The following is a 226,745-nucleotide window of genomic DNA, read 5'->3' as shown; positions in this document are numbered from 1 at the left end:
TAGAGTGTTACGGTTTTGGGTGCCATAGGTTCTTTGAAGAGGGCCTCCTTCCCTGAACCCCCAAGGAAGGGCGCTTCCCTTACAGAATGTTGCAGAGAGAAAGACCCCAAAGGACCCCTCCCATGCCTGGGATGACCTGAGTGCCACTAGACTGTGGACCGCATGAGTTGGGGGGGGGGGGGCATGGGTCCTGCTTTTGTGGCCCTCTGGGCTGGGTGACGCCACAGGGGGAGGAGCCTGCTGGCTGGAGCCAGAGCGCCCAATCAGAGCCGTCAGCTGCCTTCATGAGCCAGGAAAACGGAATCACACAGGGGCAAAGGACCCTGGGTCCCCAAAGCTCTTGGGCCCTTCCTGTGGCTCTGTGGGAATCAAAGGAAAGCACGAATTTGTTGGAGTAACAACCCTAACATTTATTCTCGTGTGGGGAGTCGGAGGGATAGGGTGTCGATGTACTGTCTCTCTTGTGGCGTCTTGAGGAAGACGGCCACGGTTCCTGATTTGAGTCCAGGCCCCTGGAGAGTCATCAGCTGAGAAAGCGAGTCTCATCACCCTAAAGCCTGGCCTCTAGTCCCCTGAAATCTGAGTCTGCCAGGAAACCCTCTCCCCGATGACCACAGAAGCCCTCACACTCCTTATGTTAACTCTGATGTGCTGTAGAGGCGGGGGAAGTATGCGAAGCAGGGGTAGGTGGGAAGGCTCTGGTGCTCACAGCCTGGCTAGGGGGCAGGGCGTGTCAGGTCAGGTGTCCCCCCCACCCCCCCAGCACTCGAACTTTCCCTCCTCCCCTCCCCCCTGTCCTAGGACACCAGTCACTGACTGGGCCAGTTCTGCCCCAGAATTCAGAGGCATCAGTCCAAGGCAGAACTGCAAAAGTACGGACACAAAACACCAAACAATTTGGGGGTGGGGTCCCAGCTGGTGTGGTGAGAGACGGTCCTGTGTCCAGGGCCATTGCCAGTTCTGAGCAGCAGAGGGCGCTGGGGGCTCGGGGCAGCTCAGTGTCAGGGAAGCGCTTCACCTCTTCTCCCTAGAGTCGCAGGGGAGTACAGGTGCGGGGGTGGAGCTTATGGGCAGCCAGGGGCAGAGCTCACAGGGAGACTGGAGAGTGATCGGCAGTTTCATTAAAGCAAAGTTAGAGCTGCCTCTAGTGCCTTCGGAAGGAGCAGGGAGGGAGGGACCTCTAGGAAAGGGCTGGGGACCCGAGTGCCCAGCGCGGAGCACAGCTCACTCAGCTGCGTCCTCTGACACTTCCCCACCCTGCGCCTCTGGCCAGCTGCAGATGGGGACCCAGATTTGTGCTTGATCGGGGCTTTGGAGCAGGGCGGTGGCAGAGGCTCTCTGGGGCTGTCCCGGAGGTTGCGGGTCCTGGGGTCCTCCGAAGAGTACCCACGTGGTCTGGAGAGCCAGGACGAGTGGCGGCCCCAGTCCCACGCCCCCTGCCGGCGGTGGGGAATCCTCAGACGTGAGTCTGCATCCGCCGCTGCAGGGGCCGGCTGGGGTCGGAGTTCTGGGAAGAGGACTGGGAATGGTGGGAAGAGGAGGCGGAGGCCTTGCTGGCCTTGTCGAACTGCACGTAGCCGTCCTGCTTGCCGCTGCTACTGACGCTGCTGTCACACTGCGTGTCCAGGAAGGAGCTGCTGTCGCTGAGGGAGCCCCTCTGGAACTCTCGCTCGCAGAGCTCAATGGACGAGCTGCCCATGCCCAGCACGAACCTCTGGCCGTAGTCATAGAGACGGCCCTGGCCGCTCAGGGTGCTGTAGATGTTGGTGAAGGACATGCCCGTGGGCACCCGCTGCTTGCCTGCAGGGCGCAGGTCTGGCTGACAGCTGGACAGCGAGATGGTAGGTGTTGAGTGGTGCTCCTTGAAGGTGTTGACACTGTAGTAGCCATTGGTGGGGTCCTGGGGTAGGGGACAAGAGCAAGAGCAGCGTCACCGGGCGGGGCAAAGACTGCCCTGAACTCTCTGTGTGGAACCAGTCCTAACTTACACAGGCAGGGATGAGGAGAGGTGGGAGGAGGGGGCTGCAGCGCAGAAATGGGTGAGGGGAGTGTCTGGAAGGGTTACCCTGGTGGGGACACAAGGGTGTCAGGTATTCGGGTGGCGGCTGGGAGGGGAGGCCAAGGAAAGGAGGGAAGCAGGGGCCTCTCCGTGGGTGTGTTTAGTTATCAGCACAATGCGAGGTCATTTGAGAACCGGATTGTGTTCGTTGTTTTTGCCCAGGACACGGATACTCGGTTTTCAAGTTTATCTGTGAAAAGGCTGTGTGCCAGGAGCCTGTGAGAGCTCGGCCCCAACTCCGTTGCCTCCTTAGTGTGGGGGCGAGGCAGCAGGTGTGTTTGCAGGGCAGGGACCCACTTGAGGGAGGGGCTAGGCACTCGTCCCTATGGTGGCCTCTGGCCTCTCTCTCCTATTTGCTGCTGTTGTTTGTCTGGACACAGGCCAGGCTCGGGCCCTCCGCCCTCCGAGCTGAAGAGCAGAATCACATCAAGTCCTGCAGCTGGTGGCCACGCCTACCTTCAGGTTCTGAAACTCCTTCTCCTCTTCTTTGAGGACCTCCAGCTGCTTGAGGACTGAGTCTTGTTGGAATTCACCCCGGTCCATCTGCAACCCAAGAATGGCTGCTCAGAGGGCAGGAGGTGGGCTAAATGCCCACTTCCCCCAAGGAAAAGTAGGAGAAACCAACTCGAAAGAAGCTTGCCATCTCTGCCTCCCCTCCCCCCACCTCCCACTGCTGGGCCCCGCAGGAGGCAGGCGAAGGAGGCAGGAGATTTCAGATCTGGTGTTGCTCCCGGACCTCTCTCCGGAGAGACAGGGAAGCAGGTGGATGGGTGAGAGGCAGGACCCTGAGATCCAACCCACTCCCCTCGGGCTAGGGGACCACCTACAGAGCTCTCATTTCACTGATTCCCTTAGATTCCTTGACCATTTCCTGTAGCGTCCCCAACCTTTCTGGCACCAGGGACCAGTTTCGTGGAAGACTATTTTCCCACAGACCAAGGTTGGGGGAAGGTGGTTTTGAGATGATTGGAGCACATTACATTCAAGCTCACCTCCTGCTGGGTGGGTGGGTTCCTAACAGGCCTGAACAGACCGTTGCTGGCCCTCGGCCCAGGGGTTGGGGCCTCTGATTTACTGAATTTCAGGTTGGGCACCCCACTGTGCTACGGGCCAGGCATACGCACATTGAGATAGAGCTGTTCCTATCAGGGCAGTGTATCTGTCGATAAATGATTGCAGAACCTTGACCACTGGGCACGGGGTGGGGCCCTGGCAGAGAGCATGTCATCCAGTGCCTGGCTCAGTGAAGGGTTACAAAGGGGTGGCAGTGAACCATGGGGACTCTGGGCCACAAGACAATGACGGATGATGTCCTGGTCTTCCTTAACAGGGACCGAGAGCTCCAGGGAAGGATCACTTTTTGTTTTTCTTTGGGTCCGCAGCACACCGGGTGCAGCACCTGAGTGCTGCGGCCACCGGTCAAAGAGCCTTTCGGGATGGAATATGTAATTGTTTTTTAAATTAATTCTTTGATGTCCTAGCGCACTGCCGGGTCTGCACACAGTTAGTGTGGCTACAAATGCTACGACTACGTGGGCGAATGCACAAAGTGGTGCAGCTCTGAATTCCTGAGAATTAAGATAACAACTAAACAAGGTGAAACATAAAGCAGGCCCAGCACACAGTGGGGGTATTAATTAGTCCCAACAGTCACAGGGGCGCTACCCTGCGGCCTGCAGCTGCTTCCCATGGGTCCTTTGCACACCCAGCATGACCCAGGTCAGATTCCTACCCACTCTCTGAGCTGAGCTGTGACGATGCTTGTCCCTTGTGACTGGCTTTCCTGGGGCCCCACGGCATCAGCCAGAGTGCTTCTACCCTGTCCCCTCCGTGCCGACGCTGCTTTTATCATTCCCCGGGAAGTGCCCTGCGTCTGCCTGGATTGCAGGTCTCTTTGGCCAGGTTCCACTGCCACGCCCAGCTCTTCTCCGCGGGGGGCTGAAGCGGGACTGGGGTGCAAGGCAGTGGGAGAATGACAGGTTCCCCAGGGGAGGCTTAGCCACAGAGCCCTTGGCAGGTCCCTCTGCAGAGTTGAGGGACCTGCTGTCCTCCTCTGCCCCTTAACTGGCTACAGAGCAACCCCCTTGCCTTTCCTGAGGTTTTGGACTGGGGGGTATGGAGACGGGCTGAGGCAGCCAGATGTTCTGGCGGGAAGGAGTGCAGGCCCCATTTGGGACAAAGGACTGGCCGGGAACCTCCACACGGACTTGTTGAAGCTCATCTGCATTGTTCCCTCTCAGGTCTAGGCTGCCGTCTCCATCCTGGGAAGACTAAATTGCCCTACTGTGTCCGGCCTTAGGTTAGCCCTGGGGAAATACCCTCAGATAGATGCAGGAGCTCGACCTTTGTCCCAGGGGACTCTGGGGTAACTGGGGAGGCTGACAAGTAACTTGAGCAAGGCACTGTAAGGGAGAAATGTGCGGTGTTTGGGAAGAGCATGGGAAATCATGGAGGAGGTGACATTTGAGTGCATTCTTGCAGAATAAAATTCAACGGACAGATTCAACAGGCAGAGGGAATCACCGGTGCAAAGCCTCTGAGATCGAGAAAACTCAAAGGCTGGGAACTGCAATTCTTTGGGGTGTCTGCTGGACCCCAGGCATTCGGCAGGAAGGTGAAGTGGGAAAGGCTGGCAGGTGCTTCGCTGAGGAAACTGCTGACATGTTTGCTCGTGGACTTTGCCCAGCAGCCACGGGGAGCCCCTGGGGATCGTGTGTGGCCACAGGGTCAGATCCGTGTTTTAGAACTGAGGCAGGATCGTAAGAGGCTAGGAAAATTCCTGAGCAAGTGGAACGAAGAGACTAAGACAAGATAATTAAATAAGGCCAAATAATTTGAACAACTTACAGCCAGCTAGTGTATTGCAAGACCTTATCTTCCCCAACCAAGGACACTTGAGAGTAAATGGTTTATACCTCTCCTCCTTAAATCACCCTGGTCGGGGAGATAGAGAACAGAGACCCAATTAATGTCGTTTATGCCAGCTGACCCCAAGGACAGCTGAAGTCAAGGGGACAAATAACAAAAACCTGATTAGAGTCAGACCCAAGATAAAAGGAAAACAGTAAAGCAGACCAAAGAATAATTCCAAACCCCCTACGCACTCATTTGCGATGCATCAGCGTGTTTAAAACACACCTGGAAAGATGATGGACAGTCTGCTGAGCCGCCCCCCCCTAATATGCTCCCCCACAGATGAAAGATGACCCTCCAGACCATGATATCAGTGCAGGCTCTGTCTGGATGCCCTTCTTGGATGTGGACCTTTTACTTCCTCCTAGACTCTAAGGGTCCCAAGGGGACTTGCAGCCAGGGGAGCAGTGGGCAGCTGCAGCCCCACCCAGGCTCACCCCCTGATCCTGTCTCCAGGGCCCCCTTTCCTCTGACTCCCCAGTGAGCTGCCAGCAGCCCTGCCTTGGGTCACTTTTTCCTATAACGTTTCTAGAACAGAAATATTACAGGAGAGCCCAAAGCAGAGCACCGCCTGGGCTCCCTCCTGTTGCCCCTTCTACCCTAAGCCCTCCCTTTGTCTCACTGTCCCCACCTTTAATAAACATACTCTCAAAACCACCTGGACTCATGTTGTGAAATCTTTCCTACATGAAGTCAAGAACCCACGCACTACAGGAGCCCACTGAGTACAGTGATGAGAAAACAGAGTGGTGAGACCACTGAGGAGGCCTCTGGGACTGCCCAGGGAGCCGTGGCGAGGCCCAGGCCAGCAGCCTAATAGTGGGGTACAGGCAAGGGCACCAGTTGGAGGGATCTTTTGAAGTGGAATTGACAGCACCTAAAACATCAATTGGACAGAAAAAGAGTGGCCGAGGGAACGGTCAGCTCAGAGCTCTAAGTTTGGGTGGGTGTCTGGGGCAGACGAGGACAAGGGGGATCTGTGAGCAGCACGAGCATCTCTGAGCCTGCAGAGCTCACGGTGCTCCACAGGCTGCTTGGGCTTTGCCAGCTGGCCCTCCGCCCGGCCCGTGCGCTCCCCCTCCCACCCCCGTTCCCCAGAGGAGGAGACCGGGGTGCAGGGCGGCCCCCACGTATCAGGGCTGGAGTTCCCTAGCAGCGTCTCAGCCTTCCATCTGCACAGCCGCTGCAAGAGCAGGAGAAGCGATGACTTGCTTACAGTGAGCGAGTCAGTTCCGGAAGAGGAACCTATGACTCTTGCAGACTTTTGGGGGGACATTGGGACATGGGGTACACACTGAATAAGTGCAATATCTATGGGTGTGGGTGTCATAGTATGGCTACTGATGCGTGTCTTCTCTCCCTCCCGAAAGGTCAGGCTCTCTGGAAGCTGGGCTGCATTTAGGAGTCTTCAAGTTTCTAGGACACCACGTGCAACACAGCAGACACACAGGGAGTCTCTGCGGATCGAGAGCAGGACCCTGGCCCGTGGTGGGGGGAGGGCTGTCCTGCTGATGCCCCGCATCACGGGAGCCTCTAGGGCCCCAGGAAGCTTCCAGCCAGGACCTTCGGGGCACAGAGGGTGGGTGGGGTGGGGGGAGACAGCGTTCTCACCATCAGCTGCTTGATGGTGGGGTGCTCCTCCGCCTCCCGGCCAGAGGCAGGCTCCTTGTGGACAATCTCCACGCGGATATCATTCTTGGCTGACACAACGCCTTTGAGATCTGGACATAAAATAGGAACGTGTAGGTGACGGATTCAGTCTGCATGCTCAGGCACTAGGGTCTGAGGTGTCGAGCTCCCACCACCCCCGTCACCCCCAGAATTTAGCCCCCAGCCCCTGACCCCTGCAGCCCGCGGCCCCGCCAACACAACAGTGGTCTGGACACTCCGTGGGCTCTGGGTGGCAGGCACCCCAGCCTGCCGCTGCCACGCCCGTGGTTTAAGAGGTTGTCCTCATCCATTTGTCCACCTCACAGAGCCGGGTCCTTCCAAGCTACTGCCTCTCCGCTTCCTCCTAGAAGGCTTCTCTGACCTGCCGTACCAGGCTCTGATCTCTCCATGCAGAGAATCGCAATTCTGACCTTTAGAAGGGCTCTCAGTGGGCAGCCTCCCACCCGAAGCCTAGACCTTCCCGGCATGGCGGTTGCGGGGGGAGCCGGGGGGAGCAGACCCCGTGTCAGCACCTCCGTGACGGAGACTGGACCATGCCTAGAGGAGGCGGCCACTTTATAGTTGGAGAGTCGTTAGAGAATTCCGGCTGAGATCCTCTCCCTACAGTTTTCACTGAGAGGGTGGTGAGGGAGGCCCCGGGACCACATGGCTAGGGAAGATGAGGCCACTTAGCTTAGAGTGGAGCAGATGTGAGGGGGACGCCCCAGCTTTCTTCCACACTGAGGGCTGCCCCATGGGGGAGGGGCGGGCTGGCTCTGATCATTCCTCTTATGCCTCAGGCTCATGGTGCAGAATGTCAGATCCCTGTGGGGTTGCAGAAGGCCTGCCCCCCCCCCCCCGCCCTTGCTCTCACACAGGAGGAAACTGAGGCGGGGGTGGTTGCTGCCCGCCCAAGCTCGCGTGTAGAAGGAGTGGGCTGGAGGGCCGTGCCCCCGTAGTTCTCACCCCGCTCTGCCGTCCCTTCCACACGTCTGTGTGTGTCTACCACACCTCACGTCGGCGCTGTGGCCAGGATGGAAACTCTAGGTGCATGTAATCTTCATGAGCTCATAAACACTAAGGTTTTATTGCTAGTGACTAAAGACCTTTAAACGTGTGCACAGAGCAATTCCTTGAATGCTCTTTTTTGTTTTTGATACATGGGTAACCTGCTTTTCTGGTTGGACTCAAGGGTGTTTGAGGGGAAGGATGGACACTCCCCCCTGAGATTTCTGCAGAGTTCTATATGGCTGCCGGTGTTCAGCCCAAAGTGCTGGCTGACTACCCTGCCGGCTGAAGTTGCCCTTGGCTGAGCACCCACTGTGCGCCAGACCCACTGAGCCCCGCCCAGACAGAGGTGCCTGCGACCCAGCCCGACCGGCAGCTCAGCACACCAGCAAGCCCTGCTTGCTGTGCCCCCGTGAGCTCGTTCTCTGGGCAGTCTAGGCCTGGCTCTCTGTCTGCCCCCTCCCTGAGATCCCCGGGCTCCCTCCCGTACTTCTCTGGGAGCGGGCGCAGCAGAAGGCCACAATGGTTGCCATGAGGACGAGGAAGGCCACACCGGCACCCACGGCCACCCCGATGATGACGGCCATCGGCACAGACTCTGTGGGAGAGAAGCAGGCACAGCTGACCCGGCATCCGAGGGCCTGCTCTCCCCCAGGGCCTCCCCCGTTCCCGCTGGTGTGGCCTCTGCCAAGCTGGGGTCGGAGCCCTGCACTCAGGCCCCTTGGAGAAGCCTGTGGGGGCGCTGGGCAGGCACAGGCAGAGTCCAACAGGGTCAGCTCGGGTGGGACGAGGGTGGGAGGCAGACGCCCACTGGTGGTGGTGGGAAGGGAGGCAGGCCAACACAGGAGGGGGTGGGGGTGGGAACAAGGCAAGGAGAGGCCAGGCTGGGCCTATGCAGCTCTCTTGGGCGTTACACCAGGGAGAGTGTATCAGGCAGTGGCTGGAGAGTCCTAAGTCCTGGCTTTTCTTGCCCTGTGGCCACCGCCCTTGTGCGTTTGGTTTGTGTCGGCCTTCTCTTCCCTTTCCCAGGTGCAGGCGGCAGGGCCTGGACAGCCGGCTTTGAGGTTCTCAGGGGCCTACTCGCTACCAGAGGCTGTAGGTGTGGGGGGCGGGGGGGCCCAGGTCTCAGGGGCCAGGGGAGCAGGATCACAGCCCTGTCCTCTTTAAAGGGAGATGACCCCTTTCCTTACCCCACCCCGCCCCAGTCCTGCTCCTTCCTCTCCAGGCCAGAACTCTGGGCATCCAGGCAGGCTTTTTCGAGGGGCCCAGAACTACAGCCAGGCAAAGCCACGCTCCCCGCTGAGTGTGGCCTGTGGCTGCTCAGCCCAGTAGAGATGGGGATGGGAGGGTGATGTGGGGGCGGGGGAGGGGCCTCTCCGTGGCTGCACATGGCCCTGAGTGGATGGTCTGGGGCTTGGATAGTCCATCCGGAACAGAACTCGCGAACACAGTGGCACAGCGACCGGAGGGCCCACTGGGCCCACAGCCCTCACTCACAGCTGGAAATACTGAGGTCCAGAGAAGTCAAGTGACTTGGTCAAGGACGCACAGCTTCAGCAGGCGCAGGGCACATCTAGGTCCCCTCGTGTCCCACCCCCCACTGCCCACTGCGGTGCTGTCCAGCTCCAAATTGCACCTCTTCTGAGCCACCGACTTCGCTTCTGTCACCCGTGGGATGGGAAGAAGGCAGGGCCCACCCTGGCTGTGGTGTGAGGGCTGGGAGGGGCAGGGAATGGCCTGGGAGCCGAGCCTGGCACCCGCCCCACTCAGTCTCTGCTGCTGCTTCTAGGTCTGAGCAGGAGCTCCGGCCTGAGCCACATTCCTCAGTGTGGGCGACATCTAGGTACTGGGCTGGTCCTGGAAGGAGAAGGTGCCTGCGGTTGACAGTGTCGTTGGCTAGGCTGGCAGCTTCCTCCCAGCCCAGGGCCTGCCTGCCGGTGGCTGACACTTAGAGTGGCAGGGGGAGGGGTGGTGGGGCACAGGGGGGGGGTGCGGCAACTGCGGGGACCGCAGATGGAGGCCCCTTGGTGGGTCTCAGCAGCCGGGGGTGGGGTGGGGGAAGGGACTCGACTCCTGCTTTGTGACCCTGCTTTGACGGAGCCATGCTTCTGCCTCCAGTTTCAATGCCATCAGAAACGGAAAACTGCTTTGAAAGCTCGTTGGCTCCATGCTCTTGAACTCTATTAATTTGGGTTTGATTTCGGTTCTCCTTGGGTTCCCAGTAAGTTTCCTGGGAGAACCCGGAATCATCTCAGCTGACCTCAGATGGCCGTGGGGGGTTCCTCAGCTTCTCAGGGCCCCCCGCCCTCAGTGTCTCACCGGACAACCAGAGGACTGAGGGACTGAGGAAGCGGTATCCGCCTCTGGCCTCCTGTGACTCCATGTCCCCAAGATGTTGACAGCTGGGAGGCACCATCTTATCTGCAGCAGGTGAGCGGGGGCAGGAGAGGGTCTGATGGGGACCCGGACCCCTGGGGTGGCATCCCGCTTCCCCAGGTCTGGCTTATGCCTGCAGGCTTGCAGCCCTCTGATGGAGAGAGCACGCTCAGAGGTCCCCTGCGAGAGAGGGACTGGAGGGGGGAGCTGTCCACAGGTTCAGCCTCCTCTCTGTCCAAGAAGGTGGACTGGGCATGAGGAGTCTCAGCCAGTCAGGGATCAGGGACCTCTGGGCGAGTGTGACCAGACACCCGTGAGGTGGAAGCAGGCAGCAGACGCCGTCCCCAGCCCCAGGAGGGGCTCTGCGGGGCCGTGGGGACAGGGCAGCAGGAGGCCGGTCACGGTTGTTTCTGAGGACCTGCTTGTGCCCCCTGAAGCTCGCTGAAGGAGCTGACTGGCCCTAGTGCCTTCCGAGCCAGTGTGGCAGGAGGACAAGGGCAGAGGAATCCCGGCCTCCATCTTCCATGTGTCCTTGGTCAGCACTGTGGCATCAGGTTTTACAATGACCCTATTCTCTCGTCTGGGTTTCTGCTTGGAGGGTGGGGGCAACTGTCTTCTGTGGGGCCCAAGACAGAGCAGCTCAACCCTGGGAATGTGAGGACCACCAGGCTGCCAGCCACCCCAGGGAAGGGAGGCACTGCTTGTAGCCTCAGCTGGCGGTGGGATGGCAGTGCCCTGGAAGCAGGGGTGGGGAGGTGGGGGGAGGAGGCAGCCATGAGAAAGCATGGATTGGTATGGATTGATTATGCAGGTCACAGCTGGGGCTGGAGGCCCGACCCAGGAAGCCATCGCCAAGCTGGTGATGATGTTGAGAAGCTGGAAGAGTCAGGAGGAAATAGAGGGAGGCCAGGCTGAGGCAGCTGCCCCAGAGGAGAGGAACCAGGGCCTGGAAGGGAAGGAATGAGAGGAACAGAGCAGGGGAAACCGGAGCCCGGTCCCTGGCTGCAAGGAGCCGGAGGTGGGAGACAGGCGTGGCTGAGACCCAGGTGGCTGGGAAGCCCTGTGCCGGCTGCTCTGACTGCACTGAGCCCGCAGAGGGGGGAGGGCAGAGAAGTTAGCGGCCTGCACAGGCCTCCCTTCCCCCTCTGCAGGGCCCTCCCCCGCTAGCCCTGCGGTCCCTTCCCCCCACCCAGGGAGTTCTCATGTCTCCTTCCGTACCTGCTTCCAGCCCGGCTCCCGACTTCATTTCTGAACCTGTTTGGAAATAAAGCAAGCGTCCACAGCCAGAGCCTGGCTGCCAGGGTGGGGCGGCACTGGGGTGGGGATGCTCCCTTCTCAGTCCCGTCTGGGGACTGCCCACTAGACCCAGGCTATCCCAACTGAACTTGGAGAGATTTGGAGACTCCAGGGGCAAGGGACCGGAGAGAGAAGCCAGGCTGGGGTGGGAGGGTCTGGAGGTGGCAGGGAGAGCGCTGAGAGGAGAGCATGGGGGGGTCAGGGCACCACGGGGAAGACATGGAGGGGCGCAGCAGACGGGGGACTGGAGGTTTGGGATGATGTGTGGATGATTGTATGCAAATTATGTGCAAAGCATTATGCCAAGCAGCACCTATTAGGGAAGAGGTGTTGGGAGACCCTGTGTGGTCCCTGGGGTGGCCTTGAGGCCTGGGGGCCTAGCTGGGACCACCTACTTGGCCCAGAGCATTTGCCAGGGCCTGACAGCCTGTGGGTGGCCTTCATTTTGGAGGGGTCAGAGAGTGCCCGGGCTGAGGCCCCCCAGAAAACCCTGGCAAAAGGGCAAGGCCTGTGGCCCCTCTTAGGACCTGGTGTGCTGCTGGGGCCTGAGCTTCTTTGGACCCCACTCTGTGCACCTCCCCCCACCCGGCTCCCTGCCCTCTGGTCTGTGTGAGACCTTTCAGTAGGGACTGGAGGTCATGACCATGAGCTGGGCAGCCTGCACCCGGAGTCACTGTGGGATGAGCCTTCCCCTCGCTCTTCCTCCTCTCCTGCCCTTCCTTCTCCACTCTGAGCCCTCTGCCTAAAGCAGACACCTGCACCCTGTGTCTCCCCTGTCCCAGGGAAACTGCAGAGGGTCTGAGCCTGCCCCTACCCCATCCCCAGTGGTTGGGGCAGCTCAGGAGCTTCCCTTTAGCTCGGCTTGGGTACCTCTGAGAGGCTTCTGGGTGTCTGCACTGGCGAGGTGTGTTAACTGGCTCGGCCACGTTCCCCCGTAGGTCTGTCCCAGGGGGTCCCTGTGTCCTGCCCAGGGCCCCGGCTGCCTCTCCACGGATCACCCACACCGGGGGCACTGTGGTCAGGCCAGGACCCCCCAGGGAAATGCTGAGAGCAGACAAGCCAGGGCCTTCAAAGGTGTGGGCGTCTTCATGGCAATGCACTTGGCTTGCCCCTGTGGCCCCTCCCTCTGAAACATCACCTTGAAGGCCAGCTCCCCAGGCAGCTTTCTGACTCTCTCACTTCCCGGAGCCTCACAGCACCCCCGGCCTCAGGGGCGCTGGGACAAGGAGGGCCACTTCCCAGATCTGCCCAAGGCTGCCTGGCTAGTGACAAGAGCGCTGTGACCTGTCCTCGGGCCCCACCCCACCTGGAGCCTTCACTAGGCATGCTGCCCCCTCAGGACCCCAGAAGACCTTGCCCAGGGCCCCTCCCTGCCTAGGGCGGGGCCCCACCTTGCTCCTTGAGCCGGATGATCTCGGTGTCGGAGCCGAAGCTGTTCCAGGCAGTGCAGTTGTAGATGGTCTGGAAGTCGGCCCGCACGATGTTGCTGATGGTCAGGGTGGAGATGACGCCCTCCTCTGTGCTGACCGTCTCCACGGTGTAGCGCCCCGACGTCCCCGACTCCAGCACGTTCTCCTTCCACGACCACGCCTGCCCGGTGCGCCAGAATTAGGAGACCCCACCTCGGCCACCCACATGGGGACCACCACGCTGCCTCCCGCCTCAGGGCTGACGCTGCCAGGCTTACCGGCACGCTTACTGGTACACTCACAGACACCAGCACAGGTGCATGCACACACAGGGTCACACACATCCCAGCACGCACCCAAACTGCATGCCCACACTATGCCTGTCAGGCCACAAACGTGTACACACACATCCACACATATACACGCATCCCAACACACCACAAATATGCACACTCCACACACATAAACACATGCCACAACCCATGCACACAGCACACCACTCCACACAATGCCAGCACTGTGTGCACCTGTACACACACACCACACCACCTGTACACGCACACTGCACCACCTGTACACATGCATCACACCCCATGTACACAGACACCACACCATGTGTACACATACCACACATGTGTGCACACATCATACCACCTGCACATGCACACCACCCACATGTACACACACACACCACACCACCTGTATACACACAGAGGCTGCGCCACCTCTGGAGGACATTTCCTTGGTGAGAAGGGGCCCTCATGTGGTTCTGCACGGGAGCATCTTTCCAGGCAAGCAGGAGACCCTGTGACAGTGACCGAGCCCTCACCCCCTGCACTGGCTGGCCTGCATCAATGTCTCTCCTGGACGACGCTCCTGCCAGCTGGGCGCTGGAGGCAGAGGACTAGCCGAGAGTGGCTGCATCCCGTCTCGTTACTGTTCTGTCTTGTCTGTACGAAGGTATGTTTCGAGAGTTGTTTGTGGCCGCCATCAGTCAGTCTATCTTAGATTCTAAGGATGCTGGCTGGGTCTTCCCCAGAGCCGGTTCCCAGGTGCTGGAGGCCCCTCACACACTATGCAGGCAGGACGAGGCCAGGGCCCCGGGAGCGGCTGCCCTGACTCAGCACTTCTGACACTCCACGGGCAGGCCGTGCTGGGCACTGTAGGGTGTGGAGCAGCACCCTGGCCTCTGGCCAGCAGCATCCCCAGCTGTGACAACAGAGACATCTCCAGAGATGCTAAACCTCCCCTGGGGGCTGGAGTTGTCTTGTGAGACCCTCTGGCCTGGAGCAAGAGGTCTGTGATAAGGGAGATTGTGTGACTGTGCCCGACACTGAGCGGGATGCTCCACGATGGGCACGTGGGCACTTACATCATTGAAAAAATTAAAGAGGGATGGGCACCCGGGTGGTGTAGGTGCTAGTTGTGTGTGTGAATGCTTGCAGTTTCTGTGTGACTCTTTTAGGCAGCACATCGGCAGAATGCCTGGGAAAGCGCCCACCAGCAATAATGCTATAGTGGTACCTTGTGGACAGGGTGGCACCCTGAGTCTGAGCAACCTTGGCCTCCCAGCCTGGGGCATGCATGGCCCACGGGGGTTCTGCACACACTCCCATGCCCTCCCTGGCACACCTGGACCCTGAAAGGCAGTAGCCCTCCCTGGGAGTTGGTGAGGGACATCTTCTAGCAGGACTGTCCCAGGCATTGGGGCTAACGAATAATAATATCAGCCCCTCTCCCCCAGCGCTGCCCAATGTCCACCTTTCCTGGTTTCCATGCCTGGCTTCCACCAGCTCCAGGTGGCTGGGGCGGAAGGCTCCCTCCACAGACGTGGTGCCTTGGATGGCTCAGTGCGAGCCGTCAGGCCACCTGGGCTGCGCTGCCTGGAGATCAGCGTTCCGAGCACAGGACGGGGACGGAATGGCATTTTTGGAGGGAAAAACTTGATTACACGTGATGAGTGTGGCAGCCTCCTTTCTCCGTGGACAGAGACCTGGTGGGGGTGCTCTGGGAGGCACAGAGAGGGGCTCACCCACCACGAACTGCACTCCAGGTAGGAGTTTGCCAAGCTCTGTCTGGCCTTGAACCCAGGGAAGTGAAGAGATCATGTACTTTTCTTTTCCTTCCGTTCTCTCACTTGCTCCTCTGCTCTCAGGATGCAGACTTCTGTTACACTCTCACTGCTAGTGCCCAGTTGAACGGCAGAGACGCATTAAAAACACTAGCAGATGGCCCTGGCTGGGTGGCTCAGTTGGTTGGAGCGTCACGCCATGCACCAAAAGGTTTCGGGTTTGATTCTCAGCCAGTGCATGTGCCTAGATTGCGGGTTCGATCCCCAGTCGGGGTGCATCCGACAGGGAACCAATCGATGTTTCTCACATTGATGTGTTTTTTTTTTTCTCTCTCTCCTCCTTCCTGTCTCACATCAATACATATATCCTTGGGTGAGGATAAAAAAAATACACTTGCAGACAAACCCCGGCATACAGTCTGCTCTGAAAAAGGAGACTGCCTGTGATTTTGGTCTTTACAATGGCTTTCTGAGAGAGCAAGCGGGAATCATCTCCCACCAGAGGAAAGGAAGCTGGAGGTGTGCACGGCCTCCCCGCAGCCCCACAGCTGTGGGCAGAGACGGCCCAGCGCCAAGCCCCATGGCCTCCCCAGGCACTCACTATTCGGTCGGGCGGTGGTGTGCTCCGGATGAAGCACTTGATCTGGCCCTTCTCACCGTGAAGGGCGTGCTGGGTCTGGGTGCTGGAGATGATGGGGGGTCCTGTTGGGAAAACAGCATCATGTCAAGAATTCAGAAGGGCAGATGCCCGGCTCGGTCCTCGTGGGGGTGGGGCTCAGGAGCTTGCTCATCATTTCAGTCACCCAGCAGACATTTCCTGAAGGCTCGTGTGGACACGGGGAAGTGCAAGGTGTCAGTAGCGAACCTCTTAAGGGGTTGTGAGCGGGTGCTTCTAAGTCAGAATGCCCAGAAGACATTGTAGGGGTTCTGAATGAGTCACCCCAACATGTGCTACTGTGATGTATGGATTATTTTGAGCTAAAGGCAACGGAGACCTGCAGGTTCAAGAGAAATTCCTACCTTCCCTTAACTGCCAATGAGAATTTAAATTAAGGGCCTTGCCTATAATGAGACATTGTCAGAGATAAAATTTGACTTGTGTAGATAGCAGGGCAAGCTTCTAACAGCTGAGCACCTGCCTCACCATTTTGTTTTAACCAACCCTGTGCGTTTCCCGGGTCCTTGCCTTATCCTTGGCTCAGAATTCCATAACCACCTCGTTTTACCCTTCTGTCCCTCTCAGGTGTCTGGAGGTCTCATATGTGCATGTACACTTAAGTGAGGCCATTTTCTCTTGTGAATCTGTCATAAATTCATTTGATTATTCAACCGGCCAAAAGAACTGGAGGGGCGAGGGGGAGGGGTGGGGTGCTTCCCTTTCCCCACCACATGAAAGATGGCGAGGGTGGGGATCACAGGAACGGTCAGGGGAAAGGTTAACCGACTTCAGCGGAGAGAGAATAGTTCTACCTGGCGGGTAGGGGGCGCTGTACGAAGGAGGGAGTCCGTCCAGGAAGGGTGCGGAGTCGACAGGGAGGAAGGGACGGAGACGCGCTAACTGCCGGGGCACCGCGGCCTCGGCCGGCTGTTCCGTTTCCAGACATTTTCTCTGATTACCAGTAGAGGGCGCGCTTGCCCAACAAACCCGGTGTCCTGGGCAAGGGCCGAGCCTCTAGGGGAGCAGAGACCCGGGGCGAGGCTCCTCTCTCCCAGCGGAGGAATCAGCCGGAACCGCCGCGATGCGCGGGGCACGCTCAGATCTCACACGCGTCTCAGGAGACCCCAGTGGGCCCAGGTGAGGCCAGGCCTCCAAAGCTGACCCCAGCATCTTCTCATCCAGTCTGTGCGTGTGCGTGTTGACACCTGCGTGTGCACGTGTGCGCGCGCGCGCGTGTGACACCTCAGGGTCCTGGGGTACCTGTCTCAACACTAGCCAGTCTCCCTGAAGTCCCACAGTGCTTCCGGTCTCCTCAGCCTTTTATCTGCCTTAAATCTTTCCTGCGCGTTGCCCACCTGACAGTGAAAGAGATGTGGAGGAGCGGCTAGTTCAGTCTTCTGTGCTGACAGCTTCCTGGCGGGGTGGGCATTGGAAGCAAGGGGTAGAGGCGTGGAGGGCCCTGTGCCTGCTTGCCATCCCTTGGGGCAAAGACCACAGCTTGGGTGGCAGGGAACAGGAGCAAGACAGGCAGAGAAAGGGATCCGAGGACAGGTAAAATTAGGCTGGGAACAAAACAAAATCGCTGCAAACATAATTGCTGTTTATTAGCCACCTTAATTAAACCAGATTTGCATTTCTATGAGTAGCTCTCAGGCAAAGGGGAAAAAACGCTATCGGGAGACACTCAAGTGGCTTTTTGAGTTCAGGAGGCAAATGCCTTGGAGCTGGGAGAGGCAGACATGGGGGACCCTGCAGATGGGGGTGTCCACACTAGGTTGGCTGCATGAGTGAGCTGGGCCTTCGAACCCGGGGAAGCATTTGGGCAAAAGGAAGGAGGGCTGGGTGGTTCAGGAGTTTGATGGGGCTTTGTTCTGCCGCTTGGCTGGAAGTGATGAAACCAGAATACCTTTCCCCCTTCACTTCCCAGGAGCTAGGAAGCCCCTGGAGGATTCTCTGGCAAATGTGTCTGTGTTAAAGAGCTTCTTAAGGGAAACCAGCAATCAGTATAGAGGTGGATGGGCTTGAGGGAGTCACAGGCTGCAGTAACACAGCTCGCCTCACCTTCCTGCAGGCCCCGGGTTGAGCAAAAACAGCCAACCTCTGTGCCTGCAGAACCTCGGAGGGCAATGGCCAGCAGACCCTGCTGGGCGGGGATTCGTTTTGAAGACCAACCCATCATCCTGGATCCATTCAGGATTGCCAGACCCTCAGCCTAGTTCGGCCCCATTGCAAAGGGCTGCACCATCCCTCCACCTGTCCTCTAGGTGCCCAAGTGGGCTGGCAAGCTCCCACCCCTGGGCCGTTTATCCCACACCCTGCTGCGGGTCAAGACGACCCTAGGTCGGCAGAAATGAACTAGGGTCCCTGTACTCCCGTCCCGTGGGCGTTTTCTTCCTGGCTACCTTGGGAGCTTGTGGAAGGATTGGAGGCAGAAAAGGGGGGTGGAAAGCAGGGGATGGAGGGAGCAGATTCAATCTGGGATAGATTCCAGGGCCTAGGCTGGGGTGTTCCCATCTAAGAGAAATGTCCCTCCAAGTTGTGCACCGCCCTGGCCGGGTGGCTCAGTTGGTTGGAGCATCTTCCTATGCACCATCGGGCTTCGGGTTCAATTCCTCATCAGGACACACGCCTCAGTTGCAGCTTGGATCCCCATTTGGGGGCACATTTAGGAGAGAGGCTCTCTCTCCCTCTCTCTCTTCCTCTTTCTAAAATCAAAATAATCATATTGTTTGGTGAGAATTAAAAAAAAAAGATATGACTTCCTTCCTCAAGAAACCACTTTAAATTTCTGCCGGGAAACTCCTGAATGTCTAAAGTGACAATGGAATGTCAGTCCCTCCTTTGTTCACCCTGGTTACCCTAGAAACAAAGATGCTCCTTTACAAGCTTCAGACTTGGGGACCCTGGAGGCCATGTGTGAGTCTGAGGGTCCCCAGACTGGTGGGGCCTGGGGCCGGGTACCAGAGCCCACCATGGTCGAGGGCCAGCACTGCCTGGTACCATCTCGGAACCGGCTGCGGGGGTGGCAGAGAGAGACTCAACTGCCTGGCGCTGTGGAGCTGAGAGTCAGACACCAGCGCGGCAGGAAAAGGCTGCAGCCCGTGTTGCCATGGATATGCGGAGGCTCGATCAGATGCTGTTATTTTTAGCCCTGCCGTGCCAATTTATCGGTGGCATCCTAGGGACACACAGGAAAGGCAGGAGGGCTCCTGAGTCAGGATTCTGCCCAGGACAGGTGGCCTATGAGCCCTCAGGGGTCTGGGTAGGGAACCCCCACTCTCTGAGGCTGCCACCACCCGTGGGGAGAGGACGGGGAAGGAAACAGATGGAGGAGGCAGCTAATGGGGACAGCAGAGGGCGTGGCTAAGGGGGAACCATGCTGGTTCATTTTCTAGCAAAGGGGAGCACAGGTGGGGCTTGCAGAGGGCAGCCTCTGGGGTGAAGAGGAGACACCTGGGCACATCTCTAGAACTCAGCTCCACGCCTCCCAGGGGCCCTGGCAGACTGAGGTGGGAGCAGAGTTGTGAAGGGCCGTGGGCATGACAGATACGAAATGGGACACGGGAAACCCAGTGCAAGAAGGAAGCTTGGAAGCGACAGAAGGACTTAGCCTTGGTGTTCCTCACCCTCTCAGACCAACACGTTATCACGACAGGGACACTGAGTTTCTGTCCTGGTGCCACGGCCTCCTTGGGTCTGACCTGCACTGGGTCCCAGCTTCTCCAGGACCTTTGAGGTGTCAACAGCCTGGCCTGGCCCCAGCCCTGTTCCCTAAAGGCTTTGTGCAATGGCCATTGAGGGGCTCACACTGCGTTCTCGGAGGGGGATGAGAACAAGCTCCCTCGGTGACGATTCTTATTGTGTATAATAGGACACCTTCCCTCTGCTCCAGGGGACCCCTGAATGCTTGGCCTAGTGGGCATAGTGACAAGTGTTCCCAGCTGGGCGGCTCTAATGCAGTGGGAAGAGGCTGGAGTCCAGAGACGCTCTTTTCAATTCCCACCAGGGCCAAGGTCAAGGCTGAAGGGTGGGTATGGCCTTGGCTGGCCAGTGACCCTCTGACCCTTTTCTCCTAGCCAGGATAAAGTTCATCAGCTACTGCTTTGAGGCCTGAGACACCTTAAAAGATAAATAAGAGGTGAGGTGGCCAGAAAACTGCCCAGGTCCTTCCTAGGTCAGCACTGGGCTCTGACACAGACTCGACAAGGTGGACCCACAGCTGGAGGTGAGGGCAAGACCCAGAAGGGACAACGGTCCCTTGGGTCACTGCCTGGGACTGAGATGCCTTGGGTGGCTCTGCCTCCCTCCCCCTTCCCCCCTGCCCCAGCAGGAGTTGGGGGGCTTACCGTTGACAGTCAGGGTCACCTCTCGCTCCCCGGCCCCCACCCGAGGCACCACCGCTCGGCACACGTACTTCCCAGCATCCTCCTGGCGGACGGCTTTGAGGGTCAGGGTCTTTTCATTGCTCAGGACCTGGGAGTTTTGGGGAGAGTCAGACACAAAGAGTGGGGGCGGGCTCTCTGGGTCTTCCAGAGCCAGAGAGTCTGAGAGACAGGCCTGGCGGGAAGGGGCAGGTTCCCCGGTCCCCTGCAGAACATCGGCTGGAGTAGGAGGTCGACGCCCACCACAGAGCAGCCACGAGGGAAGCGCCCACGGGCAGAGGAAGGGCCCCGAGTGGCCCAGACGTTCCATTCTGCTGCAGCCCTGGTGGGGGGGCGCCCGGGAGGAGGAGAGGACTCCCTGGCTGAGCCCAAGGCGTTCTCCCATGGGGAGGGGCTGTCCCAGGCCAGGCCCAGGCTGGCCCAGTGAAATGAAATGAACTTTGAGGGGCCCCGGGCCTGCCTTTCAGAGTCATTTGCAGCATCCCTTTGGGATGGGGTCTGGGGTGAAGAAAAGAAAACAGACTGTGGCTTTGGGGCGTTTCGAGTCGGAATCCTGCAGGGCCCCAGCGGTGACCTACCTGTGCGGCCGTGGGCAGTTACCTGTGGGCTCTAGGGCTGCCGCCCTCCCCCCACGGCTGGGCAGTGGGCTCAGAGGGCACTGCAGCCTCTGGCATGGAGCTGGCCACACGGAGGCCACTTTCTCTGTGTCCTTCCCTGCCCCCCGCCCGCCCCCCGCCCTCTCACGGGTCCTCCTGAGACAAACTCCCAGGTGCACGAAAGAGCGTGCGTGTTTCAGGAGAGGAACATGGAAGCAGAGCAGAGCTCAACCCAAAGGCTGACGGGCGAACTTTATTGGGGGGAGCTGAGAAGCCTGCCTAGCGGCGTTTGGCTCCCAGGGTACCGGTGACCACCAAGTTCCCATCCACTTCATGGCTGGGAAGCCCACCATGGCTGCACGTGTTAAGGGCCGAGGAGTGGGTACAGGTGGGCACCCCTCTCCTCTTTCTGGACTCCTTCCTTTAGCTCTCTGGAGGCTGACCCCCCATGTAACAGTGACAGGGCCCTGGGACGCAGGTCCCTCTTGGCCTGCAGTCCCCCGCCCCACCCGCCCCAGAGGCGCTCTGGGGCCTGAAGGGGACTCACCACGCCGGAGCCCCGTTTCATCCAGACGATGGTCAGGGATGGGTTTCCGGTCCAGAAACAGCTGAAGACGGCGTCTGAGCCCAGGTCCACGAGCAGAGACTGGGGCTCCGTTGTCATCCGAGGCCCAACTGCGGTGGGGGGAGGACGACAGTGCTCTGGTCGGCTGGGAGCTCTGGGGACCCTTTGTGTGGCTGCTGCCCCCACCCCCTGGTCCCTCCAGTTCCCGGTGCCTGTGCCACCTCAGTGCACTCCAGCCCCTCCCTTACATTGCGGTCCCTGCCCCTCGGGCCTCCCCCTGAGCCCGCCTCCCTCTGACCACCCCAGGAAGACAGTGCTGCCCTAGGCAGGAAAAAGGCTCTCTGGCCCCTTGTGCCTGGATGAGCCCTCGGGGCTCTCCCATGGCCTCCCCTCTGTCAGGTCCCACCCAGGACGTCCCCCTCTGGAGTGTGGGCAGAGGGGGACGGACGTCCTGGGGGGTCCTTGTGTCTGCCTTCAAGTCAACTGGCCTCTGCCTGAGTGTCCGGGCCCCTCCTGGAGGCTCTGAGATTCAGAATGGAGCAGGCTGGGTGGCTCCCCGTCTCTGCTCTCAGCGGCCCTCTCTTCCACACCCCTGCTGAGTGTTGGCGAGGTCCAGGGAGGCTCCTCTCTGCGTTTCCTCCCCACCCCCTGCCCCAGCCTCCTGCAGACCGAGTGGGGCCCCGAGTGAGTGTGGCGGTGACCTTCAAGTGCTGTGATGAAGGGCGTGAAGAGAGCTGTTTCAGGGAGCAAAAGAGCGAAATCGGGGGCCAGGAGCCTGGCCGCACCCTTCGCTGTAGACCGGGAGCTGGGGACTCGGGGGGGGGGGGGGGGGGGGNGGGGGGGGGGGGGGCAGGGGGGAGGGGCCAGAGAGTCGGTGGAAGTGCTGCCTGTCACAGGGAGGGGTCTGCCAGGCCAGTGGGAGGAGGGGCGGCTGTGAGCCCAGGGAGTGGGGGGTGGGGGCGGGCTGGACTGGCAGTGAGTCTGCTTGGAGCTTGGCCTCAGCTCCCCTGCTGCCGCTGCCTCACTGTGTGACCTTGGGCCTCTGTCCCCTCCTCTGGGCAGTGGGAACAAAGGCCATCTTCATGGGTGGTAATGAGGGCCCCCCCAGGAGGAGGCTCTTTGCCAAGGTCACGACGGCTTCATGAGCTCGGGAGGCACTGTGACGTGGTGTGCGGTGGGTTCCCCTGGCCCTGAACTGAGACCCCCCGGGCTGTCGCCCCAGCAGCCCCCAGACAGCGGCACTCACAGTAGACGTCCACGGTGCGGCTGATGTTGGTGCTGCCCAGGGCGTTGGTCACCTCGCAGGAGACGGGCTCGGAGAAGTACGTGTAGTCCACGGCCGTCCGATACACCTCTCCTGAGGCCTCCTTGATGATCTGGCCCCGCTTGGCCCACCTGCAACACAGGGCCCAGAGGCTGCTGTGGTCTCCGGCAGCAAGGACGTCCCCCTGGCCAGCCCGGCCCAGGGGGCTTTCCTGTGGGAGCCCCACGCCCACCGAAAAAGGAGGCATGGCCTGAGACAGCGTGCGGCCTGCCCTGTAGGGTGTCTCGGTGGAAGTCTCCGTAGAGGGGTTACTTCCAGGGCTGGGGAGCAGTTGGAGCTGGGGGGGGGCTTCAGTCTGAGGCCCCCAGGCGGTCAGTGGCACTGGATGGGCGGGTCACTATGGAGGGAGGTGGTTTGACTGTGCAGTTGGTCAGCCCCTCTGGCTGGGGAGGCAATGGATAGCAATGGGGATAGCAATGGGGAGGCAATGGGGATGGTCAGCGCCCAGACAGCTGGTCCACCTGCTCTGAGCTCTGACGGGGACCCTGTCAGGACCATGCTGGGAAAGGAGACGAGGTCTGTGACCTTGGTGGCCAAGGTCTAATGGCCTGTGCATGCTTGCTTGCTTACAGGCTCCATACAGAGAAGTGTGTCCCCGGGAAGCTGGGTTTCCAGACGAGGCGAGAAGCTGATGGACAGTGTTCGCCAGGGGCTCTGACGGCCCCTCGCACTCAGCCCGTTCCCCCAGCTCTCCCGCCCTGACCACTGTCCCCCGAGTTGGGCCTCTCACAGGGCCCCCTCTCTCCCTTTCAGCCCACCCCTCCACCCCCAGGAAGGGCACTTGCTGTTTTTCCTGTCTAGGTCCCCTCCTGCCTTCGCTCCTCAGAGGCCTGCACTCCTCCGTCTGTCCTGGTTTGGTCAGGGCGGCGGCAGGAAGAAGGCTGTGCCCACTTCTTTCTTTCTTTTTTAAATAGTTTATTTATTTTTAGAGAGAGGGGAAGGGAGGGAGAGAAACATCAATGTGTTTGCCTCTTGCATGCCCCCTCTGGGGACCTGGCCTGTGACCCAGGCATGTGCCCCGACTGGGAATCAAACCCGTGACCCTTTGATTCACAGGCCGACACTCCAGCGGGGGCTGTGCCGGCATCTTGCGTCAGCCAATCCACCAACAGGGGCAGAGGCCAGGGAGCCTCAGGCCTGTCATGGTCCTGGCCCTGGAACGCACATCACTGGACCGGACCTGCGACCGGGCAGCCTGCTCCTGTGGGGCGATGCTGGTGGTCTCCAGGGTGTGTCTCTGTGTGTGCACACGCATGGGTGTGGGTGGTCCCGTGGGATTCGAAGCTGCCCCGGGTTTAATTCCACTGCGGACAACACTCACTTTTTAAAATGACAAAACTTCTGCCCCGCCCTTCCTGCAGTTCTAGCCGTTTCGGGGTGTCCGCCTTTCCCAGAGCTGGAGAGGTTCTTTGGCCCCCACACTGTCACTATGACCACGGTTCCTGCAACCACAGCTTCCCTGTGGGCGCTGCCCTCACCCCAATCCCTCATGCCAGGAGCTGTCCCTGGACTCGGGGAGGCTGGCTGTCCCCGGCCCTCCCCTCCAGCAGATGTTTCCTGTCCCCACTGTCCCTGCCGCCCCGGGGAGCGGCCATCTCTCAGCATCACAAGGAGCTCCCAGGCTGGCACCATGCGGTTATTATTATGAATTAACAGCGGGTAATTATTAAGAACACGATTAATAATAACAATTACAGTTTAACAACAGCAAACCATGTTCCCTGAGAGCTTAAGGAGCTTCCCAACAAACCAGTATGAGTTACTCATGAATCACTTCCATTTCTAACTTTAATTTAATGACTGGACTTAATGGGCACAGCCCCTGCCTGAGGTGGATGAACTCAGCCCCAGACACATGGCTGGGGACTGGACCTGACCCCTACTCCTTGCCCCCTTCCGCAGTGAGGGGGTCGGGTGGGGGTGTGGGGTGGGGGATGCCCAGGAGCTGGGGCCTGGGGGGGTGGGGCTGCTGGGCTCGGAGCTGTTCAGAACTGCAGGGCAGGAGCCATTGGGACAGCTGGGGACTAAGCCTTCTGTCCCCAGCAGAGCCCTGCTGTCTGAGCCCAGCCATCTGCGCAGCTGTGGCCCTGAGCACCCCAGGCCTGCTCTGCCTTGGAGGCAGAGGGGGCAGCAGGGGGCGATCTTAGACTTTCCCCTCCCAGGGTCATGGCAGGAGCTGGCTGGGGGGACAGAGTCTTCTGGGGACACCCTGAGAACCTCCTGCGCACATCTCACTCCGCCCATCTTCTTCTCCCCGTTGGATTCCCCACCCCCCCAACCAAAACACTTGTCTTGTGGGCATCCTTCCAGAACCTGAAACCCCTCATTCAGGCGGCTGGCCACCAGATCAAGGGTGAAGCAGGGGGCAAGGACTGCCCCTCCCCCCGTTTCCCTTAGCACGTCTCTCTTCTCCTCTTGGTTCCTTGACTTAGCTTCCTCCTGCAGCTCTCTTCTCTCGCCCCTTCACCCTCCCACCCCCCACCTACCACTCCCCGCCTCTCCCAGCTCCTCAGAACAGGAGTAGCTGTGGGGGGGGGAGAGTGAGGGGTGGATAAGCCTCCCCAATCAATGTGACCCAAGTGAAGGTAAGAGAATGAGCTACGTGCATCACAGAATCGGGGGCCTGGTGTGTCACCACCTGCCGGCTGTCCCCAAGTGGCATGTTGGGTGGCAGTCCCTCCCTGTGCCCGCGGGGCCCTGAGTGAGCCTCAGAGGGGGAGCAGGTGGGAGGTGGACTTGGTGCCGCCCCGGGGCTTGTTCTCACCCAGGAACGGGCTCCTGGTCCCCAGGGGCGGGCACCCAGAGTGACAGCGAGCCTGGCTGCACGCGCCCCCACGCACACCCTGGGCCCCCGTCCTGGGCACGGAGGGCATCTCTAATTTCTGAGATCACAGCCTTTCGTGTAAAACAGGGAGGAAGCCATCGAGAGGAATGGAGGAAAGACACGAAGATCTCAGTCATCTTGTCAAAGTCAATCGGGAAAATCAATGTGCTTATGTGATGAGATTTGCTTAAGGTTTTCCTTTTGGATCCCAACAAAGCTTCCAGAATGACCTGCTGGGTGAGGCCTCACTGAAGCCCGGGCGGGGCCCAGAGGGTGTGGGTGGGCTCAGGCCCCCCCTCACCTCTCTCCACAGCTCCTCCCCGCTTCTTTCCCAAGCCATCCAGCTGGGCTCCCCGGAGGCCTGGAGGGAGCCCGATCCACTCTGAGGTGATCTCAGAATGCTTGGCTGATCAGAAGGCCTCAGGGCAGGTGGCGAGGACAAGTGCCCACCTGTGGGGAGCCCACCCGGCCCCCTGACGGCCCCTCTGTGTGCAGCCAGACCTGTGACTGGGACCCACAGGAGATCCGGAGCCCAGGGAAGCCCTCAGGGTCTCTGCTTGTTTGTCTGCTTGTTTATTCGTTAACTCTTCAGTTTTAAAAGAACTTTGAAATTATAGAAAAGTTGCAAGAACAGTGCAGCGAGCTGCCCTTTTCCCCTCACTAGACTCCCAGATTGTCACTGTCACTGCCTGTCTTTGTAGGTGCATGCACACCCTACTACTACCGCCGTCACCGATGCTGTTCTGTTCTGTGGAGAGGGGTGACCCCGGGGCTCAGGCCCAGGAGCCTGGTTTCTGGGGTGTCTGCTCGCCCCCTGCTGGTTGGTGGAGCAGGGGCTGGGCGGGGGACAAGGCTGGGCCCAACAGCACAGCCCCTCCCCCGCCCTACCTCAGTAACTAGGTCCTCAGTGGCCCCAGAGCCCCGCAGTGTGGAGACATAGGCGGGGCCAGCTCTCTCTCTCTGCTCTGGTCTAGGTGTTCATGGGACACTGTGGGGGCCCCTGTGGGCTGCGCCTGCCCCCGTGGTCTGTGTGCACGAAGGGCTGCCTGTGAAACTGGCATTAGGGGTACCTTCTGGGCATGTGGCACCTGGTGTTTAGGGGTCAGGAGCAGAGAGCAGACCACAGAGCACAGCCTGCCTTGTCAAGAGGAGCTGGCTGGCGGGGGCAGCACTGCAGCACCCTTGTCACTTCCAGACAGAGGCCGGGTCCCCGCCAACCCAGACTTGCCCCTGGGCCTCCTGGGCTGCATGACTCCGGGGATCCCCCAAGCCAATGAACAACTAAATCGGACAGGAGAGATGGATTTTCATCCTATTTTAAAAAGACTCTCGATCTCTCTGGGTTTCCCATCCCCATGTTGTTTCATTACCTGCACTGCAGGGGGCGCTGGCTTAGGTCCAGCCTGGGACCTAAGGTAATGGCTGCCTCTTTGGCCCATTACCCCTGCTTCTGCCTCCCGGGCTGCACTGCCTCTCTGCCTTCCTTCTCCCCCACCCACATGGCCAGCATATCCCACTTGGAGACCATTAGCATCTCTGGTGCTGGCTGATACTGCCGCTTAATAGCCCATTTTGGTGGCACAGGCTCCTCCATCAGGGCTCCTCCATCAGGTCTGGGGTGGTAGGAAGGGACGGGATGGAGGTAAGGCCATGGTGAGGCCCGCTGAGGGGCGAGGCCCCCGTCTGCCCGTGAGTGCCTCTGAGGTCCCTCGTCCCCAGGTGTCGTGCAACGACGGTGCCCAGGAGGGAAGGACCCCAGGCGAGCGGCTCTGCGTGTCTCCCCAGGCAGCTGGCTCACGTTCCGGAGAACCAGTGCCTGGCGCACGTGCTCTGCTCCATGCTGAGAGCACGCGTGACTCAGACTGCTGTGCATGCCTCGGAGAGGCTCCGTCAGCAGGAACCACAGTGAGGCTCCTTCGGAACCGTGAGCAGGCAGCACCCAGGGCCACGACTGTGATGTGTCCCAGGTGCCCACTGCACAGGGCCAGCTGCCCAGAAACCCCACCCTAGCCAGGGGAACAGTTTGGGGACACAAGACTGGAATCCAGATGCTGCTCTTACTGGTCCCCTGGTTGTTGGAACTTTTTTCTTGGGCCTTTCTCCCTCGTTTCAGCAAAAAGGGATCCACAAGCTATTCAGACAGAAGGGGTGACGCCTACTCTCTTTGGTGGGATGGGCATATACATGTGCGTAAAGGAGAGAAGTCCCACCCGGCCAGTGTGTGTGGGGGGGGGGAAGGCAGGGGGAAAGGCGCCCCCGCCAGGCTCGGGGTGGATGGGGTGGCAGGGCGCGGAGAAGGGCATGGGGCCCCCCCGTAGCCAACCAAGCGCTCGCTGGATGCCAGGACACGGCGACAGCTGCAGGCTACGCGGGGCGCGTGTGGGGTCTGTGCCTCCGCAGCAGTGGCTCTGACCTGTACTGGGTGACCGCCGGGTTGGCCTTGGCAGAGCAGTGGAAGGTGACGACGTTGTCTTCCAGCACGGGCTGTGGCTCCACGGACAGGTTGACGAGCGGCGGGTCTGTGGAGAGAAGAGATTCCCTTGTAGATGGGGGAGCTGCGCCCACGGCTTGGGNGTGGGGGGGAAGGCAGGGGGAAAGGCGCCCCCGCCAGGCTCGGGGTGGACGGGGTGGCAGGGCGCGGAGAAGGGCATGGGGCCCCCCCGTAGCCAACCAAGCGCTCGCTGGATGCCAGGACACGGCGACAGCTGCAGGCTAGGCGGGGCGCGTGTGGGGTCTGTGCCTCCGCAGCAGTGGCTCTGACCTGTACTGGGTGACCGCCGGGTTGGCCTTGGCAGAGCAGTGGAAGGTGACGACGTTGTCTTCCAGCACGGGCTGTGGCTCCACGGACAGGTTGACGAGCGGCGGGTCTGTGGAGAGAAGAGATTCCCTTGTAGATGGGGGAGCTGCGCCCACGGCTTGGGGAAGAGTGAGGCAGGAAGACCCCAGGAGACCCCTTAGGTGCCATGGAGGGTAAAGGCCAGAGGTTCTACCACCCATGAGCCTGGGGACCCTCAGAGCAGCCATCACTGCCGTGGTCCCCAGCAAGCTGGGGGCCTCAGCAGGGGCTCTGCCGCTCCCTGGAGGTGCTGCCTCAGGCAGCCCTGGTGGCAGGGTCAGGGCTCCCTCTGTGGATTCAAAGCCTGCTGTTTAAGTGGACAGCCAGCCAAAGCATGGCTGCCTGGCCCCTGGACCACGCCGCCCATCTTCCAGCTTCTAGAGAGAACAGAGCGCTTCAGAAAGGAGAGGGGGAGGAGGCTGTGCAAGGGGCTCGAGGGGGAGTGGGGACAGTGAGGTTCATTTACACACAAACTGTCCTCTTTGGAAATGTCTGATTCGTATCTCTTTGTGCAAAGGTTCTCGTGCCACCCTTCACTTCCAAGTGGCATTTACGCCCTTTCATCAGCCTAATCATCTCGTCTGCATTCTGACTGGTGTTGTCACCCAGCCCTTGCTCCCCAGGCTGGCTGGCTCTCTCCTTCAATGATGAGAAGCTCTAAAGTGCTAAATGGTGGAAGGTAGAGGAGACAGGGAACTGAGAGCGGGCAAGAGGCAGGGAGACCGGGAGCAGAGATGGAGAGACACGCAAGGGGGTCTGCCGAGATGGGATGGGAGGCCGGCATGGAGACACTCATGCAGGAGAGAGACGTGGAGTGGGGAGAGTGGGAGAGGGAGGGGAGAGAGAGAGAGAGAGAGAGAGAGAGAGAGAAATGCAGAGGAAATAAACCCCCCCAGAGAAACACTGAGAAGCAGAGAGACAGAGAGAGACGCAGAGAGAGAGAGAGAGTGACATACGCCGAGAAACACAATCAGACCAAGATTTCAGACTAGACGCAGAAAGAGCAAGGGAGACAAGCAGACAGAAACGTCATAAAGTGGCAGAGGGTTGGGGAAGAAGACCAAACTAAATGAGGAGGAGCAGAGATGAGAGAGAGGGAGAAAGAGGCCCTGAGAGATGTGGGGATGGCGGGATCCACCGCAGAGAGACGGGGAGGTGGGAGTCAGCTCAGGGAATGGCTTGGAGGCAGGTGGCCCTCCTGAGCTTAGGGGAGCTGGCTTGGGACCTTCCCCTCAAGCTAGTGTCACCCATGCCCCCGGCTCCCAGGCTTTGGTGTCCCTGGTGTCCATACTCCTTGGAGGGGCAAGGACAGCCAGTGCCCATTCCTTTTCTTTCATGGCGTGGATGCCTGGCTGGAGTTGAACTCGGGGTGAGTTCAGAGGGTGGCATGGCCGTGTGGCCCGGCCTGGGCCCTGGGCCGCCTCTTTGGGCCCGTCCTCACCCATAAGCAGAGCAAAGTGCTGGAAGATATTAGGATTTCCTAGGAGTTCAGCCCATTTTCAGAACAAAGCAGTAAAGAAGCCAGTTGCTCAGGGATGATTGAGAAAAACTGCTGACCCCTCTGGGTGCAGGTGAAGGTCCCCAGAAGGGGAACAGGAGTCCTGCTGGCAATGGCCGGTGGGGTCCCACACCCCTCAGGGAGTCATAGGCATGGCTCCCCCTGCCTTGCCGGTGCTCAAGCCGGCCAGGCCTCCCTGCCTGGCTCTGGGCCTGGGGGCTGGGGCCTGGGAGGGGCTCACAGGATGGACTGTGCAGCTTTCTGTGGACAGAGTGTTGAGACACGGGCTCCTGAGCAGCAGGTGGCCCACCGTGCCAGGGACCTGTGCTCCTGCTTTATCCCCCAGCTCCTGATGGGGTCCACCATCCTCATCAGGAGCATCTGCTCCTGGGACAGCAACTTGCCCGCTTTTTCCTGGAGCATTACCAGGGAGGTCACAGGTATTCGAACAATCTGAATCTTATTATTCAAAGCGTATATGCATGTGTCCAGGACTGGCCACAAGAGCTCTCCTTCCACCTCCCTGGAGAGCCTGGACCCCCAGACCCCTGCAGCCCCTCTCAGCTGCTGTCCGTAGGGTGAGTGCCATGTACCTGTCCCTCTCAGCTTATCCTGTGAAATACTCTCTTGCAGCTCCCTGCCTCTTTGCAACATCCTCAATGCCAGCCTTTCCTGCAGGGCCTCAGGAGGAGGGGCCTCCAGGAAGCACTCACACTTTCCACTTTCACTGAGCCCCCCCCCGCCCCCCCCGGCCTGGCCCACGGCCCCTGTGTCCCTCTCTCCGACCTCTCCCCTGGATGTGCAGGTATGAGCTCTTGGGAGTCTACCAGATGCCATAAATAGTTCATGTCATATCCAACTATTAAGCATGAGTTTAATCCCAGTTGTGATGTTGGCTGCATAACATGCAGAGGGCAGCTTTGATGTAGCTGGTGGAACCGAGACCACATCGAGCAGATGTTGCAGCTGAGAGTCAGTCAGCGTGTCTACCAGCAGCGGGGGTGCACGCGTGTGTTCACTGGAGGGGGGAGCACTACGTGGGGGAGGGGGCGGGAAAGAGAGGAATTCCATTACTTAGTGATTTTATAACACATCCATTTGCAACTTGGCAGCTGGAGGCAGAGTCCAGATGTGGTGAGGTTTTCGGGGGGGCAAAGCTCTCTCTCCCATGACTCAATCTGGGGACTGTGTCTTTCGTTGGGCAACATATAAAGACCAAGGGAAACAAACGACAAGTGTGCTTTTGCCGAGTGTGGGTGCTTCTCAGTTGGCGGAGAAAACGAGCAGGTTTGCAAAGGCGGCCCTGACCCCACCCATGGTGTGCCTGCTAACGGCGGAGCGCTCGCTGAGCAAACAGGTGAGCAAGCGGAGGAGGAAGGAGGGCGGTGCGGGTGGAGAGAGGCTGAGATTCTGCCTGGCACACACACACAAAACGACTTTCAGGAGAGGACAAGTGGATGGAGACCTCTCCCCTGTTGGGGCCGGGGAGGGGGGTGCCCTGGGGGAGGTGGCCCTGCACCCCTGACTGCACGGCTACAGCAGCTGACAGGGGCAAGGGGCTCGCCCCGTGCCGGGCACGATGCCAAGGCGGCCCTCTGAACGATTTAAGGGGACCCCACAGCCATCCTGCGAGGGAAGCAGTGTTACCTCTGTACACGGATGAGGAAACCGAGGCACAGAGAGATTCAGTAGCCGAAGCAACCTTGGCAGAGCTATGTCCAAACCGAGAGGAAGGCTGTGGCCTTAACTACCGCCCTGTACTTCCTCGGGTGGGAGGGCCTGTGAAGGCAGGCACCTGGGTTCTCAGCCCCAACCTGAGCTCACCCCCACGCCTCCCTCCTCGCAGGGCGGAGGCGTCCTGGGAAAGAAAGGCAGGTGGTGCCCAGAGGCCTGGCCATGCAGCCTCCTCCTCAGACGCAGGCTGTCATCTGTGCACTCGGTAAATGGATCGTCTCACCAGAGTGCCCTGAGAGCGGTGGCATTTAATGGGTGGTGGGCTGTCGTGTGGCGGCAGCTCTCTGGTTGACGGAGAGCTTCCCCTGGCGGGGTGGGTAACGGCCTGGGCCAGAAGCACTGCCGTCCCTGCCGGGGCCCAGGCTGCTGCCGCGGGAGCCAAGCAGCGGATTCTTCGGGGCAGGATTTGCAGCTGGCCCAGGCCTCCGACCAGCTTGGGGACTGGAGGGGAGGTGGGACAGGGCGGGCAGTGGCCACAGCCAGCAGCTTAGTGGTCGGGGGCTTGGGTGTCTGGCGCCTCCCACCCTCGTTCCTCCCAGGTTTGGCTTGTGTCTGCAGAGAGCTCTGATCCGTGGTCAATCTTGTGGTGAGAGGGCACCTTGGACGTCCTTCGGTGCAATTGGACAAGGAACCGATGTCCCGGATGGAGCCACATGCTTGGGTCTGCACAGCCCGTGGGCCGGGGGCCTTTCTGGAGGATAGACTCCCTGAAGCCCACAGCACCCAGCTTCCCCTCCACCGCTGGGCCTACTGCCTGCTTCGTGCCTGCAGGGAAGAAGCAGGTGGGTGTGGGGCGCCAGCTGTGGCTCAGGGGCTGGGGGAGGGGCCTCTGTCTCAGGCTGACCCTTGAACCTACACGCCCCTCCCTCCTTTCGCCCTGGTCCTAGGCCTGGCAAGAGCCCTGCAGTTCTTGGCTCTCACCGAGTGAGGAGTGAAAGAAAACCCCTTGCTTGGCGCGATGAAGACAGAGAAGATGAAGCCTCTCCAAGAACTCAGCAGCCATGTCTAGTATGGACAGCGAGCCCGTCTGAAATCCCAGCCATTTCTCCTGCCCTCAGGAATGTCAGTGGCGTCTGCAAGGACGCAGACACTTCAACGGGACCGTCCACTCGCAGGCTGCGGAGGCGGGTTCAGAAAACCGGAGGGCACAGAGCCTCAGAGAGCCATGTGGGGTCAGAGTCCAGAGGCCGTGGACAAGCTGGGGGCTGTTGGGAAGTGTGTTCCAATGAACTGGATTGAGAAGGAACAGAACGATAAGGAGGGAATGAACGTGAGCCTGCAGCCCCAGCCTTGTGGCTCAGCACCTACGACCCAGGCAGCCAGCCTCCGGTGGTGGCACTGTGTTCCCCGGCAGCAGGGGCGGGCAGGTGTCAGAGAAGACCAGCTGATTCCTGAGAGCTGACACTTTAAACCTAGCCTGGCCCAGAGCTGAGCGCAAGGCCATGGGGCACCTTGCCGAGCCCTCCTCTGCTTTCAGGGACTGACAGGCACGTTGGGGGCCGGTGGGGGTCTCTGTTGGGGGACTTTTGGAATGGGATGCTGGCGTGGCTTTAAGGCACCGTCTCTGCGTGTAGTAGCTGTGGTAATAAACACTCGCCCAGGGCCCAGAGTTTGGAAGCATGGAGGAGAGTTTACCAGCACGGTCTCTGCCTGCACTTGAAACCTACGTGGCCTTGAGCAAGTGATCAGCCTTTGGGGGCCTCGGTTTTCCCACACGGGGGCCACAGCCATACCTACTCCTGACCGTTGTTGTACAGATTAAATGAGACAATACATTTGAAGGACGGACAGCTTCTTCTTCCTCTTCCCTCCTGGACCAACCCTCCCAGGAGGGCAGCCCTCCAGACCCTCCAGAGGGGGTGGCACTACCTTCTGTCTCGAACCCTGAGGGCTCCTTCAACTCCTGGCACCTCTGCTGCGGCCTCCCCTCCCAGGGACCATGTGGGGCCAGCAGGCGGGGCCAGCGGGGCCAGCGGGGCCAGGGGCGTCCTGGGATATTACCGGGGTGGAACTGCCACCTGACACAGGCGTAGGAAAGAGGCTTAAATACATCGTGTGCCAAGGACGCTCATCTGAGATGTCTTCACTTCCTGTGACAATAAGGACACGCTGGCCCTTTGGGTGCGCACGAACCCAAACGCGGCCAGTCCCCAGAGCTGCCTGTCCCTGGGCCTGCCTCAGGTGCCCTGCAGGGAGGGACCTGAAGGGGGTGGGTGGGGCCTGGGGAGCTGGTCGGCCAGGCCGAGTCCCTTTCAACACCTGAGCTCCAGGCAGGGGTGCTGGCCGGTGGTGTCTTCCCTGGCCCAGGCCTGGAGGATACTCACGCTGGACGTCGATGGTGACCGAGGTCTCCTTCCCTCCGGGGACAGCTTTGTTGGTGGCCCGGCACACGATGCTCTGCCCGTTCTCCACGTCTCCAGGGGAGATGAAGAGGGTGCTCACGATGCTCTCACGCTTGCCATCACGAAGCAGGGTCTGGGGGGCGGGGTAGGGAGAGAAGGCCCCACGTCACTGGCTGGGGTGGCCTGGGCAGCTACAGGAAGAGGGAGCCCTGTGCACAGGAGGGGGGCAGCTTGGGACCCCAGGGTGCCTGTCTCTGCACAGAGCTGGGTTACCTTTCATCCCCCCGGTTTGGCTGAGTGCTGGGCTGCAGAAGAAATAAAGAAAAGCTTCCCATCGTGTGTGAACATCAGCCTGGATTTGCTGACCCCATGTTATAACGGAAACGAGGCTGCAGTCCCATGGACTGTAGTGACCTCCACCTGCCTGCCTTTCATTCGGGGGACCGCTGGGTCTGCACAAAGCTCTGAGATGTGTGTGACAGGCAGCGACGGAGTCTGGGGGGCTGCGGTTGGGGGCATGGGGTGAGGGTGGGGCTGGGGGTGATGCGGCCAGAGTCAGTGCACATGGACTCTTTTTATTACTTCTATATAAACCCTTTCAACTTGTTGGACCATTTCACTTCCTGACCTCACGGCCACCCTGACCAAGTCATTGGAGGCACAGATGCCATCATCTTCCCTGTGACAGGTGAGCAAGCAGGGGAGACCAGGATAGCCATAGGGCTTGACCAGACTTACACCTCAGGGTGGAGGCAAAATAAGCCAGAGGGTCCTGTCTTGGGTTCAGGTGTGTCCCTCCCCAGACTCATGTCCCTCTGGAGCCCCAGCATGGGACCTCGTTTGGGAACAGGACCATCGCAGATAAGTGAGTAATTAGTGATTTGTTGAGAATCTGGAGACAAGATTATCCTGAATTTAGAGTGGGCCCTAAATCCAATGGCCAGTGTCCTTATGAGAAGAGGAAACAGAAGGGGCACAATGGAAGGAGGAGGCAGAGACTGGAGGGAGGCCGCCACCAGCCAGGGCATGGTGGGAGCCTCCACAAGCCGGGAGCGGTCTCTCTAGGCCTTTGGAGGGAGCATGGTCCTGTCAAATCTGTAAGCGCAGACTGTGGCCTCCACAGGTGGGAGACAATGCGTTTCAGTTGTTCCAAGCCTCAGGTGCAGCACTTGGTTAGGGGCCCCAGGAAACACATGCAGATCCTGGGCTTTTGGCCCCCATCTTCCATTCCTGTTTCCACAGCACCATGAGGTCGTTCTGCAGCCAGTCCCGCCATCATTGCTACGCCCCTCCCTCCCCTGCACCCCTTTTCAGTTCCCTCCCCATCAGTTTGGTGCCCTGGAAGCTTAGTGAGCCTACCGGTGGCCCACTAAGGTGGGTGCGTGCTGGGGACGGGTGCTGGCAGGAGGGCCACTCCCAAGGCGGGACCATTGGTCCTCAGAGACTACTGATTCTGGGAAGGATCTTAGCTCCTTCCAGAACATGGGTGCCAGGCGCAGTCTTATTTTGCCATGATCAGAGCCAGGGAATAGGATAATAGTCTTTACTTCCTCAGAACCGTCCTTAAAATAACCGCGACATTGTTTCTAATCTCACCAGACTCCAGAAGGAGGGGCAGATGATCTCTGTTTAGCAGAGGAGAAAACCAAGTTCAAACGGAGCCCAGAACTTGCTGTGCAGGGCTGAGGGTTTGCACTTGAGGATGGTGACCGTCAGCCACGGCCCTCCCACCACAGCTCCCTGACAGCAAGATGGCGGGTGGTACGACCTCCACTTAAAGGCGGCAACAGTGAGAAGCCCTGTGTAGCCTCCAAGGTCCCCGGACTGTGAGCAGCACCACGGAGGCTGAGGGGACCGCTCTCTGGGTCCACGGGTCAGCCCGGTCCTTCCCCGCTGGGGCGGAGCTTGTGGCCTCCAGGACTGGACCCGAGCCTCTGCCCAGATCAGCACGTCCTGCACAGACTAAGCCAGACTCTGGGATGCTGCAGGGACTCAGAGAGCAGGGCAGCCGTCCACACTGTTTCTTCTGGATGCCCCCAAACTGCCTGGGTCTGGACGGGTGCTGGTGGCTCGAGGCCTCAGGGCACATCTGTCCCTCAGCCCTGGGAGGAGGGGTCCTCGGAGAGGGGGTGGGGACAGGGATGTTGCCAGTCTGAGCCAGCCTCGGGGCAGCCCGGGCTGCCAGGGAATCGGGCTTAGGGCCAGAGTGTGGAACTGGAGGCAGGCCAGTAGAGGGACCTGCCCAGGGGCCTGAGAGCGAGGGACAGGCGCAAGGGTTGAGCCCCAGCCCTGACAGCCGCTGGCCGCCTGGGGCTCCGCTGCAGACCACGGGAGCCTGTAAATAGCCAGGCGATAATAAGAACAATTTCCTGAATGACAATAAGACCTGGAGTAGGTATGTCTATGTGGGGGAAGGTCAGTACTATCCCCACCCCCCCCCCCCCCCCCCCCCCCCCCCCCCCCCCCCCCCGCCCCCCTCTTCCCNACAGGGGACATTTAAATATGTTTGCCTGGGCCAGGAGCCCTTCCACGATCTGCTCTTTGCGGGGGAGGGCAGGGCCATCAGGGTGCTAGTGGGTGAGGAATCGAGGCCCGTGCTCCTAATTAGGCCCCTGGATTGCCTCCCCACCTCCCTCCCTCCACCCAGGCTGCTTCCCTGCCTCAGAACAATGATTAATGACACATTTACTGTGTCTGGGTGTGTGCTTTTCTGGGAAATAAAAATTCTGGTTCAAGTTGTTTGTTCCATCTAATTAGAGGGAAGGGAGATGCATTCATTGAACTGGGTGGAGGGGAGTGAGGCAGGCAGGCTCTCGCTGGCTCCCAGCTCTGGGGGGCCCCCCCGGGGAGGGGCTGGCCGGTGGGGTGCCCAGAGTATGGCCTCCAAGCTCACCCTCATTATCTCCTTCCCTCTTTCCTTCCTGATCTTCTCACTTCCCCTTTTCTTTCCGCTTTCTCTTTTCCTTCCTTCCTCTCTTACACACCCTCCCTTTACTGATATGCAAAGGAGCCTTTGCTTTGGGTGGCCTTGAAGGTTCCAGGCAGGTCTCCCATTCTACCATTTGCTGATTCTGGTCACAGCCCCACCCAGCCTTCCCTCCCAGCTCCTTCCCTCCCCTGAACTTGGCTCCAGGGACGTGCTGTGGGTCCCGGCACTCCCCCCACTCCGCCCCCACCTCTTGTTTCAGAAACCGTCGTTGGCATCCGATCAGCTCATCTGATGAATCGCTAATGGTGGGTCCTTCCTTTCTGAAGCCACCGCCTCCAAGGCCTGGGGTAGCAGGCACTCCCTCTGGCTTGGTTGCACTAGCGTGTGGCCACATCCCAGCGCAGGCTGCCCGGGAGACCGCCAGGGCAGCTCCTGGGGATGCAGTGGGACCGGCCAGTCTGTGTGGGCAGGTGACCTGGGCGCAGGGGTGAGCGCTCCAGAGCAGTGGCCTTCGCCCATGGGCTTCCTCCTCCTGCCTGCGTCCAGGGAGCTTTGGGACTGCCCCAGGGGCTGCCCCTGTCTGTGCCCCACCCTGAGGGCAGGCTCTTGGCTCTCAGTTGGCAGTGGCCCTGCAGGCTGGGTTGCCCAGGGACAGAACGCACCCTGGGTGTGGCTGCCCAGTGCTGGCAGCAGGGGCCCTTCTGCTCTGTCCCTGGGGCCTCTGCTGGGCAGTGGAGAGCCAGGCTGAGCACAGAACGTGGGAGGCCTGGTGATGCCTGTTGGGGACCCCAGGTGATGAGGACAGAGGTTTGGAGGGAGTGCAATGGGTGGGGCACCAGCACTGTGCTGAATAGGGGGATGCTCACGGGTGTGCAGACAGTCTCCAGGGGCCTTGAGTGAGACCCAACTGCCTGGCAACAAGGCCTCCCTCCCTCACTCAGCTCCCCTGTCCCCTGTCTGTTTTTGAATCATCTCTCTGGTCTCCTTGTTACAGCTTCCTGGGGAGTCCTCCAGGGCCACTTGTCACGCCATGGCTTGAATAGGGATTCGAGGGAAGGTGAGGCCACCGCAGGGCTGGCTGCCCAGACCCTGCATCACAGGGGCCCTCATCCTTGTGCCCTGGGGCCAGGAGTGGCACCCTTCACACAGAAGGCCGCAGGCACCCGTAGGGACTCTAGGACCCTAAGATAGACTGACAGGGTGGGGGCTGTTGGGGTGACTGGTGGGGAGAAAGAGCTGGGCCCCGGTGAGGGGGTGGGAATCCAGGGCCCGGTGAGCCCCACAGTCCTGGCAGAGGCAGCCCATTGGACAGGCCGCTGGAGGAAGCAGAGAGGCAGGGCTGGAGGGTAAGGGCCTTCTGAGTGGGTATGCACATGACTGTGCCGAGAGCTGGCCCCTCTCCAGGGCCTAGGCCGCATCCCCGCACCTGGCAGCTTCGAGCGAAGCAGCGGGTGGGGCAGGACCTGGCTCCCTGGGGAGACTTCTCTCCGGGCTCAGCCCCTACAGTCTTTCTTCTGCTTGCACAGCCTGTCTTGCCTCCCCCGGTTTGTGTGTGAGTCCGGTGCCAGAGAAGAGGGGCCATACGGAGAAGATGGCCCAAGTCTGGGGGTGTCCAGGAGGAGGACTTTGGAGAGAGGCCTGGCACTGGGCTTCTGCACCCAGACACCTGCGGGAGCCCTGGGTGCTCACCTGGGCCAGGTGCTCTGGAGGCAGTGTGATGAAGGGAGCTCTGCCTTCGGGACTCAGAAATGCCAGTGGGAATGGCCCCCACAGTCCTGGGGGGCTCTGGGGCGGGGGCGGGCAGCAAACAGCCCTGCTGGGCCACCCACCCTTCTCCATGTGCTCCAGGTTGCAAGACCCTAGCTTTTGGAGCTGGCAGATACTTGGCTGAGGCCTGAGGTCATCAGGGCAGGGCCCTAGTCCAATAGGACTGGTGCCGTATAAGAAGAGGAAGCAGGTTCCAGAGACCTCTCCCCGGCATGCACAGAGGGAGCAGGCCTTGTGAGGACACAGAAGAAGGTGCCACCCGCAAGCCAGGAAGACAGGCCTCACCAGAAACCAGCCACTGCCGGCACCACGATCCCGGACCCCCAGCCTCCAGAACCGTGAGGAGACAAATGTCTGCTGTCGAATCCCCAGGCTGTGGTGCTTTGTTTGGCAGCCCTTCCCTACTAATACAGAGTGTCTGGTCCAACCCCTTTGTTTTACAGATGAGGAAACTGAGGCCTGGGGATGACCTCCTGGGGTTACACAGAGCGGAATGGGAACCCAGGCCCCCGGCTGCCCAGTGCAGTCCTTCCTGCCACAGGCCAGTAGGGGTGAGAATGGGTGGGTGGGTGGAGGGTGGGGCATGACCTCCTGCTCCCGTTCATGGTAGCACAGTGCCAGGCAAGGGGTCAAGGTGGTCCCCGCACAGGTCCAGCAAGTTGACTCTCACCTCTCTTTTCACCAGTTGAGGGTGTGTCCCCTGCAGGACATAAAGCCTGGCGTGGGCCAGGCTGGCCCAGCCTCAGGAAGGGACTGGACAGATGCCCAGACTGGAAGGAAAACCCCTTCCCTTTCCTTTCCCCCTCCACTGCAGGACACACTGCTGTGTCAGGCTTTTGTATTTTGTAACCCCGCAGGGGGCTCCTGCTCAGGACAGGGGCGAGGGACACATCTCTCACCAGGCAGCTTCCCCTCCCCTTGCCTGGACTTGCAGGAGGAAAGACTTTTGTCTTGGGTTCTGGCACCCAGCTCTGGGTGGGGACCTTGATCAGCAGCCCCAGGGTTGACTCTTTGGGAGGGTGGGGGTCAGCTTTGGACAGGAAGGACACAGCCTCAGAGAAGGGACAGGCCACCTCACGTCCTCCCCGGAGGGTGAAGGCTTTGCTTACCTTGCTAAGGACCTTGGAAGGGGTGCCAGGGTGGGTCGGGAGTGGGGAGCAAGTGGTGTACCTCCAAATCTCTGAGGCCACGAGCAGAGGGGAGAGCAGGGTGCTGCCTTGCCCAAGGCCCTCCCATGTCTCTGAGCAGCTGCCCACATGTCTGAGACTGGAGAGGCTCATGGGAAGGAGACTAGGGTTCTGTCCACTCGTTGGCCGAGCAGGGCTCTCGCTCCCTGTTAGACCGCTGTGTTCTGCCTGCAGACCGGGCATCCCTCCTTCCAGGTCCCGCTCATCTTTCGAGGGTCTGTGACCCAAAGCCTGTCCGCACCTCTAGGCACAATCTCCTTGAGTGGAGTGTGCAGGGCGCTGTTTTGAAGTGCACCTGGGATTCCGTTGTCATCCAGGTGGGGCGAGGCCAGCAGATCACGACTGGCCTGCCATGGAAAGGTAGTTTGTTACTCAGGGCACCCAGAGGTGGGGGCCATACAGGGCAGCCCTCGGCCTGTCAGGAGGCTGAGCAGGAGAGAAAACCAGGCTGTGAGCCTTTGTTGTGGTTTTTCTGGGGGCCCCCCTCCCGGGCAGGGTAGGCAGTTGGACAGGTTCTGGTCGGCTACCAACCTGGAGTAGATGGGGGCGGGAGCCAGGCCCTGGGGGTGGTGTGGGTTAGTGACCCTGGACCTGGCCCTGGTCATGGAGGGTTGGAGGACTGCAGGAGAGAGGGGGTGGGGAGGGGAGCGCCCTCTACTGTGCGGTTTGGGTATCAAAGGCACATTCTCAGCACATCTCTAGGAACCAGTCAGCCCGGCAGGAAGGGCCCTTCCTCACAGGAAGGCCTGCGGATGGAAGATAAGCTACACTGGTCATTCAGGTGTCAGTGCAGGGCAGTCGAAGCTTGAGGCACTTCGTGTGAATGGGGAAGCAGCACCCCTGTGGGCGGGCAGGCAGCATGGGCGCAGGGCGGGTGTCAGTGTGGCCCCGGACAACACGCACCTGAGCGGTCCTACCTGCAGCCCTGGAAAGGCGGCCAGACTTAGCAGATTGAAACACAGGGCTCTCAGGTGCAAATGAATTTCGGAGAAACAGTGAATGGTTTTTTACTGTAAGGAGGACCCATAACTGAGCACCATACACTATTTGGGACATGCGTATACTGAAAAGTCATTGGTTGTTTATCTGAAATGCAAAGGTAACTGGGCATTCCGTATTTTACTTTAGTTTATTTTTTATTTTTAGAGAGAGGGGAAGGGAGGCAGAAAGAGAAGGAGGGAAGAGTCGATATGGACATCAATCCATTGCCTCTTGCACAAGCCCTGACTGGGGATCAAACCTGCAACCCGGGCCTGTGCCCTGACCAGGAATCGAACCGGCGACCTTTCACTGTGTGGGACGGCGCCCAGCCCACTGAGCCACACCCGACAGATCAGGCCTCCCTCGTGTTATCTGGCAACCCTAGGGCCTGGGCCCTGGACGCTTGAGTCCTCAGTCTCCTCCTCTGACACGGTTACCCCGGAGAAGAGAAGAGGAAGAGGAAGAGAGAGCGAGGGAGAGAGGAAGTGACCCCCAGACAAAAAGGGAGAATCAGACGTGACTGAAGGGCGGGCGAGTGGAGCCGGAGCTGCAGAGGCGGGGAGAGCGGGACTNGCCTCTTGCACAAGCCCTGACTGGGGATCAAACCTGCAACCCGCGCCTGTGCCCTGACCAGGAATCGAACCGGCGACCTTTCACTGTGTGGGACGGCGCCCAGCCCACTGAGCCACACCCGACAGATCAGGCCTCCCTCATGTTATCTGGCAACCCTAGGGCCTGGGCCCTGGATGCTTGAGTCCTCAGTCTCCTCCTCTGACACGGTTACCCCGGAGAAGAGAAGAGGAAGAGGAAGAGAGAGCGAGGGAGAGAGGAAGTGACCCCCAGACAAAAAGGGAGAATCAGACGTGACTGAAGGGCGGGCGAGTGGAGCCGGAGCTGCAGAGGCGGGGAGAGCGGGACTCCGCCCACGCAGGCCCCGCCCCTCCCTCAGCCCGCCTATCCTGCCCAAGACTCACCTTGGAGTAGGTGGCCCCGTTGATGACCTCTCCCTTCCGCAGCCAGATGATGGAAGCCGCGGGCTTGGCGTTGTCTGCGTGGCAGGTGAGGTTGAGGGGGTCCCCTGCCCGCAGGCTGATCACAGGCCCCCCCAGGATGACGGGGTCATCGGGCGGCACTGTGGGGAGAGGAGGAGAGAGGTCAGGCAAAGGGAGACTGGCCCCTGCGGCTGGGCAGGCCTGCTGAGCTGGCAGACGTGATGGGGCTGATGACAATAATCATCACACTTTAATAAACATATAATCCCCTTATAGTATAATCATAACAGCAGCAGTAATCCTGGACATGTGCATTGTGTTTATTTTCAGAGGACGTTCTTTGCATTGAGTCATCCTCTGCCCACCAGGAATCTGTGAGGGGACAGGGCAGCCGTCCTTGACCTTGTTCACAGTGGGAGGGGCAAAGCTCTGGTGCCTAGAGAATAGCTGTAGTTTCTTTCTTTTTAACTTTTTTTAAAAAAAAACAAAAAACAAAGCACCGTCCCATCTGTCATCTGGTTGAATCCTCACAATGATTTTGCTAGATGAACACGACCATCATCCCAATGACACGTCCGACACTGAGGCGCAGTGGGGTTCGGGGACTGGCTCAGGGTCATGCTGCCAGGAGCGGCAGAGCCAGGGCTGGAGGCCAGGCCCCTCTCCTCTCCAGGGCAGGGGACAGGCGACTTTGCAGGGCTGGGAGGGCCGTGCGGCCCCTGGCATCGCCTTGGCATTTGTCCTTCCGGAACTTTCCAGCACCCTTGCCCCGGAGTGGCGGTGGGTCTTCCTGCGCGCCACGGGGAGTGCCAGGAGGACGCGGACATCTCCCCCGGTGGCCTGCACAGAGCCTGGCGCCCAGTCGAAGGTCCACAAACGTTCACTCATGCTGGGGGAGTCTCCCCATCATGCCCATGATAACGACAGGGTGCAGGGTGGCCAGCTATGATGGTCCGCGGCCATCCTTTGGAGAAGAGGCCCAGAGAAGGGAAGTGACTGCCCAAAGTCACACAGCCTCTTCTGATGTAAGGTGTGTAGACACGCGGCAGGCGCTGGGCTTCTGATGCTGCCTGCCTGTCCCTCTGGACCAGGCCCTTCTGGAGGCCTGGGAAGGGCTGACTGCATGTTTACTGGGGAATGGCAGAAGGGTGACTGAGTGACAAGCTGGGTTCTAGCGCAAAGGACCCCAGTGGCCAGACAAAGTCCATTGGTCCGCATAGACCTTGTGCGAGCTTCCACACTGTGGGCTGGGGGCAGATGGCTGGGGCGGCCCAGGCCCCCGAGCATCCAGCAGGCTTGGCCTCGAGGTTTTGCCCTCCCTGCTCCAGGCACACCCTCACCCCGGGGCTCTGCCCCTCCCTTCCTGCCTTGACCAGGCTGCGTTGAGAATCGCAGCCCAAGCAGTGCCAGCCCCCGGTGTCTACTTCCTGAGGGAGAGCGAATCCTCTGGGCTTCCTGACACCCTCACCAGCCCGGGCTCCTCCCAGGGTCCTGGCCCAGGGAGGAAGTCTGCCCCCTCCAAACCATCCCCCACCCGTGGGAGGCCCTGGGCACAGACAGGGTGTGGGTGTGGGCCAGACAGTCAAGACACCCACCCTGCCTACTGTGCACCCCCTCATTAGTGCCTGGGGTGTGGGTGTGTTCTGAGAGCAAAGGGAGGCTAAAGAGGGCTTCCCATAAATGGAGGTGGGCATTACAGTTGCTGCTGAGGGGACTTTATCTCCCCGGAATGGGCGGCCCCTTCCGGCAGGGAGGGCTGGGGCTGGGTCTCCTGCCCCCTTCCTTCTGTGCAGACGGCCTTCTCCCCACGGGGTGTCTGGGGCAGAGCCACCCCAGCTGAGCTAGCTGAGAGCCAGGAAAATCTGCAAGAGCCACGTGGAGCTTTAGGAATAGAAGAAAGAAGCGCACAGTGGTGTGGCAGAGTGGACTGTGCCCTCTGTCAGAGGGTGAAGCCATCATAGCAGTCCCTGTATCGGGTTCATTTCCTCCAATATAAAGTGTGAAAGTTCTACAGAGGATCTGGAATGTTCTCTCCAGCACTGACATTCATTGGGTCTGAGGGAGTGGTTTTTAACCCTGGCTGCACCTTAAAATCTGGGAGAAATTTTTAAAACCGGGGCCATACTGACCAACTAAACTCAGTTTCTGGAGGTGGGCACCAAGCAGCAGGAGCTCTATCTATCTATCTATCCATCCATCCATCCATCTATTTGAGAGAGAGAGGAAGTGGAGGGGGGAGAGGGAGAGAGGGAAACAGGGATTCGTTCCACACATGTAGGCATCCACTGGTTGCCTCTTATGTGTGCCCTGACCGGGGACCGAATCCGAGTCCTTGGCATATCTGGACAACACTCTCACCAGTTGAGATACCCAGCCAGAGCCCAGCACCAGGAGCTTTTAAAGCTCCCAGTGGGACCAAGTTTCATGAAGCGACTGTCTCTGGAGCTTTGCTCAGGCTCCTAACTCCCTGGATCACAGTGTGGAGATGGAGGAGGCCTTTCCCCAAACCAAGGACAGGGAGGGGCACAGCCCGTCCTTCCTGCTCCTGCAGGGCTCTGCTGCAAACACGGGAATAAGGGCCTGAAGGCCAGGGGAGAGGAGTGTGGGATTATGCCGTGCCAGGACTCGGGTGCACACTCACTCACACACACTAACCTCCACCCGCAGAATGGTCCTGATTACATCTTCCCAAATAAGTGGTTATCACACCGGTTATTCGTGCAGCTACGCATTATTGATTGGCCTTCGCCTGGCTGCACAGCAGATGGGTGGGCGGGGGGGGGGTGCAGATGGGGCTGGGTGTGTGGGGCGGGGTGGGAGGATGTTTGGGGGCCCAGAGGCTGAATAGAAATCAACAGTCGCCCTCGCAGCTGCAGCTCTCGTGTAAAGAGGGGGGCACTCATTACCTCTCTATTCAGAGGGGCCCAGAGCTGAGGGGAGAAAGTCTGGTGCAGCCCGAGCCTGGACATGCATTATTCATGCAGCCCCCTCACGGGATTGGCTATTATCCTGAACCACGATAGAGTTTGGTCTCCTAATTTTTAATCACAGGGAAGGTGGAAACATTAGCCTTTTGTGATTAATCTGGAGACAAAAATAGTTGACTGTGTTGGTGTTGGGCTTGTTGTCAGTCGGGAAGAAGGCGTTAACTGTTGGGTGACTGAGGCCTAGGGCCACCTGAGTGGGTCCCAGGGAAAGCGGGTGCCCAGGGCTGGGAGCCAGGCTAGGGAGGCCACCACGAAGGCCCAGACCGGCGGCACGAGGGAGAGCCCCATCCGGCTGGCTCCGTGGCATGTCCGACACGGCAGGTCATGAGTTAGGGCTCTTCAACTGACTGTGGGGGTGGCTGGCTATTGGCAGTTGACTCTCCTGTCCCCCAGGATTTGGGCAGGTGGCAGGGGCCTCTCTCCTCCATCCTGCCTCCCACCAGCCCTGTGGGCTGTCACCCATGAGTGGGCAACGTGGGGCCCCCGTCTCTCTCTTGTTGCAGACTTTCTCCAAGCTCTGCTGTCAAGAGCAAGGGTCCCCCGTGGGGAGGTGGGCAGGGGGACACAGCCAGTTCTGTGCTCACAGAGAGGACTCGGAGGCCAGAGAGCATGAGGGGTAACCCCAAGTTATTGTGAGGGAGGGCGTGGAGGGGTGGGCCCTGGGCTGGGTGTGCACCCTGACACTGGTGGAGGTAGAGCTGTCGTGGTTTTATGCACCGAGGTTTTTCGTGTCGTTTTACAGATTCTGTGGCTCAGGGGTGTGTGGAACCACTGACCGCGCCCACTGCTACCTGTGTGATGTGCTCCCTTAAGGATGCCCAGCATCCCCTCGGGCCGCGTCCTGCCCATTATCCCAACGCTGGGGCAGCTCTGCCTATGTCTGTGGCATCCAGGCCCCTCAGTCTGAGTGTCAGAGGGCGAGGGAGCAGGGGCCGAGCTGGCGGCTGGTGCTTGAGAACCGTCTGTTGTGGGAACGGACCCATGCCTCGCTCACTTTAGTTCTCTGCCGGCCCAGGTTCTGAGACACCTGGAATCCTAGCAGCCTCTATTCCTCAGGCACTTGCATGCGCCACCTACTGGCCAAAGTGAAGAACCGCAGAATGTAAAGACAGGACTGGGGACAAGAGAGACTGTGTTTAGGAATCTGCTTCCCAGGGCAGCTCAGCATTAATTCAGAAAATTCACATGGAGTGCCCACTCTGTGCCAGGCCCTGTGTGAGGCGCGGGGACACAAAGCTTCTGCCCACGTGGAGTTTATATCCTAGCGGAGAGGTGGGCAATAATGACTCCATGCATAATATATTTTGGGGTGTTGGTAAGTGCTCAGGAGCCAAGACCAGGTGGGGCACAGAGAGATCCTGGGTAGGCCCCCCGGGGCTCTCTTCTGCTTTTTTCCATTCGCTCTGGAGACTGTTCCCCGTGGGCCTGCTCCTCCCAGCACCTGCTGTTCCCCACACTGCCTGTGGAGAAGCACATCACTCTCCGACGGACCCCCCAACAGCAGCCGTCAGGCTGATGGATCCCAGACACATGTATGGTGGGGACTGGCACCTCCGGGGAATGACAACGCTTTCTGGACTCCACCCCCTTCGCCCTGCCTCATCATGCATCCTCGTGCATTCTCAATCTCAAATGTGCCTGTCTCTCAGCCCACCTAAGTCCTTCTGGCTCAGGCCCTCATCCTCTTCTTCTTGTTTAATCCTCACCCGAGGCTATGTTTTTATTGATATTAGAGAGAGAGGAAGGGAGAGAGAGAGAGAGAGGAAGACCGATGGGGGAAACATCGATAAGTTGCCTTTCATACGTGCCGGACCGGAGATCGAGCCTGCAGCCCAGGTACATCCCCTGACTGGGGTCGAACTCGCCACCTTTTGGGTGTGGGGTGACGCTCCAACCAACTGAGCCACCTGGCCAGGGCGGCCCTCATCATTTCCTGCCTTGATCATGCTACCTGACACTCTCTCCCTCATGCCTCTGCTCTGTACTGTGCCAGAACGGTTGGCACGGAAGTCTGGTCATTCATCCGTCTTCGCCCGAGTTCATTCACTCTCCATTTGCTGAGAGTCTGACAACCCTTGGTTTGGGGTCTTTCTAGGAGTATCGCTGTCTGGAAGAAGTCTGAATTCCATGGCTCCTGGCAGCCTCTCCAGTCTCATTTTCATCACTCTAACTCAAATTCTCCCTGTGGATCAGNCACTCTGTGCCAGGCCCTGTGTGAGGCGTGGGGACACAAAGCTTCTGCCCACGTGGAGTTTATATCCTAGCGGAGAGGTGGGCAATAATGACTCCATGCATAATATATTTTGGGGTGTTGGTAAGTGCTCAGGAGCCAAGACCAGGTGGGGCACAGAGAGATCCTGGGTAGGCCCCCGGGGCTCTCTTCTGCTTTTTTCCATTCGCTCTGGAGACTGTTCCCCATGGGCCTGCTCCTCCCAGCACCTGCCGTTCCCCACACTGCCTGTGGAGAAGCACATCACTCTCCGACGGACCCCCCAACAGCAGCCGTCAGGCTGATGGATCCCAGACACATGTATGGTGGGGACTGGCACCTCCGGGGAATGACAACGCTTTCTGGACTCCATCCCCTTCGCCCTGCCTCGTCATGCATCCTCGTGCATTCTCAATCTCAAATGTGCCTGTCTCTCAGCCCACCTAAGTCCTTCTGGCTCAGGCCCTCATCCTCTTCTTCTTGTTTAATCCTCACCCGAGGTTATGTTTTTATTGATATTAGAGAGAGAGGAAGGGAGAGAGAGAGAGAGGAAGACCGATGGGAGAAACATCGATAAGTTGCCTTTCATACGTGCCGGACCGGGGATCGAGCCTGCAGCCCAGGTACATCCCCTGACTGGGGTCGAACTTGCCACCTTTTGGGTGTGGGGTGACGCTCCAACCAACTGAGCCACCTGGCCAGGGTGGCCCTCATCATTTCCTGCCTTGATCATGCTACCTGACACTCTCTCCCTCGTGCCTCTGCTCTGTACTGTGCCAGAACGGTTGGCACGGAAGTCTGGTCATTCATCCGTCTCCGCCCGAGTTCATTCACTCTCCATTTGCTGAGAGTCTGACAACCCTTGGTTTGGGGTCTTTCTAGGAGTATCGCTGTCTGGAAGAAGTCTGAATTCCATGGCTCCTGGCAGCCTCTCCAGTCTCATTTTCATCACTCTAACTCAAATTCTCCCTGTGGATCAGAATCACCTACTTGGACTGAGTCGCTCTTTCCCGATTGTCCCTCTCCATGTGTTTAGCTAACCTGGAGGCTGGGCAGCTTGGGCCCAAATTCTGGCTCCCACCTTTATTAGTTTGTGGCCTTGGGCAAGTTGCTTAGCTTCTCCGTGCCTCAGCTTCCTCGTTTGTAAAAGAGGGGGTGGAATAAAATCAGATGTGCTGTTTAGCTGCCAGAGTCAAGTAAGAGGAGATGTGGGAAACACCATAAATAGTCCAGTGTCGTACTGATGTTGTATGTTATTGGTTCTGTGAACAGACTGCACTCATCCCTTGAAAGGTTATGGACAGAGTGCCCAGGGCATAGAAGTCTGGTGTTCACTTTCCTTGGGAAAGTAGGAGTTTCTCTCTCTTTTTCCTCTGCCCTGTCCTCACCAGGCTCTGTAGGTCCCTCCAGTCCCTCCACGACCTGTGCCCACGAGAGTGAGGCCTTTGCTGCGGAGGCAGTGGGTGAGCCCAGCTGACTCATGTGGCGCAACAGAGATGAGCCGACTCAGCCGAGTTCAGCCGCCTGCTGACTCAGAGTCGTGCGTGGGGTGGTTTACTAGGCGGCAAGCCTAACCGATGAACTCAGCAGTAACCCGCCATCTGGGGACCACCCACATGTCTGGCTCCTGTAGTGGTCTCAGACCCGGCCGGCGGCATGAACTCTCTCTTCATTCCTCTCTGACCCTTTCTGCCTCCAGCATGGCCAGGTGACTGTTCCAGAAGCTCAATCTCTGCTACTGAGCAGGATCACTGGCTCCCAGCTGCGTCGGGAGGAAAACCAACTCGGCACAGAGGGCATTTGAGGGTCTTTGCAGAGAGGCCTTCCTTCTCTCTCCAGCTCCTTCTCCGATGCTTGAGCTGGGCCTGCGCACCTCGCTGCCTGGAGAGCAGCCCTTTTACAACCAGGTGCACTTGCCTGGGGAGTCCCCTCTGCTGGGGATGTCCCGACTCCAAGTCTTAGTTGGCTGGAATCCCATTGCTTCTTCCACCAGTTCAAAGGCTGCCTTTGCTTCGTGAACTGGTTGCCTCCTCCAGAAAGCTCTATTTCAGAGTCAGCGCCTCTGGTCCCTCGTCTAGCCTCTGCTCTGCCTGAGACTCTGCACCACTTCCCTGAGCTCTCGGGGCCGGCTGCCGCTGCTGTCAGCTGTTCCAAGAGCGTGAGTCCCTGGAGGCCTGGCCCTCGCCAGGTTCTTTCTTCCCCCTGCATGTGGTATGGCGTCCGGCCTGCAGCGAGTGCCTCGTTCTTCTTTGCTGCCTGGCGCCTTGCCCGGACTACTGCATGGGAAACCACGCTCACCAGGTGCCCCAGCCCTGCGCCGGGCTCTCTACGCGGCACTCAGCACAGCCTGGTGCTCGGACCCGGGGCTGGCTTCAGGTTCCCCACGCTCCAGACCAGGGGCCTCAAGGCTCTTTGCATGTCCCCCTCACCTGGCATATTTCCTCGGACGTGGTAGTGAAAACCCCAACAGCAATAATATAAATAACGGCTGACATTGATCCAGGGCTGACAAGACTTCCAGAACCTTCAGTGCTGTAAACATCACCAACATTTAACCCCCACCACAACTGTACATGAGGTGGACACGCTGACCCTGGACACTTCAGAGGTGGGGAAACTGAGGCACCACGTGGTTGAGTCACTGGTGCACGTGAGCAGCGGAGTGCACAGGGAGTCCTCTGTTTCTATCCCCGTCCTGTGGCCCAGCCCCAGCCGCCCCGGGTGTCCTGGTCGGTGGCTGGCCTGGAAGTCCTGGCAACCCAGCATGGGGATGCGGAAGCATGGGAGGCAGGAGGGGCCAGAGGGAGGGTCCAGGGTGGTGAGGTGAGAGGGGGTGGGGGCAGGTGCTGTCCGGGATGAAGTCACTGATTTCTCCCTCAAATGAGGAAGGGCGAGCATTCTGCTTATTCCGGATTAGACCTCGGAAAGGGGTCTGAGCCTCTTATCAGTGAGGAGCTGTTTGTGAGCAGGTTGTTTCGTTAACACGGAGCAGACAAATCCACCACCGGATGTGTGCAGAGCGGAGGGAGGGGAGAGTGTGAGGGCCGGAGGGTGGCCGACAGGGTGGCCCCTGTGGGCCACTAGGGAGGTGGGTTGTCCTGCTGAGGAGGGGACTCGCTCCTTTGTCCAGCTCAGCTCCTGTGTGGATGGGCACAGGACAGCTCGACAGCCCTTCCTCGGCGTGTCTGCCAGTGACCGGCCCTCGGCGTGTCTCGCACCTGCCTTGCAGTGCCGCGCCCAGCCTCCCCCAGGCCCTCAGCTCGCCCCGAGCAGCCTGGTGTCGGGGCTCTCCTGACCACCTGGCCAGGCCCGGGAAGCGATCGTGGTGCACGGAGCCGCTGACTTGTTTTTAATGCTTTTAAAAGTGAATTATAATTGACATTCGATATTAAATTAGTTTCAGGTGCACAGCGTAGTGATTCAATATTTTTATACATTACAAAATGATCGCCACGGCGAGTCTAGTTACCATCTGTCACTCCACAAAGCTATTACGGTCGTATTGACCATGTTCCCTGGGCTGTACATCACCGCCCGCGACTTGTTTTCTCACTGCAAGTTGGTCCCTCTTCATCCCCGTCACCTCTTTTGCCCCAGCACTTGCTGAGACCCCACAGTAAGCTCATGCTGTGGGCCCCCACAGTGTTCTTATTTCACAGGTGGGGAGACTGAGGCCAAGCCACCTGCGGTAAGTCACACCTGTCAAAGTGGTGGAACCAGACACCTGGATCAGGCCCACGAGTCTAGTGACCTCAGTGCTGCGGGCCACACGGGAGCAAGAACCCGTCCCCGAGTGCTGGGTGGCTTCCCCAGTTCCAAGGCAGCCACCCTGACCCAGCAGGAGACCGGCACGGCTCAGGTTGTCTGCCTGGGTCCAACAGGAGAAAGCAGAACTGATGTGCTTGATTTGGCTACAAGCTCCCTGTCTGGCCATGAGCCTCACAGGGGAGCCCGGTGGCTTTCCCCAAGGAGGGAAGGAGGCAGGCGGGGGTGGGGGGCAGGAAGCCTCCCCAACCAGGACCCGGAGCCTCAGCGGTCTGTGCAGAAACCGAGGGGTACAGGCAAAGGGTTGCCTCTTTCAGAGGTTTCAGGAATAAATGGGAAAGGCCAAGGGTGGGCATCCAAAATGAGAGTCTGGGCACACTGCTGTTTGCGTGATAAAACGGTGCCTTTGCTCCCCACGGCAGTTGGTTGAAGGTGTGGGAAGGGAAGGCAGAGCCAAGTGTGAGAGAAGTGTGGGCAGGGGACACATGGGGAGAGACAGGCGAAGGGGGAGATGCAGAGCCGAGCCAGGGCCGAATGACCCAGCAAAGCCCAGCGTCAGGAGGGCCAGTGGGTATCCCTCTAAGGAGGAGCCCGAATGCTGATGGCAGCCCTCCAGGGAAGGGAGGGGGAGGGGAGGGGAGGGGAGGGGAGGGGAGGGGAGGGGAGGGGAGGGGAGGAGCGAAGTGGTTTGCCTGGTCTCTTGCCAGGATAACTCCCTTCAGCGAATCTCAGAAAACCGTGAAATGTACCTTTCAACTCTACGCCACATCTTCAAGTCTACTGTTTGCCAGAATCTGAGCCCTGTTTGAAAAAGTCTGAATCTCTAAACTTAGAGAAGGGCAGCATCCTGGAATTCATCATGAGAAGTGTCGGAAGGCTCATCTACCGTTTGGCATCACAGACCGTTCGGGAACCTCCTGTCCCCCTCAGGGCTCTCGGATGGACCGCGCGTCCCCGCAGCTGGGGAGCATGGCCTTTCTCTTGGTGCAGACGGGGCGTACTTGAGAGTCCTTCCCACTCCCAGGGTGCTGCCGTGAAAAGTGCCTCCTCAGAGCTACGGGGCGTCGCTCCGAGAAATTGAGTTATGCCCAGCCACGACAGACAAGAAAATCCAGGCATTTGCCACAACCCGGGGGACCCTTGAGGGCATCTTGCTACGTGAAGTATGTCACACAAGGAAGGACGCATGCCACACGATCGCACTTGCATGTGGAATGCAAGACAGCCGAACTATGAGGAACAGACGGTGGAGTGGAGGTTGCGGGGCTGGGGAGTGGAGAAAACAAGGAAGTGTGGGTCAAAGGGTGCGCCCTTCCGGCTCTAAGATTAATGATTTCTGGGGCTCTCGCGCTCAGCATGGTGATTATAGTTAACAGTATTGCATTATACACTTGAGTGTAGCCAAGAGAGTAGATCTTAGATGTTCTCACCACACACGCACACAAACAGTAATTAGGGCACGAGTTGGAGGGCTAGCCAATGCAATGATGGTAATCCTGTTGCAATATATGAACGTATCAAATCAACACTTACACGCCTTAAACTTACACAGCCTTATAGGTCCATTACAGCCCGGCAAAGCTGGGAAAATAGAAAGCTCAAGTCCAGTGCAACGTAAGAGGAGCAACGTGGGGAGAGCCGTGGTGTCTCGGGGCGACAGTGCCGAATGTGTAACCTCATCAGAGCTGCTGGAATGCCACGCGGGTGGCGAGCTGGGACAGTGTGCAGCTGGGTGGCGGGCTGGCCTGGGAGGGAGCAGGAGGCTCCCAGACTTTCCTAGTGTTTGTACTAACTTTCTGCACTACAATATAAATGATCAGGAACCCATCGGGTGCCGAACTCCACCGGCTCTCTCCCCGTGGTTCCCTCCTGGGCGGTTACTCCCAGGGCCCTGCGGCAAGGGCTGTTCCATGAGGAATCAAAGATTTCAAGGGAAGAATGAGAGTTTGCTCTCCCTTCACGACTTTGGGTCTCGGGTATTTCCACCAGATCACTCCCTGGTCGGGGCTGGGCAGCCCTGGGTGGTGTGAGGGTGCAGGGTGCCTGGGCCATGTGAGGAAGGGCCCCCCCCCCCATTCTGGCTGATGGCCTCACGTGCCAGCTGTTCATTCAAACACCTCAAGCTCCGCACGGGGCCAGATTCCACAGGCTCGCTCTCTCCCTGACACCCCAGGCCAGTCAGGTCCTTCAGCTCTTGGGGAAGGCAGATCCTGATGGGCCCCTGGGTGCGGGGCCATCACACAGAATGGGAATCCCACTCACTCGTGTGTGGCCTGGACCTCAGCTGGAGATCAGTTCTTTTTGTCCCGAGTGATCCCTCCTGACAGCCCAGGGTGTTTCCTTCCCCTTTTCCTGTGGCTGGCCTCACTCTTGCTGGCCTTGGGGAGGCTGGCCCTCATCTGGGGACCATGGAGGCACCGTGGGTCCTTTCCATCACCCCAAGCTCTCCCTGCACAGTTACCCTATTGCATAGTTGCCCCCACGGGCCTAGGAGGTGGGTGAGCAGGGGCTGCTCTCTCTCCCTGGAATGTCCGTCAGCACAGACACCTACGTGAACCTTCAGCTTTGTGCAGGTGCCCCCTGCGACCTCCACTAGACTGGCTGAGCATCCGGGGAGAGGGTCAGGTCTCGTCCGCTGTGTGTCCCAGTGCCCAGCGTGGGACCTTGGCCAGTGCTCCCGTTCGCCCTGCAGGGTGTGCTGTTGGGACTCAGGGTGGCCGGACAGAGGCTGGGGGTGACTTCTGGGGGCGGCAGCCCTATCTTGATCTTCCTGTCTTCCTGCCCCAGCGGAGAGCTTGCTCAGCAGACGATCAAGGAGTGAATGGAAAGGTGAGAAGGGACACCTGCAGGGAGGGGGCTGGGTAGGAGATGCTAACTTCCAGGGGCAGACGGCTTGGGACAGGCAGATCTGAAAACCCTCGGATATGCTGAGTGTTGCTGCGTTCCAGAAAGTCTGGACCCTGCGAGCACCCCTGGTTGGATTCACGGGCCAGTTTTGGAAGTGGCTATTTTGGGGACTCCTAGGGGCCTCTGCTGGTTTGGAGGTGGCTTGTAGGCATTTGAATCACTGGGCTTGGTGGGCAGTCGACATCCCCTGGCTTGCCTGAGACCCTGTGGTCTCCCCACTTTCCACCTCCAACCACCCCTTTCTCTGGGACCCCCAGCCGGGCCTAGGACCCTTGGATTCTTAACCACTGCCCTTTTCTGCGCTGTCTCCCCTCCGAGCCTTCCCTTCCCATCGATTAGCAATCGAACCACCTGGAAAGTGTCCTGGGCACGGTGGACGCTCTACGGAAAGGGACAGGGCAGCACTGAGTTGCCGAGGGTGTCCCGGCATCAGGCTGAGCCTGGATGCTTGGCTTTCAGCCCCGATGCTCATCACTTCACGCGCGGGGGGGCGGGGGGGGGTCCGTGGAAGGGCTGCATACGTTGGTCCAAAGGCAGGAGTGTTGCTGGGGGCAGCCTGCCAGCTGCTCTGGGGGGTGGACAGGTGAGGGGCTCCACGCTGGTTGGAAGTGAAACGTGTTGGGTGCACCTTAAAGCCATAGTCAGGTCCCCCTGACAGGCATGCATGTTGTGGCCAGTGGCCCGGATCACCCAAACCTGGCCTATAGTTGAGAGTATCGTTTGCATTTGACTTTGGAATGTGTTGTGTCTGTCTGTGTGTGGGGGGCGGAATGGCGGCTTTGCTTTTTGGTCTCTTTATTTAGACCCCCACTGGAGTCAGCTTGCACTCACGGGACATAACCATCGGGAGAGGCGGGCAGAGCTCTCTCAGCATCATGCAGCCCTCAGCCTGGGCGCGTTCAGGCGGCGGGTCTTTGGGAATGTCCAGGCCTGCGCTCAGAGTTCCCGGGGGCTCCGATGCCGCCTCAGGGAGCCTGGCACTGGGGCCTCCCAGTTACTGGCTGCATGGCCTTGGATGAGTTAGTTAGCTCTCCGAGCCTGTCTTCACTACACAATGGGAAGGGAATAATACTTATTCTGACACGTAGTAGGCTGATTATGTAAGATGTGAAATCTCTGGAATTACTCATTATTAATATAACTATTAGTGCTCATCGCCTCCTTTCTTTCCCCTCCCTCTTCATCTCCCAGGGAACAGAGCTGCCTCCCTCCTCTCCAGCCAGGTGGTGGTCTGGGAATCCGAGAGGCGAAGCGAAGTGAGGAACCGTCTTTGGGGTCAGAGACAGGAACACCCTGCTCCTTTCTAGTGGCGCCTGAGGTTGGGTAGTGATGGCCATTGGCTCCCAGAGCAGCAGCAGGTGCACAAGGCTGAGTGATTCACAGCCCACCTGCCCAGGGAGGGGCAGGTTTGGGGGGAGGAGAGCCAGGGGTGGGCCCCGCCTGCACTCTGTGTCCACCTGGTGGTGGAGAGGAGCCCTGCAGGGAGGGAAGGGCGGGCTTCAGGTGACACCGAACCTGCTGTTCCAATGACAGGACCCGAGTCTCTGGGCCGCCGCCCCAGCTCTGCGAACTCGGTTAGGTTTCCCTTCTCCAACTCTCAGCGTTGACGTCTGCTAAGTGGCAGGACAGCAGTACTGTCAGTGTGGCCTGAAGGCCCAGTGTCAGGAATGTTCCCGGCACTTCAGTGCCTAGAACAGCAGTGCACACAGTAGGTACTTAATCTAAGTGGTTTAGCCCCTACTAGCTGCATGCGAGGGGACAAAGTTGCCTGTCTGCACAGGACTGGGTGGACATCAGGGCGTACCCAGCTCTCGCGCAGGAGGCCTCTCCACACCCCAGGGTCCCCACTTGGCATTCAGTTAGTGCTCTGTGCTTTTCCAACGGCTTTCACCTACAGAGTCTCCTTCATTTTCCTGGTCATCCCTGAGGCTCACAAGGGCAAAAGCAGATGTCTGGGGTCACCTGTGAGTTAGCAGTCAGAGCTCGGGTCCCTGGGGCCCAGCCTGGTCATCCCAGTCCTCCAGGGTGGCCCTGTGGCCTGCCTCGTAGGTGCTTCCTGGGGGCCCAGGGCCAGGCCAGCCCCTGGGGGTGCTGCTGAGCAAACCCCGGGCCCCTCCAGCCTGGGCATAGTGCCAGGTATGAGTCAGTGCTCGGCCACACTCTCGCTGATTTTATGATGAAGGGTGATTGTTGTGAACGGCACGAATCACGGGGAGTGGCGACCTGAACTGGGGGCTTTTCCAGCTGAATTTTGCTGAAGTGTTCTAGGCGCCTCCATGAATTTCAAACAGCCTCTCTGAACAGCTGGGCAGGTAGAAACACTTGTTCCCACTTCACCATCGGAGAAACATGGACTCAGAAAGGTGCAAGACCCACCTGCCGTCTCAGGTCAAGTCAGGGGAGGGGCTTGGGTAATGGTGTGCTGGTGAAATGCTCTTCAAATGTAACAGAATAAAACACCAAACAAGGCCTGAACTGCAATGTTTGGGAATTTCTGTGGTGTCAACACTCCCGTTGCAGCCAGTTTCAAGCTCCCTGCCTGTTGTCACAGAATGCAGAGTTGACAGATACGCTCGCACAGGCCGCCGCCAGCATAGCCCTGTGTCACCAGCATAGCACGGTGACAGCGTCGCGCTCCCGTTCCAAACTTTACAGTCGATAAAACCCTTTCCGGTGCAGAGCCCACTGACCTTCATATGACCCTTGCAGACTGGCAGCGGTTATGCCTATTTGCCAGATGAGAAAACCGAGGCTGGGTGCCAGTGCTGGGAAGAGTGGCCAAGCCCGGGCTGCGGTGGCCAGGCCAGGGGAGGAACGGGGAAAACCCTGCCTGGTTCAGCCCTCTAGTCACTTCAGCAGCAGAAGCAGGGCTTGGGCTCCAGGACACACTGGGTGGTCTCTGCTGAAGGTCAAGCCGCCTCAGCCAGCCGGTGCCTTTGTTGGTCATTGGTCTGACGCACCAGATTCACTGAGCGCTGCTGTCTGGTGAGCCGGGGCTAGGCACTGGTTGCCAAGAGTAAGAGGGCCTTGTCCCCCTCCAGGGGACACACAGTCCAGGTTGGAGAGACCCCACAGAGCCCAGGCCTGTCATGGTCAGTGCTGTCAGGAGCCATGGGGACCTGGAAGGGACCTTACCCCTGACTGGGGAGGCTCGGCGGCAGCCCGCTAGGGAGCGGGGAGAGCGAAGGGAGAAGCGTGGGAGAGGATGGGCGGCAGGAGCATGCAGGGGTGGAGAGGGCGTTCCCGCCTGTTTCTGCTGGGGCCTCTGTTTCTGCACTGGCTGGTCCCCGGGGCCTTCCAAGATCTGACTTTCTACAGCCCCAGATTCTGAGCCTGCTCAGTCTCTGCAAGTTTGCTATGGAGAATCTGGGCTGGTGGAAGGCTGACGCCAGCCTGGTCAGAGTCAGTCAGGCTGGCGTCGCACTCCCAGAGTCCCAGGCTGCCAGGAGCCCAGCAGAGGCTGACAAGGTGTCTGCCCTCCCTCTGCCCGCCGCCCCATCCCTGTGCCCTGCCCTCCCCTCCCCCAGGGGTGGGGGTAGGGTGGGGTCGGCTGGTGCCCACTTGTGGATTCTAGCCACAGGACACCAGGGCTGGTGGGAGCCAGCAGGGCAGGCGTGTGTCAGGGAGAGAGGCAAGATTCCCACAGGCCAATGGCTGGCAGAGGAGCAGATGGCCAAGGCCCCACCCTCCTCTGGAGTCCCCATGGAAGCCCTGGCAGCCGTGTAAGAAGTTCACCTCCCTGAGGGCGCCGCCCTGGAGAGAGAAACCCTGCACTCCACCCCAGCCGTGCCCATCTTCCCAGCCCAGGCACCGTCTTGCGAGTAGAGGACACTTCGAGACAGCCCCATCCCTTCCCATGTCCAGTTGCTGCCTGGAAGGACCTGGAGCCAGGACCACCAGCTGAGCTGTGTTCAGCTCCTTGACCTGCAGGAACTGTGTGAGCCAGTGAGTGATAGCTGTTGTTTCCCTGCATTTGGGGGGGTTGACTGGTTACACAGCAAGAGACAACCGGACAGATCCTGCAGGAACGGCCGGCCGGTTCTCAAAGGTACCTGTGCTGAGGGCACGGCTGACCCGCACTATTCACAACCTGCCTTCCTGTACACCTTCATTCACCTTTCTTTTTCTGAAAGCCTGGAACACTAGTAGGGCAGGTCTCCTCAATTCTTATTTTACAGAGGAAGAAACTGAGGGTCAGAGAGGCCAAGTGATTTGGACAGGGTGCACAGTACTAGGGCCTTGGAGCCCTATTGCAAGTCTGGTGCCTGCCCCATCACACCGCGTCTCCTTTCCAACTCCCTTCTCAGCTTGTGGGAACACAGGGCTCTGGCCGAGTGCAGAGTGAGGGGTGGGTGTTGTGGAGGCAATGGGAATGAGGCAGGGCGGAGCAGAGGTTCCTGGGAAAGGAGGTCAAGTCCAGGGTGAGTATGCCCTGGCTTTCTGTCTTTACCAGGTCCACCCTTTGAACGGAAGCCCTCAGGGAAGTTGGGGACAGGCATGGGGACAGGAGGGCAGGTGTGTTAGGTAGGGAGTCAGGGCTGGGGAAGCAGGGGTCAGCCAAGGGGGAAAGACAGGTCCTAAGTCCTGGGAGTTTCTCTCTGCAAACTGGCAGCTGGGCCGGCCCCTCGGGCTACGATCACCCAGGATAGGGTGGCAGGGCCTTGTGGGGTGAGTAAGCAGGAGGTGGAGGGTGCAGGGGCCCCCTCCTGGAGCAGGGGTGATGGCAGAGGAAATGCACTTCGGGATTCGTCTGAGAGCCCTTCTGAAGAGCAGGTGAACACTTGGCCCAAGTAGCTGCTATGTGAGCGCAGTGAATGTGGGGCTGTGTCTGTGTGTGCCCCAGGCACAGGGCCTGGTGGGCAGTGGGCATGCGTGCATGCGTGCATGTGTGTACACATGTTGTGTGTGCCCCTCACCAGCAATTACAGAGCAGCAGTTTTCTGTGTGCCTGGCACCTCTCAGCCTACATCCGTGTGCAGCACGCCAAGGGTAGCCCTGCTGGTATCTCAGGTGGTTCACACTTATTGGTCGGGTCCCCAGTGCAGCCGCCAGACAGATCACAAGGTGGCCACGCTGCACCATTGCGGGCGCTGTGAGAGACTGCTTCAGCTCCTCAGCATCGGCCCAAGAAGCCCAGAGGACTCTGTGGATGGACAGGCTTGGGCCCAGAGAAGTGAGGTGACTCACCATGCTGAGTGTGTGCACACGCGTGCCCCACAGTGGGTGGCCCATCCCAGTGGGGCATCTCTTCTCCAGGGGGCCACCTGCTGTCGGGGACAGATTTCTGTATAGGCCCCGTGGGGTGGTATAGTTCCCTGTTCATTGCCCGCACTTTCTCTGAGCCAAGCCTGGGGCTGAGCAGAGGCTCCTGATGACTCAGCCGTGCGCGGTGTCTGGTCCCTGTTGTGCATACACAGCCCTTCCCACTGTCCCCAGAGGCCTGTGGGTAACTGGGGCAGGTGTCGCTCAGAGGCATGTGTTCTCCCCACATGACAGACGGGGAGGGGCAGCTCGGAGAGTCCAGGGGACTTGCTCGAGGGCTGTTTACCAGGTGCACTGCATCCCCCTGGGCTGGAATTGGGCTGGGCACCAAACTTCAAAACCTCAAAGTGGGGAAAAGAAGGGAGCTCAGCTTCCTCTCCCCATGTGACGCATCAGTGGAGACTAAAAGGAGATTAGAGGTGAAAATATTCAAGGTCCCGCCTCGTTAATTTTAATCTAATTAGGTCACAACACTCCTCAGTAAACATCAGCCTGCCTTTAATGTACCAGGCCCGTCCCGACCCCGCAGTCATGTTCCTGATCAGCCAGTGTACCCGGCAAGGCGCTGCTAATTGTCGCGGGGCCTCGTCCCATCCTGTGCCAGGTAAGGGATGGCGGCAAGAGACCATTATAATCAGAGCCAATTAGTAATGATTACAGATCCCAACTAGAAATTGTTTTCAGTTAAATATTCCCAGAGAGGTGCTCAGAGTCTCCAGGGCACCCTGGGCGCCACAGCCACGGGGGAGGGGCTCGAGGCCCCGTGCCCCCCAACCCCGTGACTTTCATCTCCTGACCTTCCAGCGAGGAAAGGAGGTGCAGAGAGCTGGTGGCTCAGGGATGGGCGTGGGTGGTCCCTGGGGCACAGTGAAGGTCGTCTGGTTCACCTAGCCCCTGTGGGCAGCACTTGCCCCACAAGTAGCCAAGGTTGGGGTCCCTACGCCACAGGGACACCTGAAGGGGGACCTCAGCAAAATGCCAGTTATTAACTGGCTCAGGACCCTGCAGCCTGGGAACTCCTGGGTCATTCAGGGAACCGCAGGTGGCTTCGGCAGTGGAGGATATTTGCTGCTCAATCATCGTGTCGGTGAATGGGATTAAAGGCATTGCCCGGGAGCCTGCCCCCCACAACAAAACTGGGGCTGTGCCGCCCACCCCCACCTTCACAGCCCCAGCATGCCTCCTTTCTTTTGGCCTCTCATAGGCCAAGTGCTTGGGTGAACTCTCGCTTGTTCTGCCTCCTGTGAGCCAGGATCTAACTGCCCAACACTTTCCCACCTTCGGGTCTGTGCCGTGCACCACATGGTTCTCGTCCTGGGACCATCAGATCAGGGGATGCACTCCCTCAGACACCTGGGACGGGTCCCCACTGCCCAAAACCAAGTTCAAGGCTTCAGCATGGCTCAAGATTCTCTCCCACTGAGCTCCTTCTCCCCCTAGGCTTCCTGATGCCCCAAACCATCCCAGCAGGGGCCCTTCCTTGAGGGGCTGGAGCAGTATTCTTTGAACGCTCTGTGCCTCAGCTCCTGTTATCACGATTTTTATCTTCGGCTACTAAAATTCTCACCCACACTACCAAGGGAGAGTTCAGTAGCCACTTCCCTCAGGAAGCCTTCCCAGATTTTTCTCAGAGGACGTGAACTCTTTCTGTTTTGTTTATGTACCCAAACCCTTCTTCCGTTTTGCCTTGTATTATCAGAAGTAAGCGGTTTGTATGCTTTCCCTCTCCCGTGGCTATACACTCCTCGAGGGCACAGACCGTGTCTGGCTATTTCTATATCTCCCCTCCATATCCAACACAGTGCTTTTACACATAATAGGAATTTGACAAAGATTTGGTAAATAAAGGAGTGAGTGAATTAATGGGAAGCTCCCACTCACTGACGGCATTAAGACACCAACATAAATGCTTCTGGGAAACTAAACTGTCCCTGTCCAGGTCCCTATTACTGAATGCTGTTGGGTTGTTGAAGATTGGACAGAGACTTGGCTGGGTGGCCCAGGAGGTTGGAGAGTCGTCCCGCACACCAAAAGGCTGCAGGTTCAATCCCTGGCCAGGCCCATATGGGAGACAATCAATGTTTCTCTCTCACATAGATATTTCTTTCTCTCTCTTTCCCCCCATCTTCCCCTCTCTCTAAAATTAAAAAAAAAGATCAGACAGAATTTGCACAGAGGACCCTGGGATGCTGGCCTCCTGTGGGAACAAGCCTTGCCAAAGCCGCACGAGACTACTGAGTGCTTGAAGTGAGGCGGGTGTGACTAAGGAGCAGTATTTTTAGTTTTGTTTACTTTTAATTAGGTCAGAGTTAAAATCAAATAGCCGCTTGCTGGCGGCTGTTCTCCTGCACGGCACAGCTCTGGACACTCTGCTGGGCGTCCTTGAAGACCCCTCGACCCGGGGGCACCCCGGGGCCTGGGATCAAAGCCTATTTGATTCAGAGTCTGGTTGAAAGGTATGCCGGAGACTCCCATGAGTTCAGTTGAGACATGGGATCTAGTTTTAAGGTATTGTATTTTTCCGTGCTGATGTTTCAGTGCTAATTAACCAACCACGCATGGCGTTGATTGGTTAATTAAGCAGGGAAACGCCACTCCCTGACCACGTCGGGGACTAGGGGTGCAGTTCCACTCAATCCACTGCCCTCTGCACGGACCCCGCTCAGCCTGTCCTGCGTCCTGGGCATTTTCGTGCTGGGCACTGTGTGGCAGAGGGCGCGTAGCACCCAGTTCCAGGCTCCTCACAATGAACAGCTGCTCTGTTCTCCTCCTGCCTGAACTCCCCTAAACTCCCCTACCCACCTGCCCTTGGCGACTCTGCGAGGTGACTGGGTGTTGCCGGGCTTCTGCCTGCTGTCACCTGCCCTTCCTGTTGATAGTTTAACCCCAGTCCACACCGTGACTCCCTGAAGCAGGCCCATGACCGGGACTCGGGAGGTCAGGGGTGGCAGACTTCCCGGCAGGTTCCGTGAGCGCTCTGAGTGGCCCGGGCCAGCAACAGCGAGTGTGTGGTGGGGAGCACACACGTCTCACTGACCGGAGCAGCCACCACACAATTGTTGTCAAGCCTGCAACTGGGCGTGATGTTGCCAGATCTTTGCAAGAGNTTCTGCCTGCCGTCACCTGCCCTTCCTGTTGATAGTTTAACCCCAGTCCACACCGTGACTCCCTGAAGCAGGCCCATGACCGGGACTCGGGGGGTCAGGGGTGGCAGACTTCCCGGCAGGTTCCGTGAGCGCTCTGAGTGGCCTGGGCCAGCAACAGCGAGTGTGTGGTGGGGAGCACACACGTCTCACTGACCGGAGCAGCCACCACACAATTGTTGTCAAGCCTGCAACTGGGCGTGATGTTGCCAGATCTTTGCAAGAGAAGCCAGAAACCTGAATTTTTAATACAAAAGCCTCCAGAATCTTAAATGTAGGCAACACATTAAAAAACCTCTCAAGATATTCATGTCCAACCCATGACCCATGGGGCTACATGCAGCCCAGGATGGCTATGGATCCAGCCCAACACAAAATTGTAAATTTACTTAAAACCTTTTATTTTGCTCATCAGTTATTGTTAGTGTTTGTGTATTTAGTGTGTGGCCCAAGACAACTCTTTGTCTTCCAGTGTGGCCCAGAGACGCCAAAGGTTGGACACCCTGCCTGGGAGCTAACGGGGCACATCTGGGTGCCGGATCTGGGCTGCCACCTGCCCGCTGTCACTGGGAGCCTGAGTTCAGTGATTCCTCCGGTCTCTGCCCTCTCTGGGGGCCACTCACCCTTTGGCGGTCCCCATGCTGCCTGGCAGACACACACCTGGCTGGGTCAGCACCTCTGTTAGGGAAGGACAGAGCTCCAGACCCTTCCGGCGGGCCAGGCCTGGTGGTGCATCTCGGGAGTGCCGCCTGCAGCCCCCTGCCCACCGTCCTGGGAAGATGAGGTGGGACAGCTGCTCCCTCAAGGGGAGGTCAGAGAAGCAGCCCCTCAGGTGGGCCGCCTCGGAGGGAGAACATTCCCCTGAGCAGTGGTTCACACACAGCTGTGCACCCCCCCACCCCCCGCCGAGAGCCATCTCTTGCTATGGATTTTAGGACCAGTGGCAGCAGAGTCATTCTACTTTTTTTAAAAAAAAAACTTTTGGTGCCGTGTCTCTAGTCAATAAACACGTGGGAAAGAAAGGGTTGGCGAGAACATAGGATGCAGTCCAAAGGTAAATTGTGGGCTTAAAAGCCGCTGAGAGCCGGGCGCCAACTTGGACATGTTTTCTAGCTCGCAGCCGGGTTCTTCCTTGGGCTCAGCTTTCGGCTTGCTCCTTGTAAAGGTGATCTTCAAAACCGATTCCCCTCGGTCACATTTCACCCGTGTAGAGACTAAACGGGCTGTTGTATTGCCGTAATAACATCAACATTTCACCTGCCTTTCCCTTAATTATTTCCCTGTCTTGCCAACGGAACCTGTTTAATCAGATTTATCGGTGGCGGGGAGGTGGGTGAGCGGCTGTGCGGCTCAGATAATGGGCCGAGCAGATTTCCCCTCACCGGGGGTCGCGGGAGAAAAACATGAACTAAAAGCTCTGCAGCACTTAAGTAATAATAATGTCAACATTTCACCTGCCTCCCCCTTAATTATTTTTCTCTTTCACTCTTGCCACCTGAACCTGTTTAGATAAGATTGCATCACAGATAAAAACTGAGGGCTCTCGTTCTCCGAGGCGGATAAGGGGTTGTTTTTCTGTGTGGAAAGGAAGCTGTGAGTGGCAGAGGGGTTTGCTCTCAGCTCTCAGCTCTTTCTGGGGAGGCACGGAGCCTGGGATCTGGGGCAGACCAATGGCCAAGGGGAAGCGGGGTGGGTGACTGATGGGAGATGCGGGCAGGTGGGCACCGGAAGCCAGACACAGAGGAGGGCCCTCTCTCTACAGCTGCTCTCTCTCCCAGGGGCTCCCAGGCAGGGGGAGAAGATCTCACTGGCTGGGGTGGGGGTGGAGGGTCCCTATCACATGAGCCATTAGGCAAGCCCCGAGAAGGGCAGAGAAAGCACCCGGGCTTGCCCCAGCCCTACTGCTGGTGCCCTGGGTGGCCTTGGGGAAGGAATGAACCCTGCTGAACCACAGTTTCCTAAAAACAAAGGGGTTGCCCTACATCTGCCATTTTTTAAAAAAGATTTTATTTCTTTATCTTTAGAGGGGAAGGGAAGGAGAGAGGGGGAGAAATATCAATGTATGGTTGCCTCTCAAGCGTTCCCCGCTGGGAACTGGCCTGTAACCCAGGCATGTGCCCTGACTGGGAACCGAACCTCAATCTTTTGGTTCACAGGCCCGAGCTCAATCCACTGAGCTACACCAGCCAGGGCCATCTGCCATTTTTATCCTTTGGGGAGCTTATCAAGCTACTCCTTTGAGAATGTGAAAGTTCTCCCCAGAAATGCACTCCTGCATCCAGAATTTTCCACCTTGGTGTCATCTATAACCCTGGTCTCTCTCTCATAGACACTGTCACACCTGCGCCACTACCATCATGGTCTGTGTCCCCTCCCCTCTTGTCTGTGCTACTGCAGGGGCCTCTTGTGGGGCTCCAGCCCTTGTCCTGTTTGCATGTGTTCTCAGGCCAGCAGCCTGGGCCATCCTTCTAGAGGGTAAGTCAGACCACATCACTCCTCTGTTGGAATCCTTCAATCACTCCGTGTTTTCACTTTAAGTAGGGATTTTGCCCCAAGATTCACATTTAACTCCTTTCCCAAACTCTTCAAGTTTTTGTTTAAAAGCCACATTCTACAGAGAGATGAACAGAGCTACAACAGGGAAAAAGTTGAATTCACAAAATAAAAAATCTTCCCACAAAGACAACTTCAGGCCCAGATGGCTTCGCTGATGAGTTCTATCAGATAGTTAAAGAAGAAACAATATCACCAGATCTTCCAGAAAGAAAAGGGGGGAGGAACGCTCACTAACTCATCCCACAAGATTAGCATTACCTCGACAATACAGCCAGACAAAGACATCGTGAGAGAACTCCACATCGTTGTCCATCATGAGTGTGGATGAAACCCTCAACCCAAATTTAGCCAACTGAATCTAGCAACATGAAACAAAAAGATCATACTCCATGACCAAAGGGGATTTCCCCCAGGAATTCAAGGTTGGTTTGACATTTGAGAATCAATTCATGTAATACACTACGTCACATAAAGAACAAAAACCACGGAATCATCTCGATAGATGCAGTAAGAACATTTCACAAGGCTCAGAGCCATTCATGGTAAGGCCTGTCAGCAAAGAAGAGAGAGATGGGAATTGCCTCAACCTGCTACAGGGGGCCCCTGAAATACTCACAGCTAATGTGTGCTTCATGGGCAAAGACTGAGTGCCCTCCCCTGGGACTGGGAGTGTGTCTGCTGTGCCAGGTGCAGGTGCAGGTGCAGGTGCACCTGTGCCAGGTGTCTGCTCTCACCGCCTGCATCCAACTCTGCCCTGGAAGCTCCAGCCAGGGCTGTGTGACCTTTCGGCATCTCTGGGCCCATTGGAAGAAGAAGAATTGTCTTGGCCACACATTCAATACCCAAACACTAACAAATACTGATGAGCAAAAAAAAAAAGAAAGATTTTTAATAAATGTACCATTTTGTGTTGGGCTGCCATTTATAGCCATCCTGGGCCACGTGCAGCCCACGGACATGGGTGGGACACCCTTGTTCAGACAGTCCCATAAGGAAGTAAAATGCACCCGAATGGAAAAGAAGATGACCACTGTTCTCATGTATGTGATCCTATGTGCACAAAATCTTAAGGAGTTCATCAACAACAAAAAGTTAAAATCTAAAAAATGAGGTCAACAAGGTTAAGACTCTAAGATCCACACCCAAAAATCATTTGTGTTTCTGTCTTTAGCAAGGAACAATCTGAAAGCGAAATTAGGAAAAAATTTCATTCAAAATATCATCAAAAAAATTTCATTCACAGTATCATCAAAAGGAATAAAATATCTGGGAATAAATTTAACAAAAGCAGTACAAGACGTACGCTAACACCTAAAAAGTATTGCTGGGAAAAATTAAAGACCTGCATAAACAGAGAGACAGCCCATATTCAGGGGTTGGAAGACTGAGTGTCGTGGAGGCGGCAAGTCATCTCAAATGGGGCTTTAGCTGTAACACAATTCCCGCAAAAATTCCAGCAACCATTTCGCAGAAATTAAGGTGATCCTAAAATTCACATGGAATTAGAGGAGACCCCAAAAACTGCTGAAGCCGTTTTGAAATAGAACGAGATCGGAGGACTTCCTTTTCCCGAGTTCAAAGTTGACTATGAAGTGATGGTATTTAAGACGGTGTAAGCACTGGTCGAAGAATAGGCATCTAGATCAGGGCATCGTCATTGTGAGTCCAGATCAGAACCCCTACATTTCTGATCAGCTTCGGCTGGAAAAGGTGTGGAGGTAATTTAGCGGGGAGAAGGATAATGTTTTCCAACAGAGGATACTGGGATGGCTGCAGAGCTGTATGCAAAAACGATAGATTTAGTTTCCTGCCTCAGGTCCTGCCCCAGAATTAACTTAACAGGACTTATACTAGAGGCGAAATATAATAGCTACAACCATAGAACTTGTGGAAGAGAATAGAGGAGTCAATCTCTGTGACCTTGGATTAGACCGAGTTCTCAGATACAATGTCAAAAGCACTGCCCATAAAAGAGGAAATATACTGACCTGGACTTGATTAAAATGACAATCTTCTGTGCTTCAAAAGATAGCAGTAAGGAGATAAAGAGACAAGCCACAAACTGAGAAAAATATTTGCAAATTAAACATCTCATAGAGAACTTGTGTTCAGACTATATGAAGAGCTCTCACAACACAATAAGACAAATGATCCTTTTTAAAAATGGGCAAAAGATTTGAATAGACATTTTACCAAGGGAAATAGAAAGTGGATAATTACCACATCAAAGGATGCTCAATATCATTAGTCATTAGGGGAATGCAAATCAAATCCATCATCGGATGTCACTTCAAACCCATTAGAATAGCCGTAATAGACATGGGAAACTACCACGAGTAGCGATGAGATGGTGGAGACCTGATCACGGTGGGAATGAGATCAAACAAAACAGCTGCTGTGGAAAGTACAGTGATTTGGCACTTTCTCAAAAAGCTGCGCTTGAGCTTCCCACACGACCTAGCTATTCCACTCCTAGAAACTTACCCATGAAAAACGAACACGCAGACACACCCATGCACTCGTGTAGGGGTGTTCACAGCAGTGCAATCCCTCACGGCCCCACACCGAAAGTGACCCAGATGTCTGCCAAGTGACGGAGGATGAACAGAATGCGGGTGAGCCACACGCCCGATGCCACTGAGCGATGACGACGAATGCACGGTCGACATGTGGTACAAACAACATTGGTGAATCTCAGAAACACTCTGCTAAGCGAAAGGCCGCACATGGTATGACCCTGTTTGTGGAAACGTCCAGAAGAGGCAAATCCGCAGAGACAGAAAGCAGGCCAGCGGTTGCCTGGGACTGGGGTGGAAGTGGACATTGACAAGGGATTTGTCAGGGTGGTGGAAGTGGCCTCACACTGGGTCCCGGTGATGGCCACCCAACTCTGTAAATTCACTAACAACCGTTGAACTGCACACGTAAAGTGCATGCATTTAGGGGTTTGTCGATTATGTCTCAATCAAGCTGTAAAAAACAAACAAACAAACAACAAACGGAAAGCTAACCAGGCTACCTGCTCGTCCCTCCAGGACACACAGTCCCCTGGGCCCTCGTTTGGACGGCACCCATCACCTTCTAATAAACGATAACATTTCCTTCCTGGGTTTATTGTTACTGTTCCCAGATCGAAGTTCCGTGAAGGCAAGATCACTCATGAATATTCCCAGTGCCTAGTGCCTGGCAGGTATACAAGGAGGGACTCCCCCCCAAACTGGAATTTGTTTATAAAAATTGTGTACCTATTCTTACATGTTTAAACTTCAGTCACCTTCAAAGTGCTCTCCATTTGATGCATTGCACCCGTCGTGACTTTTTTCCATGGCTCAGAACTGTTTAAATCGCCGATTTTGACGCCTTTTAGTTCTGCCGTTTTTTGTTTCACCTCTTCCACATCAGCAAAACTTTTGTCTTTGAGGACTTTTTTCATTCAGGGAAACAAACATGTTGCTCAGGGTGAGATCGGGACCCTGGGGAGGGGAGAGTGGGGCACGGGGGTCGCGCTGTTTTTGGTCAAAAGCTGCTGAACACTCAGCGTGGTGTGGGCAGGTGTACTCATCAATCACCCACCATGAAATGGGCAAACACATTGAAAGTCTTCAACAAAAACTCACTGAAGCCCAACACAGCCTCTCACAACAACACCAGCTGGTACACCGACGCAGAGGGGTTCCTAGAACACTCACCTAGCAGGGGAAGCCTGTACTCCAACGGGACTACCCTCCAGAAGATAACTCCAGGTTTCTGTGGGTTCCCCCCTCGTATGTTGAAAAACGAATGAACAAAGAGCCCTTGGTTGGCAGGCTCCTCTCAGCTCTATAATTCTCTAATCAAGGTTAGGTTGGGGGGGGGGCGGTCTTTCCAAGGTTAGGTTTTGGTCATTAGCAGAATGGTTGCTCAGGCCACGCTGGCATTTGGGGCTGGGACTGGAGGAGAGATGGGGGAGTCCCAGGGGACCCGAACTCAGAGCCCAACTTACTCTATCCTGAGGCATCAGAGATGCCAGGGGTCCCTTTCCTGTGCGTCCTGCAGCCTCTGGCATATTTCCCTTCCTTTCTGACCTCAATCAACCCATCTGTAGAGTGAGTTCTCGCCAGCATCCTAGGGACTGTGTGTGTGCGTCTCCCACTGCGTAGATGGGGGGAAGCAGGTGGCAGGTGGGAGGGAGAGGTGTGTTCTGGGGAAGAGCAATACGGGCTCTTGGGTGGGGATGGTTCTTTGGCCACCAGGCTGTCCCCACCCATCCTGTCCCCACTCCGTTCTTGCCCTCCACCACTGAGGCTGCCCTGCTGTTCCTGGCCCTGGGTGATTTCTCAATGGCTAACACCTTTCTTGGCATATTTACATATGGGAAGTTCTTCCTTTCTATAAACATTTACCAACACCTTGATAGGCTTGTGAAAACGCAACATTTTTTTTGGAAGCCAGCCTTCCTGGGCTGTGGGGCTCAGCTATTTATTTTTGAGAGCTGGAGGCAGCTGTGTGGGCTTCTGGGTGTCGATGAGCTTCCCACTTAGGAAAGCCTCCTCCGCACGGACAGGATAATTTGGAGGCCCAGAGTGACAGGGAGAGGAGCAGCGGGCAGCCCTCTGATTCACTGGACCTGATGGGATGGAAAATGGATGCTGTGCATCTCGGGGCCCTGGCTCCCCAGGCATGTCTGGGGGATGGGCTGCCAGGAAGGGCTTTCCAAAGCCTGTGGTTCATTGCACAGCCACCTCTGTGACTGTGGGGTCCCTGGGACAGGGCTTGGCTCAGACAGGGCTCCCAGATGCCCCCGGGGCTGGAAGGAGACTGGTGCTGCCTCGCATCTGAAGGGAGGAGCCAGACAGCAGTGAGTCTGAGGGGAGCTCTGGATGAAGGGAGGGGCCCGATGGGCTGAAAGGGCAGGGGATTTGGGGCCACAAAGAACTGAGTTCAGATTCTAACTCTTCTTCTCTCTTGATGTGTGACCTTGGGCAAGTTCATGGGTGTCTTCATGTGCCACCTTCCTTGTCTAGGAAAGGAGATGTAGGGTCTGCCTGGCATGGGTGCGGGTCACGCAGGCGGCGGGCCAAGGTTCCCGAAGGGCCTCTCTCTCCCCCTCTCCCTCCTTCTCTCTCCTTCTCTCTCTCTCTCTCTCTCTCTCTGCATCTGCAATACAGGTCCCACACGTACATGGCAAAAAAGCAGCAGCGCTCTGGCCGACCCTCTCCTGAGGATGCCACGGGCCGTCGCTCTGCAGGGAGCCCGGAGCCTGGGTCGTGGCACCCGCAGCGGGGTGCTGCCCGCTCTGCAGCTGCGGTGTCCTCTGCTGGTGAGCGCAGCGGGCGTCTCCAGAGGTCCGGCCCTCACTCCCTCTGCGGGGCCTCTGTCTCCAGCTCTCTCCTTGATCTTAGCCTCTGTGAGTCCGCCTTGGGTTTTGTGACTTCGGCTTTCAACTCCTTCCTACAGCGACACCCCTCCCTGCCCCACTGGCTGCTGAGGAAAGGCTTCCATTTAGTAGCATTTTCCTTTCTCATTTCATGCTATAATGGAGATTCATGGCTAGTTTTAAATCCATAATGTGCCATGAAACCCTGGTTTCGGGCCTGGGCTGAGGTCAGAGGAGGGAAGCCTCCTGCTATTTTTATCCTTAGAAACGTCCCTTTCCAGTTTGGCCTCCGGGGCTTCCCCAGGGCTGGCCTCAGCCTGCCAGCCAGTGTCCTGGGTGTGACGTGCACGGTGCCCAGGGGCTGGGGCCAGGAGAGGGGCCGCTCGCCCAGATGGGACTGGCTGGCCCTGGCCTTCCCTCGGGGTGGCCGGGACTCTTCCCTCTACTTCATTTCTCACTAGGGGGAGTTGACAGAGTGATGCGGCCTCGTGCTGGGGATCTCATGCTCCACCAACTCCAGTATCTCTGGGCCTGATGAGGGGGGAGGGCCAATGCTTTATTTCAGTCACTAAGATTGTCCATTTCCCAACAGCGACTGCTTCTGTTGACTGAGTGTTCTTGTGTCTCTCCACCACGGGCCCTGGGGATGGGGCCAAGCCCTGAGTGTGTGCGTATGTGCACACCAGCCCTTTGACCTTAAGGTGAGCCATGTATGAATAAGACTGATGCATGAATAGGGAGCCTTCTAAGGGCCGGTAGCAGCTGGGTTCCTGGCTGAGGACCCCACAGGGTCCCCCACACTGGCAGGCCCTTGCCTGTGTTTTGCAGCTGTGGAGAGCATTGGAAGCCACGCCCAGCCAGAGGTGGTAGAGTGGGTATAGCCTCCTCAGGGCAGCTGCCTTGTGAGAGTTACGGAAAGTGACCGGAATTGCCCAGGGTCCTGGGAGCTACTGGCTCCATGTCCGGTGGCTGACACCAGAGGGTCAAAGCCCTGACTTGTGCAAGTGTCCGTGGTTCGAGCTCACGTTCCCCTTTGCTGAGCTGCCTCTCCCGGGTCAGGCTTGGTTAATGCAGAGACGGAAATACCCTTGGTCTCAGGAGCAAGGGAACAATGACTCGGGGAAAGATGACCTTCCTGCCCCACCTCAAACCAGGATCAGATGAGGGAGAATCAAGTCCCCTCTCCAGCTCATTTTACAAGGGAGACGGGGGGGGGGCCGAGAGGTCAAGTATCTTAGCTCCTGCATCGTGGCCGGCTGGTGGCAGGACTGGAGCTCCACAGTGTGGCTCCCCACCCCCGGGTGCAGGCCCCTGTCCTGAAGAAGCGCAGGGCCCACGGTGGATCACGCTTCAGCGTTGCAGGGCTGCCTCATTCATCGATGGGGGGCCTTGGGGGGTCAGCACACTGAGAATGGGTGGCAGTGGGGTCCAAAAGCACAAGGCTGAGCACCTTGTGGTATGAAGAGCCTGCTGTGTGCTCATGTTGACAGCAAGAGCTGCTGGAGGAGGCAGAGGGGGCAGGCCCTGGGGGGCTGTTTGGGACACTGCCCCAGCATTAAGTGGGGAGCACTGGCCCCGAGGCGGTGCTGGGCATCGGGCCCCTCCTGCAAGGCCACCTAGTTAGGCCAGTTGGCTCTCCTCTGGCTGCCCAAGTCTGTTGCAGCAGAACAGAGCAACACCAGGTAGGGTGACACGGAGGGTGTGTGTCCTTTGCATCGGGCTGCATCCCCTGCTGGAAGTGGCCCTGACTGCCCCTGCCACCTACATGCTGTGTGAGAGAAGACATGCTGGGTTTGCTTCTGACCCTCATGGAGGCCCCAGCCTCCCTGGAGGTCCCCCAGCACCTGCCCCCTGCCCCATCTCCCACCATGATGGATGGCCCCGAGCTAGGGGGCCGGGCTCTGCTGCAGCCCACTGAGGCTCAGGTGCAGAACAGGGTGAGGGCAGGCAGAGAGGCTGTTCCTTCCACCACAGCATGGCAGTTGGAGGGACAGGAAGACTCGGGGTGGGGGATGGTCTCAGTGTGCAAGGGCCCACAGGGATTCAGCTCTGAAGTCAGCACCCTGCACCCAGGGCTACAGAGCGCTCCACTCTTACCTTCTGTCTCACACTCCTGCCTTCCACCAACAAGTGCTCTGGGCGGCCTGTCACGGGGCCCGACACTGAACCCACAGTGTGGACCTTGGAGACTAGGTCCCCTACCCCCAGGGACCTTATGCTATAATGTAGGAGTGAGACTGCTAGTCAGCTTAAGGTCCCCCAGTGAGTCCGAGCTACGCTCCCCTGGCAGCTGGTCCCAGGAGTAAGCACAGACTTAAATGGGGAGGGTCAAGAGGGGTGTGCAGTGGCCACGGCGAGGGGAAGAGGGAAATCAGCTTCTGAACCAGGGGTCCTGGGGGTGGCTGGGGCGCCCCAGAAGGGCAGGGTAGCAGAAGATAGTGGGGAGGAGCGGGCTGTGGGGGTAGCAGTGGGGAGTGAGAAGCTCAGGCCCCGCTCCCGTCTGGGACTTCAGGAGATAAGAAGGCTTTGTTTGTTCCCATCTCCCATCTCCCATCTCTGGCTTGTTTGCTGCCCTATTTGGAGGTGAGCGCAGGGTAATGAATGTGGCAGGAACCAGGCACACGGCACAAATGAGATACAGTACCCAAGACCAGGCCAGGGCCCAGCAAAACTCGCCTAATAAGGAGATAAGGAAATCAATTCTGCCTGTCTTCTCGCACTGGAGTGAGCGGGAGGGGCTGCGGGAAGCCCGTCTTCCTGCCTGTGTGCTGGGTGCATGGCTTTCCCTGGGCGTGAGCCTGCGGCCCCGACGAGGAGGGCCTGCTCGTGGTGTCCCCTAACACTGCAGGGGCCAGAGTGACACCAGCCACAGGTATGGCAGTGGTGACAGTCGGTGGTGGCAGGCCCGCTGGGTGTGAGTGCTTTGCATGTATTCTTTCACTACACGCTCTCCAGAACCCTGAGAGGACCGGTTATCGTGACTGTTCCCCTCTTTTACACAGGAGGAAACAGGTGCAGAGTGGTTGAACGACTGGCCCAAGGTTGCACCAATGAGAAGCCAGCACAGCCAGGCTCCCAGTGCAGGCAGTCGGGCTTCCGGGATCTGGGCTCTGAACTGGGAGGGCAGGTCCCCTGTGGGAACACAGCATGGCACACAGCACGACTCGCACGTGCTCCTGGGGCTTACTCACGGCAGGGCCTCGATCCCCGTGGTGAGGTGCAGTGGAACCACCCTGTCGTGTGCCCTAAACCCTCCTACTACAGTGATAAGGGGGACGTTTACTGAGGACAGGCAGGCACTCACAGGCTGCTCTGGGCGTGAGGGATGCAGGATGCTCCCCTGAGAGACCCGGTGGGGAAGCTAGATATGGGACAGTTACTTTGAATGTAACTGGGTTGAGTGTTGTAGTGGTGCGAATGGAAGCCTAAAGGGGCACAGTCAGGCCAAGTGGGGTCCAGGGAGGGCTTCCTGGAGGAGGTGATGTCTAAGATGAATCCTGACAGGTGAGCAAGAGTTGGACGAGGGAAGAGGGGTGGGAATGGCATTCTCTGCCTACACTATGCAGGCAGAACCACATAGTGACAAGGGCACAGAAGTGTGGGGGGTGGAGGGGACTTTGGGCTGGGAGCCGTCCTCACAGCAAGGCGGGCCGAGCTGGGGCTGGAGAGAGGGCAGAGAGCAGGCCTCAGAGGGGGCCTGGGCTTCCTTCTGGGCAGGCGTTTTCTCCGCCCTGAAGATGGTCCCCCACTGACAGTGTGACTATAGCAGGGGTATCACCACCATCTCTGGGAAGAACCATTTTAGAAGCCAGGGCTCTTGGGTTCTGGGTCAGCTCTGCCTTCGTTTGCTGCAAGGCCCGAGTGGTTCACTGCAGCTCCCTGGACCCACCTCCCCTGAGGTGAGGGGTCAGCAGGCGGGGTGCACTCGGGAGCGTGTCTGCCTGCAGTTCCCCTGGTGGCAGAGTTGCAGGGGATGCCCATGCATTTAAAAAGGCCCAAGGTAAGGACGCGCTGGGACCTTATCTATCCCCCCCCACCCCGCCGCCCCACTCAGTATTCTGGGCCTGACGTCGGGTTCAAGGCGCTCTCTTTAGTTCAGCTGACTTGGTCGCCGTGTTAAATAATTCATGTTGGTGTAGGAAGCTTTGTTTCTGACAGGAGCTACCAGGCGGGAGAGCTAATATTAGAACAGGCCAGGGAGAAGAGCAGAGGGGGTGGGAGACGGGGAAAACACCTTTTTAAATGACTGATCTGGCCCCCACCACCTTCCCCACCGACTTGCAGTCCCGTCCCTCTGCTCTGCCCTCTCTTTCTCGTAGTGTTTGTTCCAGCGGACACCCGACACAACTGCATGGTTTGCGTGTTCACTGTATGGTATGGGCGTCTGTCTGTTTCCCTGCTAGACGCGCGCTCTGCCAGACAGGCGGGGGCTGCGCGTCTCCTGTTTATGGATGCATCTCAAGCACCTAGATCTGTGCTTGGCACATGATACGTGCTCAGTCAATATTTGTGGATCAAACCCTCCCCGCTCTGGTCCCTCAGTGCCTTGCTTCCCAAGGTGAAGTGCAACACCCTCCTTTCAGCCTTGGCCCTGGCGCAGTATAGGAATGTTCAACCCTGAGGCTCCTGCAGGTGGGAGAAGGGGCAGTCTGCATGCATGTGTGTGTTGGGGGGGGGTGTGAGTGTGTGCATGTTAGTGTGACGATCACAATTCTAGAAGGTTGGTATTTTTATTATCCCTATTTTATAGATTAAGAACTAGGAACTTCATTCATTCACTCATTTACTCATTCATTATAAACCCTCAAACCACTGAGTACTAAGTGTGTTTAAAGAGAATTGAACTAGAGACCCAGTGCCAGCCCTAGGGACCTGCCCAAGGTCACACAGGGACTAAGCTGCAGACAGGTACCCCCTCCCCAGCCAGGGCTCTCCCTCCTGTCCCCCAGCCCTGCGGAGGTGTGCGGTCAACTGCACTGGGTCTCTGCAGACAAGGGGTGGTGGAGGCTGGATACAGAGGAGGCGCTAGGCCAAGGTGTACGGCCCGTTCCCAAATGCCGAGCTGGACAAGACTCAAGAGATCCCATCTCCGTCCTCATTGGAAACAGTCACCTTCTCTGCCTCTACCACCACACGAATCCCGGGTCCAGTGCAGGTTAGAACAGTTCCTTAAAATAGCTGCTGTGACATTTGGGTCCTTACTGTGGAAGCCACGCGTTCTGGGAGCTGGACAGTTCTTAGAGGTCATCTTATGTGCCACCACCTCCATGGAACAGATGAGGCCACTGGGACCCCCAGGGGCAGAGTAACAGGGCAAAGGTCACACAGCTGGGTCATGGCCGGACCGGGACTGCTGCTCTTTCTGTGATACTGGGATTTTCAGATGTTCTGGGGGTGGGAAGATGCATGTCTCGAGCTGGCTTGAGTCAGAGCATGGTCCCTGCCTGGCTGGGTCACAGAGGGAAGTCAGCCCCTTGACCCGGAATGGCCCCCCAGGCTTTGCTTGGCGCAGCCTCCCAAGCACAGCCCTTGCCCTCTCTCTGCCCCCTCCCCCAGCTTCCCTAGCTTCCTGCCCCTGACATGTGCCTCCTGGGGGAGCAAATGCCCAGCTCAGCGTTGCTCCTTGCCTGATTGCATCTGAGAGCAGGAAACTCGAGGCTAATTAATATGTCTGTGACTCTAGGCTTGGCTGCCGGGCCGAGTTTCCATGCCCTCCCGGGAGCCCGGCGGGCTCTGTGACCTGGCCCCCCTCCCCTGGCTCCTCCGAGCGGTGCCGACAGATGCCTATTCTCACAATGCACATCTGCTGGCTCTAGCGTCTGTGTTTGCCCTCCTCACTCGGTGCTTTGATGGAAGACCCCTGGGGACCTCCCTCTGTTCCAGCCAAAGTGTTTGCTTTGCGGTTTTGCCAGAATACCATCTGATTCTGCTCTCACATCTTCCACAGGTTCTAATCAGGCTCTTACTTTATTTAATTAAAAATCGATCTCAAGCAAATACAGACTAAATTAGGAAGCTCTCTCACTCCTGGAACACAGGAAAGGCAGCCACCTCCCTCTCCCTCCTTGGGGAACCAGCTGGGACATTTTCCCAGGCTGAGATGTCACACTGGAACAGATGGGGTCTTGGCTGGGGAGCTGGCTGGCCAGGGTGGAAGCACCCTTTCCCTTCAGCCGGAAGAGCCACGTTGCCTGCCTACCGCCGTGCACAGGCCAGGGCTCGCTTTCCAGAAGGCTGGGTGAGCTTCTGCGTGCAGGGCCTCCCTCCAGGGCAGCAGGTGGGGCTGTCCACCACCGAGAAGGGCAGCCAGGCTGATCCCTTGGGCAGAGCCCTGCAGGACCAGCCGAGGGCTGGGGTCTACAGGACCAGATGAGGGGTGGGGGCCTAGAGTGGCTCTGAGGAGTCAGAGAAGCTCTTTCTTGCCGGGGTTGGTGTATTTAAGAGGAGCTGTTTTTGTGGAGTCCGCGTGAAAGGTCCCTGCTCAGGCCCCTTCCTGGCTCTCAGGAATGTCACCCAGGCCTTTCTGCTGAGCCCCCTGGAAACACTCCCTTCTGCCTCTTCAATAGGCCCCGTACTCGAGTGAAACATCTTCCCCGCACAAACCCAGCTCTGTGCCCAGTGGCAGTGCCAGGCCAAGCCACTGGAGAGGGGGCGAGGGCGAGCAAATGTCATTGCCATGTGGCCCAAGACAAAGTTAGGTCTGTTTGGACCAGACCCGAGGCCCTGCTCCCAGAAGCCTGAAGCCTGGCTCTCCCCCCCCCCCCCCCCCGCCAGATGAGGGAGATTCTGCCGGCACCTGGGAACATGGAGGATCAGGCGGAGGGCTTTGGCTGCAGACGGAAAATCTGGGGTCTGGTCTGAGTGTAACTAAGCTGTGTGACCTCCCGTAAGTGCCTTTGCCTCTCTCTGTCTTGATTCCCTTGTCTGTCAAACATCTGGAGTAATTCAGACTTTGTTCCCTAACGGCGATGGAAGGAGAGGGACCTGTAAATCGATGGGCAGGACTGGGTGGAGCTCTGACGCCAGGACACCCACTTCAGGACGACATGCACCCCCATCTATTTTAGGGCCTGCGTGCAGCTCAGGTGGCGGACGCCTAGCTCCCGCTCACTGGAGCAAGGGGGCAGGAGGCAGATGCTCCTGAGGATGGGGCTAAATAACCTCTGAGGGTGAAGAGCCTGCAACTTCACTCAGCAAATCTGTTCTGGTGTTTTGCAAGCCCCCAAACCCAGACAATGCATTTGTCACTAAATCTGCCTTTCTCTGCCCTCAAACCCTGTACCCATCTTCATTTTTGATCCCATCTCAGGGGCGATGGAATGGTGGCTCGCCCTTCAGTGTCCCTGATTAGTCTCCCGGAGGCCCACTTCCCGACCGTAACTCCAGTGTATCCACCCCACCAACCAGGCTGGCTTTTCTCGTCCCCTTCACCGAAGGCCGGGGGAGGCGCAAAGGCCACAGGAGGCTGTGAGCCTGGCCCAGCTCCCCCTCCCCGTCTCAGGAAGCCAGGCTCTGACCTGGTAAGTGGTCCTCCGGGGCCTGTCTGCCACTGTGCTGGGCTAATCTGCCCGAGCGCTGCCCGTGTAGATCTGAAGACAACCTGACACGTACGTAAATATTTCATCACGGTGCGGCTCTGCGCCTTTTCTTCTAGGCGAGGGGGCAGCACCCCAGCTGCTGACCCTGCTGTCAGAGCTTCTCGGCAGCTGCGAGGATGGGGGACGGGCAGAACCTGGGAGTCCCTCTCTGGCTGCTGAGCTCTGTCCCACAGGGGGCCTGGCTGACATGCTGGGGTGGGGGGCATGGAGCTCTGGGAGGCTGGAGGCCAGCCCGGGCCCTTTGCTTCTCAGAGCTTTAGCTTCTCATCTGGGGCGGCAGTTCGGCCCCCCAGGCTTGCATCGAAACAGCTGAGGGAGGATAAGTGAAAGTACTTTGAGAGCTGCTGTCAAGAGCTAAAGACACGGAGGTATTATCACTCATGTGCAAGGCTCTGTTCCCAGGGGCCTGGCTCCTCTGTGACCTCTAGCCAGAGGAGGAGGTGGCAGGGGTGAGGCAACTAAAGAGGTGGTGAGCCCATTCCCTGTCTTCCCTCAGGTGTTCCCAGTGAGGAATGGGGTGCCCTGTTCAGGCAGGATGTCCCGGGGACACCAGGCTCCTGGGAAGCTGAGACGAAGAGAGACCAAGAGCAAAGTTCTGAAATAAAATAAGCCCCTGGCATGAGTTTTCCCAGACATGACGTCATCAGCCCAGAGTTCCCAGGAGCAGGGAAGTGGGGACGGGACAGGGAACAGGGGCAGCAGTCGTCCTTGCGGATGCCGAAGTCACAGGGACAAGCAAGCTGGGGACTCTGACAGGGGAACTGGTGAGATGGGGCTTGGGTAGCACCCTGAGGGAGGTCGGNGGCCCCACAGGCTTGCATCGAAGCAGCTGAGGGAGGATAAGTGAAAGTGCTTTGAGAGCTGCTGTCAAGAGCTAAAGACACGGAGGTATTATCACTCGTGTGCAAGGCTCTGTTCCCAGGGGCCTGGCTTCTCTGTGACCTCTAGCCAGAGGAGGAGGCGGCAGGGGTGAGGCAACTGAAGAGGTGGTGAGCCCATTCCCTGTCTTCCCTCAGGTGTCCCCAGTGAGGAATGGGGTGCCCTGTTCAGGCAGGATGTCCCGGGGACACCAGGCTCCTGGGAAGCTGAGACGAAGAGAGACCAAGAGCAAAGTTATGAAATAAAATAAGCCCCTGGCATGAGTTTTCCCAGACATGACGTCATCAGCCCAGAGTTCCCAGGAGCAGGGAAGTGGGGACGGGACAGGGAACAGGGGCAGCAGTCGTCCCTGCGGATGCCGAAGTCACAGGGACAAGCAAGCTGGGGACTCTGACAGGGGAACTGGTGAGATGGGGCTTGGGTAGCACCCTGAGGGAGGTCGGTCCAGAAAGAAGTGACTCAAAGCAGTGCCACCTTCTCCTCTGTCTCTCCATCACCCAGCACACGGCCTGGCAGATTCCGCATGAAAAACAGGTTTTCCGATGGAATAAATGAACATCCAGGAGCCCCTATTTTCTCCTTGAGCTGGAATTGAACCATGGGGTGGACAATGTCACAGGGAAGGTGGCCTTGGCCTTCCGACATCCAGGGCAGGAACTTTCACTTTCCCCCTTTTGGTGGGGAGGGGGTTACGAACACAGTGGGGCCTGTGGCCGAGCCCTGTGAGACAACGCCAGGGGCTGGGCCCACCGGGAGCCCCTGCATTGGGCTGGAAGTCACCTTCTGGAACTGAGACTGTGGTGGCTCCTGAGGTGTCCTTGCCCACAGCGACAGTGCTTACCCAGGACAGTGAGGCGTGCAGGCCGGGACCGGATGGCAGCCTGGATGGCCTGGCACTCGTACACGGCATCATCTTGCAGCTCTGCCCGCAGGATCTTCAGGTGGTGTTCTCCCGACAGGTGGTTCCCCACCACCAGGTACTGCGGGTAACCTGTGGGGACAGCAGGCGGATGGAGGGGGCCGGCCCAGGGCTGGAGGTGACATTCTTAATCAACAGGACAGTGGTGCCCACCTGAGCAGGGGCTGGACCCTCTTAGTGGCTGGCAGAGCGGGCAGCTGCTTGGGGTCCCCAACTCAGCATGAGGAGCCCAGCCATGCGCGTGTCCCCGGGGTGCTGGGGCGGAGTGTGGGTGGACAAGGGAATCGTTGATTTAAAGTCTAGGCCTGTTAGGGAAGCTATTGTTGGAGAGGGAAGGGGAGAACGGAGAGGGAAATGCCAAGTGGGGACAGACACGGCAGGCTTGTCACTGCAAGCATCGCTAAAAATCGCTAAGCATCGTGGTTTACCAAGTGGGCGTGCGTTTGGGTGAGGGCTCACACGCAGAGACAGGAAATCCTGTTTCGGGATGCACAGCCCGGGTCCACCCTACCAGTGCCCAGGGAGCTCGGGTCACTTTGAACCATCAGCGGCCCTATTCTCCTCATTCCCCTGGCTCACCCCCAAACCCCAGGGTCTCATTAAGCACTTATAAGGACACTTAGGGATCTGGGGCCCCTTGTACCACTGGAGATGAATAATAGATACATAAAGGCTTGAGCGTGATAAATCATTAATCAGCTTCCTTGCTGTGTGTAGGGTTGAATATAAATGCCAACCCAAGTCATAGCTGACCACGTTGGGCAGCTCCTCTCTTTCCAGGGTCTTGGGTCCTAAGTCCCCTTACTTTCCCGCGGCGGGATCTGTTTGCACCCCCTCCCCTTGCCGGAGCTCTGCCCTTCCCCCACCTGTCCCTCATAAGGTTCGGCCTCCCTGTCCTGGTCCCTGTCTCTCCTCAGAGTCCTGCCCACCTTTGGGCAGTCCTGAACAGCTACTCTTCCTGAAGCGCCTTCACCAGGACAGTGTGAGTTCTTAGCAAGTGCCACAGGAGGGGAGAGTTGAGCATATTTGGCCTTTAAAAGGGGAGACCAGGCCTTAAGGAAGCGAGAGACACGGACAGAGGCAGACAGGAATGCCCAACGCTTTCTCTCCTTAAACATTTCGAAGTCTCTCCGCGTTGGTCAGATGTGTTTTTGTTCCTCCTGGGGACTGCATCCACACTGATGGCAGATTTGCGAAAGGGAAACCCTTTAGAATGTTGTTAACAAATCGAGGTTTTGGACAAGGGTCAGGGCTGCCAGGAAGAGTGGTGAGGCCTCTCTGTCACTGGCTGTATTCAAACGCAGGTGGTGTGATCGCCTGTCAGGAACTCGGCAGAGATTCCTCCCGATTAAAAATGTTGGAGCTCTGGCCCCTTCCACCTCTCTTCCAGAGGCGGGGAAGGGCTCCCTGGGGGGGAGGGCGAGGCAGGGCCCTGCACTCCTGGTCCCTGAAGGTAGCTGTCATTCTCTGCCAGGTTTCCCAGTAGGTTTTGCGGGTGTTCCTTGTGCAGCAGAGCCCTTGAGGCTCATGTCTTCGTGGCTGGCATGTCCCCAGCACGCAGTCAGGTGGCCTGCCCTCCACAGCTGCTCAGGCTGGGCCAGAGAGAAGGGCAACCAGCAGGGCCCCGCCTCTGCCTCCCCCGCTGCCCACCCTGCCTGCCCTCTGCCAGGCCTGGGGAAGGAGTCCAGGGGTGTTAAACTGGTCTCCCCAGGGTGAGGGCTGGCAATGGGTTCTAGCCAGTGTTCTCCCCAGTACTGCCCCACCCGTTGTAGCTGGATGACCGCGCCAGCCCCTTCTGCCCAGCGTCTGGATCCTGCCGTCCTGTGATCAGTCCCTGCTCCCCCGCAGGCCTCTTGGCTGAAGCTGGTGTTTTTGTTTTCTCACAGGCAAGCGATCAGCTCTCAGGAGCTGCTGAAACATCAGTGATGGGTTTGTTTGTATTTGCCTAATTAGGCGACAGAGCTGTGATGATATCCCAAGGACGGGCAGCATCTTCAGAAAACATCCAGAAGCATAGATTCTGAGCGACTTCTAGCTCCTTCCACAACATCGTTAGTCCTTCTTGTTATTCTCAGGGGAGGCCAACTCAGGGGGAGTCTGGGGTCTGCAATCCGGTTGCTTGGGTTCAAATGAATGTCAGCCATCTCCCTTCCTATATGTGGTGTCCTGGGTCAGTCACTTTTATTTTGTGCTCGGTCGTTAGTAACACAGGAACAAAACCAGGACCTCGCAGAGTCCTGGTGACAGGTGGACGGGATAACCTGTGTAAGGTGCCTGGCGCCTGGTGGGTGGTCTGTGCGTGTTGGTTTACGTGACAGTGTCCATGAGGCACGGCAACAAGGAGGTCCCGTGTTTCTAAGTGAGAGCAGACCCGGTGTCTGGGCCCTTTGGGGGTTGGGGGTCAGGGCCCCAGGCACTGGGCTGTGGTGTGCATTTGAATCCACGTCTTTCTCAGCTGTGGCTCTGTTTACCTGTCCTGGAACGGGGAAAGCCCTCCTGTTTCTTCCTGTGGTTGGTTGTGGGTTTACGAGAGGCTGGCTGAGCTCCTTAGCAGAAAAATGCCCTATCGGTACGAGGAAGTATATTCACCAGTCACTTCCTTTGGCTGTGTCTCCAGCCATGGTGACCAGAAAGACTGTGCGGTCTTTATCCGGGGCACTGTTCCTGGGGGACTGAACGCAGGCCGCAGCGGGTGGAAGTCCCGTAAGGCCGAGCCTCGGTTCCCCACAGGAAAACGGTGTGCTGTTAAGCTCTCTGCAAAACACTTGCTGAACAGAATGGGGACCTGTTACCCTCTCTCTCTCTTCAGTATTTATGGGGTGTGCAAGTGTCTGTCACTATTGTCTCGATGCTGTTTTGGGAACAGGTGATCCAATACAGAGGGAATGCCCTCTCGGGACTTGGAGTTCGCCGGCTCTGTAGGGAGCTGGCTGAACGCCTTTGAATAAATGGAGTCAAGGCGAGGGAGAAGCAGACCCCTGGTCATCAGAGCCCAGGGCCCTTGAGCACCAGCTGAACCCAGTCCTGCAGCCCAAACGCCGTTCATGAAAATGAGCGCAGAGGCTCAGTGGTCTGTGCAGCAATGACCAGTCTGTGACCCAGCCGTGGCGACCCAGGGCCTCCCTGGATCCCTGACTCAGAAGACCACAGTTCCCGACCGAGGGCTGGGAAACCATCGGCTGGGGTCCCCCAGAGCCTCCTTAAATAGCAACCAGGAGGGGCCAGGCTCTGAGACATGCAGGGCACGAGCGATTCTAGACTGGGAGGGTCGCATCCTCCCCCCAGTTCCTCTAGGGTATGGGAGTCCAGAGGCCCGGAACACGAATGGTTCCCATCAAGCTTAAATGTTATGGCAGCTTCATAGATTGTGGAGCTATTGTAGTGTATTTTCTGTACGCTCAGTTGGGCCGCAGCACTCACATCCTGTAATGCCACTGGCCATCGCTATAATTTTGCAATATACATTTTTGGCAAGACATAACTCACATTGTAAATATTAATCCCCCTACCGTCGTGTTGCCAAGAGCGCTTCGATGTTTGCGTTCCTGTAGCTGTCCACCACGAGAGAGGCAAAGCTGCTTCTCTGTCCAATACGCCTTTTTCTCTCCCCCTCCGCCCTCAGCCAGTTCCCAATCCCAGGGGTGCCCAGGTCCCTGGTCCTGAGTTTTACGGTTTATGCCAAGCCTAGCAAACAGTCGCAGGCCTGGTGTCCTCAAGGAGGGGAAGAATGCTGGGTGGGGAGTGGCGTGGAAGGGGTTCCAAGCTCTTTTCTCCCGGCCGAGGGGAGGGATTGGAAAGGCAGGTCTGTGGGACGAAGGGCTGACGTGCGCAATAGTTAACAGGGGCCTGGGCGTGGCGCCCACCAGGGAGCGCGGGGGTCCACCCCCAACGGCCCCAGGAGCCCAGCAGCGGATCTCGGGTCAGTTCCAGCTTGACGGGGAGGGCTGGGCAAGGTTCAGATTTCATTTCAAACACTGTTTTTTTCTTTTCCTCCTGTTACACTGGTGACCCCAGGTTTTTTGGTTTTTGTTTTTTTTTAATTTGCAATCTATTTGGCTCCTTTTGATGGATGGGAGCTCGGAAGAACCAGGTGGTGACGTAAGTGGGGAGTGCATTTTGGATAGAGAAACAAGAACACGTCGTCTCTGGAAATCTGACTCGACAAGAATCAAGTTTGATTTTAGAACAGACAGTCTGGGGCGGTGTTGTGTCCGGTTTGGGAGCGATCCCAGAATCGAGGGGTTAGTGGTCGTTGAGCACCAGTTGTCTGAGAGGCCCTGAAATCCCCTGGACCCTGGACCCAGGGCTTGCCCAGCCTGACTCTGCCTGGGGGAGCCGCACGGACCCTTGGAGGTGGGATTCCCGGGGAGGCAGGTGGGTGGGGAAGGCAGGGGTGGGTCCCAGGCCTTCCAGGGAAGTTGGGGGAGGTCCGGGGGTACTCACTTGAGAGGTCCCTGCCCACGCCCAGCGCCAAGCCATCTTTGATCCACAGGACGAAGCCGTCATATTCCGGGATGGCACAAAGCAGTGTCACGGGCTGCCCCGACACCACGGCCTGGTCCTGGGGCTGCTGGCTGAAGGAGTACACTTGACCTGGCGGGGAGACAAGCACAGCGGTCTGTCACTGCAGGGAAGAGAGCCTGGGGCCTTCTCCCCAAGTGACGGCAGCAGAGCCCAGGCTGCCCCAGGGACGAGGTCCACCCCACTCCAGGGCACCCCCTTCCTGCCTGGGGCCCAGCGGCGGCCCCCTCACTGCCCCCACGTAGAACCCTGCTTTCAGGAGTTGGACCCACTGCGGCCTCCTCACTCCTGGACCTGCCTACCCTCCAGCTGAGGCCAGCTGCCCTCCCCCAAACCGGCCACGCCTACCACTTGCTGCCCTTGGGACATGCTTTTCTCTTTCTTTCTGTCTTTAGTTCTCATTTGAGGACAGGCTCATCGATTCTTAGAGAGAGGGGAAGGGTGGGGGAGAGAGAGAGAGAAACATTGATGTGAGAGAGAAACATCAATCAGTTTCCTCTTACACGTGCCTGAGGATCGAACCTGCAACCTTCAGTCCTCAGGACAATGCTCCAACCAACTGAGCCACCTGGCCAGGGCGGGACGTGCTTTCCCCTTTCCCTTTGGCTAGCTCCCACGTCACACCACGTGCTTGTGCCCATTTCTGCAACAGGGCAGAGGCAGGGCTGAGACCCTCCTGCTGGCAGCACTCTGTCAGGGGTGCGCTTCACGAAGACAGCAGGTGTGAAGAATGGTGCGCTTTGGTTAAACCCGAGGGTCCTGGAAATAATGCTATGGTTTGTGTGGCTCAGGGACGGGCCTTGGCCAAACCCAGCAGGTGAGAGTGTGGCATGAGCAGCTCTCCGCTCCACACATCCTCCCGGCCCCCTTCTTTCCTGCAGCAGACCCTACTCCAGCCTCACTGTCCCTGGGGAGAAAGTCAGGGCTGGGCCCCCACGCCTCCCCCTCTGGTAGATACCTCAGAGTGAGAGGGCACCGAGACCTGTGAGCGAGCCAGGTCCTGTTTTGTTAAATGCAGTGCGTACATCACGCCTGGCATCGCTCTAGGCTTTAAAATGTTAGCTCATTAATGTTTTCATCCTCACGTCAACCTGTGAGGTTGGTGCTATTCTGATTTCCATTTTCCAACTGAGGCACAAGGAGGTGAAAGAGAGTCACAGGGTCTGCGGTTGTTGCTATTGGCCAGGTGCTGCGGTGCACCTCACCTTGAGGGGCTGCACTTCCACGTGGACCTCATCAACCCCATTTCCCAGGGGTTTAGGAACTGGAACCTCAGAGGCTCACTGGACTGTCCAGGGTGCATCTCGGGGCTTCTAGAACTAGGGCTGTGAACATAAGGCTTTTGGGCCCCGAAGACTACGTTCTCACCTACTGAGCTACGCCACGTGCAGATCGCTGAGCCTGGCCCTGGAGGGGCTGCTGCAGGTGGGGGTGCGGGGACCACGCTCCCTGGAGGCCACAGCTGAGTGGCTAACAGGGTGATGGTGTTTACTGGGCGCCTGCCCACAGTGTGACCAGGCTTCACGTCCCCTTCCCGCTGCAATCTATTTCATTACACTGCAGGGCAGAACTCGCCCCATGGTGCACCGAGAAACCAGGATCAGATAGGCAAAATAACCTGCCCAAGGTCACACAGCCAGTGAGTGGCAGGGCAGGCGTTTGACCTGGGGTCCACTGACTTCTGGGTCCCCCTTATTCCCTGAGCCCTGCTCTGCAGATGCAAACACACGACCCAGGAAAACTGGACCTGGCAGGCAGGCTGCTGCCGGAGCCTCTCTTCCCCCACCTGGAGGAGGCAGGATGGCCCCAAAGGTCCTGGACACTGGCTGTTGCTCATCTTGGGGACACAAAGTCCTGGGCTCAGACCAAAGATGGGACTGAGCTCTCTGCCCATGGCCCTAAGAAGGAAGTGACTGGTGTGTACCTCCAAGGGGAGCAGGGTGGTGGCAGCAGGTGGGGCAAAGCCCCCAAGGGGAGTGACGAAGCCCACAGGCGAGAGAGAGTCCATGGCAGGTGGGCAAGGGGCTGGTCTGCAACCTGACGGGCTCCTGGCTGGGTCTCAGAGAAGCCCCCTTCACAGTCAGGTGGGCCCGGAATGGTGGGAGTAACACCTTTTATTCTGATTTGAGCTTCACAAATTAGATTTCATAGGACATGGTAATCAGCTATGTGTGGTGTTTTTCTTTCCTTTTTGACTCTTTACATTCTCTGTTGTAATTAGGCTGTTTCTGGCACCAAAACAAGAGAGAGAAGGAGGGAAGAGAGGAGAGAGAAAGGAGATGGGGAGAGGGCATGAGGGTGAGGGGCAAGAGAGCAGGAGAAAGAGGGGCTGGAGGGGCAGGAAGAGAAAGGACGGGGGGGCAAGAGGTGGCGGGGGTGGGGGAAGGATGCGCCTGAGAGTGGGGAGGACAGACAGGGAGCACACTCCTCTCTGAGCTTCTTCTCTCCACTCTGAGGATGAAGTCTCAGCTCACTCCTTTATCTCCAAATCTTTCTTGCAAGCAGGATGGAGTCGAGACAGCTACAGCTGCTGTGGGAGAGCATGTTATCAGAGAGCGAGCATGTTGCCAGCAGGACGCTGACGGGTTCTGCTAGGAAGGCCCAAAACACCGTGATGCCTAAGACGTCAGAAACGTCCATGAGTGGGGGCCCCCGAAGTGCTGCCCCACCCCCGATCCCACTTTCTCTTGGGGCTGGTGAGCAGGACCAGAGAGCTGGGTGCTGGAAGCATCCTGAAGAGAGCTGGAGGAGGTACCCTAGTGTGGCGGGGATGGTGCCCTGAGGGAGGAGAGGCAGTCGCCATGGAAACCAGGCTCTGCAGAAAGGTGTGGAGGTGTGCTCTGTGAAAGCGGGCCTTGGTGGTGGACACTGAATAGCCACCGTTTCACTTTGGAGGGTGTCTCAGAGCCAGGAGGGAGAGCAGGCAGAAGAGCACCCCCAAACAAGACCTGGGGCCTCTAGAAAGGAGCCTGGGGGTGGGAAGAGCTGGAGGGGGCTGGGGTGGAGGGGTCTCCAGATCTCTCTGCCCACACTGGCTTCCAAGAGGTGTGTGGTTCTCACTCTCAGTCTGTCTCCATCCCCTCAGCCTTTCTATGGAAAGAAGGTTTCCGGGCACAGACAGCACACAGAATAGTCCCCCCCAAAACACCCAGGGGACAGAATTTGCAAATTGCGTTTGTGCCTTCACTGGCAATTTTTTGTTTCAGTCTAATTTTAATTTTTGCATATTCAATACAAGACACTACAAATACTTTTTTTCCTTTTAAATCAACGGGGTGCTTTTTAAAAAACAGAGTCATAAACACAGTGTCAGTCTCTTGAGCAGATAAAAGTTGAGGTGCTGTGTGTGGTGGGGAGGGGCGAACTCACTTCTTTTCACCCATGGGACATCCCTTGGGGCCTCTCCTTCCAGCTCAGGACCCGTAGGCACACCGCAGCAGGCCAGGGGAGGTCCTGGCCCAAAGGGTGCCCCTGACCCTCCCTCACTCCCAGTTCCCTGGTGCTCATGTTTGCTCCTCCAAGGAAGGGGCAGTTGAAGGAGCCTGGCACCCCTTGCTATGACTGGCTGGGTGTGGCTGATAGACAGGAAGCCCCTTGAGAGCATTTGTTCAGTGACAAGTTTATTGAGACTCGCTCCGAGGCAGGCACTATGCTGTCTGGTGATAAACTGATGACCTGAACCTGGCCTCTCCCCTGGAGCCAAGGTCTGTACCATCGCCCACCCCCTCACCCACTCTAGCCTGAGCAGGGACGGGGGTCCTGCTCTCACGGTAGACGCTGCATACGCTGCACCCTCTGTTCCAGATTTTCTGCCTCAGTTTCCCATTTCATACCCTGATGTTCTCCTTGCAGTGTGACCTACCTCTTCAGGGTTTAATTTTCTTTTCTTTTCTTTTTTTATCCTCATCCCAGGACATGATAATTAACTTGAAAGAGGGGAGAGGAGGAAGAGAGAGAGGGAAAGAAATATTGATTGGTTGCCTCTTGTATATACCACGACCAGAGACCAAGCCTGCAACCCAGGTACATGCCAGGACCAAGAACCGAATCTGTGACCTATTGGTTTACGGGAGGGTGCTCCAACCCACTGAGCCACGCTGTCCAGGGCTCATGCTATATTTATTTATTTATTTTAAAGGTGTTCAATGTATTTTTAGAGAGAGGGGAAAAGAGGGAGAAAGAGAGGGAAACATCTATGTGAGAGAGAAACATTAATCGGTTGCCTCTTACCTGTGCCCCTGATGGGGGCTGAACCCACAACCCAGGCACGTGTCCCCACGGAGAATCAAAGTAGTGACCTTTCACTTTGTGGGTCAACGCCCAACCCACTGAGCCACACTGGTCAGGGCCTCGTGCTTTATTTTAATCTGTGCCACCACCGGTCTGACCCAGGCTTCTCCCATAATGGCTCCCAGCCCCAACTTCCCTTCTCCGTTCTTGCTGTACAACCCAAAGGCCAGGCCTCGTTAGCTCAGCCTGGGGTTTAAAAACAGACTGTGAAAGCTTTCGGGTCCCGTCCTGGACTTTTCTTTCAAAATGGCCACTTCCCTCATGTTGTCCCCCTTCTTAGAGTCTTCTCAGGATGCGGAGACTCTAACGGCTGTCCACTGTCCGCAGGATGGCACCTGGCCCCTCCTCCTTGCTGCTCAGTCGCAGCCCTGTGCCGGCTGCTCACAGGTGTCCTCCCGGCAGGCCTCCCGAGTCAGCCCTGAGGTCGCTGCCACTGAAAGGCCAGCTCTGCCCCCGTCTTCATCTTTGCCTGCACCCCTGGGTACCCTCTGTTACCCAGAGGGGATCTTCATCTTCCTTTCTCTTCTCCTCCTCCTCAGCTCCCCTTTTCCTCCTTCTCACCTCCCTTTATTTCTTCAAAACTTTATTGAGCACCTACTACACACACGTATGTTAGATGCCAAAGAAACAACGGTCATAAAGAAAGGGAGGGTAACCCCTTGAGGGCAGGGGCCGGGGCTGTCTTTTCCCAGTTGCCTTCCCAGTGCCCGGCCCAGTGAGGAAGCGCTGAATGGGTCCCTGTTTCGTGGCCTGTGGTGCTTACAGCTTATCTCCTCCAGTGTGTCTCCTGAAGTCTGGAGTCACTGTGGGAAAGTGATTTTTGCACTGTGAACTACTGAGGAGAGGGACACTGTGCTGAGTGGGCCACGTGGAGGGCATGGGGTAAGAACTAGAGGGGAGGGGCCAGAGTCTCAAGGAGCTGGGCTTTACAGGACAAAAATATCTGAGTTACGCACGAAAACCTACTTTATGCCGGCATTTGAATGAGACTGCAGTGACCCTTAGATGTTATTACCCACAGTTTGCAGATGAACTGAGGCTCCTAGAAATGAGGTGACATGATCAAGGTCATACAGTGGGCCCAGGTGTAATTCAAGGTCACATAGTAAACCCAGGTATAATTCAAGGTCATACAGTGGGCCCAGGTGTTATTCAATGTCACATAGTGACCCCGTGTGTAACTCAAGATTATGCAGTGGACCTGGGTGCAACTCAAGGTCACATAGTGAGCCCAGGTGTAATTCAAGGTCACACAGTGGGCCCAGGTGTAATCCAAAACCAGTGTCTCTGGTTGCAAACCTTGTTTTCTTGCCATTATCCCATGTTGGCTATTGAATTCAGGGCCTGAAACCTGATTTTGATTCTCAAACAAGTACTCGCCCCACCAACCAGGCAGCCCCCGCAGAACATCTAAAGAGAGGCAGAGAATCTTTGGGGTGAAAAGCAATTGCTCAGTTCCTCCCTAAGTTTGCATAGCCTCCTTCCAGCTGGCAGCCAACACCCCTGGTTCAGGGTTCAGGGTGGAGTCCTGAACTGGCCACCAGGTGGGAAAGAAAGGAGGTGTAATAATGATTGGTACTTACTATTATATAAATAGCCATTATTTATATAAGAATCATGTTGTCATGTACATACAACTGGATGTATACTATAAATACTTTTATCGTTACGGAGTCAGTCACAGCTAACTTTCATTGAATGTGAACATGCACGAACAACCTCATATGACATTGTGATTGAATTCTCTCCTATGCGATGGGACCATATCAGACCCATGTGAAGGCGAGGCTGTCCAGGGGCCCAGGGCCATAGCTTAAGGTCCTTAATAACAGTTCTAAGCCCGTTAAGTGACAGAACCTGCCCGAGAGGCGTCCCAGCCTGACCCTGGCCCTTGCCCAGAACTGAAAATAGCACGGAGCTAAAGGAGCAGGAGGGGCAGAGGCGCCCCTGGAGCCATCTTGCATTCGGTGGGCCCCCCAGAGTGGAATGTGCTCGTAGTCGTGGCTGCAGGCACGCTCTCCCGGTTGCTTCCCAGGAAGGAAGGGGCCTTGCAGAGCTGGGGTCCTCGTGGCCCTTCAGAGCCCCTGAGGCGACTGCCCACAGCTGGTGCGTCTCCATGCATGCCCAGGCTGTGTGACCTGCACAGGCCAAGCGAGTACCTCACTGACTGAGTGGCCTTCCCAGCACTGATGTGGGGTGGGAGGATGACTGAGCTCAGAGAGGACACCTGGACACTCAGGTCCACGGTGGCGGGGTCAGGACGGAGCCTGGCTTGAGGCCCCCAGCATGGCACTCTGCTCTACTTGCAGTGGCAGAAGTGGGGGGTAGGGGGGTGCCTTTGAAGCTTTCTCTCCAAACTGCAGTAGGCGGGGGCTGCTTCCAGCTGAAAAGGGTACAGAGGAGGGTGGGCTCTGAGTCACCTGTGCATCTGTGACCCCACGTGGGGAGCTGTGAGTCAAGATGGCAGGGGCAGGACAGGTACCAGTGGCTGGTGGAGGGGAGGAGTGAGGGAGGTGGCGGCAGGTGGCAGAGGACTTCCAGCTCTTCAGTGCTGAAAGGCGCTGGTGCAGGTGCAGCCTGGTCCAGAGAGCGGGATGGGGGTGGCGGGCATCGGGAAGGCCCTAGAGGGCTCCTGACCTGGGGCACAGCTGCTACACCCCCACCCCACCCCCATGGCCTCCCATCCTCCTGCCAGCTGTTCCCCGATCCTCCGCTCTCTGCTCAGAGCAGTGCCCGTCTACTGCTTCCTTCTAATGACTTCTCCAGACTGTTTCCTCAAATGCACCCTTGAGTCCCTTCCCTCACTCCCTGCTCCACCTCCATCAGCCCAGCAGGCTCCCGAGGGGCCACCCCTCCCAGCTCTGGCCACATGGCCCCTCACCTTGGTCTCCTTTCAGGGGACTCATGGCGCATGTTAGCATGGGCTGAACCTTCACCATCTGGCTTGGGGAGTTCCCCTCTGTCTCCCAGGAAGACATTAAAAATGCTGAAGACTGCGTGACTCCCTGAACTCTCACTCCTCTGGCCACTGACCTGAGGTTGCCCCTCAATTCTTAGTTATGTCCCGGGGAGGCAAGAAGCATTTGGCTATGCAAGGCTGGACTGTAAGGGCCAGAGCGATTTCACAGCAGTGTGCCAGGGCCTGGCCGCCAGGGCTGTGCGTGTGTGTGTCTGGGTGAATTGGGGCCTGGGCCCCACCTTTCTATTCGTTTACGATTTTGCTTGAACCAACTCTTTTTCTTCTCCCAGAATGTCTGAAAGCTCTAGGTTAGAATCTTGGAGATGGAATTTTGTCTGGGACTAAGACATGCGCTGGGAAGGTCAGAGCCTCACTCTGCTGCTGCTGTCAGGCCCCCTAGAGGCCCTGGCGGGGACTGTGGTCTGGGCTGTCTGAGGCCCCTGGAGCCTGTGGCCCTGGGGCTTGCCCCCAGTGCTGTGTGTGTGTGAGACAGGTGGAGACGAGGCACCGGGCCCCAAGCCCACAGTGGTCAGTGCCCTTGACCCTGGGCTCAGAGGAGCCCTGGTGCTCACCCACCCTGCCATCTAGAATTGTCAGCCTCCATGCTTCTGGAGACCATTCTGGTGCCCTGGTGTCCCATGTCTCTTGCCGCTCTTATAGACACATGTGTTTGTGCCCCTCACCCAGCCAGTGATCTGGTGCCCAGCGGGCCCTGAGAGGATCACAAAGAACACAAGGACTCGGGGTCAGTTAGCGTAACAGGAGAGAAAGCCTCGGCACAGACTCGGCACTGGAGCCATGTGGGCAGAGGGTGCTGATGCCCCATGTCCCCCGGCAAGTCCCCTCTGTCTATCCACGCTCTGAGGTTGGGTAGGAGATGACCAGGAGGTGGTGCGGGCTGTGTTCATTCCCCTCCTCCCCATCCTGGGCCGGGCCCTTTGGCCCAGCTTTTGCTCCAGCAGTGGGGAGGGAAGGCGGCAACCACCCTTAGGGTTAGCCCAGGTCAGACCTGGACAGGAATGGCAGCTGCCTGCCCTGGCATCCAAGGATCCAGTGCTCTGGCCACTCACATGCCTGGCCACCCTCCCCTCGCTGTCCTCCGAGGGGGGAGGGGAGCTGGGCTCAGGGGGCTGTGTAGCAGCCTGAGGAGCCATTGCCCCACTGGTCCTGTAGCAACGACAGGCAGCGAGGCCGTGTGGGTGCCCTGGGGAAGTGTCCCCCTGCCCCTGTGCCTGAACGTGGGGTGGCCCAACTGGAACCCTGCCCAGGGGTCTCAGGACAGTCAGCGACACTCGCTGGGAGTCTGTGGATGGCCCACCCTGAGCACGGGGCACTCGGCTCATAGAAGGCTCTTCAGGGGTTTACGCTGCAAGCATGGAGTTGGGGGGAGGAAAGGAAAGGCTTCCTGGAGGAGGAGCCATGACATAGGGATGCGACGACAAAGAGACGCGTTCTGTGTCGGAGGCACACAGGCACAAGCTGCAAGCAGAGGCACGAGGATGGGAAACCTCACCCTCCACACCGACTCCCTCCCCGCCCAGTTGCGTGCCAGGGCCTGGGGTCCCGACAGGGCAGCACTCAGGGCCAGGCAGGCCCAGGGGAAGTCTGCCCCGTCAGCAGCAGTCAGTGCCGTCAGGGGCACAGTCCTTACCCCCGTCCCAGCCTCCGTTTCCTCTTCTAAAATGGGGGCAACGCCCTTGCTTTGCACAGCTGCTAGGAGCTCAAGGCCCCTACCCTGGCACACAGGGTGAGGCTATCGCAGGAGGCGCCCCGCAAAAGGCTCTTCTTATTTTCTCCTCTCCACAGTGCTTCCTGAGCCCCGGACTGTTAAAACTGGGGCCACAACCATGCCTGTCATGGTGGGGCCGGGGCATTCAGAAGATGGGAGAGGAAGCATTGCAGGTCAATTGGAAGCTGGACTGACTAAAATCTGCTTCTTCTGTGAGTCACGCAGGTGAGAGCGGTGGTGGTTTGAGCAGCCTCCCCCCGACCCGCTGCCGCCCAGCTGTATAGTGGCCAAGGTCCCAGGCTAGTTTCAGTCCCCTAGAGCTGATGAGTCAGCCGTGTGGAAAAGACTCACACATCACCGTCTGCTCTGTTATTAGGGACCAATGGGGGGGTTGCTTATGAGTATGTGTACCGGGGATACTTAGCACTCGCTTGCTCCCAACACATGCAAAGGTTTCTCTGAGATTAAGGGAAGCGGTCTGACCCCGAGCAGCAGGCAGAGGGAGGAGGGCAGGAGAAGCAGGCAGCTCGGTGGCCCCTTGTGGACACCGGCCGCTGTTAGGTGGGACCTGAGAGGATGACTCACACCTGACCTGGGAGCCCGAGTCTTGGCTTCTGCTGTTGGCCGGCTGCTCAGCCTGGGACCAGCTCCAAAAGCAGGAGAAGGAGCTCTGGGACATTTCTAGAATCCCTGTTGGGACCTGCTCAGGAGAGTGGGTTGGGAGCAGTGACGTTGTATCCTGGGACACTGACCCTCGAAGAAGATGGATTGTGCGGGAGGGTGTCGTGGGAACTGGGGTGCACCAGCCCAAGGAATGCTGTGGTGGCCGAAGGCAGGGGGGTCCCACCAGATAGCCCCCAAGTCCCCTGGCTGGTGTGGGGAGGCAGAGCAGGGACACATAACCTTCTCTGACAAGGAGCTTAGAGTCTGGAGGAGACAAATACGCACACAAAGGAATGGAATGAAAGGTACTACATGATCACCTGGAGCAAGGTGTAAAGGAAGTCCTGAGGAAGAACGGTTTTCCTCCTTGGGATATGGCAGAAGGAATCACAGATGGCAGGCGGTGGTGGCGGGGAGCAGGGCTTCTGAACTGGCCTCAAAGGGAAATCGAGGCGATGCACTGGAAGGAATGTCCCCGGGAAGAGGACATGGATGCCACACGGCCTGGGCCTGCTGTCTGGCTCAGCCATTGCAGCTGGGCCCTGGGGACATTTCCAGGTCCCTTTGCACCTCAGTCCCCATAGAGAATCACTGGTGCTTGTTGGCTGTCACGCCAGGCTTGTGGCAGCGTGTGCTCATGTGGGTGTGGTCAGGATGCAAATCCAGGGAAGCGTGCCTGGTCTGACACTGCTGGCCTATGAACACGCACTCAGAAATTTGCTCTTGTTGAGACACGGTCAGGGCTTTCTGACCTGCAGGCTCAGGTCTGAGGCTTAGGAGGATGGCAGTAGTCTCAGTGAGGGTGGGGACGAAGGGCTGTCTGAAGGACGAGGGCAAAGTGGGGAGATTTTGCTGCCATGGGGCTTGGGCTAATGCTGCCTCAGTGGGAAGAACATGAATTTGGCAGCCATTTGGGGGGAGAATTGACAGCACCCGAAGTGGGGTGAGCAAGATGGAGGCATAAAGGCCCACAGGACAGGGAATGGGTGACGACAGGAGCCACTTCTGTCTCCAGAGAAGAAGCAGGGCAGGCAGGCGGGCAGTGAGTTCAGCTGTAAATATGGGGATGGAGGAGGGCCTCAGGTCCCTCAGGAGGAGACGTCCTGGATCAAGTTGGGTCTGTGCGTCTGGGGGGAAGAAGGTGTGCATACCTCATACCTGGTATTCACTACGGCTCAGGCAGAAGTGGCAATTGGACAGCATGTCATTGCATTTGGTGTTGACTTGAGAATTCATCTCCAAGTACCGAAAGTTACAGATATTGATGTGACTATCTAAGAGGAACATGGTTACTCCAGGCTTGGGTGTATTAGGAGCAGCGGTCTTGGGTGTACTCCTGGCAAGGTTTGCACAAACTTAGAGCCCTGTCGGGACAGCAAGAGGTCATCTAACCTAATCTTGTTCCTTTGGATCAGGACTGGAAATGCAAACAGAGAAGCCAGAAGACCAAGGCGGGGGTGGAAGATGGGCCTTCTCTCCATTGTCTGTTTCTTCTGGACATCTGCAGGGAGAGAGACTTAAAAACACTTCAACCCCAACCTGGCCATTTGTAGCCATTGGCTGCTTGGTGTTGCCACACAGGTGAGGATTAAGCTCACCACTGTCCTGGGTGTTCCAGAAATGGCGCTGGGTCTTTGTTTGGGCTTATACAGTAAGGCCTGGTGACTCTTCCCATGTTATGGGCTGGTTGTGGGGCAGAAGGTCCCCGCCCGAGTTCCTTGCCTGAGCTAGAGTGGCCTGTGTTCTCAGGGCACGCACGTCCCTCCCCAGGACGTGTGATCCAGCAAGGTCGTCCTGAACAGTGTGGGTTGCTAATGAAGAGCAATGGGGCTGGCTGAGGCAGGGAGACTCCAAAGCCACTGTAAATCCTTTGCCTATTGATTATCAGCCTGTGGCCCAGGCAGTGCATGCAATGTGCTCATTAGTGACAGAGAGGGGCAATCGCCATCCATTCAGCCAAGTTCCAGGTGCCAGGAAGACACTGATAAGTGCTGTTAGAAAGCCTGGTGCATCGGTGCCTTCGAAGGAGCCCATCCATCGCTGCCAGCTGTGGTCATCCTGGAGTCTGACCGAGAGGGGAGGTGGGGGAGGGTAGAGGTGGGAGGCACACAGGCAGCCCGAAAAGGTTGGGACCCCAGGTAGGGCCTCAGGCCTGCTGCTGGCTGGCTGTGCGCCCAGGCTGCACCCTTTTCTTTCTTCGAGTCTCGGGTTCTTTTGTGCAAAGGTACTCACTGAGCCATCGATGGGGGAGGGGTGGGGCAATGTGAGAGAAAGTGGGGCTGAAGATGAGAGAACTGCAGAACAGAATGATGTCATCAGCCAGAGAGCTGGCTGCAGGTGCCAGAGTGCATCAGCTTGGGGACCATTGGGATAGGCTGGAGGCAGGGCCAGGGGCCGCTGACCCTGTGATGTCTAGTGTCTCTTGTTCTCTCTCGTAAGAGTGCCGTGTGGACACAGTGAGCACCCAGGCCCAGAAGGTTCCAGTCTGGTGCTGCCTCTGCCCTTGGGACTGGCTCTTCCCTCTCTAAGACTCGGATTCCGCATTAGTAAAGGGCAGGGCTTCAACCAGTAGTCAGTTTGCTTTTATTTTCTAGTGCATGCAACCCTTTGTCAATGCAATCTCACGTTGAACCCCCATGTATAAAGCTGCTGGAGGCAGATCCTGGAGGGGAGGCAGAGGGACCCAGTCCAGCCCTTTGGTCTCTTGGCAGAGGACTCCATTGTCCTTCTGGGAAATGCTCGAGGAGTCAGAGGTCCCCTGCAGCTGCGGTGGCCTCTGGGTGTCCTGTGAAGGGCAACATGGCTTTGTCCCACTGGGTGCACTGCACGGCTAAGGCAGGCTGGCCTTGCAGCACGAGGGGCTTTTGGGTCCCTCACTAAGCCTGCAGGGGGCGCTCCCATTTAGACCTGCTCATTACAGGGGCACCTTCCCACGGCTGCAGGAGGCATTGTCAATCAGAGGTGGATCATGTTGGTGCCCTGGCCTGCATTCGTCCGCTCTGGGAGCCCAAAAGCTATGGAGTCAATCATCTCTGAGTGGAGAGGAGCAAGTGTGTGCGTAAGCCAAGATGGTGGACATTCCGCAGTAACGAATAATTCTAAGTAACATTATTTTCAACTTTGGAAGGCATTTTGGTTTTCATGCCCGCATAGGGATGTGTCAGATGTTCTGGGAATTTTTAATATTTTTTAAAAAGTGTTAACAACAGAGCTGCCTTCTGCCTCCTGCGAAGCCAGTGGAGGACATCAGCTCCGGTCTTGGCCTGAAGCTGGGGCAGGGCCACTCCACCCTCCCTCCCGTCTCGCTGCCTGTCTTACGCTCACACCTTCCCTAGGAGGGGACGCGGTGTTGCCCAGTTTTTGTCTTTACAGGACTTTCATTCCTTTCATTTCCTTTGGGCCTCATGCAAATGAGAACAAAATAAGAAGCTGTGAAATGTTAAGAGGACTTCATTAAGGAATCTTGGCAATAGCATTTTCCAGAAATGGGGACAATTTGGCAGCAGATAATTGAGAGCTGACTGTACATGTATTCTAGTTAAAAAAGCAGTTCTGCTCTCTGTCCTGGGATTCTGGGCTCTGACTCCTGGTGGCTTTCGGACACCGCCTGGGCTTCACCCAGCAGTTTGCCTGTGTCATCCTACTTGCTTCGCCCTCACAACACCCAGTGGGGAAGGTTCTGTCATCCACCCTGATGGGGGGGGCCGCCGTGCCAAGGCTCAAGGCTGAGACTGTCCCAAGGTTGCCCCACACGTGAATGCCTTCCATCCCAGCCCTCTGAGGCATCTCTCGATCTCTCTGTCATCACCTCACAGTGGCCCTGGCAAGGGCTCAGATGATGTGTGTCAACTCTGAGAAGGCAGCAGCAAAGGAGAAAACAAACACACAAAACAACTAACATGCAACTTCTGGCCAAGATGGAGATATAGGTGGAAACACTGTGCCTCCTCGCACAACCAAGTTTAAAGATAACAAAGTTTTAGTAACAAAAATGCAACCAAAACGCAGAAAATTGAACTATACATAAGTCCGACAACAACGAACCGTTCAGTCAGACCAGTAAGAGGGGCGCAGCCAGCGGCAGAGTTGGGTCGGGCAGGAAAGATCTGCCAGACTGACCCAGGTGCGTGCAGGCAGCCGTTGGTGGATCCCAGGCGTGGGGTGGCAACAGGTGGACCCAGTGAGGGCACAAGGTGGCAGGTTGACCGAGGTCACACATTCTCGCGCAGATAAACCAGGTGAAGGAGCAAGCAGTGAGACAGACTGCACAGGACCCAGCGGCGGGGAGCAGCAGAGGGGATCGCCATTGCCCCTCTTTGGCCCCGCCCCCACATACAGCATCACAACCAGCGACTGAGTTGCCCCACCCTGGTGAATACCTAGGGCTCTGCCCCTCATACATAACAGGCGCGAACAAACCAAAACATTATGGTTCAAGAAGAACTCAAAGCCCCAGAGCCAAGAACTCTAAGCGACCAAGAGATAGCGAACCTATCAGATGCACAGTTCAAAATACTGGTGATCAGGATGTTCACAGAACTGGTTGATTTTAGTCACAAATTAGAGGAACAAATGAAGGCTAAACTAATTGAAATGAAGAGAAATGCACAGGAAACCAATAGTGACAGAAAGGAAACTGGGACTAAAATCAAGGGAGTGGACCAGAAGGAAGAAAAAAATGACCAAACAGAAAAGAATGAAGAAACAAGAATTCAAAAAAATGAGAAGAGGCTTAGGAACCTCCAGGACATCTTTAAACATTCCAACATCCGGATTATAGGGGTACCAGAAGGGGAAGAGGAACAGCCATGAGTGGAAAACTTATTTGAACAAATAATGAACGAGAACTTCCCCAGTCTGGAAAAGGAAATAGACTTCTAGCAAGTCCAGGAAGCTTAGAGAGTCCCAAAGATGTTGGACCCAAGGAGGAACACACCAAGGCACATCATAATTACATTAGCCAAGATTAACATGAAGAAGAGAATTCTAGAAGCAGCAAGAGATAAACAGACAGTCACCTACAAAGGAGTTCCCATCAGGCTTCCAGCTGATTTCTCAAAAGACACCTTCCAGGCAAGAAGGGGCTGGAAAGAAGTATTCCAAGTCATGAAATCCAAAGACCTACAGCCAAGATTGCTCTATCAAGCAAAGCTTTCATTTAGAGTGGAAGGACAGATAAAGTGCTTCTCAGATAAGGTCAAGTTCAAGGAGTTCATCAGCACCAAGCCCTTATTATATGAAATGGTAAAGGGACTTATATAAGAAAAAGAAGATGAAAAATATTAACAGTGGAAGGACAGTAAACACACAGTTATGAACAACCACACCTAAAACAAAAGCAAACCAAGAGGACAGCTAGATCAGGAGTGGAACCATAGAAATGAAGAACACATGGAGGGTTAGCAACAGGGGAGTGGGAGGAGGAGAAGCGGGAGAAGGTGCAGAGAATAGGTAGCATAGAGGGTGGGTAGAAAATAGACAGGGGGGAGGGCAAGAATAGTATGGGAAATATAGAATCTAAAGAACTTGAGACACGTGGACAAAAATTTAAGGAGAGGGGAATGGTGGGGGAGGGGTGTGCAAGGTGGAGGGAAATGAAGGGAGGAAATGGGACAACTATAATGGCATAATCAATAAAATATATTTAAAAAACTAACATGCAGTTGCTACCCTAGCCTCTGTTTCGATGGTTCCAAGTGGAAATGTTGGTAAAGGAGTGACTTTGCGCAGGAGGAGCTCTGAGAGGAAGGAGAGGGAACTTGCCCTCTGCTGGAGGCTCCAGCACAGAGCTCCTTGGAAGAAGAAGTAGCTCCAGCCCCGGGCCAGCTTGTCACATCAAGAATCCTGAGGGACCGAGAGAGTCACTCCCATTTTACCGATTAGGCAATGGAAACCTGTCCCAGCGTCCAAGGTCACAGAGTGTGCTGGAGGCTGGCACCCATGCTGTCTGGCCCCAGGTCTGGGCCTGGCCTTATGTGACAGCACTGGGTAAGCGCGGAGGGTGTGTGAGCCCTGCCGTTCCCTCTTCCGAAAGCAGAGACTGACTGCCCTGCTCCAGTAACGGACACCAAGCTGGTGGGACGTCTGCTGTGCGGCTGGGCGTGGGTCCTGTCCCACCCGCAGGCCGCCATCACCCGGAGAGCTCTCTGGTGGCCCCAGGCACCCAGGGCTGAGATCCACTCTGGGAACAACAGTTTAGGGCAAGAGTTGTTCAGACCCAGGCAGAGGCATGGTCACTTTGGGGCTCCTGCCTGCCTGCACCCCCATTCAGAAATCCTTTTCTAAGCTTTGTCAGCTCACTCGTGGGCTGGGTGAGTGATTTCCATGGGCCATTGCAATGGTCACTGTGGGGCTGAGCCTCCTACCAGTGGTGAGATGGCTTTGGGGATGACCTGGAAGGCCCTTCTGAGGGGCCCAGGGCTGGGGACGGCATATGGGTGTACACTTGGGAGACGGGGGGCCCACTGCTGCTGCCCCCCAGAACATCTCTATTTTCCAGCGGGGGGTGCCCCTGCTTGCGCCCACAGCTCCTCTGATAGGAGAGTTTCTCATGGAGGGAGCAGAGCCGCTTTCAAACCCCCTCCCCTAAAGGCAACAATATTTAGTAACACTGGGCGGCTTGGGGAGAGAATTCATGTCTGTAATTAGTTACTGTATATCACTGTTAGCACTCTGCTCAGGATTTACTGGGCAAATACCATTTAACTGCACAATAACTACAGGTCCTTGCTGCTTATTGGGTAATTTACTAAGGCTGGGAGAATAGGGCAGGAGGGACTCAGTAGGAGGTATTGTAACCCCTTGAATCAAACTTTACGAGTTCGGGTTTTGGCAAGGAGGCAGCTGCTGGGAGCCAGCGCTCAGCACTTTGTTTTGTGGAGTTGGCGGGCAGACTGCTTCCTTCCCTCTCTATTCACTGCAGAGGAGGTCTGGGACAGGTCCGGGCTGGCCAGTGGCTGCCCAGGGCTACGGAGGGCCTTTTGGTACAGGGGGCCTTCTTTGGTACAGTCTCTGGCTGAGCACAAAGAAACCCAGCAGGAAGCCGGCAGCAGGAACCCAGGGCTTGGCGTCCTGGGGGCTCCATCCAGCCCTTCTGTTTACCCCCTCCACAGGGCTTCTTTGCATCTGGGCCAGTGGGTGGAGAGCGCAGGAAACTGTCCTTGGCTGGCAGCATTGAGATTATCCTAAACCTTCTCTTTTCTTGCCACGGCCGCCACGGTGGTGAAGCCGCCATTCCCGGACACTTGGCCAACGTCCCCAGCCTTCATCTGCTTGAGCAAAGTCTGTCTTTGTTTGGCCCTGCACTGTCTACACTCTAACCTACTTAGACGGGGGAGAGGGGAAGAGGCACAGTAATGAAAAACGCAACGTGCAACCTTGCCTCACGCAATCCAATAAATTACTCGGTACCCGGCTGCCAAGCTCCGACTAAGCCCAGTATTGCCTGCAGTAATTATTTGGATCAAATGCAGTTTATCTGCTTCATATTTGTGCTTCTGTGCTCAGTGGTAACTTATAAATGTCATTGTGGTGTTTATTTGTTATAATGAAACTTAATGGCATTGGAAGCCAGGAGCAGAGCTGGTGGGGCGGCAGGTTTCAAACAATCTCTTCATCTCTGGAGAAGGAGTGAGCCAAGATAACAGGAAACTGCCCACCGGGAAGAGATTTGCAGAGGTGGCTGTGTCCTCGCTGTACGGAGTCAGCCAGCAGCCACCTCCAGAGCCATCTATCGGGAGGAGGGAAGGCTTGGCTGGGTTTAACTCCAGCACTGCCCCTCTGTCCTTTCTCCACCTCCTAAGGGTGTTTTAGGGGTGGGAGCTGTGCGGTCTTCACTCTGCCTGATGGATGGCCCGGATAGGAGAGACAGGTTGACTGGGGTCTTGGGATGCTAAGGTCCTGGTTGTTGGAGATGCACGTTAGAACCTGTGGTGACCATGTCACGGAGAATACACTACCAGTGAGGGTGGGAGAAGAAAGTGGGGGATGGAAGATAAAGGGAGGGTCTCTTGGAGGGCCAAGAGAGGGGAGACTTTCTCCTTTGGGTGAGGAAGGGGCGCTGGTTGGCAGCAGGGAGCACGAGGCATGAATGGAACAGGGAAGAGCTGGCCGTGGTGGGAGGCAGGGTGGCCCGCTGGCTCCGCAGAAGAACCACGGGCACGGGTGGGCCATGTAGTGTAGAATGAAGGCTCTTGGCTTCATACAGCCCTGGACTCTGCCTTTTCTTAGCTGTATGGCTTTGGGCAAGTGGTTTATCTTCCCCCAATTTTATTTCCTTATGTGGAAGACGGGAGGAACAATGGGTGCTTTCGGGACTGTGGGGACGGTTACAGGAGGTGATATGCACAGAGGGACGAACATGGCCTTGGACAACACATAGCAAATGACAGACAAACGGCTGTGGCGGTGATCAGCATGTAGTAGATGTTCAATAAACACTTGTACCGGGAAACCTGAATAACACTTCCCACCAGTGTGCATTACGAAACCCTCTTCCAAATGACTCAGGCTGGACTGAGACCTCGCAACTGACCTCGTCTCCATTTTCAATCATCCCTGGCTGGTTACAGGAACTTTCCCAAGACCACTCAGCTGGTGAGTGCAGTGGGCACAGGCTCTCCTGCCTTCCAGGGCAAGTCTCACCCCATTGGTCAGGCTGGACAGCTCCCCACGTCCACCGGGAGGCCGAGCCCTTCCCTCCTGACCAGCTGCCCTGCTCCCGGGAGCTCAGCCGCAGAGCCGGAGCTGACCGTCCCAGACCGTCCCAGACGCACCCGCAGGCGGAAGCGGGGGTCTTCCTGTCCACTTCATCTTAACACCACATTTAGCGTTTACTCATGAAATATTCATCCTCTCTCCTCAGCGGCAGGCTCATGGCAGGCTCCTACTCACATCATGCATATGGATGAAAACTATTAGTCACTGTTATTTCTCCCGCTCCCCCCCACTCCTCTCCCTCAACACACCTCCTGTTTTGACCTCAGCAAAATGGGACTGAATCGAAGGTACGGACACGGGACTCTAATAGTAGTGCCGCGCGTTTTGCGGCATTTAATACTTCCTCAAAGCGCCTGCACGGCCACTGAGCATGTTTTATCTTCACAACATATGCACAGAGGAAAGAGGACTAGCGGCAGGAGCACCCCCAGTTTGCAGCTGAGAAAACAGGGCTTAAGGGAACGCAAGATTAAGGTCACATACTTTGTGCGGAACAGAACTTACTATTTTAAAAACCAGTTATTATTATTTTTTGATTCTTAATGAAATGTTCTCTGAGAAACCGAGGGTGTTTTGTTTCATGCAAATATATAACAGCACCACCCGTTATGTAAATAGATAATAACACCATTTACAGTTTATAGAATTTTTATCCCTGCCATTTTAACTAGTCTTTGCAAGGCAGGCTTGAAGTATGTTTGTCTGACTAAGCTGACATAATGGGTTAGTGGCCGGTCTGAGCTTTAGACCATTATATCCCAAGGTGGGTGGATTCCAAGGAATGCTAGTCACAATACACTCTCTAGGAAAAATGTTTTGAGGTCAAATAAGTTTGGGAAACTCCGTGAATTGTATCCCCCTTTCGGGGGTTCGCCATGGCCTTAGCGTATCGAGTCTGAGAAAGTCTGTAGGAGAGACTTGTTCAATCAGGGTTAATGCAGCCTCTGTCCACCTGATTTAACCACGGAGCCTGTGTTTCACAGAAAACCGGTCAACGGGCTGCAGAAATGCCGCTCCAGGGCAATGTGTGCATGACAATCCCCCTCCCCCCGCCCCCGCCGTATTTTCTAAGGCTGTGGGGTTTGGGGCAGCGCTGGGGCAGGAGGGCATGGAGCATGAGGACAGAGTAGAGAGCAGGCTTGCGGGCCCATCAGAGCAGAAGTGCCCCTCCCCGGGCTGCCTCTTCTCCTTTCCACGGTCCCAGGGCACTGAATTCCAGATATTTTAGTCACTATTAAGTGCAGTCAGTTCAGGTTCCACCTGGGGCAGGACCAGAGGGGCGGCTGACTGACTGAGTGGGGTCTGTGGGCAGGGCCGTGTGGGGAGATGGGGAGAGAGCTGGCCTTGGCCGCTGGGACACCCAGTGGGTGCTCGGTCACATCTGCCCTTGGTGGTGACGGGGCTGGTCACCCAACCCTCACTCTCCTGAACCCACAAAGCTCCCGGAGGTGGAGTGGACGGGAGAGGACCCGGGCTGGAGTCTGAGCTTCGCCACATCCGACCATCGCTGTGTGCCTCCCAGTCGATGACTGAGTTTTTCATCCTCAGAAGGGTGCTCCCACCACCCACCTTGACAAGGTGAGGATGAAGTGTGTGGAAGTGCCTCCCAGCCCCGAGCCTTTCCAGGCAGCTCCCACCATCACTTCTCCGCCTTCTGGAAGTCTCCCAATATTACTCAGAAGGAGCGGCTCCCCAGCGTTACGCCCCTCGAACACGCCATTCGGGCAGCTCTCTGGCTCCTTGACCACCCGGCCGTCTGCTCTTCTATCATGTGCCTGCATCCCCGCCGGACTCAGATTCTCTCGGGGGTGTGGCCACTCTGCCCGTGCCCCACCGGCCTCCTTCAGGCCTGGCCGCGTCAGTGCCCATGGGCCAACTCCCACCCTTCCCCTGAGGTTTTCTCTTAAGCTGCAAAGGCCACGGTGCCCTCACAAAGTGCAGGCCAGAGTGCCCAAGCAGCCCTCAGCCAATTGGTGACAGCAGCTGGTATAAACACAGTGCACTCCTTGGGTGGCCTGAGCTCCGCAGCACCTCTCAGTGACCCCTTGGGGACATGGCTGCAGTCATCCGCCCCAGTAGTGGGGTGGATGATGCCCCTTCCCTGGCCCCCTCTTTCCTGTCAATTCCCTCCCCTCGCCTGGTGCCCTTGGCCTCCCACAGGGAGCCTTGCACACAGGACCTGGCTTAGGTCGTCTGCGGGAATCTGAGATAAGATAAGGGCACCATGCACTCGGTGTCCATCTGCACGTCACCCCCCACCCCCCCAGCTCAGGGTGCACACTAGATGCCTGATAAATCTTCTCTGAGACAGGTAGAAATGAGCCCTAGGAACAACCACAGGGAGCTGTGGTCCTCCAGCAGGCTGACCGAGGGGTGGGGAGCCCTGGGCTCCTCCTCTCACCTGGGAGGCCCCGCCCTCCGCTCTGTACCTGCCCCATCTGACCAGCCTTGGCAGTGCAGGGGACCTGGGTCTGGCCAGGGTCCTTCCTCAAGGAGAGGAGAGTGACTCAGCCCTTCCTCAAGGAGAGGAGAGTGACTCAGTGCAGGGTTTGGAGATCCTTTCATGACAATGGCTGAGAAGGGCTGCTTTTTAAGATGAAGACTGGCGGTTACTCTGGTGCCTTCGGCTCGGAGGCTGGAGTTTCCGAGGCTCTATTCATCCCGCACTCTGTGTGCAGTTGTGGAAACTGTCACCGTGTCCCACATTCCATAGGCTATTATGTGTATTTCAAGCTGTTATATAAATGCACTTGATTCGGTGCTTCTGAATGTCATTAAACTCCTCCCATACCAGTAACAACATAGTTTCCATGGAAACTAGCACGTCGGAGGAGGGAAGGCATGGAAGAAGCCGTTGGAGCAGGGGCGAAACCGTGTCCACCTGGTCACTATTCCCAGAGCATGGGGCCCCGTGACGTGATGCGGCTGCTCTGTAGGGACGGGGCCAGCTCCATCAGGGTGCGACGGGCTCTCTTTTGATAAAAGCCCTGGATAATTCATCCCAGCCTGAACTGGCTCGCTCCAGCAGACGGCTCTAAAAACTTCACGGTACCAGAGGCCATTCACCAGTCCCATTTATGCAGACTCTTCCACCCTGGGTGAGGGGTGGAGGGAGGTCTCCTCGAGTGCTGATGACGGCTCTGAGTGAACGGAGGGGGAGGGGGAGGCAGAGAGGAGAAAAGAGGCTTCTTCAAGACACAGTTGGCGCAGGGCGAGAGCCCAGGACTCTGCCAGTGCCTGCTACCTATGTCAGCCACGCAGTTAGAACCAGAAAACTGTAGATTCTTGAGGCTGAAGGGGGTGTTACGTCTGAAAGTCCTTAGGAGAGCCTGGCTGAGGAGCCGCCGGGGCATTGGTAGGCAGCCGGCTTCCTGTCTGTGGCAGGATTCAAGCGTAGGCTGCAATGGCCTCTAACACTGAAATGTGCTCCTAGGACCCAGCTCCGACATTGCTCTGTCCAAGACGCTGCCTGGCCCTGCTCACTTGGCGTGCAGTTTGACGGGGCTCCCTTCTCTCTTCCTATAGCTCCCGGACATCGGTGCCAGTTACAGCGGTGACGCTGCATTGGAATTGCTGCGATGTCCTTGGGGCCGGCTCTGTGTCTCCGCACACCAAGGACCACCTGGCACAGTGCGGGGCACAGAGCAGGCACCTGGCACACGGTCGGTGAAGTGATGGGCACAGAGCACCACCGCATTCAGTGGGATTTGTGCCTACGGGTGCTTGGCAGGGCTGTTGAGCCACCAAAAGGAGGTGGGGCCTAGATGACCTTTGGTTCCTTCTGGCCTTAAGAATCTTGTCTGATCTGGTTCTAAACCTGTTCTGACTATGTATGGGATTTCAATCTAGATTTCTCTGACTTCTAAGCCACAGTACTTAACTATTAAGCGTATCAACCGCCATGTTAATAAGCAAACTGAAGTAAAAACAACTATGAAATCAACTTGGTATAAAATAAATGTAACATCCCAGACGCAGGGCAAAGCTTCTGGGGACACACGGGGTCTAGCCTCTCGGAAGCTCCCGCGCCTGGCACAGTGCTGGCCCCGGTGGGGGACGGCTTCCCTCTGCGCGTTTCGTGTCTGTGTCAAAGAACCCACTTCCCTTACTTTCCTCCAGGGGTCTTGCTTCTGGTCTCTTCCAAAACATGGCTCCAAACCCATTGTTAGTAGGCAGACTTCCCTGACTGGTCCTCCCCCATCACTCCCAGACCTCAAAGCTTAGTGTAGTGGAGCAGAAAGGACTGGCCTTAGGACCAGCAGCCTGGGTTGAGTCTGGGCTCCATCGCTTGCTGGCTGTTACTCTAAGTCACACTGCTTTCCTGAGTCTCGGTTTCCTCTTCTCCACGTGATTTCCAACGTTGCACCCAGGAGTCTATGCTTCTCAGGTCACCCAGTCCCAGCAACTTGGGAGCCATTGACTGGGGCAGAGAAGGTTGAGGTCCTTACTCTTCTTTCAATGTTTTACGCTATGCAAACGTGCTAGGCTCCTGGGACATAATGGAGACTGAACGGAGCTTATAGACTTGTAGGGTAGATGGGCGGTACTTGAATAATGGTGATACGAACATATAGGTACAGGCTGAGCTACAAGTTCTGACGGGCAGGGCTCTTGTCACGTGAGAGCATGGACTGCAATGGGGGGGAGGTTCTAAGCAGGTTGCAGTGGGGAAGTGGTACCTCAGCCGAGAGCTGAAGGATGAGCATCCTCTATGTGGGAAGGGTTGGGGATGTGGTGTGGCGGGCGTGGCCAGCGTCCAAGAGGAGGGACCAGGACAGGCAACGCTGCTGTGGCAGACAAAGCACCTGTTTGGGGAGCCAAAAGGCGCTGATGTCACCGGAGCACAGAGAGTTAAGGGGGACAGACCAGGCCAAAGAGGTGTATAGGAACCAGATTGTGCAGGGCTGTATGAAATGCGCCAAGGATTTTGGCATTTTTCCTGAAAGCAATAGAAAACCAGTGAAACATTTTCAAGAGGAACGTGACATCTGATTTGCATTTTGAAACACTGCTGTGGCTGGAGTGTGGAAAATGAACTGGGAGGGAAGGGGTTGGCTGACGGGTTGGTGGAGAGCACGGCTGCTGTCCGCCCAGAAGCAGGGAGGAGGCGACGGGGGCCTGAGTGGTGGCCCTGAGATGGACACAGGTGGGTGGACACAAGAGTCAACAGATATTCAGGAGGTAACATTTCTAGGTCTTGGTGAGGGTTGAATATGAGTGTGAGGGAAACGGATGTTTAAAAAAGGAGCTTGGCAGGGCCTGTGGCCTAACGGGGCCCCAGGTCACCGTAGCTAACCAAAGAGGCCGGGCAGGAATGGTGGCCGAGGCGTGGGTCTGGGAAGGAGCTCCGGAACCCTCCGTCAGACTGCAGCAGCGGAGTGAAATGGTGGGCCCTTGTTCCAAGACGCTGAGGGAATTAAATACCAATCATAAAGTACCTGGAAGTCTGAGGCGTGCCGTAAATAGTAAACAGAGACATTATACAAACAACCAGCTTTGCAGCCCCAGCGGGAGAAAACACATCAGGTAGGAAAATGAAATAAGAAAAAATGCCCCCCAAAGCCCCAACTAAAGAAGTGACAGTATTAGCCAACATCCTGGGGGCTCCGGCAGGCAGGGGAAGGAGCGGTCTCGAGGACATGATGGGCCCTGGCCTTCGTCAGACCTTGGTGGCCCCATCGTCAGAGGGAGGAGCTCCCGAACCCGCAGACCTGTTCTCCCCTGGGCCAGGTCCCTGGGCCACTTCCCCTCTGCTCTGACAAAAGCGCAGCTTGTCCCTCGGCCGGTGTCCCCGCCTCACTGCCACCCAGGGCGCATGCAGCTCAGATGGGCCTGAATTTGCTCTCAGGGGACAGACAGGGAAGCTCAACCAGCTCTGCTTTCCGAGGCTGCCCAGCAGAGCCAGCCAGCCGGTTTCCCAGCTCTGGCTCCGTTGGTGACCGACGTGTTTGAATTTATGGATTGGTGGGGAGAAGAGGGTGTGAGGAGGGTGCTGAGAGCCAGGACAGATTTTGAATCATCACATTTTAAAGGCTCACAGGTGATCATAGCCAACATTATTCAAGTTTGTGCACAAGATGTCAAGTAATCTGAGCATCCAGGGACTTGCCCAAGGCTGCACAGCTGGCTCCTTCCTCTGACGGGCTCCTTCCTGTCCAGAAGCCAACGGGCATCTGTCACCTCTGTCGCGGGGGAGGGAAGAAACAGGGGGTGTTTAGACTCAATTCTTCAGGTTAGGGAACTGGGGAGCAGAAAGCTAGGACAGACTCTGCACTGTCCCAAAGGCCATGCGCAGATGCCCAATCCCCAGCCTTCCAGGGCCCTGTCTGCCCCACCTGGCAGAGGGTGAGGACCGACACCTGGGCGGAGGCGCGCTGCCCTAGCCTGGACCAGGGGGTGGTACTGCTTGGAGCTGTGGGGCAGGTCAGAGCCTGTGCGGGGTGGGATCTGCCACCCGCAGAGCCGGCCTTCTCCCAGAGAGGCCTGGCTGGCGAACAGAAGCTGCCTTTGCTAATCCCTGCGTTTGTTTCTTCCTGAGAAGATGAAAGGGACAGCGCTGGGGGCATTTCTGCTCTCCCCTCATGGAGCTGGGACAAGGTCCCACATCTGGGATCCCGCCAACCCTCCAGATGTGCACCTGTCCTCAAGGGAGGGCTGTGCACGGGAGCCTCTCACGGGGCTGGTGAGCAGGGCCAGCGCCTCCAGCCTCCTCTCTGCTCCTTGACGTGTGCTCATCCTCATTTCCCTTTTCAGGAGTACTAGGGCCTGATAGAATTTTCTGGTTCCTTAGAAACTGTCTTCCCGGGCCTTTGCCCCACCCTCCAGATCTGTCCTGATTTTCTCCCACATCAACTTGTGACTCTCCTGCATTTAGCGGGACCCCTCTGACCCCTCCCATTTTCTCTGTATTTTTAGCTGCCCTGAAAAACCAAGCCACCTGAAGAGTAGGGGGCTTGCCTTGTGTTCACAGGTCAGCCTCCTCTTTCTGAATCTCAGGAGCACTGGGCTGGATGTCAGGAGACCTGGGCTGTGGTCCTGGCCTTCCAGCAGCTTCCTCCTGACCCAGGTGAGTTGCTTATGTCCCTGGCCTCCATGAGTTGGTGGGTTGCACTGTAATTGCTGGGGTTGTTCATGGAGGAATGCTGAGGCATTTGAGGGGCAGGCAGCATTGTGCATCAAATACAGTGTGAGAGCTTTCTGTCTGCCTATGAATAAGAGCAGCCCTGGGTGAGCATCGTGCATTGAGAAGATGAGTGGTTCTGGGACCTCCTGGATGAAGGGATTATCGGAATGGCTAGGAAGAGGGGTAGTGGTGGTGGTGGTGTGTGTCTGGCTGTGGGATGAGGGGACAGTGGGAACAGTCCCCCTTGCAGAGCTAGAGGGGCATGCCTACTAGAGAAGCCCTGAGAAGGTAGTCTGGCAGTACCGGGGTGAGGAAGGAGAGCCCCGCCTCCCAGCTCCCCGGCTCTGCTGACCTGCCTGGGCCCTGGCCTCCCTGGAGGAGCCATAGTCTGGGGAGAGGCTGAGAGGCAAGATTTGCCGGATTACCGGAAATGCAGAGACTCGCTTCCTGGAAGGCTCTACCTCAGTCTTCTCTGCCTGGGGACCTCCTTCGCAAGACCCCCTTTACACCTGCGGGTGACTTTGCCCATCATGGCACTAGCTGCTTAAATTAAACCTGATCAACTCCTCCCTCGTGGAAGTCACTGGGCCAGGGGAGGCAAGGAGGGAACGGGATCCTTCTCTACCCGAGGCTAACTCTTTAGGTGGGGCAGACAGTGTAATGATTAATCACCAAGTAGGTAAGAGCCACAACATTAATCAGCTGGTTGCCTCAGTGGAGCACAATGGTGGGGCATCCAGGTTAGGGCCTCTTTATGGAGGGGACGGTCACAGTGAGGTGTGGGTTTCTGCCCTGGGCTTAAGGAGGGCAGGAGCCCTGTCCTACCTACCTACCTCTAAAAGCTCCAGTGCCTAGAACAATGCCTGGAACTTGTTACAGACACCAGCACATTTTTCTGGCAGGTATTCTGGCCGTTTGATGAATAAGTAAATGATCTCCTTCCATCAGTGCCCGTTTAAAGCACCGTGTACTTACTCACAGGAACACTTAGGTCAAACAACTCTGGTCTTCTTTGGCCTACTCTGTCTTTAGCTCCTCCTTCCTTGTCTGCCTTTCACTCATTTTTGTTTCTATGTCCACCTGACGCCACAGACACGTTGCGCCCTAACAGGAAAGAACACACACATGTGCACACACGTACCACAGACCGCTCACCACCTCCGTTCCCGCAGGTGCTGCAGATTCCCCCTAGAAGCTACTGAGCGCCCCCCAAAGGGAGCGGCTCTCGTGGGCTGTCACCCGCCTCCTTAAATGACCTCTGAACAGTGTTCTCTCTTTATTGCTTTGTGTAGTTGAATTGCACCGATCGCGATTATTCTGGCTTGTGATGAATCCCAAACCTATAAAGCTCCTGTTTGTTCACTATTTTCCTCTTGCTCTTCCTCGGTCAATTATTGTTGGGGCATGTGGTGAGGAGGGGCGAGTGGAGGGAGAAGAAAACAAAAATGAACAGGGAAGCCGGATGAACAAGGAATCATGAAATAGGAGACCACGTCTCCCCAGGCGACCGACACCCGACTAAATGTTGTTAAACAGAACAAATGAACTTCTAATATGGCACATGTCTTTTACATTTATTCTAACTTAGAAATATAATGATCACCACCTTATCTTTAATAGAAAAAGCAGCCAATCGTTCTCATACCTCACTAATTCCAGCATTGGGGAGAATAATTATTTTTCGCTATGCTGTCAGCTGTTCCATTTACACCAAAGCATGTGGTGCGGCTTAGCCTGAGATTCCTCCTTCCTGAGCTGTGTCATGGCTGCTATTCCGGTTCCATCACTCACAGGTGGAAGTTGTAATTATTTTGAGTGTTGGTACGAGATAATTACACACCACAAAAGAGCTCCGAATGCTTGCTGATGTCTTTCCTCATGGGAGACGTAGTGGCGTTTGGGCATGCGAGTTTCAGAAAGAGACAAAAGTGCATAACGTGGCACTTGGGGTGGCGAGACTGTCCACAGGAGGGGGCAGGGGGCCTCGTCCACCCCCCCAGGTCCCTCCTCTTCCCTGCCCATCCAGAGCCCAAGGCGACCCGCCTCATGCATCTCTCCATCCGTCCCACTCCCTCCTGTTCTGCCCCTCCCCTCGTTCATGGAGTGTGCAACCACTCACGCAACGCTCCCCTCGTCTTCTTCATCCCCAGACAGCAGCAGCTGCTGTGTGCACGGTTGTGAGTGAGCATGCACGTGAATGTGTGTGCTGGGACATTTGGGAGGGGCGAGAACCACACCCAGAGAGGGAGGCAGGGGTGAGGAGTTAGGGGCCCCGGGCTGTTAGTGATGCCTCCACGGCCCCTCTGTCGGAATACCTAGCTTGACTCTCAATTAGTCGTCACCAGGGGGCGGGCACAGGTTGGGGTAAGGCACCTGGGATCTACCATGCTTTACCAACTCAGTCAGACTGCGGAACGTAGTAACAACACATTTGTGTGGATTGTATGTGTTTTGAGAGGGGGCTCAGAGAGAACAGATACTGTTTTGGCATCTTCCCATTGCAAAGAGGAAAAAAACTTTTAAAATGCTGTTTTAGCTTAGCTGTAGCATGAGGTAAGGCTTAGTTTCCTCAGAGGTAATCATGTCCTGGTCTTATCCTGCAGTCCTGGTCTAGTCCCCCACCCCGCCTCCCTTTCTTCTCCTTCACTTACGTAATATCTGAGAAGTGCATGTCTACCTCATGCTGAATTTCTTTTTATTACCATTTTCCCGATTCCTGGTTTGGGCTCCACCACTGTAGCTTTCTGCTATGGCAAATGCTTTCTGCTACGGCAAGTGCATTCAGACGCCTTGCCACGGATTGAATGGTTTCCTCCTTTCTCTCAATTTACGTGGTGAAGCCCTAACCCCCAATGCGACTGCATGTGGAGATGGGCCTTTGCAGAAGTGCGTAAAGTTAAATGAGGTCACGTGGGTTAGCAACCAGAATGCTATCTCCACAGGAAGAGCCACCAGAGGGCTTGTTCTCTCTCCGCCATAGTGGTGGGAAGGAAACTGGGACTCACATCAAGGGAGTGGACCAGAAGGAAGAAAGAAACAACCAAACAGAAAAGAAGGAAGAAACGAGAATTCAAAACAATGAGGAGAGGCTTAGGAACCTCCAGGACATCTTTAAACATTCCAACATCCAGATTATAGGGGTACCAGAAGGGGGAAAGAAACAGCCATGAGTGGAAAACTTATTTGAACAGATAATAAAGAACTTCCCCAGTCTGGCAAAGGAAATAGACTTCCAGGAAATCCAGGAAGCTCAGAGAGTCCCAAAGAAGTTGGACCCAAGAAGGAACACACCAAGGCATATCATCATTACATTAGCCAAGGTTAAAATGAAGGAGAGAATCCTAGAAGCAGCAAGAGATAAGGGGACAGTCACCTACAAAGGAGTTCCCATCAGACTGTCAGTGGATTTCTCAAAAGAGACCTTCCAGGCAAGAAGGGGCTGGAAAGAAGTATTCCAAGTCATGAAATCCAAAGACCTACAGCCAAGATTGCTCTATCAAGCAAAGCTTTCATTTAGAATGGAAGGGCAGATAAAGTGCTTCTCAGCTAAGGTCAAATTCAAGGAGTTCATCATCACCAAGCCCTTATTATATGACATGTTAAAGGGACTCATCTAAAAAAAAGAAGATAAAAAATATGAACAGTGAAAGGACAGCAAACTCACAGTTACTAACAATCACACCTAAAACAATAGCAAACCTAGAGGACAGCTAGATCAGAAGCAGAAACATAGAAATGGAGATCACATGGAGGGTTAGCAATAGGGGAGTGGGAGGAGGAGAAGGGGGGAGAAGGTACAGAGAATAAGTAGCATAGACGGTAGGTAGAAAATAGACAGTGGGAAGGGCAGGAATACTATGGGAAATACAGAAGCTAAAGAACTTATGACACATGGACATGAATGAAAGGGGGGAATGGTGGGGGAAGGGTGTGCAGGGTGGAGGGGCATGAAGGGGGGGAATGGGACAACTGTAATGGCATAATCAATAAAATATATTTAAAAAATTATTTTCTGCTGCTTAAGCAGCCCAAGCTGACTGATAGGACTCCCTGGCTGTTAGTTAGCCCCTTGGGAAAGGTGGGGGAAGTGAATTCGTGTTCACGAGTCATGTGATGTGGTTCTTTGGAGGCCCCAGGACCTAGAGTCGGTACCCTTCTCTGCATAAGACACTCAAATCCAGCCCAGGTCTGGACTTTTCGTTTCCCAAACTCTGTGAACCCCGCTCCAGCAGCTCTAATGTGCATGGACCGCAAGAGAACGTCTGCTCAGCACCACGGACTGAGGCGCCACGTCAGTTCCCACAAATTACAAGTTCCTACATAGCGCCCATGGGAAGGCTGTGGTGGGAGTGGAGGGGGTGGGCTGAGAAAGAAAACAGGCAGGAAGGGAGACCGATGGGCAGGAAATGCAGCCTCCAGCCCTGGCTGTGCTCAGCCCCAGGGCTCCCACCAGTGGGAAGTGGCTTCTGGGTGCTGCTGCCTTCTTACACAGACGGGCAGCAACCCCAGGAGGTGATACTCCTGTGCTTCAGTGTTTTGGCCTGGCCCTTGTCAGCCTGTCACCATGGTGGGTGCAGACCTATAGCTGGCAAGACATGAGGTTTGGGGAGCATCAGGGGGTGTGGGTGTCACGGACTGTGGGTTGGAGAGGGGGCCCAGCTGAGGGCCATGGGAAGAGTACGCTTGAAGTGCACTGAGTCTAACTATGGGAATAGAGAAAATATAGGTGATTTGCCTTCCCCCTGCCTGGAATGGAGCCCGGGGCTTTGGGAGGGGAGGGGTCCAGCTCATAGCAAGCTGAGCTGGTGGCAAGCCAGGGCTTCATTTGTGTGGCTTTAATGAATAAATGGCAGCCCCAGCCATTGTTTATCTACTTTTGAATCCTGACAAACCGTCTGTGGCCTCTGATGGAGAGGGTTATTAGCTGCACGGAGACAGATGGCTGGGGATGAGGAGACTGGCTCTCCATTACAGCAGGTCCATAAGCGACAGCACGCCCTCCACATCGCAGCCTCCACATCAATGTCAATGCCTTCCCCAAGCTTCTGTGCCCCAGTCAGGCCTCAGAGGAAAGACTTAGTGCAAGAGAAAAGCAGAGTGGCCCATGAGTACGTGGGAGACGTACGATGAATGGAGGTGGAAGAGAAGGCAGGTTTCCAAGGGCGAGTTCTTTGAGAACAAAAAGTCTACCTTCTTCTTCTCTATTATTGTTCCAAGTGCCCCCCCCCTCCCCGTAAGGTACTGTTTATTCAATGGGCATTTAAGGAGTGTGAGTGATTGGGAGAAGGGTGAAGTGGTCTGGATTAGAAAAGATAACAGAAGATTTAATTGCGCTGGGTGGGTGGAAAGCAAAGGGTAGGAATGCAATGGGAAGAGAAAGAGGGCACACACAGGGAGGAGGAAAGACAGCGTAAGGAAAAATGCTTCCGAGTCAGCACGTTATGCTTCGGGTATTAGCTACTTCTCGCCATGTTACCATGTGAATATCCACATGGAAAGTACACCTGGCCTGCCTGCTGTCCTTTCTAGGTGTCCCAGGTTCTTTTTCTTGGTGCTGTAGTGGTATAGGGCATAGCTTCCTCCCTCCATATTACCCTTGAGCGGGTAGGCGTGTTCCCACTGACCTTCATTCATTCTCCGAAACTTGTCCTTGGCCATGTAGCCCAGCACCAGACAGCATCCTCTCTTCTGGAGGNAACAGAAGATTTAATTGCGCTGGGTGGGTGGAACGCAAAGGGTAGGAATGCAATGGGAAGAGAAAGAGGGCACACACAGGGAGAAGGAAAGACAGCGCAAGGAAAAATGCTTCCGAGTCAGCAGCATGTTATGCTTCGGGTATTAGCTACTCCTCTCCATGTTGCCACGTGAATATCCACATGGAAAGTACACCTGGCCTGCCTGCTGTCCTTTCTAGGTGTCCCAGGTTCTTTTTCTTGGTGCTGTAGTGGTATAGGGCATAGCTTCCTCCCTCCATATTACCCTTGAGCGGGTAGGCGTGTTCCCACTGACCTTCATTCATTCTCCGAAACTTGTCCTTGGCCATGTAGCCCAGCACCAGACAGCATCCTCTCTTCTGGAGGCCCAGCTCTGGAAGGAAAACACAGGTGTGTGAGCCTGGAGCGGGGTCAGGTGTCAATGAACCCCCTTGGCAGGGGGTGTGGTGCTTGTTGCTCTTATAAAGGGGGCTACTTATTTATTATAAAAACACTTTCACGGCACTTACTATGGCCCAGGCATGATTTTAAGCCACACATTTTAAATCTGCTTTTCCCCAAATCAAATCAGGCACCTACAATTGTCCATTTTACACCATCCTCATTTACATATGTGTTTTGTTAATCCGCTTAACAATAACCCACAACCTTCGGACCAACTACCTATGTGTTTTGTAAACAGCCTTTGGTCAAAGGGCTATAGGGGGCAGAGTCAGGAGTCTGAACCCAGGTGGTCTGGATCCGGAAACCACACTCTAACGAGTACCCCTAGGTTAATGAGGCCCAACGTGTCCCAGGCTTGGGAACCGCACCAGGATGACAGGGGGACTGTGGTCAGGCCTGCCGGAGGAGGGGCAGGGTCCAGCCAGTGGCGTCCAGCACGGAGCAGTGCAACCAGGCACAGAACGTCTGGGACAAGGAAGTGATGGACTCAGAGGAAGACGCCAAGGGCTGAGGCAGAGACAGGAAGAATCTGCTTTTTGGGAGAGCGTGGGCTTCTGGGGCTGGGGATCCTGTGCGTCCTTTAAAAAAAAATCCCCACCCAACGTTATGTTCATTGATGTTAGAGTGAGAACGAGAGGGGGGCAGAGAGAGACAGAAGGAAAGACATCGATGTGAGGAAGAGACATGGATCAGTTGGCTCTTGTACGCGCCTTGACTGGGTAACCCAGGTATGTGCCCTGACCAGGAATCAAACCCACAACTGGTTTGGGGAACAAGATGATGCTCTAACCATCTGAGCCCCTTGGCCAGGGCCTGTGCACTTCTACATCCAGGTACCATTCAGCATCATCATCAGCACTTTTGCAGTGTACACCCAGGGAGGAGCCTTGAGTTGGGATGGCTAAGAGACACAGACAGACTCTGGTCCCAAAGACTTTGACCTGATTAGAAAAACAAGTTAGAACAGCTATGCTAGACAGCAAAGACAAGGGACAGATTTTTTTTTTGCAGTATTTTGTAAATCAGTGCCCACTGTGTGTGAGCATTGGACGGGGTACTTGTGCCTCACAAGAAGTCAAGCTTTCTTCTCTGGTGGTCGTCCTCTAATCCTGATTTGTCTTAAGCACTTCTGGGTTCTGAAGCAGTTCCGCCCCACATTTCTCTCTGACCCCCACACCAGCCCCGTGAGGCAGGCAGATGGGGCCCTGCTCTTCACATGATACAGATGAGAAAATTGAAATTGAAAGGTGCTACACAGCTTCCCACGTTTCTTTTAGACACCCCACCCCCCATCTCTTTTCTTAGAAGTCCTGCAGCTGTGACGGCTGCCGTAAACTGGGAGAATGAATACGAGGTATGATTTCTGGAAGATGGAATGCAGCTGCACATTTTCCCAGGCCTTGCTGGGCTTTTGGGCACCCCGGTGTTTCCCCCACTAGTTTCATGGAGAAGGAGGGTCCCACTGAGCGGTGTGTTATAACAACTTCTCCGAAAGCTCTGGGTCCAGGCTGTTAGAACATAGACAGGTGGGGCTCTTCTCTCCCTCTCCGTCTCCATCCACTTCTTGTTGCCCAGTGCAACCTCCACGAGTAGCAAAATGAAAGGGAGCTCAGGGCCCAAGGGAGACAGATAAGTCAAGTGTGGGGGCTCCTGCCCTAGAGAAAAACAAAGCGTAGTGGATAGTGGCAGGATGCCATGGCCCCGGGAGGTAGATAGCTTTGATCTCTTGATTCTTTAAAGGGGTTTATTGACTATCAGTAAAGAGCAGAGAAGCAGACCCAAGCGTGCCTTATCCAAAGACACTCACTTCTTTTCCTTCCCTTCCACGCTCACTCATCTGAAGGCATGGCTGAACCTCCCTCACTTCAAACAGCCTTACATCTCAGGCGCCCAAATTGACGATGTTAAGTTCCTTCATCCAAGGCCTTGGCTCTTTCTGCAGGGGCTCCTGCTCTGCAAGGCCACGTGCATCAAAGCCCCTTTGATGTTTACTTACTATATTTGTGGATTCTTTCTAACAACCACCTTCAAGAGGCAGGCATGCGGCATGTCAGGAGGGGGCCGGCGGAAGTACAAGCTGTGAGGAGGCGCTGAGCATCCCTGAATGATAGCTTCTTGCCTGAGACGATATTGGAACCTCAACATGCTAAAACCAGGCAGAGCGAACCGGTCCATTGGAAGCACACGTGATTGTTCACCATCAGAATGACACAGTTGCTGATGATTCTCATTATATTTTCCAGGGACTTCTTACGTGCACCTGAAGCCATGGGTGCTAATGCGAGAGGGAGCCTGGGCTCCTGGACTGAGCCCGGGAGGAGACCAGGCACGGGGGCAGACGGTGCTGGATGCGTTCTGGCCAGTCTCCTGTTGGTGGTCCTAGAAAGTCCCCTCAGTTCCCAAGGGAATGGAAGGGGCATAATTTTCCTGAAGATCTGGCTAATGCGGACAACCCTCTGAACCCAGATCGCCTACGGCTGCTGTCTCTGCGCCCCCCGCACTCGACCCATCTGATGCCAGCCTAACCCCAGAGCAGTCGCCAGAGGGAAGAGGCCGCACATAGAGTATTATGAGCAACAACCCCACGGACCATGTTTGATTTTTGCCGATGACCAGGAAAAGAAGTTTTAAAAACACTTGACTGATGAAAGAAATGGAGGACCAGGCAATTTCTCAATGTATTTGGCTCATTTAATTTGACACGTGTGAGTTCGTCTTAATTACTTTGGCAGCAGTGTTACAAGGTGCTAATGCACAGCGCAGAAACCTGTCAGTGAGAGGGCTCTCTGACGGGGTCTGTGCTGAGAGGTGGGCGGAGCTGGCGAGGTCTGCGTGCAAACAGGCAGGTTGGAGGACCAGTGAGGCGAGCATTAGCTAGCTGGCTGCACACGAAACTGTGGGATTTCCTCAGAGCTAAGTTGGGGGTCACTGGACCCAAGTGAGGAAGCACACCAGCAGGACTGCAGCGGGTGGTGGTGGGGCACCTGGAACCCAGGTGAGAACCAGGAACGCAGGACCCACTGCTCTGGCTTCGAGAAGCCCCACCGAGCCATACTAGCCAGGCTATTACGGGAGAGATGATCCAGTGTGACAGGAGGAACTGGGTCCTTCACTTTGTGACCTGGACCAGCCTCTGGGCTGCCTGGGATGAAGGGTGGAGCCAGATCTCGGGTGCCCACTTTAGAATGGACAGCACAATGTTGGAGCCGTCTCCATGGAGACTTGGGGGCTGCAGACTCAGGCCGGGCACTTCTCAGTCATTGAACCACCAGGTGCACCCCCCAAAAATGATTTCCCATGCATCCATGGGAAATAATTCACATGAAACAAGGGGTCCTGGCTTTAAATAAAAGTCCACAGCAGAGAAGTCCCAGGTCACCTGCAGGCGGGGGGTGGAGGGCACTGTCTGAGGAGAACAAAGGATTAGGAAACACTGCTGACCAAGGACACAGTTATAAGAAGAGCATATTTCTCAGGAGGAAGGGAAGAATTTGTCCCAGGAACTCCTGGTCCCTAGACTGTGACTGCTTGAATTGTGCCGTTTTGGGGGAAACTTTGAGTGCCTAGTTTCAAGCACAGAGCCTGCTAATTTAAGGAAAGGGACAACTAAAGAAATACTGGGCAGCAATGAGTCTTTCTCTGCCCAGGTCAGAAGTCAAGCAGGCTTAGGAGTGGCGCAGCGAACTGGGTAGGTGAAGGGGTGGTGTGGCGGATGGAAGCTGTGATTTATGGGAACAGGAGGCCAGGAAACGGGAGATTGTCCTCTCGAGAGGAATAAAAAGCTTTATAAATGGAAAGGTTTCCCTTCAGTTTCAGAGGGTGAAGGTGGGACTTCTTTCTAGCCCTGGGGTTTTTAAATTCTTATCAGTAATAACAAGGATACAGTGATATCACTTCATGTTTGTGAAACACGTATTTTTTTTCACGATGCTGTCATATTCTCTAGCTCATTAGACACTGGCAGTGGCTCTGTGAAGTAGGCAAGGCAGGGACTACTTCCCTCATTTCCGTTTCAGAATCTGAGGCTCAAAGAAGCAAAATGACAATTCAAGGCCAAGGTTGGTACTAATGCTCAGGCTAGAACCTGGGTCTGGTGTCCGGCTTAGTTCTGGGGAGAAGGCTGGTGTCCCTGGGCAGTGACGGCTGTGGGGGCCCAGAAGAGGAAGGAGGAGCTGCAGGTCGTGGGATGGCCCTGGCCGAGGGCCCCGAAGGCTGGAGATCTGCCGGGGGTCCTGCCCCACTGGGGGGCCCTGCCCGACGGCCGCTCCCATCAGCGATGGTCCAGCACTGCCGCGCCGACGGCAGGAAGCTCGTGTCTCTTGTTGGGAAAGTTCTTGCCTCGATTCTGCGCAACTTTTTTCTCCATGGGCTCTGTCCAGTTCTGTGTGCAGCACGATAACTCACGTCCTGGGCAGTGGTGCTGCCCATAAATCACGCAAAGGTCAGTTTTCTGACCCACCTCTCCAGGACAGAGGCCCGAGGAGAGGCAGAAGGAAGGCTGATTAACCTGACCAGGCCTCGTGCATAACTCGGAACCTCTAGGGCAAGCAATCCATGTTTAATAGCCCAATAACACCTGTTTCATAATTTTTGAGTCCCATTGCTTGCAAATTGTAAGTTTATTAAAGAAACTATAAACTTTACATTGTTGTGAGGACATAATTGCTATTTCATTGCTTACTTAATATAAGTTAATTATATTAGAACTAAGTTTTCCCCTGTTCGTATTAAGTATCAATTAGTTGTTTTAAACTATTGATTTGTATTTAATTAACTATGCTATTACATACCAATTAAATTTTTTCTAAGAGAAACCCAGAACAGCTGTGATCTTAAATCATGTTTTTAAATTAACGAATTACGTAAAAAGCTGATGTGGAGTTGCCCTGTTCTAGGAGCAGTTGACAGTCGTGACAGTCCCCCCATTTTCCGGGGCCACCAGCCCGGGCTCACTAGCTCCTGCTGGCAGCAAAGCTGCTCTGACCTCAGGTGACGAGCACCCAGTGGTTTCCCACAGCAGCAGCTGTCACAGGGGCTGACTTTGGGGCAGTCCTCTGCCAGCCCTGCTGTCCTCCACTGCCTCAGCCGGCCATTTCCTGGCTGGTGCAGCCCTTTCCACGGCGTGGCCAAGGCAGGCGGCGCATTAGTGGGCCTCCCTACCAGCTGTGGGTCCCTGATTGCCTGTGTGGCTACTGGCTCCAGATGCCACGTGCCTGCAGGAAGTCTGGTGCCCATGGGGTCATCCATCAGTCCTCTGGCTTCTCCAAGTCTCTGCTCCACTGGCCTGAGTCCACATGCCATGGACATGAAAGTCACAGCAGTCACTGGACATACTGAGCAGCCCTGGACATTTCACTCTCCTCGTCCTCTTTCAACCTCCCTCCAATCTTCTGACCACAGGTATTGTTATTCCTGTCTTGATGTATAAAGAAATAGACGTGTTCGAGGGGTAAGGAGTGTGCCCAGCTTCCTTTTTCTGTGACAGCAAAGCTTGGTGTACACCTGAGTGCCTCCTTGGTGCCTGGTACAACCACGTGCCTCTCCTCAGGCATCGCCTGGGATCTTTCTCCAAGTGGTTAATTACTTGGAGTTCCAACACGGCCACAAGCTGACGCAGAACCTGACCTTCGTCTGGACCGCTTGGGCATCAGTGCAGGCCCTCAGGTTGGTGGGGCTGCACACCCCTTGCACAGTGGACTTGGGAGGCTGGCCTCACTGCCCTGCCCCCCAAGGTCTGGGGACAGTCCACCTCCCCATGCCCCCACCCCATTGGTTGCTAGCACCCAGGGCCCACCCACCTGGGGCCAAGCTCACTTAACTCACCACTGGGGTGAAGCAGACACGCGCTGACTGCTTTTGATGTATTACTCTCTAAGCTAAGCACTCTGCGTATATTATTTTCCTCAGTAGTAACAATTCTATGTAGGAAGTACTGTTATTATTCCTATTTGATGGAAGAGAAAACTGAGCATCCAAAAAATTAAATGACTCACTTAGGGTCATACAGCTAACAAGTGTGGGGACCAGTGAAATGGATTACCAATGCAGTTCCTCGGACTGGTATGTTCTCTGTGTGGTACAGGGGTCGGGGAGCGAGACAATGTTAGTTGAAGGACTTGATGGGAAGCAGTTTTATCGCATGTACGAGATTACTGTGGCTTCTCTAGTTGAAGATGTCTAGTCCCAGTGGGTTACTAGCTCTGTGGGGGGTGGTGACAGAGAAGCAGGCCCAGAAAGGCCGCTCCCGTCCCGGCCTGTCACCCGTCCACTTATCCTGTGAGGAGCAGGGGCCCCTGAAGGCCGTATGCCTGGAAGGCTGTTAGATTTTTCCCGAGACAAAGCTGGAAGTGGGCAGATCGTGTCTGGACAGGACCAGATGTTCCACAGCTGTGTGCTGGGCGCTGGGGGAGGCCTGCCTGGTACAGCCCATCAGTCAAGCAGGGAGGCGGGGCAGCAGGAGGCTGTCTCGTCTCTCTTTTCTAGGAGGGTCAACAGAGCCCCAGAAAACTGAGACTGAGAGGACCGGAGGCCTGCCAAGCTCCCCTCCCCACTCCAGGTACCGTGCCCCCACCACTCCTGCAGTTCTGTTGAGGCCCAGGTCTTCGGGGAAGAAGAGGCCCGATAAGAGGCTATAGTATAAATACAAGGCGGGTTTGTGGATGTCATCTCCATGCAGATTTGGGAAGACGTGGATTGCATCAGCAATACTCAGGTGACGCTCGGAGAAGTTGAGTGGTTTTTCTGGAGTCGCACTGGGAAGAGGAGGAGCCGGGACGACACAGGATTTCAACCCAGGCCCATGCAGCCCAGACTGCGCCCCTCTGCCCAGATGCAGTCTGGGTGCGGCACGCTCAGCCCAGGCGCCCGGCAGAGGCTGCCCTCCCCTACACCAGCCGGGGAACAAGGGTGCCTTCAGGGCGCTGGCGGATGGAGTCGCGGGCATTGCTGCCCGGTGGCAGAGCCACTGCGGAGCCCGTGGGAGGCAGGCCCCTGGGGAGCCGGTGTCTGGAGGGGGAAGGATGTCCCCCTGGGGGGGGTGGGGCCGGGGAGGTGCAGGGAAGCATGGTGGGCTGCCTGGCCCTGCCGCTGCTCAGTGTGCCTGCAACCCCCTGGTCACCCACCTGGGGCCCAAATAAGATAATAAAAGCCGAGGATTAACCAGGAGGGTCTCAAGGGGACCACGAGCTGGCTCTAAAGGCTTCATCATGAAGTCAGGTGGCAATGGGTGGTCTTTGCCCTGGGTGGGGTGAGGTGGGGAGCATCTGCTCTCCCCTAGCACCAGGGAGGGGGGAGAAACAGGAAACATGTCCCTTCAGAGGGTGAGGTCAGGCCTGTAGCCAGGCTGTGCTCTGCAGCAGAGCCGAGCCCATTCAGAAGCTGCACACCCTCCCTGGGGCAGGAGGGCGGCTGTGAGCCAGGGGGCAGCCTCCCCCTTCTCCAAACCTCCGCACGCGCTACCTGAGCCGGACTGTCTGCTGCTGGGACTCAGGCAGTCTGGGGAGCTGAGGCTGGAGAGGAGCAGGGACCTGGGGTCCGCCAGGCCTCCAGGGGGCCTGCCCCTACCCACATGGCCCGAAGGAGAGTGGGGGCGGGGTCAGACGGAGCACCAGCAGAGAAGGCAGGGAGCCCTGGTGGCCCCCCAATCCCAGGCCCACCCCGAGCCTCACACCCCATTAAGACCCTGAGTGTCACAACTAAATTGCACCTGCCAGTTACCTCTTGGCGCAGCAGCAATCCAAGCTCAGTGGTGGCTTTCTTTGTTTACGTGTATTTGTTTATTTAGTAATTATTTACCTGGCTATCCCTGTAGCCACATGGAGCCCCAGACCATCATTTCTTTTGCCTTCAAAACTCAGGAAGCACACATGTGGTCACTCCCACTTGGTGTGTGGGGACAGGTGGACAGGAGGTGAGAACAAAGGTGAGTTCTGGTTGGGGGATGCTTCTCACCGGGGAGCAGGGTGAGTGCCAGAGGCTGGGTTTACCTCCCTGTTCTTGCCCAAGATGCTTATGGAAGGAAGGTCCACTACTCCCAGAAAGCTCCACGGAAGCCCCGCATCCAGTGGGTGAGAGAACGTGGCTGTGTCAGCCGCTAGCACACCTGTTGTGTTAGAAGCACCCATCAAACCTAAGTTCTCTCTCTTTTAAAAATTTTGTTTATGTGTTTATGTATTTATGTATTTATTTAAATTTTATTTTAATTGTTGTTCATGTACAGTTTTCTGTCTTTTACTCCCATCTCAGCCCACCCCCCCCCAGCCCTCCCCACCTCCCTCCCATTTCCAGCCCCTAGTTTTTGTCCATGTGTCCTTTATACTTGGGGACACATGGGTTCCTGTAAAGCTTTCCCCTTTCCCCCTGAAATTCCCTCTCCTCTCCCCTCTGGTCACTGTCAGCCTAAACAACAAAACAAACAAACAAGCACAATGTAACCAAAGACACTGAAATAGAGAACAGGCTGACTGTGATTCAAGGTCTCTTTGACTCGCCCCACAGGGAGATGGTCCTGGAAGAGGGCACAGAGGAGGGAGAGTGTCCACCACTCTCCCGAAGTCACCCAGCCAGTAAGGGCAGAGTTGGGAGGTGAACACGCCTCTTTGGGTAAAGCCACACCCCCACGTCCCCTGGAGCCAGAGCCCGAGCAGAGCCTAAGCGAGAGCCACAGGATCGTGGTTTGATTCCCAGTCAGGGCACATGCCTGGGTTGGAGGCCAGTTCCCAGCAGGGGACTCACAAGAGGCAACCATACATTGATATTTCTCTCCTTCTCTCCTTCCCTTCCCCTCTAAAGATAAATAAATAAAATCTTTTAAAAAATTTTTAAAAAAATTAAAAAAGAAAAAGAATAGGAGAGTTGACTCTGACAAGGCCAGCCCAGCAGTGGGCTGGTTGCTAACAGGCCTGCCAGACACCCGCGCGTCAGTAGGTGAGCCCAGGGAGGTGCCCCGTTTGGGGCCATCCAATCCGGCAGTCCCACTGGAGCAGAGGACAAGGATGATGGGATGGAACGACAGGGAGAGAGTGCTGCTGGGAGGGTGGGAAGGGGCTCGACTCCAGCTGATGCCTTAGACAAGTGTCCCCTGAGGGGAAGTGCTGGTTATTCACCACCTCGCCCCTGCCTGTCCGCCCTGCACCAGCCTGCTTGGCGGATTGTTTGTGGACTGTTCACCAGTACCTGGAGCAGGTGTGCACAGCACTGCAGAAGAGCCGCCCTCCCCCACCCTCTGGCCCTACGCCGGGGCCCGGGGCTCATGAGGTCCCAGTGCACAAGGGGTGTGGTGACCACGTGCTCAGTGACCTGTGTCTTCATAAGAAACTGCCAGGGCCCTTGGATGTCACAGAGGATGTTACAGCGCTGGTGGCCCAGCCTGGACCGCGGGAGGCTTTATAGCTCTTGTTAATTCAGAGAAGGTCCTCTGGCTGGAGGGTGCAGAGGGGTGGCCTAGACTCAGACAGTGAGTGTCCTTTAAACAGAGGGGCCTGGGGAGCGGGAGGCCTTGAGCTTGCCTCCGGACGGGATGGCCAGGTCCTCTCCCAGCTCCTGAGATCTTGCAACTCTTGGGACTCGCACACAGTCGTGTGACCCCTCTGACTGTGTCCTGGCTCTTGGTCTGAAGGTCCTCCTCTCTCCTTTCCTTTGTGCAATGGAGATCTCCCGAGTGAGGGTGAGGACTGCAGATAAACTATGCAAAAACCTGGGAGGGGGGGAGAGGCGTGTTCCTTCCAACTGTGCAAAGATTCGGAACAAAGGCTGGGCACATAGTAAGTGCCCCAGATTGGCGGTGAGTTAGAACACTAACAACATAATGTATTACTGTAAAGAACAGGGCAAGACATGACTGCAAGTCAGACTGAAACACTCTGAGCATGCCGTTTAGCCTGCGGGCTGTGCTTCTGCAGTCTGCACAGAGGCTCCTAGGCTGTTGCAAAGGCTGCGCCCACGGCAGCCCGAGGGAGGCTGTGCCCGGCTCTCAGGAAAAGGGGCTGGCTCATGGCGGTCCTAGTGGGGCCTGCCACCCCTGGCTTCAAGGAACTGGTTGTCCCCTCTTCTCTGCGCTCCCTGCCAGAGTTGAGCCATGGCACCTGCTAGGGGCCAAGTTCCTGGCCAGATGCCGGTGATCCTGGGCCTGCTGGGAGCCTCCCTGCCTGGGGCAGATGTCGGCCTGATTCCGGGCCACCCGGCTCTGCTCTAATTAGCAGGGTGACCTTGGGTGAGTCATCTCCTCTTTCTGGGCCTCAATTTCCTCGTCTGCAAAACAGAGAGTTGGAACTAGGGCAGGAGACTTAACCTGGTGTCTGAGGACCTCAGTCAAGGGTTTTTACACTCAGGAATTTGCATACAAAACTGAGCATGTTTGTGTTTTTTTCTAGAGAGAGACTGTGGTTTTCATGTACACCCCCACCCCAAAATATAAGTTCTCACCAAAAGGGGTCACTAAGATCCCTGTAGCTTTGGGTTTGTTGTATCTGAAGGCCTCCCCTTCCGTGGTGACTGTGGCTTACAAATGAAGCCGATGGGAGGGGAACTGAGGGCTGGGAAGCGTTCGGACTACTTTTGATGACAGTCCTGTGGGAGGAGGCGCCGTTTCAGCTCCAGCTCCCTGCACAGCGTGAAGGCCCTCCTGTCTGCTTCCTTCTGTAACCCTAACTGAGGCCACAGCTCACGTAGGACGAGGCTCTCCCCTCCGCACCTCCCTCCCCCCTGCTAGAGAGCCAGAGGAGGAATCTCAGGGTTCTGGGAGCCAGGACATGATGCCGGGGCGTGGGGGGATGACTCCACAGGTCTTTAAAGAATTGCCAGTGTAGCCATCCTATTCAGTCCTTACACTGTTTGCTCGAGATTAACCCACGCTTCTTTGTGTATTTTCTTACGCCTCTGGTCTGTGTACATATTTGATTTTGTGCATTAATCAGAAATGTCAGAGAATGTTAGAAGCGGAAGGGAACTTAGGAATCACGCCCATTCAACCTTGGCCAGGGGAGGAAACCGGAGGTCAGAGAAGGGGAGCCATACGCTCAGTGCTACCGGGGGCAGAGCTGTGTCTTTCCCACCCTGGCAGCACCCCGAGTGGCAAGGATGGCCCCCCACCTCACCCGCCTTCCTCCCCAGCCCTGTTTCCCGACTGCAAAGCCAGTCTCCATGAGCAGTTCTGAGAACGTGCCCTGCTGACCTAGCTCAGTGCCCTTGATTGTGCGGTTCATTCTGCTAGATGTGCCCGCGCTCCTCGCAAACATCTTGTTCCACTTAGGTCCAGACCCGCCTCGGGAAATGCCTTTATCATCCATCCATGCACTGGACACCCCCTCCCCAGTCACCCCTATGCCTCGCAGGCACCTCCGCCCTGCAACGTCCTGTGGACATGACAATGGTGTATTTTCCTTGGCTCCACCCTTGTAGACCTCGAGGTGGGGACCGCCCACACTGACCTTTGCACCTCTATCCACTACACAGAGCCTGGCGCCATAGCCTTTGATAAATTCTTATGCATGGAGAGTGGGGCTGGGACAGTCCACCCTCATGGCCAATGTACTTGGCACTTGAGGTCTCCTCCAAATCGTGGGGGCCAAGCTGGGGCTGAGGTCTGAGAGTCTGTCGGGTGGTCTGAGAGCAGGACTCCGTGCCTCTCCCACCTCCTCATGCCCTTCCTTCTTTCAGACACGCCCTGTGTGGGGCCCAGCCTCTTACGTGGGTCAGCTTACGTGGTTAAGTTTCAAGTCATTCAGGCTTCCACCTTTATTTTTCTCTATTCCTCACTCATTCCATGTTTGTTGAGACTCCCTGTGAGCTGGTTCTTTTTGCCTCTCTGGGCTTCCAGGGTAGACAGCGTCTCTCGGGGTGGGGAAGTGTCCCATCACTCGGAGGAGCCACTGGGCCTGCTGGGCTGGCAGGGTGTCAGGTACCTTGCCGTGGCCCTGTACGTGACGGGGGTCTGGCACCCTGGGCTGCTCTGAGTGTGGGTACCCATGCATGCAGGAGGGGATTGATTTGCTTCCTCTCTTCCCCGGGGCCTTGTTTCCGGAGGCACGGCAAGAGGTCCCTTTCTGTCAGCCCGGAGCAAGAGATTGCTGAGCCACAGACTGAGTTCTCAGGGCTGGGATGCAAAACCAGGGTCTACTGAGCAGCAGCCTGGTGCTGGGCACCGTCACGCACACACGCTCAGGTCACTGACTCCGCATATAATGGGTGACGGAGTTGTTGCTCCCCGACTCCTCCAATGAGAACACTAAGGCCCAGAGCGGCTGTTGGGCGGGCTCCAAGTCCGGTGCTCTGCCTTCCCTGCAGATCGCTCTCCGCCTCGGGGAGCACTTCCCACACCGGGGAGGCCCCAGCAGCATGGGAGGAGGGGGGGCTGCAATGTCACAAGCCCCCTTCAACAAAGGGCCCAGCAGCATGCTTGCCTTGGCCACATTTCCTGCTGCCCCCGTGTGGGGCATGTGGATGGAGCGTGTGGTGGGGAGGACTTTGGAGGACAAACATCTTCTCTGGGGTCAATAAGCCAAGTGAGTTTGGGTCTCAGTTCGTCCAAATGTCACCAGAAACAAACAAATTCAGCCTCTGGACTTCTGAGTCAGTCAGGCCTGTGGCTGAGGCCAGAGGGCAGAGCCCACAGCCCCAGGTCTCTGGGGAGGAGAAGGCCTGGGCCACCTGTTGGACCAGTGCGGGTCCTATAGCCCCAGGTGGGGGTTGTCATGGAGATCAGAATCCTAGAAACTGGCCATCCTTCCTCTGTTCTAGACTTCGTCCTTGCCTTCAGGGAGAGCAGCTGAGCAAGGAGCTGTGGGATGACCCTCCAGTCCTAGATTCTTCTCAGAGACAGGGCCTGCTCCCCTTACTCAGACCCATTGCACACGCAGTGCAAGATCCCCATGATAGCATCTCTAAGAAATAGTCACGTTTGCCCTCGGATCCTTCTAGGAACAGGGAGCTCATTACTTTGTAAGGCTGTGCTTTTCATTTTTGGAGACCTAAAATAAGGTTAAAGTTCTTTTATCCTGAGATTCGATATCCTCTACTGAGCTGCAACTTTGACTCATCCATCCTGAATCTGCTCCACACAGAATGACATCGACCCCAGTTCCATCCAGCTCCCCCAAAGTTTAGCAGATGGTCTTCTCTTCTCCAAGAGAAACAACCCTTGGGAGTTAGGGGCTGGGACGCGGCAGCCAGACGGCCCTCTAATTCCCGCTAAGGCCCCGTCTTCCTCCACTGTCCTCCCTCAGCACCTCCTGAAATAGGAGGAGGGCAAAGGGGGAATTCGCTGGGGAGTCCTTGTCTCATGTGTCTGGGGAAGGAAAGATGATGACCTGGGTCTTTGCTGGACTTCCACGTGGGTGTGACTACATGGTGTCTAATAGAAGAGGCAGTGTGTGTGTGTGCACTTGGCGAGGATGTGGGGTGGGTATGTGGTGAGCAGCTGAGTGTCTTGTGTGGGGGGGGGTGGCGCGGAGTATGTGGAGACACTGCTCCTGTGTGTGGGTCCTGGGGGAGGGGCTGTGTGGTGCGGCTGTGCTTGGAATCCACCTCCCCCACCGGAGAGCTCTGTGAGCCCGGCACCAGCCTTTTCTGCCCCACAGGTCGCTGCAGCTCCGTCTGTAAGGCCACTCCGTGCCCTTGGAATAGTAAATATTCCAGCCCCTCTGACTGCAGCAGGTCTGGGCTTACTGACTCTGAGAAGGAAGGGGACAGCCTAGATTGTGAGCAGATTTCTGCCTTGTGAGAGGCGCTGCTTGCATCCTCTCACATTCTCCCCTCCACACCTAGAGACAGGAAGTGATCCCCATGGACTTGGGAAGATGCTGAGGACCAGCAAAGGGCTGTGATGGTGCCAGGCCATCCAGCAGAGAGCAGTAGGACCTGAAGCCTGTGTGGTCTTCGTGGAGGCCACCTCCACGAAGCAGCACCCAGGGAGGGTCTTAGTGGCAGAGCTGGCCTGTGGCAATGACTGGTCGCTGGCCCTGGAGGATGAATAGGTGGAGACGAAACCACGACCATAGCATAGTCTCCCCTGATTTCCAACGAGAGCTGCTAAGGATTTACCATGCGGAAGGGCAGGTAGTTCATGAACACAGGCCAGGATTCAATCCAATTTCTTCCATTCCATGCAGGCCGGAAGTTCAAACTGTGTTGTCCCTTACAACTCCCTCAGGGCTGCAGCCCCTCATTTCCCCCCTGTCCCCCCCCTTGCTGTGCAAGCGTTTATCTTTCCGATTGACTTATTACATGTCTAAGGGGCCTTTCCTGCAGCGGTCCATGTCCCCAGGACCCACTCTCTCATCTAACCAGCAACTTCTCTCATGAATAAGGCGGCGCAGGCTGAGAGGGGTGGCAGTGGGAGAGGGGAACCGGGCAGAGCGTGAGGGAGGAGGGCAGAGACAGCAGGGCGAGGTCCATAGGAGGCACACGTGGCTTTGGCCCTGCACAGGGGTAGGCGTGGGAGGCTCCCTGAGCAGAGCGGCTCTTGTGTCTTTCTCTGCACCTGGCTGTACCTGGATGTGGACCGTTGGTGCAGCTCCCCACCCTGCTGGTCACCCCCCCACCCCGTGCCCACCCGGTCCTCCCACCTCTTGTCATCACTGTGTTACGGTATCTGCTCCTGTGTCTGACTGTCTCCTTGGATTGCCAGGTCATTGAAAATAGGGACTACATCACATGTTCATACTTGGCACTTGTTGCTGTGACTGGTCCACAGTGGGAGCTTAATACACGTTGACTGGGCCAGACAGTGGAGGAGAGCTGAAGGTATGAAGATGCACCAGGCTCGTTTCAACCTCCAGAGGCCCCGTCTTCAAGGTGCGGGCCGCATAGGCAAAGGGCAACCTGCAGCCACTGGGGCGAGTCTGACCAGAGAAGTCTTCAGGGAAGAGGTGGGGCTAGAGCTGGGCCACACGGGGTGCTGGGGACCTGTCCCTGGACGGGGAAGAACATTCTAGGTGGGAGGGATGGCTCGGGAGAAGGTTCGGGGTAGGGATGGGAAAGGCGGAGGCAGGATCTGTGTAGGGAAATCAGGGAGGGTAGTTTGAGGCACACAGTGGAGTGTGGAGCCTGGAATTTCTCCTCCTTTGTTGGAGAACTTGCCCAGGCCAAGCCCTATGGTTCCCGGCATTCGTGCACTGCCCTCCTGGCAGGCCTCCTGCAGGGAAGGGGGCTGGCGTGGTGTCTGTGCACCGTGGATGAGCAGGGCCCCATGTGGCCTGGGACTGCTCTGTCCCATTTTCCCTTGTGAGCCCACAAGAGAAGAACCAGGCTGACTCTTCGGGTCCGAGGGAATGCCCACCCCCACCTGGCCATGGCCTAACGTAGGGATCTCCTCTCCAGCCAGGATTAGTCTCAGATTAAGACCATAACACGAGGCTGGGAAAGGAACAGCCAGAGGGAGAAGCTGGAGAGGGGACCGACACTCACTGAGCACCTTCTGGCTCCCTTTGTCACCTGTGGTAGGTGCCCACAGTCCCAGTTTACGGATGGGAGAACAGACACTCATGGGAGTTAAACAAGCTGCCAAGGTCGGAGGCAGTGGGGTGGATGGCAAGGCCTGGCCCCTCCCTTCATTAGGTCCTGGTCTGCCCGTGGGGTTCGTCGAGCCTTACTGCGTGATCCTGAGCAAATCCTCCAGCCTCCCTGGGCGTGTAGTTCCTCAACTCTCCATCCAGGCCGGGGGCAGGGGCGGGGGCGGGGGTGGCTCTCAAGTGACTCCTCTGCTCAGCTCAGACCTGGCAGGGCTCCTCTCATGTGGCTACCTGCTCCGTGTCTAGGCTGCTGTGTTTTGCCAGCAGCCCCCGTGGGGGCTTCGCCAGCCTCACTAAGCTCCGGTTTGTTCTGCCTTCGGTGTTTTATGAGAGTTGGTATCAGCACGCGCTCCCCTGATGCTGCCGGAAGCGATAATCCAGACACGGTTGGAGGGTTTAGTGGAAATCCTCCGCTACAGCAGAAGAAAGTGAAACTCGGCAGAGCTAGGATTTCGGCACATGCAAAATCTGCCCGTTTACCTTCCAAACCCAGGTTGCTGGGTGGGGATGCTGAGAAGCAGCTGGATGCCCTGGGCTCCAGGTCTCCCCAGGGTCTCAGGGACCTTCGCAGGCCTAAAGCCTTGGAGGGTGGAAGAGGCGGGTCCCCGAGCCTTCTCTACGCACCAGGATCTCAATTCTGTAGGACGCCGCCTGTACCATAGACACTCACTGCAGTCACACCTGTTTTGCTATAAAGTCACAGAAGTAGGAGACTTTTTAGCGTTGCTATAAGGCTCTGAAGGCTTAAGTGACCTCCTAAGTTACACAATCAGTGAGCGACAGAGTGGAGAAGAGCCACTCATTATGGACGGGGGGGACAGGATACTGCTACTTTTTCTTGGCGGTTGGACCCTCCGTCTCTCCTCAACTCTACAGCAGCCAGAAATTCCCCTGACGGGTCAGCCTGCTGACCTGGCCTTCCATCCACGGTGTGCTCCCGGAGCCTCCTCCATCTGACACTCGGCCTCTGGTCACTGCTGGCCGTGGCCGCCTTCAGAGCCCTGGGAATCGTGTGGTTACAGTGAAAACATGCTCCCGCCCTAAGCTTGCCAGCAAATCTAGGGCAATGTTATCTTCCTTACATACGGCTTTACCATTTCTGAGACGCTGAAACCTCCAGATTTGCCCAACGGCAGGCCTGCTCCCCAGCCCAGGACAGCCAGGATCGCGGCCAAGGCTAAAAGCTGCTCAAGACCCCTCCCCCCAGCACATCCGTGAAGATGTCCAGAGTCCCAGCGCCCAGAACGTGGCCGGACACCGGGGAGCTTCTCTGGTCTCCCCATGGGGACAAATGCACAGGCCAGTCTAGCATAGCGAACACAGTGTGTGCAGCGCAGTCAGGCAGCCCCGGCTTCAAATCCCAGCTCCGGTACTTACTGACTGTCCACCCCTAGGCAGACGTTGAACTCCCCTCTGGGCCTGCTTCTTTCCTTGTGAATGGAAATAATAACCCCGCCCACCTCAAGGACCTGCCTCAGGGACTCAGGAGATTAAGCACCCAGCACAGTGCCTGGCACGCAGGGCAGCTCTGCAGAGGGAGGTCCTGCCATCTCTTCGAGCCTGCCTTCTCCACGTGGAGAGTGACAGGCCAGGTGGGGAGGCTGCCTGTGAGTGGCCCCCCCCCCCCCCCCCCCCCCCCCCCCCCCCGCGCCGCTTACGGNCCCCCCCCCCCCCCCCCCCCGCTGAGCAGGCTGCTGTGACTGCGGCCTCTCAGACATTGCAAGCCCCTGTTGTGATCAGTACTGCACCTTTTTCCTCCTCGGCACCTCTCCTCATGTTTGCCATGTGTAAACAGCGTTTTTCAAGGATGGAAACACAGTGGTTCCGCGTAGCTGACATTCAGCGCACGCAGACTGGTGGCCGCCACTCAGGACCTCCAGGGAAATGAGATGACGTGTTGCCCCCGAGCCATCCTGATGAGCGAAACAGGACTCGGTGGCGGCCTGGGGACCTGACGCCTGCTTGCAGACGTGGGCTGTGTGCTTGAGGGAGGAGAATAGGTCACGCACATGGGCCCCCGGAGCACATCCATCACTGGGCAGAGTGTTCACAGTAGGTGGCCCAGAAGGAGGGTGTTGGGGTTCCACTTCTTTGCTCTCTCAGATCATGAAAGTGGCAGTTAGGTGCCATCACCCTTGTGTGTCTCTTGACCCACGAACCAGGCCCCGGAGATGGCCATTGGATGCAGCAATGTCAGCTAGCAGACAAGTCTGGACTCCTCTGTGTGGCTCTCGGCAGTGCATCGAACTAACCTTGACCACACAGTGTGTGGAGTTTGGTCCTCGGGATGCGCCTTCCCCCCTTGCTGCAGCAGAGGACTGGGTAGGGAACTGCTTGATGTCCCACCATCATGCCAAATGGCAGAGAGGGCTGAGGGGAGGCTGCCCGAGAGACACGTGAGAGGGAAGGGACCAGTGCCCAGCACTTCACGCCTGTCTGTTCCTCTGTCCATGATGCCTGTCAAACTCTGGGGGTCCATCTCGCCGAAAGGTACTACATCAATGTAAACAGCTGTTAGCACTAAGCTCCGTCTGTGAGTCTTAAACCTCCTGCATGAACGGCGGCCAGATCTGGGCTTCTGCTTCTCCTCACTGCTTGAGAGATGGGAGGGAGGTGGTTTACTTGGCATAAAAATATGGTCTCATAAACCCTGGCAGGATACCAACCTGAGGAGTAGCCGTCTGCCTTCCTAGATCCCTCCGCAGCCACGAGCGGGAACATTATTCTCTACTTCCTTTCTTTTGAAACAAAGTCTATTGCTGAGCATCACTCAGCAGCGGAATCCCCAGGTGGTGGGGTGGGGGCTGCGCTTCCATGATGGGACGTGAAGGATGAGCTCAGAGTACAGTGCACTTTTGGGAAAACGCAGCCAGACAGTTGGCCGCTTGGCCGGGAAAAGGCACCTGAGGATCTCGAATCAGAGAGGCTGCACGGTTCGCACGCCCTGGTTCACGAGGCACGCAGAGCCCAATCAATAAGAATCGCATTGCTTAGCAGAGCCATTTCCCTGGTCTCTCAGTCATTACGGAGTAACTAGGTAACTGGGAGGTCCAGCTGGAGCTGGGTGTTCACAGTCAAGGGCAAAGCTGTCGTGCTGAGCCCCCTTGCTGTGAATGAGCTGGGGAGTGTCTTGTGGCTTCTCTGCTCACAGGGGCGCTGCTGCCTCCTTGAAGTCTATAACTCCATTTGGCTTTGCTTGCCATTTGATATTCGTAACTACACTTTCACTCAAGTAGCAGGTATTCTCACTCTCCATTTTACAAACCTGAGGACTGATGCTCAAAGAGAGGGACGAGGGAACTCATTTACGGTCATAGGAGATTCATAGCAGAAGCGGGAGGCGAACTTGAATGCTGATCCTTATGATGCCCTGTGAAGCCTCATCGTCTTTCCAGGGTTGTGAGGACTTCAGTGCTGCCCCCTCCTTGCACAGAAGTGGCTATTGCAAGGTGGGGACAGGGGAGGCATGGGGCCAGCAGCTTGGCCCTGGGTTCACACCATGTGGCCACTGGTCAGAGGGAGCTCATTGGTGGTCACTGGATCAGCAAGGGTAACCCCTGGCTGAGCTCACAGAGAGGCTTTGAAGCATGTACAAGGCAAGGTCTCTGAATTCGTGTGGGGAAGGGCAAAGCAGTGTGCAAATGCTCAGGATTGTGGATTCATCCGATAAACCTTTTCTGAGCTCACCTATGGTGAGGCTTAGGGATGCGCCTGTACAGAGGACAGAGTCCCTGCCCTGGAGAAGCTGGTCGTCTAGTGGGATGGACAACCATAATACAGTGTGACGAATGCTCCAATCAGAGGGGTCCGGGGCCCCGGGGGAAGTAGGGGAGGAGTCACTCATCAGACAGGGCAGTTCTTTGAGAACGAATATCCGCAGGGGCACCAGCTGAAACAGGCAGATCGAGACGGCCTTGCCGAGTGTCCCAGGCTGAGGACATGGAACGTGCACAGGCCAGGAGGTCAGAAAGACCCCAAGTGGCAGCACATTCAGTCTGGACTGGAAGCATGTTGGAGGGAGAGTGGTGGGGGGAGCGGTCAGCTCGGAGCAGTTAGCAGACCCCGCTGGTGCAATTTTTCATCAGGAGCAGGGAGGGCATGCACCACTGGTCTCCCAAATCCCCCAGCCCTTCCCTCACCCCAACCCTGCAGGCTGGAGAGTCATCATTTTGCTCTGGACCCTGCAGCCTTCGACTGCGCCTGAAGGGGGAGCTGGAAGCGTTGAGCCCTGAATCAAGAACCCGGCCATTTTTATCCAGTGGGTGGGCTGTAATCTGGGAGAGGCTCCTTTCACATATTTCTGCTTTCTCAATGGCTTTGACTTTTCACTAAATTGAAGCTGCAGTGCAATATATGTGAACGATTAGCCTGTGTAATACATTCCTGCACATTTAGATTAGGAGTGATTATGACTTAAGTGAAATAGTTGAACACAATTCTCATGGCCATCTATCTTTTCTTCACCGTGTCCCCGGGGTGTGTGAATGGGGGAGTGACTGGCCTGGTGGAGAGCCCGGGTCTGGGTGCAGAGAAGGGCTGGAGTTCACTGATGGAGGCTTCAAAGAAGGCGGGAGAAGCTGACATCAAAAGCGGAATCTGCGGGTGCAGGGAGAGGCAGATCTGGGCTGGGTCCTGGCTCTGCCCTCGGTCAGCTGTGTGGCTTTAGGTAAGTTACTTAAGTTCTCTGAGTCTTCCTTTCCCCTCAGCAAAGTGGGCATTATTCTTCTTGGCTCATGGGACTGCTTCAGGCGGAAGGAGATCAGACTTGTGAGAGTCCCCCGGGAGCTTGGGTGGCCATCAGAGTCCTGGACTAGTTCTGACTCTGAGCCTTACTAGAGGCACACGACCTTGGCCTTTGTTACTCAGCCTCTCAGACTGACACTTTCCTAACCCACAGAATGGGGATGAGTGTCCTTGGCCACGGCTGTTCTCAGGAGAGAATTAAACGGGATTTTCCCTGCTAAAAGTACCTTGCAAAGCATTGGCCCCAGGGAATCCTGCACTGGCTGGTAGGGAGAGAACAGCGTCTGAGGAAAGCTGCAGCCCTCCTTTGCTGGGACAGCAGCCTGGAGTGTTCGGGGGACCTCACTGGGGGTCCAGGGTGAGGAGCAGGAGGAGAGGAGCCCTGTGGAAAGCTTTCCTGGGAGTCCCAGCCTTGTCCCTGCCCCGGGCCACTCAGTCCTTCTTACTCTGCTCCAACCCTACCCCTACCCCCACCCCCAGCCCTGGCACTTAATGCATTGCGCAGTCTCTAGAATTCACTCATTCATTATGTTTTTGCCTGGAGTCTGTCCTCCTGGTTCAAGGCTCTGCTTTGTTCCCTGATACATCCTGAACACCGACCACACAGCTGGACAAGGAGCAGGCCCCCAGAGCACGTGTGCCCGGTACATGTGTTCAGGGTGAGGCTGGAATTTTGTCTCCTGAGGACAGCTGAGGTGAGAATGGGGGGATGGTGGTGGCCAGGGGGACCCAGGGCAAATGGAGGTATCAGTCACTCCAGCAGGGAACTTGCTGCGGGGAGAAAGAAATAACAGCAATTTGGTGTGTGGAGCCTGGCACCCATTCTTCACGGGAGCCACGGCCCCCGGATTTTCTCCGAGTCCCTGGGCACTGGCAGCCTGGCTGCATCTCCACGCCCCTCCCAGCCACATGTGACGTTGGAAATGCCTCCTACCTAGCTGAGGCCTCTTGAGGTGCCTCCCTGCTGGGGCTCTGGCTGGGGACAATCTTTCTCTTCTGTTCCTCATGACAACAGGGACAACAAATGCCATGGTGGCAGATGGAGGTCTCCCAAGCCCCCTCGAGAGGGAGGAGTTTGGGCTGCAGCTGCAGTGGCATCTGCGTGGAGGGGAGCACCAGCAGCAGCCTGTGTGCCTGGGTGTGGCTGCCCTCCATCCCCTCCAGGACTTGGGTGCTGTGGCCGCTTTGTCCAGGACCAGCGTCTCTCGGACCAAGGAAGCGGGGCATGGCAGCTGCAGGCAGGGGCTGGCGTCAGTGGGGGTGCCCCCGGCCCTCTGCGCCGAGAAGCACCGAGAAGCAACCTGGAGAGGGAGCTGCACCGGCCAGGGCCTGGTGCGTCGGGCGCCTGTCTGAGTGCTGGTCCCTCTAATGGCAGCTACTCTCATCTCAGTGAGGAAAGGGAGCTGGGTTCAGGGACCTGCGCTTGGTCTTTCGGCTCGTGAGGCGGCAGTGCTGGGGTAGGACCCCTGTGTTCTGAATCCCCGGCAGGTTCTCTCTCTCTGGCCTGTGCATTGTGGGTAGTCCCTTAGGCCCCAGCGGCAGGCTCCGGACCAGCGCCCAGGTTACTGATGTGGCACTTCGGCCCCACATCTTGGCACCCCGCCTCGCCTTGCCAGCGCCATCACTGCTGCTGAGCTGGGGCTGGCCCTGGCCTGGCGCCCGCTGCCGGCCGAGCTCCTGGTTCAGTTACCACTCAAGATCCGTTCTTTCTACTGTGCCCCATCCTGGGGGGGGGGTCCCCTCAGATACCAGCCAGGGATCAACCAGAACAGAGATATCTTGGGGTACCCACATTAGCACAAATAGTAATATGAATGCTAATAGTGGCTTATCTTTGTTGAGTGTTTATTCAGTCTCAAATGTGAACTCAGAAAGCTGACTCTTAAGATCTGTGTTTATGGGTTTCTTTTTTAATACTCACCTGAGAATATGTTTATTGATTTTAGGGGGTGGGGAGACCAAGAGAGGAAGAAGGGGAGACGGGACGGGGAGAGCGAAAGGGAGAGAGAAACACTGATGTCGGAGAGAAACGACTAGCTGTCTCCTGTACACACCATGAGGAGCGAGTGAACCTGCAACAACGTATGTACCTTGACCAGGAATTGAACCCACAAACTTTTGGTATACAGGACAATGCTCCAACCAACTGAGCCATCCAACCAGGGCAAGATCTGTGCTTGTAATCATTCCGTGTCCTGCTCCTTTCTCATACGGTATGGTCCTTTGACCTAAACCACGCTGGCATTCTTGGTTTTATTAATATTGCTCTTCAAACCAATTTCTAAAGCTGAATGCAAACTCTCAGATGTGACTCAACCACGCAAAGCCCCGGGGATGTCATTTCCCCAGGTCTTGCTCATCATTTTGCAATTAATGCAGTCTAAGACTGCACTTGCTTTTTTTACCCTGAGCCTCACTCAGGGTTGCCAGACTACTACACTTCACAGCCAGTCCCAAGTCCCCAGTCTCCCAGAAATGAGGTTCGGCGGGTAAGCCTGTTTCCGTTGCCCTCGTGTGAGGCCTGGCTGAAGCCGCAGCTTCCCTCCCCACCACAGGTCAGGTCTCAGAGGCCTCACCCGGCCCTGCCGGGCGCTCAGCGAACACACAAGATGAAAGAGAACATGGTCTCCGGCAAGTACGGGGCTGGCTGCCAGTGGAATGGCCCGTGAAGGTCACTGCCACTGCTTGCTGAGCGATCTGTCCCCATTTCAGCCTCAGTAGGAAAGTGATGGAGGGTGTAATTAGGGCCTGAGCTGTTCCTGTGGGGGCTGCTGTCCCCACTCAAGGAGGCTGGGCACAGGCACAGTGGTCCCTGTGCTCCCAGGAGGAGGGAGGGGTGTGCCTACTGGTCCAGGGTAAGGGGCTCTCTGACCCGGTTCCTGCAGATCCCGGACCGTGGGGAGTGGGCAGGTGGGAGTTGGGGGTGGAGGGAAAGGAGGGGGAAGGGAGGGAGGAACTGTCCATGGGAAACCGTGATGGGGGGCAGAGGGCGGTAAAACCGGCTCTGCTGCCCTCTCATCTTTCTGGCCTTTGCCACTGCTTGCCCCCTCACCCCGCCTTGGTATCCAGGAGCCCAGGCTTTCAGGACCCCTCTCTGCAGGGCAGGTCTTCCTTCCCTGTTTTCCCCACTCCTTCTCTCTTTGTCCTGTTTGTCTCACTTCACCCCATTCCCCACTTGCCTTGTTGGAAAGTGATCTAACGTCCATGCATATCTCCAGCCATAACCCAAGGGCATAAATACTTTAATGGGAGAATTCCTTAACCCGAAGGTAGTTTGGCCAGGGTAAGTCCTAACTGGTTACCCTTTGGGCATTCCTTCTCGAGTATCCACAACATTACAAGTTCAAGACTGTAGTGCGGCTCCTTAGGATACTGCTCGGGGTTGACAGAATGGGGACTGTCCCTACAATGAGCAAATGGACAGCCAAGGCCACATGGCTCCTGACTCCTGGAGCCCAGGCAGTCCAGGCTCTTGCTGGGCCAATGGCCCCACCTCCTCCCATCCCCTCAGGGCACTAATGGCTTCTGGGGGCCAGCCACGCTAGGGCTGGGGGCTCCTTGCCATTGGACTCTCTGGAGATGAGCTACCAAGGCAGCTAAGGGCTTGTTCACAGCCCTGGGTGGGCCATGAAATATAACTCCCATCGGGCCCCTTGGAAGAGGACTTCAGGGTTTGGGGGCCCTGTGATGTCTCAAGACCTATTCTAGGTACATTCCCGTTGTTGCTTTAATCCTCATCCCTTTACATGGATGAGAAAACTGAGGTTGCCCAAAGTCTGAAGTCACAAGGCTACAAAGTTGGGGGTGGGGTGGGGCCTAGAGTTGACAATTTCAACTGATTCCAAAGCTCATGTCCCTTCTCCTACCCCATGTAGTGTCTCCAGGGAGATTGGGGTCAGGAGGAAGCCATGTCCTTGAGGGGGTCTGGTCCCGTAGGGGACACAGGACACCTCAGGACAGAAAGACCTTGGAGAAGAAAACAGGGCGCCTCATGTTGGCCCACTACCTGGTAAGCAGTGTGACTGGGGCTGGACGTAACCCTCTGGTTTGGGTCAGGGCCAAGGGAGCCAGGTCCTGGGCCTGGCAGGCCCATCTGGGGAGGAAGTGAGTTTGAAGCCAGCCCCTCTGGGACGTGAAAGCTGCTGCCCTGAGCTGGGTGTGCCCTGGGGGCCCGGAGCCCGGAGCTGGAGGACCTCAGTTCAGTTGGCAGAGGCCTGTTTCAGAGAAGCGGGCTGCCGTGCAGGGCAGAGGGCCTGGCGTGGGAGGAGCTGGGGCCTGGGGGGCCGAGGGGGAGGAGGCACATGGGCCCTTCCCATTAGGAAGATCAAACAAAGGGCTTCTTGGCCAGAGCCCGTGCAACCCAGCAGCCTGTCTGAATAATTCTCCAACAGGAGAAACGCCAGAGCTTTGAAGAACTGAATGTGCGGGGTTGGCATCCCGTGGGGCCAGGATGCTGTTTTTGCAGGGCATCCTCGCGTGGACACCGGCATGGGCTGGGAGGCCCTGGGCCCAGTTCCCCGAGAGCTCGCCCAGTCCTGCCGGGCCCTGCAGTCACTGCTATGTGAGCTCAGCCATTGTTAACGGGTGACTCGAAAATCACCTTTATTCAGCACTGTTATCGGGAGACTGCAGGGTGCTGGTGTTTCCACTCCACCAGCTCTCTCTGGCTGGTGGCAGCCAGCCGGCTCATTACACAGACCGCAGCCCCCAGCTGCAGCCCCTCCTTGTCCCCCGAGGGCCCTGGCACCGAGAGCTCAGTGGGCACAGCAGCACACCCTCTAGGTGCAGGGTGGGCAATGGAACACCCTCCTGCAGCTCCCTGCTGCCTGGTCAGTGGACTCGCTTGCCTGCTTGTCATTCCTTCACAGACACGCTGCTCTGTATGCACGAGATGTCTAGAACAGGGTCCTCAGCTGGCATCTGGGCATGCCCAGAGTGGGGTGTTATCAGGACTCATGCAATTCCTTAATTTTGAGTGAATGTGCATAAAAGCTTCAGGGTGGGAGAACATTCATAGCTTTTAGCATATCCTCAGGAGGATTTCTGACACTCCCCCGCCCTCCCCCAAAGAGCTGGAAGCCATCATCCTCAGACTGCCGCTCCTGAAAGCTGTGTGGGTCACCCCATCCGGCTGTTGTCATTTCTGCCGTGCTGCACAGGGTGTCAGGTGATGCGGTCGACTGTCTCCTCCTCCCAGAGGAAGGGGCCAGGTCCCTGCTCTGCTCGGCTGTGCCCCTGGATGGTGGGTGACGGCTGACTGGCTGACAAATCACAGGATCACAGGGGAGATGGAGGAGGCTGCCATTTGCAGACCCGCCCGCCTTTCCCTTTTGCCTTAATGGGGAACAGAACTCATGTCTCCTGGTTCCTTTGCTCTGCCCTGGGTTTGCACTCCGTGCCTCCCCTCTGTTCCCGGGACTGTCTAGTCCCAGGTGCCAGGGAGTTCAGGACCCGTAGTAGGCACCGAGCTCTTTACCCTGAGGAGGAAGGCAGAGTGGAGGCGCTGGCGAAAACTAAGACGGCAGATGAAGAGCAGGGCTCCATGCGGGGGCGGGAGGCCAGCCCTTTCTTCCTAGGCAGCAGGTCCCCCCACAGGCCTCAGGAGTGGTCCTTTAAGGGAACAAAGAGGCAGCAGAAACTCCCGAAGGCTCCTGCCAGCTCTAAACAATTCTGATTTCTAACACACACACTCTTGGTCAATTCCCTCCCCCTGTCCAGCCACAGGTCCTCATAGAAAGGCCGAGACCCTGAAAGGAACATCGAAAAAGTCACAGTCACAAAGATCATACAAACTTCCCAAGTCACAGAGCGGGCTCGTGTACTTGGTAGTCCCATGGTCATTTCTGCAAGCCTCTTTCTTTCATTTCTCAGCTCTCTGTGCCGGGGGGTGGGGGTAGGGGCAGTGGCATTTCCTGGCAAAGGCCATAGGGCAGCTGCCCTGTGCCCCTGGGCCCAGCAGGCCTTCCTGGCTGTAATGCTGGTGGCACCCTTCCCCAAGCAGGCAGTGAATATGGATGCAGAGTGCCCTTGGCTGCCCTTGGCATTGCTCCCCTGCAGCTGTGGGGACGTGACGAGGTCTGCGGGCTGCCAGCCAGCTGGAGAGCACTGGGGACACGCTTCATTGACCCCTCTTCTCTTTCCAAGGCTCTCAACCCGCTTGAGCAGGGAGGAGGGTCTTGAAAGGGGGGATCACCCACTTTGGGCAGGCAAAGGAGCCAGAGTCAGCCTTGACTTCGGCCTGGCCCCGACTTCGGCCTGGCCCCGGCAACCCAGAGGTTGGGCACTGGGCAGGAGGGAACAGCCATGCTTGTCAGGAGGACACGGAGGGGGAATGAGTGGAGTCTGTCCTCGCAGCACCTTGATGTCGTGGGTTGGGGACTGTTTCTCCTGGTCAGGGACTTCGTAAGTATCAGACCTGGTCTCTGACTTGAGCCTCTTCAATTTACCACAAAAGAATATCATTTCCCTCGTATTATACAGGGTGGGGCAAGAGCAGGCTTACAGTTGTGAGTATGCATGTGAAACACAGAGTTTATCCTGGCATTATCACTTGTTAATTATTGTATTATCTTCCAGGACAATGACTGCAAACCTACTTTGGCCCCACCTGTATAAAGGACTTCCCAGCAGCCCCTGGGTACGCACTGTGAGCACCATCTTGCAGATGACGCTGCTGTGACTTAGATTGAGTGTTTCGCCCAAGATCGCACAGCCAGCAAATGGCAAAGTTGGGACTACAATGAGGCTTCCACTTCCAAGGGAGACCCAGCTGACCTAGCGCCCTTGAGAGTGACAGAAACAACAAATCCCAGTGGCACATTAAAGCCTTGGTTGACCAGCCTGATTGAGGTCTTCCAGGTCCTCCTTGCCAGACCCTTCTCCAGCCTCTAGGTACAGTCTGCTTCTCAAAAATTTTCTTTGAGGGGAGCTGGTCATAAATAATTGTAATAAGTTATGCATCAAGAGCCAGAGTAATAGGCTGGCAATGTGATCCTTTCTTTAGGAGCAGAGGACAGTGGCTGAGGTCTCCAAGGGGGACCCTGGGCCCCCAGGAAGGCAGAAAGAGCTCCCGGCTGAAGCCCCTGTTCTCGGCTCTGGATGGAAAGCCCTATGGGCTGAGGCTGGGGAACCCGCCTTACGGCTGAGGGGCCTTCTCCAGAGGCCATTGGCCGACCTGAAGGATCACCCACTGAAAGGCTCAGCAGCTATGATGCTCAGCATCCATGCCCGTGGGGGGCGTAGCAAAAACACTGCCGTCTGCTCCGATGGAAGGCAGTGCCTGGCACGTGGTGTCTGCCCAGCACACTCTCCAACAAATTAACTACGTGTGAGGAACACCTAGGCAATCTTTCCTGAAGGATATTATTCACTCCAATCTACAAGAGGTTAAGTAACAAGTCCAAGGTCACACAGCCAGGTAGTGGGCGGGAAGTGCCAGGCCCGGGTCTGCTCTCACGACACACTTTTCCTCCTGAAGCTGGGAGGTTGGGAATGTGGGGACCTAGGCCCCAGGCTCACGCAGCTGATCCGACCTCTGGGAAGTTCCCTCCAAACTTCTCAGCTGCAGGGAGTCTGCTGTCCTGAGATGTGGCTCGGTAAGGGAGAGATGGCTTCCGTGGAGGAAGCGCTCTCCTCCTGTCTCCCGGCAGCGCACTGGCAGCAGGAGCAGATGCTTCCACCCACTGCCCTACGTCTCTCGTCTTAGGCACACCCACCTCTTCATGGGCAACCTGTGCGCCTTGAGCCCTGCTTTCTTCTCTTGGGAAGGCGGAGTAGAAGCCACTGCTCATGAAGTAGGAGGAACAGAAACACCCTCCGATGTGGCCTTCCAGGTGAGTTTGATGGGTTCTGGGGATGGAGTCTGGGAGACAGACAGAGCCGGGGCTGCAGGCCCTAGGGCTCAGGACTCGTGTGGGCACAGCCGCCTGCCAGTTACTAGAATCTTTAAAGCCAGAGGACAGGGCAGGATGAGCCATTGCATGTGCTGGTCCCTCCACTGAGCCTCCCCAGGAAAGCTAAGATCCAGGAGAAGCTCCCCTGCTTGAGACTCACCATCGCCAGAAACTCATGGGTCCCCAATTCTCTCCTTTCCAGGGCCCTTCCCTGCCTCAGTCTCCCCACGAGCTCCTCCTATCCCCCCTGAGTCCCCTCAGTTCTCAGCGGCGGGGCCTCTCTCTTACCAAGAGCCGCATGGGCAGTCCCAGGGCCCGGGCCAGAGCCTGCTGCCTGTCCCTCTGCAGCTGCTCAGCGTGGGGACGCCACAGGGCCGGGCCAGCAGCTTGCCACAGGCTGACAGGGCCGGGTGCACTTCAGCGCTCAGGAACCGACAGGATCCTCTGAATTAAGTGGCCAAGTTTGGTTTTTAATTAAGCCCCCGTGGTCTTTTAAAAGGTCACTGATGACAATGTCTTCTTTAAGGCCAATATGAAAGGACGTTCAAAGTCAAAGTTCTGAGATGGGAGCCTTGTAACTTGAAATGTCACAGGAGGAAGTTTGGGAACGGAGGAAGAGGAAGCTGGAGGGAAGGACCCTGTCACATTGTTCTGTCTTCAGCCTCACAGTTGCCATTTGAACCTCCAGACTATTTTGATCTCAAGGGATAAGCGGCCCCATTTTACTCTCTCAAGGACCACCCACTGCAACTGGCTAAGGGGCTTTTGGTTCACAACAGTGGTGAAAGGTAAGACATGTGGTATGAATGGGGCAGAATGTGGCAACTTGCCCCAGATCTCTGGGGAATTAAAAATATATGTAACTGGCCCTGGCCAGAGTGGCTTGATGTTGTACTGCAAAGCTAAAGGTCGCCAGTTCGATCCCCAGTCAGGGCATGTGCCTGGGTTGTGGGTTTGGTCCCTAGTTGGGACGCGTATAGAAGCTAACTGATGTCTCTCTCTTTCTCTTTCTCCCTCCCTTCCCCTCTCTCTACAATCAAAACTAAAAATAAAATAAATAAAATGTGTGTAACTGATCACCATTCTCCTGCTCCAATTTCTGCGTAAACTTTTCTACATAACTTGACCAATACTGTATCACTGGGAAGTACAGTTCTTGTCTTGAGTGGAGCAGAACAGTCACTTAATTGCCCTACAATATCTCATAATAAGCCTACAAGGAAAGCAAAGACTTGTGTCTGCTTCTACAGAGTCCTGAGAGAAACAGAGATTTGAGTTCATTGGAGTACAGTAGACAGTACATCCTAAAAGGAAATGTGGGAGAACCACCTTCTTTCCCTTCTTTCTTCCTCTTGCTGGGACAGTGCAGCTGATGGCTGTAGCTCCAGCAACCCTTTTATGGCTTTGAGGTACAACCTGAGCATGGATGCCAGTGATAAGGACAGGCTGCCAGCCTCCCTCTAGAATTCATGTTATGTGAGAGGAAAGTTAACCCATCATTCGTGACACTGGTGCTTAGGACTCTGCTACTAACCACTGAATGACCGGTTGATTATTCACTCCTAGGGACTGTGCATAAGTCATTAGGGTTTTGGGGCATTAATTTCCTCACCTCTACAGTGAGAATTAGAACCCCTGTTTTTGCCTTGTAAACATCATCTCTGCCTTGTAGGGTCTGCTCCCAGGCTTTGGAGAAGGCCCTGTCCCTCAGTCTGAAAGTCATGTGGTTTATGTATTGAGCAGCGGCCCCTCCCTCCCCTGGCTGTGCGGGATAATTGTTCCTGGGCCAAGGCGTGTGCCTGCCTTCCAACTTCAGGGGCTTGCTCAGGCTGTTACACAGTCCCCTGTGGGCTCCCATTTCCTACAGACACAACGGCTCTTCCTGGCTGGCCCAGGCCTCCCCCCTCCTTCCTGGGCGCACAGATGGCTGCTGCCCCAAGCTGCTGAAAGGAGGCTTCAAAGAGCCCCGCACTGGCCCTTCTTAGGCTCTGACTCACAGAAACATTTCCGGAAATCCTCAAAAGCCTTATTAATCTGTTAACATGCCCCAGAAGTGGGAGACTGCGCACCCTATTTCCAGGGCTTTTCAGCTGCTTCCATTGTCCCGGCTGCATTGTTCCTGCTCGGTGTCTTGGCCCCTGACGGACTCTCTCTGAGGCAGGGCGCCTTTGGCTGCACCTGCTGTTTCATTCCCTGACTCTGTGCTTCTCTGTTGCCTTTAATGCTTAAAGTGAAAAGGTGACCGCTCTTCGAGGGCTGTTCATTCCCTCAACCCCGCTGTGTGGCTCCCTACTTTACCCCTTTCTCTCCTGGCTTTTGGCTGGATGTGGGTCAGGCACACAGGGTCCTGTAGAAACTGGGGCCCACTTGGCTTTTGCTTCACATGAAAACCTCTAGGGGTCTGTCAGGCCCACTGAAGATCCCTGGGGTCACCACTAGCCTCTGCAGGGGGCCTGCTTACAGGCATTGGCTAGATAAGTGCTGGGCCAGCTGCTCCAGGACACCCAGTCCATTCACTGGCCACCCTTCTGGAGGGTAAGCTTCTCTGCAGTTGGAAGGGGTCCTGGGGAAAGAGCCAGGGCTCTATTCCTAGCCTCATCTTCAGTTGGGTTTCCATTGCCTTGGCCTATATACTCAGGGCATTTGGCTTGATAGCCAAGATCCCTGATTGACAGCATCCAGTGGTCCTTGTCTCCTGGCTTTCAAACCTGTGTGTATACCCCTTTCTCAAGTGGGGGCTGGACCTAGTGCCTTGTTTCCAGTGAATAGAATATGGCCAGAATGATGAGATATCACATCTGTAATTGTTATAACTGTGTTCTGTCTCACTGATACACACACAAACACTGTTTCTCATGTTTTCTCAGCTTCTTGCTTTGAAGAAGAAAGCTGTATGTTGGCAAGGCCCATGGGGTGAGCTCTGGGGTGAGCTCTTCACTGGCCAAAACCCAGTGAAGGACCGAGGCCCTCAGTGCAACAGTCTGCAAAGAACTGAATCCAGCCAATAGCTACGTGAGTGGGTTGCAGCCTTGGGAGCAACCTTGAAGCCAAGGAGCCAGCGGAGCCACGCCTAGGTTCCTACCCACACAGATTTTGAGATAATAAATGTGTATTGCCTTAAGCTGCTAAACGGGGTCATTTGTTACTCAGCAGTAGATAACAAATATAGGTCCTTTTTAGCTTAACAAAAGGATTTGTTTTGCTCTTCTATATTTAGACTCAAGGACTTAAACCTTTCATATCCATGAGCCACTGGTGTGCATTTGTGCACCTGTGCACAGGCACACAGACACATACTCACACTCTAGTCTATGAACTGCCCGAGTCCCTTTACCCCATTCCAGAAATACATGATCAGAGTACACGGAGCAGAGACATAGCTGAGACAAAGCTCTAGTGCGGGGTGCCTGGTTTCCGTTAGCAGCACCAGTCAAATTTGAACTCCTGCCGGAACCTAAAGTGCCAGAAGGGGCATGACTCAGGAGGCCCTGAGGGTCTTTGTGCGCCTCTGATAATTCACTCCACCATTCACCTTTCACAGTCTGACTCACACTTCCGTCCGCTGAAAAAAAGCCACCTGACTTCTCTGCTGAGAATGACTGCTCCCCGTCTGAGTCCCACCTCGGTTTCATATCTCCATCAGAGTGCACAACACGTTGTACTTTAATTATTTACATGTTCCCTCTCCACTCTCTCACCTCTCCACTGATCCTCCACCCCAGGAAGCTCAGAGTCCAGTCATATCTATGGAAACTCACCCAGGATTTCAAAGCCTTGGTCAAAAGGAAAACTGAAAACCCTTTGCGCCCCCTTGTACCCCCCACCCCATGCGGTTCCAGGAAGCCAACGCACAGAGCGATTCCTCCAATCTATGAAGCAATAAAGAAATGTATTTATGAAGCAGCCTCTACTGAAGGGAGGAATTTATGTCTCTTCATGCTCTTGTTGACAGTAATAACTGGTTGCTGCATCAGTGTGAGGCGATATACTTTAAAAACCTTCCAAAATAAGGGTCAGAAAACAAATGGCAGGGGCTGAGCCGTGGGCACCTCTGGGGTGCTGGCCGAGCCCCGGGCTGCTAATGGCCAGAGGCGAGGGGAGTGCAACTCCGGGAGCACCTGCAATCTCATCTCGCTCCTTCCCCAGCACCGGGAAGAAGAGCAATTTGTTTGCTCTCACACTCTAAAGATGGACTTCCCGTGCTCAATCAACCATTATTATCCCGGTGTAAGTCAATTTACCTTTGAATTTGGAGGCTATTTTCTTCCTAAATGGCTAATTATGGGTGATAGATGGCTGTAAACAGAAGACGTCTACTTCACCGCTTGGCAGACTCTCCTCCCTGAGGCACCTTGGAGAATCTGGGAGAGTGGGCCTGCCTTGCCCACCCCATCCTGGTCGCCCCTACCCATCCTTCTCTGTCACCCTGCAATAGTGTTCATCCTCCCTCCCACAGTAAAAAATCCTCACCCCCAAATACATTTATTGATAGATTTAAGAGAGAGAGTGAGACAGAGAGAGACATCGATTTGAGAAACATTGGTCAGTTGCCTCTGGCATGCACCCCAATGGGGGACTTGAACCCACAGCCTTAGACATGTGCCTTAACTGGGAATCAAACCTGCGGCCTTTTGGAGTATGGGATGATGCTCCAACCAATTGAGCCATCCGGCCAGGGTTCACCCACATTCTTTTTTTAAAATAGATTTTTAAAAAGATTTTATTTATTTGTCTTTAGAGAGGAAGGAAAGGAGAGAAGGAGAGAAATATCAATGTATGGTTGCCTCTCATGAGTCCCCTGCTGAGAACTAGCCTGCAACCCAGGCATGTGCCCTGACTGGGAATCGAACCTCGATCGTGTGGTTTGCAGGCCTGCACTCAATCCACTGAGCTACACCAGCCAGGCCCACCCACATTCTTAAACAATGTTTGGAGTCTCAGCTCCCTGAACTCTGTCTGCTGCTGAGCCTCAAGTCACAACTTCTCTGCTGAACTCATTTTCTGGAGTGACATTCCCCTGTGCCCATCACCCCTCCAAATGTGACCCATCTTGTAAAGTAGTAGCTGCTCTTGCTGAAGACATAAGATGTACAACCGAGAGGAAAGAGAGCATGGGGTGTGAGGGCCCCACTTCCTCCCTCAGCGCACAGCACCCCCTTCTGGTCTCCACCCTCTGTACCCCAGTCTCCTCCTACACACAGTAGGTGCCCAATACAGGTCAGTTCCTTCCCTCCCTGTTCCCTCCTTCCTCAGAGCTGGGTCCCTCCTGAAAGTCACAGTACTAAAAGTGGACATCAGCCTGAGAGCTGGATGCATATGACAGCATGACCTTTAGGAGACAAGGGACCCTCTGAGCATGTGACCTGAAACAGGTCCCCCAAGGCTGCCTCTGTGACTCTCTGGCAGAGTCCTGGAAGCAACCACATGGCAAAGCGGGGCGTGGCCTTTCCTAGCTGTGTGATACACATCACACAGGAGCTTAGGGTGTGGCCGAGTTTGTTCACCCAGATGGCCCCCCACCTCCTCACAGCGCACAACGCAGGCTGTTGCCCAGCAGCAGCAGCGGAGGGGGCAGCTGTGGAACAGCCTTTCTGTTTGCCTTTTGACGAGCCCCGAATCGGAGGCTCTGGGGAAGGACGCTCAGTGCGTGAACGCTGTCCGAGGTGGCTCCAGCCTGGAGAGGTTAGCCCTTGGAGCTTTATAGGCTGCGGGGCACAGAGTCTGTGGGGTGAGGGTTACTCAGGAGGAAGCACGCCCTGCCATGTCTCTCCTCACATCCTGGCCTCTGGCCCTCTGCCCTTTCCGCCTGGGACACAATGTCCATGTCTAGTGCCTTGAGAATTATACAGTGTGACTGCATACATTATCTCTTTTGATCCTTGCTACCATCCTGTGGGACCATCCTTACCTGATGGACACAGGACAGGCTCAGAGAGGCCAAGAACTCTGCCCAAAGACACATAGACAGTGACAGAATTGGGACCTGCCTCTGGGTCTCGTCACTTCCCAGTTCTAGGGCAGGAAGGAGGAGCATGGCTCCATGGTCCGCGTGGGAGTCTCGCCCTAGACTGGCCTTGAATCATGTGGGCTGGGCGTTCGATCTACAGCCCTCACTCGGTCCTTGGAACCATGGGCTTGCTGTTCTGTCGAGGACCTTTTTATCCCAGAGGGTGCTGGAAGGGCATGGAAGAGGGAATGAGATTTTTAGGAACTACTCTGGGGAAATTTAAGGTCATGGTGAGGGTCAGCCCCAGGAAGCATGGCCAAGTGAGGGGCGGGCCTTTCTCCCTGGTGTCTGCAGGGCTTACAATAAACAATTAGTGGGCTCTGACTGATTACGGCAGAGAGAGAAGCCTGAGGTACTTGTTCTACTAGCTTAGACTAGCGGGGAACCCACAGCACGCTCCACCCCCACTCCTGGCCCTCCACGGGAGTGGGGTCTGGCCCTACTCCGAGAAAGGAATCCGTTTTGCATCGGATGGGCTGTAGTCCTGTGAGCCCCCTACACACTCCCAGAGCTGCTGTGCCCTGAGCCAGGGCAAGGATGCCAGGCCCCCTGTGTTGCTTGGTGCTTTGATTAAGACAATAAATTCACATTGGACACCGATGGGCAGGCAGGTAGGGGCCCAGGCCAGCTCCTGCTCTCTCCTGGCACCACCTCCTAGAAGCTGGTTTGGAGAAGAATCTCTCTCCCCCATGGCAAGAGCCCTGGCTTCCGATAAATGAGGAAGCAGAAGCCACCCTGGAACCCAGGGAAGGAGAGGGCACAGGAAAGGGTAGACCTGGGGCCAAGTGCAGAAGTGTACCTCAGACAGAGGGCCTTGGCAACGCCGAGAGGGGCACCGAAGGAAAGAGGGAGAGCACTGAAATCTCAGCGGACGCCCCCATCCGAGCCCACCCTCTCTCCAAACGTTCTAAAAGGCAAGGAAGGTTTGGGGTTTGGGCCGTCTGAGCAGCTGGGCTGGAGCCATGCATCTGAGAGCAGACTCAGCTGGACCTGTTGCTGGCAATGCCTACTGCAGGTGCTCTGGGCTCTGTCTGATACCGGTGACACGGCCTTGGCAGGTGAGCTGCGCTGCCACCTTTCCTGGCCCTGGAGGGCCGGCAGCTCTGAATGGACCAGGCCCACGGGCGGGAAAATCGGTATAGGCTGAGGGCTGAGGCCCACACTCCCCAACACAAGGCTTTTCTCCATGTCTCCAAGAGAGAGCCTGCCTCCCCCTGACCCCGAGACCAAGGGTCAACTGTGCAGTCGTGTCCCAAAGAGGAACCTGAATTTGTGGAGGTGGCTGATTGGCCCAAGAATGTCACGATTCTTATCATCTGTCCACCTTTTGTTGATTTGGCATTTTCCTCCCCCCTCCATCCATCTATTAACATTTATTGATAATCTGTCGCCTCAGGCAAGATGCTGCTCAGTGAAAATAAAAGATGAAGCTACAGCCCTGTCCTTGTGCTGTCCCCTCAAGATGCCCAGCGTGATGATGACTGTCTTTCTGAACCAAGCCTGAGGACACACAGGTGACCAGGGAGAGTGTACACAGGGGAACAGGTGTGGAGCCCGTCCCTAAAAGGCTGACACACACTGTCTCCAAGCTGGCACTAAACAGAGAATTCACTCCGTCCTGGCCACCCGCCCTCTGTCTACAAGCTTTGCTGCCGAAGGCAGTAAGGGCCACTGCCTGCTGAGCACGTGCCATGTGCCGGGCCTTCCCTGGACCACGGGCGCATCACCTCTCACTCAGCCTCCTGCACAGGCCTGGAGAGAATGCACTGTGCAGCCGGAGGTGGGGGCAGGTGGGCCAGTCAGTGGGGGGCACCGCCCTCGTGGACTGGCTCTGACTTCTGTGTTCCCCTGTACTGCTTCTGCACCCGGAGGCTTCGGACCTCGGCCACAGGGGCAGTGGGCACAGCCTGCTGCTAGAGGTCCTGATGTGTGGGCTTGAGGGTGCACGACATGGTGCCCTCCAAACGAGTGTCTCAGCGTTGCCGACGTTTGGAATGAAGAGAACTGCGCGGGGTAGTGGGGCAGCCACGTGAGACACAGGGTCGGAGGTCCAGGCACTCTTCCTGGAGCGGCCTTACCTACTTCCCAACCTTGCTTGCATTACGTAACCTCTCTGAGCCTGCTCTCATCCTCGGTTGGGGAGGGAAACCGGCTGATGACGCCCGCCTGACAGCAGGACTCAGGAGGAGCAAGGAGATGGTCTGTGTAAAACTGCCCTGTAAGTGCAGAGGTGCAGCCGTGATGATTATTGCCCTTCTTGCACCTCAGCAAAGCCCCCCAATCACAGACCATGCCCAAGGGACAGCGCAGGGTGGACCCGCCCCGTCAGCCCTGGCTCCTCCCATCCTCTTGCGTCTTCTCCTGAATCCCTGCCCTCGCACCCCCACCTGCCTCGACTGAGGCTCTGGGGATAACTCCAAGTAATAACTGACTCCAGTGGGCTTCAGGGCTGGGACCCCACCGAACCAGATCTCCGGTGGTGCCCCCTCAGCTACTGCTGCCAGGATCCGGTTTAATGCAGTCTGTCAGGGGTCCGGCTCGGTGTTCAGGTGCAGGCGGTGGGAATCTCAGGGCGCCAGGGTCTCTAGGCCTCAGGTCACCGAGTCAGGATTCCGGATTCCCAACTCAGAAGCATGCCAGCAAGAGGGGTCCTGTGGCGGCTGCTGTGAGGGAAGCCACGGGCGGGTTTGGGATGGGGTCTGGTTCCAGGGAAGTGATGGAGGGGACGCAGGGAGCCGGCAGGGAGCCGGCAGGGAGGCCCAGCGGCACTCGCAGCTCAGAGCTTCGAGCCGGGGATCTGCTCAAGCCTGAGCCGGGCACTTCATTTCCCAGAGACAAGCGGCACATTCTAATAATGTCTGGTTGGGTTAATGAAAGTTGTCGGTTTCACTTAATAAATACATTACCATTCTCGGCCTTACGGAATCGTCATGCTGGGCCTGGAACCACACATACAGCAGAGAAATGCTGGGAGCTGGGGACAGGTTGCGGGGCTGGCCAGCCTGGGGCGATCAGTGGAGAGCCAGGCGGGACGGTGGAGGGGACTTCCCCTTGGGAGTTCAGCACAGAGATACCTTTCAATGGACCTTTTCTCCAGGGTGGCATCAGAGCCACACAGGCACAAGGGACCATCCAGAGATGCTCCCATTTTTTCCCCTGCTCCGATTGCTCCCTTGGGAGAGGCATCGGGAGGTAATTCTCCGAGTGGACTCAGCCAGACTTGGGACGGCCCCTCACAGGTCCAAGTTCCCAAGCCAAGGGACTTGGCCCAAGGTTGGCACTGAGGGGAGAGAACCCAGGGGCATGTTTAACGTTTGGGGACATTCTCCTCAAATTCTGCAGGGTCCTTAAGACTCCCCTGAACTGCCAGAACAGGGAGGGACTGACCTAGCCAGTGGGTAGTTTCTAGATGACGTAAGTGGCTTGACAACCTTCGACTCCAGGGCTTGGCAATGGCATGCGGATGTTGATCCCAGGGACCAGGGGCCCTCCTGTGCCTCAGTCGACCACCCAGGGGGCTGGTCATGGGACTTAAGGGTAGCCAGTGCCTCCCGGGGGCCGTCGGAGTGGGTGGTGGGCTCTATCACAGGACAGGTTTGGGCTCCGGCTCCCTAGCCCAGGGGAACACGGAGGTGATAGGCCCACCTCCTCCTTTTACCAGAAGGGAAACTGAGGCCTGAATGGCGAGGCAATCACCTTACTTTAGCGAAATTTTGGCACTCGATTGTGTGAGCATTTGATAGCTGGTGCTGATTTCTGATGGAAACGGGAACTCTCAGCTGCAGGAGAAGGACTGAGGGTGAGATTAGGACCCAGAGGCCAGGAGGTGGGGTCTTGCGGACTCTGGCTGTGGCCCCTTCCACCGGAGGGAGCAGCCCTTGCAAACGTGGGCTGTCCTTGGTGGAGGCGGGGCAGGGGCTCCAGCTCCCCCAGGCCTGGAGATCAGCAGCCCCCCAGTTTAGAGAACTGTTATTGCCATCACTATTTGCTCTCCTGTAGGCTTCCTCTGTCCTCAGAGTAGTGAAACTCGAGCAGCAAGGTCAAATCAAGGGCACAGCAGCAAGACTTGGATCTCTGTTCTTCCCACAGGCACCACTCCGCAGATGGAGAACCCAAGTCCCCCCTACTTGCCCAAGGGCTGAATCTGCCACAGATGAGCCACCGCCTTCCTCTCTTTGAGTCTCACTTCTGTAAGGAGCATTGATGAAGACAGAGGGCCACTGCCCTGGTGAGTTTCCAACCCATAGGGGCCCTAAGCAGGCCTGGCAGGATCCCTCTCAGGGAAGGAGAAAGGCCTCCATCAGGAAAGCCCTACAGTTGCAAGGCTGGGGAAAGGGCCCAGGGCCCAGGGCCCTGCCCAGCTACGTAGTTCTCCCCCAGCGTTGCTGGCTCACCATCCCCTTGCCCACTTGTGTGTCTCTCATCAACCGCAGGGGAGGGTGGGGGCCACTGCCCTGCCCACACCCTCTCAGGCCCCCTCCAGGGAGGGGCAGGCCTCATGTAGCCTGAGCTGAGTGATGGATCCAGGAATACTGCCTAGGTGGGGCGGGGTGGGGCGGGTGAGAGAGAAAGGCGGGCGGCACCTGAACAGGTGGTCTCCGAGCCCCCACGAGAGCCTCCCATCCACCTGGCAGGTTGAAGAACAAAGCATTTGTGAAATCTAATTAGTGCAGCCTTAACTTCTGACTTCCCTCACGAAGGGCTCCTCCTCTAGCTCCAGGCTCTCGAGCAGCATTAAGCTGCCTCATTAAATGTGCTAACTTCGCTTTTCCACTGCGTTTAGCCCCTGGTGCCCATCCCTGTCTGTGGGAGGTTTGTGCCTGGCCTGACCAGAGTGGTTCCCAGGCAGGTATTTTAGGAATGTGCCCCTCTCTCCTCCTCTCCCCAAAAGCTGCTTTCTCCTGAGTCAGTAAACACCCTCAGCTCCAGCAGAAGCCCCCACCTCTCACCTCTCCCTGCCTACGGGGATGGTGCTCTGGGTGGTGCAGGGAATCAAACCCAGAGGGGAGGCTGGTGCAGAGCAGAGTGCTGGGCACACGGGCGGCCGGGAACAACGCAGGTGGTCTGTGATCTGCAGTAGTGATGCCGGCAAACTGGACGCGAGGAGGAGAGGCCACGCTGTGTGCGGAAAAACACAGCCTATGCAGGGGGTTTTTGCTGACGGCCATTTCAGCTGTCCACTGGGGGTCTTGGAATGTATCCCCACCAACTAAGGGGGGATTATTGTAATAGGCCCTCCATCAAAGGAAAATTTTCTCTACAGAGAAAAAGTCAATGAGATAATGCATGTGACGTATTTAGTCCCGTTCGTGGCTCAGGGTGCTCAGTGACCTCTAGCCCACCCATTACCACCACTGTCGAAACCCTTCCTGTCACGTTCCTTCTCCACCCCATTTACATCTCCAGCTTCGAACCTCTGAGGGACGGGGTCTTTCATAGACTCAAATTGCTTTGAAACATCAAGGCTAGTTTCCTGTGCAACCGACACAGCAGTCCGCGCTCACTCTGTTGGCGCCCCCGGCGAGCACACGAAGCGAAGCTGTGTTCCCTTAGCCTGTGCTGCTTCAGACTTGACTTTGAGGATTCAGGGAGCTTTTGCGTTTCCCACCTCATCATCTTCACTTTCCGCTTGACCATATTCTAGGCCTCCTCTCTTTCTGGAAGGTGTGGCGGGCAGAAGGGCATGCCAGAGCCAGGCATTGTCATATAATGTGCCCGAGCTTGCTTTCCCTTTTCCTCCCACAGTTGGCTGCTCTCTGGGCCATCACCTGTTGGGCACACCTGCCCACAGGCCCTTTTCTTTGCAGATAAGACCACAGCGGCCTCCCCACCTGCTCCTCACACGTCGGCCTCCCTCCACTCCATTCCCCATGGACCAGGCACTCTGATGCTTTAGGAACAGGTCGCTTCTCAGCTTGACCCATCATCAGCTCAGGCTAACGACCCAAATTCCTAACAGGCTGCACTGTCTCTCTGGAACCCACCACCCTGCTGTGTCCTTCTCTGGAGCCTTAGGCCACACGGATCTTCCTCGGCTCCTTCTGTGCTGTCCTGCTCTGTGTCACCTCCTCAAGGGAGCCTCCCTGCTCTAGGCCCTGTCCAGCTCAGGACACACTCATGTCACCTGTGCTTCTCCTCACAGCTGTCGCCACTGTTGCAGTGACATACTTTGTGGTGTGTTTGGTGGGCTGGCAATCCCCCACTAGGGTCTCAGCCCAAGAGAGCGCACGTCTGCCTACCCAGTGAGGGGTGGGCAGGCCCCTGGACGCTGGGGGTTGTAAGTGCTCCATTGCCACGTGAGTGAATGACTACATATGACATCAGTGTGGGTTAGTTTCTTATACTTGTTCTCACTATGTTCTCTTACTATCTGGTGAGCTTGTAAGTGATAAGGAATAGTTTTTTTTTTAAGTACATCATTTAAAAAATGAGACATAGTTCACATAACATAAAATTTGCCCTTTAGAAATGTACCTACAGTTGCATGGTTTTTAAGTATATTTACAATATTTTGCAATGATTGCCATCAGCTAATTCTGGAATATTTTCCTGACCCTGATCATAGACCCTGTACCAATCAGCAGTCACCTTGTACACCCCTTCCGCCTCCACACCCCTGCCTGGCGACCACTCACCTACCCTCTGTCTCTGTGGATTTGACTGTTTTGAACATTTCGTGTAAATGGAATTAGTTAGACACATGTGGCCTTTTGTGACTGCTTCTGTCAGCGCGCCACCTCAGGGCTCACCCCTTCTGGGACATGGACCAGGGTCCCACTCCTCTGCGGTAGAATAGTGTCCCATCACACCGGCATGCAATGTTTGTTTACCTGCTTCTCGCCGGTGAGATGTCTGGGCTGCTACTCTTTGGTCATTACAGATAAAGCTGCGCGAGCCTTTGTGCAAAGCCTCCGAGTGAGCATGCGCCCTCAGGTTTCCCCGGGCAGACACCGAGGGAGGGAATTGCTGGGTCACAGGGCAACTCTATGCTTCACTTTCGGCAGAACTGCTGAACTGTTTCCGGCAGACAGTTTTATTTTTATTTATTTAATTTTTTAAGTGAAGGAGATGGCCCTGGGTAGGGCTTCCTAAATTTTCATTTTCATTTATTTTTTATAAAAAGCTCCTTTAGAAATATTTAAAAAACCATGGGGCGTCTTGGCGGAGGATTGCGTGTGTGTGAGTGCACCTAATTTCAGGGGCGTGAGACCCACCAGACACGGGCTGCGGACCCCAGCGTTCCGTGGTTACGGAAAACTCGCGTGCGCGGCGCTTTCAGGTTGTGTCAGTTTCTCAAATACAAAGCTCCACCTACACTTTGGCTTTTCCACATGGATAAAGGAAATGGATAATCTGACTAACAATTTCTGATCCATGTCTGATTTCCATCTGGGATCCAAGCACTCAGCAGCCAATCGGCTGCCCCAATTTTTCCACCCACTCCGTACCCATCTGATTGATGTGCAATTACCTCGCTCTGCCCCAGCACACGCTCTTCCCTTTCTCATGTTCGCAATCCGATGCCAGACAACCTTCATTTTTCCCCATTTATTTTGTGTATTGGCCACTGTTTGATATAATTATTTTTGCAATCATCTTCTATTAGGTGAAAGAATATTGCAGCAGAGAAAGGAGGAAACAGAAAATAAATGCCTTCCTGACAAGTTCTAATATTTTATGTTCACAAATAATCTCCCAATATCAGAGCAATAATATTATTTTCTCAATGTGCATTTATTAAAATGTAAAGTAGCTCCACCAGATCGGGAACGAAAACCCTTGCATTACCTTGGCCAGAAAATACCACTTACTTATTTCAGATTACATATCTAGCATTTTGATGGTGTTGCTTCCCTTCCCACCCTAATCCTGCCCCCCTCCAAAACCCACGCCTAGCCTCTATCTAGCAGGGGAGTGGACCTGGAGGGTTGATTTCCAAAGAGGCATTATGGGATGCCCAGGACCTTAATTTGGTTTTAAGAATTGCTTTTGGCTATTGATTTACAACGAGGTGCTTTTTGGGGTCATTCTTCTGGCTGAAAACTGAATAGATCTCTCCCATTGCAGGGGGCACTTTGGCACCACATTTTAAGACTGAGGTACAGAGGCGAGGGAGGAGCTGAGAAGACTTAGAAGAAGAGGGATTAACAAGGTGGGTTTCAAGGGCTGGAAGAGTTGACTCCATTATCTGTTCCTCTAAAGCACCTAATGGGATACCCCTTGGACGTTATTTTGAAGTCAGGATGCTAACTTCCAGGTAGCCTGTTGAAGAAGATGCTGGGCTGCAAGTCGGAAGCCAGGCCATCGAAACCTGTTCCCCCATAAGAAGCCTCTGACCTTGGACAGATCACACGTACCCCTTGGACAGTTTCCGCAAGTGCAGAAGGCAATGATGAGGTAGATGGACAGACTTTAACCCTGGCGATGTATTAGAGTGTCCTGGGAGCTTTGGAAACTCTTGTGATGCCCAGACCCTTAGATCAATTAAATAAGATTTCTGATGGGTAGGTGGGTGGGTCTGGACATTGGTATCTTTACGATCCTGTCACGTGGTCCAGATGACCTCAAAGGCTCCTTCAGACTCCTGGTTGCCGGATGCTATGAGGTGGGGCAGTGATGCGTCACCAGCTGAAGCTGGTGAGACACGTTGGCAGACAAATGGGCCCCTGTCACTGGCTCATGATTCCAAGCTGGGGTTTGAGGTGTCTCTGCTGAGGGACTCTGGGGTGGGCGGTGGTGAATGGAATGGAATTTCTCTCGGCATCAGGCCTGGGTTGGGCAGGTAAATCTCCCTTTCTTTGTGGGCCCTTGGTGCTGAGAAGATGGATGAGCCAGGGCAGGTAAAACAGCTTTTGTTCCTTGGAGAAAGGCATATAGAAAGATAAGGCAGGCTTATTTTTAGAGAGGACCTGGGACTGTTTAGCCTAGAAAAGAGGGGACTGAGGGGGGCATGATTTGTGGTCTCTGAGAGGCTGAAAGGTTGTCGTGTAGAAGAGGGATTGGAGTGATTGTAGGTGCTCAGGGGGCTGAACCCAGGCCAACGAGGAGGGAGGCTGGGAAACTCATTTTGTTGCATCAGAAGAGGGAATTGTTGCAATGTAGCCCCATGCCCCGCGTTCCCTGCGCACATCTCTGTCTTAGCGCCTGCTTTCATGACCATCTCTCTACCTCAAGACCATATTGTTTCCATTTTCATATTCCTAGCACCAAATCCAGTTCCTGACACAGTCCTCAATCAATGTTTATCATTCCTGTGATTATTAATTACTGTCATTAATGCTCACTGTGCAAAAAACACTTTTCCTGCTTTATTTCCTTTAACCTTTCCAGTGCTTTGTGAGCTGGGTATAGTCATCACCCCACTCTGCAGTTAAGGAAGCTGGAGCTTAGGGAGGTTAAGTCATGTGCACAGTCACAGCCAGTATGTAGCAGAGGCTGGCTGTGAACTCCAGCCTGTCTGACTTAAAAGCCGTGCTCCTAGCTGCCTGCCAGAACCCTGGGCAGGCTCCCCAACCCTGCAGGCATTGAGGTTGAAGGTAGACAACTATTTGGTTGACCTGGTTGAGTCAGATTAGTCCCAGATGGTGATGGAGCCAGAGGCTGGGTAGATTTTAAAGTCTGAGGCCAATTGGTTACTGCTCCCCTCAGCCTCTTACCCTGGGTCCTGCCAGCAAGGTGCTGGCCTGGTCCAGGCAAAGAGCCTCAGTGCCTTCGACCACACAACTCCGTGATGGAACTACTGTCCTGGTAGCTGTGTCTATCTCCAGAGAGTGGGTTTGGCGGCTTCCTCTGCCATCCGCCTGCATTTCTCAGTAAGCCCCATGGTCACATGTCCGTGACCAAGGGCAGCAGACTCTTTCATCAACCCCTGGAGGCAGGACAGAATGGAGAGAGGTGTCCTGAGTGTGTGTGTGGGGACGTGTGGCTGCTCTGGGCAAGAAACGTGTCAGCTTCTCTGTGCATCTCACACGGATGCAGAGACTGCATTGCTGCAAGGCTCAGGGTACAGGCAGAGGGGTGGAAGCAGCCGACAAGGGAGGGGGTGCTCCAAGAAAGTCTTTCATCAAAGGGGTGGAATAGCTAAAAGCACAGAAATAAGATTCCTGAGACAGCACTGCCAATGAATGGAAGGCTGCAAGGGGAATGGCGAGATGGAAGCCAGGGAGAATGGATGAATGGGAGAGGGGCTAGCATGGGGTGAGGAGAGACAGGAAAAGGGAGTGGGGGAGGGGATGTTGGTGAGACGGGCGATTCCTTTAACATGGCGTTCGCTGCTTTAGAGATCGTGGCATTCAGCCCTGGCGGGGTGGCTCAGCTGGTTGGAGCTTTGTCTCCATTCACCAAAAGGTTGCGGGTTTGATTCTGGTCAGGGCACATACTAGGTTTCAGGTTCAATCCTCAGTTGGAGCAAGCGATCGATGTCTCGTTCTCACGTGGATGTTTGTCTCTCTCTCTAATTAGTAAACATGTCCTCAGTGAGGCTCAAATAAATAAATAAATAAATTCTTTAAAAAGCGCCCCCCCGCAAATGATTGTGGCATTCTTCTTAAACATGGCCAAAATCCAGCCTGAAGCAGAGAGAAGGAACTGAGTTAGCTGCGGCAATGGCCCCCCCTGGGAGGTGGTTAGGCAGTGAGATGTCCCAGGAAACTCCTTCTCTGCAAGGGGCGGTGTGGTTGTGATGAGATTCTAAGGAGAAGCAAGGGGGTGAACATTTGAGAAGGTGGCACTGAAAATGCCTGATCCCGTTTGTGGCTGATTACAAACCTACAGGAAAGGCAAGCGGATTCCCATGTTGCAGATGAGGAAACAGGCTCAGAGGGGTTGGGAAGATTAAATTAGAAGCTGTGTTGAGAGGGGCAGCAGGACCAAGCTTGGGCGTTCACGCCACCGTAGCAGGCTGCAATGCGGACATGCCCTGGGTGGGCGGGCCCAGGCACTGCAGTTGGGGATGGAAGGGGGTGCTTTCCGAGGAGACTTTCACAGGCAGGTGGCCCTGTGGGTTCACCAAGTGGATTCGGGGAGGGTCTTTCTGGCCTGAGCAGGCTGAAGCCAGTCTCCGCCCACAGGTTGGAAGAAGCTGGGTCACTGGCATTTTGGAAAGGTCCACCCACCATCAAACAGACGTGGATTCAGTTGGTGGGCACATCATGAAATTAACTCTCAGGGGAGGGGCGAAGGGGGAGGGGCACCCCAGATTCGCTGCCGAGGAGCTCAGAGCTGTGTCTAGGGCATGGGTAAACCGACACTTGGGACAAAAGTTCAAGGCTGGACATTCATTTTGATTTCTGGTTTTCAGAATTGACACGTATCTGCTTTCCAGACAAATTTGAACAGACATTTTCTTAGGAAACTAAGAACCCCTCCAAAAGTTCTTCTAGCTTGACTTTATTGCCAAATGGGTTGCAGAGAAAATTATGATGTGTAACTAGAGCTACCGTTATTGGGTCCCTGTGAGGGGACTCCACGGTGTGACACTGTGTTGGGTACATCACACATGTTATCTGTTTGAATATACCCTGCAGCCCAGCAAGATGGCTATTTTTATTCCCATATTCAAGATGAGGCATACACTGAAGTGCAGAGAGATGGACTTTCCCAGATCTCCCGTCTAAGTAGCAAAACGAAGACTGACTTGCAAGTGCTTGAGCTTCCCATTCAGCGACAAGAGGCTGAGCATCTGCAAATCTGAGAACAGAAAGCTAGAGTTCCCCTAATCTTACCTATGCACTGCAGGGGCCTTCCTGGAGTGTCCCTGGTAGGGGCTGCAACTTGGTTCACCCACTTCTACCGACGGAAGTCTCATTCATTATTTCAGGAGGGAGAAGTTCCACTGTTTTACCCTCCTCTTGTCCACCTGCGGAACGTTGCAGGAATGCCTGCTGTGTGTCAGGCACTCGTGTAGAAGCCTGCAAGCCAGGTGAGGGCCTGGCTCTCGTGGATTCTGATTTCTAGTGGGGGGAGTGAGCATTAGGCAACAAAAGTGCATAAGCAAGAGTGGCAGGTGGTGATAGGTGCTTTGGAGACAGTGAAGCAGAGTGGCAGGCAGTGTCTGCGCATGGGGGCCACCTTGGATTGAACAGTTAGGGAAGGCCTTACGAAAGAGGTGACAACAAATGACAAGACAGGTGCCATCGTCCCCAGATCCAGGGAAGAACATCTTAAGCAGAAAGCACGGGAGAAGGCTTTGAGGAGAGCCTGAGTTTGCCACATTAAAGAAAGACAACTGCCTGGAGGAACAGCACGTAGGAGCAGGGCAGGAGGGGAGCCCAGGGAGACAGGTGGATGCTACCTGGTGTAGGGCCCACCTGCCATGAGGACTTTGGGGTTTCATCCTAAGTGTTGTAGGACACCATTGGATGTCCCTTGACGGGCAAGGGGCATGTGGTAATCTGACTCGTATTTTGAAAAGAGGCGGTGTGGAGATGGGATTGCGAGGAGCACTTCTAATTGTTGGAGAGATTATCCCCTCTCCTGCTGGTGAAACTGGTTCTTTTAGTAATGACTCCTGCACCCAAACCCAAAACACACAACCGCAGACGGGGCTACTTTCCTCTTGGAGTTGTTCTTGTCCGCCATCGTATTTTCCTTCCGTTCTTTCTCAGCTTCCCCTGTTACTTCAGTCAGTTTCCCCTGGGATTCCAGACTCCTCACAAGTTTGGCCATTCTTCAGTGGCTGTTCTCTTGTCTCTCTCCTTGTCCTCATTACAATGTGCTACGCAGTGTCAAACACACTTTTGAGCAGCCCAGGATTCAGAGGGACTGTTATTTTCATGGACAGTCACTCATTGAGAGCATTACACCAAGTCTGCCTGGGCCAGTCCTTAATGTGGGGCTCCTGTGTCCACAAATGGGCCTGCACACACGACACACAATGGCACGTGCCTGTATTCCCAAACGCACAGTGTATGCATTTCTGGGAAGAGAGTCCATAGTGCTCATTCAAGTCAAATTTTCACCAGTGTTATAAGTAGGGAACTACTGGCCTAGAAAGTTCAATCAAGGGCCCTGGCTGGTGGACTGAGTGCCAGTCTGAGAACCAAAGGTTTGATTCCCAGTCAGGGCACATGCCTGGGTTGCTGGACAGGACCCCAGTAGGGGGCGCGTGAGAGGCAACCACACATTGCCTCTCTCTCTTGCTCCTTCCCTTCCTTCTCTAAAAACAAACAAACAAATAAATAAATAAATAGTTTTTTTTAAAGAAAGTTTAATTCCCCCCAGGGATTGTTAAACTGAGTAGAAGCTACAATCAGTGCTTTCTCTGACCCCACATTCATCCTCTTCCTGTCTGCTCCAGATGCCTTTACAAGTCTCTTGTCTTTTCTCCCTGCCTCAAATCCTACTTTAAATTCCTTTGCTAGCTTCTTGCATTTCATTGAAACCCAGAGAAGACAACCTGTGCATTTTGCTTTTTTCTTAGAGAAGAGACTAGTGAGGAAGGCTGTGTCCAGCTAACAAGGAGGAGAACAGATAGAGCAATGGGCCCAGGGCCCAGGGTTCTCTTTTTCTTCATCTGTCCTCGTACATCTTCAGAACTGACCCGTGTGCTCAACTTGTAGATTTTTAATGAACAAAGCCCAGAATCTGTTAAAGGGCTTGAATGCAAGCTCATGCAAAGGGCAAAGTCATCTCAAAAGAATTATTATTCATTTCCCATTGCAGTTAATTTTGGCACCTTCATCAGGATTTAAATTCTAGTACCATATCATATCAAAGGGAAAAAAAGTATTTGATGTACATGTTAATTACTGCTAAGATGTAGCTACTTAAATCAAGAGTTTAATCTTCATTTGACTATTCAGAACAGCTCTGCGTGGGGGGGTGGTGGGGAGAAACCCTTTTGATTTGCGTTGTTTAAATAGATGATGAGAACATCAAGTAAAAGGGCTCCCTATTTTTTAAACCAACATCTGAAATTAGTACCCAGCTAAAGGAAAAATAGTTAGGAAAGTCAAGTTCCTCTAGGAATTCCCAAGTCTGCCTGTTCTGTGAAGTATGAGAAGGCAGTGACTAATACAATTTCATGCGTCCAGAGACTTGAGGCTCTACAGAGCAGTAGCCTGATAGCAAGTGGAATCTTAAAAGCATGTTAGAGGCTTATAGTGTAGCTCTGTGCAGGAAATAATGTACTATTATTTAAAAGCTCAATTGCCAAAACAATGGTACTCTTGGAGACACTCTTTATAAAAAAACATTTTGGATGCATCCCTAATGTGCATTTTTTTATACCATGAAACTATAAAAGCCACCAAAATACCAAGCTATTTACCAAGCGATTAAGTCATAGCCATTTATTATAGTTTTACTAGAATGTTGTTTTCTTGGATTTCCAAGGCTTTGTCATCTGTGATATAACACTTTGCTCCTAATAATCCCTATTGATTTCACTATATCACCTTATATTTTTAGATTTGCTTTACTGCCTTGCACTAAATTCTGACCTGAATGCGCTCTATAAAATGAGATATATCACTATGTCTCTCACACCTCATGCGGATAATCACCTTGCCTGGTGTGGGTGAAGCATGCTCATTTCTGGCCGCTGACAGAGTTGGGGACCCGAGGGGGCGGGGTACTTCCAAGCCCCTGGGCCTGTTGGCTCTGATGCTTCTGGCTGGGGCCCTGGAGGGTGTGGGAGCCGGGGCCTTGACACAGGTTAGAGGACACATCTGGGGTGGCATTTGTGTCATTGGTTTGCTACAATGGCTCATCTCTCTTTGGATGTGTGGCTCAGGCTGCATCTTCAGGGTACTTTGCCGACAGTCACTGTTCAGGTGTCAAACTGGCCAGTGGAGAACTTGGAGAAAGTTCTCAGAGGAAGTTATTGCAACTTCGGGTGCTGTTAAACATGGTGGCACATGTTATCTCACGCTGAGCCCTGAGCCTCTCTGCTCTGGACCGAGGGGACAGTGGCTGCTCTGGCTGGCGAGTGATATGGCCACCGATCCCTCTGGGGAAAGGGCAGCTACTGGTAAGCCCTCCACAAGGCAGCCATGGGTGGCCCCCATGGCCACAGCAAGGCCTCACATACTCTTATTAGGTCCCAGAATAATGAACTTGACAGCTTCATTACACTTGAGGGGAGACTGGGCTCTTGAGTCCCAGGAGCTCAAATTCTAAAGGAGGAAATTAATCACAATTGCTGCAGTTCTCATGATGCAAACTACATGCCAGAAGCTGTTCTATGTGCTTTGTCTGTATTGATTCTTTTAATCCTACAATAGATCTCATAAGGCAGACGCTGTTTCACCACCAGGAAACTGAGGCATTGAGGGGTTAAGGCCTGGGCATGGTGCAGTCTGCCTCACGGAAGCCAGTCCCTTCCCAGGAGGTGTATGAGACGAGCCCCTTGAATGTGGTGTCAGAGCAGCACATGACCTTGATTTGGATTGCGTGCAGGTGGCTGAACGGGGGGACTCTCAGCGCCCACACGTCTCCGTGGGCACCCCCTCTAATGTTGGCTGCTCCTTCACTGTAACTCCGAGGTCTGAAGGAAGGAACAGTGTTGGTGTTTTGTGATGTTGTCTGCTGGATGTGCCGATGAGATTCTGCAGCCACAGGACTGATCAGAAAAGCATCTCTGTGAATCGTGAGTGGTGAGGGAGGAGGAGAAATCCGAAGTGTGAGAAGGGCGGTGTAAAGGACAGAGGTGACGGGCAGCAAGGAAAGAGAGAGCACTACACTCGGGGTGTGCTGTATGCAGAGCGCACAAGAGCTGTGTGCAGAGCGCTCCCTCTAGCTTTCTTCTTCTTTTTCTTTTTAAAGATTTTATTTTAAAAATGGGCAAAGGACTTGAACAGACATTTCTCCAAGGAGGACATACAAAGGATCCAGAGACACATGAAAAGATGCTCGATATCGCTAGCTATCAGAGAGATGCAAATTAAAACCACAATGAGATACCACTCTACACCAGTCAGAATGGCTATCATAAACAAAGAAACAAACAACAAGTGCTGGAGAGGTTGTGGGGAAAAGGGGACTCTGGTCCACTGTTGGTGGGATTGCAGACTGGTACAACCACTATGGAAAACAGTATGGAATTTTCTAAGAAAACTAAAAATGAACGTGCCTTTTGACCCAGCAATTCCACTCTTAGGAGTATATCCTAAGAACCCTGAAACACCAATCCAAAAGAACCTATGCACCCTGATGTTTATAGCAGCACAATTTACAATAGCCAAGAGTTGGAAGCAACCTAGATGCCCATCGGTCGATGACTGGATCAAAAAACTATGGTACATTTACACAATGGAATTCTATGCTGCAGAAAGGAAGAAGGAGCTCCTACCCTTTGCAACATCATGGATGGAACTGGAAAGCATTATGCTGAGCGAAATAAGCCAGGCAGTGAAAGACAAATACCATATGATCTCACCTTTAACAGAAATCTAAACAACAAAACAAACAAGCAAGCAAAATATGACCAATGACACTCAAATATGGGACAGGCTGACAGGGTCCAGAGAGGAGAGGGGAGAGAATCATAGGGGAAAAGAGTTGGACTCACATGAACAAGTATAAAGGAAACATGGACAATAATTAAGGTGGGGGCGGAAATGGGAGGGAGGTGGGGAGCACTGGGGGGGGGGCAGGGCAGGCAATATAAAACAGAAAACTGTACTTGAATAAGAATTAAATTTAAAAAAGATTTTATTTAGCTACTTTTAGAGAGAGTGAAAGGAAGGGAGAAAGAGAAGGAGGGAAACATCAATGTGAGAGAGAAATATTGGTTGTCTCTTGTACACACCCAGACCCCACAACCCAGGCACGCACCCTGGGTTCAAACCTGCAACCCAGACATGTGCCCCGATGGGAATTTAACTGGAAACCTTTTGCTTTGCCGGATGATGCCGAACCCACCGAGCCATACCAGTCAGGGCCCCTCTTGCTTTTCTAAGAGAAAAGGAAAGACTAACCAGGGGAGGTAAGGAGAATGCCACTGACTAAATCTCAAGCTAGAAGACAAAGGCACACAGTGAAATTCTAGATCCTGAAGAAGGTGAACCAACCAACCAACCAACCAAGCAGGCAGAAAGCTCTTCTCCACGTATTGGAGCCTGACTTGAACCTAGCAGTAAAAGTTATGCCTTTTCCCTCCCCAGCTCAGAAGGGACCGGCAGGTAGATACTGTAACCCACTGAGAAAATAGCACTGAGCAGTTGTCTGAAGTCAACAAATAATAGCCGAATGGGTCAGAATCAGAGAGACAGAAGCTCGGATGAGGAGGCAGAGGGACCCGTGTCTTCTGTACCCGCAGCAACTGCTCTTCCACCCGTGGCCTCAGAAGGGCCACGCTCGCTGGTGACAGACGCTGATTCAGAGCTCTGCCGTCCCTGGAGGACAGGTCAGGCGACTAACAAGGAACATGCCTTTTTGTGTCGAGTCAATAGGAATGAACAACAAGGACAGCCGGTGGGGTGGGTGCCAGAATGAAAGATGGGAGGGTCAGGGAGTGGGGATGTTGGCACAGCTGAGATCATCTGTTACTCTCACGAAACAGATGATTCTTTTCTTGTCTTCTGATTTGGGCTAGGGAACGAAAACAAACCCCAGGTTTTTCTTAGACCATGCAGCATGAATTACTTACACCAGATAGATGAGGAAAGCACCACTTGGTGTTTAAAAAGCAATTATAATGAAAAGACCAAGAATCTTTGGTTCATTTCTATCAGGTAAACGAATGCCTATTTAGACTGGTGTGAACACCAGTGTTTCCCCTTCTTGGTCCAGGTGCCTTCACGGGGGGCTCAGAACACTCTCCTATGTTACCCTCCTGACGAATTACGCTGTGCAGAGGCAGCCTGCCTGGGCGTGTCGCGTAATTCAGCATTAAGCATCCTATTGATTCACTGAAGTGCTGCCATGGATGTTAATGGAGACAAATATTGTGGCTGTGATTTTTCAAAGGGTTGAGTAATTCCCAAGCATCTATAACATCTGTCATTATGTAACGTGGGGGGACCGCAAGATCTCTCACTTGAAGCCAACCATGAGGGCTGGACAGTGAAAGGGGCCTGTGGGCACTGACCCAGGTCTTGAGGTGGTAGCCTGTCCTTTTCCAAGACCTGCCAAGGCGAGGACAATGGGAATTGGGGTGGGGGCACCCGGTGGTGGTGGTGGAAGCAGTGGTGCTTGTGACAGCATTTCCTGGGGACTCATCACAAAGGTCACTGATTATTAGAAAGTAGGGCACTCTACACTCTTGTCACGAAAGCTTGCCAGGCCCTGAGAAGTCAGCCCCTACCCCGTTGTAGAGAGTAGGGTGGGTGGTCCCCATCCTTCAGCCACAAGCACTGCAGAGCCCAGACGACAACCACACAGAACTCCTCTGATCCTGCAGCACCAGCTCCTGCCCTGTGCCCTGCTCCTTCTGCGCATGTGACCGCATTAGTGCGTGACTCCAGTGGCTACTTTCAGAGAGGTTAAGTTTCTCGCTCAAGGTCACACAGCAAGGCAGTCAGGGACTGGGATATAATCCAGCTCTGAGGATTTCCTATCTGGGTCTGTTCTCAGTCACCTTTAGGTAGGGTCTCTGGAAACTGTGTGAGTATATGATCTGAAACAAGTGATATTTCCTTCCACAAAGATTCTGTAAAAGCCCCAGGGTTAGTAATTGTAAGAAATCAGTTTCTCACAAATCCCATTTTAGTCAAATTCTGCAGGCTGCCCAATCTTTCTTACACTCCATTTCAGTCTCCACGCTGCTGCTCACATCGTCATTCTATAAGACACATCTGATCTTGTCACTTGCTGACACAGAGACCTCCATCAGCCCCTTTCTGAAGACAGGATACACTCCTTGGCCTCATCCTCACAGTCTCCCCCTCCCCATAGTCTTTGGTTTCGTGTCCTGTCCCCCCTGGTACCAGTAGCCTCTCTGGACATTGCTGACCATTCCGTGCCCTCCCATTCTCTGTGTGCTTTGCACAGGAGTTTCCCCGTGTCTTCTACAACTTCCCCTTGCTGGCTGCCCAGGAAGCTCCTATCCCTCCTTCAAAAGGGCCTGTTCTTCTATCTCAGCTCTGAGGACCCTCCTTGCCTCTCCCCTGTAGGGTTAGGAGCAGCCCTGCCCCTCCGAGATCCCATAGAACACTGCTCACCCTTTATTATACCTTTATTCTAACAGCCTTCTTGTTGGACTGTGTGTGTGTGCTTTCTTGTCTACGTCCATTGCTATTTGAATTTTGGTGGTGAGGGGAGGTGCCTTTTCCCTTTTCTATTCCACTTCTTGGCACACAGTAGGTGTACTCTCTGTGCTTACTCAGTGAATGGGGGTCGTGTTCAGGAATAGCAGGCTGTTGGGGTAGGAGCTGCCACCGAGGTTTAAGGCACAGACATTGGCCCCATGAGACACATTTCTACAGTCTTGGGTCCAGGAAGGACCTGCAAGGGATTGAGACCTAGAGGCAGAAGAGCAGCGCCTCACTTCAGCAGCATGTCAGGGGGTGCGGAAGGGTGTGCCCTTTGCCACCATGTTCTTCGAAGCCAGTGGCCCTGAGTGTATGTGCAACCACATGCCCCTGGAGAAGCTGATGCTTATGTTCAAATGGAAAAGCTGCACGTCCTACTTTGATAGTGATCAGACTGATGAGTAGGGTTGGTATTCAAGTATTTAGTAACTGGCCCAGCTGGTGCATTGACCAATCAGAATGAACACAGGCCACAGGGCTGAAATGGAATCCTCTGGGCCAAGCATTAACTCTTTAGTGCTGGACAGTAAGGGGTATCTTGGACACGGGTCTGAGAATAGCAGAGGCATGTTGGGTGATGGGGTTGGGAACAGAGGCTCCTTTCCTGTCACTATGAAAATATTTCAGTATTTTAACAATGCGTCCTGGTAGGGCGGTACCAGTGCCTATCAGCCTATTGATAAGACTCATTAAAGTACAGCAACAAATTTTGAACCCAAAAGATGATGTGCGGCCCTGGCTGGTGTGGCTCAGTGGAGTGAGTGACAGCCTGTGAACCAAAGAGCTGCAGGTTCGATTCCCAGTCAGGGTACATACCTGGGTTGTGGGCCAAGTCCCCAGTAGGGGGCACACGAGAGGCAATCCCACATTGATGTTTCTCTCCCCCCTCCCTTCCCCTCTCTCTAATAATAAATAAATAAAATCTTTTTTTTAAAAAGATGGTGTGTGTCTGTTCATATGTGAAAGAATGAGATACAGCTTTCAAAAGTCGGCAGCATATACTTGTGTTTCAATGCAAAGGGAAGGAAGTGGAAATAAGGGAATGGCAGGTGTAGACAGAATCAGCTCAGAGAAGTGGAGTGGTCCAGTTTGGGAGGTGGCTGCATGGTTCTTGGAATCACTGGGCTCATGAGGAAGGACAAGTAGGTGGAGGCCGGGTTGTGAGGAGCCTGAAAAGCCACGTGGAAGCTTTGTTATCCTGCCTGCATCCCCAGGTTCCCACCCTTTAGCCAGACCTCACTGCTTAGGCAGGCTTCCAGCCACCCTTGCTGGGACCATCCCCAAGTCTGGGGCTGTTCCCCGGTGAGTGGGACAAGGTCCTCCTTAATTAGGAACGCGGTGGCAGCCTCCCTGGCTCCATGGTGACTGATGTGCCCTTCCGCTGCCACCCATGTGGCCCATGTGCCCTACCGTGGTACATCATCTCCTAATTAACACGTCTTGTCAGGTCCAGCAGTTGGCTTTGGTAAACATGCTCCTAGCAGCTGTCACTGGGCCTCTGCGTGGGGCCTGCCGCCTCATTAGCTCCAGAGAGGGAGGTGACACTGGTACAGGGCAGAGGGGGAGGGAGTTCTTCGTGGGGGTGTTGGCAGGAGGAGAGAAGTGTTGGATGCTCCGAGAGAACTCCCAGGGCCCCGCGGAGGGCTCGGCTCGGCAGAGTGCGGTGGGCCTCTCTTTTTCTCAGTGCAGTGACAGGACCCGGTAGGTGCCAGACTGCCCAGGAGTGGAAGGCCTGGATCCTCACGGTGACTCTGCCACCACCAAGGAAGGGCCAGTGTCCCCCCAGATTCATATGTGAAGCCCTCATTTTCACTGTGGTGGTGGTGGTAAGCAGTGGACCCCTAGGAGGTGGTTAGGTTTAGGTGAGGCTGTGCGGGTTTAGGAGCCCCATGTTGGGATCAGCGCCCTTATACGATAAAGAGAGGAGCAGATCTCTCTGCACACACCAGGGGAAGGCCCAAGAGACCGTAACGGGGAAGAGAACCCAACCCTGCTGAGATCCTACTCTCGGGCTTCCAGCCTCCAGAGCCATGTCCGCGGCCTGAGCCACGTGGTCTATGGTACATTGTTAGAGCAGCTTGGCTAGACTGGTAGATAGAGGCTCAGGCTCTTCTTTGGAAAGATGGGGATGGTCCCAGCCCCACCTACTCACAGGCTTGCTGAGTGGGTCTGATGAGAAATGGACATTCTGAGGGATTAGCAACTCTCTGTACTATGACGCAACAAGGCACGGCGTGGCTCTAATTTGGGGGATACCGGGGAGCACTCCCGGCTCAGATGAGTGCTGTGATGTGTCTCTGAACATAGCTTGCCTGCCTTTCTGGGGCTTCTTGCCTGCAGCATATGCTCACTCATTTTTTATCAAACCCTTCCTCTCCCCTCTCTAATCCTGCCTGAGCCCTCTGTCTCGTTGGAGGGGCCAGCCCAGCCTGCCCTCCTGCATGGGGAGGAGCATGAGGAGATCCCAGAAGGAAATACTCTTCTCTCTCTGGCTGCCAGATTGCCACCCAGGGCTCAGGCACCAAGCAGCCTCCCTCCCTCTCAGTTACTGGGTAGACAGATGGAGCCCACCCCTCTGCCTTTTCCCCTGCCCTGGATTCTAAGCACATAGTAGGCAGTCAATGAAAGTCTGTGGCACATAAAAAGCAGTGTGTCTCGTTCCTGCTGCTCTCCCGAAAGTGGTGGGTGATCTCATAATTTCTTCCAACAACTTGTCCATTGTCAACTTTTCTATGGAGGGCCCTCTGAGGTCTATTTCCCTTTGGGTGGTACGTATCTATTTCTTCTTTGTCTGTCCTGCCACAAAATAGGAACTTGATCGTGTCCTCTCTGCCAGTACTGGGGGGTGATACTGAGTGCCCCCACCTTCCCCAGGGCCAGCCTGCTACCTGGAGCCAGTCCTACTCCCCAAGGCCCCTCTTGCTCCTCGATACTGTGCAGGGTCTGTCCTGCATGAAGTCTGAGTGACGGAGGGGGTTGTGAAAGTGTCTGATCATAGCAGAGAGGAGGACTTATCCAGCCAGCAGAGGCGTCGAACCCACACAATCTGTAAATCTTTGGTAATGAGCACATCCTAATGAAGGGAGCCGAGAACCAGTGGCCACAGAATGCAGCTGAAGACTTTAATTAAAATGCTGCTGTCTATTCAGTTTCCCAGACTTTTCTCCTTTTCCCCTCATCAGCACCCCTCCCCCTGCCCATGTGCGTATTTCTTGCTTCTAGACCTAGCCTGTGCAGGAAACGCGTGCCTCTTATTTCCTCTCCGGGGTATTTAGAGCCCTTCTTTGGCGTGGGCGTAGGCTTGGTTTGACAAGGATGTGCGCATGGGTGTGGAGGCAGAGCAGGAGTAGGCTGCCCGGAGCCAAGCAGATGTCTGCACCCTAGGGAGCCCGGCGGGGATCCAAGCAGGCTCAGGAATGGGTGGCAGCTGCCAGCCTTGTGACTTTCCTGGGGCGAAGCTTCAGGGTGAGGGCCAGGGGACCAGCTGAGGGACTTCTGGGCAAAAGGGGTGTTTCTTGGTCCACTTTCTACGTGGCTTCATGGAGGGGGGAACAAAGGCAGCTGTGAGAAAAGGGCTTTCTCTGGGGGGTGGAGTCAATACCTCCCATTTGCTTCTCTAGATCCTGGCCATAGGCTTCCGATTGGGTCTGGCCAAGGAGAAGGCCTTGGCAGGACACTGTGGGGAAAGGAGGACCGTGAGGTTGGGCTCTTGCTTCCCCTGGCTCTTTCTCTGTGAGGTCACCAGGGCCGGTGTGTCCGTCCACTGGAGTCCAAAGTTCCTGGCCAAGGCAGCTTCTCTAGACACCCTTTCCTGGTTCTCCCACTCCCTGTAGACACCCCTCCCCTCAGCCTTGTTTCTGAGCCCCACCCCCCCAGGCATCCTAGCCCCAGGGTGCTGTGTTATTCCATATCACTCCCAGAGCACAGCCCAGCGACATAGCCCATCTATCCAGCTCTCCCCAGGTCCCTCATTTCTCTCAGTTCCCGGATGGGGAGCTGAGGGGTCCAGTTCCCCCCGATGGGCTCAGTTCCACGTGTCATCTGTTTTCTGCCGGGATCCTGATGGAACCACCCGCTCTCTCCCAGGCCACCCCCTCAACCTTCCCACCACACGCACAGTCAGAGGGGTCCTGATGGTGTGGTTGTACCCGAGAAGGTGGCTTTGATGTGGAACAGAGCGACGTCTTGTGGGTGACAGAGGTCTCCATTTCCAGGCAGACGAGTTGGGTTTGGAAAAGTGCTAGTGGGTTTGCTTCCCAGTTACCCAGTGATAGTCCTGGGACTGATCCAAAGTCTGAAGGGTGGAAAAAACCCCTCTGTGTGTGTGTGTGTGTGTGTGTGTGTGTGTCTATTGGGTAAGGTGGGAGTGAGGTTCATTCTTCCCCCAAATGTTTCTCTGAGGGTTGGTGTCTGTTCTTACTAATATTAGGCCACTGCGTTTGAGACTTGACAAGAATTTAAGGGCATGCTCTCTGTAACTAATGTTTAACAAAGAACTGGTATTCTAGCAATTGATGGGAATCTCTCCCTTCTTCATTCTTTCCCTCTTATTTGCTCCCTGGTGATGATGCAGACTGATGGCAAGAATTTTTGTGGGGAAGGGAGTAGGGCATTCACCCCAGGCTGGGAAAGACCACACTGAGATACAGCCTCAGTACCTCCGGGGTCTCCGGGAGAGCTCCGGGCCCCTCCCATCCAATGGTGATTTACCCCCTGCCTCTCCCTGCGGCTGGCCCTTGAGTAGGGCATCCAGTCTTGGCTCTGCTGACTGACACCTCCTACAGGAGCCTCTTTCCAGGGCCCCTAACTTTTAGACCCATGCCTGCCCCCAGCCAGGGGGCTTGTCATTGGTTCCTCATTGGCCTCTTTGTCCAGTGGTTTGGGTCTCAACCCCATTGGCCTCAGACTCCAGTTAGCACCACCGTCTGCAGTGGCCCAACAAGGCGAGCCTGCCCTTGACCTGATGTTGTGGCAGCTGCCCTGTGGGCCTGACCATCTCCCAACATACCCTGGTTTCCACTCCACTTCACTGACCGGGGGCGCGAGTTGCTTCCACCCCTGCCTCGCATTCCCCACGCCAGTATACAGAATGAATCTTTCCTCTCGAACACAAGGGTTTTCAGTTTTGATTCAGTCGTCCGCGCACCCAGTTGACAGCCACCCACCCGTTCACTCATTCATGCATTTCTACTATTTATTGAGCCACCTCTAGACCCATGAACTTGCAAAATCATCTCATTTCTTCCTCACCCATCTCTGTCAGGGATGTGCTACGTCCATTACTGGTGCTTTCCATAGGAGGAAACTGAGTCACGGAGTGACCAACTGGCTTGCGGAGGGCCACGCAACTGGCCAGTGTTGGAGCCAGGGTTTGAAGCAGGTAGCATATAGTACTAGAACGTGAACTCCCTCACACCGCAGCACAACGTCCCTGTTCACAGACAATTTGGGACTGTTCTATGCAGAAGTAGCGGGCCCTTCCCCAAGCTGCACTTCCCATTGGCTCTGCCCCCAGCAGGTATCACTGTGTGGGAAGAGGGATGGAGAACGGCGCAGAGAGAAAGCCCCAGGGAGAGGTATGGGGAGGGTGCGGGTGAAGCCATCACCCAGAGATGATTTGCGTTGGTCACAGAAGAGAGTGCGTGTCACACTGTCACAGGCCTTTCCTGCATTGACACAGTAGCAACCCCTTCCTTTTGTGTGGCACTTTGTAGTTTTCAAAGCACTTTCAAATCTGTGAGCTTATTTCATTCCCACCACAGTCCTGCGAAGAGCAGGGACGGTTAGCCTTATCTAGCAGATGAACAGGATTGTGAGGTGATGCAGTTTGTCCCGGGTTGGGGAGCCTGGAGGAAACCCTGGGCCCCTGACTCCCTGCCGCAGGGTCTGTGCTGCCTGCCGCTCTCTCTCCTTCATCACTCTCTGATCTTGAGCCATTTGTGGGGAGGGTTGGCTTCCCAGACTCCCCTCAGTCCTGGGTGCTTAGGCCACCCAGGATACCAAAGGCAGTGGTCCTTAAACGCTGACGGGCACCGGGATCACCAGGAAGGCCCTTGGACAGATTGCTGGGACCCACTCCTGAGCTTCTGACTTGGGAAGTCAGGGGGCCCAAGAATCTGCATTTCTAACAACTTCCCAGGATGTTCCTCCTTGCTGGTCTGGGGACCCCACATCATGAGAACCCCTGATACCAAGCCATGTCTTACAGATACTTGGGTAGCCTTCCCTCATCTGCATGCATAGGCTGGGTTAGAGAAACCCCAGGCAGAGAAAGAGTTACCGTGTGATCTCTCCCGGAGGTGATAGATTTGTGCGTGTCTGACTGCCCTGACTGACTGCTCTGTGACTCAGAGAAAGAGGGAAAAGCTCAGGCTTTTCGGTTCATACACACACAAAGAGGAGAATGTCCACACGAGATTATTAATTTATTTTTCAATTAAGTTATGATCTCTAAAATTATCACAATATTTGATGGGAGGAAGGCAGCATTGAATAGCTTGTTCCAAGTAATGTGTGAATAATGTAACTTTATTATTTTTCTCACTGGTGAGTAATTGTGACTGACACATCGGCAATAACACAGATCACCTTCTTCCCCTTGCCTCTCCCCGCTCTCCACACTGGGCGTTTACTCTCTCATCTCTGCTGCTTTCTCACTCGCGGCCCCCGTCTGCTGACAGCCTCCTTTCCCTGTCTGCTTCACTCCTGTTCTGCCTGCAACTGGGGACTGTGGAGGGGCAACGTGGCGGGTCCCAGGAGACCCTGTGAGCCGCACACCAGCCCTCTCCGACCCCGTGGGAGCCCTTGCAAGGCTGCTTCAGCTCTTGCTCACTTTGTTCCTTGTACTTCCCTGTCATCCTCCATTTCTTCCATGTACCTGGAATGTCCACTCGGGGGACTCCTCTTCACAACAGGCAGGAGCCGGCCTGTTGCAGCAGTGTCGTGGCAGCGTCCACACATTCCGACACAGGAGGGTGTCTGTGTCTCTTGGTATTGCGTCCGCTTGCAATCCTGAATCTAGCTTCTGTCTCCAGCTGGCCCGATCTGGGGGAACACCTGAGCCCCTCGCTTCTGCCCCCAGGCGCTCTGAGCATGTGGGCTCTTGGCCAACCTCCAACNAGAATGTCCACACGAGATTATTAATTTATTTTTCAATTAAGTTATGATCTCTAAAATTATCACAATATTTGATGGGAGGAAGGCAGCATTGAATAGCTTGTTCCAAGTAATGTGTGAATAATGTAACTTTATTATTTTTCTCGCTGGTGAGTAATTGTGACTGACACATCGGCAATAACACAGATCACCTTCTTCCCCTTGCCTCTCCCTGCTCTCCACACTGGGCGTTTACTCTCTCATCTCTGCTGCTTTCTCACTCGCGGCCCCCCTCTGCTGACAGCCTCCTTTCCCTGTCTGCTTCACTCCTGTTCTGTTCTGCCTGCAACTGGGGACTGTGGAGGGGCAACGTGGCGGGTCCCAGGAGACCCTGTGAGCCGCACAGCAGCCCTCTCCGACCCCGTGGGAGCCCTTGCAAGGCTGCTTCAGCTCTTGCTCACTTTGTTCCTTGTACTTCCCTGTCATCTTCCATTTCTTCCATGTACCTGGAATGTCCACTCGGGGGACTCCTCTTCACAACAGGCAGGAGCCGGCCTGTTGCAGCAGTGTCGTGGCAGCGTCCACACATTCCGACACAGGAGGGTGTCTGTGTCTCTTGGTGTTGCGTCCGCTTGCAATCCTGAATCTAGCTTCTGTCTCCAGCTGGCCCGATCTGGGGGAACACCTGAGCCCCTCGCTTCTGCCCCCAGGCGCTCTGAGCACGTGGGCTCTTGGCCAACCTCCAACCATCCCAAAGCTGAGGCTCTGAGTCAGCGGGCTGCCCTCAGCACCAGGGACAGCTCCCAGGCTGCCAAGGGCCATTCTAGGCTTCCCTGTCAACCTCCTCAGCTGCACAGGATCCCGACCTGGACCTGCGTGAGGAATGTATTAGCGATTCCTCACCAATCCTTCTTTCCCTCGTGCCACTTGGGGTCTAAACTACTTTTTAAAAAGAAAAAAAAAAAACACTTCGGCCCTGGCTGGGTGGCTCTGCTGATTGGAGTATGGTTCTGTACACCAGAAACAGTCATGGGTTCGATTCTCAGTCAGGGCACACATCTTGGCTGCAAGTTCAATCCCCAGGCAGGGTGTGTACCAGAGGCAACTGATTGATGATCCTCTCTCTCAAATCAATGAACATATCCTCGGGTGAGAATTTAAAAAATCACTCCTCAGCTGTTGAAATTGAGCTTAAACACTATCTTGCCTTGCTATTTCATCATCCATCAGGGCATATTTTTGTAGCGGCAAATACATTTATTTAGGCAGAACCTGGGTGCTGACAGCTTGTTTACAGTGTGAGCGTGGAAAGGACAGGAAGGATGGGTGTATCTGATACTGATTTGTTTCATACGGATCAGTCCTGTTCCCGCTGCAACGTCTCTGTTCAGACACCATTTCCAGCCTCTTTTCATCTCTCCTGGGGGAACAATCTACGCCATGCAAGTCAGACCTGACCACCTGGGGCACCTTCCCTCTTGCCCTGGAGGTCTGGCTTGGTGACCTGGTGGGGCGATCTGGACTAGCTTCCTCCAGAGCCCCCACTCAAAGGTGGCCAGTGTAGAAGGCCACTTTGAGTGCCAGCTATGAGTTGTCGCGACAGCTCTGTCAACAGGTCAAGTGGAATCGGACCTGACTTTACCTTCCCTGATGAGTGGGGAGTGCTCCCACTTGTGAATACACATTGTGCCATTATTCCACCTTGTCTTCATGAGGACTGGAAGAAGAAGGTGGCTTTGTTGCTCCCCATGTCACTGCTGTCCAGGGACAGAGCCAGGAACCTGCCCTCCACAGCCTGTCCTTGTCACAATGCTGTGCTCGCTGGCCTCCTTGGGTGAATTCTGGCCTCATTCCTGGAGCCTGGGACACTCCTGGGCCACACCTGGGCCTAACCAAGGGGAGGAGGGTATGGGCCCCTGGGTGGGACAGTGGGTGAGGAGGCACAGCTCTGTGGAGCTGAGGGGAAGGACCGCTGGTCTAGAGAGGCTGGGGGACTTCGTGTGCAATGAGCCTTGACTGCTGGGTCATGGGGGTTCATGTTTTGCCTTTCTTCTCTAGAAAGGACTAAAGGGAGCCAGGTGTCCTTGGTTGGGATGGCCCTGGGTGTGCCCGGCAGGGCATGTATTAGGGATCAGAGTTCTCCCTCCTCTGGTGCTCCTGACATGCATTTCCACCAGCTCCCTGTTCAGTAGAAAGTCAGATGTCTAAAAACAGCTACACCCAGCCCTGGGATACAGATCTGGCCCTTCTTGGCCAGCATACTCCCTGCTGGTGTTCTTTTCACTAGGCCTCTCATCCGCCTGGTGGCCAAAAGGGGCTCATCTCTCTGTGAGGAGCAAAGGGCAGAGCATCTGGACACCCAGGAAAGAAAGACAGCACAGCCCTTCATGGAGCCCTGAGATGCAGTCACTGCACTTAGTCAGGCAGTGGCACGATCCCAGCATCTGGGTCCTGCCCCACCCCGCACTTCTCCTAGATCAGGAACAACGCTACATCTGAGAATGAGCACAGAGAACACTCTTTCTTTAAAGGACTGACCTTAAAAGAAGGTCCTGATATCAAAGGTGGGGGCATATGCCCTGCTGGTCCAGAGCAAATAACTGTCTTTAGTCTTTTTTTCCCTCCCTTGCCCTGAGGAGGTTGAACTTGGTGGTTACATCAGGCGTAGAGGGGGCAGAGAGCCTTCCTCACTAAAAGAGCCAGGGTGGTTGGGGGGCTTCAAGGGTCTCAGAACTCCCAGGCTCTTGGGCCACTGGAGAGTGGGGCTTGGGGGACTGGACAGTTCGTGGCCAAGGCCTGGTGCAGGAGATGGCTGGCGGAGAAGAGACTGGGAGGGTGGAGAAGGCTGGAGGCCAGGGCCCCTTCTCAGCAGGCTGTCGTGTGTGCCTGGTGATGAGCACGCTGCCAGGTCAGTGAGAGCAGAGGTCTGGGGTCAGGAGTCAGATGGTTGGACACGGCTTGGACACCAACTGGATATTTGGTCAGGTTGTGAGAACTCTTGGAAACTCAGTTTCCTCACCTGTGGAATTGGGATGGAGGTGCCTGCTCTGCCTCCCTCAGGAAATTGTTTCGAGGGTCTGAGGAGCCACTGAGTATAGAAACACCTCGCAAAGAGTGGAGTTGGCCAAGGCGTGGGGGGTGAAGGAGGCGGCCCTGTCCTTCTCTTCTGAGACTTTCTTTTTCTGTTTCTTATTCTCAATATGAAAACAGTGAAGAGTTCTGGGGAATAATGCTGCCTTCCTCCCATCAAATACTGTGATGTTTGCACCTGGCAGGTACTCTTAGCAAGCTTGTCCTCTTGCAAATTTAATTTGCAACATCTAAACATCTACGTGTTTATTTCAGTTCCTAGTCTTGGAAGAAAAGAAAAAAAATAAAGCACATCTAAACCCTGATAAAAATATAGCTTGGTGCTTCTGGGCTGATGAAATCCTACTTGGAGAATGGGCACCTATTTCTTTCCCAAGTCTGGCTACTCTTGAAGCCCAGTCACTTAAAATAGGATAAAACACCAGAAGAGAATTTTTCTTAGCACAAAAGCTAATAATCAGTGGCTTCAACATCTATCTGTCCATCCATCCATCCAACACTTAACAGAATGTCTACAATGCTCCAAGCCTAGCACTGGGCTTTGGGGACACACAGGTTATTGGTGGGAAGACTGGCAAGTTGAAAATTGAGTGTGATAGATACCCAGAGTGTGGTGGGAGCAGGAGGAGAGACGGCAGAGTCGAAAAGCAGGAAGGGGCAGCTTCTCTGAGGCGGACCCTTGAGTTAAAGATTGAGGAGTGAAGAGACTTCAGCTTTGCTGAGTTCCCTTTCATTGGCACTTGCATGGTGACAGGATCAGTAACTCCAGAATGCTTACAGAAGATCCTTCAGAATCCTTACTGGACCTACTGCCACCTTTGTAGAGTCCTATAAAGTCCTGGGAATGGGGAACTCAGAGCAGGAGCCATAACTGACTTCGCTTTGGAGTTTAGCATTGACTTCTTAGAATCAGAGAACTCAGAACATTTAGGTAATACCACTTCCTCTAGGCAGAATTTCTAAAACCCATTTAGGGGAGACTGGAATAGAAGCCCTTGTTTTGTTTTGAAAGAAGCCAGAGGTCCACCACATTTCCTTTCCAATCCCTCACCTCCTATTGGAAAAACTCCCCTGTCTGTCATTTGTCTGCTGCTGGAGTCAATCCTCTCCCTAGGAGATCCAGAAACTCTTCATATTTCACCATCTGTCCTTTATGACTAAGCTCGAGACCACAAGAGCTGCTCTCTATACGCTCCTGGGTCTGGGAGGACACAGCACCACACCTGGGGAGTTCCCTCTTCATCTCCCTCTACCAGGAGACACCCTATACTTTCTGATCACTGCGGTCGTTTGATCACAAACCAGCCTTGGGGAAGGGAAGCGCAGGCTGAGGACTGGAAATGCGTGTTGTGTGGGAAGCTTGGTGAGAAGGCTGCTGCTGTGGATGGACCACGGAACAAAAGGACTTCAGCCTGGAAGAGCCAGGTGGTGATGGCGCATCCCTGAGTCTAGGCCCCCAGCCCCATCTCCCTTGTAGGTGATGTAAGCTCTCTTTTACACATCATTGTATCCCTCTGGCCATGTTGTCAAAGTCTGCCGTATCTTTGTGCCTTGGCCAACCTCCAACCATTCCAAAGCCCAGCCGGCAGAATGGTCCAGTGCTAATGAATCTGGAGATGAAGCTCTGGATGGCCACCTCTATCTGATCAGATTTGCCTTCAGAGGCCACTGCCCCTGACCTTTTGATAACATTTAAGAAAAGAAACCTTGTGTGTTGGCTGTATCAGTCCTATCTCTAATGAAGGTTCAGGTAGCTATTTGTATTTCTGTTTGAAGTTTTTGGGTTTTTTCCTTTTTTACATCCAGGTCATCATAAAGGAAAAAAACAGTTCCTTTGGTCGAACAAACTTCTTTTAAAAGTTGCTTGTATTTTTTTTAAAAAGTACAACCCAATCCCTTAAGTCTTGAAAAGCAACCTCCATTGAGCTCAGCAAATCATTTCCAACTGGGCAGCTTCTAATCCAAGAGATTTCAGGAAGAAGATGCTAAACCACCACCAACGACATCCCAAGACAGTTACCAGCAAGTTTCGGGGCTCTGCGAGCTGGAGATCTGATTGTCTAATCCTGACTCCAACCTCGTGTCTGCTCAGCTAGCTGGCCTGACTTGTGCAATTAGTATTCTTTCCAGTGTTGATTTTGTTCAAATATATTGGGCCCATCAGTCACCCACTTTCTAACTCATCTGTCTGGATCAGTCAATTACAAAGTTATTTTGGAGCCACTAGGATGCTTGTGAAAGAGACATAAGAAGGAGCTAAACTCATTTTCGGCTTTGACCTCGGAGGCTGGGATGTGGGAAGGCCTAGTTTGCTTACTCTTCATGGCTATCCAATTCAATCTGGCCTGTAGAATAGAAAGGCCACTTGTTTAATTGGGAACACTTTAATATAGATATCCATTAACTTATGCTAAATTACAGTAAAACATCTATGGGAGAACCTGACGTGACAACTGCATGAATACTAAATCACTTCATTACAGTCAGCACTGTGACAATGAATATGAAATGAACGTGCCCAGAGAAGACAATTAATCTCCCACCTTCCCAAGCCATTACTGTTTTATTTCCCTCTGCACTGCACTAAAAAATAAGGCACAGAAGCTCTATGATTTTCTGAGATGATTGCTTCCCTTTAGCCGATGAACAGTCCCTTAGGGTGCTTGAAATGGGTAGAGTGGAGACTGGCTTAGGGCCCTCTAAGAAATAGCCATGGAAGTGGAGAGGTAGGGGTCCTGGGGTCCCACTTTGGTTTGGGACAGGAGTCTCCTAGGGCTGCCTGAACACCACACACGCACACATGCAACGAAAGGCATTCTCGTCGGAACTAGCAAACAGACTGTCAATTTAGATTAGCAACTTCAAAAGCATTCCAGTCTGCTCCCTGCATGCATTACATGCATAAATCTGAGGGAAAAATTTGGCCTCTGAATTAAGTCCACTTTTCCTTCTGGGCTGCTTGCACCTGAAAAGTGTGGCTAAGAGGGCCCGGCAGTCAGATGAATGCATCTTATAATGCCTAGTCTGAACCATACATCTTGATTGCATTCATTCATTCATTCATTCATTCATTCATTTATTCATCCTCACCAGGGCCATGCTTATTGATTTTAGAGAGAGGAGGAAGGGAGAGAGAGGCAGAGAAACATTGATGTAAAAAAGAAACATGGATCAGTTGCCTCTCTCATGCACCCTGACCAAAGACCTGCACCCCAGGCATATGCCCAGACCTGGGAATCAAACCCACGACCTTTCAGTTTATGACATTCCAACCAACTGAACCACACTTGCTGAGGTGAACCACAGAACTTTTAAAAGGTACACATTTTCATGCCACATGGTGCTATTTCATGTAGGTTCTTTCTCAATCTCAAGGTGAACCATCGGGGACCTTTGCATTTAGAACCATGCCCAGCTCTGTGTGAGGAGTAGCCCATGAGAAGCAAGCATGGACAGTACCCCGGGTTCTCCACCCCGATCCTTGCTCCCTGGATCACAGACCTCTCCTCCTTGCTGGCTTTTCCTCCTCTCCTTGACATCCGATTCCCCTGGCTCAGTCCTTGGATCTCTTCTCTTGGTCTGGACTCAGTCCTAGAGCTTAAATACCAACTCTCCCGTGGTGCCTCCCAGATTGATATCCACAGCCTGGACACTCCCCTTAACTCTAGACTCATGTAGCCAACGTCCCGCCCTCATCTCCACTTGGATGTCTAGTGGGCATCTCAAATGTAACATGTCCCACAGAGAACTCCTGCTCATCTCCCACAGACCTGCCCCTATCCTAATCTTCCTCATCTTTTAAGTGGTGGTTTTATCCTTCTAGTTATTCAGGCCAGAAATCTTAGACTCTTTCTTTCCTACCCACAACCAATTTGTCAACATAGCCTGTCGTCTCAAAATATACATGTAGACCAACCAGGTGGTTGGTCTTACCTCCTCCACTAGCACCTGACCCAAGCTACCGTCATCATTCCATCCCAGATGGTTGCTATAGTCTCTCCGTGGTTCTGGCTTTAGCAGGGCCTGTCTAGCCTAGGCCTTATCTCAGAGGACCCTCTTGGTGGTCACAAAGCTAGTCTCTGCCATGCTGATCAGATCAGGGGTCTGGGTCTCCTGTGGAGTTTGGCAAGGTCGGACCAGAGATCTGAGGTAAAGGGATACCTTTGACACGAGTGACAAAAGGAAAGTAGGAAATTGCTCTTAATACCTAGACTGCAAGCAACGGAAGTACCAGCCAGTGGGATATATCTCACGGAGATGATACAGACTCTACTCGATGAGAACCTCTTGGCTTCTTACGAGACCAGGACTGCAGGTGTTCTACTCCACCCTCGCTGCTGGCCCTGTTTCCCTATTACATAGCAAGTAAGTCTCTCTCATTCATACCCTCTCTTCTCCCCCACAGTTCCCATCATATTTAAATGGTGGAAGCCGTTAAAATATTAATTTATAGGTTATTTGAAAACTCAGAGTAACTCCAACTCTATGTAGAGCCATGTGATACTGGACTCCTCGTCGCAAGTTTCCTTGCAGGTACAAAGCCCCAGCTTCCAGTTTTCTTAGGGCTAGAGTGTCAGTTCTGCTACTCCACGGGAGGGTTATCAAAGGGTCCTCTTTCCATCGTACAAAAGGCAGGTGTCAGTGGGGATGGAGCCTCCCTGTGAAATGTGCAGAAGTCCTTGGCTGCTTCAGATGGAGCCCAGGTCCAGTGGGCAGCTGCTGTGCTGTTCGTGGAGAACCAGCGACCCCTCTTAAAGGGCACGTCTCCATAACCCATGGAAGAGAGAGAGTGCCAACAATCTTGTTAGCACAACAAGTAACAGATTTTGACAGATGCTGCCCTGCCTTCTAGTCCCAGCTTCAAAATCCTCCCTGTACGAGTCTCACTGGGGTTGGTGATTAGTTCTCACTGTTCTCTCTTCTGATACCAGCAAGAGGCTCTGTTTGGGCCAAGTCTCCCTGTAAAAGCCATGGCTATGCCCCTACCAGGCAAAGCATTCCTGGGAGATAACTCAGGGTTTGTGATAAGACTCCTACGGGGAACAGGAGGGAAGGGAAATTGCCTCTCTGTGAGAGCTCGTCACCCCGTGGTCTAGCTCCAGTAAGACTCACAGAGATGTGAACTCTGTCCTCCTTCTGCTGTTCTCTCCCCATCCTCTGCCCCTCCTAGCAAACTCTCAGTGTGAGAATAGGTCCGATTTCCTCGGGCGACCGCCGTTTCTAAGCCAGCATCTGGGAAGGGGCCACAAACAAATAAGAGGCCTCAGAAAAGTCAAGAGCCGCTGACAGGAGAAAGTACTTATGAGCACATTGAAGCTTTAAGGAGTAATCACATAAAAGGGGACAGGATGGAACCAGAAGGCAGCATAGGGACAGTCTTCCTGGGGCAGGGGATGGATGACATCATGTCTGTATGTCCCTTCTGGGTGCATGATTTGTGAAAAACCCTAAAGTGTACGTCAGTTCAACCAAGTAAGAATTTGTTAGGCATCTCCCTTGAGTCAGGCTCTAAGTGAAGAATTCTAAAGTAAACCAAGCGAGTTTTCTGAGTTCAAAGATTCTACAATCTAGTGGGGCAAAGGGCAGTCATTTGAGTCTCTCTCTCTCTGCTCCTTCCCGTCACCTTCTTTCCAACCGATGCAAGGCAGATTGTACTAAAGCAGTGGTACCTCTGGTCCGATGTGAAGGGCACTATAATCGGGTCTGCAAACCGCCTCTACCACTTCCCGGCTCTGATACTGGGCAGGAAATTTAAACTCATTCGACTTCAGTCTTCTTATTTATATAACATGGATATTATGATCCCTCCCTCAGAGGGTTAGTTGAGGACTCAATAGGATAACGTATATTAAAATTCTTCACATGCAGTAGATGCTTAATAAGTATTAGCCAAATGAATGAATAATAAATAAAAATGTTAGGGAAATACGGAGGAGGGAGGGACAGTACCTGATAGGTCTTGAAAGGTGAAGAGGATTTTGACAGGTGTAGAGGAAAGCTATTTCAGACAGAGGGAATAGAGGGAGCGCTAAAGTGGAGAAGAGTGGGTCCCACTTCCAGGAGAGGCAAGCAGTGGGAAGTAAGGCTGAAGGTACAGGCTGAGGTTATATTGTGGCAAGCCTTGGTTGCTGGTCTAAGAGATATGGGCTTGGTCCTTGGGCAAAGAGGTTTTTTGAGAAAAGCATGACTATGTTACAGGAAGATCGATGTGACAATCAAATGGATAGAGTTTTACTGAGGATTAATTGGAGACAGGAGACAAATGTGAAGGCAACGGTAATCTCAATGAGATTGAATGAGGCTCTGAATAAAGCTAGAGATAGTAGAAACTAAGGAAAGGGAGACAGTCTGTAAGAGCTGGTGACTAGTGGGATGCAGAGAGTGAGGGGGGTCAGAACCAACCCTGAGTATTTAGGGGGAGATCAGTGAGAACACGAGGCCGGCTATGGTATCTGGAACATAGAAAAAGGAAGAGTTTTTGGAGAAGGGTAAACTATGCTCTAGAGGGAGAATTAGGAACCTTACAGGAAACCACAGGAAATCACATAGCACTGGAACCAAGGTCTGAAGCCGGGCTGTAGTCTAGCACTGGGGACCAGGCCGTGGAGCCGCCTTCTTGGGGAAGATGATGGGAAGCGCGGGGGAGGGGGTGAGTGAGAAGCAGTAAAGGAACTCTCCGTGTGTAGGACAAGCACATCAGACTGGCAGTGAGTGCATCCAGGGAAACCTGGGTCCTGAGAATGGGGGGCTGGGGAGTCAAGTAGGCGGAAGGACAAAGCGGGAGGCATTCTGGAGCCCAGCACCAGTAGAGGTAAAATACGTGGTCACCGGCTTCAGACTGAGTGCAGTCGGGGAGGAAAGTGGGAAAACAGGAAAGAACAAATAGGCCGAAGGCCGAGGGGAAACCAGAGAGTCGTTCAACTGGGAGTGAGAAAATGGGCGAGGACAGAGTGGGGCTGTGGCAGTCAACCACCTGAATGCGCAGTAGTTCCGAGCTGTGAGTTTCAAGCTGCAGAAGGAGGAGAGCTAAGGGCCACTGGAGTGAAGGAGACTTGAGAGCGAAGCAGTCGGGGAGTTGGGAGGGTCAGAAGTCACTGAGGGTAAAGGAGGCGATGAGAAAGAGAGGGGAGGGCCCAGAGCCCGGTGCTAAAGTTCCAGCAGAACATGAGGTCATGTCCAGGCACTTGTACATGCAGTGAGAAGGATGAAGTGACGGTACAGGGAGTGAAATTACTGGGACAAAGAACTTAAACTTGAAGTACCTCTGGGGAAGACCATATTCTGGATGAATTTATTGACTTCCTACTTAGTGACTCAAAGAGTTAAAAGGACATCTATGAAACAAGCAATTACCAGTGGTTTATAAAGTCATCAGATATTGTAAGTGCTACAATGTGTAATACTGGCTGCACACAGGTCAAGTCTGCTGCCCTGACCAGTCCTCTTGACAGCAGCAAACATGTCAAGTCCTACAAGTCACCACTGCAGCACAGGAGAGTAATGACATGCGCCACGGAGGAGGTGAACCTGGCGGAAGGGGCATGAACTGAGGGAGGAGAGCTCTCCAACCAATGAGAGAGAAAGAGAGAGAGAGAGAATAAATAGGCAGGGGTGGGATGAGGACACCATTTTCTAAAGCTAGTGTGGGAGCAATGCAGGCTGGGTGTTTCGATGGGCAAAGTTGCGGATAATAGAAGGACCAATAAATGCAGGCGTGCAGACTGATGATATGAGACTGCAAAAACAAGCAAGTATCCTCTACTTCCTGCGGTCCCAGACTTGGGCCAGTGGAAGCATTCACATTTACGTGGACCTCCAATGCCCTCATCTATGATCCCCAGATACTGAGTGCGTATCTCTTTGATAGCATTCACCACGTGGTGCTCTTGCTGTGCCTGTGTTTTTACTGTGAGCCACCGGAGAGCAGAGACCAGCCCGTCTCGGCAGCTCTTGGTCTAGGGCCCTATGCCTCGTGCTGAGTGAGGGTCTACTAATATCTGCGGCATGAATGAACCGATCAATGAGTAAACCCTGGGCACACATCTGAGGATATGCACCAAAATGGGTCGCAGGGCTTTGCCCAAGGCCTCCCACATCTGAATGGAGAGCATCATGGCACAAGGTGAAGTTCTAGGTTTCTAAAAAAAAAAAAAAAAAAGAAAGAAAATGTAGGGAAAACTCTCAAAGCCTTAGTTAATTAAAAACACAAATAGCTCTTCAGGGAACATTCCCGGCCTCCCATTCTCTCTCCTCGCACCAAAGCCTCGAGCCGAATGGCAGATAAGGTGGTATCTTAGCCTGCGCTTCGGACCACATTTAATTAAACGCCTCCGTCGGCTGCTTTCTCACATACCTTGTTTTATTTCCCTTCCCTCCTTCCATGCTAAAGAGGGCCAGGGCTAATACTAATGCATATGCTGTTAAACCTTTTTAATTAACTTCAACTTCTCCCAGAGATTTATGTTTAAACAGTAAATTTTTTGTTGATACTCAAATACATAGGCGGCACTCAGAATGATGTACGAGTACTCTTGTCCTCAAAATGATTCTTCCTGAGTTACCACCAGAGACGTTTTCATGAGCCTTTTTTATTAAAATAATAATACTCTGCAAAGCAATAATGCTTTACAACCGGCAGCTAATTAACCGGCCCACCCCCCCCGCAGGTCAGCCTAGGCATCTGCGGGTCAGCAATGAGATGGCCCAGTGGGTCTCCCACACCTTGGAGTCGGCACAGCACGGGGTCGAGTTTGTCCTGCGGCATCCGTGAGTAATGATTTTCATTTAAAACAGATCTTCGTTCTTGAACTGTAGCTCGGTCTATTATTATCGTTATTTATTTTGTTCTTGTTTAGTGAGCTCCCTGCATGGAGAATCAGTGTGTCTGATCTGCAATTGACCCCCTGAAAGGGAATTTAAGCATGCCTTGGAAAAATCCAATGGACTTGAAACTCTTGTTTCCTGAAAAAAAAATCCACCTATTTTTCTGTAACTCTAAATCTGCACACCCAGTGTTTTTAATCACGCTCTGTGCTGTCAGTTGTCACTGCCACACAACCACGCTCTGCCCACGGCACCAATCTACCTGCCCAGGTCCCCGTCCCATTCTCCATGTAGAAACAACACGTCCCCCCACCAACCCACGTACTTATGCTCCGTGCTGTACCATGGACGAGCCAATTATTCCAATTTCGCCATCAGATTCAGAAGAGTTTCATGATTCTCAGTAGCATAAACGGAGTTTTAATTCCTGTAGCAATTTCATAATGATGATGACATGTAAGCACTTAAAAAAGAACTTCTCATCTTCCCCTCCATCCACAAGAGGCTGGAGGATTGTTCTAGGCACTTTTCTGGGCAGGTTCAATGGGGACCTCAGCTTGGGCACCAGTTCACAGCTTGTTTATGCCTGCAATTCTGCCCAGGGCTATATACAGAGAGAAAGACCTTAGGCCCAGGGCTTATCTACAGGGCTTTCAGCTGAAAGTCAGAACGAGGTCCCAGGTCTTGCACATCTATTTTCATTACTTTGTTTATTCACGTACCCAACAAATATTTAATGATTTTCTACTAGGCGAGGAATCTCGGCCCCAGGAGACAGACTGAGTTGTGTGAGGCATGCGCTTTGTCCTCCAATCGAATTCAACCCAATCCCTAGCGGAGGTCCCGATTACTTGAGTACTTCATTTATGCATATGTTTACTCCATTCACTCAGCAAACATTTATCAGGCACCTACTAGGAGTAAGGTACTCTTCTGGGAGCTGAAAAGTTTACAAAGACATGGAATCTGCCATCAAATCCTGGTGGCTCTTTCTTCACAGGAAATTCGGGATCTCATGGCTTTCCTCCCTCCACTGCTATGCCCGGGGCCAAGTTTTGGTGATTTCGGTGGCAATAGGCACCTGGACTATTGCCAGAGCCTCCGGTGGTCTCCCGGCTTCTGCCCTCACCTCCCCACACTCTCTTCTCAACAGAGCAGTCCGAGGGGTGCTTTCAAACACTGAAGCCAGACCGTGTCATTGCTCCATCCCAAACCGCCCCAGAGGAAATGGCGAAATGCTTGTCATGGTTTAGCACCCTACATGGTCTGGCCTCCTTGGTTTCTCCTTAGCTTCCTCCCTAGCTCTCGGCTGTAGCCACTTTGGCCTCTTTGCTGCTCCCCAGCCACTTCAGGTATGCTCCTGCCTCAGGGCCTTTGCACTTGCTGTTCCCTCTGTCTGAGATGCTCTGCCTTAGTAACCCACCAAGGCTCAGTTGTTCGCTGCCCTGGGACACCGCTCAGTCATCAGCGTCTCGTGGACTGATTACCTTATTTCAAACGCGCACCCCACTCCTGTACCGTCTCCCTTCCTCCATACTCCTGCCCCTGCTTTTTCTCTGGAGGGCTTGTTCCCATCTTACATATTATTTATTTTATTTATTTCGTATCTCCCCACTAGAACGGCAGCTCCTTGAAGGCTTAGCTATTTGTGTGTTTTAGGTACCGTACGTAGTGCCAGTGCCTAGCACACAGATATTTAGTAAATAAATATTTGTTTTATGCCTACGTATATATACATCTATAATGAATCTAAGAATAACAGTGGCGTCATGGCCGTTAAGAAATACACAATCCAGTAGGAGCTCTGTCTGAAAAGAAATAATGAGCTATGTTTTAGGGAAGCGAGAGCTACAGAGCTGTGCTGGCTCCCAGGGCAGAGTTTCATTTGCCTGGTTGAATGAGGCTGCTCACATCACGGCCCTGACGTCCTGCAGGCAGGGCACGCCGGGGAAAACACTGCGGTCCCTGTTGAGAGGGCGCTGTGGCTCCTGGCGCTGGGACCCCTCACCGGAGCCAAGACGGACTCCTGGGAATTGGTTGGTGCCCATGTACGAGGAGCAGTGTCTTGGTGGGCCTCGGTGGCTGTTCCAATGGGGGACCCCTCCCTGTCATCCCCAGATCACTCACAAACCCCAGTGGACATTCAGCCCCATGTCTCCGGCGGGAGACGTTCCCAGGCTCATGGCTGCTCTTCACAGATGTCAGTGGCAGGGCCGCGCAAAGTTGGCGTAATTTCTAATGGCTGATTTTGACAGGACATGTCAGGTTAGCGCTCCTTATCCTGCAGCCTAACTGGATCTTGAGGATAAATCTCTTATTTTGATAGCATTTAAAAATAAGTGGCAGCAGTTCATGCATAATTACTTCTGAATTACCTAGGGGATTCATCAGGTTTGATTATAGATGCATAATGAATTTACTGAATTTGTGGGTATTAGGGAGATATGAATTCCATATGAAACCTCACAAGTCCTTCATGTGCCATTTGTTTTCCTTCCTTCTTTAATAAGGAGCTAATTCGTTTAAATTATTTGTACTTGTACGAGGTCTGGAGGCGCCCAGAAGGAATGATGACCCCAGAGCCCACAGTGAGTGGGGAGCTTGAGAGTGAGGGGGGGTGCAGGGAAGGGTTCGTGAAGCGGGCAGTGCCGAGTTTCTCATTTGGGGAGGCAGCAGTAGGTCTAATCGTGGCACCTCCACGAAGTGGCGGGCAGACCCTGGTGAACGTTTCTGAATTGAGAAAATCCAAGGACGGGGAGGAAGCCATTGTGCCAACTGGGGAGTGAGGCAGACGGAGGAGTCTGACCTTGTTCTAAACAGAGAGGTAAAGATGAGACGGCGAGGGCTTGTAACTTCCGGGCCAGGAGCAAGACAGGCACGTGTGATCTCTGATCTGTGTGCAGAATTCCTTTAAGAAGAACCCAGGCTTCCAGGGGACACTGACACGCTGGGATTTTGGCTCCACAGAATGGATGGATGGGCTTCTTTGGGCTTGGGCTCTTTTGGTTTAGTATGGGGGACCGACACACTTTGGTCAAGGAGCCTGGGCTGGAGTCTCTGTGGGTTGGTGGACAGTTCAACTGTCTTGCTTCCTGAGGACGGAAGGAGGGACGAGGCAGCAGGGAACCTGGGTCAAGCTCCCCCAAGCAGACCGTGGTAGTGGTAACCATAGGTTCTGCATCTGGGACACGCTTCAAAGTCAGGCACAGTGCTAGGCACTTTACACATTTCATATTATTTCATCTTCATTATAGCAGTATAGCGTAGATATTATTATCACCTCTACTTCATAGATCATGCAAATTACATGACAGGAGGCCATGTAACTTGCCCAAAGTCATCCTGCAATCAGGAAGGAGCAGAGCTGGGGCCATGGGGATGTCTGATCTGAAGCATTGGATGTAATCACTTAATCACTGTGCACTCGGCCTCCTTACTCCCCGCTGTCTCCCAAACCTCCACGCTGTTATTACAAGCCCTTCATTACCACTGCTATTATTACTACCCCAGATGGGGGGCTTGGAAGACCTACTCTTCTTTGAAATTTTCATCTCCAGTTTTCACTCCAAGGGCCATCAGCCAGGATGGAGGCCTTTAGCTTTTCCTCCCTGAGGTCTTATTCTGCGAGACAGAAACAAAAGTGGCTACCTCTCTGTCCCCTACTGCCATTAGGAAGAGCTCCAAGGGGTTAACACAAAAAGAAGTTCTGCTTTCGATGTGACACCAGCTTAATTTATATCTGATTTAAAAAAAAAGTCATTCATTCATGCATTCAACAGCGGCATTTGTTAAATGTCTCCCTACGCTCTTAATTGGATTTTGTTGGGGGGAAGGGAGAAGGGAGCAGGAATAATAAAGCTTGTGCCAGACACCTTGTTTATAATTTCCTTGGGAAGAATATATGTACACACCTGAAAAATTAAGTAAACAAGAGAGTGATCAAATAACTGAGCAATGGAGAGGTGCAGGCAGTGAGCTTTCTACAGTCACATGGAAGAGATGGCACTGGGCTCCTGGCGTGGTCCAGAAGCGCTTCTTGGAGGAAGTGGGATGTGAGTTGTTGGTTGAAAGATGCAAGATGAACAGCGATGGGGAGGCAGAGGGGCACCAGCTGGACACAGTCAGGAAGCCGAGCTCCCGGCCTCAGTCACTTACTAGGTGTTGGATCTCAGGGGGAATCACGCTCTAGGGCCTCATTCTGTTTGCTGTAAGATGAGCGTGATGATACCTCGTAGGGTTGTTATGAGATTCAAATAAGTCGATGGACATAAAATTGCTCTGAAAGATGTCAAGTGCAGCACAGACGCCACCCTGCGCCCGAGAAAAAGCAGCCCCAGGGACCAGCGTTTCATAAACACGCATCTCCAGTGTCATGCTTTGAGTTCCAGGAGAGAGAGAGTTCCGCTCCAGGCCACCTGGGCACTCAGGCCTGGCTCTGGCTGGGCAGCGTGCAGGTGACACGTTGCTGGCCAGGGCACGGAGCAGAGCCCATCTGAGTCGTGGGAGATGCCAGGTGACATGTGGTTAGACTAAACCTGACCCTGAAGGTTCACTGACTTTGGGGGGGTTCCGGGGGACGGCGATCTGGGAATGAGGAGTAGTAAGGGGCAGAGAGACTCTAGAAGTTTTCCTCGTCTCTTGTGCTGTCAAACGGAAAGCGACATCTTGGTTCTATTGTAGCCGGAAAGGGCAGTTGAAAAAGTACCTTGTACATGCCTGTGTGCAGATCCAAGGGACCTGCCACATCTTCCTACAGGGGACCCACCGAAGGCACACCTGCACACCTGGCCAAAGCCTAGTCACTGCGAGGCCGGAGTTGTCAATTCAGAGTCCAATGACCTCCACCCTTCCCACCAGGGCCTCTGGTTCCAAGGGGAGCCCAGACACATTGATTTCTACTTTGAGAATCTCCGCGGCTGTTTTGGGAACTCCGCGTTCAGTTTCATCAGGCTAATGCATGAGGGGTGGAGGTTAGGACGCCCTGGGGGGCACCTTCACTACTGGGGGTACTGCTTTTATTGCTAAAAGCTGGTAAAGGCTGAGTTTTCTCCTTAGCATCCAGGACCTTTACAAATCAACCCCAAGAAGGTGGGTCTAGAATACGTAAGTGAAAGTAATTTCAAGGAAATCCTTCCCTCTTGTCCTTCCCCGCATGCATCTGCCCCTCAGATACTGAAGATGGAGGTAGGTGTGCCCTTTCTGGGAAGGTCTCCTTCCCGCGGGTGACTTTCCCAGATGAGGCTGTGTCATCTGGAGGCCCCCTTGCTTCCGGCAGATGTCTTCTGCCTGCCCTGCCCAAGAATTCGATGGCCCTGAAACTCCCTTCCGCGTCTGTCTGGAGGGGTTTTTAGCCTGGACCACATCTCTCCAGGCATCTTCAACTGGACAGCACACAGCCCGACAGTGTGGAGGTCTGAGCCCTTTAGAATCACCGACTCTCTGAACTTCAATGGGATCTGGCGGACGGAACCCTCCACTCCAGTTTCCTCCCACACCGCTTCGGTGTTTTTGATTCTGTTTTAAACCATGAGCACTTTAAGGGTTTGCTTCTTTAAAGCTTTTGCCCACGCTCCCTAAATATTAGTAACCTGCAAGAGACTGGGCCAGGGGTCTGCCGGGGGCTGTTCACTCACCAGTCTCAACTCCCTGGTCTTTCCTGGCCTTGAAAAGATAGCTCAAAATGCCAACTTTTAATGAGGATGGAAGAAGACACTGAGAAACCTCCCCGGCTCACCCACTGGGAAAGACTGCCCGAAACGCGGGTCTTGCCCAAACACAGTGGACAAGGCGGGGAGCACATCTCTCAGTGTCCATGGCCCGTAATCTGGCTGCTCTGTCAAAGATTTGTGAACGGGAGAGGAAAGGCCCAGGGTTGGGTTATGGGAAAAGGGGGACTGGTCTCTGGAGTCAAAATAATTCTTCCTCATGTCAAAGCCTCGTTCAGGAGAGCTCTTGCTGTGTCTTGCTTTTTATCTGGAAAGCAATCTGCGCAGTATCGCTCAAAATTAGGTCACGCCGGCAAAGGCAGGGGCTTGCCAAGGTGCTAACTAACGGCCGGAATTCTCAGTGGGTTTGCACAGCCCTCTGTTCTGACAAATGGCTTCTTTGTTTCCCTGGAATGTCTGGCCTGCCGAAGCAGTCGCGCCAGCCTCTCTTTTCCTTTGCCCTTTTACTCCCCCAACAAAGGGCAGAATTTGGAAGGTTACGATCACTTCACTGTCAACTCCAAAGCTCTCCCGCTTTCTATCAAGCTGTTTCACTCCCCGCCCAGGGCAGGAAGCTGCTGTGCAGGAGCTCTGGGGGCTGGAGGCCACTCTGAGAAGTCAGTGGGTCTGCGCTCTTCGGGACATGACCCCCCTCCTCTTTGGGGCAGGGCGTGCCGGCCCGCCCTGCGTGCCTAGGGTTTCCGCGGGCTGCAGAATCAGGGCACAGTCCTGGTGGCCTGGCCTCCTGGGCTTGTTTGGGCTCAGGTCTCTTTGTGGCGACACCAGGATGGAAGTCCCGCCCACTCTGCTCAGATGGGGGTGGGGTGGGGTGGGAACACCAGCGGCAGCAACAACAAACATTAGCTCTTTACTGGATTTTGAGGACAAAATTAACTTTCTCTTCTTTATTTATTTTTGTGCTGGCACTGTTTGTTGCTGACTAAGGTTTCTTCACAACGAAACACAGTGGGTGGGCCAAGGCAAGGATGAGAGCAGGTGTTGGGAGCTAATTAGGACCCTCCAGAAGCGGATGGAAGTGAGAAGCTGAGCTAGGAAAGTCCTGCGGGCTCCCTGAACTCTGGGACTGTGGACGATCCCACTCATCATCCTCCCGCCAAGGGGAGGAAACCTGAAGCTGCCTCTGGGACCAGAACCACGGCAGAGACTCACAGAACTAGGTGTGAAGGCCAGCCAGGTGTGAAGGTGAGCCAGGCGTGAAGGCGGCCAGGCGTGAAGGTGAGCAAGGTCAGGGTGGGTTTGAGCTTGGACTCTGAGGTCAGGAAGACCCTTTGGCTGCTGCCATGTGTACATGTGAGACCTTGGCCTGGTTTCTTACCATGGTCTCTCTGCTTCTTCGTTTGCAAAAATGGTTGAAATAAGACAATGTGTCCAAATCCCTAGTCCTGAAATTTGCCTTCAACAATCATTAGTTATTCTTATGGTTGTTTGGTTATATTTTGAGAAGGAAATACAGGATACTATCATTGGGGTCTTGAAAAAAATCTTGAATAATGACTTTCAACCTTTTTATCTTAAGAAATAAATGTTTTTCCAGATGAGATTCACATGGAATCATAACATATAAAATGGGCATCAGTGATGTATAAGGCAGCGGGTGGCAGGTGGGGGTTGGGTCCTGGGCCCTGCCTGCTCAGCCTCCCCATTGGTTGTCTGTAGAGGAAGCTTGGCTCTTCTGGGACCCCAAGGCTCTGAGGGACCCAATCATAAAACTGCTGGCTTAGGCTACTAGAGAAACAGTAGATTGTTTCTGAAAATGGAGAGCCCAGCCTCACCTCAGCTCCTTACCATGTTAACCAAGCACACTGAGCCAGAGAGACAGGGGTCCAGAAAAACCTCCAGGTCTGGGGGTGGTGGTGGGATGCAGGTCAGCCGGGCAAGAGCTGTGGGAACTGACGCTCAGGACGTGCTTTTGGGCAGAGAAAAGGCAGCGTCTTTTCCCTTTTCTCATCCAGCGTGGGGCAGGAACTGTGGAAACGCAGGGTCTGCAAATGGGTTGGGATCAAGGTGGAGTAAGGGGTGGAGACAAGGGCACAAAGACAGCCTGTCCCCCTGCCACCCGGAGGCCTCGAGTGGGCTCTGGCGAGGAGTGAGAATCAGCTGGTTCCTCGGGATGGGCGCGGGTGGAGCTGCCTACGCTGGTGGTGTGTTTGCTCACAGGAGCGCTTTCCTCGCTCTATTGCTTCTTTCCCTTTGCTTCCTCTCAGTTCTCAGCAAAATTCAAATCTGGCTTCAACCTCTATGAGTTGACAAAGACGAGGAAATAACCTGAGCAGATCAAGGCCAGCAAAGCCAACAGATAACAATGAGTGAACAGTCCACACAGCCCTCCCCCCGGATGGCCACGAGCTTAAGAGAAGATGGGCGTCACCAAGCCAGGGGATGGCCGGTCCCTCTGAGGCTCACACCGCTCACCCGCTCCTGGAGGAGTCTATCTAGCAGGCCCCTTCGACCTGCTGTGATACTCGCAGCTTTACCGCCCCAAGGCTATCACGTACATTACGGTAATGCATGAAATTCGGAGGCGCTAATTTTTTAAAAAATATTTATTTATTTCTCTTTAGAGGGGAAGGAGAGGGAGAGAAACATCAATGTATGGTTGCCTTTCGTGCATCCCCTGCTGGGAGTTGGCCTGCAGGGAACCAGCCTGCAACCCAGGCATGTGCCCTGACTGGGAATCGAACCGCGATTCTCTGGTTCGCAGGCCCGCGCTCAATCCACTGAGCTACACCAGCCAGGGTACAGAGGCGCTATTTTACAAGAATGAGGGAACTTTGACAGCCCTGAATCGGAAGAATGCCTAGCTCGCTGCACACATCAGTAGGCCCCCCAGCTTCAAGGAGATTGCTCTTCTTATACATCCCTGGACCCAGCACCTTTGGTTCTCTGGGGAAAGTCACAGTCCCAACTCCCTGAGTTCCCCCTAAAGGAAAAGTGCGGATGCCTCTGAGGTCCCCACACGCCTTCTAGCCTCCTCGGTCCTCGTTGTGGGGCCGGAGGTGACTCGGGGAGGCACCTTGCAGTTTTCATGACCCACTGGTGTCTCAATAATGAATGTTCGCCACCAAGGTGCCCTCATTTAGCCTATTAACTTCATAAGGTAATATTTGATGTGTGCTAAGTGTCTAATTAAACAACATAAAGTATTTGACCTATTGATCTTTCATAGCTCGCCAGCCCTCCGTTCCTGGATACACTTTAATTACTGACTTGGAGAGCTTTCCTGAATGGGATTTGCATCTCATTAAGACCTTTTCTTTGTCTCTCAGGCCGCATGTCAAAAGCTTTCTTGTTTTGTTGCCTCTGGAAGCTTTATCCCACTTCTCGCCTCTCCACCAGACCCTCAAGACTTACGACCTTTGCTCCATCTACCAGGAGTCGGGGCCTTGAAGAGTCCACAGATCTTACTGCTTATTTTAGAAAGTCGATGAGCACATGGACAACTGGACTCCTTACCTCATCCGCTCTGACTTTTGGAGCACGGGAAATCGTCCAGAGCACAACCCCTTTCCAGGCGGTTAGTCACAGCTGTTGGGTCGACCTAACCCCTGGATCTCACAAGGACAGCAGGCCAGTGGCCATCCATCAGGGTGAGCACAGAAAGCCATTTCTGCTGGCCAATTAGTTAGCTAATTGCTCTCATCTGAACCACCTCTTAGAAAACTACAGAAAATCATATTTTTTTTTCTCTCTTGCCTGCAAGGCTATTGACATGAATGCTCATAATAATGATGTGATTTACATGCTCTTTCCTTCAAGAATCTCCAGCATGCTGGGTTTGTTTATTTTTCTCTTATTTTTAAATTAGTTCTACAAAGACTGAGCTGGCTTCCCTGTGGGTCCTCCTAAAAGGAGAGCAACACCCAGAGAATGAAGAGGATTCAATGAGAAAATTCTTGTGGGGCACGTACTGTAATGCTGGCCCCTAGTAAGTGCTCAATAAACAGTAGTCTTGATTACTGCCACATCATCTAAGGAGGCTCTGTGGCTTGTGGGTTGGCCTTGTATTTCTGGGCATGGTCAGGCTGGGGAGGGGGTACCCTGGCTCAAGTATCTGGATGCTGTGCCCAACTCACCTGGGAAAGGTTGTCCCTCCTGGCCTATCAGAAGCCAGGCTTGCACAAAAATGGGTGGTTCGTGCAGCAAAAGGCCCTGAAACATCTCCGCTCATCTCCGCTCTAGTCACTGCTCCAAATCAGAGGAGAAGCAGAGACAAAATGCTCTGGAACAGTGCTTTTCAGCAGGTGTCTCCCAAAGGGTGGCGTGCTTGACAGCAATGCAAATTAGAGAAGCCACCCCTGACATCTGAACTAGAACTTCTGTGAGGAGGCCCCAGGCATTTGCCATGAACATGAGCTCCCTGGGTGATTCTTAGATTCAGCAAGATTTGAGAAACACTCCCCACCACATGGGTTCCTTTCCCTCGACAACTTGCAACGAACTTCCAAGAAAGGCTGGAGATCGTGAGGTGCTTACTCTGCAGGCACATCTGATAGGTTTCACATCCCAGGCAACACTCTGGTCTTGAAGGATGACCACTGAGAAGGGCCGCCATGAAGGGACAACTGTGCAGCCTGCTGAGAGAGTGCCATGGGGTACCCCCTACATTCTTGACAGCATCTGGGGCAGATCATGGGCACCTTGGGGGCATCAGGGCAAAGTGGGGCCCCTGGTGGGAAGGGACAAGCCCTACAGGGTCCACGGAAGTCCTGAAACAGAGGTCCATGGCTTTCTTTACCACCTGTATACACATACTCTAGGGGGCGCTTTAAACTCTAGGCTGGCTTCCCGCTGTTTCTCAGGAGCAGCTAGGATGCTTGCTCCCACTTCGATGCTGCCCCCGAGAAGGCACACTCAGACACACCCGGAACCCGGCTGATGAAGGGGAACGCGATGCCACACTTCCCCACGCACTCTCACGGCTCGGCGGCATTACTGCGCTTGTTCCACGACCACCAAAAGTGATTTTCAGATAATCTGCTGTTTTCGATGATCTGCACCGCTCCCCGCCTCCGCGAGCACGGCTAATTGAGAACTGACTGTGTGTGTTGGACCATTTCCAGGAATGGAGCCCAGTACCTGGATGGTAGGAGCTCCCAAGAGAGCCGAGCAAATGGCTGGAAACGTGAAGTTGTTGCCCATTGGAGGAGGAGCGAACTTTTAACAAATGGCTTGACCACTACTCCCAGGCCCGAGAGAGCAGTCTTGTTCGGCATGCCATTTTGATCGCTGAGGCAGCAACCATTAAACCATCCCGCAGCTAGAACCAGTCCTGGCTCCGAGAAAGATGAGGCTTGGTTAGTAAAGGATGAAGCCATTCCAAGATCCAATCAACGATGCAGTGGGATTTCCCCTGGGTTGTATACGAACACCATCTGGGAAGCTACAGAGAGGATGGAGCTTGGGCAAAGGACCGGCTTCGCTTCCACACGGAAAGGATGAGATAGAGGCGGGGGTGGGGTGGGGTGGGGGATGGCGTGGAGCCGGGTAAAAGGCTTGGGAGGAGCCGCCTCCGTAGAAACCCAGGCGCTAGAGGGAGCGCTGGCGTGTGTGCGTCACAGCGTCTCTCTCTGCCAGTGAACGTCTTGTAAAACACTCCAAATAATCTCAACACCAAACATACCAGGAAAAAGAAAGACAGCACCAAGTTGTGACTGCCTTCTGGGTAAGTATGTTTGGATGATGTCATTTTTCTTACGGCATCAGCTCCCAAATGGCGCCGACGCCATCCCTTAGAATAAATAGGGATCAGCAGCGGGTCAGGCCTCGTGCGGTTTCTGAGAAGTGGTGTTTGTGTGTGTATTCTGTTTATCACAAGAGCACAGACACTACTGTCAGACAGGCTCGCGAGCTGCCTGCTGCCAGAAGAAAGTCCCCGACCATTTTTACAACTCCTCGTTCTACCCCTAATGCTGACCAGACGTGAATCCCTGGGGGCTGGAAGGTGATGGAGGCAGGTCGCACCTTACCCAGGAGCGTCGGAAAGCCTATGTCTGGGGCCTGTGTGAACCCCCGTGTCTTTGCAGAGGGTCCTCTCTCAGCCAGAGACTCTGGTGGCTGCCCATTGGGAGCCTCTGGGGAGCATAAAAATGTGGGTCCCCAGGCCTCACCTCCAGTGACTCATGCTATTGGTCTGAGGTGGCCCCAGTGCCTGTGATTTTCGTGAGTTCCCAGGAGCCTCTGGGTGCAGCGGTGAGGAAGCTCCAGCGAACGCTTCTGCTGGGATGTGGGTCAGACAGGAGGCGCCAGTCACCTCATGGAGTGGGGGCCAAACACAGTCTCCGCAGTTTGCCCCTCTTTCTCTGCACAGGACGCAGGGCGGTAAATGGCCACCAGGCGCCGAGCGGGGAGCTGCCAAGTGGGATGGAGGCAAGAGGGGAAGGGAGGGACGTGGGGAGTCAAAAGCCTGTTGAGGGGAGAGAAGTAAGACTGATTTTCCCTGAATGGTGTTTTTGCAGCCAGGTCTCAAAGATAAGAGCTGTGCTCATTCTCCACCCTCTCTCCCCCGAAAAGCATCATCTCCTAGGAAATTCCGTGTTCGCATCCTCCATCGCAGGTGAGTCAGGAAACTGGTGAAGAGTAGCATTAGGGACTAAAAATGGAAAACACACCCCTCTGACAAAGAGCCATCGCTACAACAGCCGTAAACAACTTTGGGGAATCTGCCCCCCAAAGAAAGCAGAGTGTACAACACAGCAAGGGAGGGACACAACCAGGAAGGACTTCTGGGCCGGGAGGTAAGAAGAGACCTGGAGCGCATTCTCGGCCGTCGGCCCTGTGAGCCTTCCGGCAGGCAGCGCTCTGCTTCCAAAGCCATGTCTTTCTTTCTTTGCTCCGTGTCCTTCCTTGTTTCTTCCTACTCACAACAGGCGCCAGGAACCCAGCGCCTCTCCCCAGCGAGGTGCTGTGGGGGAATCGATGTCATGGCACTGCTCGGGCGAGGCGTGGAGGGAGGGCAGGACGTGCCCACCCTCGAGGTGGGTGAGGACCCTGGGGATGGGTGAGCTCCTGGGGGTGGGTGAAGACTGTGGAGTGAGTGAGGCACAATGGGAGGGGCTGTGGGGGAAGTTCCATAGCACGTGCACTTTGCACAAGACAGAGCCACTGCCTGCTTCTCTCCTATAACTCCTGGTTCCCCCAGAGCAGGGCCAGATTCTACTACACAGGGACAGGCTGTACTGCTTGTCATAACTGAAACATCTCATGCGATCTAATGCGTTCGGTTTCTCAGGAAGCTGGTTTCCTGAGGAAGGGGGGAGTGACCTGCCGGGTCTGCCCCGAAGGGCGGGGCACAGCCCCTGCCCCTGGGATGTCTGCCTCTGAACTCCTGCTCTGATTCCATGCTCCCTCTGGAGCTCCCTGGTCACCACTGCCTGCCGAGCCTGCTCTGATTATAAGCGTGGGCGAGCTGCTGCCATCTACCCAAGTCCAGGGTCAGGCTCTGGCAGAAAACGTGAGGGTTGCGGGCCTGGAGATCGGAGGGACTTTGCTGAGAGTGTGTGTGCATTTGAGCCGGCACCAGGGAAATTAACCAGACCCTGCCAAGTGTGGGAATTCTGCATGGCAACCTAATGAAGGCTTAGTTTTTCATTAAAAATTCCATTAATACTGGAGCTGTTTAGAGTACGTTGAGTGGAATATCTGTAACCCACCTTCCACCCTCTCTGACCAACCTGAGGGTCAGAGGGAGGCTGCACACCTTTGCCGGGGCCATTTGCATTTTTGCCGTCATCGTGATCATCCTCCCCAGCACCTATTATACACGGAGGGCAAAGCACAAAGAGAATCACGCGGGTCCTACCAGGGTCCGATGTGACAGGTGGGGAATGAGTAAAAGAGGAGGTGCTGGGGGTGGGGAGAGAAGCACAGTGGGGCCGCAGGCAGCCGACTGCACTTTTTCAGCCTTGAGAGAGCCTCTCTCTCTTCCCGCTGCCAACGCCAAATGACACCGGGCCGGAGCAGTCTCACAGGAGGAGGCACGGGTCTCACGGGGCTGAAGGGAGTGACAGCGCTCAGGCCTCGGCCTCAGGAGGTCATTCCTACGTCAGAGCATCTCCACCCCTACTAGCTCTGCGGGGCCCTTTGGACACCCTCGTGGCAATCATCTCTCGGAGACACCTCCTATTGTTCCCTGGGTTGTGGGACACCTCGGAAACCTGGGCAGCAAAGGCCGATTCCGTCCCCCAAGGCTGCCTTGATGACACCTTGCTCAGCTGCATCCCTTTTGTCCTTAGCTGCAGCTCCATGAAACTGCTTCCTAGTCCATGGGCACCGTGCGCTCGTAGACAGATGTCCTTCCTGCCTCACCCACAGGCCCCTGGAGCTCATCCCTCAGTGTCGCCGCCCTGTCCCCTTCAGACCTGGAGTGAAAGCTGACCTTCCTCTAGGCTTCCCCAGCCTCCCAGGTCCTTCATAATGTTATGACTACCTGGGTGTGTGTCTCTTTTCCCCTTCATACTATGAGTAGAGCATATATATATATGTCTGCACACCCACAGATACATTGATTGATTTTAGAGGGAGAGGTGGGAGAGAGAAAGGGGGAGAGAGAGCAAGCGATGGGCTGCCTCTCGAATGCACCCCAAACAGGGATCACACCTGCAACCTAAGTATGTGCTCTGACCAGGGATCAAACCGGTAGCCTTTTGGTGTTCTGGATGACGCTCCAACCAACAGAACCACCTGACTGGGGGGGGGGCGGGAAGAGACCCTATTTTATTCAGTTTGTATCCTCTAGGTTAAGTGCAGGGTAAGTCACATAGTGGTTTCTTGTAAAATGTCAAAATGTAAACTTCCCTTTCCTTCTCTGGGCGGAGCCTCATCACCTACTGACAAACCAGCCTCTGTACAAGACCATCCAAGCCCGGCTCACGCCGTTTGCGGATGGTCTGTAGGGGGTGGCATGGTGCACTCCATCTGCCCCACACGTGCGGTTTGCCGCCCCAGGCTGCCAGCTCTCAGGGAAACATTCTACTACGAGACGACTTAAAAGAAGCTGCAGTACAATGAGGGGTTCCTAGCCAGGGATGCATTTCAGGAGACAGTTTGGTAGAAACGCGATCAAGCCCCAGTGGTGAGGAGCGAGAGTTTGCAGACACCGTACAGGGTTTGAGGCCGGTCTATTACGTTCCGGCCGAGCAACCCTGTGAGACTCTTTAAACTCTGCACATCCGTTTCTTTGTAAAATGGAGATTGGAGTAGAGCCAGGGCTCTTACAGGAGGTTTAGAATAGTTTGTATAAAGGGGGTTGGAATAGTTTAGACTCACACCGTGGAAGTATAGACTGTTGTTTTTGTTGTTACCATTTAATCAGAGTTCCTGGTTTGGGGTGACTTGGGCATTTTTATTTTGAAAGGATGCTCATGAGGGTCTGGCTTCCCCCCTTGGTTTAGAACCATTTGTCTTCTTCGAAGGTGAGGAAACTGAATCAACAGTAAATGAGTAGAGTAGGGTGTTGCTGGTTAACTGGGAAGAGCACAGGGTCCTGAAATCCAGTTCTCACTGGCAAATTATTTCAAGCTGTCCTGCCGTCCTCCTCCTCCCTGTATCTCTCAGGGACAGCCCACGGTGCCACCTCCCGTCCACACCAGCCCTTCTGCCTGCAAGGGCGAGGGTGGGCAGGAAAGTGTGTGAACACAGGGGGGCAGGGAAGGAGGAAGCTGCGTGGGCGATCCACCCCCAAAGTAACCAGCTTCTGAGAAATGGTGGGCCATCCGCCCTGAGAGCTCCTTGGGTTTACCAGGAAGGGAAAAAATATCCAATGAGAAGAAAGTTACAGCAAAGCTTATTGAGCAATAACCTATTTCCTTCACTTAGATACAACGAAGAGACACGTTTCTCAATTCCGAGGCACAAGGAAAACAACCTCAGTGATTTGCTGCCGGTTATCAGTCTCTGTATCGTCCTGCTCACTTTCTCCACGCGTGAGTCACCTCAGGGCTGAACACAGCTCTCTTTTGCTCTCTGGTGAGGTTTTTGCTTTTCCCATTTTTATTTGTATTGGCTGTGAGGTTTTTCATCAGAAGAAATAAACAGGACCATGTTCTCGAGGAGCCAGCCACGGAGCTAATCAATGAGTGATGCTCGTGTGGGAATGTGCACCTTGGGTTTGGAAGAGGACAAATCTGCTGAAAGATTCCTGGGGATGGAGGGGACCTGACTGAGAGTCTCAGGGTCAGGGTCCTCGAGGTGCAAAAGATGCAGATCCTGACGCTGACCCTAGGGAACGCTGGAGTGACGAGGAAACTTGTTGAACAGACCGTTTCACTTGTCGAAGCTCTGCATCATTTCCTAACAGTGGCAAATCGTAGCCGTGGGAAATCGAAACCCACCCCACCAGTCTTTTGACATTGGGTCTCTAAGTGTGGACTCTGACTACCATGGAGCTTACAAATGAGCAGCATGCATGTATGAGAATCCTAGGAACGAGCTTCAAAAGATACAGACTCCAGCTCTCGGGCATCTCAGCTCCGGGAGATCTGGAGACCTTCAAGCACGGAGCCAGGGTGATGTGGAGCCAAGGCGACCAAACCAGGATGATGCAGAGCAGACAGTCAGTCACTTGCCTTATCGGACTGGGCTGTGCTCACCTGCACACAGAGAACTTCTCAACCCCCTCCCTTGGTCTCTGTTCTGTTCTCTCCTTCCTTATAAAAACCTCTGCTTCCACTGAGATGGGGAGATGGGCTTTGAGATGTGAGTCCCCCATCTCCCAGGTGGCTGGAACCTGAAAATAAACCACTTTCCTTTCCATCAGCACCTACCTCCTGAGCATTGGCTTTTGTAGTGGCACGCAGCTGGACCTGATTTAGGTTGTAATTTTGTCCAATTTATTTCAGGGAAAGATATCACTTCGCATAAAAACAGAGGGGAAAAAAGCTCCAGATGACTCCATGATATTGGACAAAGAATCTCTATGAAATAACTTGGAAAGTTTAGAGTTACAGAAAATAAAATAAAATAAAGCAATCAGCGAATATGCTTCTAATGAATTCAATCACAGCAAAAGTCCATTTCTATCCCTTGAATTCTAGACAAACAATTTTCAGTCGCAAATATCTTTTAGAAGTACTGTACGCACAGGTTGGGTATTAAGTTGCTTGACAAACATTGCAGATCACAACTGCCTGGCCAGAAGCGGCTGCTGGAGCGACAATGGGGTTTTGGAGAGAGCGGAGTCGTTGGCACTCGGGTGTCGCTTACGTGTTTAATGGAGTTTTGCAGAAGAAAATTGCCTGGGAAACCGAGGGTTTTTAAGGAGGAAATTTTGACTCCTAGTGCGAGGTGGAGGAAAGACTGGGGAAGAGACCAGTGCAGCCCCTTTGTTGCTGTCTTCTTGGGAGGGTCGTGGTGACAGTAACTTCTCCTTTGCCCTGATCGGACTCAACGACACACTTGAGTCCGTGCTTCTGCTTCCAGACGGAACCTTGACCCCAGCTGGCCCAGCCGAATGGTCCCGGCTGCCTGGGCTCTGAGACCCCTGTGGGGGCCTCATTTGGGATGTTCACAGCTAACATTTTGAGAAGTGTGTGAGTGTGTGGGGGGCTAGGGGCATTGATTTAGGGAACAAATGGGGTCACCCAGTATGTGGGGAAACCCACTCCTTTTGGCAGGAGTACCAGGAACCCATGAACACCATGCAAGGGACTAAGGTGCTGGAGTTGGCAGGTCTGGGGAGGCAGGTGTTTCCTGATCTTGGGACACAGCAGCTGAGACCTGGAACCCCTGCATCCGAAGCTGCCTCTCTCCAGGGTGTGGGGCAAGACTGCTTGGTGACAGTCTGGGGTGATCACGGTCGTTGGAAATCTTGTCTCTGAACGTCCTCGGCACCCAAGGAGAGGCTGAGAGCAGGACCCCCCGTTAGAGAGAGGCTGAAATTCCCTCTCGCCAGTGCGCTTTCCTTTCTCCACTGTCTGTCTAGCTGTGCAAGCCAGGGCAGCTCCCCTGGGGGAGGAAGGGCTCTGCCAACTAGACCGGGGAGTGTAGCAGCCCTTTCCCCCTGTCCTCCCCATCCGAGTGCCCGGGGTGACAGACGAGCCCCTTCTCAGTTTTCATGACGGCTGAGAGTCAGCCCACAATGTGCCACTTGCTGTCTCAAATCTATAAAGAGCTGTTGGCAGGCCATTTTAAAAAAATTTAATTCCCCCAGGTGGCTCACCTGGCTTTTAATAACTTTCAGGTCCATTTGAAATCCCCAGCCCTGAGTGTTCAGCTGAGAATGTATTCCTGTGGGCTCTTGGTTTCCATAGAGTTAATGAAAATTTCAACCCGCCCAGGTATCAGCAAGACCAGTGCCCTGGAGGAAGGAGGGGGTCCAGTGATTGATGCTTTGAAGTTTTTTCCTAACCCTCACCTGAGGATATGTTTTTATTGATTTTTAGACACAGAAGAAGAAAGAGAGAGAGATAGAGATAGATAGATAGATAGATAGATAGATAGATAGGATAATCTGTTTTCTCCCTGTTGTTCACGCCCTGACCTGGGATTGAACCCCCAACATCTTGGTGCATGGGACGGCGCTCCAACCAACTGAGCCACCCGGCCAGGGTGATGTCCTGAGTTTTATTACATTCCAACTCCAGGCAAAAAGGTTTGCAGTGTGGAGTTAATGGAAGAAATCTCCATCACGCCACTTGCCTGCTCTTTGCTCTGCTTCTATGGCACGTGGGCCTTTCCTTTTGTTTCAGCAGGACTTCCCTGCTTTGACGACGATGGGGAGCCACTGGACCCACTGCCCAGAAGAAGAAAGAGAGGCCTCTGTATCTAGGGTCCCGGCCTGAGGCAAGCTTTCCCCCAGGCGACGCCAAATGCTTACCAGGTCCTTCTCTTTCTCAGGGCACTTGCCTCTCTAGCTTTCAGATTTCGACCCATCTCTTCCAGGAAACTTCCCCTCTTGAGCCCCACTCACTTTTAACCCACTAGCACACTCTGAAATGTTCCCATATCTTTAGCTAATTCTTGTAAAAGTTGTGCCTATCGAAGGGCCCCTTTGTTACCTGTGGGTGCTTGGGGTTTTAACTCCTGTTAGGAATGAATCTGTCTTTTCTAGCACCAGGTGCAGGTCTCAGCGCATGTGTGGAAGGAGCACTTGCTAGTTCTAGGGTTGGCTGAGTCAGGCCCTCCCCTCCCACGGTGCACATTGCCCGGCCAGCCAGCACGTGTTGGAGGACTCTGGGCTCTTGTGGGCTTTTGCATTTTCTCCACTTAATGCTTGATGAGGCTTTTAACACCACTGATACATAAATAATTTTTAAAATTGGAAATCCGTCCCTGACCTATTCTCTGAACTCCAGATTTGTATATTCACCTGCCTTTCTGAATCTTATTTTGGAGTGAAATAGTTACTGGGAACTGAGACATATCCCAAACAGACTTGTAAACACCCCCGGCCCTGACAATATGCTTCTTTCCCAGCCTTTGGCATTTCAGGACCTTGTAATACCACCCACCTGCTCAAGACTCATGTCTAAAAGTCTCCCTGGACTTCTGCCTTTCCTTCTCCCACCCCATTCAACAGGCCAGCAGGTCCTATTGGCTCTTGATGCAAAATGCATCCAGCATCTGTTCACTTCCTATCTCCACGGCCGTCATTCCGGCCCAAGCCGCCATCGATGTTTGTGTGGGTCGTGCAGTGTATGAGTCTTTCCCAGTAGTCTCTCTGCTTCTCTTCTTGCCCGTAAAAATACCCTAAAAATCCACGTCTGAATAGCAGGCACAGTGATCTTTCAAAAATAAAACAGCATTTAACAAGATTCAATGGCTATTCATCATAAAAGCTATAAACCACCCTAACTAGGAACAGAGGAGATTGTCAGCGTAGTAAGAGGAGTCTAAAAAGACCCTGGAGCTACCGCTGCCCTGGGCCCTCTCCCTGCTCCTATTCCACGTGGCACTGGGAATCCTGGCCAGTGCAGGAAGACGTACAAAAGAGTTTCTAGAAAGGTGGGGAGGAAGATACATGACTGTCTATGTATAAAAGATCTATTAAACCCCCCAAACTCTTGGAACTGATGATAAGTGCAGTAAGCTTGCAGAATACAAGGTGAGTGTACAAAAACCCACTGCGTTGAGTAGAAAGTCCGAATCATGGAGAGCTGCCCACTTTTGTCCCACCCTTGAAGAGTACATTTTACATGTTTGGAATGAAAGCAACAACTTAGCGGAAGGAAATGAAAATTGATGCCTTTGATGAAAAAAAGAGTTAACTGCTTTCCACTCTATCAGCAACAAACAGTTAGAATTTAAAATTTAAAAAGATACCACTTGCAATAGCAACAATAACAAGGGAAGAAGTACTTAGGTGTAAACCTAACGGAATAGATATAGTATCTCTGTATGTGGAAAACTACAAAACTCAGAAGAAAGAGATCAGAGGAGGTCTAACCACAGGGAGAGACATGTGGTCAGACTGTTTCTGGGCTGAAGATTCAATGTTATTAAGATGTCCATTCTTCCCAACTTAATCTGTACAACCAACACAATCCAGTAAAAACAATTCCAGCGAGCTATATTGTAGATGGAGGCGAAGTGAATCTAAAATTTATTTGGAAAGGCCAAGACCTAGAATAGTCACCGCAATGCTAAAAAGGAGGAACAAAGCTGGAAGACTCATACTACCCAGTTTGAAGCCTGAACGTACGGCTGCAGTAATGAAGACAGCAAGGACTGGAGACAGGACGGAAAGACAGATCAGTGGAACAGAGTACAAGGCCCAGAAGTAGACCCACATGAATATATTGAACTGTTTTTTTTTTACAAAGGCAATTTAATGGTGAAAGGATAGTCTTTTCAACAAATGGACCTGAAACAATTGGCCGTGTTTATGTAAGAAAGAACCTAGACGTGTCTTATACCTCAACCCTTGGGTTGACAGAAAGTAACTCAAAATAGATCACAGGCCTACATATGAAATATGAAACTTAAAATTTCTGGAGAAAATCTATGAGATATTGAGCTTGGTGACGAGCTTTTAGTCACAACACCAAAAGCAGGATCCATGAAACTAAAAACAAACAAACAAACAAACAAAAGCCCCCAAACCTTGGACTTTATTAAAATGAAAAACTTTGTTCTGCTAAGGATACTCCTAAGAGATTGAAGAGACAAATTACTTACTGGGAGAAAAAATATCCACAAATCACATTATCATATAAAGAACTTGTGTCCAACATACATGAAGCACTCTTTTAAGGCTTAACACGAAGGAAAAAAATGGTCCAGTTGAAAAAATGGGCAAAAGATCTGAATAGACCATTCACCAAAGAGTATATACAGATGGCAAGAAAGCACATGGAGAGATACACAGTATCGCCTGTCACTAGGGAAATGCAAATTGAAGATACAGTGAGATACTTCTACATACCTGTTAGAATGGCTCAAATACAAAAAGCTGGCAAGACGATGCAAAAAGGTGGAGCGACAAGAACTCATTCATCGCTGATGGGAATGCCAAATGACAGCCATTTTGGGATACGGTTTGGGAATTTCTTTTAAAAAACATTTTATTTATTTTCAGAGAGAGGGGAAGGGAAGGAGAGAGGGAGAGAAATATCAATGTGTGGTTGCCTCTCTCATGCGTCCCCCACTGGGAACTGGCCTGCAACCCAGGCATGTGCCCTGACTGGGAATCGAACCGCGATCGTGTGGTTTGCAGGCCCGCGCTCAATCCACTGAGCTACACCAGCCAGGGCTGGGAATTTCTTACAAAGCTAAACATACTCTTGCAATACCATCAAGTAATTGTACTTCTAGTCATTTACCCCACTGATTTGAAAAGTCATGTTCACACAAGAACATGCGAACCCTTATAGCAACGTTATAACCATCAACATTTGAAGCAACCAAGCTTTCCTCCAATGGATGACTAGATAAACAAAAGTGGGTAAATTCATCTAATGAAATACTATTCAGCAACAAGAAGAAATGAGCCACCAAGCCACAACACGGATGAGTCTTAGATGCATATCACTAAGGGAAAGGTGGCCGCCTGAGGAAATCTACGGTATGATTTCATTCACCTGACCCTGGAGAAGCCACGACTATAGAGGATAAACACGCAAGTGGTCTCCCGGGGCTTGGCAGGGGACAGGGTTGAACTGAGGAAGCACAGGGAGTATTTTAAAGGCGGCGAAGCCATTCTGTATGACTCTATAATGATAGTGTCCGTGGGTCCCAGCACAGAGGTAGGAAGGTAACAAAGACAGGAAGAACGGCCCTCAGAGCCCTTACGGAATGTGCTCTCTATTTGGTTGCCTGACAGAGTCTTTCTTTTCTTGCAGCTGAGTTCTTCCCTTACTGGTCACTTAGTCCAGCTGACTAGCTAACGAGGCCCCTAATCTTCTCACCCCTCTCTGAATGGCTGTCGTGGGGCCTAACTGCTTTGTGTTAACCTTGTCTTAACTCACCAACCTTTTCTAAAGCCAATTTCCAGTAATCTGCCCTTCATGAAATTATAGAAAGCAGTATAATACACAGGCTTGTGTTTCCTCCTGCCCGAGGCCCCCTCGCGCCTGGGGCCAGTGCTGAGACAGGGGTGGTCCTCGGTGTGGTGCTGAGGCAGGAGCAGGGAATGCAATCAAGGGCTTGGGCAGCCAAGGCGGAAGCAGCTCTGGATTACGGGGTCTTGGCTGTGTCCAGCCAACTCGGCCAGCTGCACCTGCCAAGACGGGCAGGAAAGCAGAGGACGCAGACAAATGAAGTTCAAGGAAACAAAGCCACACTGGCGGGGAAGGGCAAGGAGAGGGGCGGTCAGCGAGAGCGGTGCTTGCGTGTGCAGAATCCGAGCTGGTCCCATCTGTTATCTGGTCAGGGCAGGCGGATTACAGGCAGGGTGTGGGCTCAGGCAGGCAGCACCGAGAGGAAAATTTATGAATAGACCTTTAACTCTGGCCACTGCGGAGCCCAGCGGCTCTGGAAATTAGATCCAGATGGATAGTATTTTGATAGTTTCTCCTGACCAAGGAATTTATGTTAATTCTTGGGACTCAAGGGGAAGGAGGAAGCATTTACAGGCAAGGAATCCATAATTGCTTCTTAATCTGTTTCCAAAATTCGTCTGCATTGTCACTCACTGCCACAGCCGGGGCTGGTGCGGAGACAGGGAGGGAGAAAGACATGGGAGCCCAGCGCCCCACTCGTCACAGGTGCCTCGTGTGACATTTCCTGGCAGAAGCAGACACAGGCTCCCAAGTCAGGAAGGGTCCTAGGTTGGGGTCTGTGAGATCTTGCTCCACTGGGAAATGCACGGAGCCTCGCTCTGCTAACAGAAGCATTTAAAGAGGCTCTGAACACCAGAGCCGGTTTTCACCCCTCCACATTTAGGATCTCCCTCGAGTTACCTACCGGAAGGGGTGAGGGATAACAGAGCTCGGTATATAGCAGCTGTGCTCATCGATTTGAAGGCTTCTCTGAGAAGAGAGCTGTTTCCAGGCATGGCCCTGCCGTTAACTCTGACCTTGGTTGAGCTCCTGAACCCTCTCCGGGCCACCATGTCCTCACCTGCTAATGGAGAGGCTTGCGTGCGAGCTCTGCAAGGACCCTTGCAAGCTCCAACCTTCAGGGCCTGCGTGGCCTGGCTCTGCTGGAATGTTACAGGGAGAAGGGAAGGGCGACTCCTCTGTTCTGAGCAATGTTTTGGGAATTCTGTAGGCTTGAAAAGGAATTCAAAGACTTTACATTCTACCCCTATGTGGGATTTATCCCCAGTTCACATCTGGAGGAGATGGGATTTCATGGGCTTAATAAGTAATCTTCATCTAGTTCTTCACAGCCTTTACAAGTACGTGCTCCGTGTCAGGTCCATGCTCCTAAGTCCCGACTCCAAGCTGAGATGCCTGGGAAGAGCAGTGGCCCCAGGAAGGGCTCAGGGAGTGCACAGCGTACGGAGGGCTGGTGCTCCGCCTCCTCAGGGACCGAGCTCCCCGCCCTGCCCCGTGCTCTCAGAGTCTCACCCTGAGGCCAAGTGCCGTCCTCCTTCCTAATCTTCCCCCAATACCCATGTTCACTGGAGCGCTTGTACCGCTTGGGGATGCCCAAACGGACAACATCTTCTGTATTTCTCCTCAAACTTCATGGCAAGGGGATCTGACAGGGTTCATGGGGAAGAATGGCAGGGGCTTTTGTTAGAGCTAAGAAGTTTTTTCTGAGGGAGGGGAGGGGAGGGAGAAAGAGAGGAACACAAGACTGGCTGCCTTCCCGGCCCCAACCAGAGACTTTTCACTTTGTGGGAGGACCCTCAGGGAGCTGAGCCAGGCTCACTGGGCAGGGCTAAGAATTTTAACTTCCACTTAAGAGATTGTTGTTAGTTGGCCCTGGCCAGGTATCTCAACTGGTTGGAGCATCGTCCTGATACTCCAGGGGTAGAGTTTCGATCCCCAGTCAGGGCACATTTAGAGTCAACCAATGAATGCATCAATAAGTGGAACAGCAAATCGATGTTTCTCTCCCTCTCTCTTCTTTCTAAAACCAACTTTTAAACAAACAAATAAAAAAAGAGATCATCATGGTCAATGGATTCTAAGGAGCTGATCTTCCTTCTCTGCACGATCCCTCCAGTCCTCTGGCCTGGGCAGCAATGAAAATGTGTCATCTGGTCTGTACTACTGGGTAGCTTAAGGAGAAGGCTATATAGTGAGTAATATTTCTACATGAGAAAAACAGGAGACCAGCAGAAATGATGCAAATTATGTTCATCAGCAGAGGCGTGAAGGATTCTACCTCAGGTCAAGAGGAAGAAAATGGCCCTGGCTGGCGTAGCTCAGTGGATTGAGTGCGGGCCTGCGAACCAGACGATCGCGGTTCGATTCCCAGTCAGGGCACATGCCTGGGTTGCAGGCTGGTTCCTTGCAGGCTAACTCCCAGCAGGGTATGCACGAAAGGCAACCATACATTGATGTTTCTCTCCCTCTCTCCTTCCCCTCTAAAGATAAATAAATAAAATCTTTAAAAAAAAAAAAGAGGAAGAAAATGCACCTGGCTCTACTGGGTCACTTCCAAGTCCGGGTTGTGGACAGCCCTCACCTCCCGGTGTGCGGTCAGCCCACTGCAGCTGGCCTCTCAGATCCTCCAAGGCGGGGGACATCAGCACTGACTCTCTCTCTCCTGCTGCTTTATCTCTTAAACCCACCGCCCCAGCTCTGGGGCCTTTATCTTACAGGCTGCCCTCAGAGAATCAGGTCCAACTGAGCTGGCGATCTGACCTTTGATGTTTCTAGTGGCTGCCCATGTCTCTAGAAAGGGAATTCTGTTACTCCACAGAACTCAGCATGTTTGGCCTAATGGGCTGGGCCTTCCTTGCTTTGCTCTCCGATGATGCACTGGCCACATTATTAATTACGGTTCGTTTCTTAGGCTCCAACAAAAACCACGGAGCATTGGCTTACATCTGCCCTCACAGGGGGGTGAGGAGTGGAGCAGGACAGTGGGGAGAGAAGTGTGATATCACAGCATTGAAGCCTGAGGACAGCAGTATTGGATAATTTCTCTCCAGTTGGGGACCTGGGGATGGTGGGGACAAAGAGGTTAATCACCAGCATGTAATGAGGGGGCAGCCCTATGCCTGCTGTCTGTCTTTGTCACTCCTTAGAACAAAGAGCCAGCCTCCTGGCTGACTGGGAACTGGTCATGATGGAGGTAGAGAATACAAAGGAATTAACTAACGGGGTCAGTTCATGAAAGATTTTGGAAGGCATGCATAGGAGTTTGAACTTGATTTTGTAGGCGATGGGAAACCATTTGAAGCAGGGAACTGCTCGTTCCAGTAGCTCTATGATAATGGATTAATGAGGGGAGATTGGAACGTTGGAGACCACTTAGGAGCCACGGTGGTAGTCCGAGCAACAAAGAGGAAGCTATTTAGTAGCAGAATAAAACCGGCTTGTTGACTGAGAGATAGAGGGAGAGGGAGGCGCTGACTCCATGGTTTTGGTCTGAGGAATTGAATGGACGGCCATGTTAACCGCAGAATGAGAAATCCGGCAGGAGAAAGAAGCGTGAGAAAGGGAGAAGACAGCTTCGGTTTGGAACACACTGGATTTAAGATGCTTTGGGGGCATCCGCATAGCATTGTGTGCGCTCTTTGGCCACAGAGATCTAGAACTCTGGAGAAACACCTGACTGAAGGTACACCTGGGGACGTCATCAGCGTCAGGGCGATGTGGACATTGTGGGCACAGGCGAAGTCACCTAGGAAGAGAAGCACAAAACTGCTGGGAGTTCAGCGGGCAAGGGGAAAGCAGAGGTAGAGGGGTCAGAAGGGAGGAGACTGAGAAAATGCAGTCCATATCCTGGAGTGAGCGCTGCCCTGTCCATCCTTGTCTCAGCCATGGGAAGCTTCCTGGGGCCTGTCCTCCCCCCAGGGCTGCTGGGCTGGCTCTGCAGATTGGCCTCCCCCATACGGCCCACAGGCCAGTGTTTCTCAGAACTGGCAACTGCAGGTGTTGTGATTTGTTGTCGCTCTCATCTGATTGTTGTGGAGGGATGGGGCAGGTGCTGAGAGTGCTCTAAGGAACTGTCCCAGATGGTCTTGGGATACACACTCTGAGGAGGTTTCAGTTCACCAGCTCGAGATTCTCCGAAGTGGTCTGGGCCTTGTGCACCTGAACTTGAGGTGCCTGTCGTGGTCTGCTTACACCAGAGACATGTATCGGGCTCATAGACACCCCAGTGCTGCTCACCGCACCATGTGGTACCATTTGTGCTACTATGATGTGGTATTTTTTATTTTTTAGAGCCGATTAAAAAAATAGCTGCATTGAGGCCTAGTTCTCATACCAGACAATTCACCCATTTAAAGTGTGTGATTCAATGGTTTTTTGTATAGTTACGTACGACCACCACTCCAGTCAGTTTTCATCACCCTGAGAAGAAACCCCACACCCTTTAGCAAATTACCCTCCTGGCCCTTTATCCCTTTACACGTTGCCTCCACCCCCTACCCCCTGTCCTAGGCAACTACTAATCTACTTTCTGTCCCCGTTCCGGACAAGTCACAGGAATGGAACCACGTACTACCTGGTTTACTGTCACCGTGAGAGACGTCATTGCTCCATCTAATAACTTAATCTTCACTCCGGAGGAAGGATATTGGTCTTAAGCATAGTGCTGGGTGCTTCTCAGTTACCTTATCGGATTCTCCCCACCTCTCCAGGAAGGCAGCCTCACCCTGACCCCAATTTACAGGTGGGGGAGCCAAGGTCATGGAGACTGAGTGACTCATCCAAGGCCTGAGACAGTGAGCAGCAGAGCCGGGATGAGGAGCGGAGCCGGGAGGACTGGCCAGCTCTGTCTGGCTGCCAACATTCACTGGCTGCTTTGTGTTACGGGCTGCGGTGAGGGGTGGGGTGAGGGTCTTGTCTCTGGATGGGCGGGAGGAGGCAAACTATTGGCCAGCAGATTCGAGGGCCTTTCCTAGAGTAAGTCCTGTAGAACCTCCCAGACAAGCGTGGGGGCGGGCTGATCCCAGGAACAGAGGGTGTTGGCCTGGGGCTTGGAGCACGCTTGCCTCTCTCACTGCTCCTCCATGAGGGCTGGGGTTGGCAGTGGTCTTCGTGATCAGAGTGGCAGAATGTTCCGGCCTGGACTTTTCGGGCAGTTGTCACCACTGAGCCCGGCCCAGTCACTGGTGCCAGTGTCTAGCCTGGAGACACTGATAGACACCTGTCCCCGTGCTCCAGCCTTAGTTAGAATCAAGGCTTTTGAGTCAGGGCCCTGCTACCCCCACTGCAGGGAACTTATCATCTCATTACAAAGGATACGGCCTATTTTCTCAGTATGGTTATATGTGGTAATGAACCATGCTACAAACCACACAAGATAGATGGCAGCTTTCACTAGTGAAGCCGAAAACTTGGTTAACTTAATAGTCTATTTATTACCTTCACTCTCTGAGCTTGCAAGCACTAGATTAATATCACCCATTGTCCCCCTTGCTATACAATTAAAAGTAGTAATTTGTGATCACACACGCTGACTCCGGCACAGACGGGTATGAAATTTGGGGACGGGGAGGACGAGTGAGAGATTCTGGCCCCCCCTAGGTCAGGGGGGTGGAGTCATATTCCTTGCAGCTTATATGAGAGCCGCTTCTAAGACAGTGACCTTTCAGAAGGAAATGAACTTGAAAAGAAAAGGACTCTTCTGCTATCCTTTGCCTGGTCTTACCCATTTCTGCGCCTGCAGGTAGGGACTGGCGGAGCCTGCGCCCTCTGATCGGCAGAAAGAAAGCTGGCTGGGCCCAACCTCACTTACTGGACCAGACGGTGTGAGGCTGAATCAGATAATTATGATACAGCTACTCAAAAGCCACGCCCAGCTTTCTGCTCCCTTTCCCACCTACCAGAGGGGAGCTCGGCAGGTGGCTACCTTCTGACCAATGAGACACAGGCAGGAATTTGCTTAGGAACTTCTAGGAAAGATACTCTGCTTTCTGAAAACATGGAAAGGTGTGCTGTGAGGGTTTGCTCGTGCTGCCCCTTCCTCCTCCTTTCTGCGTTGGATGTGGGTGTGACACCTGAAATTCTGGCAGCCATGTTGTGAGTATGAGGATGATAGGTAGTGTTCAGATGTTGATAATGGAGGAGGCTGTGTGGGGGCAGGGCTGGCGGGTGTGTGGCAACCTCTGCACCTTCCACTCAGTTTTGCTGTGAGCTTAAAACTTTTCTAAAAATTTAAAGTTTTTAAAAAATACAATACCTTAGTAAAAGGTAACGCGGTAGGGATAGCAGAATAGTAAAATAGAGGGAGCCTGGGTTCTTGATTATGTAACTCAGCTGGCAGACCAACTCCGAGACCATCTACCCCTGGACTTTTGTCGAACAAATAATACATGTCCTTTGGTTTAAGCCACAGTCAAAAGGCCATTGTGTTACTTTTGGCTGAAAAAATTCCCCGATCATATCAATGACTCCTGCTTCCCGAGCCCCATGGACATGCCTTTGGTAAGTGCTTTGTGTTCCTTTTGAAGCTTTCCTCACAACATCCCTGAAGCAGGTGCTATTATTACCTTCATTTTGTAAATGAGGACATTTGAGTTTGATGTCACACAGCCATGAAACAGCAGGGCCTGGATTTGAACCCGAGTCTCTCTGACTCCAGAGAGCTAGTACTATTGACCGTTATACTCTGTCACTTCCTAAAGGGTTCACAAGGAGCACTGACGCCTGGGAATGAGGGCTGCTTACTGTGTGGTTGAGCTAACAGTACTCAGCACAAGTCAAAAGGTTTGTCCACGTAACCCACTGAAATCAGGCGAAATTCAATGTAACTGGGGACCTGAGGGCATGCTACCCCACCCCCAACCTACCACAAACAGTCCAAACAAGCCACGTTCACGGACAGGCTGTAATTAGTCAAACTAACCTAACCTGCCCCAGCCAGTTCGGTGGTCCCAGAGTGACATGGGTGCAGGGAGAAAAGTGCCCAGAGAGAGCCTTGGAGAAAGGAGACCCCCAGCCGAGCCCGCGGAGCCCATCAGAGCCCACTGCCCAGCTCGAGAGCACAGGGCGCGTTGAAAACAGAGAAAGATTAGGGTGCCTTTGAAAACTGGGTCTGCTGCTCCCAGAGACACTTCTACTGCCTCTCCTGGCTGGAGGAAAACAACCCAGGTTTGCCGTTGTTCTCTGACATAAGTTTTCTAAAACTGTGAGAACCACTTGCAACTGTTCCTGGTTCCCGAGGTGCCTGCTCAGTGCCGGCTGCACAGCAGATCTCAGTAGTATCTGTTGCCTTTGTGATGAGTCAAGGTTATAGGGGAAAGAAAAGATTGCTTAATGAATATGATTTGGCCTTCTACTCCCCAATGAAAAAGCAGAAAACAGTCTTCTTCATTGGTAGCATGCATCAGCCAATGATATTTATCATGCAAGGGACCGCTTATTGACCCTTTCCCATCAGCCCAATGCATACCCACCCCTCCATATGTGTCTGCGTGTTCGTTGTAGCCAGCAGCCAATGGAGGAAGCTGGCCACACAGCCGATTCTCCCTCCCCTCCCAGCCATCAGACCACCCATTCAGCGTGAGGTAGGGGGGTCCCACCCTCCGTCATCCCTCCTCTGGGCGGAGCCTGTCAGGAGAGGGGAGAAATCAGAGTAAACATATGCAAGAACTGGGGTTTAAACATCCCACGAAGATTAACTTATCTGCAGTAATTGCCTTAACTAGGGGCTTTTTAATGCTTTTCAAAGTTTCTTAGAGTAGAAAAAATATGCAGAGTGAGTCTTAACAGCAGCCAACAGAGGAGATACACAGAGCAAAAAAAAAAAAAAAAGTATCAACCATAAGAAGCCCATAGCTAGGAAATTTTCAGGCACTGATTCTAGGGGATTTAATAAGAATGTAATTTGTATAATTAACCATTCATCAATGTCAATTTCATTAAATGAATGCCAGAAATATTACCTTCAGCAGCACGACCTAACAGGATTGGAATATATTATATGAAAAATGAACACTTAGCGGTTGCACGCCCCCCGCCCCCCCCCAACCCGCTCTGTCTGTCACAGCAAGATTTGCAAGGCTGAGAAATAATTTAAAGGGTAGTAAATGAAACCGGCTGAGGCAAATGTGTGCATTTTGGTAACTAACCTCCGTCGTGATGTATGAGAGTGCATGTCAAAACGTTTTCCTGCGGCAATGACTAAAGGGACTTAGAACTCCCGTCTAGGTGGTGAAACGTGAGCAATAGCATCAGAAGCTTACCAAAGGCACCCCTCGTCCTGCCTGGGTACAGCTCACTCCTCCCCTAGACAGGCTCTCCAGGGGCCAAGCCCAAAGGTCATGGATTTTTGTGTCCAGAATTTGCAGACCTTCTCTAACTCCTCCAGAGCAGGCTGGCACGGAATGGGAATGGCATGCCCATGTGCCCGGGAAAGTGATGATGGATGCCCAGTAGAAGGAAATTATCCTAAGTTTTATTCATGCTATTGCCTGCAGTCCTCGGGGTGGGGAACAGGGGGCTTGAGGTAGGTGGGCGGAAGAAATACTTGTAAATCAGACTTAGTTCCAAGGTTGCTCACGGGGGGAGGTTGTTTGTGGGGATTTAGCTATTTCAGCTTACGCTGTCTAGTGGAGAACAGAGGGGGCCATAACCTGCCACACACACACACACACACACACACACACACACACACGCCAGATCATGTGACCTGAAGGCCAAGGCTTGAGCTTTGCAAGAAGTTGTTGATGGAGTAGGCACGGGACCTCGCACATAGTAGGCGCTCAACCAGTATTTGTTTAACTGAGTTTCTCTCAGCGTCGGCCCCACCCCCTCTCTTTTCCGACTCCGGGCGCCGCAGAGCTAATAACATTGGATCAGTATTCCTGAGGAATCTGCCTTTCAGATCGCAGGTCCTGAGAGGCAAGAAACTCATTACAAGGCAACCCAAATGTACTTTTAAAAAATGAAATCATGGAACAGAAAGGTTTTCCAGAATGTTTTCTTAGGCATTAGATTTTCAACATCACACAATCTAGTAGTAGGCAGAAGGGAGTGTCAGTCTGGGAATCAGGAAACCAGATGTCAACATTGGCCTAAATCTTCTCCGTCGTCTGCAGTTTTATGGTTCTTTGATCCATCATTTGATACCGTGCAATATAATGCTCCTCCCCTACGTAACCACTGAAGAAGACACCTGTGGGACCGGGGTGAAGGGAGACGGGTGTCACAAAGCTAGCTTGGAGTCTGTGTCCAGCTCTGTGCCCTTGGCCCGTGGGTGCTGAAGGACTCAACATTACTGCTTCTATTTTTTAAAATTTTATTTTTTAAGAGAGAGGGGAAGGGAGGGAGAGAAACACCGACGTGAGAGAGAAACATCAATCGGTTGCTTTTCGTACGTGCCCTGACTGGGACTGAACCTGCAGCTCAGGTGCCTGCCCCAACTGGGAGCAGCTCAGGTGCCTGCCCCATCAGTGTATCAGTGCCTGGTACACTGATTCTCACCCTTCAGTTTGCAGGATGACGCCCAAGCCACTGGGCTGGACGGGCCAGAGCAATTACTGCCTCTATTTCTGAAACATTTCCTGAGTGTGCTTTCTCCTACCCATCCTCACAGCCGCTTTCTGTTCTTTCTAGTGTGGACTGCATGACACTGGGCAGGTGCTGCGTCCTCTCTGAGTCACACTGCCTTTACCTGTAGAATGGGCCCTCCCTCCCTGAGCTGCGGTGAGGATGCGATGAAATGGAATAACACGCCTGGCCCAGGGCCTGGCGAGACAGAACAGGCGTTCAATCCACCTTTGCTTTCCCCTTGCTCCTCTTTCCCGTCCTCTTCCTCCAAATGAGCGGTAGCTTGGCCTGGTGAGTCCCTTCCTTCATCAGTCTCTCCAGGGGACAGGAAACCTGGTACACTGATTCGCCCCACGATGCTATGAAGTCACTCTGTTAGCTTTGAGGGGAATTGGCATTTTAAGAAAATATGGCAGGAGGGGTTAATGTTTAAGATAAAAAAGAGCACTAGAACTCAGAATGGAGCTGCAGGCGTCTGTCCGGGGGGCTCCCTTCGAGATGACCACCCATGTTGAGCTCTTTGATCTGCATAACATGGGAACTGCCGTCCAGATTTTCTGACCCAGAAATCAGCACAAAGAGCTTTTGGAGCTACTTCCAAGGGCGTGGACGGAATCTGGAAGAGGGACATGGGATTCTGAAGTCTGGGGATGACTGGAGGGTTCCAAGGTCTGTAAGTGGGGCATACAAAGTGCCGTTGGGAGGTTGCCCCAGGTGGCCCAGGAGGGGAAGCAAAGTCCGATGTGGCTTAGAGCCCTGGGTCTGGGGGCGGCTGTCCAGGCTTATGACATACAAGTCTCCATGGGACTTGGAGCAGGTTACCAGGAGCCTCAGCTCTTCTCTGCAATTTGGGGAGCACATGGTGCCTGGGTAGAGAGGAGCTGGGGGGGGTCGGTTAACAGGAGCTTTGCATGTAATGCGGTGAGCACATTTCTTGACACACAGCCAGGCGTGAGCTGCAGGGCAACGGGGGCCTCGGGAACGTGGGTCTGAAGCCCAGGCTGAAAATAGCTGTGCTGATTTCAGCCCCTTTCCCTCACTGTCTACAAGCAGTGAAACTCTCCAATTAGGCTCCATTCAGCAGGACCCACAGCCTCCTCCCTCCAGGAGGTAAACTTGCTTATGGAGTAGAAACCAGGTGCATTCTTCAAACTCTGGCCGGACTCCAGACAAGCGTGCTCTGCCGTGGTCCTGAGGTGATTTCTGCCTGGCCCCTTTCAGGTACTGTGGGGGGCTGTGGCCTCAGGGCTCCTTTGCAGGGTGGTGGGACTGGAACCCAGGGTCTGGCTCTAGGCCTTTTGGCCCCTTCCTCTTCGTTCTGAAGGCAGCTCAGCAGGGCATGGCTTGTCAGCTGACAGCCGTGCGCAGAGCAGAACCTGACAACTGGCCAGAGGGATGCAGTCTCAGGAGAGCCCCTATGGCAGACTGCTGGACCCCTAAACCAGGAAGGACACTCACTGTGGGGGGCTGACGGGCAGGACTTGTGAGTGACTCGGTGGAAGGAGCCAGGCTGGGTCGGCAGGTGAGTTGTTGATGCCCAGCTCTGCCCCAGCCAGATGTGGGACGCCCCTGACCTTGGGGACCTGGTTCTTCTGCTCTGGAAAAGGGAGTAGTACTAGACCAGGGCTTTCAAAACTGCTATTACTGTAAACAGCAGAATTCTTCCCCTAGATTAGATCTAAACAAAGAATTGTTACATGAAAACACACGGAGGCAAAAACTTCCTGGCTACATAGGCTTCCTTCTCCTGCAAAGAATTTTGTGAAACCCCGGGCTTGGAGGCGGACTGGAGGAACCATCAGCATGAATCTCATCCGCCGTTCTGTGACTTCGTCCGGCCAGTTGTGTCCCTTCATTATTTTGATGAGTGTCCCTGTGAGATAATAGAAAACATATACAGCTCTCTGCCCCCGCTTCCTGGAACAGGGCTCCCGAAACCCTTGTCATTTCCTGGGTGACAGGGCTGTCTTTTGTTCTAATGGGGAGACTCTAGGTGGGCTCCTGGGGGAGGGCTGGTCACCGGGAAGACCAAGCTGTGATTAGAAGGTTGGAGTTTTCAGCCTTCTCTTAAGAAGGGGGAGGGGCAGGTCATCTGTTTCTTTATCATATCCTTTAATAAACTGGTGATCACAAATAAGAGCTTCCCTGAGTTCTGTGAGTCCCCCTAGCAAATTAATCAAACCCTGGTGGGGGGTAGGCGGGAGCTTAGGAACATCTGATTTGTAGCCAAGTCAGAAAGAGGTAGCGGATCACCTGGGCACCTACTGCTTGTGATTGGTCTCTGAAACGGAGGACAGTCTGGGGGCACTGAGCCCCTAACCTGCGGAGTCTGAAGCCATCTCCGCGTGGACGGCGTCCGAATGGAGCTGCTATCGCAGAGTTTTCAGTGTTGTGGGAAAAACCCACACACGTGTTGGAATTAGGCTCAGAAGGCTTTAATTCCCTACCATGCAGCCCAAACTTTACACACCAATGATCAAAAAACTGAAAACACTTTGGAATTAAATTTATGACTTTGGGTAGGTCACCTCTTTTTGTTTACATTTTCCAAGAAGGCGTTTGTGATGTCAGAGTGACTTATAGTTATCCTGATAGGTACTGAAGCTTGTAAAGGCCACCTAATCACTTTGTTTTGATATTCATCAGTCACTTACACCTATGAAGCATGGCGGGGTGGAGCAGGTTGTATGTGTGCGTGTGCACGCACGCGTGTGTGAGAAGATGGGGCGGCGGCTGGCCCAGGCTGCCGATGACCCTCAGCAGGACAGAGCTATCTGCCTTCATTTCACTCCTCCTCCTTCCCCACTTCCTTCCCTTCCTCCCTTCTTCCCGTATTGAGGTGTTAGATTCACACTCCTGCGGACTTCAATGGGAAGAGAAGTTGGAAGTAAGGCCAAGACGAAGGACATTGTCTCCTCAGGGATCGAGCCCTGCAAACGAGCCCAAGGCAGGGAGGACTGGGAAAGTGTCCTCTGGGGACCCTCAAGAACAGAGCGAGGAGCTCAGCTCTGCACTGGGGAGTGCAGGGCAAGGCAGGGTGTTGGGCGCACAACCAAACGCAGACCCTGTCTCTCAGACCCAGCAGACTTTGGGTAAGAGAACTACTGGAAGGAGAGCTGGGGTTGAATTTCTGCAGGAAGGAGACAGGTAACGGCCTGGTAAGAGGGAGGAGGAGTTTGCAGACAGTGCTATGCCTCCCACCTGCACAGGAGCTGATGAGTCTGGTTCAGGGAAGAGGGCTGCCCCCAGCGCGTAATAAGAGCAACAATAACTAATAATCTATACTTAATGAGATTAAATTAATAATTATTTTAATTATGGCATGTTTCCCTCCCCTTTCCTTCCTGCCAGGGCAGGCTTGGCGCCGCTCAGGATTACAGTCATAATGGTAACAGATAAACCTTAATTAAAACATTCCAAAATACAATGGATGAATTAAAATGCTGTGACAGCTCGTTTCTATCTCATTTTGATCTCTTGCTTATGACGGCGAATGTTTCCCCATGGTTGTCAGCACCACAGCTGTTCCGAGGGCTGCCCGCACCCCGTTCAGGGGGAGCTTCCAGAGCCCCTTGACACCCCTTGGGGTGATGGAGAACTCCCAGGAGTCGGGGACCACTCGAGGCTCTTCCTTCATAGCCTCTTCCCATTGTGCTGTGTGCATGATCAAAGCTGAGTCTGGTCCCCACGTCTGCCCACGCCCCATGCCGTGGTTTGCTCTCATGCCTTGACCTGGAGACGGGTGCTCTGCTCTGGCCCCGTGTGTGGGCAGCATGGCTGGGGTCTGAGCCAAGCCTGCCTCAGGCAGCCCTGGACTCTTTGAGCTTGTCTGCAGGCTCCCTGCCTTCCCCTCTCCCCCTGAGCTCCTCCCGCACGGCCCATCTATCCGCTGATGTTTTCTGACTAGGACCCTGTCTAGAGGCAGGTGGCTCTATATTGTTGGCTTCTCCAAGGTCACCTCTGGACTTTTGACAGTGTTTAACATTTTTCTATTAATTCATCCATGTATTCGCTCAGCTACAAAGACAAAAGATATCATCTTATTCTCATGAACCTTAACACCCAACAGAAAGGAAGGTGCTCGGACAAAGGGAGTCAGTGCTGGCCGCGGTGACAGCACAGGGTGGTGGGACACTGACTGGGGCAGGGCAGGTGAGGGACAGCTTCTGGGCTTTCGGCCCCAAGCTAAACTTGAAAGATAGGTAAGAGTTATCAAGTAGACGAGAATAGGCGGAAGGTCACCTTGACAGGAGAAGCATCACATTCGAAAGCAGGAGGGCCCTCTTGGCACAGCATCCCTGGGACTGCAAGGGATAGTGTGGCTGTGGGTGGGGCTGGAGCAGAGGGGAGGACAAAGACAGGGTGGCAGAGGCAGGACAGACCTAACTTCAGGACATGCCTACGAGGGCTCGACTTTATTATGAATGGCTGCATGAAACAGCCACGCCAGGGAAGGAGCTAATGAGTTTGTATGATGTTACTGCAAACATTTGCTCAGCCCTACTTTGTGCCGAGCAATGAGCTAGTGGTCTTTTCTCCCCTGCCTGTCTTGCCAAAATTAATTCATAGAGTTGCTCTGACTCATGGGCCATTTGCATCAAAAAGTCTCCTTCTGGCCCTGGCTGGCGTGGCTTAGTGGATTGAGCGCTTGCCTGCAAACCAAAGGGCTGCCAGTTTGATTCCCAGGCAGGGCACATGCCTGGGTTGCAGGCCGGGTCCCCAGTAGGGGGCGCTAGAGAGGCAACCACACATTGATGTTTCTCTTCCTCTCTTTCTCCTTCCCTTCCCCTCTATCTAAAAGTAAATAAATAAAATTTTTAAAAAAACTCTTCTTGATTGGCACAAAGAAGAAGGAATTAACACACATGTACGCATACCCCTAATATAAAACTTTTATATTTACCTACCCCAACTTTACCTATCCCAAAGGTTTTGAAAAATGTTCTTATGCTACCATCTCTTATGTGCTCACCTCACTGATAAACTGAGTGACTCATTCATTAATGTACTTTTTAAGTATCTTAATTGGACAAACTCGCAGTGGTCCTACAGGCCTCGGTTCCCCGAAGCGCCCACAATCACGTGGGCACTGGGAAGTGAGTGGGTGGCGGCAAGCAGAAGGAGCAGTGCCTGCCGGAGTCAGGGGGCCTTCGAGGCGTGGCCAGTGCGATAGGCTCCGCTCTTCCAGTGAAGCCCCTCACCTACCACACAAGAGAAGACATCTAGGAAAAGAAAAAACAGGGTTGAAAGCCTATAAAGGGTATCCTGGGCACTAGTTATATTTGAGAGATAAATAATGTTATTTATGAAAACAACAAGTGGAAGGCATGCATGACTTCTTTTTTTAATCTTCACTCAAGGACAAATTTTTATTGATTAGAGAGAGAGAAACTGATTGGCTGCCTCCTGTACATGCCCCGACCAAGGATCAAACCTGTAACCTAGGTATGTGCTCTGACTGGGAATAGAACCTGCAACCTTTTGGTGTATGGGACGATGCTCCAACCAACTGAGCTATGTGGCCAGGGCAGGTCCATAACTTCTTTAAGAACAACTCCTAAGGCCGCCAGTGTGTCAATACTGAGAAGCCCGAAATAAATGGGGCTTTAAGGTGGATGTAGCTGGACTTCCCAGCATTATCGCCAACCCTGTGAACTAGGAAGCACAGAGCCTTCTTCTCCCAGCTGCCCCTCTTCCACTGTCTGGCTGCCTCCTCACCCAGCACTGGCCACAGTCAGATCATCTCCGCGGGTGCGTTCCAAAGCCTTCCTTTTCCACTTAGAACACAATTGCAGGCCTGCTGTACATAAGCGATATTGATCGGCATACGTGGAAGGCTGGAGGACTCTCTCTGTGGAAATGTTGGGGAGGAGGAGGGGAAATAAAATTAAAAAGAGAGTTGGAGAAACACCCATGGCCTCCAGTTGGAAACTGCTCAAATATTTGAGGCTAACGATGTTTTAGTTGCTTTTTTCTTTCTTTCTTTTTTTTTCCTTAGGAGTTCTAAATGTCAATATTGCATTTACCGCTGAACAAGCTAAAATCATAACATATATAATGAAAGAAGAGAGTAAGCCTCAGCTTTCTTCAGAGAATGATTGGCGTTTTGGAGCCCCAGATTGGTCGGCCTTATCTCTGCTGCGCCGGCTCATAATTAAACAATAAAGGAAGGAATCGTTGTTACTTGCTTTGAATATATAGTGTCAGTTTTCTGGGAGGAGGCCAGGGTGTCGTTTGTAAGCTCTGCTGCTACCTCCGTTTCCTGTACGGAAGGGAACGTGTGCGTTTTGTGTGCTCTGTTCTCCTCTTCGTCAATGCTGGAAGACCCAGAGACGACAGGGTGGCTGTCACGAGAAATTTTTGCTCAATAACACTGAACACTAATTACCCAGAGCGCTCTAGGCCTCAAAGGGAAGTAGGCGGAGGATGAGGAAAGAGGACATTTTTCTGCTCCCAAATTTGTTGACTGGCTGTAAAGAAGCTGTGTAGAAGTGAGAGAGAGAGAGAGAGAGAGAGAGAGTCAGCTGACTCATCTTCACCAGGTGATAAACTGACCTCCTGTGACCCTGCTGGAAACGTCAGCAATCTGTGATCTGCTACTTCAGTGACTGGAAAGAATCCTGGAAATAGTTAAGAATGATGATTTTCAAATGAGCCAGTATGTGCTGCCAGCAGCCTCTGAGATTAACATGTGGGGCAGGAACGGCCCCATATGGACTTGGGAGAGAATGAGCCATGGGGAGGAAGACACTAACCAGGTCGAGACTCACACACTGTACCATCAAGGGTCACCTAGCACAGTCCTCCAACGGGTGAGCCTGCTGCCGGCTGGGCCACTGCAGCTCCTCCGAGCGCCAGAGTTTGCTTCCCATGTTCTGAAGGAGGAGAAGCCTTCAGACATCCTAGCTGCCGTCTGGTCCCTTAGCCCTGTCTTACCTTGACACTTCCAGTGAGACCTGTCTAATTATTCCGTCCAAACCCAGCTTGGAGATTGGAAAAGATGTCTTGTTAGCCAATCCCTCTGGTGGCTTCCACTGCCAGGGTCCAGAATTTCAGCTAGTTTTGCTTCGAGTCAGGGTAACTAGCTCCCTGTCTGCCTGTCACTTTCCTGTGGCTGCCTGGCTCTCAGCAGAGGGTGTCCTAAGACTGACAGGTTAGCAGCCAAGGCATAATCTTCTAGTCAGATTTCACACTGCCTCACCGGACATGGGGACCCTGACAGGTAAGTGAATAAATATGGGAAGACATTAGCTATTATCTGCAAGCGGCAAGCAGCACCCCCAAAGCTAGTTAGTGAGATGGGAACAGGAGTGTGAGAGCTGCCTCTCGGTTGAGCCCCGTTTGCCTCTCTGCCTCGCTGCTTTTCCCCAGCACAGGCTTCTCACCCCCGGAGTCTCTCCTGACCACTGGAGAAAGCCCAAGAAGGGAGCCTCAGCTGCATGCAGACTGTGCCTATTTTGGCTTTACCTGCAGGGCACTCTGTTTACGAGACAGTGTCCACTTGCCTCAGTGCATTCCTTCCCCCCCCCCCCCC

General features: G+C 54.6%; 1 protein-coding gene and 2 long non-coding RNA genes across 4 annotated transcripts; 2 read left to right on the top strand and 1 right to left on the bottom strand.

Moving 5' to 3' along the window:
- Nucleotides 1-389: 389 nt before the first annotated feature.
- Nucleotides 390-114,670, bottom strand: KIRREL3 (kirre like nephrin family adhesion molecule 3). 2 transcript variants are annotated; one of them, XM_037038192.1, is made up of 16 exons: nt 114,606-114,670; nt 83,422-83,571; nt 78,901-79,050; nt 41,380-41,537; nt 33,524-33,674; nt 27,893-27,998; nt 22,230-22,378; nt 20,966-21,093; nt 19,787-19,913; nt 15,384-15,484; nt 12,694-12,892; nt 11,225-11,260; nt 8,121-8,228; nt 6,584-6,693; nt 2,516-2,602; nt 390-1,900 (listed from the first exon to the last, which is right to left on the bottom strand). In XM_037038192.1, the coding sequence occupies exons 1-16, from the start codon at nt 114,637-114,639 to the stop codon at nt 1,457-1,459; spliced, it is 2,238 nt and encodes a 745-aa protein (XP_036894087.1). In that variant the 5' UTR covers nt 114,640-114,670; the 3' UTR covers nt 390-1,456. The 2 variants fall into 2 exon arrangements, with proteins under 2 accessions (XP_036894087.1, XP_036894088.1); XM_037038193.1 differs by lacking the exon at nt 11,225-11,260.
- LOC118981428 (uncharacterized) lies at nt 41,054-42,829 on the top strand. The gene is made up of 2 exons (XR_005065343.1): nt 41,054-41,464; nt 41,728-42,829. It is a non-coding gene; the product is annotated as an uncharacterized LOC118981428 (long non-coding RNA).
- LOC118981427 (uncharacterized) lies at nt 92,560-119,737 on the top strand. The gene is made up of 3 exons (XR_005065342.1): nt 92,560-92,689; nt 94,556-94,721; nt 117,383-119,737. It is a non-coding gene; the product is annotated as an uncharacterized LOC118981427 (long non-coding RNA).
- The last annotated feature ends 107,008 nt before the right edge of the window (nt 119,738-226,745 follow it).

Source organism: Sturnira hondurensis, unplaced genomic scaffold (genome assembly GCF_014824575.4).
Source record: "Sturnira hondurensis isolate 20B ecotype Veracruz unplaced genomic scaffold, ASM1482457v3 Scaffold0024152, whole genome shotgun sequence".
NCBI lineage: Eukaryota > Metazoa > Chordata > Mammalia > Chiroptera > Phyllostomidae > Sturnira > Sturnira hondurensis.
This window is presented reverse-complemented; position numbering and strand designations above follow the sequence as displayed.

Bases quoted from the DNA above. Each gene is read 5' to 3' on its own strand.
- KIRREL3 (XM_037038192.1), bottom strand. From the start codon at position 114,639: ATGGCCAAGGACAAGTTTCGGAGAATGAATGAAG. The intron at 83,572-114,605 runs GTCAGTGGGAAC...TCTCCCCGCCAG, and splicing joins GTTTCGGAGAATGAATGAAG to GTCAAGTGTACTCCTTCAGC. The intron at 41,538-78,900 runs GTAAGCACTGTC...CTCTCCCCACAG, and splicing joins TGCACGCCTCACTGTCCTGG to TGCCGCCCGATGACCCCGTC.